Raw genomic sequence first — 246,332 nt, forward strand, 5'->3', positions numbered from 1 at the left:
GAGAACTTGACCTGCCTCTATTGCCCACAGCTTGTTCTGAACTGACATGTTGTGCTGCTTTCCACACAGAGAATGATGGCTAAGTGTCTTCTACCTAGTTTGAGGAGCAGGAAAAATATTGATAGGTATTATCACCAGAGATAGGAATTGAGATTCCCTAGGGGGCAGTCAAGACTGATAGATAAAGATGAGGGAGGAAGATCAAAGGAACTTCCATTGAAGATTTACTCAGGAAAAAAAAACCAGTTAAAGTTTTGATGCATTTCTTTTTTTCTTTTTTTAAAAAAGATTAGTGTTTTTTTTATTTATTCACTTTTTAGAGAGGGAAGGGAGGGAAGGGGAGAGAGAGAGAGAGAGAGAGAGAGAGAGAGAGAGAGAGAGAGAGAGACATCAATGTGCGGTTGCTGGGGGTTATGGCCTGCAACCCAAGCATGTACCCTGGCTGGGAATCGAACCTGCGACACTTCGCTTCACAGCCCACGCTCAATCCACTGAGCTACGCCATCCAGGGCTGATGCATTTCTTTCTAGGTAGTTTACTGAACACTTTGCATATATTTCCTCAAGGAGAGTTCTAACTAAGGAAAACTTTCTTAATCGAGTTTAAAAGCTTGGAATAGTTTTCTCTGTTTCAGGGCCTCTCTCTGGTTTAGTCTAAACTTATTTTCTTACAGTCCTCACAACAATAACCTTCTTCTCTACTGTTTGGTACACAGGATATTCTTTATCTCCCATCTACTAAGAATCCAGTTATCATGCTTTGGTTGTGAGTGCAGTTAGTTTATTTGGGAGGTGATTCCAGGAAGCAGAAGTGAGAGAGCAGGCTGACCAGAACAATAAGGAAGAAAAGCCAAAATAAGAATGAACTGACAACTGGCTAATTCAGGCTTGGGTCTATAAGACACATCAAGAATGCCTCCCATAATTGTCCAACTCAAGGCCAAAAAGACAGAGCATTTTCTCAGTGTCTCTCATTCCCATTGATTATCCCTACAGTACAGACACTGTGCTGAGCAGGTTCCTGCAGCTGTGGAAACAGCCTTAAGGCAGACAGTGAAATGATGCCTGGTGTACGCCTGAGATCTGGGAAACAAGCCACCATAAATGCACTGGAATAAGACATGTGACAAGGATCATCAAGGATGTCTATCAAACCCTGACCCTAAACACTAGTCTCAGTTCTTACAGGCCTGATGGATGTGAGGTGATACAAAGATGGGACCAAGAGCATCAAAGAAGACCTGCATGAATCCAGAGCAAGTTTCCTAGTATCTGTGAGAATTAGATGAGCTAATACCCAGCACAACTCCTAGCACATAATAAGCACTTAATAAATGTGAGTTCCCTGCCCTCCATCTTCTGTAAACATTCTTGAGCTGTGCTAAATACGGAGGCAAATGGTCTCCAGGGACCTTCCAACTCTTACCTGTACTTTCCTTTTGGCTTCTGGTGCTGACTGTTCCCAATTTAATCTGCAATGAGGAGCAACTTCAAATGAAAACCTGGTTTAGCAACTGCTGAGATAAATAGAAAAGAACACATGAAAGCAGAAAGACAAGAAAAAAGAGTGAAAGTATAATTCTATTTTATTTAAAAAGGAGAATTGTTTTACTGGGATATTGGGTAGAAATCTTGATGACTTATTTAGCTGTCATAAATCCTCTTCAGGACAAAGTAAGAAAGGGAGGAAGGAAAAGAAAAGAGGAAGGGAAAAGGGAGGGATGAAGAGAAGAAGGAAAGAATAAATAAAAGAAGGAAGAAAATTATCCATTCACTTCTTCAGTGATTCTGTTGAACATTAAGCAATAAGATTTGAAGGGAGATTTAACTGAAACTTTTCTGAAAACCTTCAGGGAAAGATTTTTCCTCAGAAAAGCATTATCAGGGTTGTTCAATACCTAAGGCAAATCTCTTTCTTATTCCTGGGTGTGAAACACTATCACCTTTGAGACTAGCAGAGGCCATTTAGAAATTCAATAATTATTCCACTCAAGGGATTTTCCAAATGGTGTAGTAACTTCTTAGGAGGAAATTAATATTGAGCAGGTTATCAAATCTAATTGGAACCTTGAGAAAATAAGGTCCTGAGAAGGTAAAACAGCTGGAGGCTAAAGTAGGTCAGGATAAGTGATACCTTCACTTTTGTGTCTTGCATTAATTATGATGTGAAAATAAGAGTTTTGTTTATTTTTTTTTCTTTTATCCTATACCATCCTTTACCTCCACCCATCTATTTTATGCCTACCAGTGGTGCTTCTTATTACCTCTACCTTACTTCCCCTCATTTTTTCTCTCCCCCTCCCCACTGATAACCCTCCATGTGATCTCCATTTCTCTAGCTCTATTCCTGTTCTAGTTGTTTGCTTAGTTTTTATTTTTGTTTTTTAGGTACAGTTGTTGATAGTTATGAGTTTGTTGTCATTTTAATCTTCATGGTTTTTGATCTTCTATTTCTTAGATAAGCCCCTTTAACATTTCATATACTAAGGGCTTCGTGATGATGAACTCCTTTAACTTGACCTTACCTGGGAAGTATTTTATCTGTGCTTCCATTCTACATGATAGCTTTGCTGGATAGAGTAATCTTGGATGCAGGTCTTTGCCTTTCATGACTTCAAAATACTTCTTTCCATCCCCTTTTTGCCCATAGGTTGTTTTTTAGAAATCAGCTGACTGTCTTATGGGAACTCTTTTGTAGATAACTGTCTCCTTTTCTCTTGCTGCTTTTAAGATTCTCTTTCTATTTTTAATCTTGGGTAACTTAATGATGATGTACCTTGGTGTGTGCTTTCTTGGGTCCAATTTCTTTGGGACTCTCTGGACTTCCTTGGTTTCCTGGACTTCCTGGAAGTCTGTTTCCTTTGCCATATTGGGAAAGTTTTCCTTCATTATTTTTTTAACATAAGTTTTCAATTTCTTGCTCTTGTTCTTCACCTGGCAAATCTCCGTATGATTTGGATGTTGGAACATTTAAAGTTGTACCACAGGTTCCTACACCTCTCCTCATTTTTTTGAATTCTTGTTTCTTCATTCTGTTCCGGATGGATGGTTATTTCTTCCTTCTGCTCCAAATGGTTGATTTGGGTTCAGTGTCCTTCCTATCACTGTTGGTTCCCTGTATATTTTGCTTTACTTCACTTTGCATAGTCTTCATTTCTCCCTTCATTTTGTGACCAAGCTCAATCAGTTCTTTAAGCATCCTGATTACTAATGTTTTGAATTCTGCATCAGATAGGTTGGCTATCTCCTCATCACTTAGCTCTTTTTTTCTGGAGTTTTGATCTGTTCTTTCATTTGGACCATCTTTCTTTGTCTCAGCACACCTGTTATGTTGTAAGGGGCAGAGCCTTAGGTATTTACTAGGTCAAGGCAACCCTCTTTGCTGCATTGTGGGGTAGAGCTCAGAGAGGGAACAATTCTGGTCACTTGCTCCACTCTAGCCCCACTATTCAATGACCTCTCCTGTGAGACTGGGATTTTCTCCTGCCATAGCAATCCCCACAATATTTTACAGCTAGTTTTGAGTCTTTAGTTTCTTGTTCAACTAGCCCTACCTCCAAAAATCATGTTTATTTTTATGCCAAGAAGGCAAGGGGTTGTTTGGAGAGGCTCCCCATTCATCAACAGCCACCTTCAGTGTAACAATAGAAAAATTTATTTCTTTTATTTCTTTTTGCAGACCTTCAAGAATAGCTGAGGAGGCACAAAAGACTTTTCTTGGTTTGCCATATGAGCCATTTGGGACTTATTGACCTTGATAGTGAGCATTGAAGACAAAGGTAGTCAAGATATGTTTTTCCCCCCTTCAAGCGGAAGTCCACTTAAGATCCTCATTCTTTTTCCTATTTGGAAAAGGGAGGGAGCTGGGATCCAGTTGGGAGCATCTGCGACATACCACTCTTATCTTTCCTCGTATAGTCTGAATTTCCCTTTTCTGGAAGGTGGCGAAGTCTCACTTTAAATTGATTTTTGGGACTCATGCTTTGATGTCTTTAAGTGAGAGTACCTTAAACTGTCCTTCTCCTGGCAACTAACCCTTCTTGGGACACATCTAAGCTGCCCTGTTTTGTGATGAGACACTTTCTTCCCATTATTGAGAGTACTGAGGCTGAGCATAAATGTATCACATAGTGTGTGCCAGGCCAGAGCAAAACATCAGACTCATCTCCTGAGAAGAGTCACTTATTAAAAAATTAAAAATTAAAAAAAAAAGTTTGGTAGGGAGATCTGAAAAGGTTTTGGGTCACTATGAAATATACAAAGGGATCCTCCGAGCAGGAGGAAAGAATACAGCCTCATTTCAGTAAAATTAATTTTAAAATAACTTGTAAAAGAAAGTTCACTCTATTCTTATAGAACTGAAGCAGATAAAAGGCTATTATGATTCCAGAGGGTGCCATCTTGTTCAGCGGCACTGGTACAACTTTGAACAGTGTCATGGATTCTATAAGCCCCCAAACTCTGTCACCTTCCTATGCCTCAGTTCCACTCCTCAAAATGAGATTGATCTAATGTGGATTCAGAGAAAATGTGTCTAGTGTCATTGTAAATGGTAAGAATTATGCTGGCAGAAAACATACATTAATATAACATGGATTCTTTAATGGTTTGAAATATCTTAAAAAATTATATACATGTTTTGTATAACTAGTATCTATTTTATGTATCTATATATTGATTTTTATATATCTAATATTTATCAATATATATTTACATTTCTAATATATATATGTATATTTTTTTGAATTGCCTTATTTCAGTGCTTAGGGGAAACCATGCACATTCATTTCCAGCACCCAGAGGTTTCTCACAAAGCATTGGGACAATTTCTTCAGCTTTCTGACTAGTCAGGATTTTGAAAACAAAATCAAAGAAGGAGGAAGTGTGCCTTACTTTACAACATTTTTCAGGTAGACACTTAGATCTGTGAACTCTCAGTGCTTGGGATGAAAAGAAGAACTCTGAGGAAGAATGTCTGCTGCTTGTTGCTAATCTGCCCTGTAACAATTGAAGTTAGTGTACAATGACATTGGGTAATCAGACTCAATCAAAATAAACAGGAATGTCCTCTCACCAAATCTAATTTGAATAGCCCTTGAACTCTGAGCACTACTCTCTGGAGCGATATAATTGTGAGTCTGTTTGTCAGTGACTGTAAACATGCTCTTCTACTTTTACTATATTGCAATCTGTTATGATGTTGCCATGGGGACACCCTTCCAGTACCCTTTTGCTCTTTGGTACCCTCTCAGAAGAAGGAGGTGGTTTGGCAGCAGAATATGGGATTTTTCATGTATACCATTGAAGACCAGCATGGCTTTCCTTTTACAGGGAAATGTATAGACCATGAATTGAAATTGATGAAAAGTAATTTGTACTGACTTGAGCAAAGAATGTGAATGTTATTCATTACATATCAAACTACCCAGAAGTATTCTTTCTGTTGCCAATTACAGAAAATGACATCCTAAGGGACAGTGAGGCTTCTGAATTCATGTGAAGTGTAACACATGCTTGGTTCTAGTTTTTTTTTTCTTTCCTACCTTTGTGAGGATGGTGTGGTATGCTGCAAAGAAAAGGAGGAGTTGGTATTTCTTGAGCATTTACCATGTGACAAACTCTGTGCTAAGCACCTTACATACCTACCTTCAATGAATCCATATAGCCCTGGCGGGTAGCTCAGTTGATTAGCACATCCTCCCAATACACTAGGGTTGTGGGTTTGATCCTTAGTCAGGGCACAAACAAGAGTCAACCAATGGGTGCATGGTGAGTGGAACAACAAATTGATTTTTCTCTCTCTCTCCGTCAAATCAGTAAAGAGTCCATACAACTACCTATATTATTATCCCTATTTCATAAGATAAGGTAGCTGAGACCCAGAGACATTAGGCACAGCTACTATGAACCTTGCAGACTCTGAAGCCCACTCTCTTAATCACCATGCACCTTGTCTTCTTGTAATACATCTATCAGGTGATCCTGATTCCTCTATTGTCCCTAGAAGAGCTTGGAAGGGATATTCATGAGTGCCCCCCTCCATAGTCCTCAGACTTATTTTATTAGAATCTGGAGAGGATTATCTGAAGCAGCCTAAAGGCTGAAAACTTTGCCTTGGAAAATGCACCACTGTGGCCTTTTCCTTTTATATATCAGGATACACAGAGCACTAATGGTCATGAGACTCAGAATCAATGTCCCAGTCTTACTAGTTGCATAATCTAGGGCAAGTCACTTAATCTTTCCTGCCTTAGTTACTTCATCTCTGAATGGAAATGGCAAAAACAATTCCTGTCCAAAGGTTGGAAGTAGTCCAGTTGTCCTATTATCTATTTTTGATCTTGTTCAGAACCTTTTGAGTCTGAGAAATATGAGACTGTACCCTGGACCCTAAATTATGGGTCCATTGGTGCCCTTTATTAATGTGGTAAACAGAGCAGTATCTGAAAACATCTTACTCAGCAAGAAATTCATGTTTCTATTCTATTTGTTGCCTTTTGAGTTACAGCTTCAGACATTACTTTGACAGCATCCTCAGGTTTTTCTCTGTTAATATCTGTAAACAAAAAGTATTAAATTTTCTTTGGAATCCTAGCCCTTATCATCTCACTGCACATCTTGTCCTCATACCTGCTTCATTAATCTTGATTTCCAGAATACATCTATAACTTTTCTAGTTTCTTTTTTAAAATATATGTTATTGATTATGCTATTACAGTTGTCCCATTTTCCCCCTTTATCCCCTTCTGCCCTGCACACCCCCCCCACCAACATTCCCCCCCCCTTTAGTTCATATCCATGTGTCATACTTATAAGTTCTTTAGCTTCTACATTTCTCATACTATTCTTACCCTCCCACTGTCTATTTTCTGCCTACCATCTATGCTACTTATTCTTTCTACCTTTTCCCCCTCTCTCCTCCTCCCACTCACCTGTTGCTAACTCACCCTCCATGTGATCTCCATTTCTGTGGTTCTGTTCCTGTTCCAGTTGTTTGCTTTTGCTTTTGTTTTAGGTGTGGTTGTGAGTTTGCTGTCATTTTACTGTTCATATTTTTTATCTTCTTTTTCTTAGATAAATCCCTTTAACATTTCATATAATAAGGGCTTGGTGATGATGAACTCCTTTACCTTGACCTTATCTGAGAAGCACTTTATCTGCCCTTCCATTCTAAATGAAAGCTTTGCTGGATAGAGCAATCTTAGATGGAGGTCCTTGCCTTTCATGACTTGGAATACTTCTTTCCAGGCCCTTCTTGCCTGCAAGGTCTCTTTTGAGAAATGAGCTGACAGTCTTATGGGAACTCCTTTGTAGGTAACTGTCTTCTTTTCTCTTGCTGCTTCTAAGATTTTCTCCTAATTTTTAATCTTGGCTAATGTAATTATAATTATAATGTTCCTTGATGTCTTCCTTCTTGGGTCCAACTTCTTTGGGACTCTCTGAGCTCCCTGGACTTCCTGGAAGTCTGTTTCCTTTGCCAGACTGGTGAAGTTCTCCTTCATTATTTGTTCAAATAAGTTTTCAATTTGTTGCTCTTCCTCTTCTCTTTGTGGTACCCCTATAATTCGGATGTTGAAACATTTAAAGTTGTCTTGGAGGTTCCTAAGCCTGTCCTCATTTTTTTGAATTCTTGTTACTTCATTCTTTTCTTGTTGAATGTTTTTTTCTTCCTTCTGGTCTACGCCATTGATTAGAGTGAATCCCAGTTTCCTTCCCATCACTGTTCGTTCCTTGTACATTTTCCTTTATTTCTCTTAGCATTGCCTTCATTTTTTCATCTAATTTGTGACCAAATTCAACCACTCCTGTGAGCATCCTGATTACCAGTGTTTTGAACTGTGCATCTGATAGGTTGGCTATCTCTTCACTGCCTAGTTGTATTTTTACTAGAGCTTTGATCTGTTCTTTCATTTGGGCCATGTTTTTTGTTGTTGTTGTTTTTGTTTTTGTTTTTGTTTCTGCATGCTTGCTATGTATAAGGGGCAGAACCTTAGGTGTTCACCAGAGCGGGGCAATTCACATCGCTGCTTTGTGATGCTGTATGTGGGGAAGGGGTTTAGAGGGAACAATGGTGCTTGCTCTGTTCTCTGCTGGATTTCAGTCACTTCCCCTGCTATCCACAAGCAAAGTGGGCCCTTCTGGTGCTGATTGCTGGGTGGGTTGACTTGTGTACATTCTAGGGCGCTGTGGGTTTCTCCAGTTAACTCTCCTGTAAGGCTGAGAGTTTCTCCCACTGCCACCTCAACCCCCGAAAGTGTTTTCAATAGGTGGTTTGAGTCTTTATTTCCCTGCCCTGGGACCCCAGGTTGCATGGTCTGTCTTGCTCTCCAGGTGTTACTCCAGGTTTATCCGGACATGAATGTGGGACTACCACCACCTTGCCTGGTCTACCAGCTGCTGCCTTGCTGGCCAGCTGCAGCCTTGCCCACCCTGCTCCACAATCCACTGCTTCACTGGGTCTGCCAGTCACCACCTTGTCCATCCTGGTCCTGTACCACTGCTTTGCCACAAGTCCTCTCTGCCCAGCTGCCTGTCTCCACCCCTCTTACGGATCTTGATGGATACTTCTTCCTTAACTCCTTGGTTGTCGGACTTCCATACAGTTCGATTTTCTGTCAGTTCTGGTTGTTTTTTGTTTTTAAATTGTTGTTGTCCTTCTTTTGGTTGTGTGAGGAGGCACAGTGTGTCTACCTACACCTCCATCTTGGCCGGAAGTCACTTTTCTAGGTTCTTGTATCTTTACTCCTGTGGTTCTCTCTATCTGAACAAAACTTCTAACTCTGACAATGTATACCATCTTTAAGTCCAGCTCAAATGTCACATTGTCCCTGAAACTCCCTACAATCAACCTAACCTGGAATTAACCTTTCCCTTTTTTACAATCCACCAAAATGTCTTGGCCTCTTCTATATTACCCACTATAGTCTTCTTCATATTATTGCTATTTGTGTGTCTCTTGTCATCCTTATTATGCTGTAAGTATCTTGAGGGCAAGATCCTGAGGTACCCATCAACACATTAGATAGTGGTAGGGGAAGATCAGGATTACAGCCATGGGCTTTAGTCACATTGCCAAATCTAAAACCTGCTTACACAATGTACTGGCTGCATGACCTTAAGCAATTACTTTAACTTTCTAGTCTGTGATTTTTCTCACCTGTACCTACCCATAGGGATCTTGTGGGAATTCAGTGAGCTATTCCATATATAGTGCTTAACAAGTACCTAGCAAATTGTAGGTGCATAATAGATGTTCACTATTTACTGTGCTTGTGATGAGGTCTTCTCATTACTTATTCAATAAATGTTTATTGAGTGCTGCATTAGTCTACAGGTTGTTATTAAAAATATACCAGAGACTGGATGGCTTAAACAGTAAACATTTGATTTTTACAGTTCTGGAGGCTGGGAAGTCTAAGATCATGGTGGCTGCCAATTTGGCTTCTGGGGAGGATTCTCTTCTTGCCTTGTAGATGGCCCTTTTTGTGCTGTGTCCTCACATGGAAGAAAGAGGAAGATCCCTCTCCTTTCTTTTGTCTTCTTGTAGACCCACTAATCTCGTCAGCTTATCTAACCCCAATTACCTACTGAAGCCACCATCTCCAAATACTATCACATTGAGGATTAGGGTTTCAATATGTGTGTTTTGGGGAAGGTGGACACATTTCAGTCTACAGCAAGTACCTATACATTTATTGAGCTAGTGTAAGGATAGAACAATAAGCCAAACAGGCAAAAATTCATGTCTTGTGAAATTTATATTCTAATGGAAAGAGAAAGGCTGTGTGTTAAACAAAACAATGGACCCCAAAAATGTCCATATTCTTATCTCCAAGACCTATGAATATGGTACATTATGTGGCAATGGAAATTAGGTTACAGGTGGAATTAAGGTTGCTAATATACTGATCTTAACATATGGAGATACTCCTGGATTATTTGGATGGCTTTGGGGTAATCACCAGAGGCCTTGGAAGAAGAAGAAGAAGAAGAAGAAGAAGAAGAAGAAGAAGAAGAAGAAGGAAACAGAATAGCCAGATTGATGCAATATGGAAAGGGCTCTACCTGCTGTTGATGGTTTTGAACGCAGAAAGGGGACCATGAGTCCCAAAATGCAGGAGGCCTCTAGAAGCTGATAAAAACAAGGAAACTGATTCTCCACTATAGATTTCAGAAGGAATGTATCCCTGCCAACACCTTGATTTTAGCCCTATGAGAACTGAGACTTTTAACCTTCTGAACTATAAGATAATAGATCTGAATTGTTTTAAGCTGCTAAATTTGTGGTAATTTGTTATAGCAGCCATAGAAACACAGGCAGTATATGTATCAGATGTCAGATGCAATAAATTCTATGGAGAATATTGGAGCCGGGAATGTGGATAGGGAGTGTTAGAAGAGGCTGACTATAATTTTAAATAGAGTTGAAAGGGGAAGCCTCTGGTGACTTTTGACAAAGAGCTTAAGGAGGTAAGCTAGTAAGTAATAATGTATCTGAGGAAAGTGTTTCTGGTAGAAGGCACAGCAAATATAAAGGCCCTGCAGCAGGAGCTTACCTGGCACTCTGGGAATCACAGAGAGAAGAGTGGGTATAGTGGAATTCATGATGAGGAAGGTGTTAGGAGACAAAGTCAGTGAGAAAGGAGTGCCTGTTGGTGTTGGTTTTACTCTGAGTAAGATAGGAAGTGCAAGGCAGATTTTGAGTAGCAGAGGGACATAATGTGGCATACTGAATTGCACTGGCGGCTGTAGTGAGAACAGAACATACAAGGCAGGAAAGAAGCAGGGGGACTAGTTAGGAGGCTACTGGCATTTGTGGCTTAGACCAGGGTGGTAACTGTGGAAGTGGTAAAAAGAGCAGAGCTCTATTTAGGTCTGCTCTTGGGTATCTTTTGAAGGTAAAACCAACAAGATCTGCTGATAGATAAGAGGTAGATAATCAAAGGAGAAAAGTTAAAGATGATTCTGTAATTTGGGCCTTAAGTAACTGAAAGGTTGGAGTGGCCATTCAGTGAGAGGGGGAAAACAGCAGCTGGAATGAGTTTGAAGTGGAGGATCCATTCATTTTGGGTGAACTTTGGTACCTGAATCTCCCTGTCCCCCATTCTTTCCCTTCAGATTGCTTTTCTACAGAAGCAAACAAGCATACTCATAAGGATTAATAGTCAGTGAGAAATGTATCTTATTTGGTGCACAATGAAGCCAATTTGCTGTATAACACCCATGCAAGGTGCTGATTAAAGCTGGATTTGAGATTGAGATTTAGCCAGGATGCTGTAGATTAAAAATTTGTGTCCTCCCCAAATTTGTATGTTAATTTCTAACCCCATCGTAGTGGCTTTTGGAGGCAAGGCCTTTGGAAGGTCATGAGGTCAGAGCACTTATAACTGGGCTTGGTGCCTGTATAAATAAGAACCAAGAAAGCTTCTCTGCCCTCTTCTGTGTCAGGTTATAGCAAAAAGGTGCCTGTGAAGAAACAGGCCTTTACCAAACACTGAATTTGCTGATAACTTGATCTTGAACTTCTCAGCCTCCAGAACTGTGAGGAATAAATTTCTCTTGCCTATAAAGTCACCCAGTCCATGGTATGTGGTTATAGCAGCCTGAACAAACTAAGACATGGGATGATTTAGGATGGTTTGAATTTTAAATGCTGGCCCACCCTCTTCCAGCCACCAGGTACAGGCTGAGCTGCTGGACAGAGAGTAGTTGAGAGCTGGGGCACCATTCATCACACTGACCCCTCTCACTGGCGGAAATTACCCAGGAAATACCTAAGTTCCTCACAGCTTTACTTTCCTCCCCAGGGAAGGAGCCACTTAGGCCTATGGGTATGAACATGGGAAAGAAGTTTTCTTATCCCTACAAACAAGATTCAAATGCTCTCTTTGCCCTGAAAACCCTGAAAGTTGGATCTCAATGTTCAGCCTTAGTTTCTTAGACAAGAAACTTTATTTTTCCTCTTTTCTGGACAGGACAGAAAAGATCATATAATGACAATTCTCAGGCAGGCAACAGCCTCTTCCCAATTAGAGATTACTGAGTGACAGAAAAGGACTATTAAAGGTAAACCAGAGTAGTTAAGAGACACTTCCTTTCTAATAGTTCTGCATGATGAAGAGTTCACTGATTGCCATGAGGCTAAAAGATCAAAAGGAGCTTTAAAAGCACTGACTAGGATTTGAGGGAGTTTGGAAATAAGATTGCATTACCAAATGATGAATAGAGACGTTGCTTAGTGGCTGGATTCTTGTACCTGACTTTTTTTTTCCTCTTCATGTTCGAGTTTTATATTCACAACCTCCAATATCTGTATTCCCCAAGTGACACAGAATTAAATGGAATCATTTAATCCAGGGTTGATGTCATTAGACCATGATTATTTATTAAATATTTCTTACAATACCAGAAATAACTTGATATTGCAAAGGATGTATGTGGTTTTAGAGGCTCTCATGTACTAGTAGTGGAAACCACTTTTGGGGGAGGGATGTTTTCTCTACATATTCTAATTTCTATTTATATATTTTCATAATTCTTTAAATTGTGTAGTAAGAATTGCAAAATGCAATACTTAGTCATTTGGTACTCCTTAATTGACATGCATTAACATGCAATCATACAGGAAATAAGAGATGTGGAGGACATGTTTTTCTTCAGGAAGTTTACTTAGTTTTTAATGACTCCCACTGTGAACTACAAATACTTTCTACAGTTAGTTTACCCCTTACAACCACCTTGCAAGGTATGACCTTATAGGTCATAGACCAAGATGACACAAGTCACAAGTAGAAAGTGGGAGGCTGTGGGTTGGGTTTCAAAGTCCTTGCTCATTTCATGACTCCCATCCTGTTCTAATAAATTCGGTAGAATCTCAAAGTATTTTTCAGTGATTAATGTTCCCCTTGTTAGTCAGTCAGAATATGGGATTTTTCAAGTCAGAACATCTTGGAGAAGATAAGGGATTTCCCTTCTCTAGGTAGCTTGGTGCCTTGGATGCGCCCTTGTGGACCCAGAACATAGCCTTCTTGATCCAATATCTTCCTCGACCCCCTGGCCAGAGTGTCAATGTCTTCTCCTTAAGGCTGTGAGCCCGGTAGATTGTCCATGCCCCACCTCTTTGTCCTGAGGGTAGATGACCCAAGGGCGACCCGATTTCTTTCCCCCATGGAGCTGCCATTCCCCCAGCGGCCGCCAGGAGGTCCCCCTCTCGCCGCCCCGGGGCACCGCCGCCTCGAGTGCAAGTCGGGGCTACTCTGGAGCAGAGGCAGCGGCAGCTGGAGCCTAGCGCTCTCTCCGCGCGCTCACTGGCCCCGGAGCCCCTGGCGTGGATCCGTAAGAGTCGCTCCTCCTGTCCCAAGCTCACCCGCTTCCTTTCGTGCCGGCTGCAGTTTACCCAGCTCAGGAAGCCGACAGGGCCCCGGGCTGAAGGTGAAACCCCACGGTGAGTGAGAAGCTGCTCCAAGCGAGGGTGGTGGCGCCGCCCGGCTGCTGCTCGCTCCCGGTCGCGCCCAGGCTGGCAGAGGTGCTGGGCACACCTGGGGGCGGGTGCATCGGAGGAGCGGGAGGCGGCGGACCCCGCTTCCCCGCCCGCCTTCCTCGCGTTTCCGGGCTTGGAGTGTGCTTCAGACCCCTGTCCGCGGCTCGGCTTCTGGCCGGCTCCCCCCGCGCCTTTCCTGGGCAGTGGGGCCTTGATTTTAGAGGATATATCAATAAAATCCTAGTACCTTTGGGGTACATGTCTGTCCCCGAACACACCCCGAATGGAAGGTGACTGCAGGGTGCGTGTTGGGCTGTGTGGGTGGTGGGAAGACAAACTTTTACGAAAGTGCTTCTGGGCCCGGGGACAACGTTCAGGGCGTCTGGATCTTGAAGGAGGAGGCTCGGTTTGGGGCTGCGAAGCGGAGCTCTGCTCCGTCGGGCAGGTCACCCCCTATACTGTTGGTGCTTCTGGTGGGGAGGTGTGTAAAGGACGTACAAATCCTGCTGAACCCCAGAGCCAACAACTGTCAAAACATCTGGAATGCCAGCCCCTCCCTGTCCCTCTACTGAGGAAAAAGGTGAAAACCCTTTAACATTCCTTTGATTTTGCCTCCCTGCCTTTGGGCCCCTCTCCGAAGGGTAAAAGGGCTGACAAGTACCAGAGACCTCGAACTCCTCAGGACCCTCCTTCACCCACCTTCCTGACCACCCCGCTCCCTAACCCCCCCAGACGTCCTTTCTGAGGGGACCAGGCGAGGGAGCCGATTAAGATCCTGGCGAATGGCCTTTTGTTTCTCCGCCTTCCCCTATTGTGTGCCTTTCCAACACTTGGCGGGGCTGGGGGGAGAAAGAAACCCCTAGGGTCCTAAACTCTTGCTCCCCACGTCAGCCCCCCCGCCAGCTCCAGCCCAGGGTCCCGACCCCATCGTGGCCACCCCACCCCTGCCTTGCGGCTTCGGGCGTAGGGAAAGTTGTTTCTGCCCAACCTCTTCTGCTGCCTGTGGCCCAGGGCGCATTTCTCAGATCTTATCCAATGCGCACCGCAAAGGGCGCACATTTGAAAGGGGTGCCGTTTGCAGAGAGTGGAAGCGAGGTTCCGCTCCATTCCAGGGTGTCCTTGGGTGGGTTCCAGAGGATTTCCATCTCCTCCTAAAGGTACAGGACAGGATCAGGGCACTTCGGGCAGGCAGAAAGCCTAGGTCCTGGGATCTGCGAGTTTCCAAGGGCTGGTGAGCCAGCGAGTCGCCTTAAAAAAGAATGATGAGGGAAATAATCTAGGAAGCCTCAAGTCTTTGCCTAGAAATAATGGTAAGGTGGGCCCCCTCCAGAATGAACGTGGGATTCTGACTTCGAGTAGAGTCAGAATCCCCAACTTTAAATCCCAGGTCCCCTCTCTGCATTTAGAAAAGGAAGGCCCTGAGGACACAGCGCAGATGCCGCCAAGGGAGTGTTTACGCTTCCAAGCCCTAGGAACCGGTGGCTTGGAACTAGCCCCTAGTTTCCCTGTTGGTGTGTGCCTGTTAGATTACAGGTGGCCCTATTGCCCTGCCTTCCCTCACAAATTAGATTTCTTGCACGTAGTACCTGTTCTTAGTGAGTGTGGATTATTTATTAAGGAACCAGGGCAAAAACGAAGTGGCCACTTTGAGAAAGCAGGGTCCTCCTTGGATAGTGCCCAGAAAGTCGTTCTGACTGTGAAAGGAGGTGAGTCTGCACCTGTGGCTATTCCTTCTGGTAGCGTATATATACCAGAGCCACCAGCTTTTTCTGTGGGATCCCCCCAATCAGCCCCTCTTCCGAGGAGACTCAGTTACATTCTTTATCCTTACCCCAAGCCAGAAGAAGGAGGAAGTTTCCATCTGAACACTTGCCACCTATGTACCCGCTCAGGCATTTTAAGTGCACTTGGCTCTGCAGTTCTAAGGGTACGCCCTTTGCCCAAGTTAACAGAACTTTGGAGCTTACACTTAATGAAGAAAAACAGGGGAACTGCTAAATCAGGAAGATAGACACATAGTGCACTTTCTCCAGCAATTTCTGGAAAGTAGGAGTGGGACCAACAAAAGAAAAAGTAAAGTCTTTGAAGCACCTGAAGTCACTTCAAACACTTCATTTTGAAAATAATCCCCAAAGAAGGGTTTCTTTGAAAAATAGTGGCAGTAGCAGGGGAGAAGTGGCAAAAAGGACCTGGGTTGCTCAAGAAGTGCCCACAGGCACCTTCAACAAAGTGAAACGGCAGTGCTGGTCCCAGCTGCTACCCCAGTAAGGAAAACAGGGTAATTGTAGTAGACAATAAATTTCTATTTTTTGCTTTTTTGACAATAAATTTCTTTAATCTTAGAATTAAAAAAATACCCCCCCCCCCAATTTTTGTAGGAAATAGAAAATACAGAGAGGTGACGGTGAAAGCAAAGGGAAGAGGATTATTATAAACAAGGCTCCAGTAAACAATCTTAACCAATTACTTCCTTGGAATAAATTTCTGAAGATAGGATAACTGGGTCAAAGGAGTTGCTGACTTTTTAGAATATTTAATATTGCCTTGCCCTGGCCAGCATGACTCAGCTGGTTGAAGCATCGTCCACTGCACTGATTATTCACTGGTTGGTTTCCTGGTCAGGGCACATTTGTAGGTTGCCGGTTCAGGGTTTGGGTTCCCTGTCAGAGTGTGTACAGAAAGCAACCAATCAATGTTTCTCAAATCCATGTTTCTTTCTCTCTCCCTTTCTCTTTTGCTAAAATCAATTAAAAAAAAAGATTGCCTTATTGTCCCGGAGGAAACATGTGCCAGTTTACCCTCTCCCCAGCAACAAACAGAGGATTTTTTCCTATATGTTATACGCTACTCACACTCTATAGTATCATTTTTTTTCATCTTTGCCAGATGAATGGGAGGGGAGTATCTCAGTGTCTTCTTTTGCACATTGTCTGTATTTCTTCCTTAGGGATGATGCCAGTTTGTCTCCTTACCTATTTTTCAGTGGTCATGTTCTTTTTGTGGCTAGAAGTGTTCTTAGTAAAAGCATACTGTTCTGACTTCTTCCCCTGCTGCTACAACCAGACAATCTTTATTGACTTGAAGTGCCAATTCTCTTCCTTCTTGTATAGCAAACATTTGGCAAGACTACAGACATAAATTACTAAGGTAACTGACATGATCCTAATAGAGTTATGAGGGAGATCACACAAAGACTTTATTAAAGAGACTCATGGGAAATATCAAGTTCATACTTTCTGCTCAGTAGCTTGCATGCCCCATCTCTTTTACAGTTTCTAATGCTGTTGTTTGTTTGTTTGCTTGCTTGTTTTCCATGTAGAGCAACTCTGTTGAGCAGTTTTTACTAAATAGGTGATACTAACTCATTTTATGGTCTGACCCTTACGCTGATAACTAGCAGACCATGATCCACTACTTGTTCTCATCCTTTAATCATTTCTTCTAACTTTCTGACTGAAGGTTGCCTCCGTTTTATCATAAGACTTTCTCTGTTTGGCTATGAATTTTGAGTCCTGCATTTGGATGAATCTTGAATCTAAACAATAGAGCAGCACACTGTTAAAACAAATAGCAGGAGGTGTCTCCCAGGGGCTGAAAACAGGTACATTTCACCCTTTTTGTGAATTTGTGTAGCCTCAATTTTGATGTTAGTTCTTGCTCGAAGGTAGATAGATGATTCTGAAATGGGTTGGAGGAGAATGAAGAAGAGGCTCATTTCAGCTAGATGATGAATTAATACAGATGAGGGACCACATGAGAAAATTTAAGTAAATAATCTAGGTAATCTGGGTACAAAATAATTTTTTAAAAGGCAATCTGTATTAAAGTGTCATGTATTATTAAAATAACTAATTTCCTTAACAGACAGAAAGCGATCTTCTAATTGGGAAAATCCAATGTGAAATTCTTCTATAGGATGACTGTAGGCATTTCATTTCAGAGACACAAAACGATGAGGGCAGATACTGTACTTTTCTGCATCATTTTCCATGCCCTTGACTGTAGAAATCAAATAATGTGAATTGGGAATAAACAGTGCTTTCTGCATTAGAATCATAGGCTCTCAAAGGCTGAACATGAGATTAATGGTCATCTAATTCAAAGAACCCATATGAAAGAGTGGATCTTCATTCTCTTAAAATAATAGAACACCATTCTACAAACTTGGTATCATTTTAAACAAACCAAGCTGAGAAACAAATGGACCAGAAATGTCAACTTTTTGTGTGTGTGTGTGTGTAAGAAAGGGGAGAAAGGAAGGGTTTTAACTCTGTGGAAGTTTGTATAATTTCTTGAAACAGGCTTAATTTAAGACTAGAACACCTTAGCAGCAAGAGGTTAAGTCATTGAGGTGTTGTTACATTTGGAAACGTTCTCTGATCCATATTCTCTAGCCATTGCCTTAATAAAGTTCAAAGGTGAGGATCAAAGCACGTACAAAATAGCAAAAGGAAAGAGGAACAGAAAGTAGAAGATGGAGTGGGAATCTTACTGTCTTCAGGACTGTCTTCAGAACTTTGTAACAAAATTCTTGGTCACCCAGCAGACATTGGCATTACCTCTCTTAGAGAGGTGAATGTGGCTGATGTTGCTAGGCCAAACTGTAGAGAGAGTAAACATCACATAAACAACCAGCAATTCAGCCAAGAGCAGGCTTAACAGATATCACAGTAATTCTTAAAAAGAAGATAAAGGGGAAGGAGATTTGGAGAGAAATGGAATTTTATATTAAAAGTCTACCTTATTTTCTCCTGAGTAGTGCTGTGAATTTCTGAAAGTAGTAGAAACATCTCCTGATTTCTACTCGGACAATCTCCCAGGCACAGTGACTATATTTCTTGTCTTTCAAAAAACTGCCTATCCTGTGGAAATACCTCCTCAGTTCTAGGTGGTTCAGCTGGAGTACCAAAGCTCCTGGGTGTTTCTTCTCATCCTCTTCCACCTCTTTCTTGTCTTCATTTTCCTTCTCTTCCTCCAAGCATCGCTCTAGATACTGCAATTGCTTATCAAGTCCAATTTGGATTTTCTTCAGGTGTTTCTCTTCCCAAGTTGGTTGGAAGGTGGATGGAGTGAAGATATTGAAGGCCAACATGGACATTTCATAAAAAGCTTCTTTGATGCCTCTTTTCAGAGGCTGGGTGTATGACAGGATATCTTGGGGCAACTCAAAAGCTTTGTTTTCTCTTCGACACGCCACAGGAAATGAATTGCTCACAGTGCTCAAAAGTCTCAGATTTTTCCAGATGACTCTACGCAGGTGAACATGCAGTGAGTTACAGTCCACAGAGAGGGTGCCGGTGATGAATAGACCCACAAGGCACACACACTTTTGAATCACGTCAGGCTTGGTGTTCATTTTTCTCCCAAGCCAAAAGATTCACGAGACTCAAGGTTAATGATGATGTTCTAGGGCTTACGTATGCCTTTGTGTGCCTTTTATACACCTGAATTTCTTCAGCGGGGTGGAGTTTTCTCATTTGTCATTTTGTGGTTCTCAGGGTTTTGGCCCCTTTACCTCTGAGCTTTTTTTTTAAACTTTGGGTGACTATGCTGACTTTGGAAATTCCATCCTAGTACTATAGAATCATCATAACAAGATTGATGCAGAATATCACCCAACTTGATTACATAAGAGAAAGCAATCTCCCAAGAAAATTTGTTTTTGTACCTGACTCCATAGTGAAACATGTTGTCTCATTGAGTTAATTGTAGACATTGACCAAATGACTATGATTATTTGATGGTATGTCTAATCTTGTTAAATTAAGCTTCTATATTTGGATATTTTTTCTTTTATTTGATTTTTCCGGGTCTCAAAAAAGATAAAAAATGGAGTTGGTCAATTGATCGTGGCACTTATCAAATAGAAGACTAAGCTAGCCTGGTTTTCTGTTGCTTTTAGAAAATGCTGATACTCCCCAACTATCCTTGCTTTTCTCAAGATCGAGCCAGCACTTCTACCCCTGCCTAGCATTTCATACACTCTGATATCTTTCATAGAAGTCCTCTAGGCAGTTATATATTGAGTAATATTTTTCTGCTCTATTAACTTCTCTCTTATAGTATCATAGATTTCTTTTACTTTTAGATATGGCTTAGACAGTATTTTAAAAGTTCTGCTTGGCTATCTTTCCTTTTTCTTTGGAGGTTCTTGACACTGTAAAGATTTGTATTTGTTCCAGTTTGTTCTTCATTGAGGAGGTGAGTGATTAGGTGATTATCCATTTAGCCAAGCTACTTTCACCTGGACCAATATCTCTATGGTAATGATGGTTAGCCGCCATTTATGGTTTTCCCTTTGTTTGATCAAATAACCTTCTAGTTGTGGTCTAGGCCATATTCCTTTCTCCAGGAATGTGAGGTGGAATGTCATTAAATAAGGCTAGTTTAATTATCATCTTAAAAAAAGAAACACATTAATTTTTAATAAAGTCATTTTAGAATTGTAAGCAACCATAGTTCCACAAGTATGGCAGACTTTCCTTAAAAATTTGGCTTAAAATGTTATTGTTTAAAGGAGTTGGCTGTACCAAAGGCTAATTGTGGACAAGTGAGATTTCTCAAAATCCTAATTTTTGGACTGGTTTCCAATGAAAAGAAAACTTACTACATATTTTTACTCTATATGCTCTCTCTCTGTAAATTCTGATTTCACAGATTTTGTGGAGTGACTAACTTGGAAAAATAATTGGGAAAAAGGGATCTTCTATATAAATTGACACAACCTTTGTAGAGAGCAAAATGGTGACATGAATCAATAGCCTTAAACATGTACATAATCTTTGACTCAGAATTTCTCTCATTAGGAATTCATACTCAAGAGAAAATAATGAATGACTTTAAAGACTTAGCTGTCAGGAAGTTTTTCACAGCAAAAAATGAAAAGCAGTTCAAATGTTTAGCAATATGTTCTTGGTTAAGTAATTCATCAGTTAAAATTTCTGTACAAGCATTAAAATTACATTGTAGGAACATATTTGTTTATTTGAATAGATTTACTTTGTAACTTAAAAACAAGCTTATATGGTAGTATATATAGTCCAACACCATATTTGTTATATATTTACATATGCTAGATATTTTCAAAATACGCATATCAGTGCAGAAAGCACCTAGAAATATATATACTACAAATATTTTGTCATTATTTCTGACTGGAAAAATAATGGGTGATTTTTATTTTTGTATTTTTATTTACCCAGGTTTTTAAAGTTTGGTCTAGTCCACGAGCATTTCTTTATTTAATAAGACAAATTATTTTAAAAATAAGGTACATTAAAAAAGAAAAATTATTCAACATCTTCAGTGGGACCAGTACTACTTTAGTTAAACATTTCTATTCTAGGGTATATACTTCAAAAGACTGTGAATTTTCTCTAAGACTGAGTTCCAGTACAGTTGATATGTATAACATAGACTACATGGGAGTTCAATGTACTATTCTTGCAACTTTTCATTTAAAAATACATGTGTTAATATAAATATGCACATGTGTTTATAATTACACACATGCACAGCCTCAACAATGTATAAAATCGAGGGCCAGACCTCCTTATATACCTCACAAAACAACTCCTAACTAGTGGTTGTTGTTAACTACCATTAAGTTCCTATATTTCCTGCCATGTACAGTTTTGTCAATTTATTTCCCTCACCCAAAATTTCCTCCTTTTATGGTCATTCCACATCATATCCTCATTTGTTCACAACTGTATTTCAAGCACCTAGCACATGCCAGTCATGAGCTAGGTCTTGAAGAAGGAGGAATAGGGTGAATTCTAGAATCTCAAGGAGTCATGATTGAAGAAGCAGGCATGTTCTAGTGTTTCCAGTAGCAGGAGTGATGGATAGCCTTCCATAAGCATGCACCTCATTCATTGCAGTCTGTAAATGTTAATTGATGCTGATGTTGACAATATTCATGACAAAGGAGGACAGATGATTGACATGCATATCTTCACCTCTTCTATCATTAGGATTGCCTGATTTAGCAAATAAAAATACTGAACACCCATGCAATATTTGTGATGTACCTACAAAATCATTTATTGTTTATTCAAAATTCAAATTTAACTGGGTTTCTCCTATTTTACCTATTCACCATGCAAGCTCCCCTTGACCTCTTAGAACAGAACTCAAATATGAAGTTCTCTGTGGGAAGCTTTCCCTGTTAGCTGTCCACTTCATGCAGAGGCACTTTCCATTGTATTTCTCTGCATTGGCTTTACTTGTGCACATACCCCTAACAACCATGCACACTCCAAAGAGGGACCCTGTCATATAGCAAAACAGTGCACACACATACATGTATGCTCACACATAATGGCTCTGATCAAAAACATTACTGGACGACCAGTCATTATTCACACCTCTGTTCTGTAAAAGCCACACTATCTGAATATATTTCAAACTACAATTAGAAAATTGAAAAGAATGACAGTGTAAGGAAACATTTTTGCCCCCAAATTTGTCACAACTGACCAGTCTGCCATTAGTAAGCTATGTGAGGACATGGCTAATGTTTGCATGATACCTGTTCTTATTTCCCTAGCATGTCTTGAGATTATTTACATGGCTAAGTTTTCCTCAGAGAGAAATCTGATTAGCAGGGGCTGCCCTGTTGTCAGTGGAGCAGTGGAAAGTCTATGTGGATTATACAGTTTATAGTAATGGGCAGGGCACAACTTGTTTGACAAAGTAGATATGAGACATTTCAGTCTAGACATAGTGACTGTGATTCAGCTTAGGGGCACTTGGCATCTTCTGGTAAGATTATTTTGCTGTTCATGGAAAGACAAGTTTCAAACCAATATTTGAGAGTAACATGTTGATCATCCATGTTACTCAGTACATGAGAGTAAGTCATTCCATTTGGGATCAGAAGATGATTAAGCCCAGTAGAGAGATCAGAAATGGGAAGTCTTGTGTCCATGCCTGGCAGTGCTTCCCACAGGACATGGAGACAACAGTCACCGTGAAGTTGTGTGCAGCTATGTTAGCTCCAGACCAACCCTGAAGCTCTAACAACTTGGCATTTCTCTCATTCTCCTTGATCCACATTGGGATCAGCCTCTCCCTTGGTCCCTTTCTTGATGTACCTGGTATAGAAGTGCATAATGACTGCACAAGTGATACATGGATATGTCCATACTGTAAAAATTCAAACAATTCAGATAAAGTGAAAGCTTGGTTTACCAGCTCAGTCTCGCCTCATGCCACCGTCCTGCCATGCAGGCACTACGGGTATCGGTTTGGTGTGTGTTCTTACTTGATATCTGTGAGTGCAAGTACAACAACTGGCTTGTTTGTTGTCACTCCTCCTTGAGTGCTCAGCAGACCCCAAAGAGATCAAGAAAGACCAAGATCACTTCCATGGATAATATGCAGCTTGGGATTTGGGGGACTTGTGTATATATTTTAAATTGCCAGAACAGGATTATAAAAATTGTAATATGCTTTGAAGTTTAATTCTATAAGCATATCTCTGTGACTGCATATATGATATAATTTGGAAAGAATTTAAAAATCTACACTAGAAACCCTTCATGAATATGAGGCTTAGGATAATTGTGTCATCAGACCTGGATTAGAAGGCACCTGGCATATAGTAGTTACTCAATAATTATTTGTTGGATGACTAAAAGAAGGTAAGGAAGCCATGTGTCTATAATAGTGAAGTTATTTTGTGGTTTAATCATTTTGGTGTAGGGACACGGAGAGAACACAGTCAGGTGTTGGGGATAGGTGAGTTCACAGAATGGTAGATGGCACCTCAAGCATCCATTCAGTGTCTTTTCTTACTCCCATTGTTTTTCTTTGGGATTCCCTGAGGCTGGGTAGGTCATGAGAACCTTTACTCTAGTAGTAACACATAGTTTTATACTGTCTGATTGACTCATATATCTTTCCCTTCAGATGAGAAATGTGTCTTTCCCTGGCAGGCAGCTTGGTTGGTTGGAGCATCATCCCATACACCAAAAAAGTTGTGGGTTTGATTCCTGGTCAGGGCATATACCTGAGTTGTGGCATCAATCCCTAGTCAGGGCACATTTGGGAGGCAACTGATTGATGTTTCTCTCTCTCTCTCTCCCCCTCCCTTCTTTTCTAAAGTCAATAAACATATTCTCAGGTGAGGATTAAAAAAAAGAAAAATGTGTCTTTACTGAGTTTTGTTCCCGTGGCATCTCGTACCTAAGACACTAACTGCTCATTGAATAAAAGGCTGCATGTGATTTCTTATGGTTCTCAAATTTGGATATTAACCTGTGATGAAAAACTTCTGAGAGGTTATAAGACGATCCTTTCCCCCTCGCCCCAACATTGCCACTTCTTTGTATTAGGTGCTCCCAGTAGTTGTCATTTTATCACTATCCTTAGGGAGGCACTTTGGACAAACTTATCCTTGGTTCTATTTTATAGCCCAGCTCTAGGATATATAAATAGTAACTTCCCACATGGAGAAATTTGAGCTTTTAGAAAATGATCCCTGATAAAAAGAGATTTAACATGGTGGAATAAGTATTTAAATAAATAAATACAAACTATCAGTAAAACCTACCCTCAGTTTTGGGATTCCCAGAAGAGCTTCCATTTATGTGCTTGCCCCACTATAGTTTGTCCTGGTTCATTCAGACCCTAACAGGGCTTTCATTTCTGAGAGGATAGAGTTTCAGATTGTGGCACTGAAGGATATCACTCACCAGAATAATCCTCTTTACCTAGTGAGTAGACGTGGATTTCTTCCTGGACAATATCCACAAGCACCTGGAGTCTAGAAAGAAGTAACAAGAGTGGAATGATGTCCATTTATGTAGCATAAATATTTTCTTTTCTTTAAGATTTAGTTTTCTAGACAATTTCAACATTGTAGAAACAAGGAGAATTAGGGGAAATAAAAAACTACATTGCATTGTCTTAAATTGGTGAAACTATCAGAGAAAGTTAGTTGCCTACCTCATTATTCAAATTCATTTTTAAAATATGTTTTATTAATTATGCTATTACAGTTATCCCATTTTTTTTCTGTTCTTTATTCTCTTCCATCCTGCAACCCGCCTCCCACCAGCATTCTCCCACCTTAATTCATGTCCATGGATCATACATGTAAGTTCTTTGGCTTCTCCATTTCTCACACTATTCTTAACCTCCCCATCTATTTTGTACCTACCATTTATGCTTCTTATTCCCTGTATCTTTCCCCCTCCCCACTGCTAACTCTCCATGTGATCTCCATTTTTCTAATAGTGTTCCTGTTTTAGTTTGCTACATTTGGTTTGTTTTTAGGATCAGCTGTTGATAGTTGTGAGTTTATTATCATTTTACTGCTCATAGTTTTGATCTTCTTCTGTTTCTTGGATAAGTCCCTTTAGCATTTCATATAATAAGGGCTTGGTGAGGAAGAACTCCTTTACCTTGCCCTTATCTGGGAAGCACTTTATCTGCCCTTCCATTCTAAATGAGAGCTTTACTGAATAGAGTAATCTTGGATGTAGGTCCTTGCCTTTCATGACTTGGAATACTTCTTTCCAGCCCCTTCTTCCCTGTAAGGTCTCTTTGGAGAAATCAGCTGATAGTTTGATGGGAACTCCTTTGTAGGTAACTGTCTTCTTTTCTCTTGCTGCTTGTAAGATTCTCTCCTTATTTTTAATCTTGGCTAATGTAATTATAATGTTCCTTGATGTGTACCTTCTTGGGTCCAACTTCTTTGGGACTCTCTGAGTTCCCTGGATTTCCTGAAAGTCCATTTCCTTTGCCAGATTGGGGAAGTTCTCCTTCATTATTTGTTCAAATAAGTTTTCAATTTTTTGCTCTTGTTCTTCTCCTTCTGGCACCCCTATAATTCGGATGTTGGAATATTTAAAGTTGTCCTGAAGGTTCCTAAGCCTCTCCTCATCTTTTTGAATTCTTATTTCTTTATTGTGTTCTTGATGAATGTTTATTTCTTCCTTCTAGTCCAAATCATTGATTTGAGCCTTGGTTTCCTTCCCATCACTGTTGGTTCCCTGTACATTTTCCTTTATTTCACTCTTCATAGCCTTCACTTTTTCCTCTATTTTGCAACCATATTCAACCATTTCTGTGAATATTCTGATTACCAGTGTTTTGAACTCTGCAGCTGATAGGTTGGCTATCTCTTCATCGCTTAGTTCTATTCTTGGAGCTTTGATCTGTTCTTTCATTTGGGTCATATTTTTTTTTGTCTCAGTGTGCCTGATACGTAGTAAAGGGTCAAGCCTTAGGTATTCACCAACACAGGCCAACCCACTTTGCTGCTTTGTTGCATCGTATGTGGGGGAGGCATCCAAGAGGGAATAATGTTGCTTGCTCTCCTCTTGGCTGGCTTTTGGTCACTTTCCACACTACCCACAAGCAAATTGGGCCCTTCTGGTGCTGATTCTCAGATGGGTGGTTTTGTGTACATTCTAGGACCCTGTGGGTCTCACCAAAGAACTCTCCTGTAAGGCTGGGAGTTTCTCTTGCCACCGCACCCCTCACAGGTTTTACAGTCAGAGGTTTTGAGTCTTTATTTCCCGACATTGGAACTCTGAGTCACATGGTCTGTCTCACTCCCCAGTTATTCTTATTTTAGAAGCACGTAAATGTGAGATCACCTGGTCTGCCAGCTACTGCCTCAGCTGGTCTGCCAGCAGCCCCCTTGCCCGCCCCAGTCCTTCATCCACTGCCTTGCCACAATTCCTCTCCTCCCCTCCTATCTGTCTGGATGAATGTTTCTTCTTTAACTCCTTGGTTGTCAGACTTTCATACAGTTCAATTTTCTGGCAGTTCTGGTTATATTTTGTTTTTAAATTTGTTGTCCTTCCTTTGGCTGTACAAGGAGGCAAAGTGTACCTACCTCTGCCTCCATCTTGGGCAGAAGTTTTAGGATAAATAATTTTAAAATTAGTTGCCACCATTACATGTATGAAGACGGTGTCTTCTTTCAACTACTATCAGCTTGTATGTGGTCATAAGGTTTCTTGACATTTATGAACAACAAAAAAGGCATTATTATAGAAAAATTGAAGTGAGCTTTTTTTAGACTGACAGAAGACTCACATACTCCAAGTTTTATGATTTTTTTAGTGTTTGAGCAATGTCTATGTTAGGGGGTGGTATCCTGGAAAAGGAACTGCAGGATGTATTAGTTTCCTAGAACTGCTGTAAAAAAAATCCCACAAACTGGGTGGTTTAAAACAATAGAAATCTGTTCTCTCAGAAGGCTGTAATCAAAGTCATTAGGACCATGTTTCTTCCAAACCTTCTAAGGGAGAATCTTTTCTCATCATGTCTTCTAGCTTCTTGTGATGTCTGATCCTTTGTGTTCCTTGGCCTGGAGATGCTGCAGTCTCATCTCTGCCTTCACAGCCACATGATGTTTCCCATGTGTCTGTGGCCCTGTGTCTTCCAGACCTTGTCTTTAGGTATTGACAATGTCTTCCAGACAGTTGTCTTCCATAAAAATCTGCATGATTAATAATAATAATAATAAAGGATAATATTTATTTAGTAATTACAAAGTACCAACTCTATATAAATTATCTTTACTTCTCACTGCCACTATATAATATAAATGTCATTATCTTTAATTTAAAAAGGAGGAAATGAAAGCTTAGAAATATTAAATGACTTGCCCAAGATCACATAGTTGAAAAGGCACAGAATCAGGATTCAAACTTAGGTTTGTCTGAGGCCACATTGTATTGTTATAGGATCTAGGATTGTAAAAGTTTTGATGTAAAATCCGCTGTGTATGTCTATGTAATAATAACCTATTTTACTCCCCCCAAAATTTCAAGCAGCTTATGAAATATACACAAGAAAATGAAAAGTAGTTAAATCAGAGTTGGGGGTAACAAGTGCAAGAAAACAAAATTAAGTCAGGGGTACAGTTAGAGCGTAAGAATGCATGTCATAATGTTCACTGTTGTCATTGCAATCTTCTATCTAGAAGCAAAGAGGAAACATAGTCTGTTAAAGTAATCACAGTATCCAAAAGATAAAACAAACCAGCAACAAAGCTAAATCCTCAGGAGAAGCAATACTTTTCTTGGTACTGAGTCCTTGGAAGAATTTTTCCTGTGAGCCTTCAAGAAAAGAGCCCTGTGGGATTTCTGGGGCAAAGAACCAAGTAACTTCCTTATTCATGTAATGCCATTACTGCCGCTATAGGAGTGGCAGGGCTGCATCTTGTAGCCTTCCTTTTTGTAGGTGGTTGTCACATTGCCAATGTGCAGTTCCTTGGCAAGCATTCTATAGGGACTTGTTGAGTTTTCTCATGTTGAGTGACAGAATGGAGTTCATAAGTTCAGCTGGATTGGGATAGCATTTCTTCATCGTGGCTCCAAGTGGGGAAAAGTGTGGTCACACATGCTGGCATTCTCAGAGGCATTCAGTATGGACGGCCTGCTTTGACATTTCCAGCATGCCTGCCCAGATCCAGTCCTGCATTTCCTATGATTTGTACAGAGGAACTTTTGGGAAAACTATTTGTGAGCATGACTCTCCTCCATTTAGTCAGAATAGGAAAAACTAGCTATTCTGTCATATTGACCCAGTGCCATAAGAAAAATTGAAATGTGTACTGGGCTTCCACATAGTCCTGGAGTTCATTTGCTGTTCCCTTGCATGGGCCATAACCCTAGATGTAGAAACCCAAGGAAGTGGCCTGTGGTTTGGTCCTATATTGAGATATCATTTTTTTTGTTTGTTTTCCTGAAGGGCTTCTTCAGAAGTTGGATAGTAAATTCAAAGCCAGGATAGCATTATGTGCCCAAATATTGTAGATAATGAAATATTAAGACATATCCTTTTGGGATTATTTATTTTGCAGACGTGGTATTTTTCCTTTAAGAGTAAAACTATGTGGAAATGGTCATATGGATGTCCCCAGAGCTAAATCTTCTATGTGTTCCCAAGAGAGATGAATGAAGAGAACAGAAATTGGGATTGCCCCCTTTCAGGGATGGTGTTACAGGCATTCAAAGTGGTCCAGCATTTGACCTACCATTGAAGCTGTCCTACAGTACAGCCTCTAACATAACATAACTAGGCTGTTCTGAACCCCTGGTAATAAAGTTGTTTACTTTTTTTTTTTAGTCCTCCCTGAGGACATGTTTTCATTGCTTTTAGAGAAAGAGAAAAGGAGAGAGGAAGGAAGAGAAGAACATCAACTGGTTGCATCTATATGTACCTGGACTGGGGTTGAACCTGCAATCTTTCAATTATGGGACAACGCTCCAACCAGCTAAGCAGAATTGTTTACCTTTGTACCAAGAAAATTGAGAAAGCACCAACATCTGCATCTGGCACATGCCCAGGCCAACTTTGCAGATTTCCTGCTGTGAGACCTAAAGTTCTAATGAGGTTGTCTAGAAATAGCAACAAAAACAACAACAAAACATGTCAGCAGGGCCTATGGTGTATCTATGTGTGCTATGTACCTATGACAGGATCAAGTGTCTTTCCTTAGTGAGGAGCAGAAAATCATTTTGAAAGTATCAAAGGTACAAGCACAGAGTCAGAAAGCTAAATAAAAAATAGATAAATACAGCTTTTTTGAGTAATAGAAGCAATTAAAAGACAAAGAAGAAATTAGGATTTCCCTATAACCATCCCCACAAGGACAGGGACTAGGACAGTAACACTTACTGCCAAATGTGATAATATAGGTTTTTATAGATGGTACATGGGGCATTCCATCCATCCATTCATCCATCCATCAGTCCATCCATCCATGTATCCACCAGTCTCTGAGGATATGATGCCTAAAACAAGGTAGTAAAAAAGGAAAAAAAAAGCCAGAAGATGTGGTTCAGTGGATTGAGCGATGGCAAACCAAAGAGTTGCCAGGGTTTGATTCCCAGTCAGGGCACATGCCTGGGTTTTGGGCCAGGTCCCCAGTTGGGGCCATGTGAAAGGCAACCACACATTGATGTTTCTCTCCCTCTCTTGCTCCCTCCCTTCTCCTCTCTCTAAAATAAGTAAATACTTCTTTTTTAAAAAAGTACATGTTCTCAAAGAGTATCCAGATTTTCAGATAGTAAAGACTAAAATTACAGGGTGTGGTAAGTGCTGTGAAGGAAATAAACAGGGCAAGAGGGCATCTGGGTAAGTGATGGCTGAATTGAGAGTTGAAGGATGAGGAAAAGTCAACAATGTAAAGAGTTGGAGGGAAAGCATTTCAGGTGGAGAGAACCGAAGTCTAAAAGCCCTGATGGAAAAGAGCTTGGGATATTCAAGGAATATAAAGGAGACCCTCTGGGTTCAGGTGAGGGGAATGGGGAGGTTGGTACTAGGACAGGTTGGGACTGACTAGGGCATGGCAGGCCATGATGGAGTTCCAATTTTACTCTAAGACCGATGCAGACACGTGAAAGAATTTGAAGCAAGAGAGTGATGTAATAGGCTATGTGCTTTAAAGAAGTTACTCTGGGAACTGTAAGGGGAACAGTTTGAAGATAGGGCAAGAATGGAAACATACAGCCTGGGTTAAAAGCAGATATTTCAGTAGGCCAGGCAAGAGGGGTGATCTAAATAAATATAGGAACAGTGCAAATAGAGAGAATCAACTGATTTGAAAGATATTTTTAGTAAGTTACTTATGATGCATTTGTGTCCAGGCTTGCTTCTGTGATGATCGAAGGTGGTTTTCCAGAAGTGCCATTGGTAATCCATTTGATATAAGGTCTTTACTATATTAACATGATCATTTTTGATAGCCAGTAAGTAATCTCATTCAGCATTACATCTTTAACTGTATGGCCTTAAACTAGGTTAGGTCTCTTACACTTTGGACAGCAAAATAAATAATTTACTTAATTGGACTTGGGTTGGGGTTGAGGCTTGAATTTCCCAGAGTTAGCCTGAGGATTAAATTTCTGAATATATCCCCTGATGTATTTCCTGTGGGTACACAGGACAAATGCATATCCATGTACATTTTAGCAATTGAATAAAACAGTGTATTTTATGATCCATTTAAAACAGGGATTACTATCTGTAATCATCTCATTATAGATATATAATCATACAATTCTGAAGTTATGAAGGTGATTTCACTGTTATTTACTAAATATAAATGACAGCCTATAGTTAATAACTCCAGTTCTCTTGAATTGATTTTTTTGAAGTCAGAAGTGTCTAATTGTCAGAAATGTCTGTCTGCACTAATGACCTGATGCAAACTATACTCCCATGAAACACTGGTGTTTAAGAGTCTGAATCAAGATGCTCCTGTCACTAAAGTCAAGCAATACTAGATTCTCTGTGTCAGAGAAAAATTAAATAAATGAAATGATTTTATATTTCAAGGTTTTCAACAGCATTTTTCTTAAACTTTTGGCACCTCTGATGGTTTACTTAGTGTAGAAGCTAGTTTTCTTAGTTCTAGAGTATCTTTTTTATTATTTTTTATGAGCTAGTATCTGATTTGGCACACAATAATTAGATTGATAATTTTACAAATACTGTAATTTATCAGTACTTCATAATTTTGCAAAAACCCCAGGACTTCCAGGTGCCTGAGGTACCAACTACTGTAACAAATACATGCAAAACAGTAAAGTGGCCCGTACATGACAGAAGCATGTGACATTCCGAACAGAGGTACTTGGCTTTCTTTGAACCAGTGATCAGAGACACAGATGCCTTCTATCTTGTGGCTCTGCTCTCTTCCACGTGGTAAGTATTAGGGTGTATCTTCAACAAGTGGGAGCAAAATGGCGACAGCTGGAGGGGTGTCCATATCAGCATTATCTGGGCTAGGCTTGGAGGGGCACACATCACTTCCAATTACATCCCACTGGTGGGAACTTAGTCACATAGGCACAGTTAAGTGCAAGGGGTTCCAGGAAATGTAGTCCAGCCATGTGCCTGGGAAGAAGAGGGAGTAGATTGATGAACAGCTAGCTCATCTCTGTTCTGGTATGTTTGGAAGAAAGAGTCCAGCAATCACAATGTGTTGGCATTGATATGAGTTGGCTGGGGCTGGCATGTTAATGATACAGTGTAGAGACCCAACAAAGATTTTTAAAAATTCATTTGAAGGGAATTGGGACTCTCAGTCATAGGCAGTTTTCTAGTGGGGTTATTTTCTCTTCTTTTTCTGAAGAGTAGAAGAAGAGGTACTGTTGAAATAAAAGAGTTTAAATTTCCTTTTTAAGGCTATACAAATAAGAACAGAAAGGATTAATTTGGTGTCTTTTTGAAAAATCATACTTTCCTTATAAGAAATCTATTGTGGTAGAAAGATACTGTCATTTACCTTCTTTAAAAAAAAGAACGTACGGAATTTATTCCATCATGTAGAAGGTCCTTCAGTATCATCCAGAGCTAATACTACACTGATCATTAACCACACATCAAGCACAGTGTTATTAAGTTTTCAGACTTATTATTTCATTTTATCAGGAAAAGAATCCTGCAAGATCCCATTATACAGTTTTGAGGAACCAAAGCTGCAGAAAGTTATATAACTTGGAAAGGTCCACACAAAACTAAGGTCTGCCTGATTTAACTGTTTTTGAAGTGTAAAATAAATGTCTATGTAATTTTTTTAATAGAGAAGGAAATTTGTTACCTAATAACATCACAACAGCAACCTCACAAAAACAGCTTTCTCAAGAAAGATTTTAAAGACTTCTCTGGCTTCTGACAAAATAAATTAAACACACTCGGGTCCCTTTTTCTGCCCAGGGAGAGCAAGGTCCTTTCCCCTGCTATGAAGTCAGTTTAGTTGCTGCAAGCTGTTTATGAGTCCCAGCAGCTTGACCAGACATAGGAGACCAGGCAAATGTGATTCCAGGGCACAGCTGGAATTCACTCCTGGCTTCTGTGGCAGAGGAAGGAAAAAGCACAGCTGCCCCTGTGTGAAGGGCTGAGAAATGGGCCTGCCAAAGTCTTCACAGCATCGAACTGAGCATCCCAGGGGCCACCCAAGTGGGCATGGCTCTTAATTCAAATTGACTTGAATTAGGTGGTCCTGTGTAGACATAGCCTGTGGGTAGAACCAGAGCATCATGCAATAAGAAGAGGAGACAGAGCAGTTTTGACACAGCATCTTCAGGTGCAGAAGTACTCAAATGAGTTTCTCCAAAGTTCGTTCCAATGAAATACTAAACTTCTTGCCCTCAGGAAATGAGTCACTTGAAATTATAACGTTTATTCTTTTCAGGAGATGTCTTAATATTCCATTGAAGGGCAACTAAAGGTAGTAGTAAAGTGCATATTATCCCTTAAAGGTGTTACATAAACTTACTGAGCTGATAATTTTATTTGCTGTTTCTTTAAATTTGGGAAACCTGAAATATATCATCTCTTCCTCTTTTCCTCCATCACTCCACCCCTTCCTCCCTCCTGCCTACCATCCTTCCCTTCCTTCCTTCCTATAGCAAATACTAAGGCTTGGCATTGTAACTACAAAACTCTATCTCTTAATGTGTGTATGTATGTATTATTGTTACTTGTTGAATAATACATTTATCTGTTATGTGAATAATGAACATTACCAAAATTTACACATTTGTATTAGTCACTGGGCAGTTTTGATTGTGTAGACTTTGACAGTGTGATATACTGGAGAGATGCAGACTAGCAGTACATGTACCAGGACTCATCATAATGCTATGCTAGATGTCTCTGACTGATCACAGCGCTCATTCACGTAACAGACTGGCAGTCACTGCAGAGCCACTGGAACTGGAGTTGTTTGCCTTCCCTGGAGTAGTGGAAGGACTGGAAGATTAGGAGACCTTGGTTTTGTTATAATGAGTTATTTGACCTCAGGAAATGGCCTCCCTGGGTTCTGTTTTCATTTTCTTTACATGTTTAGACCAAGAAATTTACTATCTTATTTTAAGCACCCACACTAATGTTGTTCCTTTGTCTACAAACAACTGTTTTGGTGGCAAATTTAATTAAACACAGCACATCAACATTTCTTATTGAGAGTTCAAGAGATGAAGTAAAAAGACAGAGCTCAATGATTTTTAAAAATTTTTTTCATCTCATGGCACACATAAACTAATTACTAAAATTCTGTAGCACACTATAATTTTGATTCATTCACATCAGATGGCTATTGTTGTATTGGCTATTGTCTTTTTTTAATTTAATAATCTAAGGGAAAAGAGGTCAGTGCCCCAGACTAAATAGTCAGGTATTGTATGTTTTAAAAATTCTTTATATATTTTGGAGATTAAACCCTTGTCTGAGGTGTCATTGGCAAATATGTTTTCCCATATAGTTGGTTCTCTTTTTATTTTGATACTGTTTTCTTTAACTGTGCAGAAGCTTTTAATTTTGATGAGGTCCCATTTGTTTATTCTTTCCTTTATGTCCCTTGCTCTAGGAGACATGTCAATAAAAAAGTTTCTGTGTGAAATATCTGAGATTTTCCTACCTACATTCTCCTCTAGGACTTTAATGGTGTCATGGTTTATATTTAAGTCTTTTATCCACCTTGAATTTATTTTTGTATAAGTTGTAAGCTGGTGCTCAAGTTTCATTTTTTTGCACGTAGCTGTCCAGTTCTCCCAAAATCATTTGTTGAAGAGGCTATTTTTACTCCATTTTATGTTGCTGCCTCCTTTGTCAAATATTAACTGACCATAGAGACTTAGGTTTATTTCTGGGCTCTCTGTTCTGTTCCATTGGTCCATGTGCCTGTTTTTATGCCAGTACCAGTCTGTTTTGATTACAGTGGCCTTGTAGTATAGTTTAGTGTCAGGTATTGTGATCCCTCTAACTTTACCCTTCTTTCTCAAAATTGTAGCAGCTATTCAGGGTCGTTTATGGTTCCATATAAAGTTTTGAAGTGTTTGTTCTATGTCTGTGAAATAAGCCATTGGTACTTTAAAAGGTATTGCATTGAATGTGTAAATTGCTTTGGGTAGTATGGACATTTTGATGATATTAATTCTTCCAATCCATGAACACAGTGTATGTTTCCATTTGTTTGTGTCTTCCTTGTTTCTTTCCTGAGTGTTATGTAGTTTTCTAAATACAGGTCTTTTACCTGTTTGGTTAGGTGTATTCCTAGGTATTTTATTTTTCTTTTTGCTATTTCAAATGGGATTTTTTTCTTGATTTCTGCTTCTGCTGTCTCATTGTTGGTGTACAGAAATGCCTTTGATTTCTGGATATTGACTTTGAATCCTGCTGTTTTGTCAGATTCATTTATTAGGTCAAGCAGTTTTTTGGTGGAGTCTATAGGATTTTGTATGTACACTACCGTGTCATCTGCAAACAGTGACAGTTTTGTTTCCTCCTTTCCGATTTGGATACATTTTATTTCCTTTTCTTGTCTGATCGCTGTGGCTAAAACTTCCAGTATAATATCGAATAGAAGTGGTGAAAGTGGACAACCTTGTCTTGTTCCTGATCTTAGTGGAAAAGATTTTAATTTTTGCCCATTGAGTATGGTGTTGGCTGTAGGTCTCTCATATATGGCCTTTATTATGTTGAGGAATGCTCCCTCTATTCCCACTTTGCTGAGTGTTTTTATCATAAATGGGTGCTGTACCTTATCAAATGCTTTTTCTGCATCTATTGATACAATCATGTGGTTTTTGTCTTTGCTTTCATTTATGTGATGTATTACATTTACTGATTTGCGAATATTGTACCATCCTTGCATCCCTGGAATAAATCCCACTTGGTCATTGGTGTATGATCTTTTTAATGTACTGTTGGATGCGGTTTGCCAGTATTTTGTTAAGGATTTTAGCGTCAATGTTCATCAGTGATATTGGCCTGAAGTTTTCTTTCTTTGTTGTGTCTTTATCTGGTTTTGGAATTAGGATGATGTTGGCCTCATAAAAAGAGTTTGCGAGTCTTCCATCTTTTTGGATTTTTTGGAATAGTCTGTGAAGGATAGGGGTTAGCTCTTCCTTAAATGCTTTGTAGAATTCTCCTGTGAAACCATTTGGTCCAGGGCTTTTGTGTGTTGGGAGTTTTTTGATTACCGCTTTAATTTCTTTTGCTGTTACTGGTTTGTTCAGGCTTTCTGCTTCTTCTTCATTGAGTTTTGGAAGATTATATTTTTCTAGAAATTTGTCCATTTCACCTAGGTTTTCAAATTTCTTGGCATACAGTTCTTCATAGTAATTTCTTACAATGCTTTGCATTTCTCTAGTATCTGTTGTAATCTCTCTTCTTTCATTTCTGATTTTGTTTATTTGGGCCTTCTCTCTTTTTTTCTTGATGAGTCTGCTTAAAGGCTTGTCGACTTTGTTTATCTTTTCAAAGAACCAGCTCCTGGATTCATTAATCCTTAGAATTGTGCTTTTAGTCTCTATGTCATTTAATTCTGCTCTGATCTTGGTTATTTCCTTCCTTCTACTTGCTCTGGGCTGTCTTTGTTGTTGTTCCTCAAGTTCTTGTAGACATAGGATTAGGTTGTTTGTTTGAAATGTTTCTAACTTTTTAGGTGGGCCTGTATCGCTATGAAATTCCCTCTCAGGACTGCCTTTGCTGTGTCCCATAAGTTTTGGGTTGTTGTGAGTTCATTTTCATTTGTTTCCTTTCTTCCCTAATTTTATTCTTGACCCATTTATTGTTTAATAGCATGCTATTTAATCTCCATGATTTTGAGTGTTTTGGGTTTTTTTTCCTTGGGGTTGGTTTCTAGCTTCAGTCCCTTGTGATCCGAGAAAATGCTTGGTATGATTTCAATTTTCTTGAAATTGTTGAGGCTTGTTTTGTGTCCTATCATGTGGTCTATCTTTGAAAATGTTCTGTGTACATTTGGAAAGAATGTGTATTTAGCTTCTTTGGGATGGAGGGTTCTGTATATATCAGTTAAGTCCATTTCATCTAGGGTATTGTTCAATGCCAGGATGTCTTTGTTGATATTTTGTTTGGAAAATCTGTCCATTTTTGACAGTGGGGTGTTAAAATCCCCCACTATAATTGTGTTGCTGTCAATATCTTTCTTGAAGTCCTCTAAGATTTTACTCGACTCCACTCTAAGAAGACAAGCAACCCAATTAAAAAATGGGTAAAGGACTTGAACAGACACTTTTCCAAGGAGGACATACAGAGGATCCAAAGACACATGAAATGATGTTCAATATTTCTAGCAACCAGAGAGATGCAAATTAAAATGACAGTGAGATACCACTTCACACCAGTCAGAATGGCCATTATAAACAAAGCAACAAACAAGTGTTGGAGAGGTTGTGGAGAAAAGGGGACCCTAGTGCACTGCTGGTGAGACTGCACACTGGTTCAACCACTATGGAAAACAGTATGGGTCTTCCTCAGAAAACTCAAAATGGATCTGCCTTTTGACCCAGCAATTCCACTGCTAGGATTATATCCTAAGAACCCTAAAACACCAATACAAAAGAACCTTTGCACCCCAATATTCATAGCAGCACAATTTTGCAATAGCCTACTGTTGGAAGCAACCTAGATGCCTATAAGTAAATGAATGGATCAAAAAACTATGGTACATTTACACAATGGAATTCTCTGCAGCAGAAAGAAAGAAGGAGCTCCTACCCTTTGCAACAGCATGGATGAAGCTGGAAAGCATTAAGCTAAGTGAAATAAGTCAGGCAGTGAAAGACAAATACCATATGATCTCACCTTTAACAAGAACCTTAAACAACAAAACAAAGAAACAAGCAATATATAGTCAAAGAAACTGAAATAGAGGACAATCTGACAGTGACCAGAGGAGAGAGAAGAGGGAATTTCAGGGGAGAATGGGAAGGGTTTACAGGAACAAATTTAAAGGACACATGGACAAAAACTAGGGGGAGGGTGTTACTGGGAGGGAAGTGGGGAGGGATGGGTGGGTGGGCTGGAATGGGAGTAAAAGGGAGAAAACTGTACTTGAACAATGATTAAAATAAAATTTAAAAAAATTCTTGCAGCATATCAGTGTGCTGCAGTACCCTGGTTGAAAATCACTGCTTTACCTGAAAGGTTTTTATTATGATATAGGTAAAATAGTTTCTTAACAAATTGTTCACAGTATTCGAATGTCCTAGTGCATATTGCCAAGATAGTCATATTTCTCAAATGTATGCCTTTGTTTTCCCAAAATGGTGTGGGGCTCTTGGTTGGAGCCAGTTCACAGTTCTCTATTGGTACTTTCTTCTTAACCTTCTAATGAGTAGCTTTAAATTTTTTAATAAAAAGCCCTGGCCAGGTGGCTCAGCTGGTTGGAGCATCATCCCATACACCAAAAGATTGTGGTTTTGATCCTGGGTTGGGACATGTACAGGAGGCAACCAGTTGATGTCTCTCTCTCTCTTTCTCTTTCTCTCTCTCTCCCCAACCCCTTACTCTCTCTCTAAAATCAATTAAACATATCCTCAGGAAAGCAAAGTCATCAGCTTGCCAAATTCAACTCAAAAGAAAAAAATAATTTATCATTATTTATCATTATCCATTATGACTACTTGAAGAACCTAAAGCTTCTCCTAGATGAATTATTTCTAAGAATTACTTTAGAGGTAAAGGAAGTTATAGTTTCTAAATGCTGAATCTGTAGGATATGTCTTTGTAATTGGTCATTTTAAAAAAGATATCAGTCGAGCACTTTGCTAAATGTTAGAGGTTCAACTTTGACTCAGAGATTCTTTCAACCTTGGCCTTGCTAGTAGATCTGAGAGGGTTCAATGTAACAGCCACTCACTCCCATGGTAGCTACAGCACTCATCAATGACAAACTACTCAGTTTAATGCCCTGTGCTAACTGCCATTGTGCAGCTGCTTCCCATAACAACCAAGAAATCAGCTGAGACCTGGAAACCCTTTATGAGACACAGGTTTTCTTGCCAATCCTGATTGCTGTAAGATTTATTGTAGAATAGTTTATGTTTATAGAGTGTGTGTGATGAACAGCACACTACAGGATGCACAGTAGTGAAGATATGCCCAGTGAGGAAAAATCAGGCCCTGTGCAGAATATGACCAGTAACAAGAGTAGGATGATGAATAAATGCTCTACAAATTCAAAAATATACAGAGGACCCTTCTGGCCAGAAAGACAATGGAGAGAAGGAAGGTGTGAAGGATGAGCAGAAGATACTTGTGGGTGTGTATCCTAGCCCTGCCTGTTACTAGCTATGTGACTGTGAGTGAATTTTTTACCATGTGGAAAACTCAGTTTCTTCTTTTGTGAGAAGGAACCATAACATCTACTCATAGACGTGACAGCAAAAATATCAAGTGCTTAGGTTAGCACTTTAGTGTCTGAGATGGGGAAAACACTCAGTAAATCATATCAGTAAATACAGCAAAACATTCAGTAAATAGTTTTGTGTGTTTATCTGTAAAGTAGCAGTATTACATCATCATAGGGCAGTGGTCAAGATGAAATAAAGTGACATAAATAAAAGGTTTGGTACAGTGTCTACCGTTAGGCATGTGATAGTATTTTCTATTTTTATTAATGAAAAATGTGGTTTGAGAGAAGCCATCTCAGACACAGGAAAAGGGACATAGCCTGGCCTAGGCTTGGAAAGTTACCCAGGCTCTTGGACACAGGATTTTTTCAGTTGAATAGTAATTGAAAAATAGATGATGGTTGTAAAACGTGTAAAACATACATTAAGTGCCTTTTAGAGATAGTGTTGGAAGATTCCAGGATCCAGAAGAAAATCAAATGACCAATCTCTCAGTTTTTCTGATGCTGAGATTCTGTGGTTCCTCCAAAACGTCTAGAAAGATTCCTGAGAAAGACTCCACTGGGTGAAATCTCTCCTTCAGTAGAGCTTCTGGGTCTGCTTGGAACACACCAGTGATAAGATAATAAGTGCACTCTTCTTGATTTTGACAATAGCAGCCCTTTTGCTCAAAGGAGTAGATGTTTTAGTTTTCATGTGGCAATCTGCCTAAGTATTTGATTTGACAGGTAAGAGAGAAAAGTGAAGCCCATTAATATATTTGGTGACTTGTTATTTCCTGGTCATTTTCTGTCCTGTTTAGTTTGAGATCTAGAGTCAAGGAGAGGAAAAAGAGAAAGAGAGGGGAAAAAAACCCCAGTTCTTCAGGAAATGAGTCTTAAGGCAGGCAGAACTCAGACACATGAAGAATATGTGACTTTATCTACTTCATGCATGTGAGTCAGTAGGCAGGTTTTGGGTTTGCCAAAGTGCACCTGAGGGCTGGTACAGGAGAACCACTCCTTCACGGCAAGGGCACTACCCACAGTCCACTCTTAAGAGGAGCCTGGGAGGTGTGCAACTTCCTGCAGAACAGTGCAGCATTTCCACAGTGTCCCATGAAATGTTATATGAAAAATAAATTGCAGCCCTGGCCACGTGGCTCGGTTAATCAAGCACCACCCCATACACCAAAATGTTGCAGGTTTGTTTTTCACTCAGGGTATGTATATAGGTTACGAGTTTGATCTTTGGTTGAGGCGCCTATGGAAGGCAATGGAATGATGTCTTCTCTCTCTGTCTCTCTTCCTTCTTCTCTCTCTAAAATCAATAAACATATCCTTGGGTAAGGACTTAAAAATAAATACATACATACATACATTGCAAAATTCAGAGTTAAACATGTTAAAGAGGTTTATTACTGCAGGACCTGTCAAGATCTCTGATATGCTATTAAGAACTGAGAGTATTCAAGGGTGGGGGCACTGAATGCAACACTTCCCAGACCTACTGGAAAGTATCCTTTTAGATGTGGAATGTATGTAGGGACTAGAAGCTTGAGCAGCCATTTGGGCAAAGCTAACTCAGGGTTGGGAACATCAGTGGAAATCATTTCTTTATTATTGCCCCTTCCCATGGAGTCCAGATACAGACACAGAGGTTTGCAGACCTCTTTCCCTTTGTGGTAGCCAAATGGGATCACTCTCTAGGAGAGCACTGTCATTTGGAAAAACCCAGTGGGATTGGTGGGCAGAATTATGAGCCTCCAAGCTTGTCCATGTTGTAATCCCAAGAACCTGTGAATGTGTTGCCTGATGTGGCCACAGGGATTTAGCACATGTGATTCAGTTGAAGATATGGACGTGGACAATTATCCTGGATTATCAGGCTGGGACCACTGTGATCACAGAGGGCTTTAAAAGGAGGAAGCAGGTGGGTGGGGTCTGCGGAGGTACAAGGACTGAAGCAGTGGTCAGAGTGAGGGGGGGCCATGAGTCAGGGAACATGGACAGCCTCTAGAAGCCGGAAAAGGAGAGGAAATGTATTCTCCCCTAGAACCTCCAGAAGGAGCACAACCCGGCCACCCATTTTAGCTTTCTGACCTATAAACTGAAATATGATAAACTTGTGGTCTTTCAAGCCACTAAGTTTGTGGTAACTTGTTATAACCACCATAGGAAACTAACATCTGGGCCTGACACTGGTCCCATTTTTCCTGTGTTTGAAGTGGATGGAATAACATACCTTCTAAGACCCTGTGCTTTTCAAGACACTGACCCTTGAGGGGAAGACCTGCCAGTAACCACCATCTAGCCAAGTGGGTTCTGCTCTCTGGCTGTCCTTCCTCTACTATCCAATCCCTGGGCCCAAACATCACACTGTCTCTTGCTTGTACTGCTCCCATGTACAGTGACTGAGCACTGACAGGGTGGGAAAGAAGCAATGTGACTAGTCACTGGTCATGATCCAAACCTTCTATTCACATAGTGATTTGTGGACTGAAGGGCTACCTGCCAACTTTGTACTTCATGCAATTACTAATATACTATGGTAACTGAAATCTGAACTGGCTGTTGTGGGGTTGGTGTTATTTAAGTAAACTATGGTCGGTGAAATACATGTATATCAAGAACCACGCAAAAGTGAGGGAGGACTGCATGTATTAAACCTGTGGCACAAATCCTGTAGTCTAGTTATAACTGGACTGGTGGGCACCTGGCCAGGTCTCCATGTGTCTGCTCAATACCAAAGTCTGAATGTGGCTGATGCAAGGGTCAGGGGTTCAACAAACAATGTATGAATTTAAAGTACAGCAAAGGATAGTGAAGGACTATTTGTACCTTGTTTCTGATTATTGCAGCTTAGTTCTCCGGGAAGCAGATACTGAGGTACCGATATTTGCATGTAGGAGGTTTATTAGGGACCACTGATGATGACAATGCCTTACAGAGAAATGAGAGCAGCAGAACTGGGCAGAAGAAGAAGTTGAGTGGAGAAGTTAAAGCAAGGGGACCAGGCTTTAATGCTTGTTTCTCCATCAGTCCAGCCATTGGAGGAGAGCTGTCCAAACCCCAGCGGATAACACCCTTCAGCCAGGCACTTCCCTATAACTAAGTCCTGGAGAGGCACTCAGCCAAGAGCTGGCAGCCTCCAGTACTCCCAGCAATGGGTGGGGTTGGGGAGGACAATGTCCTAAAGGGATCTGGGCAGCACATCTAGGTAGTGTCCACTACCTCAATGATTCTATGATTCTGGTGCCACTGGGCAGCCAAATTTCATTTTATTTAAAGATTTTATTTATTTACTTTTCAAGAGAGGAGGAGGGAGGGAGAAAGAGTGAGAGAAACATTGATGTGAGAAACATCGATCAGTTGCCTCTCACATGTGCCCTCTCTGGTGAACCCAAACACAGGCATATGCCTCTACCAGGAAATCAAACTGGACACCTTTTGCTTTGTGGAATGATGCCCAACCAATTGAGCCATACTGGTCAGGACATGGGCAGCCAAATTTTAGAGGGGTCCAATAACCATGTCAAGCAAGGTTAAGTCAGATTCTGGGGCAAAATAAACAGGGAGAAGAGACAGAGGTGCAGGGGAGCTGACAGGCTGCTGGGCCCAGGTCAGGACTGCTGGACGGACAGGGCAGGGCCACCTTCCAGGCCAGTTCCCCTTCCCAGAGTGAAGAGCAGCCGTCTGCTGGGCCTGGATCGCCTCCACTTTTGTTTTCACTTATGATAACTTGTTAATTTGAGAGAAGTTGAAGATCTTGTTACTTGGTCTTGTCTTAGTCTTGTAGGGCACTTTGGCTCTGAATTAGAAAAGATGGAGAGAATGATAAAAATGAGATGGAAAATTGCTAAGTTTGATATTTGTGGTTGATTTTTCTCTTCAAGTAAAATGTAGGTATCTTGTAAAGAAAAGATTAGATTCACTTTTTTTATCCCCTTCTCTCTCTACCCTGCTTTTTCCTGTGGGTTTTTAGGCTCCACATATATATCAGATTCACTGTCCAATTTAGTCATCCCAGGCTGTTCATTTCTGAGGAATTAGGTGGCTGGAGTCTGGCTTCCACTGCCCTGAATTGGGAAACAATGGGGTCAACACCTCTGATTCTCTGAAGAGACTGATCAGCTCACACTTATGGCTTTGAGACCAGCCCCACCACCCACCCACCAAACAAACAAAAACAGGTTAGCAGGTCCCTGAGGGAGGTTGCCAAGAAATAAGTAGGGAGATAAACTAGATTAATGGAAGACTTTGTCACAAAACTTAGGTAAAATATGAAATAAAAAGATTTTATTTTTATTTGGTGCCTATTACTCTGTGATATTCTCTTTCAAAAGGCTGAAGATGCCCCTGTCTGTGAAAGTTTAGTTTTGGCATCCTGGTGGACTGAGGGTTTGGAGGCCACCTAACAAAGGCTTTGATCCATCTGGAGTGCTGGCCTGGAGAGGCTGAGTTAAGAAAGATTCTGAAGGCAGTAAGAGCCTCTATCTGATTGGCTGTGGCTGCCCTGCCTGTGCACCTGGAGAGGAGTGGGATGCCTGCTATGTATTTGGTCCTTTCTGGACTAGAGTTTTCATCAACAGCCCTCAGTTGGCTAAAGGATGTTTTGTTTTTTAAAATGATATCTAATGCTTACCTTTAATCTAGTATGGGATATAGTATAGTTGTTGTGTTACTCATAGGTAAAATGCTGCAGGTAGGATATAAGTTAAAGAGATAACTCTCTATTCCTTGGACTTTAGGGAAAAAGTGAAGGGTAATTCAGTCCCTAAATGAGCATTCAAATAGGAAAGAGATAGTGGAATTTGAATATATAAGTGTTATTTGGTTTTTATATTATGTAGGAGACTATCATTAGTGATCCCACCAAGATAGGTCTAGGTCTTGTGTGGCTGAACCTGCTTGTTTGGGGTTTGAAATGGAGAATTCTCTTATTATCTCATTTGATCTGATAGCAGGCAATGAAACATGAGAGTAGAGCTTGCAGCACCATGCTTAGCAAAACATGATTGGAAACTGGAGATCTACCCAGTTGGTAGGAAGAGGGATAGTATGTGTTTGGAAGAAATAAGGCAGCTGAGCTGGTGGCACAAAAGTGAAGGACAAACAGGGTTTTATTCCAGTGTTTGTCCTTTTTGTGGAGGGTACTTTCCCTGAAAGAGCAATAAGGTTTTTCAGTTTCCTTTTCCCTGACAACTTCTCTTTTGCTCAAGTAAAAAACCAAAGGCTGCCCTATCAATCCTCTGACACTTTCCCATGCTGGAAGAATATTACTTTGTTCAAAAGACGGCTTCATCTCAAAAAGAGCACATTTTTGAAGGTCCTATTGCTGTAACTGGAGCTTTAAACAAGGATTTTTTCCATCTCTCAAGTAAGGACACCTGTCCGTGCTTTTGCAGTTTGGGTTGCATACTAAAGCAGCTTTGCAAAGGAACTGTGCATCTCACAAGATACCTTATAGGTAAGTCACAGTTTTGTTCCAATTTAGGGAATCTGAGACAGAGATAAAAAGAAACCAAAGAAGGTGAACCAAATTCAAAGGAAATGTAGTCCCTCTGTTCTGGATTTCTGGTTTCTGGTGTATTCACTTTAGTGGTGACTTTTCAACCATTATTTGAAAGTTCTCAGTAGTTCCCCAGCCTGGTCATATATGCCCCAGCACTTAAGAACAAGATGCAGTTAGGTTAGGTGTGAAAAACAGAAATTTAACTCAAGGCTGCTTTTGTAAAAGACTGATTGACTGGCTGATTTTTAAATGAAAAATTCATAAACATTGAGTGATATCTATGTATTATAAATCATTTCAGCATAATACTTAATGGCAAAATTATAATTCAATCCAGTATAAGATAGTTCTGAAACTTACAAACAATATCTAGAAAAATGATACCCCAATGTTGAGATCCTTCAGTATTAGAATATTCTGTTTTCCTGTACCTACACATACACTCACAAAAGCATTCATTTCATGCTTTACCTTGTCCCTCAGAAGGTGAATGAGTAGATGGTGTGACTCATTTCCCTCACAAACTGAATGTTCTTAGTCTAATGTGAAATGGCATGGATGGAAAGCAAATTAATAAATGGCATGTATGGAAATGTACATTGGATTAGATGTGATTAATGTTCCAGTTATTAAAGACAGATGTCTTAGCCTCACATATTTCCTTTCTGTGTGTTCAAAATGAGAACCTGAGTTCCCCTTGCTGGGACTATAAGAAGAGTAATTTGTTTATATGATGACTTGCTTCATAAGCCTACATGGTTAGTAGGCTTGCATTTCTGGTCATCCTTTAGAGAAGGGTCTTATTTGATCAAGGAGACAGGACTCTTGGCTTCCAGCCTCATCCTCTGACTTCTATGTAATTTCCCCTGTTCCAGTTTTTTCATACATAAAAGGAATGTCATTAGCAGAGTTTCTTAAGTATAAAAATAAATGCACTTGCTCTTTTAAGTCCTTGGGTAAAATATATAGATTATAAAACTGTGGTATATGATTCCTATTTTAATAAAAGGAGGAAAACAAAGGAGGCTGATTAGGGTAAATTGGTCAGGCAGTTTATAATTTAAATGTAGATTTTTTTCTAGCCCATGTATTGGAGGGTAGTTTATGCATATGCAGGTACATTTATTAACTCGTACTTGGTAAATCCTGTGTTACAGTCTTGTTCTTCTGAATCAGAGGTTGCAAACTGGCATTCCAGGGGCCTGTTTTGGCCCTCAGAAATGTTTTGTTTGCTCACAGAAAGCATTGATTTTCCTTTTTAGTTGTCAACCTGTAAAAACACACTTTTACATAAAAATCTGGATTACCAGTTATTCTAGGAAAATCAAAAGATCCGGCAGTTCTGGGTTTTTCTCTCTGTATCGGCAACTGCTGTGGTGCTAAGTATCTGTCCCTTCTGGCGAGGTGTGTGCCCTGGCACAGGGCTGGTTGTCTTCTTCGTCTCCAGCTACAAGCACGTGAATAGAGACCCTGACACTACAAATCAGGGTTTTCTCTGCTGGTCTAGATGAGAAAATTCTGGCATTAAGAGTAAATAATTTAAGCACTGTTAAGTGGTATTTATATTCAAAGAGATTAGGTACTTGAGCAAAAATTTAGGGTATGGGGGTCTTAAACTTTTTTAGTAAGGAGTTCTCCTAACTTTCTTCTACTTTGTCTTAAGTTTGTCGAAAGGGACATTTGCAAATGGTTTTCCAAGACCATGACATAACCAGCCTTCTCCCCGACTCCCAACATACATATCACAGACTTCATTTCAACATCCTCTCTAATTAATGGTCTAGCACAGCTCATAAGATTCCTGAAGCCAATTAAACTGTGTTCACCCATGTTCCTCCCAAGAGGTTGGGGAGTAGCTTGGCAAATGCTGTGATTAATATGAAAAGTAGCAACACGTATTCTTAGGCACTTTGAGCCCTGTCGTTATTCTATGAGGCACAAGCTTTCAACACAGTGGCCTTTTATCCTCTGTGCTTCTAGAGTGTGACACCACAGCGTCCCTGCGGGGTGGGAATCAAGGCCCTGAAAGGGGGCAGGCAGAGGGGATGACCGTGTGAAGAGAGAGCTGGCAGCTGTCATTTGAATAGCATTTCCCTCTCCCTTTATCCTGGCGTCCAAAAGCTCCATCCATTCATATTCATGGTTTCCACCTCTGTGTACAGCCAACGCCAGCTTCCTTTGCACATTTTATTTCCTTGTGTCCCTTGAATTTTCATTTGGATTTACTAGGAATCTTTGAATTGCTTCAGAAAAAGGATCAGCTAGTACAAATTGGAGCTAGTTGGTAGAGAATCTACAGAGCAGAGGAATTTATTTAAATATAAGAAGTTAATGACAAATCTATGTAGTAGATTCTCTATATGTTCTCTAATCTTTTTTATTTCCTGCTAATCTAGAAATTAATTAGTTCTACATATATGAAAGTTATATTCATGCTGATAAGAGGAAAGAATGAGGAAAATACCTCATATTTGAATTACAAAAACAGGGCATATTTAGTGTAAAAAATATAAAGCTATGAAAATTCAGGAAAGTACAAAAGAAAAAATTTAAACTCACCCTATTCTACTATCTAGAGATAATCATTCACTTTTGAGTTTATTTTTTTTTGTCAAATATAATTTTTAGAAAATTGAGATAATTCTAGAAATGCTATTTCATTATGTACTTATTTGTGGAATACTAAATCATAAATATTTTTATATTTTTAAATATTGCATTAAAGCTTTTCAAAGGTCTCTATAGAATTACAGTACATGGGTACTCCATAGTTGATCTATTTTTGGAAAGGGGTTCTCCCAAATTTGAATGATAAACATTGTTGCAATACAGAAATTCATAAACTTTCACATCCAAGTTTTGTGCACATCTATCTATAAATTTTCCACTTGCAAAAATTCCCCAAAGTGACTTGTGAGTCAAAGATTTTAGTTAAGCTTTATGGTGGCTTTCAGAAAGTTTGTAGGAATGGACCCTCCCTATGGTATTCTAAGGAGAGCCCGAAATAGGGAGCTTTTCTAAGAATGTCTTTCTGGGAAACTACTCGGAATATTCTTCGACTGCTTTTACCTAGATATTTTTACCCACTGAAGAAGACTAACCATTTAAGTTTCTTGGGTTATGGGAAGAAGAAAATGGAGAGCTGCCAACTATGAAAATATTTGGAAATAGTCTGGGCTATCTTAACCATCATCCTAGTGAACACTTGTTTTGTATCATGAATGGGCAACTAACTCTGCTGTAAGAAAACATAAATGTCTGCTAGGGAACATATATTTTCATTGACAACCTTTGGAACTAAGAAAATAAAATGCATAATGAGGCCACAGGGGAACTGAAAGCATTAATTAATGAATGATCTTAAAGTCTGTCAGAAGCCTAGGGAGAGTGTTTACCCTCTAGAAGTGTTCCATCCAGAAAAGGCAGATGCCTTTACTGACAAAGGTTAACATGTCTGACTACCTTGGGTGACTTGACTAAATTGAAGCTGGATTTTATTTTTTAAGGACACCTAAATAAGGTTTTCTCTATTATAAATGTAATGTACTGCTTCTCTGAGTCCCCTTATTCTATTGAGAAGATGAACTGTAGCCAACAACACTCATGTTTTTGAACATTTAGGCTGCTGAACTAACATTTTTAACGTGTGTGGAGAGGTTGAGAAACAGATGCTATACTGTCCACATGCAGTGTCCCAGTCTGCAACAAAAGGGCCAAATGAAGACAGGCCCTGAACTGACCAGTTAAATTAGAACTTGAGGTTCTCATGAAAGGAATTATGTTATGTAAATAGATTAAATTTGAAGTGCTTCTTTTTGTTATCTAATGAAACTTAAATTTCAGCCGCCCTCCTAACAACAACACTAGACTTTGCTATATTAGTGTACTTAGCAAGTGTAATCTCCAGTTGTCCACGCAGTGAGATGAACCATGGAAAGAATATATGACTTGATTGTACAAGCTGATGCTGATATAAGGCCCCAGCTGGAAAACTTGTTATACTTTGTCATAAAAACAATGAATGGTTTTGTTGCTTTTTAGTGACCCTTAATTACCTAGAAGACCTACACACTAGAGTAGCAAGGGATAAATCTGTTAGATGCCCAAAAGAGAATCTAGGCTAATTTGGGTAACGTGCTGCCGGCATGACTGTTTTGCTGCCCTTTTCTGTTGCAATACAGAAATTCATAAGCTTTGAGGTACTGGGAACTGTGGTGACTGTTCCCTGAGGACAAGTGACTTCACTTGAAAGGAGAATGGGGCCCTGGATCTTTCTTGTGTTATAGTAAGGGGAGATCTTGAAACTTTATATTTCTAGAGTGAATGCCCAAGATTAGTCTTTTCTGATGGTTCTTTTGCTTGAATATCAAGCTTAATGAAGAACTTAATTCCAACAACATGAATAATATATGAAGTTAGCCTAGTAATTAAAAAATAAGAAATTCAAACCCATTTGGCTTTTAACATGAATCAAGAGCAATTTCTCTGAATGTCATTCATTTGCCACATTCACGGATAAATTCCTTCATTGTCTCATTGACTCCTACCTGAACTGAGTGTCCGAATTGAGTGCAGCAGCCACTCGGGGCCAAAAGGCTGGGCTCCTAGCCTTTCAGGAGCTGATAGCCCAGTAGAGCAGACAGGAGATCCCCAGTGGTGTGAGAAGTGCTGCACATGGAAGTGCACACGAAGTGTGCAGGCACCAGGACGGAGTGCTGACCCTGCCTCAAAGTCCATTTTATTCATAAGAGCTTTACCCTAGAGCTTTGCTACTCCGGTTGAGGCACACAGGTCCGCAGCATCTGCATTACCAGCAGTTTGTTTGAAATGCATCATCTCTCCAGACCTATTGAATCATAATTTGCATTTTAACAAGGTCCCCAGGATTCAAATTTTGTCACGTGATTAAAATTCCTCATTTGTGCATGGGGGAGGGGCACTGTTACAAATGTATGTTCCTGAAGAGTGAGCAGAGAGGGCCCACTCTTCATCAGTGAGTGTTAGAATGACTTAGTAATTATAGCTCCCTATCTTGTTGCTTACAAGGGTGGCTGCTAAGTGACTTAAATATATAACCTTACTCACTTCCCTCTACAACCTACAGAAAATGAATAGTTATCCCCATTTTGTGCACTGAAAACGTCCAAGGCCATGCAGCAAGTAGCAGAGGGCTGGAATGTAAAGGCAGGACTGCTTGGTTCCAAAGCCTTGCTCTTTTCCCTGCAGAACTCACACAGATTCCCAGGACTGGGACATGTCTCTGAAAGGCTGTGCTATACTTCATCCCCTTTATTTGTCAGTTTTATGTTAGAAATTTAGTGCCCTAAACCCAAGCAGTCTAAAACTGGACTGAATTTTCTTTTCCAGATACAGTTAAAAATTGCTAGCATAATGCCTGGTGGCTGCCAGTTACAAACACAGTTGTGGTCAGTGGTTGAATCCCATTGGCCTGCTTATTTACGGTACTAGATATTATTAGATGAATTACTTTTCTGAAAATCTTCAAGTACCTCTACCTTGGGAATCACGTGGGCAACATTTGGCTGGCAGACTATCTGTCAGATACCTGGGCCTTGAAAGACTATTTCTCTGCTATGGGATGTATTTTTCTCAGGGAATGTTTATTCAATCACTTTTTAAAAAATTTATTGTTCTACTTGTGGGATCTATTTTTCTTGTGAAGTTTTTTGTATTCATTTTTTTCTATTCAATTAGAGGAAAAGTGTTACATTTTATGGTTGTTTTAACAAGTGTGAGAATTATAGGAATATATAAAGAAAAGTGAACAATGTCTCCCTCTTTTTACTTCCCACTTCCTCCCTCCCACTTCCTCCACAGACTGGCTTCTATTGTTCCACACCTTTCTCCTTTTTTGTGCAAACATACACTAACAGCGGTTTGTGCTTATAAAAAATACTCTGCAATTTGCTTTTACTGTGTCATGGACAGCCCTCCCTCTACTCTCAAACCTCATTTGCAAATTTTATTTTTCACTGCAAGGGCTCCCAATTGAGTGGGGGGGGGAAAGAGAAGACTGCTTCCAGTTTAGGTATCTCAGAATGGAGTTTCAGGAGATATGCCTATAGAGGTGGTGATGTCAAATAGATGGTGCTCATAAAACAGGAGAATGCCTAGAATATAGAAAAAGAATGGTTGATACTGATACATGTCTTTACTTCCACTCTCAAAACTAAGCAGTTTGATTGACAGTGACTATTTTTGGAGTGAAAATAACCCTTATTCTGGGAGAAGTATTGTAGGGCCTAAAATGTCCAAAAACTGTGCTGTGCTCATTTCTCCATGCCTGCTGCTGTGCTGTCTTGCATAACTCCAAAGCCCACATCACTTGAAAGAGAAACATTTTCTTCCTTAGTAAACAGCCTGGGCACACCTCTGCTTTCTCTTTCTCTAACCTCCTGGTTTATGTGGAATTGGTGCCAAATCCCTCAGCATGAAGGCATCTGTTTATGTTTTGACACCAGTGATAGCCTCAAGTGAACAGTCATAAATAATAGATATTACTCTCTTTAGCTATGGATTACATACTAATTTTGTCCATACTATAGAATTATTCTTATGCTGAAATAATATACATAAAAGAGGATTTTATAAAGTACAAGGAGCATTTGTTGCAATCATTATCACTATTGTTATCACCTTCCTCTGCCCTGGTATACTTTATTTTCTTAATTAAGAAAAATGGCTATATGATGTGTTATTTGGTGCTTTGACCAATAATAATCTATTTGTTCAGGTTGTTGTCATCATTGTTATAAGCCACCTTCACATTCACTATTCTATGCTTTCATCCGGCATCTCCTTGAGCTTCCCACTGTGCCACAGCATCTGATGGCATTTACTGAAAATGATTCTAGTTTTCCATGGCTACATTCATTGGCAATAAAGGCATCAAGGCTCAGTGAAAATAGCACTGAAAGAAGAGTCAAGAAACCTGGTTAGGTAGACCTTGGAGCTATGTTACTTTGGAACCTTAGGGCAAGTCAGGTGACCTCTGTAGGCCCCCTCTCCCAGCCCTCTCTCCCATGCTTGAGCCACAGTAGCGTCTTCCCCAGCAGGTCCAGTACTTGCACACCACCTGCCTTTGCACGCGCTATTTCTTTTTCCCCAGATGCTCTTTCCTGTCTCCCATCAGACAAACTTCTACTCATCTTTAAATGACCAAGTTCAAATTTCATGTCTTATAGGAAGCTTCTCTCTTGTCTTATTACTTGCTTCTTCCTCTTTAAGAAAACTCATACTTCTGCAACTCAAGATAATATTTTTAATATGTCATTGTGTGTGTGTGTGTCTAAACCTCTCTCATAAGCCATGAGCACTTTTGAGGTAGGGACTGTGTGTCATTCACCTTTGTCTCCCTAGGGCAAAGTAGGTCTATTATAAGTTGGCCATTTGCTCACTGAAAACATGGGACTCTGTTTCCAAAAGAAAATAGATTTTTTTTCTTTCTTGTGTGACAGTTCCTTTCCTGGGGAGCCTATTCCCAGCCAGGGAAATGTGTGCTTTTTTTCTGAAGCTCTGGCACCTTGCAATCTACCCTCCCACACTCACCTCCCACCACTGCACTCCCCCCACCCACAGCTTGTGTTCATCTGATTAGTGAAATCTATGCCTCACCACCTCCAAGTTAAGCCACACTCTCTATACCAGCAACGTAATCATTCTCTCTTCTTATGATGAGAGAAATCAGCTTAGTGTTTTTGGAAAATGTTAAGGCAAGAGTGACTTGATTTCAAGAGGAGAGAGTTAATTCCCACCACACTTGTTTTTTGACTTAAGTCCATTTTACTGCTTTTAAGAGTGAAAGGCCAGGATTAGTAGCTGCTGGGTGTAGGTCTAAGGTTCAACCAAAGCCTTTGCAGAGGCACCTGCTGCCTTCAACACTGCCGGGAGAGAGGGACTCCCCCACACAAAACACTTCTGTTGGATTTCTGTGCATAGCTGAGAAAGCTTAACTGACAAGGGAAGAAAACCACAAGCAAAAGAAGAGGATGGACTAGGAGAAGTAAAAGGGAATGCTGTTGACACAAGGCCATGCTAAGGCAAAGAGATATGTGTTAAGTATGAAACAGAGAAAAGCTGAAAAATATGCCCAGAATGGCTAGATAGAAACCTGGTAGCAATATCCAAATTTTCCAAAACAGAGGTGGGAACCATAAGTATCTAAACTCCACACACCACACCATCATTTGAAACATGACAGCTCCCGTTTTTAGTCTGTGCAAGTCACTGGTCCTTCCAGAAGATGAACAATTCTGAGCCCCCTGCCATGAGATGGTGGTAACCCTATACCAGTCCTTCTCTTAGCCCTGGCTCAACTGTCAAGTTAAGTGGGCACAGACAGCCTTGGCTGGTGCATTATGTAAGTAAGCCTCACTTCCTTCCTGGGCTGACCACGACGTCATGGTATTCCACGCGGCAAGGCGAGGAGTCTCCTGTGTGGTTAGGTCAGTACTACTCAATGGGTTTATCATGAACCCTGTACAGATGTGATGCCAATCTTGAATCTCTGTGTAAAAATTGTGTTTGCCATTCACCATATCTGCTTGGCTCAGTGCTGAGCTGGGGTTATGTGGTTTGGTAACAGTTTAAAATCACCCATCTTGCTGCTATGACAGCAGCTGCTACCCTGGAATTGCTAAATGCAGGAAGATTTTGTGTTTATTCTGATGCTCTCCTTCCTCTGCCTCCAACAACCACAACTTAATGGGAAACCTGTTGGTAAGGGTGCTTGAGAAAATCACCTGCAAACTTCCAGCTCCAGGGGCAATACAAAGCAGAGTCTTGGAGGGCACATATGAGGCCGAGAGACCGCAGATACCCTGTGGATAAATATGGCATACTTCTTAGGACCTGTAACAAAGGATCTGAAGGAGCTAGAGTGATGGTGAAGGCAAGACCTAGAAAGCACTGCCTGCAGTGCTGTAAAGGAGTCACTGAAATATTCATTGTGCCTGGCTTAGGCTCTCTCACTGTCCAGTCCTAGTGCTCTGTAAGCTCCTCTCACTCTGACAAGCTGTCCTGGATTCCTGTGGTCTTCTTTGAAATGCATTCCTGGGCCACCATCTAAACTGGCCCTTGCCCCACTGTCCTTTCTGGTAGCAATGCTCTTCTTATTCTTAGCACACAGCACAGTTGGTTACTGTATATCATGTATGTGTTTAATGGCTTCTCCCCCAGTAGGCTCTAAGCTCCATTAGGATAAGAATCACGTCTGTTTGGTTCACCACAGCAAGCCCAGCCTGCCATAGCAGGTACTCAAGAAACACTGATTGAACAAATTAAATGTAGTTTTTGACCCTTTTATGGTAAAGGGGCTGGAATGTCAGCTCAGCAAGTCTGTACCTATATAGCTAGCAATAGCTAATAGTAACAAGTAAGTGACATATGGAAGTATTTGCTATGATTCTTCTTATTATTAACATTTTATCAGTATGTGGACTGGATGCTAATGAAACATCTGCAGAAACTGTCCAACTGGCAATGGAAAAGGCTGGCCTGGAGTTGGATGAGTGGTCTGCTTAAAAATAATGGCAAGGCCAGTTTTCCAGGTGGTTCATGTGCCACCAGAGGAGGTAAAGGCTAAGACTTAGGTTTCTATGAACTGAGGTGTAATAGTCACTGCTACTGTATGTCTCAGAGTCCTAGGCTAGTCCATCCAAGGTGGTACCTGGACCTGGCTATGTGAATGTAGATTAATGGCTGGTATCCTCATCAGCCTGATGCCTGGATGAGTGCCTGCAGAAAAAAGCCCCAGATGTATGGGACGCTGAGGAGAAAGAGAGAGAACAGAGGGATTGACTAATGCAGTCATCAGGCCCACAGAGCAGGTGCATGGCCCGGGAGGTAGGCAGACCTGAAATGCAGCAGAAACAACATCTGGAGCAATCAGAAGGGAATCATCCTGGGACCTCTGCCCATGGAGCCTTTACAGTAGCCTTTGACAAGCATGGGTTAAAATGACTCCAAAGTTGAGGCTAACAACAACTATTTTTTCAAGTTCTTCATGCTTTTTATTTAAAGTAGAAACAAGCCCAAAATAATGGATTTAGCCTGCTCTCTGCTGACCACTTCCCATCCATGAACTTTGCTCAGAGAGAAATGTTCACTTTCTATGGTTCCCTGCTCCACCTGGCTTTTTGTTTTGTTTCATTTTTTTTTAATTTTAGTTCATTATAACTGTGATCACAGATACTACCTTCTCAGCCCCACCTGTAGACAGCAAGCTGCTGTGATAGTACTGCGGGACCTGGTGGGGTCGAGGTCTTCTGTGCAGCACTTGACCAGCCCTTCTCCCTTCTCTTCTAATGAATGAGAATCTCTGAAGGGAAGCACTTAGGAAGGACCCCTGGTCACTTCTCTTTTTAACCCATCTTTAGCTCCAGACAACTGTGACAGGTTGTGTTTCAGAAGAGCATACACTAGGAAACACATGTAGCATTTCTCACTTGGGGGCATCCTTACCTCTCAAAGAATTTGGTAAAACTTGGTCTGAACCCTAATTCCTGGCACTGTGATTCAACATGGCCCCTTACCCTTTCTATGACCCCACTTTTTGACCTCTGCCCCTCTCATCCTTGCTGGCCCCTCTTCCTTCTCACTATTCCTCTCACCCCTGCTCTGGCCCCTCCTTTGCTCTCTGCACCCCCACACCTGCTCTGGTTCCCATTTTGTTCTTGTTTCCCCACCCCTGTTGGCCTCCACTTTGCTCTCTCCCCACCCCTGCTTTAGCTCCCTTTGGCTCTCTGCCCCCCTCATCTTTTTGTTTTTCTGTCCCCTCTGAATTGTGGAGTCTACTCACTTCCACTCAGAATCCGGTCTGGACTCCAACCCTTATCCTTTTACCATTTCTACAAGAAATCCAGTGGAAATCAGCATTTTCCTGGTTCTGTAGTTTCATGAATGATTTCATGAGAATTAGGGAGCAGAGGAGCGACCACCTCAGCCGTGAGCAAATATCTGCCATGTCCCCCTGCATCGCTTTTGCTTCTATCAGCTCTCCCTGGCCCTCTAGCTGTGCGGGACCTGGTTTTCATGACTTTCTGAGGTCCTGGGTCTTCTACCCACACACATACTGAACATGTCAGTAGGCACCCACACCCCATGTTAAATGTAAGTTTTTGCTTCAAGAAATGAAAAGTATTTTTATAATTTGTCTTTTGAAATTGACTATAAGTAACTCATTCAGCTTTGATTGGCTCTGATTTCTCAGGAGTTCTATAGCTGTGTGTTCTTAAAAAGTGAGAAAATTTAACCAATTGTTTTCATATAGAATAAAATATCTTTGAATATTGGATTTAACAATTAAGAAGTAAATACCATGTATTTGTAGACATTTACTTAAACATTTGTGGGGTTTTTTAATGTTTTTTTTTCCTTTGTATTCTGGAGATAATAATCTCTCTTAAGCCTTCAAATATTTACCTGAACCCATGAAGAAATTAGACCACAGGCCTATAGCTATGCTACAGTGGGTGAGACAGCTTCAACTGGAGGCCTGTCCTCAGGCAAGACCCCCTAGGAAAAGAGTCTAGTTCCCATAATGGCTGACCTCATTGCCAGGAGCTGGCGCCATCCAGCCAGCCCATTTATCCCTCGTGCCTTCTGGAATTATGATAAACACAATTTTCTTTGTCTCATTACACATACTTTTGCAGAGCCCAACTAAGTTTAAAAACAGCCATCTGGTGGATTCCTTATACAAAGATTTCATCAGGAACCTTAAGCAACCTTTAGAGAATGCTTCACTCTACAGAGGTTTTGGTTTGAAGTAGAGGGGGAAACAAAGGCAGAGGCACAAACCTGGATGAAGGTGTCTCTGGCATCGTGGTGGGGGCTGGGCTGGGCCAGGTCTGAAAGACCCTGGAACCTTACCTCATAGGCCATGGGGAAGAACTGCCATCCAGGACTAGTTCAGATAACAGAATCAGTAACAGAAGGTGAATATTGTTGATTTTTCTCCCCTCTCTGTTTTCTCTTTTCTGTCCTTCCAGACATTTTTAACATCACTATTTTTATTAACAGCTAGATTAATCCTAGTGCCCAGTAAGCCCCAGGGGAGACTTGGTGTAAGCAGAACTGATGGAACAAACATTATTTGGAGTTTTAGGTGACCACTGGTGCTCCATGTACTTTATGTTTGGAATATTCAATGTTTTCCCCAACCTTTAATGTTAGGTCTCTTCAGCCAAATGATAAGGTTGAACAGGATGGAAATTACAGGGTGTGGATCGCAGTGGTGTTTTAGTATAAGCCGTCACTTCCATTCATGTTACAAGGGTTTGCAAGGGTAGTCCTTTTTCTTTCTTTCTTTTTTTTTTTTTGTTGTTCAAGTACAGTTGTCTCCATTTTCCACCCATCACTCCCCTACCCCAGCCATTCCCACCTCCCACTCCTGATTCCATCCCCCCTTGGTTTTGTCTATGTGTCATTTATAGTTGTTCCTTAAAACCGCAAGGGTAGCCTTTTTGTCTTTAGTTTTATGTTTTTGAATTTTATGTACCATGCTCTTTGCATCTCCTGTTTCATTTCCCCCTACCTTCCTATCTACTGGATTGACAGCATTTTCTTTTCTTTTTTTTTTTTGAAGGAAACTATAAAACTTTATTGAGGGAGACACAACAATCTCTGTACATTTAGAAAGACTAAAAATGTTTTAACACAAAGAGGTAATTTATTTATAATTCATGTAAAATTTTAGAAAGTTCTGTTAGTATTCTCACAAGGAGTGCTTGTCTTAGAAATTAAAGAAAATAGTCTTACAGTTTATATGGAAGAATATATTTCTGTAAAAAAAATGAGAGGGAGGAGAGACCACCTTTAGCAGGTATTACAACCACTTTTTTAAACTTAAACTTTATTAATAAGTTTTTAATATATTTTATTGATTATGCTATTACAGTTGTCCCATTTTCCCCCGTTTATTCCCCTCCACCCTGCACACCCCCTCCCACCCTCATCCCCCCCCATTTAGTTCATGTCCATAGGTTGTACATATAAGTTCTTTGGCTACTACATCTCCCATACTATTTTTAGCCTCCTCCTGACAATTTTCTACCTACCATTTATGTTACTTGTTCTCTGTACCTTTTCCTCCTCTCTCCTCATCCAATTACCCCACTGATAACCATTCATATGATCTCCATTTCTGTGATTCTGTTCCTGTTCTAGTTGTTTACTTAGTTTGCTTTTTTTTTAGGTTTGGTTATTAATAGGTGTAAGTTTGTTGTCATTTTAGTGTTCATATTTTTTATCTTCTTTTTCTTAGATAAGTCCCTTTAACATTTCATATAATAAAGGCTTGGTGATGATGAACTCCTTTACCTTGATCTTATCTGGGAAGCACTTTATCTGCCCTTCCATTTTAAATGAGAGCTTTGGTGAATAGAGTAATCTTGGATGTAGGTCCTTGCCTTTCATTACTTGGAATACTTCTTTCCAGTCCCTTCTTGCCTGCAAGGTCTCTTTTGAGAAATCAGCTGACAGTCTTATGGGAACTCCTTTGTAGGTAATTCTCCTTTTCTCTTGCTGCTTTTAAGATTCTCTCCTTATCTATAATCTAGAGTAATGTAATTATGATGTGCCTTGATATGTCCATTCTTGGGTCCAACTTCTTTGGAAGCTCTTTGAGCTTCTTGGACTTTGTGGAAGTCTGTTTCCTTTGCCAGATTGGGCAAATTTTCCTTCATTATTTGTTCAAATAAGTTTTCCATTTATTGCTCTTCTTCTTCTCCTTCTGGCACCCCTATGATTCTAATGTTGGAACATTTAATGATGTCCTGGAGGTTCTCCTCATTTTTTTTGAATTCTTGTTTCTTCATTTTGTTCTGGCTGAATGTTTCTTTCTTCCTTCTACTCCAAACTGTTGATGTGAGTCCTACTTTCCTTCCCATCACTGTTGGTTCCCTATAGATTTTTTTTTAAGATTTTATTTATTATTTATTTATTTATTTATTTTATTTACAAAGTACGTGTTACCTCTCTTTTTTTTAAGATTTCATTTATTTATTTTTAGAGTGGGAAGGGAAGGAGATAGAGAGAGAGAGAAACATCAATGTGCGGTTGCTGGGGGTTATAGCCTACAACCCAGGCATGTACCCTAGTTGGGAATCGAACCTGCGACACTTTGTTTTTTTTTGTTGTTGTTTTTTAAGATTTTTTAAATTTATTTTTAGAGAGGGAAGGGAGGAAGAAAGAGAGAGAGAGAAACATCGATGTGCGGTTGCTGGGGGCTGTGGCCTGCAACCCAGGCATGTGCCCTGACTGGGAATCGAACCTGCGATGCTTTGGTTCGCAGCCTGCGCTCAATCCATTGAGCTATCCCAGCCAGGGCAGATTTTATTTATTTATTTATTTAGAGAGAGGAGGGGAGGGAGGAAGAGTGGGAGGGAAACATCAATGTGTGGTTGCCTCTTGCAAGCCCCCTACGGGGGGCCTGGTCTGCAACCTAGGCATGTGCGCTAGACTGCGAATCAAACCTGCAACCCTTTGATTCACAGGCCTGCACTCAACCAATGAGCCACACCAGCCAGGGCAGATTTTTATTTCACATAATGCAGCCTTCATTGCTGCCTAGGTCTTTTTTATGCTGTTGAAGTACCCAGTGAGTTCCTGGAGCATCCTGATAACCAGTGTTTTGAACTGTGCATCTGATAGTTTGGCTATCTCTTCATTGCTTAATTGTATTTTTCCTGGAGCTTTGATCTGTTCTTTCATTTGGGCCATTTTTTTTTTTTTAGTCTCGGCGCATCTGTTACGTAGTAAGCGGTGGAACCTTAGGTGTTCACCAGGGCAGGCCAACCCATATCCCTGTATTGTGATGCTGTTTGTGGGGAAGGGGTCTGAGAGGGAACAGTGCCACTTGCTCCACTCTCTGCTGGTTTTCAGTCACTTCCCCAACTACTCACAAGGAAACTGGGCCCTTCTGGTGCTGATTCCCGGGTGGGTGGTTTTGTATATATTCTGGGATCCTGTGGGTCTCTCCAACAAACTCTCCTATGAGGCTGGGAGTCTCTGCTGCTGCCACCTCAACACCCACAGGTGTTTTCAGTCAGAGAATTTGAGGCGTTATTTCCCGGAGCTGGAATCCTGGGTTGCACGGTCTGTCTCGCTCCCCAGGTGTTTCTCATGGTTTATCCACACACGAATGTGGGACTGCACATTCTGCAATCCGCTGCCTAGCTGGGTCCACCAGCCACCGCCTTGCCCTCCCCGTCCTCCATCAGCTGCCTTGTGGCGAATCCTCTCCACCTGGCTGACCATCTCCACCCCTCCCACCTGTCTGGATGAATGTTTCTTCTTTAACTCCTTGGTTGTTGGACTTTCATACAGTTTGGTTTTCTGACAGTTCTGATTGTTTGTTGTTTTCAAATTTGTTGTTGTCCTTTTGGTTGTGCAAGGAGGCACAGTGTGTCTACCTATGCCTCCATCTTGGCCGGAAGTCTGACAGCATGTTCTCTTTTTTTTTTTTAGTGGTTTTTTTCCTTTAAAAAATCAGTAGGCTATATTTAAAAATCAGATTTCCCACAAAGCACTGAATTTCCAGCTTTGTTGACATACTGGACACTGTGTTTGCATTCGTACATGGCTGCAAAAATCTGTAAGAGCTACCTTCTTCAGATGGATATACTCAGCAGTTTACCCCAGGGCCCACTATACTGTACTGTCTCCTGGACCATGAAGGAACATCAGCTGCCATTGCATTTGAGCTGTTGCTTTCCTAGACCTGCTGTTTACTCATTTATGTGACCTAGCCTGCCCAGGAGGCATTTGAATCTGTTACCATCTTTTACCTGGAGCATTTGGTGAATCTACATGTTATCATTACTGATGTATTTTAATCCATGTCTGTCATTGTGCTTTCTATTTGTCCCAAAATTTCTATCTGTCCTCTCTCTTTTCTTGTCTTCTTTTGGATTGATTGAAATTTTATTCTTACTCTACTTTTTCTTCCATACCACTCCAAAAATTATACTGCCTGTTTTTATTCTTTAATGGTTAACCTAGTAATTACAGAATGTATCTTTAACTCAGCCAATTCTAAAGTGACCAATATCTTTACCTTCCTCTGAACAATACCCGTCCCGCTTATGTTGCTCCAGTCCCTATGCTAGTCCTTTTGTGTACTTTAAAGCTATGTATTTTTTCTTTTTAAAATCCCACAAGGCATTGTTTCTTTTATTCTTTTATAGCATCAATACTTGTATTAATTTACCTATATATTTACCACTTTATGTGCTCTTAATTCTTTCTTATATTTCAGAATCTCATGTCTTTCTATAGCCCTGAAATTCCTTCTTTTGGCTCCTCTTATATGTCGTATATCTGTGATCAATTTCCTTTTGCTTAAACTGCATTTTTGTATATATTTCCTTTTGGGAGGAGCTGCTGGTGGCTCATTCTTTCTGTGTTTATTTGTCTGCACATATCTCATTTGAGTGTTCTTTTTTCCCTTTTTCTCCTCCACTACTACTTTGGAAGCTATGCATTCCATTTCTTCCTCATTTACCCTAAAATTACAATATGCATGCTTAGCTTTAAATTTTAAAAGTATTCAAAACTGGTATTCTCCTACTAAACAACACAAGGACCTTAGAATATTGTAATGTAATTGCCCTTACATATTATTGATATCTAATATTTTACCTCTAAGTTGTTTATAACTTCTTCCCCAAATAATCTTAGAATTTTTAAACAGTAGGAGTGTTTATAAATTGGCTGTCATGTTTATTACCTTCTTTGCTCATCATTATTTATTGTAATTTTTCTTAATGTAATTCACTTTATATTAAACATTATTGTGTAATTTGGGGGAGTGTATGAATTGGATATTGTCTTTGCTTTGTATGAAAATGTTTTTATTTCACATTCATTATAGAGTAGTAATTTAGTTAGGTGTAGAATAGCTATTTCAGATATTTCCTTTTACCACTTTGAATATATTATTCTGTTATTTCTAGACTTTATGTCGTTGATGAAAAGTCTGCTGCTAATCTGAATCCCCCCATGAGACTGGTAACCTATCTTTTTCTCTCTGATTGCTTCCACGCCTCTCTCTTTGCTTCTGGTATTCTTTAGTTTACCACAATGTGTCCAGTGTGTGTGTGTGTGTGTGTGTGTGTGTGTGTGTGTGTGTTTCTTTTGAATCCTGCTTGAGGCTTGTGAAGTTTCAAATGAAGAACATAAGTACTACTTTAATTCTGCTAAATTATCTCAGCCATTATCATTTTAATATTGCCTCTTTCACAATCTTCTACTCCTTCTTTCTGGAACTTCAATCAAATATATATTTTATTTTCTCAGCCTATTCTCTATGTCTTATAGCTTCTCAAATTTTCTGTCACTTTTTTCCTCTCTCTGCTACAGTATGAGTAATTTCTTCAGACCCATCCTTCATGGTACTAATTCTCTTGTTAGCTATATCTAAATAATATGCAACTGAACATTGTGTTTTTAATTTTCATTATCCTATTTACTTTTTTAAACATGACCTTTCTTTTTCCATAGAAGTTGACTATTTCATTTAAAAATACTTTTAAACATAATTAGTTTTTAGACTCATCATATTATTCTGTAACCATTAGTTTTGGGATGCTAGTTCTGCTTGTTGTGTATATGGCCTCTCCCCCTGATTGGTTTCTTCAACAGAAACTATTTATTCTGAGGGAGTCTTGTGAGTCCTGAGTTATGAAAATATTTTTACAGAGCAATTTGAGTTTGCTTCTATAGAGGTTACTGTGGTCCTAGGAACATTTTTATGGTGATTTATTAATTTAGGATTGTTGCGTAATCTTAAAACAATGTAAATTCGAGCAAGATACTTGTGAATGACACAAGCTTGGTGGGTTTTTTTTTTTTCCTTTACTAGATGCATTTTCTTTCACCCTGAGGCTGGGGCAGAATATAGACCTCCTTACTTCTTCCCTGAGCTACAAAGGAGCTCAGTGGTAGTTTTTCTAGTCCCATATTCATGAAGGTTTCAGGGAGGTTTTCAAGAATCCTAACTGTATGAAGTTATCTCAGTTCCAATTTCCTACTTTGCATGGGCTCAGGGCCACATCACCTGTTCTAACCTGGTCATTAAAATCCCTGGCCTAAGCAACTGTATCTGGATTCAGCCCCCCTGGTGAGGCAGCATTTGCTCTCATGCCTACTGCTTGAGCTTTGGCTTTGGATTCTCTATTCATTTTTGGCCTGTGTTTTTAAAAAGCTGTATTTTATATATCTGTGAAGCACATTCTTAAGATGGTCACTCTGGGTTATGTTTTATATGTTTGGAACTGAAGGAAGATCTGGGTGAACTTAGTATAACATTTATTTTTTAGTAAATTAATTTAGTCACAAACTATTGGCTACCTTTCACATGCCTGGCTCTGTTATCAGTGCTGGGGTTCAACAATAAACAAAAGTTTTTGTCTCTGTATATTAATAGTTTACCTCTTCAAGGAGAAGGTAAGACAAACAAAAAATAAAAACATACAGTGAAATCAGATGGAGCTATGAAGAACATTAAAGCAGAGTTATGGGAGACAGAGACAGGGTTAGGTAGGGTGTGCTTTCTGAGGATGGCAAAGGAGGCTTCTCGGAGGAGGTGACCAGAGTCATGGTGACATCTGGGGTGTCACTCTGAGTCCTCCAAGAAGACACCAAGACCAGATTAGCAATACAAGAGATGTAGTAAGGCAACCCCCTTGAGACCAGTGTCCACTACAAAAGCAGAATGTGGGTCCCTTTGTTCAGAAATAATATTTCAAGATTACTCCAGCAGAGTTCCACCAAGTACAGGGCCCTTTAGAGTGCTCTTCTCTGGGTGCCAGGAAAATGGGGGCAAATTGAAACTGGAGGGAGCCTGGGAGAGCCATCAGATTGTAACGCCAGTCTGAGGGAGGGAGGAAGGGTGAATGGCAGCAGCTTGGAGTGCTGTGATGTTCTTAGAGAGTTTGACATGGCTGTTGGAGAGTCCTTGAGCCAAAGACACCTGTCAGGCTCTTGTTATGGGTTGAAGCATATTCCCCACCCCCCAATTTGTATATGGAAGTCCTAAGCTCCAGTTACTCAGAATGTGACCTAATTTGGAAATACAGTTATTGCAATTATAATTAGTTGAGATAAGGTCATATTGGAGTAGGGTGGACCCTTAATCCATGCAAACTATTGTCCTCATAAACAGGAGAAGATTGGAGACAGACATGCACCTGGCAAGAGCACCATTGTTGGGGGTGATGTATCTGCAAGCCAAGTGATGCTGAAGATTGCTAGAAAACCACCAGAAGCAGAGAGAGAGACATGGGACAGAGCCTTTCCTAGAGGTTTCAAAAGAAGCTAACTGCCCTAACAACACCTTGATTTCAGACTTCTAACCTCCCAAACTGTGAGACAATAAATTTCTATTATTTAAGTCACACAGCTTTTGGTACTTTGTTATGGAAGCCCTAGCAAACTAATAGACCTCTCTAATGATAATGAACTTGGAGTGTTATTGACTTCAAGGAAGTAAATGTGGATAGATAAGTAAGAGGGAGAATTGTACAAGAAGTATTCAGGGGCCAGATCTGTTGGTTATGGCTTTGTCAATCAGTAAAGCAACTTTGTTTTTTTTTTCATTCTGACTGTGATGGAGAGCCTTTACAGGCTTTAAAGAGAGGACTGGCCTGATTCCACTGACACTTTTTTAAGTACCACTCTGGCTATTGTCTGGAAATAGATAGCAGGGGAGTAGATGTAACAGGGCAGTGAGTCACGTCCTTTGCAGCTGCTCCAGAAAGTCAGGATGGTAGCTTGGATGGAAAGAGTAACTGTGGAGGTGGTGACAAGGGTAGGATATGGTGGTAATTCAAAGGTAAACTGTGTAATTTACTGATGGATTAGATGAGCAGTTTGGGGGAAAGAAGAGAGTCAAGAATGATCTTTCTTTTTCTCCTCTATTTTTCTCTATTTTGTTCTTTTTCTATTTTGTTTTTGTCCATAGTAACTAGATAACTACAATTGTTATTTTCTGAGATGGAAAAAGTGGATCAGCAGCTTGTCTGGAGTTTACAGGTATGGAAATCTAGATATCTGCCATGTTTTAGAAGCATCACACATTTTGCAACTTTTTCATCTCCATGGACTTCTTTCAGTGTCAGTGCAGACCTATCGATCTCACTGCATTTAAGGCTGCCCCATATTTCTGGTATGGATGTTCCACTCTTGATTGAACTAGCTCCCTCCAAATGGACTTTTGGGGTTTTCCTTTTTTGGGTGTGATTATAAACAGTGATACTTAAAAGCTGTATTATTTATGTCATGCTACATAACATAATGCCCCAAAACTTGGTGGCTTAAAAGTAACAACGTGTATTATCTCAGTTTCTCTGGGTCAGGAATCAGAGCACAGCTTGGCTGTGCTCTCCTGGGCAGGGGCCTGCACAAGGCTGTCACTAAGGTCTGGACTGGGTCTGCAGTCATCTGGGGGATCAGCTGGGGAAGGAGATGAGCTTATTCAGTGGTTATTGGCAAGACTCAGTCCCATTGGCCTGAGGGCCCTTCTTCCTCACTGGCTATTGACTTGGAAGCCACCTTCAGTTCCTTGCCATGTGGGCCTCTCTGTAGGAGAGCTCACACATGGCAGCTGGCTACATCAAAGTGAACAAGTAGAGCAAAAGAGTATGTGATCAAGACAGAAGTCTTGATCTTTTATATCTTTTATATCTTGATCTTTTAGGCCTTTTATAACCTAATCCCTTTTGCTGTCTTCTCTTCACCTGGGGTCACTAGGTCTAGTCCTCATCCAGGTGGAGCCGATTATTCAAGGGCCATAGATACCAGGAGGCAGACATCAATGGGGCCATCTTAGAAGTCAGCCAGACACAATAGCCTACTCTCATTGTCCTTTGATAGATTGTTAAAGGTGGGTTTGGGTTTGCTGATGGAAAAGATATGCATTGTTTTAAACTTCAAATATAACACTAGAATTCTTTTTAAAAACTTCTCTCTAGAGCCCTGGTCGATGTGGTCCAGTTAGTTGGAGCATCATCCCATAGATGGAAAAATTGTGGGTTCAATTCCCGGTCATGGCACACACCCAGGTGACAGGTTTGTTCCCCGGTCATGGCGTCTATGAGATGGTTTTTCATATCAATGTCTCTCTCTCTCATTCTCTGTCCCCCTTTTTCTCTCTCTAAAAGCAATGAAAAAATATCCTTTGGTGAGGATAAAAAAATGCCTTCATTCTAGATTTCAAAGTTCATTTTGAAGGGATTATTTGCTACATAGCCTGAGAGAAGAACTATACATCCTCAAAGAGCCTTTGCCAGCTTTTGTCATGAATATCTCTTTCCTCCCTGTCTTCCTTTTCCTCGCCCCTCCAAAATTTCCAGGAGCAGGAAGTAGCTGTGTGTCTCCTAACAGAAATGGTAGGAAGGTTCTAATCAGCAGGCTCGTGCCATCCCTGTCATCATGGCAACTATCTTAGGGTACAATGATGTGGGTTGTGCCATTAAAAATGTCTTTGCCCTCACTTGTTTGCTGGCTTAGGTGAGGTTTATTCAGCCAGCCTTCATGAGAAGGATAAACAGATGACAGGAGAGGAGAGGAGATAAACAGATAAACAGGTGAGGAAAGGTGGGTTGGGCTGCAAAGGACTAGGGAAACTCCACTTGAGTCATTTCTCTAAATCCTGAGTCCTCAGGAGATTTTGTTGGGCCATGGAATGATGTGTACATTTATTCATCATTAGTCAGAAAGCACCTGTACTTAAAAGGTCCCTCTTATGTTTACTAGGATATGGTTGGAGGAAATGCAAATTATTATCAGAATTACATTATCTCCTTCCCACACACAATGTGAGGTGGCTTTATAAAATTAGGTACATCCTAAACCTAGACCAAAAGTGTCAAACTCATTTTCACTGGGGCCACAGCAGCCTTCAAAGGGTCTTCAAAGGGCCGAATGTAATTTTAGGACTGTATAATTGTAACTACTCCTTAAGTAGGGTCAAGGAGCTCAGCGCTGCCACTGGGTAGAAACAAGGTGCCGGGCTGGATAAAACAAGGTGGAGGGCTGGATTCAGCCCGCAGGCCTTGTGTTTGCCACCTGTGTCCTAGAGTATTATAAAAATGAAACAACTGATCTTCAGGTATCTATGGTTGCTCTCAGGTGAGGTGCCCCTAGGTGAAAGCTTAGACTATCTGGGAAGCTTCCCAAATGAATGCCAAGGTCCTTTCTTTCCCCTTACTCCTGAGAGCAGAGTAGGGTGGAGTAAGGAGCTGGGAAGAGGGCACGACCTTTAATGATGTTGAGGGAACATCTTCATGGGGTACATCTTTGACTTTCCCTGTTTTTGGCTAGCCCTTTGGGTCAAGAAGGGGCTGGAATTCCCCCGCATCGCTGCCCCTACTTTCTACCTTCAGGTCCCGTCATTGCTCCCAGAAGCCACAAGGCCCTCCTTGCTTTGTATAAGTTTAGGGACCTAGCTCTTCTGGCAGCTGATTCATTTCTGCTTGTGATGTCAGCTTGGAAAGCTTCCCTTACTGGACATCTTGAAGGCCAAGGCCTTGCCTTCTTCCTGTCTGGGCCCTTCGGCAAACCTGGTGCGACAGTCCACATGGAGTGACTCTGTATCCCAGCACTACCCCACCCTCCCCCTCTTCTCTCCCAGAGTCGCCAGCACAGGTTGTGCATAGAGTTCACAAGATCTCTCTGCCAGATGAGAAAAACGTGTATTGACTCAGGACACCGAGACCAGTCGTGTGGATTGCATTCTGGGCAGAAACAAAGATCCTGGTGCAGTAGCCTTTTAAAGCTGAAATAAATCAGAGCTCCTTGGTCATGCTGCGTGGTCTGTCAGGTTTTGTCTTTTTGCAGAAGCCACGCTGGGTTCTGGCAAATTAAGGGGAGACCAAATGATGACCAGTCCATTGTGCAATCACTTTCAATTTCTACAGTCTAGGAACAGCGGTCTTATGATTTAAAATATAAATATTTGCAAATGATGTCTCTTGATCAGTTTTGTAAAGGTCTGCATCTGAGATGTGCTAAAGTGGTTCAGATGAGTTTTATTCCTTTTTTTTTATATGGCTGTCTTACTTGCCTTTGTGGAACTCTGTATTTTTCCATCTTCAACTATATTAAGCCCTTGAACTTTTTTTAATTGACAACAGTTGATGGGAGAAATGTTCATGGTTATATGCTTATCAACATTTTTTTTATAAATCCCCACACTCCTTCTTCTAAAAGGAATTTGAGTCATCTGGCACTTATATAAAATCAAACACTAAACTTGGGGAGCTGCTTTCTTTTTGTGTGCATATGGAATAAAGTACAATTTAAAGAGAGAATAGGAGATAGCACACACCTGTTTTGGTCTCTTGACGGGTGGGCGCTGTTTTCCTAGGAATGATGTCTGTGTTTGTTTTTCCTGTTCTTTCTCAGCGTGAGTGGAGGGAATCTCTAATGGAGACTTTCTCAACAGGCTTATGGATGAACGTATAATCTGAAATGAAAAAGAAGTCAGTAGATTGGCTTCCTGGAGTCAGTGCTTGGACCAAAAATAAAGTGAGTGCTCACCACAGGGGCTGGCCCAGCCCAGTGCCAGCAGAGGCGGTTGTTTGCCATGCTCTGCTTGAGCAGTTCACTTCTCTGGGCAGAATTCCCCAGGCCTCTGGAGGCTCATATGGGCTTTTTTTCCCCCCTGTAGGTTTTATTGTTTTTAAGAAGAGTGGTGTCACCACCCTCACTTGTCATTAAAGAATAGTGTGGGAAGAATAAATAAAATATCTAAAGAAAACAATAGAAAAAACAAATAACACTCCCCTAAATGAATGAAAAAATTGACAGCCACATGCTTTTGTGAGGTAACTATTTCCATGCAAGCTGGTCTAGAAACGATGAGATTTTCTCTTTGATTTTTTTATTGTCTTCTATTTTTAACACTTTTGGCAAGTCTACACATTGTGGTTATATAAGAAAATCATAATTAAGCTGTTTGGTATCAAAAATGCACCCTTTTACTCAGGATGAGCTTTTCTGGCAGTGCCCTGACAGAGCTCAAATTCCCATCATAAAATAATAGGTATAAATGTCCAATCAACACAGGCTTTCTGGCCAGCTGCACCGTGTGGTGCCTGGAGAAGCCTTCTAAACCAGGCTCCTGTTTTTCCGAAGGGCTCTGCTGCCCAGTGGCTGAAGGGAGGTTGCAGTACATTAGACCTGCCGAGGGAAACCTGCTGTCCTGGTGCCCAGGTTGTGGTCAAGGTGGGTCAGCCTCCTTGATTATCACTACTACTGAGAGCCTGTAGTGTGCCAGACCTGCTGCTGACCTCTTTTTACTGACTGTCTTTTTTATTAATTAATTTATTATCCAATTACAGTTGACAAACAGTATTATGTTTCAGGTGTGTAACAGCAATTACATATTTACATACCTTATGAAGTAATTGATCACCCTGATAAATCTGGTATCCATCTGATACCATATATAGTTATTACAGCATTATTGCTATATTCCCTATGCTGTACTTGACACCACCATGACTATTTTTATAACTGTCATTTTGTACTTCCTTAATCCCTTTGACCTTTTTCACCCATTCCCCCAATCCTCCTCCCATCTGGTGATTATCAGTTCGTTCTTTGTCATCTATGAGTTTGTTTCTGTTTTGTTTGCTTACTGTCTTATTCATCATCACCACAATCCTGTGAGACATGATTTACTGAGTGTTTTTATAAGGGAGAGAAAGTAGAAAAAGCCTGTGGAATTTCCTGTTCAAAGAGGAGAATGCACATATAAATGAGTTAAGTTCAAGAAAGCAGTATGTGAATAATTAAAAATTAAAAGCTAATACTTATAGATTTTCCTTGTGCCTGGTGCTATGTCAAATGCTTTATTTGGACAGTGTCATTTAATTCTCACAATTTTATAAAAGAGGAAACTGAAGTTTAACGATGTTACATATTAAGCTCAAGAGATTACAGCTCTGAAAGCCATAGACCTGGGCATCAAACCCAGGCAGCGTGATCTCAGAGTCACTTAACTACCAGTCAGAACAGTACAAGGGCCAGCAGACACAGATGGCAGCAAGTGGGGATGAAGCAGCCTCTCCACTGATGGCGTAGCTGGTAGACCAGTCAGGGAAGAGCCACTCTCTAATCTCTGGTATGATTCAACTTTGTCTTCCTTTTCTCTAAGGATTTTTCTGACCTTTTTTCTGCTAGAAATTCAGTTCTTCTGAAGACCACATTTCTATCTGTCCATTCTCTTCCATAAATGACTGTTGGCACATGGACCCTGGATATGACAGGCCTGGAGTGTGAAACTCCCCATTTCAGGGAGTCCTTAAACATTAGAATGCATCACAATCACTTCCCTCTAACAGTGAGGGTGGAACCCAAAGGGTCAGCGTTTTAAACAAGTATCTGGTCAGTCAGTCCTGGTTTTCCCATCATTTCTGAGGCAAGTCCAGAGGCAGATCCAGTGGACAGACGGGTCAGGGTGAGGAGAGGTCATAGTTGCTTTCTTCAGCAGCCATCCCCTTCTTAGCAGAGACTCCAGGAGCTCAAGAGGAGAAAACTGAAAAAGAACAAATGGGAGACAGAGCTGGGGGACGAGTACAGAACTCAAGAAGAGCAAGTCAAACCCTATTCATGGGTTTGCTTAAGAAGCAGAAGTTCAAAATGAGTACAATAAGAATGAGCAGAAACAAAGCCAGATTAGGGAAGGGTCAGGAGAAGTTAGGGGGCATGCCAAACTTTCAGCCTAGTGGCAGTTGTGTTCAAAGCCTACTTTGATGGACCTGCAGGGGCTGCCAGTTAGGTGGGTGGGCCCTCATTATAAATGGGCCAGAAGGTGAGGGTGAGGCATAAAAATAAGAAATGATTCAGACTATTTGGGTAGAGAAGAAGGTTTAAATATTCAGGGCTTTGGAGCAAAGGAAAGACAAGAGTCACTTTCTAGCAGCATGGGCAGGAGAGGCTGCCTAGAGGTGGTGGCAACTCTCCAGGCCTTGAAGGCCAAAGGATGATGGCAGGTGGATGAGTGAGGAGAGGGCTGGGGCAGAGATTCAGTCACTAGCAAGTGCAATGGGCCTTGGGAACCCATGAGTTGCCTGATTGATAGAGTCAAACCTGAAGGTCATCAGAGGGGTCTTTGTGGTTGTTGGGAGGGGGTAGACTAAGAACGAGGGCCCTTCTCATGTGTAAAACTTCATTTAGGGAGAAAAAGTTATGTTGCTTAAAAAAAATAAAGCGTAAAACCCACCTAGGGGATGAATAAAACTGTGTGTATATGAAAGAGGTTTGTATTGAAAGAGATAAGTTAGATGCCGTTTGAAGGGCAGTTAGGTGTCAGGTTTGCTTAAGCCTTTAAGAAATTCGCGGGTTCGTGGAAGGAACACTGGCCCCAAAGGCGGGGGCTTTGCTGTCAGCTGCGTCTGTGCTGTGGGCCTCACCTCACTTATCTGGGAATTAGGTGTGGTTGCTTCTGTTTTTGTGTCTATACATTGAGAGTTGAATTAAATTAAGTGATTTTCCAGAATTCTTTCTGCTATAAAATGCTATCAGCAATGGTCTCATACTAGGCCTCCCTCACATTCACATGAGGGGGGTGTGGCAGGGTCATGGCTCGAGGAAGATGAATTTCATGGTGTTGTGCAGGGTGACTGAGGGACACAGGTTAGGGGCCAAGGAGACCTGCTGACACGTCCCAGCATGAAGGAGCACAGAGGGGAAGGGAGTGGATGCAGCAGAGGCAAAAGCCTGAGGATGGGCAAAAAACTCATAGAAGTAGTTTACAGTAAAGGAGGTGATGTGATACATTTTCTTCTCATGTTAGAGATAAAAAATTCCCCAGGCTGAATGACCTCCCTTCTAACCCATTATTTTTCCTTTGAGGCATGTTTTAAGGACATATTCTTTTAATAAAGTACACAGGTAGAGGTCTTTACAGCACCATGCAAAGATGTTCCAAAGATCTATCATGAATTTTTAAACATTCTTTTAAAGCTGGGCTTGCTTCTAAAGGAGCTGACTTTTCAGTGAATGCTGGAAAATGCAAAAGTGAGAGCTGTTTGGGTTTTTGGCCTGGGGAAGCACCTGTCAGTTGCTGCTGTTGATCTTTGCATGAAGCGTCTGTTTTCTGAGAAGGTTTCTTTTGTCGATTATGTCTCATCATGATTCCAGGAGCTTGGCCCTCTCAGCTGGAAAAGGAACTGTTTGTGCACTATTTTATTAGAAATAATTTAGACACATAGTTCTGCCACAGAACATGAGGTCCTATTTGTGCTGGGCCCTACGTTAGGTGTTAGTGCTGCACTGAAGGGTGTGATCAGCCCTGATAGACTGATGGAGTAGAAGCCAGTGAGCCCAGAAATGCAGCAAAGGGTGAGGTCATGGCATGAGAGTGAGAGAGGAGTGCATACCAGATGCAGATGTCACTGGCCAGGAACCATCAGCCATCCCTTCCACCTTCATTCTCCACCTCTTTTCCATTATTTAAACAGAGTTTTGAAGTTAAACCAGAGAGGAGTTTGAGAAATGAGGCTGGGTGAGGGAGAGGTTTCATCTGGGTGGAAGTGTTTAGATCCTCCATGAAGAGCACTGGCCCTGGACAGTAGCCACCTACAGGGCATGGGAGTATCAAACCAAATGCTCACTGATTCTTGTGGAATGTTTCAAAACACCTCACAGATGATGGGGTACTCTGTTCTGAGTATTCTTCCTCTTTGTGTCTGTGGCTGGACAGTAACTGAACATGGTCTCTCTAGCCTGAAAAACTCTTGAGAAGATTGTGCATGCTTGGTAGAGAGATGCAGAACTTCTGCAGGTAAGTAAGTTATGTTTGAATTGAGGTCATAATGAAACTCTTCTAAAAATTGGTGAACTTTGCATAGGATTGGGGTCTCTAAGAGGGCCTCCAATAAACAAATATTGTAATACCATTCTTCTCTACATGGCTTCAAAAGAAGTTGATTGAAACAACAGAAACAGATCATTTTTATTGCTTAGAGAAGCTAGGCTTGAGGATTTAGCTTTAGGTCTGTTAGTCAAGTGAGTGTGCTACATGTAAACGCTAGATTTACCCTCCTCTTCCCATGTAATAGTGGACAGGGATGGCTTTCTCCCTTCAGAAAGCCGTGGAAAGCAAACAGCACATTCCTGGAGGGCACACACCTCCCAGGGGGTAATGCTTGTAGCTGAGTATGCCCAGTTGGTTCTTCTCAAATTTACTGAGTAAATGAATTAGTTCCTCCACTTCCCCAGAGGCAACATTAGTAAAAGGACAGAGAAAGGCCAGTCATGTACTTAGGGAAAATTCTTCCTCATAAAAACCAACAGTGAGGAAATGGAGTTGTTCTCTAATATTTTCCAAGATTTTATACATTTTGGGGGTCAGGTGCTCAGATCTTATGGGAAAGAAGTCAAAGAATAGATCAGGTATGGTTGGAATCCCTATTGACCATGAAGCTAGTTAATAATATGAGAAATAACCTGGTAATATGAGAAATCTGGATTAATAAACATAGCACTGACATTGCCCCTCTTTGCTTACATTCTCCCACTTATCCCCCAAACATGTTGTGTTACTTGTATCAGTATTCTCATCTAACCAAAGAAGAAATTGAAACACAAAGATAATCTTTAGCCCAGGAGGGTAACTAGTTAACGGCAGAGCCTGGACTCAAGCCCACATCTTTCTGACTCAAGAGTTAGGGCCGGCTCCAGTCCTCCAGGTGGCCCCATGGTTTACAATTATTCCTTGGAGTCTATTTTATTTCCAACCTCTTTTGTAGTTGTGGACATGGTCAGGAATGTAGAGAGGATAGCATCACTAATTATTTGTCTTCAAGTTATCCTATTTGTCCATCTGTTTTCACCTCAGCAAATTAAAAAGCTCCCAGGTAGATGGTTGTCTTCTCTCTTGAGAGTTTCTGGAGATGCAGCCTTAATCCTCTTTCTGATTAGATAACTAATCAGAAAGTTATTCTCATTATCAGAACACAGAGATAGATCATAGCCACGTTATAACCTAAGGTATTGTATTAAATATAAAGCATTTTAAAATTTAAAACAAGAACTTTTATACATTATTCTAAAAGGTGTTTGCCCCAGTATATGAAAATTCATGAAATAATATTGCAATAGATTTTCTTACAGGAAAAAATATTGGAATTTTCTCACAATATTAAGCTAAATGGATTAGTTGAGGAATATCGACTCATTATCAAGTTACTCAGATTAATATTATTTCCTTTCTTGTGAGAATTGGAAGTCCATCCAAATGAAGCAAGAAGGAAGTATTGATTTTATTCTTTTCTTCTATCTAGGGGTCCAGTGTCTCCCCTTGTCCCTGCCCTGTCTCTTGCTTATAAACACGTTTGCATTGAAATGAGTTATTTTTCATTACTCATATCATTTCTTGGTATCATGTCAAAAGTCATAGTTCCCTTTGTTACCTATCACCATGTTAATAACTATATAATGGTTTTCTATTTATGAGGTACTCACACAGGCAATGTCTCTTTAAATTTTCATAATAATCTTGAGAAATAAGTACCATTATTTTTAAAGAAGTCCAAACTGAGGTTCATGAAGGGTTTCTTGCCCAAAGACATAGCCAGTTAGCATCATTGCCAGGACCTGAATCCAGGTCATCTGACTAGATCACAAAGGTTCAAGAAACATATATCTTTGGGAGAGGCATGTGACTATGCCTTAGGGCAAGGTCTAAGTTTCTCCCATAAATAGGTGTCTTAATTGAGGTTAAAGGTTTTGGAGTAAGCTACCCAGGACAAAGTTTCAATCTAGTTGTGTCTCAAGTTTCCCTAAGTATAAAATGGGGAAAATAGTAATGCCGAATTCACTGGGTTGTGAAAATCAAAATAAATATGAGTTATTGTTACTATTACATAAGTAACTTGAATAGAGTTTTAAGCATTCTAAGATTCTGGGTAGTCTCTCAATGATCTATTAAAAACTTGCATTATAATGTGATTTTAATTATGATGAGAGTGATGGCAACAACCATATTGGTCAGTACCTACTACATTCCAATCATTTCACAGATGCACTATGAAATTTTCACAGCAACCCTGCAGATGCTGTGCTCTTAGCTACTTGGCTATATTGTCTCTAAATCTTGCTTGCAATTGATGTTAATTATACCCACCCCACCCCAAGCTTAAAACAGTACCCTTTTGAAAATTAGAACTGTATTTTCTAGTTTTCAGTGTTCTAGCCCATTTTGTACTCTCTGCCCCTCTTCAACAGCCTCTTGCAATGGTTCCAGATGTCAGACAAAAGTTCCCATAGTGCCAGGGATAAAAATTTTCCAGACCCTCAGACTCAAATTCACTTAGGGTGGCTAAGACTAAATAAGTCTGTTGACAGTTACAGGAACCAACTTCCTTGAATTTGAACATTTTTCCTTTAAAATAAGACCTTTCCAAGAAAGAATTGGCATACCCTGTCTCAAAGAGAAAGAAGGAAATGGTAATTGACAGTGACCTTTATCCCAGCATCAGATGGAGTCTCTGAGTGACACCACATTAGCTAGTACAGCCCTGTGCTTGAAAAGTAAAAATATATATTTTATGCAGTAATTTTTTAAAAGTGTGTTTGCCTTATTTTTTAGTTTCTCCTATTATATTAGCTCAGTCTTTAGGTATTGTGTTCTCAAATCTTAAATCTTTTTTTTCTAAACCACAAAAATATTTTCTAGCTAGTCCAAAGATCTGCAAATAGTAGACTAAGTGATAACTTACTTGGAATTCTTTGAAAAAAATATTTTAAAAATTAGTATGTCTTTCATAAATTATAAGTGGGCCAACTGAGCATTTATCTTATAATAATTTTATTTTCACTACTTATTTTTAAAACTGTGGTAAGATTAGATCAACCTTATCCAAGGGTGAACCAAATATTTGCCATCTTCCTCATTATTGGGAATCCAGGCTAGTCTTTACTAACCTCAGGAAGGCCTTTATTTAAGAGAACTTTATTCTCTTTAAGAAAATATTTCTTTAAAAGTATATTTTCTTCAGAAAAACATGAATATGTAGCAAATTCTACCACACCAAATAAATCCCATCCCTTTCTATCCTTCCACTTTTTCTCCCCACTGATTGCCCTCTTCTGAGTGGCAGTTTTGAGTCTGTGAAATGGAGACTCATTATGAGTCTCTGCTGTAAACACCTGTGCACTGAGCAATCACTCCTGTTGCTGCTGCTGCAGTGTGCAAGGTTGCATGCAATGCTTTTATTTTTTACTCCTATTTTGATGCTGAAATGTTCTACTAAATAAATAAATATACAAATGAAACAGTGAGACTGCAACTTGAATGGACATTGGAGAACTAGAAAATGATGGGGGAGTGAAAATCATGTGACAGACCGCAGAGGTAGGTCTGCACCTCTTGGTCCTGACTTCATCTGTGTTCAAAAGTAACATGGACTTTTTAAAGCTCTTCAATCTGCCTATCTTTGAAGATTAAAATAAAGGCCACAATATTTCTGTTAACGAATCTAAAATGCAACAATATGGGAGCTCCAGGTTGAGGAGGTAGATTAGTTGGACAAAAAAATAGCAACACTGCTTCTCAGGCAGTAATCTCCAGTTCAGGGATTGACTTGTGAGCAAAGATAGCACCTAATGAGTAGGCTGGAGTAAAACAATACATAAATGTTGATAGAATCACATGAGTAGGTACATCCTTTATTGGAGCCTGGGAAAGTCAAATGATGTTCACTTTATTCACATACACATACTTCTTTAAAATAAAAACCTATTTTTATTTAATATTTGGGGTATGAGAAGAGGATTCCATGGGCTATTTCAGCCATAAGAGAAAAATACAGTGGGAAAATGGGAAATCAGAGTAGTCATTCTTCAGTTCTGAAGAGCTGGATTTTTTTTTGGTAACAGTGGAAAGGAATAGCCCATTTGAAAGATGTTGGACAGCTGTCTAGATCTTTCAGGAAGGGCCACTTCAGAGTAACCCAGCACCTGGTGACAGCCAACTTCAGTGAGTTGGCAGTGAGCTTACAGGTTGAGGTAGAACCCCAAAGGATTTCACTTTTGTGGGTTTAGTTTTACACAATGGGTTCTTCATTCACTATCATTTGCTCATTCATTCAGCGAGCATTCAGTGCAGTGGCTCTGTGCCAGGCACCATCCTAGCTCCGTGGGGCCCCAGCAATGATGATGACGTGGTATGTCCCTCAAGTGGGGTATTTCTGGAGCATTTCTCTTGTTTCTGGAGTGAGTTGTCCTCTGGCTGGTCCTGCCAGGAGGAATTCTTCATCCCACATATGAAATATTGAACATCTTTCCCCCCAGCTAATATCAGTGTTAGTCTTGCTCCTCTCTGTCCTGCCTACTATTCTATGCCACAAAGGTCTCTTTAGAAGTGGTCACAACTAGAAAAGATGGACCTCTCAGGACCAAATGGGAGATTTGTTTTATTTCTTCCTTATACTTGGCAAAGACTTTTATTTTTGAACTAATAAGGCAGAAGACATCCATAGGAAAAGAAAAATAAGAATTTTCCTTGCCAAAGTTGCTTAGTTACCTTGTCAACATTCCCCTCCAGTCTGGCTGAATTCTCTCTGCATATTTTTATAGTGCACATCATATTTTATTGCTATAATTGATCTATTAAGCAGAAAATATGGAGAACACATGGAGCTCCTGTCAATTTTATGCTGTTTATTTGGATTTCCACTTTTCTCTTTCCACAAGACCTCATTCCTTTTTTCATTCCTAACCTACATAATACTGTAAAGGAATCACATCATGGTTTACATTGGTGCATTTAACTTTGTACCTTAAAAAGCAAAAGCCAATAAACTAACCTCATAACTAGACATAAAACTGGATTTTTCAAAGTCAGGGTCCAAATTTTCAGTAGCTCTGTAGTCTTTGCACCTTAGCCTGGTGTCTGGCACATAAAAGGCCTTTAGTAAATGTTTATTGGTTAAAAGAGCTATTGGCTTCAAATATTTATTGAGAGCATTGTAGTGGGTGCTATTTATATCAGAATTTGCTTATAGTTTCTACGCGGTGGGCAAAACTTATGACTTGTTTTCTTCTTGGAGATGACAAGGACGGAGAATGTGACTGTGTTGTTGCTAGCACTACATTTAATCTAGCCAAAGAAGATTTTCTGCATGTGGCTGCAGCGGAAGTATCAGCAGCCACATTCCATCTGTTATTTATGGAAGGTATCCACTGGGAACCTCCTAGCTTCTGGGTGCTGTGCTGTCCAAATCAATCGAGATCAAAAGACCCAGTCTTTGTCACCATCTGTCAAGGCCATTGTATTCAAAACAGTGAATCCCTCCTTATTCTCTTTCTCAAACACACATATGCACACATAGCTGAAGACTATGTTTATGATTCCAGCTGTTGACAAAACAACAAATAGGAATTTATTTAATCATCCCTTTACCTAGCCTGTCAAACAGCCATCCAACTCAGTGTTCCTCAAAGCATATACTTCTCCTGAGATTTTATTAGATTGCAGACCTAGTCCTGCTAAGTCTGTGAAGAGTCCCAAGAGTTTGTATTTCTATTAAGATCTCTTTGTTAAATCAGGTCTTGATAGTTAAAGCATCACTCATGGATCAGTAGATTTGACACCACCTGGGAGCTTGTCAGGAATGCAGACTCTTTGGTGCCCTCCCAGACCTATTGGATCAGAACCTGGGTTTTAACGAGATCCCACATTAAATCTGAGAAGCACTGCTCTAACCATTTAATATGTCTACAGTATAAATCATAGGCAGGGGTCCTGATGAAGCTCTAGGTTGGATAATAAGACCAGCTAGATTTTCTGAGTTCCTTTCCATTTCAAAACTCTTGAGTACCCACCTCAGTATAACATCTACCACTCAGACAAAGACACAGACAGACACCTCTCTGTTTAGTCATACAGTGGCATGATGAATTTGTTATTAATCATCCTGTATTTCCATTGACCCACCAGCCAACCTTATCCCCTCTCCAGAGCACTTCATTCTAGACAAAAGTTTGACCAAAAGAGACATCCTCATGTCTGAGCATGTCAGAAAGATAACACATTTGGAACAAGCATTAGGAGATCAAAATTTCATCATCTGAGAAATGGAGATAATAGTGAGTGCCAGCCTGGGCAGGTCTTTGGAACCAGGAGGACTTGTTATGATTGTCCTGTCTCATTCACATGCTCTTATCAGAGGTGCCAGAGGGCCTGGCAGTGGTGTGGAGGAAGGTTCCACGTTGATGCCTATGCAAGCAGACACTCCGGGGCATGTTTAGTGATATTGAGGGTCACGTAAGGAGAGAGGAGTGCTCTGAAGACCCTGGAATTGATGGTACACTTATTATCAGAATAACAGACCAAGTCTTACTCACTACAGACATGAGGGTATGGCTGTTGGGTTGTTGCTGCTTTACTGTCAGCATTTAAGCATTTGTGATTCAGAAGGACTATTGCCCACTTTAAAAGGGGGGAAAATCAAACAAACAAAAACAAGGCTCACCATTCTTTCTCTAGCCTTCCTATCTCTAACTCATATTTTTATTTTGGAAATGCCCCTTTAAAGCCCTAAGTTTTCTTAAGCCTCTTTTCAGGTAGGACAAACTTTTGGGAAGGTGTAGTTTTGAAGAAGACTTTGTATAAAGTCAGGAAGACTTTGTTTTTCTAGAATTTCAGGGTTTCTGTGGGAATATCTTTCCTGATGAAACCCCAAATTACTCCAGAGTGGGACCTCACTGTCCCAGGCAGAGAATGTCACATGACCTGCCTTTCCACGTGGGTTTTTTGTGGGGTGTGTTTATGCTCAATGCCATGTGAAGAGGGGGAAAAACACCTCATCTCTGGAATTTCAGTGAAAACGTAATAGGAAGAGGGTGGCAATAAGATGGAGGAAGTGAACACAGAGACTGTAGGGAGTGGCCAGGGGAGACATTTAGCTGAATGATCCGCACTTCTGAGCAACAAGCAGAGTTTGTGAAAGGGAATCTGAATGTCTCAGCTGGTTTTTGTTTTGTTTTGTTTTTGTTTTGTTTTAAGAGGTAGTTTTGTTTTGCCTGAATAACTAAGGTTGAATATATCACCAACACATGTTTGAGCATAGGATGACAGAAGCCCTTCTAGGTAGGAAAAGAGCACTCCTGTGCACTTTAACTTGTTTAACTCCAAGTCCAGATCCCATGATGGAACCTCTGAATCTTGCCACAGCCCTTCGCCCATTTTGCTAGGGCTTGACCCATGAGTGGATCAGTTTATCTCCTCTCTGTTTCTATGCCAAGGACACAGTCTTTACCTCCAGCCAGTCCATACTTGTGATCTTTGGAGGTATGGGGATGGAATCTCTGGGTGAAGGAGCTTCATGAACCAGCAGGAAAGACAGTTTGAAGGGTATCACTTTTTGGATTATAAGGCCGTGTAGAAAGAACTTTTGCTAGGAGTCAAGAAACTGTATTTCAATCCTAACTATGCCCTCTACTAACTATGGGACCTTCTTAGTCAAATAATTTTATCTCTTGGAGACCCATGGGTAATGATAGCTACTGCAAATCTACTATACCTACTATAAATCTTCTATAAAACTCACTAGAATTTTGCAGGTGTCAAATGAGATAATGGAGAAGAAAGCATTGAAGATTTTGAGGCTGTACTGTCCAATATGGTAGCCACAAGCCATATATAGTGATTCAAATTTAATTAAAATGAGATAAAAGGAGAAATTCAGTTCCTCAGTCACATTAGTCACATTTCAAGTGCCTAATGGCCACATGTGGCTTGTGTGTACCATATTGGATAGCAAAGGTACAGAACATCTGCTTTATCACAGAATGTTTTATCAGACAGCTCTGCCTTGAAGTGCTATCTAGGTGTGTACTAAGGACATAAAGGATGGCAGATTTTAGGGGTGATAAATTCTGTCATAGTTAAGGATTCTTGGAAGGAAATAAGACCCACTCAAGTTAGCTAAAGTAAAACAAGGGATCTACAATATTTGATTAATTCAGGAAAAACTTATGGATCCCAAGGGCTGGAATCATAGCTAGGCTTTAAATGGAATTGGAACCAGTTCATAGAAGATTATCAGGAACTAAGGAAGTCACTCTTTCCTTCTCACTGTCTCTTTTTCCTCTCTGTGGTCACCTATGTTCTTGTCTCTGTTTCTTTGTATGTTGGTGGCTTCTTCCATCTCCTCTTCCTCCTTTTTTCTCCTCTTCCTTCCCTCATCCCTCCCCACTCTACAGACCAACTTTCCCAACTTCACTATACGTGGTCCAAGTAGGACTCAACTAGACCCAGTCTGATCACTTCTCAGGGGTAATGTGTAACAAAGGCTGGGTCCTGATTCCAAATTCCCAGGAGAAATATTGTTATTAGCCAGCATGGTGTGATAGCCACTAATCATGTGTGTTCAAGAGGAGGAGGGTAGTGGCCACCATGCTAACTGAATAGGGACAGAAGGGATGGGATGGGGTAGATGCTCTCAGAAGAAGCCTGTGTGGGAAGGGGATGTGTTATTGACTACCATACCATCCTGAATACCTTGGAGAGGTCCAGGAAGAGTAACCAGAGATATGATCATGTTCATGAAGAAAAGGAGTGTGATGCCTTTACTTATTTTGTTATTTTCATGGTTTGAATCATCAATACAGATTCCCAGGGGGTTGGCTTAACCTCCTCATCCACATACCTGGGCACAACCAAATGCAAGCTAGAAATCTGATCTAAGCCTTTGTCATTTCTTAAATGTAAACTGGGCACTTATAAGAACTTTTTCTCTCTTGCCATTAGGAAGAAACATGAGTTTCCCCTGGAAATCACTCAAGTGGAAGATGGAAGGGGCCATCTAAAATAGATTAGAAGCTGCAGGCTGCAACACTGGGGCCAGAGGGCTGGCAGTGGAAAACTCTGTTGGGTTGTGATCTCTCACGAAAGAGTTCCAGGTGTCTTTTTGCTTCCTGCAAGACAAAGGAAGAAAAGGAGAAGACCATGTCTATAGCATTGAAGCAGGTGTTCAACAAGGACAAGACCTTCCGGCCCAAGAGGAAATTTGAACCTGGCACACAGAGGTTTGAGCTCCACAAGAGGGCTCAGGCATCCCTCAACTCAGGCGTGGACCTAAAGGCAGCTGTGCAGCTGCCCAGTGGGGAGGACCAGAACGACTGGGTAGCCGTACACGTGGTGGACTTCTTCAATCGGATCAATCTTATCTATGGCACCATCTGCGAGTTCTGCACTGAGCGAACCTGCCCTGTGATGTCAGGGGGCCCCAAATATGAATATCGGTGGCAGGATGACCTCAAGTATAAGAAGCCGACTGCACTGCCAGCTCCTCAGTACATGAACCTTCTCATGGATTGGATCGAGGTCCAGATCAACAATGAAGACATATTTCCAACATGTGTGGGTAAGTCCATCAACAGCTTCTTGGTTATTTTGTCATATCTTATCCAAGCTCAGAGAGTTTACAGAGGCTTTTTCCAGGACTGCCTTTGAATGTAGATGCCACACATTCTCAATGTTCCCCCAAATTCCATTTCCACATACCTTCAGTTTCTTTTTCTATGTGTAGGAACCTCATTGAAATTTTGAAGCCCTGGCTGGCGTAGCTCAGTGGATTGAGCGCAGGCTGGGAGCCAAAGTGTCCCAGGTTCGATTCCCAGCCAGGGTACATTCCTGGGTTGCAGGCCATAACCCCCAGCAACTGCACATTGATGTTTCTCTCTCTCTCTCTCTGTCTCCCTCCCTTCTCTCCCTAAAAATAAATAAATAAAATCTTAAAAAAAAAGAAAGAACAGCACAAATCAGAATTAGAAAAGCTAAAAAAAAAGAAATTTTGAAAAATATCATTTGTGGACCACTTACAATAATTTCATGGACTTCAGTCATGAAATTATACATATCACATGTGAGGGAACATTGACTTGGTGAAATGTTAGACTTGATCTTGCTGGCTTCCTTAGGAATAGACTCCAAATCCATGTAGTCATTCTGGTAAGGTTCTTATTATTTGACTAATTAACTAGTTAAAGTTACATTATCTCTGGTGTAATTATTGGCATTTATCTCTCAGGTAAACAAATCTTAGTGTGAGAATCTATGGACTGGAGATCAATTGAGCAAGGGGTAGGCACTCCAGAAAAATAAAGAACCTGCCATTCTGTTCTTCCTTCCCCCAATCACAACACACTGTTAATGCTGGGCCCTTGTGTATGGTCTAGCAAGACCCACCAGGAGGCTCGAAATGTGAATGCTTTTGTTTCCCTTGTGCTGGGAATCACAAACCTCTTCAAGGGAAGGGCCAAACCTTTCCCATCCCTTTTATTTCTTTATGGTGCTGATGATTGGATTTTCCATGCACTGAAGGGCTGGATTTAAAATTTCACTTTTCAGGCCCTAGATTCAGCAAGAAAAAACACTCTCCCTACTTCCATGGTCATATCTCCAATGTCTTGCTAGCACAGTGCCCTGAAACCCTGGTAGGCACTCAGGAAATATTTGTGGAATGACTGAAAAAATACTTGTGCTGTTAGAAAGTATTATTAAAAAGCTCTGAGATGGTTGGGGTATGAAAGAAGTATTTGAAACACATTGTTGAAATCACCTCTAGTTGGATTGTGTGTCCCCATGTGGCATATGGAAAGATGAGGTGGGGTGTATGGAAGTAATTAAGTTAATACCAGGGAAAAAAGTGTATAAATTGATTAGGGCAGTACATCTTGAAATATTCAGCACACAAACCAATTTGCTCTGAATCATGGTGTTGCCTTGACTTGTCCAGTTCCCTCATGCTCTTGCTCTCTGCTATCCTTTGTTAAGGGAGGAGGTGGGGGTAGTACAGACCCTGACTCGCCAGAGGAGGGGGAAGAAGGCAGGTTTCTACCCTCCCACCCCAGACCTAAAATAGACACCTGCAAGGGGCAGGAATCTCTTAGGTTCTTGTCTTTTTGCACTTTCTTTGACTGTCAGAGGCTTCTTTTGTTGCCAGGAGGAATTTTTCTTTTTCAAAAGCATTGTAAGCCACTGCTAATGCTCCATGCAGAACACGTGATTGCAATAAAGATAAATAAATGTGGGCAGGGAGACCTTCTCTTTGTCCTTCCCCTTCTCTTCCTGCTCCTTGATGCTTTGAACTCCGGCACTTCTGCTCTCTCTGGCAGCTGTGGTTACCATGTAGAGTTTGTGACCAGAAATGTCACCACAAGCCATGGTATGTCACTTGAGAGTGAGGAAGCTTCTGGAGGTGGTTTTAGATTTTGCTTGGAGGAAATAGGTGGATGCCACCCTGTCTCCCAGAGTAACTGTCTTTGCTATCTTTTTTTTGACATTTCTTTAGCTATTCAATGGGATTAGAGACCATACTCACCTGATCAGAATCCTTCCCAATTTATGCTCCATAGTACACTTGTGTTCTGAGAAATCTTACTTAAGTGTACTGTGATTTTTTCCCCCCATGGAAAAATAAGTTTGAAAATGCCAGGTGAAACTGATTTCTTTACTGCAGGACTTCTAATATGCTAATGTGCATTATAAATCTCTAAGAAAGGAATAACACTTTACTATGTAGTATTTCCTAATTTGAACCTGCTGGCTTTTTTTCTTTTTTATTAAATGCAACACCCTTAGCATCTTCTGGAAAATATGGATCTATATAAATTAGAGTTGTGAAACTTTTGTTTCTATCAGAATTCTTTTAAAAATGTAAATTCCTTGGTTCTTTCTCTTAACAACTAAATTAGAATCTCTTAGGTAAGAACTAAGAATTTGCACCTTTAATAAGAATCCCCCACTCTGTCTCGTGTCTATTGTAATGCCCTGGAATGCTTTTTTTCTCCAGAACAGTCTGTTTCTTACTTCTCAGGGTTTATTCAGGTTGTTTTCTCCTGGAGTCACCATCTTTTCTATCTAGTGAATTCTCATGCATCCTTTATACCACGTCTTCTTTTCCTCATTGAGTGGAAGCCCCTAAAGTTATGGGATATGTCTTATTCATTATTCATTTGACTATCCCAGCACTAAGTCTAGTTTTGGTGCTTTATAAGTTACTTAATGAGTGGGTTGATGGGTGAATGGATGGAAGAAGGCTGGAGAAATAATTTTTATGAAGTCCCAGCATGTCTAGGGTGTTGGTGATCCAAGTGAAATTAAACAAATGTCTCTATCCCTTTATTACCATCCTGGGTATATTGTGTGCCTTGCCTCCATATAGTTTAATTTTCTCTGTTTAACTTTTCCAAGGTGAATTGTTAGGGGTCAGTAAAAACCACCACCATCCACTGCTACACTGAGGGTCTACATCTATTATTTGCCCTCGACCATATTTTTGCTATCTTTTGAAATAACTTATCCTCAGGAGCCACTTTCTTTGTTAGAATTCACTTCCTCCTCTTCTTCTTCCCCCTTATTCCAGCCTACTTTCTTCTTTTTGATCTTTGTGCTGCCTTGAGTCATCATTATCGTGAGAATGATCAAGACATCTGTCAGGGTAAAATAAAAGGAGAATTCTCAGCAAACAGCAGACCCTGGGTGGATGAGAAATGGAGACTTCTGCTTAGCATTACCGCTTTGAATCCTAGGCATATATCTGTGTTCTTGCTTGGGAATTGGGAGGGGTTCAAACTTTACCTCCTCCCCACTGTGATCCACGGAAATAGAACCGGAAAATACTGACAGATGTGAAGACTTCACCCTTAGTTAGGTATTAAAGGATATAAACAGCTGTTGATCAGTACCATTGAAACATGGAGGAAAGAAAAGCTTTCATCTGTTCCTAGATTCCAGTTTAACTAGGATACCCATGCTGTTTCAGAAGTTGAGCTTTCTCAGTTGGGAGAATACCAAACAGATGTGGCTCCCTTGTGAACCATAGTCTCCTGCACTTTCCCTTGATCCCCTCCAGCTTCCTTTGCTAAAAAGCCAACAGATGCCCCTGTTAAAGCTCCTAAGACAGCAGTAACTTCAGAAGCAAGGGCCATCTCCTTTTCCATTGTATCTCTATTCACTTTTAGAGATAACATCAGAAAAATAGGAAGCCTAGAAAGCCACAGCCTTTTTTCTTCTATTTTATAATTATAATAATTTTTATGTTCTAGCTCCTCAGCTTCCCTGGTTTTCTATTATATAATAGGATTTAATATCTTAGATCTGACATTCAGAAAAAAATGAGTAGAAAACTTAGAGCTCCTCCAACTCATGTTTTAAAGAAGTCTTTGAATAGGAGGAATAAGAACACTTAAAAAAATAATTACATGATCTCACCTACCTTTACAGTTTTAGAATAAATGGGTATTGGGAAAGGAAAGATCAAGGGAAGGAAAGGAGGGAAGTGAGGGAGGGAACTCAGATTTATTGAGCCTGCTAAGTGCCAGTGGTTATAAATCTTATTTTTTTTTACAATAACTCAATGAATTAAATATCTCATTTTACCAATGAGGAAACTGACATTTAAACAAGTTAAGGGGCTTTCTGGTTATATAGCTAATAAGTCATTTAGAAATCAGCATTTTATCTCAAGAGTGTCTGGCCAAAAATCTATGCCTTTGTCACCCACTACCATTCACAGCATATATCATTATTTTGTAAATTTTCCTTCATATAATTAAAGACTTCAGTGGTTTTAGGAAGTTGTCTAGGGTGAAGAAAGATTTGGAAAACCTGATTTTTGCTATAATTTTTAAAGAAATGATTTTTTTATTGCTCCTTTTTAAGGAACTACTTTTATAATGCTTGAAGAGTTTACTGCCACTATTACTGTGCTCATGTTGCATTCTAAGATTGGGCAGAGGATGATTTAGCCTCAAGAAAAATGCTTTGTGAGTTTACAACTACCTGTTACTGACATTCATTCATTCATTCATTTAATAAATATTTGTCTAGCACCTGCTTGGAAGCAGGCCCTATTTTAGGCACTGAGAGAGCAGAGCACACAGAGTCCAGGTGCTTGAGCAGTTTCCCTAATGTCCAGAATGTCTAGTTGCTCCAAATTACTTCATACATATTTCTAAAATGAGTAGTTTATTCAGTGGTCAAGTGCATTGTGGAAAGAGTTGCATCCCCTTGTCAACATTTCTCATGACACTACAGCTGAGTTTCCTCCTCTCTCAAAATACTGTAGCAGGAAACATGAGACTGTAAAAATGTCCAAAGGGATGAGCTGTTCAGTCATGGGATGTCAGAGAACTGAATTTATAATTAACCTTTACATTGTAACTTTTTATTTTCTATTGTATGTTTCCCTCGCCTTTTTATTTTGATATAAATTTACATGACACTGATAAGACAGAATGTACATCAACAAACTATATTTACAGCATGGTGGAACCAGCCCTGGGCAGCGTACGGAGATGTGGATGTAGTCAGCTAGCCCCGCCACTGCCATTGCAGCTGGTGTGTGATGGTAAACACGTAACCCCTGAGCCAGCATTTCTCTCTTAGTAAACTAAAGATTATAATTCTGGTCTCAAAAGGATGTTGTAAAGATTAAATGAAGCAGTTGTGAGTAAAAACACATGTCCCAGAGCCATAAGCACTGAGAAAAGTGAAGAGGTGGTGAAAACCAAATGTGTTAGTCACCTGTCTCACTGCATACAGTTCTACATAACTATCAACCAACACTCATGTGAACCACTGGACAATTTCTGAACCATATCCCCAGAAAAATAAAATGTGTTGTAAAAGACTCAACAAGATTTTTTTTTAATTAGCCATTTTCATTGCTGAATCACTCTGTGACAGGGGTTATAAATACTTCAGGTTTTTGTTACTGAAAGACTTTGGGAAATTTTAATGTTACTTTAGGAGCTAGACCGGCTCCTGGTTTCAGGGATGAGCACCAAACTCTTTAGAGAGAAAGCCAGGAGGACTCTTCTTGCTTCATTTTCAGAAGACCAAGTCATTAAACCTGCCCATGTCCAGTGTCAAACAAGCAGGTTAGCTGGAGCAGTGAGGAGAGAGCCTACTAGTCACCTCTAGGACAAGGCACTCGTTCAAATCAGTGTTGGGGAAGGTTGTCTGGATTTGATCTCTCAAGAGGATGGAAAAGGGTTTCTCAGACAACTCAGTGTCAAGAATGGAGCCCTCAGGAGAGCCCTGTGAACAGGTGAGTTTCTCCAAGGCTCTGGAAACATAATTTGCCTTTAAGATCTGATAAGCTGGCTCCCTAAGAACTTACTAGCTGGGAGGGCATGATAATAAAGCTGCCATTTTTGGAACATGTATTCCCTAAACACTTTAGCTGCATTGTGTCATTTAATCTGCAAAACAATACCATAAAGACAGGTAGTATGATTTCCATTTCACAGATGTGAAAGAGTAAGTAACTTGCCCAGGGTCACAGACACAAGGATTCAGACCCAAGGCTGCCCAACTCCACAGCTTCTTGCCCCAGAATTGATAGAATTCTTACCCTTGATTTACCCCTGCCTGTTGCCTCCAATGTTAAATCCTCTCCAACCAATGTCCTCAGACAAACCCAGCAGTCACAGTGAGGGACATGAAAATGCACAGGTCCTGCATCTGAGGCAAATTTTTATGGAGTCCCTACAGATAGGATCCCCAAGGCTCTGTTCTTTTTATATTTTGCCTCCACTAGATTCTGCAGCTATTCGAGTTTGTTCAGTTGTCTATTCATAGAAAACATGCAAAGACAGCTGAATCCACTCTTCCTTGCCTCCATCAGCCACTGGGGAATTGATGGTCTATTGTGATGGTCACAGTTCCCCACCCCCACCTTGTTAACCCAATACTTCAGTGAAGGGTGGCTGAGGTAATGAGAGCAGTGTTAAATAACCACCCCCACCCCACAAATCCCAAAAGACACCTCTGAGAAATGGTGAGGGTGTTCACATGCTAAGAAGCAGAGAGGAAGGGGAGTGAAGACAGGGAGCATAGAGGGACTAGAGGCAATCCTGTAAGTTAAGGCTAATTACCTGCTGTCCTGACCTGCACTGAGTTCTCCATTACCTATACTATGTAATTTTAATGGCCATATCTCAGGTGACAAGTCGTTACATCTCAGCATCAGCTGGGAAGGGAAATGGGGTATGTGATACTCAGTGGAAAGCAGAGATGGAAAACCAAGGCTGTAAGGGGGTGGGGGTAAGGGCATCTACTGCTTTTACTCAGTTGGTGGTTGTAGATGTGGGGCCATTCTGCAGCCAAGGGAGGAGACTGCATTGTGGGGGGTCAATGCTGTGTGGTGAGGCAGGTTCGCTCAGCATCAAACTTCAAGGATGTGGAAGTGTATCTAGAAGTCTGGAAGTGCAGCAGGATGAAGAGAAAGGACTTAACCAAACTCTTTCCCAGACCAGAATATAGATTTGGAAGGAATATTGTATAAGCCACTTGAAGTAGGAATGACATGCCCAAGGGCACACTGGGATTATCACTGAGCTCCTGACGGAGTTCTAAAGAGAGAACAGGTTTTTGTTTTCTTCACAGGGCATATCCACAGGGCCCAGACAGCAGAGCCTTCTTTCTCAGCCTCCCTTTAGACATAGTGTCTCAATACTTAAATGATGTCATTTTGAAGGGAGGCCAAATGATTAACCTGCACTAGACCTCCATGTGTGGAGAGTGATTCACAAGTTTTCCCTTAAATTTTCATTGTAGGTTCAGGACATGGATTTTCTTCAAGGCCTCTGCAGATGAGAACTTCTGGTATTTTAGCTCTAAAAAATTATGATAAATTTGTATTCTAAATGAATGATAACTCTATCCATGTTTTCCTTCATGTAATTATATTTTTTCCCTAAGTCTTTTTCTAGTACAATGGATGCTCTGGGAACATGAGCCAGTTTAGGCAGGAAGGGTGAGTGGAAAGGAACAAAAGCACTAGTCTAAGACCTGAGTTTGAATCCTAATTACCAACTCTTACTAGCAAACTTTCAGTCTCTCTAAACCAGTTCTTTGTCTATAAAATGATGGAAGGATTTTTGATAGTACAAAATAACATGCTACATTTAAAACACTTGGCACAAGTTGGTTATGCTCTCAACATTAGTTCCTTCAGCGTCATGCAGTATCAGTGTGATGAAATACATTGGTCAGGTGACCTGAGGTGAGAAAGAAAAGAACCTAGGGTGAAAATCCTTAATTACATGAAATATTTGGCTGTGGAGTTGATGATCCATGTTCCCTTCATCTTTGCTAGATGTTGTGAAACCAGCAGAAGAGAAGGTAAACACTCATGGGATGTGATTAACTTTGCATGGCCTTGACAGCCAGAACCAGGGACAGGCCCACAATTGAACTTCAGAAGAGTTTCACATGCATAGTTTATGTGGCCTGCATGAAGCCAGCCCCACTTTCTTGTTTCTGCTGTGGGACAAAGCACCCAGCATAACTCGCTGCACCAAGAGGACATGTGAACAAGTTTCTACCATGCACCTGTGAATTGGTTGACTGATGTCATATCATTCATATGGCAGAACAGATGTGTTCCTGAAAATTATGAGGCAGCAGAATTTTTCTTGGAAATGAAAAATTCATATTGGCTAATATTCTCATTTCTCAGAGTAAGTTCAATATTTAAAGAAAGATTGGCAAAGAACCCCTTCATATATGAACACCTCTTTAATGAGGTGTCTGATTGATCCCTAGTGCATGCCTTTGGATCAATAGTGTTTGTCTTCGTGGAGTACAAACTGAAGTTGTTAGCTGTTTGTCAGAAAAAGGAGAAATCTTTCTTCAAAGGAAGCAATAGGTTTCTGGTGTTTCTCCATCATCCAGCCCAGGATCCCAGGACTGGAAAGCAGTGATGATATAAGGAAGAAACTCCAGCCAATAGTTGTGTTTTTGTTTTGTTGTCAACCCATATCATACTCTCTGGAATCTGCCAGCAATGGCAGGCTCCTTCCTGGCTTCCAGTACAGCTGGTGTGAGGGAGCCCCACTGCCTGGTGTGGCAGTACAGGGAACTTCGGCATTTGGGGACCACCAGCACCACCTTGATTGCCCACCCCAGCCAAGGAATCCTCCCAGAGCCAGCAGGGGCAGAGGGAAGAAAGTTGTTGATAAATCATTTATATTTGGCCATCCCAAAATGGGATAGAAAAAACCTGCCTCTGAGGGCATCTGTCTTTCTATGCCATTGAAGAGAAATATGAATAAGTATATTAATTATAGGTACTAAGTCCCCTGGGAAACAACCTGTAAGCAGTAACTATTGGCAGGTTTAATTTCTGTTTTCCAGAAATAGGTTACAGGTCAGGGCTCATCTTCAAATCTGTTTCCAGGTTCAAATCTGTTTCTCTCATTATAGGCTATGTGATGTTAGCAAACCCGGAACCTCTCTGAGCCTGTAACCTCATCTGGAGAGGGGTAATAATAATAATAATAATAATAATAATAATAGACACTTTGTAAGGTTATGAGAATTAAGTGTCATAATGCATATAAAGCTCGTGCCGAGTACCAGGTAGAGAATTAAGCGCTGAATACATTTGAGCTTTATTTCCTTTTTACAGTGATGTGAAAAGGGAAGACCTCTGACTGATTGCAGTTTGTAACACTTAATTACATAGGAGAATTTCTCCTGCTGTATTCTCTGTGCATTCTTTTCCAACTGAAGTAAAAATTGAGAATAGCTATTGATTGTGTCTTAATTACAGTAGTTATCTTGGAAAAAATAATTACCATGTCCATTAAAATCTCAGTTAATAATAAAAACTTAAACACCAGCTGAAAGCAATAGATTTACTTTTTATGTAAGGAAGGCAGTAATTACAAAGTTTAAAATACACTAATAATTTTAACCAACATTTTTTACCTATCCTGGGCTGAGCAGTGTGCTAGGTTCTATGTACTTTTTTAATCTAATACTCACAGCAGCTCTGGTTGACCATTATTTTTATCCCTATTTTCAAATGAGGGAGCTGAAATAATTTTGTTCCCCTAAAGTGTAGGGACAGCTGAAAAGTCAAATTATTATGGTGAAGCAATCAGATAGTAATAACCAGAGCTGCAAACCACTATACCCTAGGATTAGACAAAGGAAGAGAGGGGATTCCTGGAGCCTGGGAGCCAGGGCTGCTCAACAGGAGCTGGGTGTGCAGAGGGTAGGCCTATCAGCAGGAACTGGAACCAAGGAGAAGCTGGAGTCCAAAGGAGAGGGAGGTGGAGAAACACCTGGGCTCAGCTCTTCTGCTTGAGGCTCCTGCCAGTGCTGCTTCTTGTTTTTGGCAAGGGATCCTGGGAAAGGTATGTTGCAGAGGAAGGGTAGGGAATGGATCTGGGAGTAGATTGACAAAGGACTGGCATATGAAGATAATGGATAAATAAAAATACATAATTTTAAGTAGTTATAAACTCTATGAAGGCAATTAAAATTACAGTGGTTCTCTCTCTCCCTCTCTTTTTGGTCTCCAAACTCCTTCATACTTAAAAATATTGAAAATCTCCAAGCTCTCTTTTTTAAAAAATGTGGATTATATCTATGAAAGAGTTCCCATAGTATGAATATTTTAAAATATATTAATATATATTTTATTATAAATATAAAATACTGATACATAAATATACAAATACAGTTACTTTTCATAAAAAATTATATTTATGTTACTTTTTGATAGGTTTATTAGTATTTTTCAATGAATTAATCAGTATTTTTGTATTTATGTATTTACATAAATATACTGATAAAAATTTTATACTGATAAATTTTTATATTTATGTATTTACATAAATATACTGATAAAAATACTGATTAATTCATTGAAAAATACTAATAAACCCATCAAAAAGTAACATAAATATAATTTTTTATGAAAAATAACTGTACCCCCACCCCCCAAGGAAAAAAACTGAGCAAGAAGTGTGGCATTATTTTAGCTTCTGCAAATCTTTTTGATGTCTGATTTACTAGAAAACACCTGGACTCTCTTATATTCTGCATTTCAATGTGTTGTGATATGTGTCTTACGTTCAAGTTTAGGTTCACACAGATATAGAGTTGGAAAGGGAAGAGCTTTGGGTACCCCTGAGAGGGGCCCCAGGGATCCCTACAGAACTTTATCCACTAGATAAAGAATGGGAAGGCCAGTCCTAGGTACCTAGCAGGCACTTGACGATTTTGGTTGAATGAACACAAATGAAGATTGCATTGAGGGTTTCACAGTGTCCCTTGTGATAAGTGGTGATGTTAGTGACACCATGGTAGTAGAAACCAGTTAGACGACACTGTTCTCAGGCTCCCATTGATCAGTTGGACACATACTTTGGGGTATTTACTCAGCTGTACTGGTGGCTTTTAACCTTAGTGTTTATAGTCATGCAGTTTTCCTATCACAGGCTTTTGTAGGACCACCAAAAGAAAGATGCTGATTAGTCTCGGAAAAAATGCACCTTCTCGTTTCCTTGGTACCATGTTCACACTTAACCTAATGAGCTAATTCAGACTAGACATTTAACTGATGGGACTTGATGTGTGCATAGAAGTATTTAAAAATTTGAATGGAGTTGCTGTAATATAATTGTTATATGACTATGATATGAGTACAATAGATAGTGGTAAAATAACACCAGTTATTCAGCTTGCAAAAATATGCAGCAGTATTCAAGTTTAAGGTAGCTTTGTATCTAGGTCAGAAAGGTTATGAGTTTCTCTTCGCCATCAATTGATATATATTCATACAGGATGCCATAGCCAAAGCCTAAGTCATATTTAAGGTAGTTATTATTAATAAGAAATTGAATGAATAATTTAGAAGGTATCTACCCTTTTGAATTATCTGTGACCCTGCAATTTATATCAGCATAGATATTTGAATTCAGCACTTACCAAGTCCCATGCATGCCAAGGTGACAGAGACGACCATCAGTCAGCTTTAGGTGGGCATGGCCACATTACTTCAACCATTACTCCAATGGACAGATATGAATTACCATCTGTGGGCACAGTAATTTTTGAATGAAGTTTATCACACATCTTCTGCCAGATGAAATGTGCCTTTACTGTGAGTGTCAGGGGCAAACCTCATACCTACTTGTTTCTAAGTGGATTGTGTCATATCTAGCTTTGATTTTATGCAATTGATGTAAAAACAATGTCTGCTGTTTACTGAGTGTCTACAATAGCTTAGGTACTTTACAAAGCTTGGTTACTTTTCACAATCTTTTTAAAAAGGTTTTTTTCCACCTCTATTCCAAATGGGGAAACTGAGTCTCAGAAAGGCACAGGTTACTCAGCTTATAAAGGCCTATGGCTTTCTGACACTTTTTTTCACTCTGCCAGGGACATCTGTGATACCCACATTCTAGGCACGTGCACACAAACCTTTGCATAAACTCATAGAATAATAGATTTAAAGACAGAGAGGAAAAATCAAAAGGATAATTTGAAGAAGCACAAGGTTTGGCTTCCCTCCGAGCATGAGGCCTTTGCAGAAGAAACCCTGCCTAGATGCAATAATATATTTCAAGTCATGGCTTTGTTATGTTTTGATTGTGCCTTCAATACAGTGCTTAGATTTTGATTTGTGGTCTGCTGAAACTAGGCAGATGGGTGCCAGTGGGACAAACCTTCCATGAATAAGGCAAGATGCATGCATGGCTTGATATAACTTTCATGTGTATGGTGAGGACTGATTGTGTATGTGTGTCTTTTAAAGATAAAAATTTCACTGGGTAGAAAGAAAAGGAGGAAAAAATAAACCAAAGAACATGAGGGTATGGGAACTAGCCACCTCTAACGCGCTGTAGTTTCACATTGAACAACTACGCAGACCAGTGTAATTCAGTCTTCACTTGTAACTTTTGGACCCTGTGACTCTGTCGCCTTCCCTTCTTACACCCTGGTCTGCTAACCCTGTTTCTTCTGCTGTAACAACACGAGACATGAGTCATAGGTCTCTGTGAAGTCATAACAAGATAATATGCTAGGCTTGATATGTATAAAGTGTTCAATATATAACAGCTAATGTGATTACTAATATTATTGATACTGTATTTCTGCAAAGTAGTTGCTAGGTTTTCTCCATGTGAAAAGCTGCACATACCAATGAGTCATGGGGGCTTCTGGAATAAAGACCCTGGAGGCCCCAGGCCCCTTGACAAGCAGGGTCAGAGGCAGGTTTCTGGACTTCCTGCAGTGATGTACTTTTCAGCCATGGTTTCTCAGTCACCCCCCAGACAATCGACACTTGGGGCCTATGAAATTTTCTTAGTTTTAAAACATGTTGACTCTTATAATAGCCATGGACTGTGGCTGCTCTTATCAGTCCTTGATGACTCACCATGGGCTGATTGGATGCTATGTTATTTCAGGTGCCACAGGTGTACATTTCACCTCTGGTAGCCCTGGCCTCCCGCAGTGCGACCCAGCAGCTGCCCTTTGAGGAAGGTCCATGGGGCACTCTGTCAGCTTGTGAGAAAAACAAGCCAAAGTGGGGCTCGAGGTTTTCAAATAAAATAGTGTAGCCTTTTCCAGAACAATTTGAAAGGGAAATGTTATTAAAGTAAACCTTTTAAATTGCCCTATAAATAGATCCATAGAGGTAGGTTTCTTAAGAAAGCTAGGTTTCAGAACCAAGGATGATTAATTCAACAACTATTTATGAAGCACCTACCTATTCCAAGCACTGTATTAGGCACTGGGATACAAAGACTGGTCTGCCTGGTCATTGTGCCTACCCCGTGGAGGCTCCTCCACAAGCCCTGAGAGCCCTCTGGAACCCTGTCCATAGGCTTAGACCCCCCAGAGGCTCTGAATTTCTTTGCAGGTTTTAGTAGCAGGATGGACTCTCCTAGTATTATTAATTATTGGCCAGCCTCATCCCCCAAGTTCTAAGATCAGGAAGTAGAATTTTATCTGGGACTCTAGTTGGTACCCCATCACTTAAGGCTGGCATCCGAACTTTTCTGCCCATTGTACCATATTGGAATCACACTTCTGGTGTCCAGACCAATGACAGGGTCCCACTATTTGATGCCAGCCTTTTCCATGCTGACCACTGACCAGACCCTGTGTCTTCTGCCAGCCAGCCCCCCATACTCCTGCCCAGCATGCTGCCATCTTTCAGGGCTCCCTCAGTTATCTCCTACTGAATTTGCTTCTGCGCCTGCCTCTTCCTCATGGGCCTGTTAGGGGTCCAGAACCTCCTGTCACTGATGAGGGCCTCCTTCTACCAACCTAGCAGCAGAAACTCTGGTCAGTCACAACCTCAGGCTGGATGCAACGCTTTGAGCAGGGAGCAAGTGAGGGCTCCCAGAGTTAGGCAGGAGTGTAGCCCTGACTCAAGTTCGATTCTCACTGCTAATACCCTGAAGTTACTGCTCAGTCTTTTCCTAAGATTAATGCTCTGCTCCTTTGTCCCAGCTGAAGCAGTTGTAAGAGGCTGACTGACTGAGTGTGGTGCAGCCCCTTCCTGGAAAGAATTCTCAGGGCTCTTGGCTTCTAAAAGGTAAAATGGCTTGTATCCCAATATCTTAATGACATGGCAACTAAATAAGAAATGAAAAAGAGCACCTGGCATGTTCCAGGAGGGCCTATGGGACAGGTCCCTGTTCATCCAGTGCAGCAGGCCGTCCCCTTCATTTAAGAAACGGCAGCATAGCTTCCATTCTTCCAGAGCCTCTTGATGTGTTTTTGTTTTCAGCAGGATTTAGGGAAGTCATTGTCCCCTGCTTTCAGAGGAAGGCTCCAGACCAAAAACAGTGTAATACACTTATTAAAATGACAAAATAAAAAACTTGGAGATAATCAGTTTCAGGTATAAGAAGGGCAGATGTGTCTGCGAGGATGACTCTCGCTTCTCTTGGGTAGCTCACTGCTCATAAATAATGAGTTTGACTCATGTAAGATGCATCAGTGAGTCTCAACAGAAAGGGCTCTGGTGATAATGTTGTGAACTTTTTGAGCTGAAGAAGGTGTTTATCAGACATCACTCTGTTTTTTTAATGTCCATCAAATGGATGATATTCATTAATGATCAGTAAATAAATAGATCTCAAATAAATAAATAAATTTGATAACATAGCCACGTCCCCTTACCTGACTACTCTTCGGTAAAGTGGGATATTTTTGTCTCACAGCTGTCAGGATTTGAAACTCATCAGAAAGGACTAAAGCCATCAAACACCTTTATAATTATATGATAGCCCCAAATGGAGTCAGACTTTTGATACCAAGACAATTTCATTTTTTCCTAGAGTAGTCTTTGATATTCTAAGAGGTTCTTAATGCCAGGAGGAGTACAGATCTTAGCCTATTCTTCACAGAGCAGACAGTCATTTGCTTAAAAATTATAAAGCAGAGCTGATCATTCTCTGCTTAAAAAACCCCAATATCTTCTCACTACAACCAGAAAAATACCCTAAATTCTTCCTTTGGCCCGCTGCCCCCTTTGTGGGCACGCCCCAGGCCACTTCTCTGACCTCCGTGGCCCATTTCCCCTGCCCACAGATTGCAGCTGCCCTAGCCTTCTTCATGCTTCTCAAACACCCTCGCCCCCAGCACACACATCCCTACCTCCAGGCCTTTGCACTTCCTGTCCCTTCTCTCTGGAAGCCTCCACCCTGGATTTTTGTAGAGCAGTCTCCTCCTTGTTATTCAGGTCTCAGCTCACATTTCCCCTCCTTGGAGAGGATCTTTTTGACCATTTGCTATAATGTGACATAAAACCCTTTGGTTTATCTCAGATCATCCTGTCTAATTTCCTTAGAATTATTTTTATTCTGAAATTATTTGTCTTGTTCCTTTATTCATTTATAATAGTTAACAAGTATAAGAGAACCAATAACTCCTAACTAAAAATCAAATAATAAAATGAAAGTTATCATCATAAATGTGAAATAATACCTTTTTCTATGGACATGATTACCTAAAAGAAGTTGCCTAATTCAACACATATTCACTTACCATGTGTCCAGTGTAGTGATAACTTCAGAAGGCTAATCAGTTAGCAAATATTTACTGAATGTTTCACATGTGCCAGACAGTGCCCATACACTAAACAAAACATGTGTACTTCTCCTCATAAACTTAAAAATCAAATAGTCAGTGAAACGTTAGAAAGGGCAGAAGCCCCTGAGTGCAGGAATCACCCCCATTCTTCGCTGCAGACCCAGTGCCTAGAGCAGTGCCTGGCACCAGCCGGTGCTCCATACAAGTCGGTGAATATACAAAGGAAATAAATCAATACCAGTGTGAAATGTTTGGCAGAAGACAGTGCAATGCACCAAACACACAAAATACAAATGCACACACAAATACTCCCAAATAACATCTCTAACTGGGGGAGCTCAGAAGTGATCTTTAAGGTGAGACCAAAGGGTGAGTGGGATTCAGTAAGGAAAAGGGTTGGGTAGGGAGGTGGTCAGAAAAGAGAGCAACCTGTGCAAAGGCTCTGGGGGCAGAAAAGTGCAGCATCTCCAAACGACTAACTGAAGACCATTGTGAGGCTCCAGTGAGTGAGGCAGGAGTGACACAGGAGCTCACAGAGGTGGCAGGGCCTTGGAGGTGGTGCCATGGACATCCACAATCATAGGAAGCCTCTGAAGGCAGGTAAGTGGCATGGTATGCCTGAAATGCATCAAGGATCACGGTGGCCACAGCTTGGGGAAGGGCAAGGTTGGGCACATGGAGTCTGGCAGGAGCCCATTGCTGTCGTCCAGATAAGAGGATGTGAGAGCTTAAACTCAAATGTGGAGAGAATTAGGTGGATTAGACAGGGAGAATCAGTGATGGGTTATATGGGGTTGGAGCAGGGAACAGAAAAAGTCAAAGGTAACTCCTGGGTTTCCAGCTTCAGCAACTGAGTTAGAGCCATTTACCAAGGTTGAGAATCTTTTGAGGAGGATTTGGGGATGGAGAGCTGGAAGTTTGGATAAATTGGTTTTAAGGTGCCTCTGAAACCTCCAAGTAGAATTGTAGACCTGGTAAGTAGACATACAGGTCTGGGACTCAATAAATAGGTGGACCATATAAAGGGTATTGAAGCCATCTGTGTGGCTGAGATCACTTTAAATATAGGAAAGGCCTGGGACAGAGCCCGAGGGACACCACATTTAATGGAGGGGCAGGCTAGGTGTATGCTGGTACAGGATTTTGAGGAGAGGTCAGTTCAGAGGAAAGCTTGGGGTTCTAGGAGCAGAGAAGGAGAGTGCTGCAAAGGGAAGGGTATCGAAGGATTAAGGAAGATGAGCCCAGCAAAGACAAGCACACCATAGGTCAACATAGTAAGAGGGGTGGGGAGAAGTCCAGGAGGGGCAAAAACACTTAAAAGCAGACTTGTCCTCTCAAAGATTTTCTGTTCTACCTACATCAGGGCCTATCGGAGCCCACCCACCTCCTCTGATTTCTCGTTCCAAAGCACAGGACGTCAGTGTACAAACAGGGTGAGGAATGAGAAGATATGATGCACCTTCAGAGAATGAGTGCTATTGGCCAGCTTTTCAGTCCCATTTCCATTCGCGCATGATGTTGGATGACATTTCCTGCTCTTGTTTTCTTCCACCAAATTACCCATGTTAGCTGATGCTCACTCAAGTGGTTTTCTCTTTTGTTCAACCAAAAATGCCTTGGGTAAGCCAAGAACTCTTTGACTGGCAGAAAAAAGGTTGCTTGACCTCTGCAGGCTGTGTTGGAGGTTACCCTTGGCAGTGATTCAGTAGCCTAGCAGGTTTACTGCTTTAGCCTGAAACTCCTAAACCATAAATTAAGAACCCCATGCACCTTCCACATGCATGGAAAGGCTTCCTTCTCGTCTATAAATCACAGGAATTCTAAAGGCCTTGACAATGCACGGAGCAGCCTCCCTTGGTTGTTCCACTTCCAGGAATTTTTTCAGACTTGATTAACTGAAAGGGTGGAGATAGGGCCTTGCAGGCAAGAAGTGAAAGAAATACTTCTCTTTTTAAGGCAGAAGTTATGAGATTGGTTAATCTCAGAGACTTTTTACATCTCTGATTTTTGTGGCAGTAAATGAGATTTGTACCCTCACTTTCACTGAACCACCTGACAGTGATTTCACCTCTGTGTGGCTTAAGTCATGGCTGCCTCTTGGCTTAGAATCATCTGTGGCCCCAGGTGGGTGAAGGTAGCAGCAGTAACATGGGGCAAACACAATTGGAGCCAGAAAAGAGGGGGCATTGGGACTGGAGCAATTTCTGATTTCAAATTTGGGAGATGTCTGGTTGAAAATCAGCAAATCTGTTATAGAATGCAATTTCCTAAAAAGGAAATGTTAACTTTTATTAAAGTCTGAGAGAAGAGAAAATGGGGTTTCTAATTGGATTCCCTGGCATCATTCTGTATCTCCCAGATGAGCCGAGAATTCAGTATAATTGGGAAATGTTTTTGTGTTTTAACAAAGGTTGGAAAACAGCTTTCTCTCTCCCTTTCCTACTTCACCTCTTCCTGGTGCCTTACTTTGATTCCATACCCCCTCTTCCTGCACTAGAGGGGATGGAACTGAGCAGGCAGAGGAGGGGTATCCTCCAGGGACACTGGTTAATGCAGTTTAGAATTGAAGCCCCACCCTTGGTAAGTTGGAAACTCTGTATTCCCAATACTGTTTTGGGATAAAAATTAGAAGACTTCAGGGTCCTCTCAGTAGCTAACATTCTATTAATGAAAAGGATTATCAATGACAGTACTGTTGGCCCTCTGTACCTGTGGCTTCCAATTCAACCAACCCTGAGTTGAAAATATTTGAAAATAATGTTGCATTGTTGCTGATATGCACTATGTAGTTAGGTCTACGAACTTGGTGTCTGTACAGAACGTGTATGACCTTTTTTCTTGTCATTATTTTGTAAATAGTACAGTACAACTATTTATATTGCATTTACATTGTATTAGGTATTATACATAATCTAGAGATTATTTAAAGTGTACAGGAGGGTGTGCATAGTTTATATGCAAATATTATGCCATTTTATACAAGGGATTGGAGCATCCTTATATTTTGGGATCCGAGTGGGGACCTGGAACCAATCCTTTGTGTATACTGAGGGACCACTGTACACACTGAGAGTGTGCCAGGGTCAAGGGTACGAGACCTTGGCTGGGATTCAGTTCAGTTTAAAAGAGACTTATTTTTGACTACCATGTGCTGGGCATGGGGTAGGACATGGCAGGGCGCAGAAAGAACAAAAAGTGCTCCCTGTTCTTGAGCTTACAATCTCACTATGAAAAAAGACCAGTAAAAATAAAAGATTTACCAAGGTAACAAAACTAAATACAGCTTTTTTAGTATACAGATTATTCTAACATGATATGGCAATGATTGTGTGATATAGTTATGCAGGAAAGGAAATTCAGTTCACAGAAAGAAAGACATCTTACAGAGTTGCCAAAGGAGAGTCCTATCTGGCTGGGTGATCCAAATAAATAAATTTCTAGAAAGGACTTTTAAAACCCTGGATCCACTACTCTTTCCTGTGGCCATTTTAATAACAGGCTGCCTTTCTCTCTCTAATTAATTTCTCTCTTCATTGTGCGAGTCCCTGCGTTCTTTTTCTGAAAATGGCTTTTGCTTTTGTGGGGCACAACACCCAATGAATGTTTCACTGTTTCTGATGTTACCTTCTTTTTCCAGGCCGGTGCTCCTGTATTCTAGCCCTAAAAAGTTTATTTAGCTCAGTCTAAACTGCTCTGCACCGTGATGCCTAAAAGATAGCTCAGCTCCTCAGTTCTGTGTGTGACACATCAGCCTGGTACCCGAGAGAGTTCAGGGGAATTTCTGGCCTGTTTTAGGTCTCCTGGTACATGGAGTTGTGTTTATCCCTCATGTTCATCTGTTGTGTACAGTTTAAATGGGAAAAGCATGACTTTACTGACCTTTGCTGAACAAATAAATTTACTTAAGGCTGCTTGGTGTCTTTTGGAAAAGAATGTTCTTTCTCTTCTTCCTCTGGGGCTGTCTCAAGAGTTTTCCATTTCAAAATTATTACATTCCCAGCCTCACACCTCCCCAGTCACAGGAATCCACTATTTTCAAAGCAGGCAAGAAGGGAGGGTGCAGAGGGGAGACACAGGGCTTGTGTGGCTGATAGTTTTCCGGGCTTTACTTCAGTTTGCAAGGGAGATTTCCATCACAAGTCCTCATGCTCCCTCCATAGTAGTTAGTTCCTGGTGCCACTCAAGGTCGAGCTCTACTTCCCAAGGGAAGTCTTGCCTTTCTAGAGAGTAAGTGAGGCTCTTCTGTTTATGGGGTTGGGCTCCCTCTGAATTCTGTGGAGATGGGAGGGAAGAAACATCCAAGAAGATTAATATGTCCCCTTTCCTGTCTCCACTTTCATCCTTACATATCCTTTCAAATGTGGTTATTAAATCGCTTAATCTCAAGGAGCTCAGGAGTTAGATTTAACAACTAAAATAAAACCACACATGTCTAGTTATGTGAAAAAATGTATTGTTTGCTTAACTTTTGATTCTTTGGATGTGATTCATGGGATTTGTTTGTTTTTTTAATTGTACAGTGACCTAGCATTTCCTTGGGGGAACATAGAGAATGTCCTTTCCATGGTGGAAAAAAACATATTGAAAAGTGAAAATTTCTTTCTTTATAAACAAATGTTGATTTTCCCACTTGTCATGGAAATCAGTTTTTCTAGCTATGCACAAAATCCTAGTCATGTACAAGTGGAGAAACCTGTTTAAGGAATGGCTAAATTAGCAGGAACCAAATTCCTAGGGCTTAAGAGTCTCAGGTGGAATCTGATCCTTGATGGGGAAATTTTTTTCTGGTAAGCAGGACCACAGCTTAGCACTCTGGGGAACCAAGTCCTGCGGTTAGTGTCTGAACAGGAGAGTTCAGAAGGTTAACACTGTGGTAGGAACCGGGAGTTGTTGTGCCAACTTTTATAGAAAATACTTAAAAAAAAGTGACTAGCACAAAAACCCTCACTTAATAGGCAAAATTGTTGGTCCAGTGAGCTTGTGTCTCATGGTGACCTCTTAGGAATTCCCATCCCCTTCGAGTTCCACCTGGACACAATGTGGTTCTCCCTCAGCTTCAGCCCTTTAGTTGCTTCACCTGTGACATACATGGTATGCTGTTATTGATTCAGGCACATCATTTTCCTGGCTCTAACCTGTTTATATATTTCAAACAAATAAAGACATAAAACCTCAAATAAAATGAGTAAAATTGGATCCGTGTTGGCTGCAGTGGTGGGCAGAAGGCTCTGAGTCCTGCCCCCACTCCTCCAGGGGGATGTACTTCCTCACTCATAAAGTTGGACCTTAACACTTTTAGGAACACAGTTTGAAAATCTAATCATTTGTCACTTATAATTTCCCTGGGGGCCTGCTTTGCTTCTTGTTGTTGGGGGTCAGGAAAGAGTCATAGACCAAGAGAGGCTGCATAAGATTGGAAGGAAGAGGCTGGGGGCTCAGATGCCTGCCTGTTATGTCTCAGCAGTTCCTCCAAGTTTCCCCATCCAACCTGAGAAGGTGTGCCTGGCCACAGTTGTGGATGGTGAAAGTAAATGGTCAGGGAGAAGCAGTGACTCCTTAAATCCAGAAAAACTGATCAATTAGTGGTTTAAAGAACCTCTCTGGGGCTCTGGCTGGGTGGCTCAGTTGTAGTGTCGTCCCATACACCAAAAGATTGTAAGTTCAAGTCCCAGTCAGGGCACATACCTAGGTAGGATGTGGTTCGATCCCCAGTCAGGGCCCTTACATAAGGGAGGCAACTGATCCATGTTTTTCTCTCACATTGATGTCTCTCTCTCTCTCTCTCTCTCTCTCTTTGTTTCTTGCTCCCCCACCTCTCTAAAATACATATCCTCTGGTGAGGATTATAAAAGAAATAATAAAATAAATTTAACAAAATAAAGAACCACTCTGGAAATTTCTTGCTAGGCAATTAACACCCTCAGGGTCCATCAAGGAAACCTGTTTGAGCCAAAGGGCTCCATAGAACTTTGTTGCATTCACTCCTGAGCTGCAAGCACTGATCTTGCTGCTCCAGACCCCTTTTTAGATCTAATCCTCAACACAGCCTTCTCTTTCCTGACACCTGGTCTCACAGTAACCATGAAAAAGGTCATTTGTGCTTCTACCTGGAGATTGTGTTTATTCCTTGAAAAGTAACCTGAAACTCATGGTTATGAAACTTCAGACTTACGACCTTGAATGGTAAGCCTGAAACTGGGAAACCTCCACCACTGGGGGGGCTGACTCAAGCTTCCCACCCATGCCTCAGCCATAGCATCCATATGCGTTTCCCTCTTTCCAGATTCCTAGCTCTCCAGTCCTTAGCCCAGCTTCTTCTTCCTGCTACAACAAATGTGAAAATGAATCATATTCTAGCTCTCAAGGGTATTTCCCCTGCTTATTTTAATGATTTAATGATTTGAAAAATATATCTTTAATGAAGATATATTTTTCTCTTAACTATTTACCATTCTCTGAAAAATTGCTCTGAGAGGGATTAAAATATTTTTAGGAGAGCTTCCCTACCCCTCCACCCCCACCTTATTCTCTTGTCCAGTGACTTCAGAGATCAGAGTTCAGCTGATGTCTACTGCAAGATACTATTGTTCACTCTGCATGTACCATCTCCGCTGATGGGGGCACTTCCAAGCATCATGCATTTCACTGTGGGGCAATGTGGTTCTTTGGTGTGTTGGCTGCTATAATTAACTGTGCTTTCCAAGTTGTTCATCTCACAACATTATTCTGGAGCTGTAAACTCAACTGAAACATACTAGTTGAAGTGAGTGTGACAAAAGTGTTCCTTGGGCTGGTGAAAACATTCAAAATGTTAACTCTTGGCCTTAACTCTTTCCCTTTGTGCTCTGGCATTTATAGTGTGGACCTAAAGCCAGAGTGTCTCCTTATGGCATGTACAGATTAAGCCATTCCTTAAGCTGCTGAAATGTGTGTGAATCAAGAACAAAAACTTGAATGTGAATGTCATGTTCACTTTCCTTACTTTTTTACCTTATATCTGAATACAGTCCCCTTCCACCAGGTGGTGGGAAACTCAGCCTTGGACATTACTGAGGCTCTCTACCCCTCCTCAAAGTTTGACAAAGCTTCCAGGACTTGACTTGGTGCCAAAGCCAGCCTGGACAGTCCTTTACCTAAACTAGTTACCACTGAGATGCTCATTGTCCCATCCCACATGGTCCTCTTGAGTGTGCTGTGTTTGTACCAATCTTGGGACGCAGGAATCTTGACAGAACTCTGAGCCTTGGGACCTGCCATCCAGCCATTTTAGATGCAACCTGAAGCCATTACCTTTGATAGGTTGACATCTCCCCTGGCAAAATGTGCTCAATAAACAAAGCACTTCCTTTTGTTCAGGCTTTGGGACTTCAGTGAACAGAAGTTCAACATCTTTACTTTCCTTTTTGCCGTTGCCACCCCTCATTTCTCCATATAGACCTACCAATCTATTTCTGGCCCACTCTTAATCATCCTCTGCGTCTCATCTGCAGTATCACTGGCCAAGTTAGAAGTACCTATTTTGGCACCCCCTGTACCTGCTCATTAACTTTCTGACTACCTCAAATTATACTCCAAGTATAATTTGCATCATGGTCACATGAGAAGTTGTTTAAATGCAGAATCTCAGGATCCAACTGAGATCAGATTAATGGAACAGAATCTTTAATAATATTCCCTGGTGGCCCATATACATGTCAAAGTATGTGAGAAGCACAGGCCTACTAGATCATGAGCTACTTGATCACCAATACATTTCTACTACATCCCCTTTCATGGTGCCTACTCCATAATACAGAAATAGCTGCTAAATGCATGGATAGCTTGTAATAAAGATATGATATAATATTCAGTTTGCAGTGATTATTACTAGAGGAGGAATTGTGTGACTTTGCAACTATTAAGCTAGACCAAGCTGGGGATGGCAGTAAGTTGAGACATCATTTGGTGGAGCCAGAAATAGTGGGCTGGGCTCAGGTTAGGTAGCCAGGCCCACAGGTATAATAACCAATGTAATAGGCATGCTGGGGCCAAGTGGATTTGGTTGGAGAATCTACTGGAGAGCCTGACCCAGGAAGGAGGGCAGCAAAGACTGAACCACAGAAATGGAAGAATGGGTAAAGCAACCTCTGTAAGGGTTCGTGAAGGGCATGGCAGGAAGTAAGTTTGGACAGATAGGCTGAAATTACAACAGCATTCATTTCCCACCCAATATTGAAACACAGATTCTAACTAGATCAAAGACAAGACAGAAATATGAACATAATCTTTATTGTTCTGTGCATTCCTTTTATGCATTTGAACTTGAGTGTTTGGAGAGAAGAGCCAAAACTTGGATGAAGTCCATTTTTCAGGTTAGCTCGGGAATCTGAGATTCTAGTAGTGGCTTCACACACTTATCACAAAGACATGACCACCTGGACTGACATTAAGGTACCATTAACATAGTGGGGCAGACAGGCTGCAGGCTATGAAAAGACTTTGGCTCTCTGTGCATATACTCCTCTTCAAACTGGTCACTCTGAGGGGATGTTTGAAGTCGGCCACATGGAAACTGTCTGGCAGGTGATATGGTTCGCTCTCACTGGCATTCACTATGAGATAACCAGATGCTCTTTTGGGATGCTTGTACATTGGCACCATATCAGTTATTGAAATTTCTCCTTTTGCAGAACCTAAACTCTGTGGATTGTACCAAAGAGGCTGGGCACTGGCTCTAGGCTGAGGTAAAAATGGAAGCAGCACTGTCTTAGGACTGTGCCCAGAAGCCCCAAACTCCACTGCAGATGGTGTGAAGGCAAAACTTGATGGCTTCCTGCACTCCCTGCCTGGGAGTGCCGGGATCTGCTTTTAGGGGTGTGTGTAGCACTTGCTCTGCCTTTGCTTGTGGCAAACTTGGATGCCCTCTGCTGAAGTTGGCACCTGGGATAATCCTGTGTGTGCTTACAAATCCTATCTTGCCTACACAAGCATGGGGTTCTGCAAGAAAAATCAAGTGTCTTTGCCATTCCATTCCCTTCCACCTCTCTGCTAGTAATGAACTCTGGGTTTGCTTCCAAGGCATTCATGGGGGAGGGGAGTCTATTTTACTTGAAGCCAGGCCTCCCTGTCTAGGCAGCTACAGAAAAAGGTATTCAAGCAAGCTGGGAAAATGAGGGCTGGGGACCTGGAGCAGTTCATTTTCCCCTTGACTTCTGAGTTGGGAGGGAGGAAGTGTCATGTATTATTCTGAGTTCAGAATTAAGCTGAGCTGAGATTATTTTTGAAGAAGCAGCAGCCGCTGCCTAAACATGAACTAGAGCTCTGTGACAGGCATGACACTGACATTCTCAGGTCAGCTCCCCAGATCCCCACAGGAATGGAATTATATGCCCAAATGAGAGATTCACTTCATAGCGCCTGGTCACCTGCCTGGACCTCTAGGTGCACTGATAGGGGCTCGCAAGACTGTATTTCTCCCCAAAACCCCTCCCACCTCTCAACACACACACCTCCTTGCCTGTCTGTGCCAAGCAAAACAAAAATGACAACAACAACAAAGATGCTTGTAACTGAGACAAATGGGTTTGAGTATCTCAGTGTAGATGATTTTATTTACAACAAGGTAAACAGATTAAATGTGGGCTCTAGTATAAACACAGTCTAGTTTAGAATTCCAGTCTTGCCAATTCCTGGTACGTTACTTAACCTTGTTGAGTCTCTATGTCTTCAGATAAAATGGGAATAATAATAGCACCTACCCCCTAAAATTTACTGAGAGAATGAAATAAAGCCTTATATTTAAAGGCTTAACACAGTCCTTTGAGGTGGACTTTTTTTTTTTTCTTTTCACAGAGGAGCAGATCCTCCCGCTCCTACTGCTCAATGAATCAGTGCTGTGTTGTCTAATGGACAGGCCAGTTTACAGTCAGTCTTCCTGGCTGATTCTGTGCCTTTTCTAGTCCCACATTTTGAGCTCTCTGTGGTTTGATTGATGAACGGATGGTAAAATGTATGCTTCATATACATTAAGTTTGAAAGTATCTTGGGATCAGGGGTGCTAGGAAAAGAGAAATGAAGTCTTAGTGTCTTTAAGAAGTCACAGAAACCTCTCTAAATGTCCTTTTTCCTATTTCCTTCTCTTAGCAAACAGTGTCACATATAGGCATAGGGATGTCAAAAGGCTAAATCAATTTGGGTGACAGTCAACTGTCAGGAAGCTGGAGCTTTGAAACATACACAGAAGGGCACAGATGTTCACCCTGCACTAGTGTGGTAGTGAAAGGGCACAGGCTCCGGAGCCAGCCTTCCTGATTTGCATCTTAGTTCTTCCACTTCACCTCAGAAAGTCACTTAACCTCTCTGTGAGGTTAATGTATAATTTATGCATTTCTTCACCTGGAAAGTGGGTCTACTGGCACATACTTCATCTAGTTGTGAGGTTTTGTTTTTTTAGAGATGAAGAGAGAGGTGGGGGGTTGTGGAGAGAGCAACATCGATGTGAAGGGGAAACATCGATCAGTTGCCTCCTACACATGCCTGGACGTGGGACTGAACCCGAAACCCAGGCATGTGTCCTGACCAGGAATCAAACCTGTGACCCTTCAGTCCACAGGATGACAGTCCATTCAACTGAGCCACACTAGCCAAGGCTCACTGTGAAGTTTAAATGAATTAATACATATGAAAACACATAGAAAGTACCTTGCATGTACGTTTTAGATAAATATTTGCCACTTTCCTATTATAAGTGTAAATAGAGGCTCATACTCATTCATTGAACAAATACTTTGTGTCTGCTATGTGAAGACACTGTGAACGAGTGACCAGTTCATGTATCTTCTAGTCTTGTGGTGAAGACAGATTTTAAACAAGTTATTACACATGCGATGAGTGCTATGACAAGCATTATGCTTTCTAAAGAGATTAACAGGAATCAAATTATAATAAGTTGACCTTTACTGTCTTTTCTTTTTAAATGCTCTGTGAATTCTCCAAGGATTGGGGTTTAAGTGGAGGTGAGTGTGTTTTAGAACAACAGTAATATCAATAGTTACTTGCTTGGGATAAATAGTAATTTAAAATATTGTATAAGTGTTTTTTAAAGTTATTGGCATACCTTGTTGTGGGGACCAAAGATATCTACAGAACAAGTGAAATTATTGTATTTACTTGTAATAATAATAACCAGAAGATTCATAATGATTAGTAGTTTATTCTTTACCCTTGATTGTCCCTACTATGACGTAAAGTCAGCAGGGCAGGATTTATGCACAGTTTACAGACAAGAAAACTAAAGTCCAAAGTAGTAAAAGGAGTGGCTGCAAGACTCAGGGTGAGTCCCTGATACTGATCAGCACCAGGAACGTTTGCTGGAGTGAATAGCACAGAGGCCCCCAGACCCTCCCTGGAGTGTTCTTTCTGGGTCTTGTGCAGAGCACGACCAAAACCTCCACTCTGTAGTGCTTTTAGAGTTCATGCTTTTTTAATTTTAGCAGATGGTTGATACCACTTCTTTGCAGATAACCGTTGAACAACACTTTTTTCCTGACCCTATCAAGAAACATCAGCTATATATCCTTATCTTTTTTCTGTCCAGAGATTCAGGACATAAAAAACTAACTTTCAAAACATATCTTTTAAAATTGTATAAGTACTCTTAATAATTTAAAAAATCACAATACACTGTTTCCTGACAAATTGCTTCTGTAACTGCAGTTTACAGGCCGAGAAGAATGAGTGGCGCACGTGCTCCAACCGGCCCCAGGATTAGCTCGTCCAGATGCAGGCTTCTCACAGTCATTGACATTCATCAGAGGCTGAGCTCACCAGGACTATCACACAAAAAACTCACGAAGTGCTTCACCCCCTGAATTTTTGGCGAGATAAAACTACATATTGCAAGGGCATGAAAAGAGAAAGATAAAATCTGTCTTCAGCTGTCTTCATTAAAAATGATGGCTCGGTTACATTCCACCAGTGTCTTTAACTTCTACGGGGTGCCTAATTTTAACCTAGGTCAGACTGTGTCAGCAGAATTAAAGAAATGACAACAAGATAGGTGTTCCACACATTTCACATTCACCAAACACCTCTGTTGCAAGTCTCCTCTGAAAGTGAGGAGTCAAGTTGGACTGAACTTAATCCATGCATGAAGTGGTGGTGGCTTAATTTATTCTAATGCAGAGAAGATAAAATACTGAACCCAGGAGACACTAGGAAATGGAAGCTCAAGTGTAAACTGCTGAGCCAGACATCTATTTGGAAAGCAGAATCAGCCCTAGATTTGTATGCTGAACTGAATATTTAGTCCTCACCATATTCCATTTGTAGTTTATTGCCCTGAGAGGAGGTAGCATTCATTCACCTACTCATGCATTTATTCACTCACTCACTCAGCACAGGTCCAGGCACCATTTTGACTTTTACAAGGATAAGTCCCCATTGTCATTGAGCTTATATCTGAGTGGGGTAGGGAGTCAGACTATAATCAAATATATAGCAAAAATAAGTTTACAGTAGTTCTTATGGAAAATAATACAATAGTTAACAAGTAATAATATAAGAATTAAACTCTGTGTTTTGTATACTCACAACTATAAACCCACTTTTGCCCCATCCTATAGTATGCCAGGTGATGATAAGTGTTATGAAGAAAAGTAACTAGAGAGTGATTGAATGCCATTTTATATGGTGGGAGCAGAAAAGCCACTCTGAGAAAATGATATTGGAGCAACATCTGAACGGCATGAGAGAGAGCATGTGAGAGGCAACCCCACATTGATGTGTCTTGCTTTGTCTCTCCCTTCCCCTCTCTCTAAAAATAAATAAATAAATAGTCTTTTAAAAAGAAAGTTTAAAAAAAAAAGATAAAACTTAGTGTGGCTCTCTCTTTAGTTTTCCTTTGCTTATTCTAACAATCATTAACACATTTAAAGATTTATGGTGGTGCTTGTCTTCTGTTTTATTTTACAAAAATTAAACAAAAAAGACTCCATGTCTTCTGTGCAACCCTTCCAATTATAGCCCACATGTGTAAGAATGCATTCTGTAGGTAGAATGTCTATAGCTGTATCAAATTATCAAAGGAATCTGGCACCCCACCATAACCCCAATTTAAGTACCAATCATTTTAAACTTCCTAAAATCCCAGAACATGGAGATTTGACCAGATGTTCTCTCAGGTCCCTCTACTATTGCCATTTCACCATTTTTGCTCATATTCAAATCTAAGAAAAGCTTTTTGCTCTGATATGCCACTTACTAGATTTCTGTTATTAACTGATCCTTAGGCATACCTGTAATAAAGTCTTGAGGTCCTTCGAGGTTATGAAGGGAAATCTTAATGCTTAATAGAAATACTTGATTTTTCCCCCGTAAGTGTAGTTTATTATTAAAGTCTAATTATTTATAATTCAATAATACTTGTACATTAAAAACTGTTACGTATAATACTTTTAGCAGTCAGAATAATGTATGAACGTAAAGTACACTTTTATCATGTAATAAGAGGATAAAAAGATATTGAAAGAGTTTAAAAACTATAGATAACTCAAAGGTGACAGCATATACAAAGCAAATCTAATCCTATGCTTGCATGAGTTAGCTAAATAAGTATGTAAAATCACAAATTAAAACTTATATGAGTACCATGGCCAGGTAGGTCAGTTGGTTACAGCGTTATCCCAATACACCAAGATTATAGGTTTGATCCCTGGTCAGGGCACATGCAAGAAGCAACCAATGAATGCATAAACAAGTGGAACAGCAAATCAATGTTTCTGTCTCTCTGTCTTTCTCCCTTCCTCTGTGTCTCTAAAATCAATCAATAAAAATGGTTTTAAAAACTATATGATTGATAGAATCCATTCGCCCTGCAGTTTAGATCCAAATGTGATGAAACTGTGCTTTCTGCAGCAAGGCCACACTTCAGAAAAGTAGGCGCATGTCTGTTTGTTGTTCCCTGATGAGGCAGTGATTTTCACATCTCAGGCCAAACCCCTTTGGATCAGCCAGGACTTTTTCCATGTGAAAGTGAAAATGAGGATCTTTTTCATACATCTGATGTTGCTCTGTTAGCATGTAGGATCAATTACTACAAAGTTTACACTGACATAAAATATAAGTGCCCACCTCATTTATTTTGTAATGAGCCCATGCAAAATGGATCAGATACTTTTTTGTAATCAGTGGGAAAGAGCACTTTTGGAGAGAGAAATCATGGATGAGAAAAGGCAGAAACCAATGAGAAAAGTCCTAATTTTTAAAATTTTATTTCATAATTTGACATAATTTTAGACTTGCAGATAAGTTACAGAAATAATGCATAGAGTTTCCACAAACCGTTCAGTAGACTTCCAGTGCTAACATACCACACAGCTGTAGAGCAATTTCCAAGCTCAGGAAGTTGACATTGATTAAGTCATAATTTTAAATAATTTCTCTGAAAGCAAATAATAAAATTTCACTTTTAGCTTATGTTTGAAAAAAAATTGGTATTTATCTTTGCAGATTCTGTACACACATAAAACTGTTTCATACAATTTCTTCATTCTGACTTTAGAAATCTAGAGTATAGTTCCACCCAGCTCTCTTATAGGATTTCTTCTTCATTTTGGTTACAAATTTTGAAGATCTGAATAGCAATTTCTACAAACAGCTGCTTGGAAGGCCAACATACATTTGACTTATTGGGGAGGAAAAAACCTTGTGACCAAGTCATCTCATGTTTATGTTGCTGATTTAAGTAGTGAGGCAGCACTTTGAAAATTACACCATGTGTAACTGGTTCTTTATCACCAAATCCAGGGCCAGAGGGAGTATAATCTCAGTAGCAGCAGCCAAGAAAAACTGCCTTTTGTTCAAGACTCTGACATTTTAAACCTAACCCCTGCAGTAGCTTTGCTAAGGCAAGAGGTGGGTCTTGCCTCATGTGGGGAATCCTCAGGGTCACCCACTGCCCAGCCCTAGTTGAACAGAGGCCATGAGTTTTGGAACGTGCTCTCAGCAGCTGCAAACATCTGTAACAATTTGGTGTCAAGATGAATGAGCCCCACGGGTTCGCAGCTGCCTGCATCCACCCAGCCCTTGTGGCTTTAGACAGATGTTTTTGCTCTACACACTAGGAAATGAATGTGCAGTTTCACTGCCTGTTGTTAGGGTTGATGGTTACTCACAGTCATGCTCTGAGGTCCTCTGAAGCCATTAAGTAGTATCTTTATAGGTTGGCATCTGTTGACAAGAGTAGGCAAACATTTGGTGCTTTGAAGAGCAAGGCCTTCTCTTGGGGAAGAAGCAGCACACTTGTGCACGGGAGAGGGGGAGGGAAAGAGAGAGAGAATAATGCATTTCTGCATCAGAACACAACCCAGCTCTGGCTGGGTAGCTCAGTTGGTTGGAGCATTGTCCCTATTGCTGGGGTTTCAGGTTTGATCCCTAGTCAGAGTACATATAGGAGTCAACCAATGAATGCATGAGTGGGTGGAGCAACAAGTCAATGTTTCTCTCTCTCTCTAATCAATTAAAAAAACTGCTTTTAAAGAACCCAATCCAGATTTATGGACCTGAGCATGGTGGGGAGATGTCACAGTATTCTTTGTTGCTTCCAAGTTAACTGAAAACTTGACTCCAGCCAACAAATATGTCAGTTTTTAAAATACATCTCAGAATCCAGCATTTGCCTTCTCTTTATTGACATACCTCAAAAAACCCAAAACTCTTCGGAAGACTAGTTTAAAGTAGCCTCAGCGACTTGCTAACACTTAAATTTATTAGGAATACCCCTTTCCTCCCTGTTCCAAACCTGCTTCTTCTGCCAGGTTCTCCAGCTCACAGTTCTGCCAAGATCTTCTACCCATTTGCTCAAGCCAGACACCTAAAAAAATCCTTCATACCTCCCTCTCCCTTGCTCCCACTTTCAATCTATCCTCAAATCCTGTACCTTCTAATGTGTTTCTTCCTTGCCATTTCTGTAATTGTCTCTCAAACAGAATGTGGCAGCACCCTCCAGTTTTGTTTCCCGCCGTTACTTATGACCCCCCCTCCAATTCATTCTCTTCAAAATAGCCAAGAGTAAGCCTCTAAACAAACCTAGCCATGTACATAACTAGTCCATTAGTGGGTATAAGTCGTGTTGTAGCCAAACTGTAATTCTATTCTTCATCTCCTGGTTTGTTTGTTTGTTTGTTTGTTTGTTTGTTTGTTTTTAAATGTATTCAGGGTGGTGATCCTCCCCTTGTTCTCAGACCAAATTCTTACAGGCCCTGGCTTTTCTCAGTCACTCTCAAGTAATAACAATCTTACATCACTTTAAATCACACACATGAAAAAGTCAGAATTCAGTAGTGTGAATAAATCCAATTCAAGATAATAACATTTCATAGTTAAGACTCCCCCGGCTACTTCCACCTCCCACCTCTCTGCTGCCATAAGTGTGCAGTTAGACTGCTTGCCTCAGGGGAGTGGAGCAATGGGAACACAGCAGGAGTCCTCTCCTGTTCCTCATCTTCCTTCTTCTCCCGCTAGGGACTGCTGTTCTGGACTCTGCCAGAGTCTGGTGGTTTTGTCCTCTTGTTACTTGGTTAGGTGGCTGTGTGCTTTCTGGCCCAATGCATTAAAGGGAAGATTTCAAAGGATAATCCATCTGAATGGACCATCCAGCTTGGTGCACTCGAGGTCCAATCAGCTGCAGCCGTGGAAGGGTGATGTCTCAATAGGTAGGGCTGCCATTGAGTTTATACACTAAAGTTATACATGTGGGTTATCAATGTAACTGAGAAATAGGCAGCTTACTAACTAACTGTAATAAGCTAAGCTAACCCATCAGAGCCACTACTTCTGTTTAAAACAGGATGGCCATAGCAGCCCTCACCTTCACCCCGAGATGGTGCTGTGAAACCTTCAGTACTAATTGTTGTCATTCTCTCCCTAAGTCAGAAATGAAAACATTGGCTTCTTCTTTGATTTGTGGCTATATGTAAATCCAGAAGGCCTGTGTTATGAAAGTAGAATTTAGCACTTTAATCACAAAGGAAGGAAAGGGAAGGGGGAAAAGAGGAAGGAAAGGGAAAAAACTCTAAAAACTACAGAAACAAAAAGAAAATTGACTTTGGTGTTGAATGTTACCTCGTGGCACTGAAGTATAGAAAAAGAATAAATGTCAAGAATGGCTTGCTGTGACAATAAAGCTTTTGAATCTGGAGAGATGGGGGCTTCATGGTGGAACTCCACTCCCTCCCTTGTTAGCAGTCAACTAGGGGTTTTCAGGATATTACACTGGCAAAGAATCCCAGGTAAGGAGATGAACCTCACCAAGCAGCCTGCCTTTATACCCTGGAACTCTGAGTAACCCCTATAACCACTGCACTGAACAGGGGTAGGTGTGCTGCTCCTCCTTGATTTTATGTTATTTTAAATTTTTTAATCAAAAGGGCAGATTTCAAGACGAAGCTATTTTTTATACCCTTTGCCCCATATTATCCTGCCACACACTACCTGAATTGTTTCATTTCACTTTGTTTGACTGCGTAAAACACAATAATAAATGGTTTGAGACTAACAAGCACCCTCTATTTTTATAATTCATAGCCTGTTTCTTTAAAGCAGTTCGAGGTTTACAGAAAATCGAGCAGCCAGTAGAGTTCTATTATGGCTCTTCTTCCCTCACAATCTCTCCTCCTGTTTCTGTCCCACATTAGTGTGGCACATTTGTTACAATGGAAGAACTGAGTCCGCAGTTTACATTGGGGTTCACTCTGCATTGCAGAGCCTGTTCATTTGGGGTTCACTCTGCGTAACACAGCCTGCTCATTTGACAAAGGCCTAATGTCATGTATCTGCCATTACGGTACCATACAGAATAGTTTCACTGCCCCCAAATACCCCTGATCTCTGCCTTTTCTTCCCTGTTTGTTTGTTTTTGTTTGTCATGCCTCTAGTGTGAACCAGACCCCTTCTGTTGGTTCCCTTAGTACAGCTGTCACTGCTTCAAATTTTCAAATGACTCTGCCAAATCCTGAGGGCAATCAACAAGGAAATACACAGACAGTTTAAGAGTCTAAAATTAGGCATAGGGTGTGCTCTGATGATGGCTGTCTGGCTCCTCCAGGCTCCCTTGCCCATCAAGACTTCACGCTGGCTTCTGATCTTCACACTGTAATCCAAAGAAGCTGGTATGAAATCTCCAAGTGCTTTGCTGGAAAGATTAGAGGGCACTGATTCACCACCTAGATGCTCCTTCCTAGAAATTTTGAAATTTCTATGGGATCAGGAGAGGGCTGGATTCGTCCACTGCAATAGTACCCTTCCCCAACCCAAATACTTCTCTAGACACAGATTCCAGACTGAAAGAATAATGTGCCTTTTCCCTTGAAGAGACACATCAACTAGGAGGGAAGTCACTAGTAGTTAGAAAAGACCCCACCCACTAGATCCAAGGCCCTGCTCCTAATACGTGCCCTAAATAATAACCGTATCAAAGCCTGTTATAAATATAGCATCCACATAATAAGAATCCCATGCATACAGGAACAACAGGATCATGCCACAGACTCACAGCAAAACCAAGTTTTTACCTGGCTTTTGCATTCTCATTCATAATATTGAATCGCATATTCATATGGTATAATTTTACATAGACATTATAAATTATGTTTTCAAAGGATATTTATGCAGTATAATGTTAAAGAAAAATGGGATAAAAGCTTATATATTACAATTCATGTGTATATAGTATAATTCATGTATATGTAGTATAATTCACATATATATGAGAGGGTGAAAGAGAAAATTAGATAACCAAGTTGGTTGAGCTGTGGTTATCTCTTGCTAATGTGATTATGAGCAATATTCTTTCTTTCTTTTTATGTTTCTGCATCTTCCAAATTTTCTGCAGTGATCATCATTAATTTACAAATAGGAAACAAGCATAATGGTTTTAAATTAGTCAACACTGGTCTGTGTGCTATTTCTAGTACATATGCCCAGCCTGAAGACCAACCAGGCAGCCTTATTGTCATTAGCAAGTCTCATTGGAAGTAGTGGGGATACAAAGCCCAGGTCAGAGTGTTCACCCTTGAATGGTCAGCTTGCTTGTGCTTAACTCCAGAAAGATGCAAAACATTCATTCATCACAAGAGCAACTGTGCTCTTATACAGAAAGAATTTCCAGAAACTCAAGGCAAAAAAATCTTTTTTTCTAAGCAATTTCCTAGCCAGGTACATCTAAAAACTCTTGAACTGGGTGACTGAAGTTTGCCAGTTTTCAATATCTCCTTCTCACCATCTTCATCAAACTGTATTCATTTTGTGTGCGTGATACTGACTGTACATTTAAGGATAAATGACCTCACGGGATGAAGGATGAGCAGAGTGAGGCCTTGTGGAAAGCTGCCATCTTTTCTTCCCTAAGTGTCTGGAGGCAGAAATGTTTGTTCACTTTGAAATCGAACAACAGAATAAATAGGCCCATGTTTCCCAACCTGAGGTCCTTCAATAATTAGCTGCTGAGTTCTTGTTCTGAGGCTTATTTCCTTTATGATCAACTTTTCAAAAAAAATCTTTTATTGTGGTAAAATATGCATAGTATAAAACAATTTTTTCCTATTTTTTCAGTTAAAATTGTTTTATTTTTTTATTCTTTTTAAGTTTTTTATTATTGACACTATTACAGATGTCTTCCATTTCCCCCTCCTTTGCCCACCTCCACCCAGCCCCACCTCCGCTTCCCCTGACCTTTGCCACACTGTTGTCTGTATCCGTGGGTTATGCACATATGTTATTTAGCTAAGACCTTCACCTTCGCTTTTCCTATTTTTAAGTGTAGAATTTCATGCATCATCATGTCATACATTCACAATTTGTTCAGCTATCACCACTATCCATTTCTAGAACTTTTTCATCACCCCAAACATGATCTCTGTACCCATTAAATGCTACCCCCCCTGTGATCCACTTTCTCCCAGCCCATGGTAACTTCTACTTTCTGTCTCTTCAAATTTGCCTACCTTAGATATCTCATATAAGTGGAATCATGTAATATTCTTTTGTGTCTAGCTTATTTCACTGAGCAATGTTTTCAAGGTTCATCCATGTTGGAACTTGTATCAGAATTTCATATCTTTTTTTTAGACTAAATATTATTCTATTGTATTTTGTACCACATTTTGCTTATCCATTCATCTTTTGATTGACATTTAGATTATTGTCACCTTTGGCTATAGAATGTAATACAACTATGAGCATTTGTGTATAAGTATCTGCTCAAGTCTCTACATTCAATTCTTTTGAGTATACAAGTATATCTATAAGTAACATGTGAGTATATGATAATTCTATGTTTAACTCTGAGGAACTGCCCAACTGTTGTCTCCAGCAACTGTACCACTTTACATGCCCACCAGCAACAGAGAAGGGTTCCAATTTCTCCATCCTCACTAACACTTGTCATTTTTCCTTTTTTAAAATAATAGCCATCCAATAAGTGTGAAATAGTATCTCACTGTGGTTGGATCAAACATTTAAAGCAGACTTTCTCTGTGGCCGTAACCTTCTCTGAACTATGTAGTGACCATTAATTTAACCATTATTTGACTTCAACTCTGGGGTCAAACAGCTTTGACTTTAAACTCCAGAAGGAAATCAGCTATGTGATGGAAGGAATTTTAGGCTGTCTTGTTTTCTATGCATCCCCAATCCCTAGAACAGAGACTGGCATATAGTAAGAGCTCAATAATATCTGTTAAATGGATGAATTCTAGCTCCATTGCTTACTAGTAATGTGACCTGATTTAAGTCAATAACCTAAGTCTCTGTTCACTTAACCAGGATTTAGGAAGAAAGATAGTGGTCTTTGCCATTGTTGTGTGAGGATGAAATTCCATGGTGCTCGTAAAGTGCTCGCACGCTTCCTGACCCATGGTGATAACCCTGTAAACGGTAGTGGCAGACAACCCTGTCTCTTACATAGGCCACTGCTGAGCCCTGGTCTACAGCACGCTGATGAATTTCCAGAGGCAGGCAGGATGCCATGGGTTCAGGGATCTGGGTGGCTTTCATGCTAAGCCAGAGCTTTATAGCAGGAAGGAAGGGGAAGTGCTGCAAAATCCATTAAGCCCAGAGCTCCCCAGAGCAAACGCACTCCCCAGCAATGATGCTGGGGGGCCCGGAGGCAAAGGGAGGAGAACCAGGAGGCGTGCTCTCACTGGGCTCGGCCAGCAGGATCTTAAGTGAGAACTGGCACAGTGAGGTTGCAGCAGAAGGAACACTCAGTGGGGATTAATGATCAGTGATTGATAGTGGGTCTTATAGGAACAGCTACCATGTTCTTTCGAGATGCATAATAATGCATTGGGAAAATGTTACTTCTTAGAAACAAATGTTAATGGAACACTAGGCCAGGAGGAAGTAGACTGGAGGATGAGAAAGCTGGGGACAATCTCCTCTGCTCAAGTGTTGATAGAAAAATTCATCTCCCTTCTGGGTGCAGAAATATGGATTCTTGGGAATTCAGTCAGGCTGAAGACTAAGTCCTGGTCTGGATAGTTAGTGTCAGGCAGATTTCTCTTAGGAGGAGGATCATTTTTACTTTCATGACCAGTAGGTTTCTCTGTGTTATCAACCTGCAGAGCCTGCTGGGATATTTCAGAAGTGGTACATGCATTATTTCAGCAGCACACTTGTCTATATATTAATCTTTTCAGCTTTCACAGGGTAGAAAGTCAACAGATCTTACTTGGTGCTTCCACATTCTTTCTTTTTTGTTTAAATATATTTTATTGATTATGCTAGTACAGTTGTCCCATTACCCCCCACTTCATTCCCCTCCACCCTGAATACCCTCTCCCACCCACATTCTCCCCATTTAGTTCATGTCCATGTGTAATAAGTTCTTTAGCTTCTTCATTTCCCATACTAGTCTTGCCCTCCCACTGTCTATTTCCTACCTGCCATTTATGCTACTTATTCTCTGTATCTTTTCCTCCTGTCTCCTTCTCCCACTCTGCTGCTGCTTACCCTCCATGTGATCTCCATTTCTGCAGTTCTGTTCCTGTTCTAGTTGTTTGCTTAGTTTTTGTTTTGTTTTTTTTTGTTTTGTTTTGTTTTGTTTTAGGTGTGGTTGTTAATAATTGTGAGTTTGCTGTCATTTTACTATACATGTTTTTTATCTTCTTTTTCTTAGATAAGTCCCTTTAACATTTCATAAAACAAGGGCTTGGTGATGATGAACTTCTTTAACTTGACCTTATCTGAGAAGCACTTGATCTGCCCTTCCATTCTAAATGAAAGCTTTGCTGGTTAGAGCAATCTTGGATGTGGGTCCTTGCCTTTCATGACTGGGAATACTTCTTTCCAACCCCTTCTTGCCTGTAAGGTCTCAGTTGAGAAATCAGCTGACAGTCTGATGGGAACTCCTTTGTAGGTTACTGTCTCCTTATCTCTTGCTGCTTCTAGGATTCTCTCCTTCATTTTAATCTTGGCTAATGTAATTATGATGTGCCTTGGTGTGTTCCTCCTTGGGTCCAACTTCTTTGGGACTCTCTGAGCTTCCTGGACTTCCTGGAAGTCTATTTCCTTTGTCAGATTGGGGAAGTTCTCCTTTATTATTTGTTCAAATAAGTTTTCCATTTGTTGCTTTTCTTCTTCTCTTTCTGGTACCCCTATAATTTGGATGTTGGAATGTTTAAATATGTCCTGGAGGTTCCTAAGCCTCTCCTCATTTTTCTGAATTTTTGTTTCTTCATTCTTTTCTGATTATATGTTTTTTTCTTCCTTCTGGTCCACTCCATTGATATGAGACCCAGCTTTTTTTCCATCACTATTGGTTTCCTGTGCATTTTCCTTTATTTCACTTATTGTAGCCTTTGTTTTTTCATCTAATTTGCGGCCAAATTCAACAAATTGTGTGAGCATCCTGATCACCAGTGTTTTGAACTGTGCATCTGATAGGTTGGCTATCTCTCAGTTGTTTTAAAGTGTTGGCTTTGGGGCAACATTTGTTTTTCTGTTTGAGCCATCTTTTTTTTTTGAGGGGGGTCTGGTCTGGAGCCTTAGGTGTTCACCAAGATGGGACAACCCAGTCACTGGGTTGTGACACTGAGTGTGGGGGCAGGGTCTGAGAGGGAACAGTGGTGCTTGCTCCACTCTCCATGGACTTCAGTCCCTTCTGTGCTTCCTCCAAGCAAACTGGGCCTTTCTGGTGCTAATTCCCATGTGGGTGGGCTTGTGTACCCTGTGGGTCTTTCCAATAACCTCTCCTGTGAGGCTGGGAGTCTCTCCTTGCACCTCAATCCCCACAGATGTTTTCAATCCATGCCTAATGCTCCATTTCCCAGCACTGGGGTCCTGGGTTGCGCACAGTGCCTTACTTCACAATCGCCACCTCTCAGGGTCTGCTGGTTGCCACCCCTCCCCTGGGGTCTGCCAGCCACCACTTGCATGCCCAGGGTCTGCCCACTGCAGTCTTGTGCCCCCAGGGTGCCTTACGCTCCCTGTCCCACCACTCTTAGTGCTGTGACCCATGCCCGGCTGCCAGACTCTGCCCCTCCTACCGGTCTGTGTGAACGTGTCTATTTTAACTCCTTGGTTGTCTCACTTTCATGCAGTTCAATTTTCTGTCAGTTCCGGTTGTTATTCTGTTTCTAAATTGTTCTTGTCCCTATCTTGGTTGTGCAAGGAGGCACAATGTGTCTACCTATGCCTCCATCTTGGCCAGAAGTCTCCACATTCTTTCATAGGCTCAGATTCAAGGCTGTGGTGTGTACCCTGGCCAGAAAGTAGCAGAACACTGAGGCACTGGCTGAGCTTCTGGTGATGGAGAGGCTTGTGAGGACTCAGGGAGGGTAGCAATGAGGACAGGGAGGACCAGGGCTTAGATCTCTGGAGCTAGTGGTGTGATGGATTGTCAAAGACTATGAAGCCCAAGTTTCAGTATCAGGGCCAAAAATGGGAGAAAAGCCAAGGAAAGAAGTTAAGGACCAGCAATATTAGAAGCAAATAGATCTTCCAAGGATCTCTGTCTTGCCAGAGACAGTCCCTGAGGCCTTGACCAGTTTCCCTGGAGGAGAAAGAAGTCCCCATAGGTAGGACAGTTGGCTGGGTAGCAGCACAGGACTTCCTTGCCTCCTCTGCCTCCAGTGCTTCTTTCTCTAAGAAGAGGGAAATGCAGGGCAGAATCCTGGCCTCCTGCCCACCCTGAGATCAGAGCTCTCCATGCCTCAAGGGTGCATGCACTGGCCCGAACCTACGCAGACCACTGGAATCCCAGCGAGAAGCAAGTGTCAGATTCACTCCACACCTCTGAGTGACTTGCTTCCTCCTCCTTTAAAGGAGGATTCAGACTCTCTTTATAACTAAACAAAACCCATAATTATAATCCTGTGGCAATGCTTCTGTAAACAGTAGCTTGAGTTGAAAAGACCAGCTCTGCATCGTGAGAAATGGCAGCAGTCACCAGCCTCCTCTGGGAATGGTTCCCTGACTTCTGCACTAAGCTTTTTTCTAAACTCAGATGGTGAAATGCAGGGCACTTCCGCCCTTCCCAGACCGACCAGAAAACACAAGGAGTGGGCAGCAGTAAGCAGTGATGGAGGTTTTTTGGAGATAACATTGGCGTGTGGGTTTCTGTGGATGGACCTCATTTTTTCCTTCTTCCCATTTATCCATGCATGTGTGTAGTTTCCTGAAGGTTAAATAATTGAAAGTCACTGATTTTCTTCTAAATGTAACTACATTTTACCCTCATACTTTGTTCCTTCTTTATTTGTTGCCAAAACTAGAAAGAACATTTCCCTCCTCTAAAAGTGACTTCATACTAAAATCTAGACACGTAAACTGGCCATTTACCTGAAAATTTAAAGACATGTATGGCTGGGTGAAGTCTTCCCTTTACAATGTGGCTTTTTATCCCTGTCATCTTGATCACTCCAGACCCTCTCCTGCTCTCCTGGTGGTTGCCAGAGCCAGATACCAGATTCCCCACCTCCTCTCATACCCCCCACCCTTTTTTTTCAGGACTATTTTCTCTTCTGACTTGTTTTTCTCTAGGGAAGATTGCATGTTGATGAGAGATGCAGGGAATCAATTAAGCAGGCTCTTTGGACAAAAACTACATTAAGTAGCAGGAGCCACACACAGTGCCTTGGGACAGTCTTTTCCTATCTGAAGGCTTACCATGTGATGCAAGCTGTTGGCTGTGCCTGGGCAACAGCAGGATTTTGGAAGCTACATCGAACAATCTTAAACTTTCCTGGTTTGTCAGGCTGGACTTCAGCACTATGCCTTTCTCATTTGCCCAGAAGGCCACAAGGCCAAGTGAATCCTAATAATGTCCCCACAGCACCAAAAAGCCAGCTGGAAATGTAAAAATTAAGGCAAGCCACTCAGTGTTTTGTGATGACAATGACCAACACCCAGATTCAGAGCAGATTTTATTGACTTGATAGTTTCTTTCTTTGGTTTTCTAACTTATTGTCTTATAGATTTTTTAAATTAAAAATTTTTTCAATTATAGTTGACATTCAATATTATTAGTTTCAGGTGTACAGCATGGTGGTTAGACACCATGACACCATACATAGTTATTAACTGTATTCCCTATACTGTGTTTTGCATCCCTGTGGCAATTTTGTAACTGCCCATTTATCCTTCTAATCCCTTTACCTTTTTCACCCAGCCTCCTAAACCTCTTCCCATTTGGTAACCATCCATTTATTCTCTGTATCTATGAGCTAGTTTCTGTTTGGTTTGTTCTTTTATTTTGTTATTTTTAGATTCCTCATATAAGTGAAATAATATGGTATTTATCTTTCTCTGACTTTTTTCACTTAATATCCATGTTGTTGCAAATGGTAAGATATCATTCATTTTTATAGCTGAGTAATATTCCATTGTATACTTGTATATGCACCATTTCTTTTTATCTAGTAGTCTATTGGTAGGCACTTAGATTGCTTCCATATCTTGGCTATTGTAAGTGATGCTGCAGTGAACACAGGGGTACATATATCTTTTCAAATTAGTGTTTTAGATCATTTCAGATAAATACCCAGAAGTTACTATACCAATTTGCAATCCTACCAACAGTGCACTAGGGTTCCTTTTTCTCCACATCCTCGCCAACACTTGTTGTTTGTTGATTTATTGATAGCCATTCTGAAAGGTGTGAAGTGTTATCTCATTGTGGTTTTAAATTTCATCTCTCTGATGATTAGTCATCTTGAGCATAATTTCATATGTTTACTGGCCTTCTGTTGTTCTTTTTAGAGAAGTAACTATTGTAATTAATTTACTTGAGCCCTGGATGGTGTGGCTCAGTGGATTGAGTGCCAGCCTGTGAAACAAAGGGTCTCCACTTCCATTACCAATCTAGGGCACATGCCTGGGTTTCGGGACAGGTCCCCAGTAGGGGACCCACAAGAGGCAACCACAAATTGATGTTTCTTTCCTTCTCTCCCTCTTTTCCCCTCTCTAAAAATAAATAAATAAAATCTTTAAAAACCAGGAAATTCATTCACTTGTTCACTCATTTCACTTGTCATTTTTAATAGACACTTATTGTGGAATAGGGACTATATTGCCTATAATTGTCCCCAGATATAAGCAGTCCAAAAGAGGTGTCTCCATAATCATCACCATCTCTATCATTATCAACATTACTTTATTTAAAAAAAATATGGATGAACCACCTACTGTCTGCCAAGTCTTAGTCCAGACCCGGTGTGGGAAGCAAGATATGCAGAGTCCACACACTCATGAAGCTCATATTTTAATGATGAAAACATACAAATACACAAAGTAATAAAAAGTGATAACTCCTCTGATAGAGGAAGCATATGACATTAATTTGACCTACCAAAATGTCAAGTTCATATGATTCAGTGTAAAACTGTTTATTGACTATTATCTATATGGCAGGCATTCCTATGTTATATATATCATGATTAATATTCACAACAACCCTGCAGAGTAGATTTTATTATTTCCATTTTATAAATGAAGAAACTGACATAAAGAGGAAAGATGCCTTCTCTTGGTCACAAGTGCCGAGTAGCAAGACTCCATCTGATTTCTGTGTCTGTGCTGGCTTCTCTGTGGTATGGAGATATTGTCACATTGTACACCAGCCCCAGATGGGGGGGAGCAAAGAATAAGTAAGACACAATGGCTGCCTGGAATAGTGGATGAAATGAAGTTTTGCACAATTCTTGTGGCTCCTGTATTTCAAACATCTACTCTCAGATAGGAGGTAGATTGCTAAATTCACCATATGTTTCTAACTTCTGGCTCACCTGTATGTTTTTCTTTTGTTTTCCTCACTTTGATATTTCTTTAATCATTTTAATTCTCTACTGTATGAAGAGGATTTAACTTTCGGCATGTAGATGTGTTCTGTCTGGCACTCTTGGTGCTACGAAAGCAGCAGGCTGACAAATCTGCCAATAATTAGTCAGAAAGGTGTGGGCAAGTTTTTGGGGGGAAAGTGGGAGAATACATACCTTTGGAGGCAGCTATACTGCTTATGACCCTTCTCAGATTATCCATCTTTGCTCATAGCCCTACATGAGATCCCATGTGATCCCACTCCACCTTGACATGGGTGACTGGACCAGGGTGGACACCTGACCTGAGACAGGCCCACCAATATATTGGCTATGCCATGTAGCTTGCATGTCACCCCAAAGGAAAGCTGTGCCAACTCAAACTACTCTCTCATGCCCTTGTACTGTTAAAAGATAAACTGAGGTACATAAGAGTTTATCTGAATGAACATTGATTCCAACCTGGCAGTGCCAAACTGGTAGTGGTTAGAAGCACTGCACCAACAGGAGGCAGGGGAAAGACCTACAAGAGGCAAAAGCAAGGAAAGGAAGTTATTTGATTGATTATAGCTTGAGTGGTCACCTTATTTGGGATAGCTTAGTTGGCTGTGATTGGTTGTTCTTAGGTTCTAATTTCTTACTTTTCAGGCATTTTAGGCTTAGGTTTTTGTTTGTTTACATAGGCTACTAGGGCATGAAAGTCACCTCAGTCTAATGGCCTCCTGTTAAAATTAATTGGAAAGTACTTAGGCCCAGAGGGAAGTTGTTAGAACACTTGAGCTGAAAAGTGTTGGGAGCCAAGCTGATGCTGCCACTTGGGGTATGTCAAATGAAGAGAGAGTGAAGTCTCACAGGAGATGTATAAGAAAAGAAAGGCCTCAGAGACTAGCATGAAGTAGAGAAGTAAAGCCATGTGGCCCATGAGAAAAAAAGAGCACCCAGTCACCCCTATCACATTTCTTGGCCCAATTCTGTCTCTGTGCCTCACAGGCTACTCTCGGGTGCCATCTTATAAAACAATAAATCCCTCAGTTTGCTTAAATAGGTTTCTGTTCCTTGTAACAGAGAAATTAAAACATAAGTTCTCAAAGTAGGCAAGCAGTTTGTACCATAACTAAAAGGAACAGAGAAACCCGATGAGGTCCTACTTCTAGGTCTCAGATATTTCTGCCCTCTTCACAGAAGGCTAAGCTAAATATCTCATGTTATTATCTCCTAAGGTAACACTAAAAGAGGGAATAGAAAGCACATAAGAAAAACTGCCCCCTTTAAGTAATTATCTTTATACATTTAATGTAACACCAGAAGAACCATCATTACACTCAGGCCACTGGCCATCTCTCTCACTCATCCACACACAGACCTTCTCTAACTCAGGCTCCATGGCAGAGATGGGGCAGATGCAAGTGAGCACTCTAGCACCTGTCCTAGATGTGTTCACTGTGTAACATGGAGAGGACAGCAAATGTATAAAACACTTATAAAATGTGGGAGCCGCTATAGCAGAGGAATAAAAATATTCTTTTGAAAAGGAAGATGACTAATTTCATCTGAGGATTTTGAAGAAGGTTTCAACACCTACGAGATAATTTTTAAGCTGAGTCTTGAAAGCTGAGGAACTGCCTGGCAGTTCAGAAAGGAAGGAAGGAGGTAGACACACCAGGCAAAGGGAACAGAATGTGCAAAGGCAGGAAGCTGTAAAATGGCCTGTTGAGTTTGTTGAACCAGAAGGAAGTCAGTGCAGTTGAAAAAGTAGCTGTTTTGGGTGAGTTGCAGGAATAGGGTCAGGTTGGGGCCAGGTTTTGAAGAGCTACATACACAATTAACAATGCAATTAATAATTATAATAAGTACTATTTATTATTCTCTATCAGAGACAAAGAAAGTCATTTGTATATATTATTCTCATTTAGTTATGTGTTGTGGGAACGTGTTGTGAACAGTGTCCTAACAATATCAAGGTTTTAAAGCTACTTTTGAGGGATGGAAATCCTGGGAAAAATTGTGAGGAGAGACCAGTGTGAGAGAAGATGAGTAGGCTGCTGCAATTGTACAGGTGAGAAACGAGTACCTCATCCAAGACAGAGGCTGCAGGATTGAGAGGAACAACTGAGTCTGAGACACGCTTGAGGAAGAATTTCTTCAATGTATGGAGAGCATGAAACAGAACCTCAGGCAGCCTTTGAAGCAGGGGTGTCTAACCTTTTGGCATCTCTGGGCCACATTGGAAGAAGAAGAGTTGTCTCAGGCCACACATTAAATACATTACAACACATAATCACCAAAAATTCTTGTAATGTTTTAAGTAAATTTACAATTTTGTGTTGAGCCACATTCATAGCCATCTGAAGTTGCATACATGGGCCTCAAGTTGGACATCCCTGCTTTGAAGGATTACCTTTTTAGGGTGGAGTCCATAGTTGCAGCACTGAGACAGGTGCTATAGAAACAGTGGTAGGCAGGGATATGATTTCACTTAGGGACATTTTAAGTTTGAGATCCTAGTAAGAGAGCAACGTGGAGATCTGTGGCTGTCAAATAAGGGAGCCAGAATTTTGGGAAAGGAGTTAGACTGCATATACAGATTTGGGAGTTTTTATCACTCTGTCCTTCTGACTAGCAGAAGGATTCAGAGGTAGAAAGAAAGTTTTCAAAATTTTTATTAATGCAAGGGTGTCCTGGCCACATCAGTCAAGGGATAGTTGGTATATAAAATAGTCCAAAAAAGCCTATCCCAGTGACCTGCCTTTCTCAGTCAAGCCCTTGGAACTCTCATTTCTAATCTTTCTGCCTCCTTGCAAGGCAACTAGGTGGGAGTGAGCTTAGGGTGGGGGGGATGCTCACTAACCAAATCCATAATGGCCTGAGCTGCATTTCTATCTGCTATTTTGTGTAGTGTGGCCTCTGCCCTTGTGTGGCTCCAGTGTGGCCCTGGTGTGGCATACATATGCCATTTCTTATTTAAGAGCCTATTAGCAGTTTAAGATGAGTTATCCCTTCTCCCTGTGATTAATTCAGAGCCCTGCTGGAACTTAGGATCAAGCATCTGCCTCTTTTGCTGGAGGATCTTTTGGGAGCTCTGTAAATTATCATCTTGGGTTTATGAAAGAAAGATGGGAGTAAATAGATTTTCACCAATAATAATAGTATATCTTATGTGGGCTTGGCATCCTCAGAATTTTCCACACATAACTAAGAATGATTTATTTGACCTTTACTTGAGAACCTCACATTTGAAATATTTGAAAGTCTGTTTTCCCTACAAAATGTAGATTGGCGCCCCAAAGAAGTTACCATTTTGCAGATAAAAAATAGTTGAATATCACCAATTTCATGTGGTTCAACCGACTAGCAGCAAAAGATTGAGATGGTCAAGTAAAAGCAAGAAATATTTTATGTATCTCTGAGTAATTTGTCACAACAGGCAAAAATGCCTCCTTTTGTAAATTAAGATCACACATGACTTTAAAAGGCACTTTTTATATGAATTATATGTAATTTTTTATTTGAAAGACATGGCAGAATTGCAGAGATACTTCTGCTGCCAAAGTGCTTCCTGCCCCTCTGACCTGTTGAGCTTCCCTGTTCATCCAAATCTGTGGGGCATACACGCAGCTTGCTTTTCCACACAGCTCTGCTAGTCCTCATCGTGACTTCCTAATTAGACCATGTAGTGGCCCCAGATTGGATTCCCTATGAAGAGGGAATGACAGGCCTAACATTTGTCACTCACAGCTGCTATGTGCTAGACTGTGCTAAGTGCTTTATATACACTATTTTCTTCAATTCTGAGTAATGACCTTTTATGGTAGGAATTATCTTTGTCTTTATGAATTGGAAAATTGAGGGCCTAAGAGAAAGAGAGCGTGGCCAAAATTACCTAGAAGATGGTTACTCTTGGCTAGTTCTTGCTCTGAGCTCTGCAAGTCTCTAGTGCAGTTTACCTCCCCAAGGGGAGAAGGCAATAGACGAGGTGATGATTTCGCTGCCCTTACTGGGAGTTGGGGCATAGCCAAGAGGAGATACATTTCAGGAGATGCATTGTATGCCTGTCTCACTGTGTGACATTGGATTCTATTTCTCAACAATGAATTGATGATAACAAGTGAGCTCTTCCAAGGGATGCTGTGTGATTAAAGGTAAAATTGCTTTAACTTCTATTCAGATAACCCAGAAGGGTGATCTTTTGAAAAGGGATGAGGTTTGCCATAAAATGTGTCTTGGATTCATCTACCAAAAAAAAAAAAGGAGAGATTAGTGTGGAATAGAGGATTGGCGTAAATGGGTGTTCTCAGCTGAGAATGATTCTGCCCCTCAAGAGACATTTAGCAATATCTAGAGATATATTTTCCTTGTCACACTTAGGAGGTCACTTCTGGCATCTAGTTAGTAGATGCTACTAACCACCCTCCACTGCTCAGGACAGCCCCTTACTGCAGTTATCCAGCCTCAAAGGTGAATGGTGCTGAGGCTGAGAAACTCTGGTTCAAAGTGCACTTGCTGAGAAAATAGTTCAGCTGCTCTAGAAGAGCAAGTTAATTTCATGAACTATCAAGTATTTTGGAAGTACTTATTCGCATATAAAGAATTACTGTAATTACGAACTACAAAATATCTAGTCATAAAAGCAATTCTCAGGAGAGAGGTTCTATTATTATCATTATCATTATTATTACTATTATTAATATTGGATTCTTCGGAGGGTTCTATGAACTTTTTAAAAGTATATTTTAATAAGGAAAAAGGTGTAGTCAAACTTCGCAGGCTTATTATATTCATCAGAGAAAGGAGAGAAGGTAATCACTCAGAATTAGTGAAAGCTTCAAAATATTGAGATACTATTGATTTATTCCCTTGTAATGCATAACTCTACATAATAATTAGTGGAGACCCTATTGATTTGCATTTATTTGGCTATTGCTTTCTAATGTGTTATAATCCTAATTATGTTGTGATTCAATGGAGGAAAAATCTTGAATTAAGTGAGAATGTTAATAGTATCAATCTTGACCTTTTTCAGGGGGCACTTCTGTAAGACCCTGAGTCATAGTCCCTAATCCTAGGCCTGCCTTATGGGTTTTATTTCCACTTTGGAGATGATGTACAATTGAAGAGATCAAGGCTTAGCTCATGAACAGAGGAAAAGAAATACAATTTTGAGCTGGGATAGATGAAAAAATACTCCTACCCCACTCCACACTTGATGATATTTTTACTTCAATTATAGAGGTATAGAGTGAAATGTTATGGCAAGAGCCAGGTTAGATTACTGAAGTGTATGGGGATCCTCAGGACCCAGCTATACATTCTTGAGAACTAGGGGAAATTGATAGCTCAGGCATTCTATACAATTTTAGAACCATTTGTAACTGATACCTGTGGTTCTTCATTATGAATTTAGTAAGTTTATAATTAATGAACTTACTAAATAACAGAACTGTGGAAATTCTAGCTATTGGATAAGCAGGCATGAGTACCAGGACAGTTTGACAGGGAAATGTTTAGTGGAGTGTGTGTGTGTGTGTGTGTGTGTGTGTGTGTGTGTGTGTGTTTACCTGTGGGTTATGGCAGTTTGTTGTTCTGTGTTGAGAAGATTCTGAGACTTTTGGGTGTAACTGGAAAAGACTGCTGTAGTCAGCTGGTGATACCTGCTTTGGAAGTGTAGCAGGGATCCTGGTGACATGTAAACCATATATTTGACAATATATTGACAATCTGTTTGACAGTTGTTTATGTGTTTAACAGTTCAACATTATCCAAAGCCCTAAACTTAAAAGTTCTTTAGTTAGATCCAGTAAAAAAGATCCAGTAAAAAAATTCAGAAAGTTGTATGTGGCTATTTGCAACCGCCTTATACAAACATTTAATTTTGTGGTTAAAGTCAAGTGTGAAGATTGAGTTTAATTAATTTTTTTTGTTTTTTTTTTAAATTTTTATATATTTTTAATATATTTTATTGGTTATGCTATTACAGTTGTCTCATTGTCCCCCCTTGACTACCCTCCACCCTGCACACCCCCTCCTACTCACATTCTCCCGGCTTTAGTTCATGTCCATGTGTCATACTTATAAGTTCTTTAGCTTCTACATTTCTCATACTATTCTTACCCTCCCACTGTCTATTTTCTGCCTGCCATCTATGCTACTTATTCTTTCTACCTTTTCCCCCTCTCTCCTCCTCCCACTCACCAGTTGCTAACCCTCCATGTGTTCTCCATTTCTGTGGTCCTGTTCCTGTTCTAGTTGTTTGCTTAGTTTGCTTTTGTTTTTGTTTTAGGTGTGGTTGTTAATAATTGTGAGTTTGCTGTCATTTTACTGTACACATTTTTTACCTTCTTTTTCTTAGATAAGTCCCTTTAACATTTCATAAAACAAGGGCTTGGTGATGATGAACTCCTTTAACTTGACCTTATCTGAGAAGCACTTTCTCTGCCCTTCCATTCTAAATGAGAGCTTTGCTGGATAGAGCAATCTCAAATAGAGGTCCTTGCCTTTCATGACTTGGAATACTTCTTTCCAGCCCCTTCTTACCTGCAAGGTCTCTTTTGAGAAATCAGCTGACAGTCTGATGGGCACTCCTTTGTAGTTAGCTGTCTTCTTTTCTCTTGCTGCTTTTAAGATTCTCTCCTTATCTTTCATCTTGGGTAATGTGATTATGATGTGCCTTGCTGTGTTCCTCCTTGGGTCCAACTCCTTTGGGACTCTCTGAGCTTCCTAGACTTCCTGGAAGTCTATTTCCTTAGCCAGAATGGGGAAGTTCTCCTTTATTATTTGTTCAAATAACTTTTCCACTTGTTGCTCTTCCTCTTCTCCTTCTGGTACCCCTATAATTTAGATGTTGGAAAGTTTAAAGATGTCCTGGAGGTTCCTAAGCCTCTCCTCATTTTTTTTGAATTCTTGTTTCTTCATTCTTTTCTGATTGGATGTTTCTTTCTTCCTTCTGGTCCACTCCATTGATCCAAGTCCCAGTTTCCTTCCTATAACTATTGGTTCCCTGTACATTTCCCTTTATTTCATTTATTGTAGCCTTTGTTTTTTCATCTAATTGGTGACCAAATTCAACCAATTGTGTGAGCATCCTGATCACCAGTGTTTTGAACTGTGCATCTGATAGGTTGGCTATCTCTTCATCACTTAATTGTATTTTTTCTGGAGCTTGATCTGTTCTTTCATTTGGGCCATTTTTTTTTGTCTCAGTGTGCCTGTTACATAGTGAGGGGCAGAGCCTTAGGTGTTCACCAGGGTGGGGCAACCCACATCACAGGGCTGTGAAACTGTATGTTGGGAAGGAGCCTGAGAGGGAACAATGGCACTTGCTCCACTCTTTACCAGATTTCAGTCACTTCCTCCACTTCCCCCAAGCAAACTGGGCCCTTCTGGTGCTGATTCCCACGTGGTGGGCTTGTGTACATTCTAGGACCCTGTGGGTCTCTCCAACAAACTCTCCTGTGAGGCTGGGAGTCTCCCGGCACCTCAACCCCCACAGGTGTTTTCAATTGGTTTTTTGAGGTTTTATTTCCTCACGCTGGGACCCTGGGTTGCGTGGTCTGTCTTGCTCCCCAGTTTCACCTGGTTTATCTGCACGAAAATGTGGGACAGCCCAGTCTGCCAGTCGCCTTGTGCATCAGGCCCCTCTACAATACTCTGCTTCACTAGGGTCTGCCAGCCACCACTTTTCTGCGACCCCTCTCTCTCCATCCAGCTGCCTGACTCTACCCTTCCTACCAGTCTGGATGAATATGTCTACTTTAACTCCTTGGTTGTTGGACTTCCATACAGTTCAATTTTCTGCCGATAATAGTTGTTTTTGGTTTCTAAATTGTTGTTGTTCTTATTTTGGTTGTATGAGGAGGCTCAGTTTGTCTACCTATGCCTCCATCTTGGCCAGAAGTGAGTTTAATGCATTTTGAAGATTAATGTAACATGCTAGTTGCTATGTTAACCAACAACACCTGTGTCTAGAAAATATCTGCAAAGCAGCAGACTTTTAGATCAGAGAAATTTGAAGATAAGTATCATTGCTTTTGGTGTTACTACTTGGGGATCACAACATTTCAGTAGTTATCTAACAAAAAATTGGGGGGACCATGTATGTATTACACAGTGCATCTCTAAAGCTTCTGTATCTCCCTTCCATTTCCTTCATTCAGTCACTCAGGGAGCTTTAAAAGACTATGATTTCTTGTTCTTTGGGAATAAAAGAAAATTAAATATTTTATATATGAATTTAAAATAAAAGACTTTTATTGGTCCATTGCTTTGGGTTAATTATCCAATGCCCTTTTGGAAGGAGGGAGACCCTCAAATTTAAATTAGCTCACTGCACATAAGAGTTCACTATGCATTGGCTGCACCTCCCTGTAGAAGAAAAACAATCAGGCATTTTTCTTTCCCACACATCTCTCTCCTTCCTTTATTCCTTTCTTTCCCAAGTTCCCTATAATTTGAACAATTCTTAGATGTCTTTATTATGAGACTGCATTATAGATGTTACTGTTCTGTGACAAAGGCTTTATCCCCCCTACTTCACAAAGAAAATGTACTTGGATTTAGTCCAAAATATCTTTCCTCATAAGTGACCCAATAAGATGATGATAGCACCTCACCAATTATCAGGAGACTGCACTCTAATCTATCCTCTACCTGGTGATCTGGCCTTGCACAAGTCATTAAAAGTCTCTCTTCTTTCCACACTATAAAAGGAACAGAGTTAAAGCAGAAGGTAACCACTTTAGAGTACTTAAGATGCTAACACTTTGCTCAGCAAAAAATCAGGTTGACTTGCAGGTAAGTTAATTTCATGGAGCCACTGTGCTTATTAAGAGGAAAACTGAACTTATTAGAAAAAAGTGATATCATCCTTATTCACAGGGTGGAATAAATTCTGCCATGTTTAGTGAGGAAGGAGGTTGAATTTGTTGGTAGATGGTCAAGGAGACATATGTGAAACCATCCATGAAGTTGAAAAGAAACATGACTAGAGAGGAAAAAAAACAAGACAGGTATTAATTAGGGTCCTATGCTTACAAGCAACAGAAATGGACTCTGACTAACCTGAGTGGGGAAAAAGGATTTATGAGAAAGTAGGTAACCTCAGAGTCAAATAAATGATAATTCTGGGTATGTTTGTCCAGGAAAAAATCCAGCCATTATTAATATAATGAGAATGGTTTGCATGACATCAATGCAACCTGACAGCCAAGGAGAGTGGACTGGAATGTGTATGCATGAAGAATGACAACTTCACTGTACTAATCAGTGGGGGGTGGAAGTCACCTTTGAGTGAGTATGTGTACTGTGCAACCATCATATTCAAAGTGACTGAGCAAGTGGAGCAACAAATCTGCATCAAATTTTGTCTTAAGTGTGAACATTCCCCCACCAAAACGGTTCACATGATTCAGAAAGCTTTCAGGGACAATGCAGTGAGTGCAGCATGAATAAAAGTGTGTCACAAATGCTTCAAAGATAGTTGAGAATCCATTGAAAGTGATCCACCTGCAATAAGCAGAACACCTAAGAATGCTGAACATGTATGGGCTGTAATCAACAAAGATCAGAGACTGACAGTGAGAGAACTAGAAGCTGACCTGGGGATTCAAAAAACTACTGTGTCCAAGAATTTGACACAGGATCTTGGCATAAAATGTGTCATGACAAAATTCATTCCACGGCTTCTGCTACCAGAGCAGTAGGAAAATCATGCTGCAGTTGATAATGACTTGATTCAAACTGCTACCAATGAGACAGATTTTCTCCAGAAGATCATAACTGGAGATGACTTGTGGGTCTACGGCTATGATCTGGAAACGAAGATCCAGTCATCCTAAAGGAAGTCTCCTGGTTCTCCGTGCCAGAGAAGGCAAGACAAAGTTGCAGCAAGATCAAGACCATGTTAGCTATGTTTTTTGACTGGGAAGGTGTTGCCCATCATGAGTACACACCTCCAGGCCAAACAATTAATAAGGAGTACTACCTCAATGTTCTTCATTGGTTGAGAGATGCAATACAATGAAAATGACCACAGCTATGGGCAACTGGTGATTGGCAGCTTCATCACAACAATTCACCTGCTCCTGCATCACGTCCCGTGCAGATTTTTTGTGAAATATCAAATCACCCAAGTGACTCAGTCCCCCCTACAGCCCAGATTTGGTGCCCCATGACTTGTGGCTTTTCCCAAAACTAAAATCGCCTGTTAAAGGGAAGAGATTTCACCAACAATGTAATTCAGAAAAATTAAACAGGACAGCTGATAGTGATTCCAACAAAGGATTTTGTAGTGTTTTGTACAGTGGAAGAGACGCTGGGAGAACTGTATGAGGTTCCAAGTTGCCTACTTTGAAGGGGACTGAGGCTTCATTGTCCTATGTACAATGTTTCTTGTATCTTCTTCAAGAAATATCTTTATTTTTCATAGTATGTAGCTGAATACTTTCTGGACAGACCTCATTGTATATGAATTGGGGTGGGTAGGAATAGAGTGACAGGAATAACACATTGGTAAAATAACTGAGAGAAAAGGAGTTCTCTCAGGGCAGAAAGCTATGAAAAAGGAAGGGGGAAGTGAATGCTGAATATCAAAAATAATACAGGAAAGATAAATATGTCTAGAATAAGTAAAAAAATATATAGGAAAAAAATTGGACAGATCCATCCTGCTGTTGATGATACATCTGTTTAAAGCAAGAGAAAATATGGTTTAATATATTGAAGATAAAAAAAATAGGGGAAATGTACCAGGAAAGGAAAGTGGAATAAATCAAGCCAAATTAATTTATTCCTGAGCATATTTAAAGCTGCTCCTCTCCCTTGGGTGCTGGGGCACCTTGTGCTGGGGGTCTGAAAAAGGAAAGATATACATGACCCTTGCCCTCAAAGTTTCCAGCCCAGAGACAGTGTTGTGAATTCCTTCGTTTATTGAGTGCCCACTAGGTGCCAAGCTTGCTGAGAGCTTTAAAAGCATATCTCATTTAATACCCCAAGTGGCCTTGGCAGCTAGTCCTATTGTTATCTCTGTTAAGCAGATGCCTGCAGAGGAGCAAGAGAAGCAGCCTATAGTTAAGAAGCAGGCAGAGCACAGCAGGGGCCCAGCCCACTCAGTTTGTCTTCTTGGTGGAGGCTCTTGTTGCTGCTCTTTGTTGCCTATCTCAGGAAATAGAAGCGGAGAAATAAAACAGTAAGAAAAAGGAAAGGAACAGCTCAACCCGATGGTATCTCTGGTTTTTGAAATTCACTGAATGTTGTGATGCTTAGGGAATTGAATCACGTTCACTCCCTTTATGAGACTGCAATAAATTATTAAGGACAGCCAGGTACAGTCTGTGCACTGCAGCAGGCTGGCAGCCTCTGCAAAGCAGGACGGAACTTGCCTCTCTGTCCAGGGCAGACCAATTTATCCACGGTCTTTTCATGTTCACTGGTGGACATTCCCCCACCCCCAGACCCAAAGTTCAGACTATTGCAAGTCTAAAATTTTTATCCTACACCAGGATAAAAATGTATTGTCTCTTCTGGGCCTGGACCTATCAGCAGTGAATGGAAATCTTGATGATTATTAATATTTCCAATATAGTAGATTCACTGGCTCTCAGTCACTTGTCTTCAGACATCCCAAATGTCAAAGCGTGACTCTCGCAACATGACACTGTGTTCCCTGCTTTTAAGGTGATTTTCACCCCTTTTCAAAATATATTTTACTGTTACTTATTTAAAAGTATGCTTACTATTATGATAGAAAGAATGCATGTATTAAGAAAAATGCCTGATGTTATATGGTTAATCTGAAATTAATCACTTCTCTTCTACCTACGCCATTGTTTAGGAATGGTTCTATTGCAAGTGTGACTGTTAGATGCCGCTACACCAAATCTAAATAACTAAAAAAAGAAAGTATCCTCATATGAGATCAAGCCTGGCACATCCTGCTTTCCTTCCTTGCCACCATCCGCACTACACTTCTGTGGCTTTGGACCTTTTTTTCAAAACACCCTCTGGGCAGAATTTATTCCATGCCTGGTATCATATGGAGTTGTCAGCCTTTACAGCCCATTTGGGGCCACTGCTTTTGGAACTCTGGGCCTCTGCCTGTGTTTTCTTTTCCTTTAAAAAGTCATTGAAGTCCGGAGTGTCGGCAGTGACCTTTGGAAATGTTTTTACAGCTTACAGAGACTTCCTGACATGTTTTATTAGCTCTTGGTGGTAGCTAATAAAGTGAGTCTTAGCAAAGCTGCCTAACGTGACAGAGTAGAGCTATTTCCAAAGCAACCATTCCCAGCATTGCCTTGAAGGAGGCTTGATGACAGGATACTTGGCCACCACTTTCTGTCCAGTTCAGTGGGGCATGAGTGATTACTTCTGGAAGAAAGGGGGGGTCAATTACTTCTGGAAGAAAGGGAGGTCATCCCTTTAGGAAATAAAATGACCAGCTTATTCTGAGAGAGCTTCAAATAGAAGGCCCCCTACCTCAGGAAGACAGAGACATTGCTGCTCTAAAGATTAGTGAGTGAATTATTTTTTTTAAAAAAAAGCTCTTTTCTTCTACCTTCACAGAGGTAAACATAAGCCAAAACTGGCCAACTGCCTTTCAAGAAGAAGGAAAGAAGAGAAAGCAACCCTCCTCCCAGTTTAGAAATGCTACAAGATCTCTGTTCTCTATATTTTTTCATACTAAACAGTGTAGTTTAGCAAAATGGTCTGGAGTTTATGTTCTGGATTTCCTTGGACCTAGACTCACATTCTGCCTCTGCCATTGACCAGCTGGGTGATGTTGGGCAAGTGACCACTTAAGACCTGGTCTCCTCATATAGAAAGTGGGGGTAATAAACTCAGGGTGGATCTGAGGGATAAAATGTGATGATGCATGTAACATGCTTAGCATAATGCTGACATACAAGCACTCAAAAAAGTGTTAGCTATGAAATTGTTTTATTACCTTCTTTGTAATAAAGAATTTGTTTGTGGAACAATAGCTGCCAGTGAGCCTCCTTCTGCCCAGGTCTATCATTTTACACAACTCCTTGAGGCATGATTAACAGTGCGACACCATTCACAGAGAATACAGTATGAATGGTGCCCTGCAGCTGTGCCACCCGGCAGCTCTCCTCCTCACCCTCCACTATTCGGTCTCTCTCTCTCACACACACACACACACACACACACACACACACACCCCTGCACCATTTACAAATAATCACTGGGACTACTCCTACTTTGGGGAAATAATTTTCTCATAAATAGGCGTAATAGAAAAATCAAAAATTTTGATTTAATTGTGGCAGGGATTTACTTGTACCCCTTGTGTTTTGTGACAAACTAGACAGAGAACATATTTAAGATAGTTGGTAACAGGTTGTCTAATGTGAAACTCCACCTGGACCTAAAGCAAGAAAAGCTTAAAAAAAATCTAGGAACAGTTAGTTAGGTGGCCCTTTCCCCCTCCTTTTAATCTCAAGTCTTTATCTCACATCCAATAAGATTCTTAGTAGATTGCAAAGCCATAAGAGGAGAAAACCAGGGAAAGAAGACATCTTTTCAGTCCCTTCTATGTGATAACCCCCTCTTCAATTCATGTTAGATCATTCATGGTCATAATGACAGTTATCCTTATTTTACAGGTAAGCAAACTAGGATGAATCCGTTGTGTTAGTGGCACCCAAATCACACAACCCACAAGGGGCAGAGCTTAGATTGACTTTTGTCTCTGTGAACCCTGGTCTCTCTACTGCCTGAGAGCTCCCCGAATGTCAGTGGTGGAGCCAGTGCTCCCTGCGACAGAGTAGGAAAATGAGGATGTCGGAACAAATGCCTCATGCTTATCTCTAAATTTATTCCATGTAAAGGGCTGTCCTTTATTCTGACATTATGTTTTCCTGTTTGTTTTTTTTTTCAGTGTTTAAAATGCCCTTTCTTTTATTAAATGATATTGAGATAATGAGTCATTTTTAATTGCCCCAATAAGGGAGACAACTTATGTTTATTTATTTTGCCCAATTTTTAAAATTTTGCTGGATCTTAAAACCCAGAAGTCCAGCACTATTTTGCTCCCCTGAGAACACAGGCAAATGTCTTCAGTGACCCTGTATGCATTCTGTGACACTCCTCAGAGCCTATGGGCTGAGTATGTGATTGCAGCCTATACTTCTCATAAGATCTAATGATGTTCAAGAATTACCTGCTCCCAGATGTGATAAAGGAATGTTTCTCATAGTTTGTTCAAGTTCTACCAAAAATGGTTCCAATTAAGAATTCTCTGGGAAACATTAAAATTTCACATTCTGGAGTCCTGCCCTTAGAGATTGATTCAGTAATTCTGGGCGGGACCCAAATTTGAGTTTTCAGGACCCCTTTGAGAGGATGCTGATGCTGCTCATCTGGGAATAATACTTTCAGGAACTTTCATACAAAGACATTGGATCTCATGAAATGATCTCTGCTCTGCACGGAGAGTTCTTTTTTCTTACCATAGAGTTATGGCATCATGTCAAGCTCCATTTGTGAATTATATGAGATTTCTCCATCTATTTCTGGTTAAAATATTGGAAAGAACTATATGATTTGCTCTCATCACTTCCTTCCAAAATCAACTTAAATAAAATTAATCTTTTAAAAATTCCCAAATTTGAAATCACTTTTGTTTATCTAAGCATACGATACCTCCAAGCTGAGTACTGGGCCCATCGGGAAAGTCTTGGCCCTGTGTATGACACCGTCAGTTGCCATAGAGGTAAAGTCTGTGCTATAAATTTGATCTCCATGCAGATTTCCCTCCAGTGCAAATCAGCTGACAGTTCTTCCTTTGTTTTGGATTATATTCAGAGAGTATATTTAGTGTAAACACTTACTTTTATTAAAATGCTTTAATAATTTATGGTTTCCAAACATTTTCTGCCATCACATTTTTCACATGAACAGCATGCTTCCAACAATAACATAGTTCATTGCCTGAAAGGATTATTGGCTCAGGAGAGATGAATCAGATTAGCTGGGACATAAGTACAACTTGAAAAGCCCTGCCTCTGTCCCAGGAGACCTTTTAAGAACTGCCCAAACCCCTGCATTCATTTTACAAGTAACCTTTGCAGAGATCAGATAAGCTGCCACGTGCAAAAAGAAAGATTATCACTGAAGACTTTCCTGAGGTGAAAGTAGGCAGCAGCATCACCGCTGAATAGAATGCACTCAGCCAAACAGCCTGTGAGTTGAGCACATTTTATCAAAGTTCTCCTCTTCCCAACTAAGACCTCTTTTAATAAAGGAGTAAGTGTGAGTAAAGGGTTTATGCCTCTGTGTCCCCATTTTTTGCTCTCCATGCCTTTGATTCACTCATGCCTCAGAACTCCAACAGGATTGCCTCTGACCCTTCAGCTGGGGGAGGTGACCCCTGCTGGCTCTCACTGATGACCTGTGTCATGTACCATTTTGACTATAGCAGAAGGACTCAGCAATGAGTCCAGGCGCTGCAGTCAGGCTGTCCTGACTTTAGCTCCTCTCTTTGCTACTTACTGTGGGAACCTGGTCAGATGACATTATTTTACAGTTCAGTTTTTTAATCTCTAAGTGGAAGATATAATAATTATATCTTCCATATAGGGATCATATGACTGTTAAGATAATGCTTATGAAATGTTAGCATATTGATAGTACATAAATAATACTCACAATTAAATTATTATTAAAATATTGTTTAGAAAATTGATGTACTTGCTTCTTCACTTCCATTGCAAATAACAACTTTGTGTGTGTGTGTGTGTGTTTGTGTGTGAATGCTTAGAGTAAATTATCATGAAAAGTTCCAAAGTCATATCTAGGCATAAGTGGGAAATGCTAGAGATGAGTCATGTCTGCCTTATTCAAATGGTGAAGTGAGCACAGTATGCCATATATTTTCTCTTCATGTACTCTACTAGAAGCACCTCAAGGGTGTTAACACATTCATGCACTTAATCTATTCATTATCTATGTACCATGCACTGTGGTATTGTATGTATATTAACAAATAAAACAGACATGGCCCTGGCCTTGTGTGTATTACAGACTAGTGGAGGAGCCAGATAAGAACAAGCAATCCTGAAAATAAATAGAAAGCAACTAGTGATATGGAGTGCTGTGAATACAGCCCTCAGACTGTAGCTGGAGGGAATTAAGGACAGAGACAGAAATTTACCTTAGAGTCACAGGAGAAGGTATGTCAAGCTAAGACCTGGGTATGAGAACAGAGATGGGAAATATGTTCCAGACGGCAACAGCAGTCTATGTGAGGATCTGAAGTAGAAAAGACCTCGGCATGTGCAAGGAATTGGAAAGAAGCCCCTTTGGCTGGACTGTCATCTGAAAGGAGGAAGGCAAAGCAAGATGAGGAGGGTGAGGCAGGTAGGAGCCAGCTCACATAAACCAGTGGTTCTCAAACTTCAGCATGCATCACAACAGAAGAGCTCCTTAAAACCCAGGCTGCTGGGCCCTGCTCCAGGTGTTTCTGATCCAGTAGGTGTGGGGTGGATGGGGTCTGGGAATTTGCATTTCTATACAAGGGCCAGGTAATGCTGATTCTGCTGGTCTGAGGACCACTCTTTGATAGCCCCTAATATAAGGCTTTTTAAGGCCATGGTAAGGGGTTTGAATTTAATTTGAAGCATTAGTGGGAAACCATTAAAGGATGTCAAGTGTCATAGCCATTAATTATTATTTTTATACTGATGACTCAGAGCATTGTGTAGAGAATTAATTAGAAATTGTCAAGAATAAAAAGGCCATTATGGAAGTTATTCATGATGGTCGGGCAAGAGTAGTGGCAGTAGCGAGAAGATGCATTCAGGATGTATTTAAGAAGCTGGAAGCAACAGTATCTGCCTGAGCCTGGTATGTGATTGGTGAGAGAAAGAGAAGTGGAGGATATTGTCTCGGCTTCTGGCTTGTGAAACAGGGGAGGTGGTCAAGGCATTTACTGAGATGGGGAAGATTGGGGCAGGAGCATGCCCGAGAAGGAGAGAATAGTAATTAATTGAACATGTTTCAGACACATTAAATTTAAAGATTTTATTTACTTATTTTTAAAGAGAAGGGAAGGGAGGGAGAAAGAATGGGAGAGAAACATCGATGTGAGTAAGAAACATCTATCTGCCTCTTGCAAACCCCCACCCTGAAGGGAATAGACCCAACCTGCAACCCAGGCATGTGCCCTGACCTAGCAACCTTTCAAGCTTGACACATTAAACTTAAAAGACCAATTTTGAAGGCTTAGAACCTCATATATGCAGATGTTTCAATGCATGAACTAAAAATATTTAAAGCAATAACTTCCTGGTCAGAGCTGAAATAGAAACTCTAAGTGTGCTTAGGGACTAAGCCAATATCTCGGTCTTTGCTCTCTGAGAACCAGGAATGCTTGGTAATAAATCACTACTGCACACAGGAGTAGCATTTAGTGTAAATGATTTTAAGTAGACCAGGCACCTTTGGAAACTAGCTTAGCTCCTGGGTAGCTGGAGGTTAACACTAAATCCAGTCTAAAGTAGAAACTCCTATGGGGCCAAGGTACTTTAGCCCAAGGTCTACCCTCACACAGGGTTTCTAAACTTTGGCACTATTGACATTTGGATTGGATAATTCTTTGCTGGGGGCAGGTGGAGAAGGAACCTGTCCTTAGCCTTTGATGAGTATAAATGTTCAGCAGTATCTCTGGCGTCTACCTACCAGATGCCAGTAGCTCCTCCTCCCCCCATTTATGACAACCAAAAATATCTCCAGACATTGCCAAATGTTCCCCAGAGAGCAAAATGACCTCCAGCTGAGAAGCACTACCCAACATATTAAACCCCTTGTGGTACCCCTTGCCATAACCAAACTGTATTCCCCACTTAATGTACCTGATTTTAATCCCAGCCTCTCAGAACTTCCTGTCTTTCAAGGTGACTTTCAGGCAGTCTAAAATGTTAATACAGGCCAGTGGTTGAGATGTTATAATGATCTTCTGGAGAGGACATCTCAGCCTGTAAAATGTTCTTGTTGTTACCAGACTAAAGAGGTTCATTTGCCTGCTGCATCAAAGCCCAATAAGACAGGACTTTATGACAAAGAAAGTAAGGGTTTATTTTTAGAACATGGCCCATCCCAGAGTCACCAGTGAGCTTATGCTCAAAGACCTTTACCCCTGATGGTTTCTAGGGGATGGGCTATATAGGGGACTGAATGAGTTAGAGTCATGGTCAGGGTCGTGGTCTCTACTGATTGATTGGCACTAGGGTATGGGGTGGTTGATCATTGTATCTGGTTCTGAGGCAGCCATGGCATCACTTTGTCTGGTTTTGCCACTTTTCTGGGTCTGGAGCTGAAACACACCTGAGGCCTAGATGTTATCTTCAGTTTGTTTGAAACTCTGTTTCTGTGATCAACAAGCTGGTGGCTTGGTTTCTAAGATTGTTTTGTTTTTGTTTTTGTTTTTTAATCTTAATTGTTGTTCAAGTACAGTCTTCTGCCTTTTACTACTGTCCCAGCCCACCACCCCAGCCCTTCCCACCTCCCTTCCATTTCCACGCCCCTCCCCCTTGTTTTTGTCCCTGTGTCCTTTATGCTTGTTCCTGTAAACCCTTCCCCTTTTCCCCTGAAATTCTGATTGTTTAGTGCTGACCAGGGCCTCGTTGTCCTGAGGGCTTAATGATAAGGGTGTGAATGGGTAAGGGAGAAGGAGACAGTTGAGTCAGGGCATAGGGTGAGAGGCCAGTATGAGTCAAAAGACAGGAAAGGAGACAAGGTTGTATTAAAGAAATGAAGTTCCTTCATGGTTACACTGTTAGTGTTTTATTGCAGGGAACTTTGGGGCAGTTCCTTCTGCAGGAGGAACAATGGGACAATCTGATGACAATCAGGATTAGTAACAACAACAACAACAACCATAATAATAATGATGACAGCTGCTAACATTTATATAGAACTGTGCCATATATAGATCTAAGTATTTCAAAACTATTACAGTCACACTATGGCATTAGTAGTATTAGTATCAACCCCATTTTACAGATGAGAAACTGAACTGTTGAGTTTACCCAAGCTCAACAGGTAGTTAAATAACAGCTGGGTTCAGACCCAGGCAATCTGTGCCCCTCCCCCAACCACCACAGTCCATTCTCATAACTTTGCTGTGTTTCCAAAGGAGGAGGGCATCTGCTGGGAGAGAATGGGAACACAGGGGTGTGAAATGATCAGCCTGCTAAGATGCATAACCTTTAATCCTTAATCACACTTACAAATTTACAAAATCTCTTCAGTAGAAAATTCCCACATTCCAAAGTATTTTAGAAATTGTGATTCCCACAGATGATAAATATTTTATGCAAGTATTCATTTATTCATCCACTTCTCCCCTTTCCTTCTGTTTAAGAGTCATCTAACTTTTTGTTGTTGTTAACACATCATTGAGATCACAGATTTTGTTAAGTCACAGGGATTCGCTTTTATAGGCATGTAACTTTATTTTGAGTGCCTAGAAGCAACTCTGCCACATTTTGCTGCCTCCTCCAGATGGCATGGAGTAGCCAACAGAAACATTTTCATGACTGTGGCAACTGCAGGCGGCTGTGATTTCACAGGTATGCTGAGTTCACGTGATTTACTAGGATGAACGCTCACACTCTTTCTCAGAACCCCTCCAGGAGCAAGTGGATTGCAGATGGAAATGTGTTTGGATGACAGATAGAACCTGAGTTATGAGCTGATTCTTTGATTGCTGCCTTGGAACCAGGAAAGATAAGCTCATGACATTTTTCTTCAAAACCTGTTTTGAAATGAAATTCCTGTAGTAATAAAACATGAGTGAAACTCTGTCCATCTGGGCCTTAAGGGCCATCAGGAATGTGATGGCAACTGTTAGAGGATTATACCTGACCCTGTTTTATATTTATAGATTTTGAAATTTATTTTGAAAGAGCTTCCATCTGATTTCTCTAAGCGGAGAAGTTTTTTGCATTTATGCATTCTAGCATCTATAATAAATTCTTTTTCATGATGTTCTTGAGAAGATAGTAAATTGTCATCAACACAGCAGTTCCTTCAGTCTGCTTTAGACTTTCATTCTGATGAGCTTTCCTTCCAGGTCCAGACTATCACATGGTTGTTGCCGTGTGGGACATTTCTGTGGGCCTTGTCCAGTCGTTCCTCTCAGATGTGTCCTTGGTAATGATAATACTAAAAATGGCTAAGAGATATCAGGTACTTACCTAATAGGTTCATCAGCTGCATTCATAATTTAATCCTTTCACCCCCATGGTGTAGGCATAATCACTGCTTTCTGATTTATAGATGAGAAAATACAGGCTTAAAGAGAGGGGTTGCCTGTTCCAGGTCACAAGTGTGGCAGCAGTGGGGCCAGGACTTGAACTTCTCACTCATTCTTGGGCACCCAGTGTCTTATATGTGCCTCCTCCCACCCATGAACACCACACGCCAAAAGAAAGGCAGCAGCAATTTGGGCTGCGAAGGTCTGTATGGGATTCCAGGTGTCCAGGTTGGGAGGTTAAAACCACCCTGGAATGTCTCTGGGAAAAGCATCTGAGAACCTTCTTCATTCCTGTGTACAAGGCCTGGAGGCACCCATCACCTTAACAGTTGGCACCAGAAGTCTTCAAACCTCAAGGTGCCGCTCCAGGGCCTGCCACAGCAAGCTGTCAAAGTGAGCTCGTAGATGCCTGGGGCTGTGCCAGGCCCAGCCAGTGCTCGGGCGTGCTCAAAAGCTGTCAGCAAACAATTAACTGTAAGTTAAGTGTGTATTCTCTGCCAGAACCCATTAGGACAGTCAATATTGGCATGTGTCTTTGCATGCTTAGTAAGAGTCATGTTCCTTGACCAGTCCTTCAGAAAGTACCTTCAAATATTCCCAAGGGGTTTCTAAACATCAAGACATTGAGCCTCCCAACAGTTCTCACTGCAAGGAGACAGAGAAGAGATCAAAGCAGACCTTCTTAAGCTGGTGAGGAGAGGATTAGAGAGAGGGCAGGACAGCACCCTGAGCTCAGCTTCTCATGCCCACGTGCCCCACCATGCATGGCCCCTTGGGCACATATGTAATGCCTGCAGAATACAGTTTCTAAACCGTTCCTCAGTCCTACCTCCTTTGTCAGGTTGACACTGTCTTACAGTGCCCAGCACAGGACCTGACACTGTGGAAGTGCTTAATATATTTTTAATTGCATTGACCTGAATTGGGGGGAAATAGTCTGTTCTTTTGCATGTCCTGTTTTGCCTAAAAACATGTTTTATGAACTCAGGTGCGTACTGTGCTAGAAAACACCCTCAGGGAAACATATTCTGCACTCTCTTTTTCCTCCTTTTCTTCCTCTTGCTCTCCTGCTTCCTGTCCTGGGGCAGCACAGTAAACAGTTTGTGCTTGATGCTAATTTCTAGGGCAATTGCCTATCTCTTTCTATTGGTGGTGTCCAGGCACTCATCCCGCCTCCCCTGACAGGGATCGCCTGGCTGACCTATGGATCTTGTGAGACGTGATCTGAGTTCCTGGAAGGATTAGTTGGAGGCTGGGGGGCTGCTGGCCGAAGACCAGGCTCACATTCCTTCTCTCACCCAAGTGGCCCTTCCCAGGTAATGGCTGGTGCAATGTGGCCAGAAAGACTGGTCTATTTAGCCTTCAGAACAGCCAGGGTGGGTTGTGGGAGGCTGCTAGGGGCATTTGGCTGGCCTCAGAGATGCCTCTGTCCAACGCTCATTGTGCCAGGGAAACGTTGGAGGGAGGTGTTGATGGAGAGAGCGTTGCTGTGGGTGTGGTCCCATCCTAACACATGCCCACCTGCACTATTATTTCCTGTGGAAGAATATGAGCCACGGCAGAACAATTGTGTTAATGAGACTGAGTCTACTTGCCAAATGACCAGATTTATTTTCATTAGCCCAATGAAGTGTGTGCCAGCTAGTTGTCATGATGATTGGAACCAACCCTCAGTGTCTGTCATCAGAGGTCAACTGTCTGGCCTGTTTCTTGGCTCAGACAGGTGTGCACTCAAATCATTCATGACGAAGGATAGTAGCTTGTTTCTGTGTTTATAGATTCTTAAGTTAGTAAACTTATGCCCACTCCCTGTTCCACTCCGACCAGCTAGCTCAGTGATTTTGGCCAAGTCACTTAATTCTTCTGATACTTAATTTTACCTATAAGTTTTAAACATGAAAAGCAAATGACAGTTTCTGAGATAATGGCTTTTCTAGCACAGAGTTTTGGAAATACGAGTATAGTAGTTGTCAATTCAGTACTTGTTCATTCATTCTGATGAGTGGCAAGCAAGTGAGGATTGCTGAAGCATTTTCTCTTGCGGGACAGCAGTGTGACTCTTCAAGTTCTAGCACGTGTGACAAGTAGCGAACAAACACGCAGTACTGAAACATTTTTTTCATCAAAATGCTATGATTACCAGGTTTGGCAAGTTCTGAAACTCACGAGTACCGAAGTACCACTGTATTCTTATTGTGGAGGCCAAGGATAGGCATGTAGAGGTGACTTCTCCACCTAATGGATGACTTTCTATTTTCTCATTTGGAAAGTGGAAAGTGGAAGTAATAACCCCTTGCTTACAAGGAAGTCAGATTTATTCAGGGAATTTCAATGTTCCCCAAAGTTTCTATTTATATAGAAAAGGGTTCTGTGACAAAGTAGATTTATGAAACATTGCATTAAAAGTAAACAGATTTATTTCCTGTAGAATTTTTGACAGCCTTTTTTATTATTCTTATATACACTAGGAAATTTCTTGGAAAGGACTACAATAAACAGCATTTTATTTAACCCAGATACCCTTAATTTTTTAAGTAACATCTAGCCATATAGGAGCAAACTTTGGGGAATGCTAGGCAATACATGAAAAGTGAACCTCACCCACACCAACACAGAGTAGTAAGTAAGGGTAATCACAGCCATGATGAGATGCCCACTGTGCTTTGGGTGAACTACAGTCTAACTAACAAGTGAAGAAAGCAGGCATCTAGCTCCAGAGCAGGAACTGTGTAGATTCATAAAGGTACCAGCCAATAAGTCTTATAATAAGAGTTGTTTTGTCCTCACCTGAAAGAAAAATACTCTGGTTCCTCAGATAAGTCCCCTCCCACAGCCACATCCGTGTCCTTCTAGACTTGACTCTGGAACCACCCACAGCCCCTTGGTTCGACCCCTTTGACGAGTGGTCTGGTCCTCTCTCAGGTAACCTTCCCAAATCCATGTTATTTGTTTTGGAATCATTTGAGCCTGAGTTTGTATCCCCAAACCTCCACTTACTACCCATGCGACCCTAGACATATTATTGTGTCCCAGTTTCTCCAACTGTAAAACTTGGACCTCACCCACCTCATAAAGATAAAAATGATGTGGAGAGATTAAATGAGAAACCTTATGAATAATAGCAAGTTCTTCTGTAGCATTTCCTATGTACCAGGCTCTATTGTGAGAGAGCCAACATATATAAATTTATTTTATCCTCCTCAAGTCTTGGAGGTGAGGTTCTGTTATTACCTCAATGGACGCACAAAGAGGTTACAAAATTCGTCAAGTGGCCGTATACCAGGATGTAAACTGGGGCAGGCTCCATCCCAGATCCCCGCTCTTACTATTTCACGTTCCTGCCTTTCCTGTAAAGTACCTGAGCAGTGCCTGGCACATAGTAGGTGTATATTGATGAACATGTTCTTCTCATCCACATCTGTTCTCTCTGTTCAGCTGCTATCTCTTATTATCTTATTATTCAGTGTATTCTCTTTCAGTACCTTCTTGCTTAATAAGGTTTTAGTTGTTCATATGTTTAACACATAAAGACCACATAGCACTAAGTCCTGCAAGTTCATGATGTGTTGTTGTAGGGCTTTGAATAGGATTTCAGTGGTGGGGGGGGGCTTATTTCACAGCTCTGGGGAAACTACAGGAAGTACCCTGTGTCTGCCAGCTCTGCTCTGTAGTGAATAACATTGGGACTGACCCCTGACTATCCTGCCGTCTCTCGTGGCACACTGGAGAACCAGCTATCAATCACTACAGATTCACATTTGTCAGGTTTTATTGTGTCCTAGGAGGGCATTGTCCAGGGAATATGTGGTACTGTCTTTCCTGAGGCCAGGTGGGAGCTGAGGAGGCATTTGCATGAGTTAGCATGAAGGAATGCATAATGTGCCTTGATTTATTAGGTGTTTTTTCCACCCTAAGGCTCGAGAGAAAGGGTTGGCTTGATCTTCTGAACAATGCACATAGTTTCTGGCTTCTGGGTGCAAAGAGTGAGTCAGGGCATGGGAATGACTGGGAACATTTGAATCTGTTCAGTGTGTTTTGGGGAGCCTGGGACTTTAGGGAGAGTAACCCTTGCAGAGAGAGAATTGATTTGATATCTGAGGCAGTGGGTATCCATTCGGCTGGGTCACTTTTAGCCCCTTAACTTTTTGGCTCTTTTTATTACTCATCATTTTAAGGCAGTACAGGTGTTGACCCGCTATGAAGTATAGCAACAGTAGCAAATAATAACATTTATAGTGCCAGACACTGTGCCAAGCTATCTATGCACAGGGTTACCTCATCACCCAGGTCACCTGTGAAAAAGCAGAGGCTCAGAAGATGAAGAGATGTGCTTGAGGACATATAACTCGAATGCGAGGGAGCCAAAGCTATAAACCTAGGGCTTTCTGAACTGAAGGCACCACACTAGGAAACACCCACTGCTCTTGGGTTATGCCCACCCCTCCTCAATTTTGTGTTACCTTCACACATACTTGGGGCAATACCTGAAAGGAAAACATTTTTGGTTCCATTGCAAATTAGGCAGTACCATGAGGGGCCCGGCCTGGGGTTTGATGCCGGAAGTAGTAGCCATTCCACTCAGACCCCTGCTGTCTGCAGCTTGCTTGGTTTGCACAGACACATGGCAGGATGCCAAGGCCACCAAGGGTCCGGCCTGGTCTCATTGTGCAGAAAATGGATGCTGCTTCTCAGTCACTCCACAGAGACAGACTTGTGGCCCTGGGGCTTCAAAGAAGAGTGGTTAACCCTCTAGCAGTCCTCAGAAGGGCATGGGCTAGAAGGCAACACCAAGAGATGACAGCTGTCTGTCTCTGAGAAATAGTATCAAATAGTATCAAATAGAATGTTATGTCTGGAAGAAACCTTAGAAATCACCCAGGCCAGGAGTTTTCAAACTTTAATTTTGTCAAGTGAAATCCTACTTAGAGCTCAAATGTCGACATGGAGAGGTAAGTGGAAGAAGGAGATCTCTTTTCCTCCCACTAGCTCAGCAGCACCTCAGCACCTGCATGAGGAGTTTGGGACACACCTGTCTCAGCCAAGCCTCTAGTTTGTCAGCTGAGGAGCCTGAAACCTAGAGAGGATAATCCCACTGAGTCCACCCCCGTTACCTCCGAAGTTCACACAGTTTGTTTGCCTGGTGCGAAGTTGTGAACTGGTATTTTTCAGGTGATTTCTGGGTCTCCAGGGTGACACTGGTTCTGCCTCTTCCCTCTTCCAGGTTAATTTGAGCTTCCTTAGACAGCATGAAAACCCCAGACGTCTCTGACTTGTTCATCCCATTGCAGCTGTTGCAACTCTCTTCTGTTTTAACCAATTTCACAAGGAGTTAACAAGTTTGAGAGAGAGGACAATTACATAGCCAGAAAAGCTTAAAAGCCCTGGGTTGGAAGCAAGAATAAGGGTGATTTGCAGTGCTGGGGGCAGGGGCATGGCTGTCAGAGAATGGACCACCTCTGCTCCTCCACCTGTGTACCCCCAAGTTGACTTTAATACAGGGGTTAGCTTAGCATTATAGCTAAGGCTTAGCTTTTGGGGAGGGTTAGCCCCCAGTGGCTTCAGCCCTCTTGGTAGAGAGATCCCATCTGCTTTCTTGTGCTGGGTCCTCCGAAGACTTTGAGATCTGCCCAGAGACAGGAAAAGAGAGAACACATTTGGTTGAGAAAGGCTCTGTGCTCAAGTTGCACTCCTGGTGGCTGCCTCTACACCATGTGTTTCCCAGAAAGGCCTGGGTGGGTTCTGTTGAATTAGCATATCAGGAGTTTCACTGCAGTTAATGTTTTAACCATTGTGTCAATATACTCAATGCCATTTTGTTTGAACGTTCTATTTTTAAGGAGCAAGTTTTGTTTTGTTTTTAAATGAGGAAATGGCCGTAAGAATTACCTGGGTATACTTTGTGCCATACTGAAAAGTTTAAATTTTAAAAACTGAGTCTATTACGTTTGGACCAAAGAGATGTCTAGACTTTCTGTCTGAGAGCTTTATAACTTTTTAGTTCTTAGAATCATTTCAAGGTCTGCCTGTCACACTCTCTTGGTCCTTCCTGTACTGAGCAGTTTTTGTTATATGGGGGATTAACTGCTGCTAGGTTTTATTTTTTTATTTTTTTAATATATTTTATTGATTATGCTATTACAGTTGTCCCATTTTTTCTCCCCTTTATTCCCCTCTGCCCTGCACCCCACCTCGCACCCACATCCCCCACCCTTTAGTTCATGTCCATGGGTCATACATATAAATTCTTTGGCTTCTCCATTTCCTATACTATTCTTAACCTCCCCCTGTCTATTTTGCACCTACCATCTATGCTTATTATTCCCTGTAACTTTCCCCCCATTCTCTCTCTTCCCCCTCCCTGCTGATAACCTCCATGTGATCTCTATTTCTGTGATTCTGTTCCTGTTCTAGTTGTTTGCTTAGTTTGTTTTTATTTTTTAGGTTTGGTTGTTGATAGTTGTGAGCTTGTCATTTTACTGTCCATATATTTTTTTAATATTTTATTTATTTCTTTTTAGAGAGAGGGGAAGGGAGGGAGAAAGAAAGAGAGAGAAACATCAAAGTGTGGTTGCCTCTCACGCACTCCCAACTAGGGACCTGGCCCGCAACCCAGGCATGTATCCTGAATTGGAATTGAACTAGCAACCTTTGGTTCTCAGACCCCCACTCAATCCACTGAGCTACACTAGCCAGGGCTACTGTTCATATTTTTGATAATCTTCTTCTCTTAAATAAGTTCCTTTAACATTTCATATAATAAGGGCTTGGTGATGATGAACTCCTTTAACTTGACCTTATCTGGGAAGCATTTTGTCTGCCTTTCCATTCTAAATGATAGCCTTGCTGGATAGAGTAATCTTGGATGTAGGTCCTTGCCTTTCATGATTTTGAACACTGCTTTCCAGCCCCTTCTTGCCTGTAAGGTTTCTTTTGAGAAATCAGCTGATAGCCTTATGGGAAATCCTTTGTAGGTAACTGTCTCCTTTTCTCTTGCTGCCTTTAAGATTCTCTCCTTATCTTTCATCTTGGGTAATGTAATTATGATGTGCCTTAGTGTGTTCCTTCTTGGGTCCAACTTCTTTGGGACTCGCTGAGCTTCCTAGACTTTGTGGAAGTCTGTTTCCTTTGCCAGATTGGGGAAGTTCTCCTTCATTGTTTGTTTCAAATAAGTTTTTAATTTCTTGCTCTTCCTCTTCTCCTTCTGGCACCCCTATGATTCAAATGTTGTAATGTTTAAAGGTGTCCTGGAGGTTCCTAAGCCTCTCCTCATTTTTCTAAATTCCTATTTCTTCATTCTGTTCTGATTGAATGCTTATTCCTTTCTTCTGGTCCAAATCACTGATGTGAGTCCTGGTTTCCTTCCCATCACTTTTGGTTCCCTGTACATTTTCCCTTATTTCATTTTGCATAGCTTTCACTTTTTCCTCCATTTTGCGACCATACTCTACCATTTCTGTGAGCATCTTGATTACCAGTGTTTTGAACTCTGCGTCTGATAGGTTGGCTATCTCTTCATTGCTTAGTTCTATTTTGGGGGTTTTGACCTGATCTTTCATTTGGGCCATATTTTTTTGTTTTGGCATACCTGTTACATTGTGAGGGGCAGGGCCTTAGGTATTCACCAGGGCAAGGCAACCCAGGTCACTGTGTTGTCACACTACATGTGGGAGAGAGGTCAGAGAGGGAACAATGCTGCTTACTCAGCTCTCAGGTAGCTTTCAGTCACTTTCCCCGCTACCTACAAGCAAATTGGGCCCTTCTGGTGCTGATTCTCCGGTGGGTGGGCTTGTGTATGTTCCAGGACTTCATGGGTCTCTCTAGTGAACTCTCCTGTGAGGCTGGGAGTATTTACCACTGCTGAAAACCCCCACAGATATTTACAGCCAGGGATTTTGAGACTTTATTTGCCTGCTCTGGAACCCTGGGTTATGTGATCTGTCTCTCTCCCCAGTTGTTCTTCCAGTTATCTGGTTATCTGCATGCATGAGGACTGCTGAGTCTGCCAGCCACCACCTCACCCAACCCAGTCCTTGCAGGTGGATTTTATTCAGAATCTGCCTTGAGTCAGGTCTCATTTGGTGCCTTCACCTCCTGTGTGACTGGGAGTGCAGATTGAGAGCCAGCCTGCTTGGGCTCGTAGCCCAGCTCCTCTGACTCCTTGTGGTGTGACCTGGGGAGGGAACTTAATCTTCTTCTGCCTGATTCCTCATCTGTAAAATGGGAATGACAGTGAGCCTGCCTCATGAGGCTGTTGTGAGGACTTCGTGATGTAATGCACCAATCTGACCCACAGTAACCACTCGACAGTTAGCTAGTATTGTTGTCACTGTTACACCTGCAGTGACATCACATGGCTGGCCCTCTCTTACACCAGAGTCTCCCTAATCATAGAACTTCACAGTTGAAGAGACCCCAGTGCTTTTTAAAGGCTGCCTTAGCATCCCTGAAGCTTCTTTTAAAAATTTACTATTCCCAAGCTGTACCTGTAACCCAGGAATCAGATGGAGGGCCTGGAAATCTGTCCTGTAACAAACAACATAGCTGATGGTAATGTGCAGCCAGTGATGGAAACCACCTTCTCTTTCTTGGATCTCCTCTCCCACAACACTAGCAAGGGGCCTCTATTTGGGCACCTCCTTTTATGAGGAGCTCTCTACCATCTGAGTCATTACTTCCCACTCTTGGACACTTCTGGCAATACAAAATTTGCCCTAAAGAAGGAAGGTCTGCCTCTGGCTATAAGAAGGTAGAACAGAGTAGAGGAAAGAGAACAAACTTAAGTCAGGAAGAAATGGGCTTGAATTCCATTGCAGTGCTTGTTAGCTTTTGGCCCTGGGCAGTGGCTTGCTATTTTCTTCTCCCTTTCATCCTCCAAATGACAGCCTTTCAGTATTTGAACCCTATCTTTCCAGTCTTCTCCTAGCCTCCCTACAGGATAAGACCTCATTTTCCCTTGTGACATTAGTCACATACCCAAGCTCTGTCCCTTCCAGGGCATATAATACAATACAAAGATGTGTGTGGTCCCCCACCCCCAGTGGGGCTCTGGGTCAGGGAATGCATCAGGACTGGCCAGGGCTGGGAAAGTGACCCAGAAAGCCAAAGAGTAAGCCAGCAGGTTGAGAGGGAAACAGACTCTGGCACATCAAATCCTCAGCCCTCAACCCCTGGTCATTCAGCTGTGACAACCTCTGATACTTTTGGGACTAATCCCTGTCTACGTCCTTTTGGACCTGGGACTGGGGGTAAATGTCATCGTCCAAGCCACATCCTTGAGGGTGGTGAGCAAAGAACTGGATGGAGTCAGGGCAACTGTCCCTCTTGCTCAGTTTGTCCAGATACTAAGACCAGAACTTGCTGGAGGACAGGTGAGGAATATGGGCTTTGCCCCTCTTACCCATGCCCAGATGCTAAGTCCACCCCCATTACCTCGGCCCACCCCAGCTCAGACTCAGGGTTGGAATCACACCACGCACATGGCATTTTTGGTCTTGAACCAAGGACTCTTTTTCCTACTATATGGGTCAGAAAGAGAAATGAAAAGGTTTCACTGAAGATCCTTATTACCATGTGTCTCCAGAAAAATTAATCTCTCTGAGTTTCAGTTCCTTCATCTGTAAAACTGATGGAAAAATATCTGTAAAACTGAGATAAGCATAGTAAGTCTCCACTTAATGTCATTGATAGGTTCTTAGAAACTGAAACTTTAACCATTTTTTCCATAGACAAATTGATATAAACAAGAGTTCAGTTTTTACAGTATATTTCTGTATATCAATTAGCCTATGGTAAAACTGGTTTCCTTATATTACCGTTTCACTTAAAGTTGCAGTTTCCAAGAGCCTATCAATAATGTTAAGTGAGGACTTTATTGTAATACCGACTTCAGAGGATTTCAGGAAAGACAAGATGGCATAGTGCATACAAACAGTTGTATACCAAGTGATTGATATGTGTCAGCTTCTTGGAAGGAGGAGGTGCCACTGGGAATGACTGACTTCCACCCTCAAGGGCAGGTGGAGGGCCGCAGCTGCCCTTTGCACTCCCTCGCCAGTAACCCACACACAACCTGGGGTTCAAATGAAAACATGGCCATCAGCACATGTGAGAAGGTGACCAGTTCTGTTCTAAGGCAAATGTGGAATTTGAACTTTACAGAAGTATGAAATTCTTGGAGAACATTACTTCCTTTCTTAAACTTATATAAGTGGCAGTTCAGTGTTTCATGAAATTTCAATTTAGCATAGAAGGTATGGTATATCAATCAGCTGCATGAGCATAACCTGGGAACTCATTAGAAATGCAAAGCCTCAGAACCCCCCTCACTCCAAACATGCTGACACTCAGGTACGGCCCAGCAATCTGTGGTTTAACAAGTATCCAGACGCTTCTTTTGGCCCCTGTTTGGGGACATTGGTCTAGGTGTCAGCAGAGCCCCTCTCCCGGCTCCCTTCCTCCTACCTCTGGCAGTTTTCAGACGCAGAGGACCAAGCCTCTGTCTCCAGTAGTGTATTTTCAGCACTTTCATGGTTTGAAGACAGCTCCTGGGAGAATGATTTACTTTCTCATCCTGGGACACACATCTGTTCATGCCAACAGGAGGTAGAATCTAGACCCAAGTCTGTACTAGAGAAAAGTCAGGAAACAAACGTCTGTTTTAGATGTTCAAGCCACCAGCTCAATTGGCTTTTTCCTCTTTCTAGGCTTCCTTTTTGATGTCCTGACCAATAATTATGGTATCTCTGAGGGGTAATGATAATAGCAAATGTTTATCAAGCCCTGCTTATGTTGGTAAATACTTTTTGTTTTTTTTTTTCCATTTAAACCTCATATTAACCCAATGAGGTTAGGTACTGTTAATGTTGCCCACATGCCCTGCTGGTGAAACCGGGCCTCAGAAAAGCTAATTCAGTTGCCCAGGATCACCTGGCTAGTAAGTGGCAGTCAAGAGACTTGAACTTGAATCTATCTGACAACAGATTCTGTGAATCTTCAACAAGCCTCCGTGCTTGGTTAAGCAGGCTAATCCTTGAGCCAGGATTATACACAAAAGAATATTCTAGACCAGGTGATCTTTAAACTTTAGCACAGATCAAGATTATATGAGGGCATCTTAAAACACAGACTACTGGGTCCTAGTCACAAAGAGTCAGATTCAGCTCCTCTAAGTTGAGGTATAGAATTTGTGTTTCTAATAAGTTCCCAGGTATTGCTGGCACTGCTGATGCAGTGCCAGCAATTCCTGGACCATGCTCTAAGAATCCTTGCTGTAGCCCATTGTTTTTCACTAGGGCTGCATGTTAGAACCATCTGGAGAGTTTCAGATTCAGTTGCTCTAGTGTGGGACATTGCAAATGCTTTTACATATGTAATATATGCTCCCCAGATAATTCTAATGTGTGGCCAGAGTTGAAAACCGCTAAACTCAAAGGAAGTCTACTAATTGCTGTTTACAGCTTTAGTCCTTGACTCCAATGTCAGTGCTTCTGCATCTGGGGCATTCACACCACTGGGGAGCTCTGGGTGTGCTGGGGAGTACCAACACTGCAGGATAAAGAGAGCCCATGCATTTTGTTCAAGACTTAGGGAAATGTTCATGTTCTCTATAAAACAAACAAATCTACTGTGGAGCAAAGTGCAAAATAAGCATAACTATTTATGTAAACTATGGCATTCAACACACTCCTAAGAATGTAACCAAGAAAAATTGTCAGAGACTAACTAAACTGCCAAAGATATGCTCAAGGAGAGTTAGCCAAATGTTATTTTGTCTTGATAATTTTTAAACCGTGTAATGGGTCTATGACAATTTATTGTTCAAAGAATATTTAATACTCATGATATTATGTTAAATGCAAAAAGGAGGGTAAAAACATGAATATATATATTTAAAACCCTCACCTAAGGATATGTTTATTGATTTTAGAGAAAGAGGAAGGTGGGGGAGAAGAAACAGAGAGAAACATTGATGGGTTGCCTCCCGTACATGCCCTGACGGGATTGAACCTTCAGCCTCGGTATGCTCTGACAGGGAATCAAACCTGCAACCTTTTGGTGTACAGGACAATGTTCTAACAAACTGATCCACCCTACCAGGGCTGATTCTAATCTTACTTTTAAAAGACTGTATATAACATATATGTGCAAAGTAAAAAGACTAGAAGGCAATCTCCCAAAATATTATCAGTGGTTATTTTTTGGTGGGATTATGAGTGATAATGATATTTATACTTAGCAGCATTTTATAATTTTTTAAACATTTCTTTTATGATTAGACCAAAAGAATTTAGGCAGTCACTTACTTTCATAAATGTATATTCCCAAATACCTGCATGAAATACAAATCATAGGTTTACAAGTCAGAAGTTTTTTTCAGAGAACTAGAAAACATTTAAAAATTGCTACTTACTGTCCCAGAATGTGTTAAATTTTTTGGACCTAGGAAGTGTGAGAACATTTGTAGGAACCCAGCAGAGCTGGTGCTGGGAGGGGCACACGTATTCTGCAAGTTGGTCCCTGGAGCTCCTAGGAGCCTCTCTCAGGATACATGTGTCAGGAGGGGGTGGGGCTTTTTTTCTCTTCTCCAGTGAGTACAGCTGGTCCACTGTGCTTCTGTGTGACATTGTTGAGACATCAATGTAGTTAGTTAATGTAGAATAGACAAACTGTGCCATACTAAAGGGACCTTTGCAATGTCCATGTATACTGTGCAAATATGCATGTGGTAGAAAGTCAAGCTGATGTAACTTGAAGACCCCCTATGCATGTTAACAAAAACAAAAAAACATAGGGAGAAAACTCCTATTTTGCAAAACACGAGTAGTACATTTTCCTTCTTCACCCCCTGGGGTCTGTCTGTCAATGCTCCCCCTGGGGTTGCCTTCAGAAAACAAGCAAACGTAGCCTTCTGTACATTTTGTCAAATGGAGCACTAGAAGGAGGACTGTCCCACTACAATGCTCAGAGGAGCTTGGAAGGAAGAAAGAATCTGAGAGTATTGCATATTCAGGGATAGTGTTACTAGGGTGATGATTTTCCAATAGGTATTTTCTATGCAACCAAGCCTTACTGGGTCTTATAAAACAAAACCACTGCTTCCACAGCAGCTGGGACTGATGGCCTGGTCTAGAGGTGCAGGTTGCAGGTCAGTGGTAACCATTCTGGAGTGACATGTTCTCCTTGAGAGACAGAAGCCCTATCCCAAGGAAGGGCACCTAACCAGAGTGCATACCATTTACTGCAATCAAATTTACAACCACACCCAACATTTTCTTTAAAGGATCTAGGATGGCAAAATAAATGAAATGAATGGGGCTTCCCAGGTGAATACAGCATCTTCCATTTGCAGGGAGCAGACATCACTTAGCCATTGCCAGGAGCAGATTTCAGTCTAGTTGTGCCAGGTCTCCCGAGTTTTTCCGAGAGAAGTCAGAATTCTTGATCTTTGAATTATAGTTCCCAATGTCTAAATGTTGCCAGCATTTCAGAAATACTAATGTGGTCTGAAGAAAACATGGCTGCTGGTAGACGTTGGCTTGCAGCCCTCACCTCTGCTTTAGAATCTGAAGTCCTAGAGAGGTAATTGCTTGAGTCATCTGTGCCGTCTCACTCCTCTTCCCACCCACCTCCACCAAATTCCAAAAGCAAATTTCCAAACTCTCAGATACTTCTCAAAAGTCATATTTCATCAGGAAACTTAAAATTGGCTAATGGTCTCACAGTAATTTATTTCAGCTGAGGATTTTTAAAACTAATTACAGGCACACCTGTCTATATCATTTTCACTGTATTGCACTTCATAAGTGTTGTGTTTTTTATGAACCGATGGCAAGCCCTCCACCAGCAAAAAGATTACAACTGCCTTTATTGCGATACTCGCTTTATTAGGGTGGGCTGGAACTGAACCCACAATATCTCTGAGGTATGTCTGTACTGAGAGGTACTTTCTCAAAGAAGAGGTTAATTTTAAAAATGACTTTGAAAGAACTGTTTTGGTGTTTGAGAGGCAGAGGGTAGAAAAATGTTTGCCTTAGAGGAGGATGGATCTGGGTTAAAATTTCAGCTCACCATCTATTGCCTAGATCAGCAGGCAAGTGGCTCCACCTCACTTAGCTTCCCATTTCTCATCTGCAGAGCCAGAGGGGGTGGGGGCATAACGGACCACAGGAACACACAGTCACACAAATACACACAGAAGACAATTCCTGGCTTTGTTTAGGATAATGAATGATATTTTAATATCTGGTGCCTGTAGGTGCTCAGGAAATGTGAAGTTTCTCTTAGGAGCCAATGTAATTGAACCTTGCTTGAAATGTTATAAAATGAGCCCCATAAAGCTTTTATATATTTAATATTAGAATTTGAAAACCCCACTTTCTTCAGAAATCTCATTGTGGTAGGCAGTGTGACAGTTGAGATGGGAGGAAAAGGGAAAATAGAGAGAGCGAGGGGATGAACCTCAGGGATGTCTGTACCTGGGAGAGGCCTAAGGGCCACCTTTCAGTGCCCAAGGTTGTAACATATAAGGTGATCTTATGATTTATCAGTCCAATTTAACCCCTTTGTTTATTTCTGAATCTCTCATGTCTAGCACATTACAAAATAAATAAATGCTTGCTAGTTATTTACATTGGCTAAGGAACAAATGAAGAGTGTATAGAGGGAGTTTTATCCAGCCGGGGCAACTCCCAGCTGGACAAGTAGAATGCCTGCTTCCCAGGGGTGGAACATGTAGGGTCCCACAGACCTTCCCTCAGAGGAGCCTTGTGCTTGGTTTAATGCTCTGTTGTCACCATCTTGAAATTCTTAATAATTTTTGAACAAGGGGCTCTGCAAATTATGTAGCTAGTCCTGATCAGAGAGTTTCATCAGTAAACATAGAAATGTCAGTGCATAAACTGAAGGGTACAAACTCATAGCCCCCAGACCTGATCAAATATTTTTGGCCCACTGAATGGTTATTTTTAATATAAATAAACTTTTTATTTAGAATACTTTTACATTTACCCAAACGTTGAAAAGATAATACATGGAGTTCCCCTGTATCCCTCACCCATGCTGGATTCCCATGTTGGTAACATCTTATATTACATTTACATTTACACTTATAATATATTCATCATAACTAAGGAATTAACATCAGTACATTCCTATTAACTAAATTCCACACAGTATTCAGATTTTACCAAATTTTCCCCAATGCCCTTTCCTGTCCCTGAGTTCCATCCAGGACACCGCATTACCTTTAGTCATCTATCTCCTTAGGCTTTTCTGAGCTGTGATGTTTTCTCATATTCTCCTTGATTTTGATGACTTTGACAATTTTGAGGAGTACTTGTCAGATATGTTGTAGGGTGTCCCTCAATTTATTATATGTTTATTTAATGTTTTTCTAGTGGTTTGATTTGGGTTATGGATTTATGGGAAGAAGATCATGGAGGTGAAGTAACATTTTCAACACGTGACATCAAAGGCATCGCCATAAACATGGCTTATCATTAAGGTTGTTGACCTCAACTGCTGGCCAATGTAGTGTTTACTGGTTTTCTCCACTATATTCTTCCTGCCTCCCTTTCCATCCTGTACTCTTTGGAAGCAAGTCCCCTAGTATACCCCACGGCCTGGGACGGGGAAGGAGGCCTCATCTCCTTTTTTTCTGGCGCTGCGGGGTGTTCCAGGCCATATCGTGTATTTCCTGCTGCAGCCCTAGCAGCAGCCATTCTCCAAGGGGCCATGATTCCCTTTACTGAAGAAGGTATAGAAACTAAGATCGGGATGTTGCTTGTGGTTATTGCTGCCAGGATGTTTTTCAATTGTTTTATTTTTTTAAATTAACTTTTTAATTAAAATTCAGCTGTCATCTTGTGGAGAGTCAGCTTTTCCTAGCTGAGTTAACTATGCATAAAAATAAATAATGTTAATAAATAAAATGTTTTAAATTTTTTCCTTAATATTTTTGAAGTACCAACATTTAAGTAAGAAGAGATTTGACATTAGAATCTAGGCTTCTGGACAGTCTTGAAAGACCAGAAAGTCCAGCAATCCTGGGCCCTCGTTCCTGCTCAACAGCAGTCAGCAAAGGCTGAGCGACTCTGTCCCTTTCCTGCACAAAGCATTCTCCAGGTTGCCACAGCCTGTACCAAGTTATACCCAGCTTACTTTACGGTGTTTGGATATGTGAGTCCTGGCTCAGATCATCTTCAAGTGTAAATTACACACACAGTAGTTCCCCCCTCCCTTTATGGGCAGTTTCCCTTTCCACCACTTTAGTTACCTGCGGTCAACTGGGGTATGAAAATATTAAATGGAAAATCCCAGAAGTAAACATTTTGTACATTTTAAATCGTGTGTCATTCTGAGTAGCATGATGAAATCTCATGTTGCCCACTCTGCCCTGACTGGGACTCGAACCACCCCTTCACCCAGCAAATCCACGCTCTACATGCTCCTTGCCTGTTAGTCACCTGGTAGCCATCTCAGTTGTCAGATAGTTGTCCCAGAGAGAGATCACATTTACATAACTTTTATTATAGTATGCTATTGTCATTGTTCTGTTTTATTAGTAGCTGTTGTTGTTAATCTCTTACTGTGCCTTATAAATTAAACTTTATCATAGGTATGTATGTATAGGCAAAAACCCATAGTACATACAGGGTTTGGTACTACCCAAGGTTTTAAGCATCCACTGGAGGATCTTAGACTGTATCTGGAGATAAGGGGCACTACTGTACACACTTAGTCAGTGAGTTTAGCTCTCATTTGACCCAGAAGTGAGCCAGTGAGAGGATCTTAGCTCTGGAGGACTGGAGTATTATATGCAAGTTGGGAGGACTCAGAGGTGATGATGGAGACACACACATGTGTGAAACCATAAAGGGTCTTTCCTGTCTAGTTAAATCTCTCTGATTCTATCTTGAAACAGTAAGACGCTGCTTTAGAATTCTATGCAGAAAGACAAATGTCCTGGTTAATTGTGCATATAGGAAGATCCTCAACCTACCAGGTGGAAGATGGAGAAATCCAAGAGCAGAGGAAGGGAGCTCAGTTAAGAGGGTGGTACAGCAAACCAGGAAGGAGGTGATGGCAGCTTGAGCTAGGGAAGGGGCCTCGGGGTTGGAGAAAAGTTTATAGATTAGAAACTCTTCAGACATGATTTGGTATTAATTCCCTTCAGATAATGGGAGAAATATTCTGCTGGAAAATAAAGAAAAGTTGTGTAGGTTAGGATATTTACAATACACCATCCATGACAAGGAGGCTGAGTAATTTTAAAATTCCGATCAAAGTACTGGTCCTTCTGCCTAACTTTCCAGTACCGATAAGCTTATTAACATCATGTTCTCAGCTAGCTCTTTCTTATTTGGCTTTTACTGTCAGTCCATAATGAATGAAGACCTTTCTCAGATTTTTGTGGATCTTGATCTCCCTCCACCTCCATGCAAGGACAGCAGAGGGTGAGGGCAGCCATCCTGGAGGTGGAGATGCAGATAAGGAGCAGGCTCCATTGCCCAGAAATAGCCCTGGGGAAGGACAGAGAAGTGTGACAACAGGCACACTGCATGTACAGTCGGTCCTTTCAGTGGCTGGAATAGTGCTTCGTCTGCCGGCAAATGGCATGGCTGAAAGAATTAACAATCTGCTTAGAACACATCATCACATGCTAGTCTATTTTTCTTTCTTTTGCTCTAGCCACTGACAATAGGTCGGAGGGTAACGCAGGGGGTGCTGGGGCAGGGCAGAGGGAGTTGCAGAACAGAGTGGTAGTCAGTTTATTTCTAACCATTTGCAGCTGTTGGCTTGTTTGGGGACTTTTTTTTAGGCAGATGAACAAAGTCTTGCTACACGGGGTTGTTTTCCTTGGCATGATGAACAGACACTTTCTTGAGGAGCTCCCTGAGATAACACAAAACATCTGTTTGGAGGAATCAGCAAGAGCAGGAGTCTCCCTTAAATAAACACGTACACATTTTACAGAAGGCAAGAGAATGTGCCAGGAGCGGGCAACACAGTAAACTATGAGGGGGAGGATGTGTATTTTTAAGAAACAGATCTGTGGTATTAGCTATTGTTTTTTTCCCCTTGTGATCCAATTGCATTTTGTTTTGCAAGTATTTTGGAAATGTTATGTTCTCAGCCACACTGCCAGAGGAGGACTGTTTTCTTTTCCCACATGGGTGGGATGTTGTTTTTATTCATGAGCTCTTGAGAATGAGTGACTTTTATGACTTGTGGAAGGATTTTCACTTGTGCACTCCTGCTGCTGGGCTCCAAAGACAAAAGGGACAGTATATATGATATCCAACATTTTTAAGGAGAAATGTGGGCATTTTTGGTTGTTGTAAACTGAAATGCCATAAGGAGTCCCCAACGGGTTGACCAGGACCTTAGGTTTCAGCTTGTGTCATGTGCAAACTGCTTGGACAGCTCAAGTAATGTTTCTGTATATCACATTGGCTCCAAACCTACTTCCCGGAAAAGAGCTTACCCTGTGGAGAAAGGCAGCCCCACCCCCCACTCTGGGCTTTGATGAGGAAGTGCTGTGTTTCGAAAAATGGTAACATAACTGCCCGTTACTGAAGGCCTTCAGAGTGCCTGCTGGCACTGTGCTCCTGTTTAATCCCTACAGTCTCTCTGTAGCTGGGGAGTATGATCCTTGCTCTTCAGGTAAGGTAATTGAGCCTTTTAAAAATGTGCAAACGTCCTCAAGGACCACTGGCACGCAAGTTCCACAGCTGGAATGAGAACCCAAGTGTAATTGGCTCCAGAGCCAGATGCTTAACCACTGCTGTCTACCCCAGTGACACATATGTTTGGGGAAGTAACCAAACCTCCCTTTTCCACCTTCGTCTTTTCACAAGTTCTGCTTCCTCAATTCTGCCAGTGGGATTGAGTGACATGAAAGGAGAGCCCTGTCTGGTTTCCTGGCCGAATGCAAGCTACAGAGGCCCTGGAATCAGACAGACTCAAATTTAGATTCCTTTGCAACCCAAACTGACTCAGTAAATCCTGAGCCAGTAACCCCTTGGCCTTTCTGAGCGTTCACTTCAGGGTAAACAAATGGCATAAGAGCTCATCTCTGAACCCAGGGGTCGGTAATTATTACACACACATCCCTGCTCCAGGCCCCATGCTGGGCACAAAGGACCCACCTGTGCAGAACCTAGATACTCCCCTGCCCTCCAGTGGTGTACAGTGCTAAGGGCAGACGTCAGTTCCACAGAGAGTGTGACTTACCATCTGGGATCTGTGCTCAGGGAAGTTTCAGGAGCAGATAGTAAACACCAGGGAACCCAAGTCTGGGAAAGAGGGCAGCCTCTGAGCTGAGCTTTTCAGAAAAAGGAGGCATTAACTGGGTGGACACAAGGTGGAATATCTCCCAACTGCTATGGACCTGGGCTGTTTGGGGGAAGTGCTCTCGTGTCCCTGCAGACAACCTTTTAGCCTTTACTCTCCATACCTCCACAGCCCAGGTTCAGCACAACATGACCACAGACCAGTCTCATCCCCCAGCACTGGGTTTTCTCTTCAGAAGAAAAGAGAGAAAATGAGGAAAACAGAACAAACTGTGGCAGACTTTGGGACCTTTGTCTCCAGTCTGCAGCACTCCATCCAAAACATTTCTGCATTCTCGGAGGAGCTTTTCCCTTTATGGCTTCTGCACAGGATAACAGAAAACGCAAGCCATTAGACATCTTTATTTCAGGGATGCTCAGAACGGGGCATCTGAGGGCTTTGGGGAAGAAAGGGAGTGAAAAAGAAAGAAAGAAAATGGATCAAAGCTCAGAAATTACTGGAATTTTTATGAAATTTTTGTTTGGGAGAAAGGAGATTTACTAAGTCAGAAATGAAAGGCAAATCAGCATGGGGCCCCCAAAATTATTATATTCCATGCTCGATTTAGCTCTCACACTGATTGTGGCTTGGAGATCAGAAAGCCGTGGTTAGACACATTCATAAACTCTGCAGGGCTCTGTCAGATGCTGGTTTCTGGCTGAGCACCAAGTCTTCATGAGGAACAGCAGGACAGCAATGGGGCTGCCTTGTCCGGCCTTCGAGAGAGACTCAAGGCTCCACAGACTCATCTCCTTGACTGGCTTCATCTCAACTCTCTAGTCTGCCTCCTCCTTGGCCCGATCACCCCACAGATGGAAGTCCTGCTTGGGGTCTCATTGTTGAGCGAATTCCTGCTGAAACTTCATACAAGTGATTGGTTTAGTATACTGACCTCTAACTGACCCAGGCCTCTTGCCTTGAGTCACTGTGGAATCTGAGCTCAGCCTGGCCCTGTTTTAGGTTCACTTACCCATTTCAGTACTGAAATGCAAAGACCAAGCCCCATTCCATAACCCAAGGCCATCCAGGTTCAAGGTCATCCTTGTTGTCTATCACCTACCCGTCGTCACCCCTTTGTGCGACACTCATCTGAACATATTTTCTCATCTTGATCCAACTTCTTGGAGTATGAAATTTCCATGCTTGAATCTGAGAGTCATAGGATGTGTCTCAGGGTGGGATGGAGAAAGGGGATGCTCAGATCAGTTCATGCTTACAAAGAGACCTTCTGATCAAAGGTTGTTTTCTATGTCATCAGTACATATCTGTGTGGGATTAGTATTGGATGGTTTGTCCAGGTTATTACAAGACTGGTCAAAGTTTAACTCCACATTCTTCAAACATGCAACCTATTAAGACTGCTGGTTAATATTGTCTGACATTAACTTTCTAATTGAGTACAAGACAAAATTAACTATTGCATTTGAAAAACTACATTGAAACGTGAAGAAGGGAAGATTTAATGAATAAAAAGAAAAGAGTTTCAGATTTCTTTCTTCCCACATTCTAAGCTAGGTCAAAATGTTCTTACCACAGAGTTCTCCCTTCACACCAAAAGCAGTGTGCAGCCTTCTGTGCCAGGACCATACCCAGGCCCTGGCAGAAAGCTATCATTTCTGCTGTAGTCTTTTTTCCTCCCCTAAATGGGAGATGATGGATTCACATCTTAACTAAATAAGATCACTACTTTTTTATGATTTAATTTTGATTGATGCATATTCCCTACCTAGCCCTCTGCCAGGTGCTTTTAAAGGTAGAAAAGAAGTATAAACTGTTCCTTTGTTCAGGGATCTTAAAGTAATACAAGACATAAATGTGAGAAATTTATAAAAAGTAATTCAAGGCAGAATATAATCCCATGCTTAATTGAGTACCCACCACACTAAGTTCTTTGCGAGTTCAGAATTGATGCATTAATACCAAGACTACAGTCCTGAAAATAAATATGCCAGAGGAATTTCATTCCAACATACATTACAAAGAACATTTGGTCTCCATGAGATACTAAAACTAAAAGTTCACAAAAGAGTGCTTACTATCTGCAACACATTAGCAAAGCCTTTTATATGCATGCATTTAATCTTCACATCAACCTCCTGAGCTACAGATAACATTATCATCTCTGTTTCTTTGGAGATGGGGAAACAGTCTTAGAGACACTATGCCACTTGCATTGGCTATATTGTTAACAGGTAGTAAAGCCAGAAATGAAACCTGAGATGTCTGATTACAGATTCTGTGTTTTAATCAATAGTTATTATTGGGGTAAGGAGGTTCCAGAGTTAAAGAGGACTTTTTCTCTGAAATCTCAGGACTTTTACTATGTTTAGGAATACTGTAAACCTCTATGAAAGTAGCATTTTTGCAAATATACTTGACCTCATAACCTTCTTATTTTAGCCATGGTTCTCCTAGGATTGGTGATTTTTAAAACATTACTAATGGTGAAGGCCCACAGTATCTTATGTACTCGACAGAAGGAGGGGGCTGGAGGTGGCCCTGGCTAGGTCTGTGGTGCCGTGGGGGCCACACCCATGGCCTCGGCCCTCAGCCCATACCCGGACATCGCCCAGCCCCCTCAGGTTCAGGCTGCCATTTGTAACTAGCCCAGTGTCCATTTGAAATGATTTACTAGACTTTTATTCTTCCTACTGCTGGACTATATTCAATTAAAACAAACAAACAGACATTATTTAAGCTTCTTCTACAAGCCAAGCACTGAACTAAGTGCAGGTCAAAAATGACCACCTGAGCAGTGAGTTCGCTGATGCGTGGAGCCTGTAGTATCAGGACATGGAAGGAAAAGCCTGCATTTTAGAGCTGCCTTTTAGCTGTGGGGCCAGGAGCAAATTTTTTAACTGAGCTAAGACTTAGTTACATCAAGAAACTAATAATAATGCCACTGCTCAGGGTAATTCAAGGACTAAACAACATCAAACACACACATATTAGGCCTTATTCAGCGTTCACTTTTCCATGGCTATATAACAGAGATTGGGTACTTCTTAGTGGCACCATAAGGCAGAAACCTCTCATGACATTCAATTTGTGTGATCTGGCCTCTCTGGAACCTGTCAGGGAAAGGAGTGGGTCAGCATGGCTGAGTCACCCTGTCTTGCTACAATGAGGCCAGTTATACATGGTGACAGTTTCAGAGTCCACAAGAGGGGTGACTATCAAGTTGTCTACATCCAGGGGTGAACTCTTCCATCTCCCACCTTCTGGAGAAGATTTATTGAAAACATACACAATATATATACACATGCATACACACAAATCTGAATTCCTGGAAGGCAGAAGAGAAGGGGAGAAAAGGGTTAAGAAGGTATACAAACTATATAATAAGTCCCTGAACCATCAATAATAATTGGATTAATTTCCCAAATGTCATGTAACTTTCTTATTCTTAACCTCATGTTCTGTGAGCTAAGATTTTATCTCTGGCTTAGCAGTGAACCTAGGCTCCCTAAGACTCCCTGTCTAGGACTTCTCAGCTCCCAGAGCTGGCCTGGGGTGATTATGGTACATACTAAGCATGTCCTCACTTGAGTCGTTTGCAATGTTCCTCTTTGAAGAATGAATTACAAGTGAAAGAGACAATGATGGAAGACTCAGACCCAACTCAGCAGCCAGAGCAAAGAGGTTATGAACCTGAGGTCCTACCTACCCAAGGAGTTCAGGTGGGAAATAACAAAAGTAGAACTTAGTCCTAAAGTTCCCACTAAGTGCCAGATATAGTACAGAAAAGAACATTGCTGAGTAAATGTTTTCTCCATAATGAAGTAGAGTGCTGAAGTGATTTGCCTAGACAACTAGTAAGTTATAGAGCTAGGATTTTAAAGAAGGTCTTCAGACTTCAAAACCAACTCCTCTCAACTACTCTAAAGATGATTCCCAGCCATAACCTAAAGGGGAGAGGCAAGAGCAAACCAAGGTCAAGGCCAAAGGCAAGGCCAGATATCAGATGTAGAATAGAGGGCAGAGCCAAGAGCTCAGAGCTTATCAGATGTAGAGATGCTAGTCTGTTTTTTCATCTCTGAGATGAGAACAGTAATAGTATTTATCTTCAAGTGTTGTTTAAGGACTCAATCAGGTAATCCATGTAAAGCACTTGCCACAGTCCCTAGAACATATGAGTACTCAGTAAATGTTGGTTTTACTTTTCATCTCAGATCTATGGTTTTAAGTCATTGACAGAGGAAATACATTTCTCCTTAAGGACTGCAGATTGTGTTAGCTGACCTCCATCACCTCACTTCTGTGGTTCCCTAGGGTGTAGACATTTTTTACCCTTCTCTCCCTTTTCTTTTCTTAACTTGTGTTTTCATACCACCAAACAGTAACCTTTAAATGCCTCATTGTTCTTAGCAGTTGAGCTATGCTTCTATCCCTGGTAGAGAGAACCACACAACCTGATCTTTTGCATTTTACAGGCAAGCTGACTTGGTCCAAATTCAAGCCCTGCAACTAGCTAAGTGGCCTGGAGCAAGTGAACCCATGGTTCCGAGCCTCAGTGCTGTCCATCTGTGACATGGGAGTAGGGAAGCCTACTTCACAGGCGGGCTGCGAAGGCAGCATACATCAGCCTGCTGGCACTGTTACTGTGTGGTTAAAGGACTCCCCTTCTGACGGGAACATACTTGTCATAGAGAATATTCTATCGCCTTTGGGACTTGAGCTTCTTGGAAGGTGCCAGACCCTCGTCCAGCCTGCAGCAGGGGTTTGCACTGGCCTCTCTTTGGGAGATGAAATAGCCCATAAACTCTCTGAGGGGCTGTCCTACACTTTCTCCCCAGCTTTACCTCTGCCTCCCCCCAGCATCTGTTGCTCAGACAGTCAGCTGCCAAGCTGTGGCCAAGTCTCTCCCTGGGTTCATTTGATATGTTACCACTTTGTTTTTGAAGAAAAGCCAGTGTCAGTGCCAGGCCCTGGGGAGGCAGATTCTGCCTCTACCAACTGCCAGCCATGTACCATCTCTTTTATCTTGCCCTGGGAGTCCCAGGTGATCCCATTACAGAGCATCTCTTACCAGACAGCTGCCACCAGGACCCTGTGGAGGCACAGACAGCAAATTCTAGGTTTTGTGGGACCAGGGCCACGCCCCGAGCACAGCTCTGTAATTCTGTTGAAAGGCCGGTGGTCATGTCTACATTTCTTGGTAAGGTTAATTATTTTCCTTATAACAACAGCTAGATGCTGTGAGCTTCCCTTGCAGAGAAAAGGGGGGCCATTCCCATTTAGTGAATACTTACTCTGCTTTGGGAATGGAGGAGGGTTTTACTTGTGTTAACACCTTCCTAGCCATGCAAGGGAGGCCTTATCATAATCCCCTTTTTACAGATGGGAAACCAAAGCTGTACAGGTTCCACTTCTAATCCTCACAACCACTGGATTTTTATCTGCATCCTGCATATAGAAAATCTGAAGGTCAGAGAGGTCAAGTACAGCTGGAAAAGGAGCAGAGTAGGGATTCAAAGTGTGTCTCTCTTAGGATTCCCTAACAACATGTCACCACTTAAGGACAGTGTGGACAACAAGAGCTTAAGCAGTATTTGAGAGGGAGAAAGGAAGTAGGCTTGCAAATCTGCTCTTTGCCCCCTGCCCAGGCTGGGAGCAGCAGTGGTCAGATGGGGAACCTGGGTGTCTGCGTCATGAAAAACATAGCCCTCAGCTCTTATCAACCTCAAGGTGATGGAGTGGTAGTGAATGTAATGTGAGGTATTTATGAAGTTTGTTGCCTTTGCCCACCTCAGGAACAGTGTATCTCAGGGTCTCAGGAAAAGTTTACATTAAAATTTGCATACTGGCAACCTGCAGGCAAATTGAACCTAGAAATATGTTTTGTTTTGTCCCGTGGTATCTTTAAAATTTCAGATTAATTGCTATTTTTTAATGCAGCAAGTCATATAGAGCTCCAAATTTCTTAATTGTCTCAAAAATCACAATCTGTAATGGCCCTGGGCCCCCATCTACACATGGCCCCATGGGCTGGAGCTGTGTCTGACGCCACAGTCTCCTCCACTCCCTAGTACCCTGTGACAGGGGGTGCTGGTCTCCCTGTAGCATCACCCTGCTCCCACCCATTTTCTTACACTAGAGGTAAGAGGGGAATGAACTTTCTTGGGATTTATAAAGTGGGAAAAAGATTAAAAGGCAATAAGGGAAAGTGCACGTTTCTATGTGAAAATAAGTATTTCTACACATTTATTCATACTAAAATAAGATACAACCAAAGATACAAACCAGACCCCCTTCCCTCTTTTTGGTTGTTGTTGGCATTTGATTTTAGCAGCATTCTAGCCACTTTTTTAAGACAGGGTCAGATGCAGCTGAATGTCTGCAGGCCAGCCTGGGAGCCTAGGCCCAGGACTGCTCCTTAGCCTCGCATGTGGTCCTGGGGGGCTGCCGAAGCTTTCCCATCATGGTTTTGCTCTCTTTTTTACACCTTCTCTAGGTGTTCCCTTCCCAAAGAACTTCCTTCAGATCTGCAAGAAGATCCTGTGCCGCCTTTTCCGGGTCTTTGTCCATGTCTACATCCACCACTTCGACCGGGTCATCGTGATGGGTGCAGAGGCCCATGTCAACACCTGCTACAAACACTTCTATTACTTCGTCACAGAGATGAACCTCATAGACCGCAAGGAGCTGGAGCCCTTGGTGAGTGTCACTGGGCAGAGATGTCACCCAGGTCACCCCAGGACCTGTGCAAAATGTGCACTAATGGGTAGTTGTTGGCTAGGGCTGCAGAATTCGATAGGCTTCAGAGGTCAGTTAAAGGTCAGAAGATGCCAAGATGTCCACAGCCACCAAATAAGTATTTTAAATTTCTCTCTGAGAGGTGGCAGAATATAATAGAATGATAGTGGTTTCATCCCAAAGGGAGTAGCTTTAATTCTCAGCTTCAAAACCAGTCACCTAATTACTTAATCTCTTCTATGGACATCTCTGATATTTGCTGTCATCTATTACACTGTTATCAAAAGAGATGATCAGAAGCATATAGTCAGTAAATACATTGTGAACATCTATTGTGTGGCAACTACTGTGCAGACAAAGTCAGGTAAAACTGCCTTTGAGCAGCTCTGATTCCAGCAATAGAGACAGAGGAAGCCCAGACTAGAGTGCAGCATCACAGGAACTTTGCTTTCATACTGAATCCCCTGGGACACAATTTTAATAGAATAATTAGGACCCAGAACATTTGATACAAAACTTTACTATTATCATTTAGGGGAATGGGGACTACATTTATTTTCTTCATACATTATTTTTATAGTTGGACTCAATCTGAGCTTTTGAAGTCAAGGACTTCAAAATCCACATCATATTTGTAACGTGTGGTATCTTCCTGGAATGCCCCATCACAGCTCATTCTAGTCGTCTCTGCTGAGTACTTTCGTAGCCAGTATAATGTACTGCTTTACAGTAAAATCACGCTTTTTTCCTGAAACAGTAAAAGTGTCACTTTTGCTAAATGTAGCTGATAGAGCAACTGCGTTTCATCCAAGCCCATGTGAGTGATGGTCAGAACGTGGGGGCAGGCTGTCATCTTTTACACCATATTCCTTTCCCTTTATGTACATGTTTCTAAAATATAGATTTTGTTATTATTTGTGTATGGAGAGGCCCACAAACCAAACTATCCAAAGACTGTTTGTTATGCTCACAGATCCCAAGAGAAAGGCACATTATGTCATGGGGGCCACACAGGGTAGCAGCCGGCTTGGTCAGAGGCAGAGGGAGCAGGAAGACATGGGCAAGAGCCTTTGTTGTAGTTTTCCTGGGAAGGAATGGGTAAGGCAGGCAAGCCAGCTTAAGATTAACTAGTTGGAATAATTTCAGTGGGCTCTGAGCCTAGGGGCTACCCTGGTTGTCTGGGACCTGGCTCTGGGGTGGTGACAGCAGGGGAATTGCAACCCTAAGTGTGAGAGGAGGTAGAGGAGGTGGTTGGGGTGTGCCTTCTGTTGGTTTGTATTGATTAGTGAGTGAGCTGCTTGAGGGTAAGTTATTTACTGTCTCGAGGAGTTGCTGGCCCTGGGACCTCCATGGTCAGCAAGACCCCAGATGATAAAGAATCCAAACACAAAAATTAAAAGACATGTTTAATACAGTGCAGTACCTGTACCTGGCAAAGATGTTGGTAAATGTCACGTATCGCCTTTAGAACCTGTGGACTTGAGATCTGTTACAATGCTATGAGAGTACATGGTAAAATACGTATACTTTTTGTGTCACTCAAGAATTCTGGAAGAAAGTAAGACTTTCTGGGTACACTTGAAGTATGTCATTGGCTAAAGAAGTGCCAATTTTCTTCATTTTTATTTACAACTGCTTTCTAGAAAGCTCGTGGAAGCAAGAACTAAGTTGTCTCTGAATTGGTTGGATAACTAGTGAGGAAAGAAGCAGAAATACATTTTGAGTGAGTATTACTAGTTTGTCCTCTATAATGGCTGCTGTGGGTAGACAGCTACTTGAAGAAGAAAAAGTTGTGCAAACAGCTCAAGGGAGTTAAAATCCTGGAAAGAGTGATAAAGCTAATTTTAGAAAATGTCAAGGACAAAGGAAAGAGTCCATAGGGGCCGTGGAAATGAAGAGAGTAGAGAAACCACTCTGATCTCCCAGAAATGGTTCTGGTTTTGGTGAGTTTAGTTTTGTTCTCATCAATTGACTTGTTCAGATGGAGGGGAAACACCTTCCCTAAAGGTCCACCAGGAGCAACAGGCTCTCCCAATCGTGCATGGTTCTGGTTGCACTGAGCCACAGCACAGGATAGATCTGAACACCAGTTTCTACTGATACAGAAACATAAAGGCCATTGTAGTGCAAAGCTGAGTGTAAGTCAGCAAGTAGAGAAGAAAGTTTTTCTCTTTGCCATAAGACAACTTTGTTATTTTCTAAAGAAGAGGCCACAGGGATTGCCTTGCCTGGCTGTGCCAGGAGCTGACCAAAGTCTCAGAGTCACAGAAAGGCCCCTCAAAACCCTACATTCTAGATAGGAGCCTCTTTGTGGGAAAAAACTATAACTGGATTAACCGAGAATGATTAACAATGAAAGTGAGCAAAAAGGGTATCAGTTTTGGTCCCTTCCCAGAAGCTTATATTTCTGTCTTGTTTCAAATAGTGTCCTTCCTACCTTTATGCTTTGTTAATTATTACTACAGGGAGACTAATTTTAATGCTTTTATATATTAATGGCAAGTGTTATTATTGCTTAATCGTCTGATATTATATATTCATTTTACACAAACCAAAACATATAAACAAAAAAGATATTGATTATACTTAGCAGTGTCCAGTGCCCACTAAGACTACTATACTTGTGGATTGTTATTACTGAAATGAGCACTTTCAATAGTGCTAGAACCCCTAACTTCTAAAACTGCTGTTGCATTGCACATGTTAAAATCAGTCACAGCATGTCAAATCAACACATTTTTATTTTTATTTGATTTGCATATATCAAGTACCCTATATATGCAAAGTAAGTTGCTCAGATGTTCTAAGTACAGAAGAAAGATATACTTTTGAGAATTTACAAAAGCACTCAAAAAATGTAAAACAATGACTGTCACTCATCTTAAGCCCTTGAAGGATGACAAAGAAGTCAGGCACTTGCTTCACATTCTAGTTGTACATTCTTTAGCCTCTACTGCAACTACAGGGACAGAGGACAGCGTTTGTTCCATCAGTTTCCCTCGGAACATCAGCATGCCCAGAGTTCCCACACCTCCAGTGGTACATTCCTGGTATCATGCCTTGGGATTCTGCAGTTCAGAATGTTTTTCTTTGCCATAGTTATACTATGGACTCCCACACTCTTCTCTCCCAGAGCCACCCATTTGCTTTTGTCTGATGTTGTATTGAGGGTCCAGCCCCCCAGTGAGGGTAGAGATTCAGTCTCAGACTGTGCTAGGGACAAAATTCAACTCTCTGGGTTCAGACTTTCTTTACTAACTTGTAATGATAAGCAAAATACTTGACTTTTCAAAGCTTCATCTTCCTCATTCATAGAATGAGTATAATGATAGAACTGTTGTAAAAATTAAATGGGTTAGTCACATGGTAAGTTCTTAAGAAATGTCAGCTATGAAGTGAGAGATAAAGAATGTAAAGTAGCTGGCATATAGTAAGCAGAGGCATCCCAGTGCTCTCTTCCTTAGATCCCACAGCCTTTTGTCATTTTAGTAATCCCCTAGATAGATAGCCTTGTAGTAGATAGAATTCATTGTATCAGTGTCTCCCTCTTTGAGGGCTGGCAGTGTACATGACATAAGCTTGCATTGCCTATGTTGCTTGGTACATAATAAATGCTAACTGTAGTTTTGAACTGAGAAGAGTAGTTTGTGGATGGCATACCTCCATTCAAAGGGACTACACATGAGATGTTGGTTCCTTGGTGCCTCCCTCATCTTAGAACATGCCTGCAGACCTACTCTCATCCATTATTAGAGGTAATGCTTCATCCTCTCAGATTACTCATAGAGATTAAAAGCAAAATAAGGTGCAGAGCAATGAAGATAGACCTCATCAGTCTTCAGCCTGACACAGAAAGGTGGGACCCTAACTCTACTCAGTTCTCTGTTCTAGATTCTAGCTAGATCACTCAGGGAATATTAAATGTTCTCACACTGCCTGTGTTTCATGGTGTGTCAGGCAAAAGGGGACCGACCCTCCAAAGCATTAGCACTAAAAATCTCATGTCCTGGGAAAACTCAGTCCTTGGCAAACTGAGATGAGTGGTCACTCCATCAGGCCTCTGAGTGGGAATACAAACTGGAATTCAGAAGCTGGGAAGATGTCCCCCTGGCCTGCACACTGAGAGCTTGCCTTATGGCTCCCTTTGGGACTTGCTGGTCAGCAGCAGCCTGGGAACCCAGGGAATCACATGCCATTTCATTTGGTCTCCAACAGGGAGGGGGGCTGGAGGACTGACACAGACACAGCCATGACTAATGATCCATTTCTCATGTAAATGCAAGTTGAACTCAAGCAAGTTCACAGTTGGAGGGAAGGAGTCCAAATGATGCTGGTAATTAGAAAATGGTCCAGGCCCTGATTGAATAAGCAGGCTGCTGTTGGCCTTTGGCAGTCTGGGAGTCAGCTTACAGAATTAAGCTAATCAGAATTATTGTTAGCAAATACAGGCAGCCAACAGGGTTTTGTTGGCCTTTCACTACAAACAAAGGCAGGCTCAGAGAGGGCTGTCAGTAAGGCAGTAGCCACTGAATAAGGAGCTGATTAGGGAGGAGGAAAGAGGGTGGAAAAGTGGGAGGGGTAGGGGAAAGACTGTAGGGTGCTTGTTTACCCTAATGCACCTGCTGACCCCTGAGTGACCTTGGTCTAGGGCCTTCACCTTCTCTCCAGGGCTTCATTTCCTTATTCCTAACAGTAAAGGTGATTATACCATCACCTGCCTTGTAGAAGTGCTGCTGTAAAACCCAGCAGGGCTGTTGGCTTTCATTCAACATCACAGGGCTGTTCTGTCACCTTATAGCAGGGTGCTTGGGCCAAGTCAGTGCTTCTCAGTAGGGCTCTGCACACCAGCTACATCAGAATTCCCTGGAGATTATTTAAAAATGTGCACCCCTAGACATTACCACAGATACACAGAAATCAGAATTATTGGGGCTAGTATCTGGTACAATGCACCCTCAGTCTGCATCTCAAACTTGAATGTGCCCACCTGGGCATCATGCCAAAATGCAGGCTCCATTTCAGTGCACCTGGGCCTGGGATGAGATGTGAGCATGTATATTTTGTTCCCAGGTGATATTGGTGCTGCCAGTTCCCAAACCACATCCTGAAGGGCAAGACTGTAGATGACAAATATGCTCATATTTGAGAATTACTACTTTTAGCACACATCATCTCTTCCCCTTTCTAGGAGTGTGGGTTGCTAGCTCATTGAGATGGGGAAATAAAGCAAAGAAGAAAAATCTAAGGATCAGCGCTGGCTAAAAGTATTCCTCAAAATGCCAGTCCTGAATAATGTTCAGTGAAAGCAGGCTTTTTTTCCTTGATCAGGTGAGTTTGTGAAAGGCTACATCATCTCCACCCTAGATACTCACAATGTGCAATCGCAGATGAAAGGCCTTGAGAAACCATTCAGTGGAGAAACTGGTTCAATTTTGTGTAGCCCACCTGAAATCTTTCTTCTGTTGTTATCACTCATTAACATCTTATACAGACCACAGTCCATGGATGTGATCCACAGTTTAGGCAACACTGTTTATCTTTGTGTGTGTCTCTAGAGTCAGAGTTCTGCCTCCCTGCCCCAACCCTGGCCCCAACCACACACCCACCACAGCTCCCTAGGGTGAGGAAGAGAGAAGGCTAAGAGGAAGATGGGAGGGAAGTGAAACTCATAAGGGAGGGCTTCACAGGAAAAAGAAACCCATCCCTGCTCACTCCTACCCCTCCCACGTCACTGTGTGACACTTCATTACTGAGTTCTGTTCTACTGAGTGCAAGGCACACAGGCATTTCCAAGAAATAAACACTAGCTTCATTTCTAGAGTCCCAGATGTTCTATTAAGCTCTTTTCATGTATTATATCATCTTTTCCTCACACTTATTATGTTTACTTCAAACAGATTTTACTTCTCAATGTCCAAACCACGTCCCTCTCCATTCCTCAAGATATTTCTTACTGCCATTTGGTCACACCAAAGCTTCCCCTCCTCCCCCAGTTTGCAATCAGTGCCTCTTGGGTCATGATTGAAGTTTGTGCTCCAAATGATTTTCAGCTTTAGCACCAAAACCATTCCTTTAAAAATGGTGAACCAGCTGGATGAAAAAGTTTGAATCCAAAGATTTGGGAAGCCTTGTCTCATAGAGACCCAGCACAGCCCATCCAGGTCCAAGCACATGCTCACCTTGTGTTCCCCTGAGAGGTGGCCCGGTCATGCCTGCACTTTCCTCGGAGACACTTGGGTGAGTGCGGCAGCCAAGGCTGGCCTATAGTGGTAAGATCAGGTCAGGACTGTGAAAAGAAGCAGAGCCTCTCTCATGAGCCGGAGCTGCTCCCCAAAATAGTCAGCAACGAAGAGCCGTTTTGGGGCTTTTAAAAGGACTTTTTTCTTCTAAAGCATCATCTGCAAAGGCCTTAGGGCTGCTTCTCATCAGACGGGTTCCTTGACTTCAAGCCACATGGCTCAGGTAGGAACACAGGCATCAAAAAGAAAGAGCTTCAGCCTGTGGGCCTGGCAGTTGGCCTTTACAATAAAGTTTCCATGACTTTATTACTACAACAGTTGTCTGACTCTGAGCAACTCATGTCATGTCTCTGTGCCTCAGTTTCCCCATCTATGAAAGAGATCATATCCAGAGCCTCCTCCCAGCTTGTCTCACTGAGATTATGATCGTTGACATGGTGTTTCACTAGCCTTGTCTTCTTTCTTTCAAGGAGACCTTCTTTCTTTGCTTAGAGAGGCCTTCATGAATTAAAGCTCACCAGCAGAGGGGGTATACCTGAGGCAGAGAGTAACTAGAGATTCCATTCAAGGGACTCTGACCATTTAGATGGGGTGTGAATATGTGTGTGTCCAGCATGGCATCAGCTGGTGGCAGTTGTTCAGGGCAACCCAAATGCCCAGGGGTGAGTGGGAAAGCCTGCCAGAGACCATTTTAGGAGCCTTGTGAAGTGTCAATGTGAAAAATAGCAAAGAAATTTGGGGTTATTTTCAATGAACTGCATTATGCTGGATTATTGAGAATGTGGCAGCATCAGCCACATGCCTTTGTCAGTCCTATTTACTCATCCTTTGCTAATGTCATATTTGTAAAATGGTAGGTGCTTGTTTTATTTGTTTGTTGGTTTTGGTATCTTTTTGGGGGAATAGTCAGGGTGAGATGTGGTCTGGCTTATCTCAGGGCCTAAAATATGATCAATCAGAGTCGAATGACCATGGGGATACTGTCAGCATATAATATTAAGTAATAAAAACATAATTTAAAACTGTATTGGAAAATCACTCTACTCATATGTCTATTTTTTAGTATTGTCTGTTAGTACCATAATAGATCAGAAATGAAATACAGAAAAAAGTGTCAAGAGTGGTTATTTGGAATTATGGGTAATGCTATTTTTTACATATACCTATATGGGCTTTTCAAGTTTTCTATTATAAACACATACCACTTTCATAATCATCATAAAAATCAAACTGTGTGCTTTAAAAGGCCTTAACAACAAAGAACAACAACAATGCAAATGACAAGTGGCCTGTGTGCCCGGGACCAAGGGGCCGAGTGGCTCACTCCTATCTCTGACCATGGTCCTACTCCCCCCTGTACAGAGCTGTGGTGACAGAGGCTCAAAGGAGCAAGCCAGGCATCATGTAAACCCTTCGGTGGCTGTGGGAGGTGGGTGTGCACAATCCTCTTGGAAAACAATTCCACAGATGTGGAGTCCTCCTCCCTAGAAAGTGGAGTTTTGAAGCCCTGTTTTAAGTGGGCAAATCTCAATGATCCTACAGCACATGAAGAAGCCTGCAGGTTGCTCATCTGAGACATGCCCAGACCTGCAGGGACAGGTTTGTTCAGGCACCTCACTGCAAAGGCACCGTGACCTTGACTGAGAGTGTTGCTGGGCTTTTCCTATCCAGATTTCTCTACTTAACTGGATTTGAAGAGGTTTTGGTTTTTTAAAGCTTGAAGTTTTAAAAGAGAACAAAAGGAATTTGTTGAAAAGAGATTAATTCATACCATAGGGTGATCTATATACAATGTATTACACTTAAGCATAGTGTATGTACAATAACTACAAATAACTTTTAGAAACTATAGTGTTGGTCTAGAGTTAATTCTAACTCCTTATTACACAGATACAAGTGTTAGCAAACCTCAAGACCAGAAGTGACTAAGGAATATCTTAATCATATTCTTGTTGTATTTTTTTCTTCTCAAAGAGGACCATTCCCTTCTCCTATCCCCAGGAACTCCTGTGCCATCCTAATTTATAGCACCCATATCTCTCTGTCTTGTGATTCCTTTGCATGGGGATTGATATTCTAAACACAATGAATTCTCAGTGTCTAGCTGCTTGGTTTAAATTTTAAAATAAAGAGCCTTATAAAATTATTAATATATTCCCATAGCTCTTGTTATTTCTGTTCCACTTTTCTATTGCACACCTCCATCTAATTCTTACATGTCAGATTATGCTTTAGTTCTGCAGGAATGCACACTAAGGATGGCAGGCTTACAAGTCGCACACTGCCTCTCTGTTTACCTTCGCTGAGTGGGAAAGGTTTATAGGCTGCCTGTGGTTTTGACTGGCAGAGCCATTTCTAGATCATTCAGTAACATACATTGCTTGCTGACCATGTGCTGAAAATTGGGTTCTTACTTTCAAGGAATACAATGTAAGTTTTCCTCCTATACCTGTCTTTACTTCAGAATCTCCCAAAATAGTTTTCCCAGAATCTACTGGTTCTAAGGGATATTAAAGGATTATGTGAAAAGGGCTTCCGTGGCAAATAGCTGTGGAAGACAGTGAGTTGATAACTGTATTCCAGTTTCTTTAATACCCTGAAGGCAACCTAACCCTCCATGCAAGGCTTGTAGATATATATGCTCAGAAAATCCTTGCTCTCCAGAGCATTTTCTATACCTAAGGTTTTGAAATACCCTTTGGGAACTACTGACCACACAATATTATACAATCTACCTTCCATATTATAAACTCAGTCCTCTTGTGGTTGCAGAAGTTCTTCTAAGCATTTATTGAAAACCTACTCTATGTCAGTTATTGTGCTGAGTGCCAGAGTGACAGTCAAATAAGATCTATCTCCATTTTTTAAGAAGCTCAGTTTTAAAAGAATCATATCTTTTTACCCATCACTTAGAGCTGCATTGTCCAATACAGTAGCCACTAGCCACCTTTGACTACTTAACCTCAAATTAATTAAAATTAAATAAAAAATTAGTTTCTTAATTTCTCTAGCCACATTTCAAGTATCCAAAAGCCACATGTCTAGTGGCTATTGTAGTGGATAGACAGTGAACATTTTCATTATCATGGAACAATCTCTCGGTCAACACTGAATTAAAGGCTCTATCTTCAAGATTTACTTCCTAAAATACACTAACACCTTCTTCCACCATGTATGGCTGTCAGATATGTTCAAAATTGTCCCCATGTTGTTTCAATGAGGCATTGCCATTTAGTTCTTTAAGCTCCTAGGGTGATCTATTTCTCTTTGCTAGGCTACTTCTCTCCCAGTTTACAGATTAAGAACAGACTCAAAACCATCTATCTGTTCAATGTTTCTCCCTACTTCTCCTGTCAGAATCCCCATTTCAGGGAGGAGCTCAATACCTCATGCATGCTGTTGGCCTGTGGGGCACCAAATACTAATCACGCTTTACTATGTCTGCAGTGTTGGGAATTGCTGCAGAATGTCAATCACAGCAGGAATTAATTCATCTTCATAAACATTTACATGAAAATATGAGTAGTCAGGGTGGCTTAGTGCCCATATATAAATAAGCCTGCCAAATCTTGGCTGCTATGTGTGGTCTCAATTAGTTCAAATTTCCCAGCCAGATAAAAGTGGATTCTTTGGCTCCAAAAGATGTCAATGAGTATTAACGTGGGTATTGAATGTGGGAAGGTTTCACTTCTCTCCATACCCACCTGCCCACTATGATAAAAGCATGAGGATACGGTTATAGGTAATCCCTAATCTAGGGACTTGTGTCCCTAGACATAAGATACACTTAAGTGGTCTTAAGAATATCTCTCCCCATGGAATAATTTTATATATAAAGATCAGTTATATAAGCCACCAACAAAGCCAGTTCAGCCATTGTACTAGAACTTTGTGTTAATCAATATTAGTTTTTAGATGTTAGTGCTAATAGATTCTTATTACATCATGTCTGAGTATAACTGGACCAGTAAACAAAAATAAATGCCTACAGGTAGGTCTGGATGAAGAAAGAGAAATTTAGACTACTCCGAAGGGAACTCCACAGAGTTCCTTGAATGGGCCATGTCGTCTCACCTCCAGGCCATGGGATGTGCCAGTCCCTCCACTGTCATGTCCTCTCCAAGTCCTGCTTGTCCTGAAAGTCTCAGCTTAATCATCCCTTCTGCTGAGAGGACCTTATTCCACACCATACCAGCTTTCTGCTTATGGCTCCCGGAGTCTCCTGATCCCAAAGACGACAACTAAGATGGAAGCCACAGTGTCTTTAAGGAAAGATATCAGAAATGGTGAACCACCATTTCCTCCATTTTCTGTTCATCATACTTAAGTCACTAAATCCATTCCACCCTTAAGGGGAGTGATATTAAGCTCTACCTCTTGAAGAGAAGAATTTCAAAAAATTTTTGGATGTATTTTTTTAAACCACCACGGAGACCAAAAACGTATAAAAATATTTAACTGGTAATGTTTTGTTAGCAGCAAAACAGCAGCACCAGGTGTTAGACCTCCATCCAGCAACCACAGTTCTTGAGTTCTGGTAAGAGAAGAATTGGGAGCCAAGACTCAAATTATAAGGGAAAGTTTATTTAGAAAGTCACAAAGATAGAAGGAAGCCACAGGAGAAATGAGCTCAGGAAACAAGTTACAGAAAGGCTTGGAGTGGGGGGAGGTGGTAGATGGATTGAGCAAAAAAGGAAAAAAAGAAAAAAAATTCATGGATGGAGACAACAGTGTGGTGATTGCTGGGGAGGGGTTGGGGGGCAGGTAGAGGAGGTTATATGGGGGATAAATGGTGATGGATGGATACTTGACTTGGGGTGGTGAACACACAATACAGTGTACAGATGATGTATTGTGGAAAAGTGCACCTGAAACATCTATTATTTTGTTACCCAATGTCACCCCAATAAATTCAATAAAAAGGATTTTAAACAAGGAGGGCCCTTCAAGCTTAGGGAGGAGAGAGACATCCTTTGTGAGAGACAAAAGAGGAAGGAAATGCTCAGGTGTATACCCTACGGTGGTTCCTCCATCTGAGGGCTTTTATCTGATAGTCTCAGGGGAGGATCCCAACAAAATATTCACTAGCTTTCCGGGTGTGTCTCCTCAGGATCATGGTCTCCACTGATTGGCCGGTGCCAGAGCAAGGGTCATTAGTCAATGCAGCTGGTCCTATGCCAGCCATGGCATCATTCGGTCTGGCTTTGCTGCTTCTCTGGGCCTGGAGCTGAAACACAACTGAAGCCTAGATGTCAACTCCAGGCCTTAATGCTCCAGGGACTGGTTGTGCAAGGGCTTGTAGTTTTCCTGTTGCTAGGCACTGGGGGCTCTCTGCCCTGGTGACCTTTGCACCTTGCCCACCATTCCTGTTCTGCTCACACCTATCTACCAGCCTGAGAAGGTTTGCTTTTAACTCCTGGCATTTCCCTTTCTTCTCATTTCCCACATCCTACAGCTCAGGTCAGTGCTCTCCAAAGTGCTCATTGCTCCAGAAATCACCTGCCTCAAAGAAACCTCCCACTACCTCAGTATGGTCACTTCCTCTTCCCCTCCCTAGCCAAGCTCACTACGAAGGCAAACTAGCTAATTGCTGCCACTTTTTTACTTCCCTTTCATTTCACTGGAACTTGGCCTTGGTCGCTCTGGAAACCTACTCGCTCCTGAAGAGTCCTACCCTGCAGCCCTCTGTGCTTACTTTTGAAACAGAGAAATATAACTCACTAATAATTCTGGTTATGTATGAATAAATTTTAAAAACATTGTGCTGGACCAAAGAAACCAGACACAAAGAGTATACGCTATTTGATCCCATTTATATGAAATTCGAGAATAGTCTAAATGAATTCACAATGTCAGAAAGCATATCGGTGTTGCCTGAGACCAAGGGTGGAGGTAGGGGATTGGCTGCAAAGGAGCAGGAGGGAATTTTCAGGGATGACAGAAATGTTTCCTATCCTACTTGTGGTGGTTTCATGGGAACATAAATCTATCAAAATTCATTGAACTGTACATTTGAAGGGAAAATATGCCTCGATAAACTTCATTTTTAAAGTGTTCCTGGTAAATGCATCCAACTTACTTTACAAACAACCTCAGTATTCACAAGAGTAACGTTTTGACAGGTTTTTGTGGAAAACTGTTGTCTTCCTGCTGCCTGGGTGGTTAAGTAGACAAACTGAAAAGGAAAGTAGCAATGCATCTCTAAGGTCCAATCAGAATATCTTCATTTTCAGTAGGTTATAATAACAAAAGTAATTCAGGCCACAGGGACAGGTGGCTCTCCTTCCCCTCCGGCAATCAGTTATGAATGGTTGTAAATCATTCCACTGCACATCACCTGGGGAGATTTCAGAAACTATCTCAGTTCTCCGGTCTCTTCCCAGACCTGTGAAATCAGAATCTCCATGGGTGGGGCCCGAGCACAGCAAAGCTCTTGTGTGACACCACAGGAGAGCCCCAGTGAGACTAAGTGTGGTGCCTTCCAAACTTTTTCCTGCACAAAAGCACCTGGGGAGCTTGTGAAGGATGTAAATGCGTGGGTTCTATTACCAAAAATTCTGATCATGAACCTGCATTGTTAATAAGCAACCAGGTACTTCTGATGCAGGTGGTTAGGCATCACACTTTGAAACTACTATTAACTATTCCCAAATTTTTAAGAAGAATTGGAATCTAACAAAAATTTTTGCCCATCCTCACCCCCACCCCAGGCCTCACCTGTGTTACAGTCCCCAACACATCACTAGGGGCCCAGTGCTCCAGGCACTTGGCTAAGTGCAGGGGATGCAGTGACTGGCCTGTCTTGGCCTTGGCATGAGCCTTCCTAGCAATAGAGATATGAATGGTCTTAATTCTGGGAAAATGAGAGGCCAGGGCCTAGATTAGTGGTCCTTAGCAACAGCTTCTGTGAACGTTCTGGGTGAAGCCCAAGCCCAGTTTTGGGATTGCACCTCCTCTTCCACCAAAGCTACCCCATCTCTCTGAACAATGGCTTTCATGCATGTTATTCAAGTATTTCAGCATAGAACTTCAAGCGGTCGGTAATAACTATGTACTTTTTAAATTTGATATGTCCATCTTCTGAGGGTATAATAGGGAAAGTTTCTTTGACTACATCAAAGAAATGTTTCTGCCCCTAAAGTCAGTTGTAAATCCTCTAGATTAGGGTGGTTTAGATTTCTGTTCAGTACTGGCACATTGTGGATCCACAATGACATAGATGCCCTGCCTTTCTTTTTCTTTATGTGTTTCTATTGTATGTACACTTACTTTAGAACAAAGGTTTATGGTAGAAAATTATGTGTTATTCAAGTATTTCAGCATAGAACTTCAAGTGGTCGGTAATAACTATGTACTTTTTAAATTTGATATGTCCATCTTCTGAGGGTATAATAGGGAAGGTTTTGAGTGGAGCAATGGCTTGTTGCCAGACTATGGACTAGAGATGCGGTAGGAAATTTGTTCATGTATCACCTCATTTAATCTGCACTCAATTCTATGGGATGAATACTGTTCTTATCTTTACTTTAGAGAGGAAGAAAATCAGACAAGGAGTTAAAGTAACTTGTCCAATGCCACACAGCTCTGTGAAGGCAGGAGCTGACCACATGCAGTGTGACTCCAAAAGCCAGTTTCATCTGCCTTGGCATCTGCTGAGGAAATTCATGTGAGGTGGATTTTCGCTCAGGGACACGCTAACTCACAGGGGTCCTGATGCTCTACAGCAGCTGAATGATTCCCAACGTTCTGTCCTCTCAGCAGTATCTGGCTGGGAGGCCATGTCAAGTCACATCCACTCTCTGAGCCCATGGAGTGTGCCATGTTGTTGAATACGCCCAGTGTGCGTTGTTGAATAACTCAAATGAGTTGACAATGTGTAGGAGCTCATGCTAAGCACTGCAGCAACTGAAAAGACATGCCCCTTGCATTCAAAAGGTTACTATGTATAGATCAGAAGACCCAAACTCAAAGCCTACAGAGGCCAAGAGGATAGCAAATTGAATTAGCAAGTAGGTAGTGAGAAAGAGAAAACTGAAGGAGCAGCTAACATGCACCTGCAGCTAATGGCTTCAGTGGGGTGTGGAGACCCAGGGTTTCCAAATCAAAAGAAATTGGAGCTCTAACACCTCAGGTGAACTCTCCAGAGTTATAAATGACGACAACTGATTAGACCAAGGCACAAGCATAAGCACAAGCACAAGCACACACATTAATGCTCATTTCTTGTATTTTATTTTTAAATCTACAGGCCTAACAAACACTTTCTAACACACAATTTGCCTAAAGGCCATCATTTTGCCCTTCTGCCTTACATAGAGCCTATGGTGGGCAGCAGAGGGTCTGGCCCATTACAACCTGGCAACACATCCACAGTTTCTAAGCTTAAAGTGTTATTAGTAGAGTTTGTCCTCATCTTGAAAGCCCAGAACATCGAAGCACAGGAAGTGAAGCATCAGGGTGTGTGTGTGTGTGTGTGTGTGTGTGTGCGCACACGTGCATGTGCTGGGGGTATACGGGGTTTGTGTGAATCAAAAAGACAGTGGTCACGCGATTGACTGGATGACAACCTCATATCATGCTGCTCTGTGCTCCATCACCGTCACTGGTCTGCAGTGACTATGTTGTTGCAGGCACCAAGAGACACAGAGCACATCTGTTCTTTTGTCACTGGTTTCATTTGATACAACCAGTGTCATCGCCAGCTGGCATTTAGATTGCTGACCCTGTTGCTGCCTGGCCTGGACCGTAAGTGGCTGCTGCCATTGTATATGCTCACTGAAAACAGTAGAGCCTTCAGAAGCCTGCCACATACCACCTCTTCCCCGGGGAACTGGCACCAAGCACCAGAGTACTCCCAGTGCACACTCAGGGGTCGTATCCTATTAATCTTTGAAAAACATTGGCAAATGGACAGGAGTCAAATAAGATGTTTGCCCACATCCAGCACAGGCTGGCTTTAGTTTTATGACCTAACAATTGAAGAGGAAAACTTTCATTCAGCTTGGCAGTCCCTCTCATCTCTAAATTTCATTTATAATATAAGGTTTCTCTTGTGGTTTCCTCTTTCTTAGGAACTTGCTCTTGCCCTTGTGGTGACAGCAGCCTTTGAACGTGTACTACAGAAGAATCTTAATAGGCACTCACAGGATATGGGTTTTGTCTCTGGTGTCACTGGTGAGATGTTAGAGTTCTGAGAGGTTCTCAGATGTAGTTACTTTTCATTTTGGTTTCTATTGCTCACTGGTGCAAGGGTGGATGCTGTTTTGCATTCATAGAGAGAGATTATTCTAAATGGAAGGATTCTCGTAAACATTTTATTTCCAATATTGATAGTAAGAGCAGAGGGAATGTAATTAATCAGACATGAGTATTTTCTGAAAAGCATGTGCGTGAGCACACATGCACAGGCACAAGCATAAGCACAAGCACACACATTAATGCTCATTTCTTCCTCGTCATGCTTCACATGTTTCCAAACCCCTTCTCTGGGCTTCTTCTTCCTTCTTTCTTCTTCCTTCTTCTTCTTTCTTCTTCCTTCTTCTTCTTGTATTGGGGGATGGAATTATATGCAAAAACCTTCCTTGAGTTTTTTGAAAATTTTGTTTCCAAAATTGATACCTGTGGACCTTTTTTGTTATTTTCTTAAGTTTTACTTTAAATTGTGATAAACTATCCTTAACATAAAATTCACCATCTTAACTACCTTTCAGTGTACAACATTAAGCATACTCATCATTCACCTCCAGAACTCTTCATCTCAATAAGGACGAATTTTATTTTTTAGTATTTTTTCCCTGTGTGAGTCAGTTCTTTAGGAACAGTTGAGGAAGGGGAACAGAAGTATATAAAGGGAAAGGATATCTGCTCTTATTCCTCTGCAACTGAAGCAGCGCTGCTGCCTGCTGTCAATACACCAGACAAATTCCCTCTTAGACTGAGAGCAAAACACAGTGTGGCAACAGCCTGAAATGACCTCCTCTATTGCTGAAAGGTCTACAACTGCAGTTTCAAAATAAAATATCAAAAACAAGGGAGAGAACTTCCGGCCAAGATGGAGGCATAGGTAGACACACTGTGCCTCCTCCCACAACCAAAATAAGGACAACAACAATTTAGAAACAAAAACAGCCAGTACTGACAGAAAATTGAACTGTATGGAAGTCCAACAACCAAGGAGTTAAAGTAGACACACTCATCCAGACTGGTAGGAGGGGCAGAGTAGGGTGGCCAGGCAGAGAGGGGTCTTGGCAAAGTGGTGGCTGGCAGACCCCAGGGGTGCAAGGTGGCAGCGGGTGAACCTAGCCAGGTGGTGGATTGTGGAACAGGGTTCGGTGCGAAAGGTGGCTGGCAGATTGGGCAGTCCCACATTCACACGCAGATAAACCAGGCGAAACTGGGGAATGAGACAGACCATGCAACCCAGGGTCCCAGCACTCAGAAATAAAACCTCAAACCACCGATTGAAAACACCTGTGGGGGTTGAGGTGTCGGGAGAGACTCCCAGACTCACAGGAGAGTTCTTTGGAGAGACTTACAGGGTCCTAGAATGTACACAAACCCATCCACCTGGAAAACAGCTCCAGAAGGGCCCAGTTTGCTTGGGAGAAGCAGGGGAAGTGACTGAAATCTGGCAGATAGTGGAGCAAGTGCCATTGTTCCCTCTCAGGCCCCTGCCCCACATACAGCATCACAACCCATCGATGTGGGTTACCCTGCCTTGATGAACACCTAAGGCTCCACCCCTCACTACATAACAGGTACACTGAGACAAAAAAAAAATGGCTCAAATGAAAGAACAGATCAAAGTTCCAGAAAAAGTACAACTAAGTGATGAAGAGATAGCCAACCTATCAGATACACAGTTCAAGTACTGGTAATCAGGATGCTCACAGAATTGGTTGAATTTGGTCACAAATTAGATAAAAAAAATGAAGGCTACAAGGTGAAATAAGAACAATGTACAAGGAACCAATAGTGATGGGAAGGAAACTGGGACTCAGATCAATGGAGTGGACCAGAAGGAAGAAAGAAACATCCACTCAGAAAAGAATGAAGAAACAAGAATTCAAAAAAATGAGAAGAGGCTTAGGAACCTCCAGGACATATTTAAACATTCCAACATCCGAATTATAGGGGTACCAGAAGGAGAAGAGGAAGAGCAACAAGTGGAAAAGTTATTTGAACAAATAATAAAGGAGAACTTCCCCATTCTGGCTAAGGAAATAGACTTCCAGGAAGTCTAGGAAGCTCAGAGAGTCCCAAAGGAGTTGGACCCAAGGAGGAACACAGCAAGGCACATCATAATCACATTACCCAAGATGAAAGATAAGGAGAGAATCTTAAAGGCAGCAAGAGAAAAGAAGACAGCTAACTACAAAGGAGTGCCCATCAGACTGTCAGCTGATTTCTCAAAAGAGACCTTATAGGCAAGAAGGGACTGGAGAGAAGTATTCCAAGTCATGAAAGGCAAGGACCTGCATCCAAGATTGCTCTATCCAGCAAAGCTTTCATTTAGAATGGAAGGGCAGAGAAAGTGCTTCTCAGATAAGGTCAAGTTAAAGGAGTTCATCATCACCAAGCCCTTATTTTATGAAATGTTAAAGGGACTTATCTAAGAAAAAGAAGATAAAAAATGTGTAGAGTAAAATGACAGCAAACTCACAATTATTAACAACCACACCTAAAACAAAAAATAAATACAAACTAAGCAAACAACTAGAACAGGAACAGAACCACAGAAATGGAGATCACATGAAGGGTTAGCAACAGGCAAGTGGGAGGAGGAGAGAGGGGGAAAAGGTGCAGAGAATAAGTAGCATAGGTGGTAGGTAGAAAATAGACAGTGGGAGGATAAGAATAGTATGGGAAATGAAAAAGCTAAAGAACTTATAAGTATGACACATGGACATGAACTAAAGGGGGGAATGTGGGTGGGAGGAGGTGTGCGTGGTGGAGGAGAATGAAGGGGGAAAATGGGACAACTGTAATAGCATAACCAATAAAATATGTTAAAAAAAACAAGGGAGGAAGGAGCCCTAACAGGTCAAAGTTGCTTTAGTTATATGAAGCATATGCCCTTTATGTAAAATTTGTATTGTTTTTATGGTTCTTTAATTGAGAACCCAAGGATAAGAAAACAGGGCTTGCCTCCTCTGTGCTCTGAAAACCATTAAAGTTTAGTTTTAAGGGATGTAGGCAGAGTTTGCTCTTCTCTTGTTTTACATGTGTTTTCTTACTGATGTAGCATCACTGCTCCCCAAAGAAAGTAGAAATATTAGACTATTTATGGTCAGGTCAGTTTTGAAAAGGGTGCATGTGTAACTGCAGGGGCTATAAGCTTACAGTGTCACACTGCACATGGCATCTGCAAGGTGCAGAGTGGGGTTAACAAACTTTCTTTTTCTGTTGAGATTCAGATACTAAATGCCTTGGCTCAGGGGTTGTAAGTGGCCCCCGCCACAGCTCCAAGTTTCCAGCCCTGGACAGGGATGTAGCATACACAGCACATAAACAAAGGGATGTGGCTGTGTTCCTGTGCACAACTTCATTTATGGGGCTTGACATTTGAATGTCATATAGTGTTCATGTGTAGTGAAATACCACTCTTTTTATTTTTTTCAACTATTTAAAATGTAAAAATCATTCTTAGCTTATTGCCTATACAAAACAGATATGGACTGGACATGGGTCTACAGGCCATAGTTTTGAGGTTCCGGATAGAGAGGAGAAACAGGATTCTAAGGCCCATTGACAAGATCTTAGTTCAAATTCTCTCTACTAAGTATTAACCATATAACCTTTGGTAAGTCATTAACTTCTCCAAGTTTCAGGTTTCTCGGAGAAGCATAATGACCAAACCGTGGAGATGACAATCAGTGACAAAGTGGGACACAAAATGGGAATCAGTCCCTAAAGCTCTGAGGAGGCTAACTTTCTCTCTAAGGGAGCCTGAGAACACATTTCAATTGGTGGTAGTCAAACTCCTAGCAACAGATCTTACTTTATTAAAATGAAAGTTCAATTTGTTTCATGTCTATTTACTCCATCAACATAATCCTTTGTTCCCATCAAAGGAATGAGACTGCTAAGAAACTACAAACTTCCTAAATTACAGGCTCACTGAGGAAGAAAATTCTCCATATATTCTCATCAGATACACAATAGAGTCCTTATTAAGTGACGGCAAGCTCTGTCCTGTGGTGAATCCAGCTAGGCTGACCGGTTTCTGTGGAATTCTTTGTTTTCCCTGGGGAGGTGAATTCTTTATCCAGGGACCGTGCCCTGCAAGTTCGCAGCACAACCAAAATGACAAATCATGTTTTTTCAGGATTTCTTGGATGTCATTAAGAGTTGGATCTATTAAGCTTCTTTTAGAATAAATAAAATCTGTGCCTGCAGCCTTAGTGGGACTCTGCTTCACCAGCCAGTGCCCCACAGAAAGAAAGGCCAAGTGACGGAAGCAAATGGGGATCCCTTACTGTGCCCTCCTGCTCCAAGTTTTCAAAGAGGTGGGCAGGTGTGTTCTGGGCCACACAGGCTCTGGGCCACACCGACACCTGTTACATCCCACTAAGGGAGTGGGTGCATTCAGTCACCCTTTGCTCATCCCCAAACATGGGGCATAGGAGCATCTTCCAGACACCAGTCCAGCTGCTCTGACAAGTGCAGGGTTTGGGAAGGAGGGAGTCACACCCCTTAGAGCTGTGGGCACCTCAGGCCAGACTGTGGAGGAAGGAGATGGGCAGGCCGAATGGGGGAGGAGGAGGAAGGGTGGCTGACAGCCAGAGAGGGCCTACACTGTGCCTCACTGGATTACAGGTACATCACATTGAGCAGAAATCAGGTCGGATCCACACACTGACATGGTCAGGTACTAACAGTGCGCCACTGAGAAGAATGAGAGGTGGGCAACATGCTAGGTAGATCTGCAGAGTGAGTCAGATGTTAAAAAGCACAGAACAGGGCACTGTGGGGCTTTGGCAAGGAGATCCTGAGGAATGCAGTGACGAAAAACATTTCAGTCCAGGCTCTTGCTTTCATGATGTGTGGGGAGGCAGGCTGCCTGGTGTTCATAACCCATCTTCTGTGGTGAAGTGAAAAAGCTTCAAAAATGTGCAAATCTGCCTTTATAAGATCTGTGTAAATCAAGAGACTGAACATGTTTACACAAGGTGGCTTATTTTTAATGTTTTCAGGATTTGGGAAAAGAAAAGCAGTGTGATTCGTGTATCATCTGAATAAATATTCTCTGTGGGTGGCAGGTCTGTGTGTTTATCTATCCATACAGATGTATACATGTACTCAGGGTGTGCAAATATGTGCACATGTTCACACACACACACACCCCCCTCAGCTGCAGAATGCGCTCTGTGTCAGTAATGTGGGCTGCTGTTTAGGAACAGAATTAACCAAATTAATATTATTTTTTCATGTGGAGGGAGGTCTGGCCTGCCATGTTTCTATTTTTATTTCTTTTGGCTTATTTGCCACCCACATTCCTAAAAGAAAGCAGAAAAGACATTTTTAATTCCTGTGTGCTGGTTGGCTCCCATGTATACTTTAATTTGGGAGGATTTTTTAAAAAATGTTTGTAGTTTGGCTGCCCTGCCTGCCTTACAAGAATTCAGACTTTTGGTTGCTGGCAAGAAAAGACCAAAAATGGTTCCAGCAGCCAAGTCTCTACTCCAGTGACAGCCGCTGACTCAAAGAGACTCCCATGCGGGTATGAATGAAGATCCAGTCAGCATGGGCCTGATGTCTGGGGACATAGTGGACTCGTTAGGAAGACAGGTTTTCAAGTTTCAGCCTTGACTATCCTAATTCCTAGCTATGCACCTTTTACCAAGGTACTTAACCTCGGCTCTTTTATCTGTGAAATGAGGCTAACACCACTCACTACATAAGACCGCTGGAAGGACTGGGGGAAATAATGAATGTGAAGCATGGAGCACAGTGCCTGGCACATGGAAAAAGTGCAGAGAGTGATAGATGGGAACACAGTACATTTGCATTGATTATTTAAGACTCTTACACCACTTCCCCATCTTGTTCACTCCATTTTTTTGTGACCTGACACTCATTCATTTATTCATTCATTTATTCACCAACTTATTTATATGTATAAAGCCTTGTTCCAAAATGCACTTCAAGTGGCTGGTGTCAGTGTCCTATGAGGTTTCCTCCTCCCAATTCCTATTAAAGAGATGTAACTACATTAAGAAAAATAGTTGTAAAAACATATGTAGACCCTGTGCTTGACCCCCTGCTCAGGACACCTGCTCTGGCCTGCAGCCATATCCTCCTGGCTTCAAAGGCCCTGAGTACAGGAACAAAGTGTCTGAGCCCCGGGGGTCAGCAAACACAAAAACATCTCCAAGGTGAGCTTACAGAGCTCCTGACCTTCCAGGATCCAGGAACCAACTGGGGAGTCCAGTTCATCAGAGGAGATTTAGCTGGGTCCACGCTCCTGGAGAAGGTACTTGAGTAGCCTTGCTACAGGTGAACCAGAATCATCCTTCTCTCTGGGCCCTTCCCCCTGGGTGCACTGAGGGCTCCTGAGACTACCTTCCTAGCCAGGGGAGCTGGGGTTGGATGGCCAACCCCTGGAATTGTCAAGGCATTTGAGAAGAGACTGATGTTACTTCCTCTGGTACACGCAGCTGTTTGAAATCTAGAAAGCGGGAGGAGAGACTCCTCATTGAGGGGAACACTGGCCCCATGTGGAGACATAGGCCTCCCTGGGCCCCAGGGCAGGCAGGAGCTGCCCCTCCCCCATTATTCCTGCCTTCAAGGGTTCCAGCTGGGGAGTGGTTGGGGATGTTTTTCATTTGCTTGTTTTTTATTTTTTTCTCTCTTTTTCCAGCAATTTCCCTGCAGCAAGTAGCCTGCTTTTCCTGGGAGGCCTCTTAAAGGCAGAGTTTCACCCCTGACTGGGGGACAGCTAGCTTCCAGGCCTCGGTCTCAGTGATTGTCTCTGAGGTCGTTTCCCTTTCTCTGAGTCACTGTCTCCCATCTCCGCAGCTTGTAACCCTCACAGATGCGTAAACAGGGCATGAAAGGATGAACAGGAGTGTTCTGAGCAGGCGAAGGAATGGAAGTCACCATGCAGAAGAAATAAGCACAGGTCTTGGCTGGAGAAAGGGAGGCAGACCCCGAAATCCTTGCAGTCACTTGAACATCTTGGGACTTTATCTGGTGAGAGACAGATGAGTGGGAACAAAATTTATACCTCTCTGGATGTTCAGCAGCTCCTTTGCAGCCTGCTCTGTTGATACCAAGCAAAGATTAGAGAGGGCAGACCATTGACCTTGGAATCACAAGGCAGCCTGGTATCACAGGAAACTCTGAGTCCTTCAAACTGAAGGATTTGGAGACAACAGTGGATTTTGATTTTTATCAAATGCCTCAACACCCTATTGCTTCCTCTTTGGAATCACAGCTCCTAAACCATACCTGCCCATTCCTGGAATTCTTTTAACACCAGTATGGCCATGCTCCTCATAGTGCCCTGGTGCTAAAAGAAACTTCACTGAATCCCTGCCCCTGTCCACAATCAGAAATTACCACAAACTGACCCATGGAGTTTAACTGACTATCACACCATCCCTTGCTAATGCCAACTTGCATTTCTTTTGGTTCTTATGGTGAGGGAGGAGGAAAGTTTGCTCTCAAGGTTCTTTTGGCTGTTGTAATAATCAAATAGGCATGAGACAGATTAGCAAGAGAAAAAGACCAAATTTGATTACATACGTATGTATGGGAATCCACAGACATGAAAGAGTCAGGGATCCCACACACATGAGAGGTTTATAGACTGAAAGGGAGTGGGGGTGTGTACGGTATCTTGAGGTAGGGATGAGGTAAGATGCCTTGGGGCTTCTTCAAAGGGTCCTTGCAGGATGATATAAAGAGCACATATTTAGTAAATAGTAGTTTTCTTGCCCTATAGATAGGTTAAGGGAATTAAGGGAGGGATGGAAGTTTCTCTTGAGCCTGAGGCTGAAGTTGCCTTTAACTCAAACCAATCCACATACCACAGAGGCACATCTTGGGATGACTAGTTCTGACAGTTCCAAAGGGACTTGCTTTTGCTACCATGTAAGGAAATAGCAAAATATCTGCTTGACCTCCGTGTGCAAACATGTCCTCAGGGGTTTGCATGTAGTGGGGCTGAGGACCCTGGAGGGTGAGGGGTTGGGGTGGTTGTGATGAAACCTTGACAGAGGCATCACCAGCATGGTTGTTGGGAGTGGAGAAGGGAATGAGGGAGGACTCAGGAGAGAAATGGAATTTCACAATAGTCAACATTTTCAATCCACACAATTTTAGGGAAGGAGAAAAATTAGCCAATAACAAAAGAAACAAATGGGAAATAAAGATACAAATTGGTGGGTTTCAGGTCTTTTAAGAAATGGAATTTATAGGATGAAAGCTACCACAGAAAGCCTCTCTCTGAGCTGGCTACCACCCCAGAGGGCCTGACTTGGCTGTTGGAAAGGAAAGTCTTCCCAATTGCAGGGTTTTGGTGTTACCCACACCCCTCCCCCAGCCCAACCGGAAATGTCCCTGTACTTCATGCAGCCTTTCAAAGGGACACTCCCAAATCTGTCTCTATTTGAAAGAACACTGGTGGGTGATTCAAGGCTAGGCAGGGCCATGCTCCAGCTGGCAGGCCAGCAGGGAAGGGATGCTCCAGTAACTGAGGGCCTGAAGCTGTGCTACTCTCAGTGAGCAAGGAAGCACTTTATAAAAAGAGCACCACCTCTGGCGGCCTTTTCTGTGGACTCACCACTTTTCTTTTGTGTCTTCTCAGCAACCGTTAGCTTTTCGTTAGCTTTTTTTAAAAGTATATTTTATGATTACGCTACTACCGTTGTCCCACTTTTTCTCCCCTTTATTCCCCTCTGCCCTGCATTGCCCCTCCCATCAGAGTCCCCCCACCCTTAATTCATGTCTGTGGGTCCTATATATAAGTTCTTTAGCTTCTTCATTTCCTATACTATTCTTAACCTCCCCTTGTCTATTTTGTACCTACCATTTATACTTCTTATTCCCTGTACCTTTTCCCCCATTCTTCCCCTCCCCATCCCCACTGATAACCCTCCCTGTGATCTCCATTTCTCCAATTCTGCTCCTGTTCTGGTTGTTTGCTTAGTTTGCTTTTGCTTGTTTATTTTTTAGATTCAGTTGTTGATAGTTGTGAGTTTGTTGTCATTTTACTGCTCATAGTTTTGATCTTCTTTTTCTTAAATAAGTCCCTTTAACATTTCATATAATATGGGCTTGGTGATGAACTCCTTTAACTTAACCTTGTCTGGGAAGCACTTTATCTGCCCTTCCATTCTAAATGATAGCTTTGCTGGATAGAGTAATCTTGGATGCAGGCTCTTGCCTTTCATGACTTGTAATACTTCTTTCCAGCCTCTTCTTGCCTGCAAGTTTTCTTTCAAGAAATCAGCTGATAATTTTATGGGCACTCCTTTGTAGGTAACTCTCTCCTTCTCTCTTGCTGCTTTTAAGATTCTCTCCTTCTCTTTAATCTTGACTAATGTAATTATGATGTGCCTTGGTGTGTTCTTCCTTGGGTCCAATTTCTTTGGGACACTGAGCTTCATAGACTTCCTGGAAATCTATTTCCTTCTCCACATTGGGGAAGTTCTCCTTCATTATGTTTTCAAATAAATTTTCAATTTCTTGCTCTTCCTCTTCTCCTTCTGGTACCCCTGTGATTCAGATATCGGGGCATTTAAAGTTGTCCCAGAGGTTCCTAAGCCTCTCTGCATTTTTTTGAATTCTTGTTTATTCATTATGTTCTGGTTGCATGTTTATTTCTTCCTTCTGCTCCAAACTGTTGATTTAAGACCCAGTTTCCTTCCCTTCACTGTTGGTTTCCTGTATATTTATTTATCTTTATGTCACTTTGCATAGCCTTCACTTCTTCCTTTATTTTGCGACCACACTCAATCATTTCTGTGAGCACCCTGATCACCAGTGTTTTGAACTCTGTATCTGCTAGGTTAGCTATCTCCTTGTCGCTTAGTTCTTTTTCTGGTGTTGCGATCTGTTCTTTCATTTGGGGCATATTCCTTTGTCTAGGTACACTTGCTACATTGTAAGGGGAAGAGCCTTAGGTATTCACCAGGGCGGGGCAACCCTCTTCTCTGCTTTGTGGGGCTATATGTGAGGGAAAGGTCAGAGAGGGAACAATGTCCCTTGCTCGGCTCTTGCTCTGCTTTCAGTCACTTCCTCTGCTTTCCACAAGCAAATTATGCCCTTCTGGTGCTGATTCCAAGGTGGGTGGGAGCAACTGTTACCTTAAGATATTGCCATTAAAATGTGCTCATGAAGCACCCTTATTGGAGCAAGTGTGTGTGTGGTGTGCATGTGTGTGTTACTTTAGCTGAGAGGAAATTTACTTCCCTCTTAAGGCCAAATTTAACATTAAGTTGTGTACTTCAAACCACCCAGATTTAAGCCATTGGTTTTTTAATGGTGGCTAATGGGGGAAGGATCTCATTGACATAAAAGTCATTTTCAGAAAGCTCAGCAATATCATTCTCCCAATGACACTGCTGCACCTTCCAAACCCACCTTCCACCATGTCTTTATCCGGTATTTCTTTCTAAACTTCTCCCCTTCTTGTTTCACAGAATTAGCAGAAAGTTGATGAATTTAAAAAGACAAAAGAAATGAGGTATAAAATGCTGTTGTAGCACCACTAGTCCAGATATGTGTTAAAGGACTAGAAAAGCAAAGAGCTTCCCTCTCTCTTCTTTTTATTGGCCCCTGCAGCAGAGTAATGGAAACGGTAGGGTTTTTTGTTTATTTGTTTTTGTTCTTGAGTCATCCAAATGTGAGTGCAAATCCTTATTCTTTCCCTTGCCAGCTATGTGAAGTTGGGCAAGATACTTCGGTTCTCTTAGCCTCCATGTCCTCATCTGTAATTTAGAAAAAGCAATGTGTAGCTCACAGAGTTTTAAGAAAGTAGCTCACAGAGTTTTGAGAAAGAAGTGCATAAAATAAATATAAGTGCCTCCACCATAGTACATATTCATTGCCTATTTCTCTCTACTTCTCATTTTGCTGAGTCTCTAGACCTAGTAATTTTTCTCTGTTGTATTTCAGTCTAATTATCACATGTTTTTCAAGCACCTGGTATGTGCCAGATCTTTGCACCAGGATCCAAACAGAAACAAGATGTGGTTCATCTCTTCAAGAGCAACCTCTTACTGGAGCCAGGAAGTAATAAACTATCATGGGGAGACCAGGACAGGAATGCCTAATACTTCTTGGAGATGATGTGGGAGGTAGGAGGGGTTGTCCCTGATGAGGCAACACTGATCAAGAGCCTTGAGGGATATTGGAGTTGGGAGAAAGGTGTTCTGGGACAAGAGGAGCAAATGCAAGCATATATATGGAAACCACAGAGTTTAGCAGGAGAGTTGGAGAGTGCTGGGGTGTGAGGCTGCATAGCGGAGAGGAGTCCAGATCAAGAAGAGCTCTGTATGTTAAGCTTGGGACTCAGTTTGAAAACTGTGAAGAGCCTTTAAAGGAGTTTAGGTTAAGGAGAGCTGTTAACACAAGAAGGATTTTCCCTGAAGCACCCTGAGCCAACTCTAAGAAATACTGGTACTTGTTACACAAAGTGCTTCTTTCATATGAACATGAAGTACAGAGTTCATAGGCCAGGAGTCTTATCTCCGCCATTGGTTAATGGTGCCATCTTAGTCAAGTCACTTACCTTCTCATGGTCTAAGTTTTCACATCTCTGAAATGAAGATGTTGGACTAGATAATATCCAAGTGTCCTCCCTCCCATCTTTAACGTAGTCTATGATTTCATAATTTTGTCATTGTTTTTTGGAATTTATTTTATAATTTATATGCTAGCATGATTACTGGGACCTAATAAGTATCAATTACTTTTCTATATTTCATGTAAAAATTAGGTTGCTAAAATGTATGATGTTATAGTGTAATAATCTAGGAGTCAGATGTTTATTTTGTAGTCTGGGCTGGGTTAGAAATTATTTGTGCAACTTAGAATAAATTATTTTACTTTTCTGGACCACTTACCCCTGCCCTCCAATACCAGGTCTAAAAATGGGTAAACTGAGAGACAAGGGTAAGATTTGACTCTTAAGTTCATGCAACTTTGTTCTACTTCTTAGGATGACTAGAAAATATCCCTATTTCAATTTAAAAGTGTCTACATCAGAACTGAAGAGATTGAGTATCTTTTGCAAAAGATATGTTTATTTCATCTACCAACACTACACCCCACAAAAACTAAGCAAAAATCATTTTAACTTCGTTTTTAAAACTAAATATGATTTCAGTTTAGAGATTTGGTCTGTTGCTCTTTTTGTATTTTAAATTACTGGAAAAAATTACATGTGTATTAAAGATATCTAAAAACCCAAAGACTATGCACAGGACAAAAAATCAGAAATAGAAAACATGTAATTTCATTCACCCAAAAATAAACTCATTTTGTTTGTACTTTTTCCCAAAATAATTAATCAAACCATGTATACTCTTACATGACTTGACCAAAAGATCCCTCACCATACACTAAAATGCAATAAAGTTTTAAGGGTCTTCTCAGCTTCAGACTAAAAATGAAATGCTGAGGTGTAATACTGATAAAAAGTGATGTGATGTGAGTGTGTAAGAAGTGATGGGAAACCCAGGAAGGGAGCTAATGAACCCTTTCTGGGAGGGAGTTCACAGCTGAATCTGAAGGTCAGATGTCAAATCTGCCAGGCATAGGGGAGCAGAAAGCATGTCCCAGAAGAAACAGCCCATGAGAAACCTAAAAACCTTGATAGTCTGTGGCCTGTTGGAGGCCAAGAAGGACTTTAGTTTCCCTAGTGGGTGGGATGAGTGGGTTCATTCAACAGGAGGTGATGGGTGGAGGTTGTCCTGGTTATGAACAGCTCTGTTTTCCAGGTTGTGGAGTATGGAATTGCTTCTGATGACAGTGGGGAACCAGAGACTTTATAGAATCAGTAACTGCCTTATATTAAAGCAAATGTTATTGAGTGAGGACCACCAAAATCCGGCTTTACTCTTTTAAGGATAGATTTTTTTAATCTGGTGCTTAAAAGAAGTCTTCACAAGCCAAATACAGTCCTTATGAACATTTCTCAGAAAGCTCTCATAATCGCTGCAGAAGCCTTTTGAGTTCTTTAGTGGTGTGCCTTAATACATACTGCATTCTAATGACATCCTTAAAGAGCGGCCTGGGCAGGAGTTGTTTAGGCCACTTTCCTCCATAGGAAGAAATGTGTTTAGCTCTGTTAGGGCTCACGGAAAGGCTTTGATGAGGAGGAATGGTTTGGAAACCCTGTACTAGGGAGTTTGGAGTTCTGGGGATTTTCCAGAAGAGTCTGTTTTTCTAAACTAGCTCATTTGCGCCACCAAGTGGGAGAATTCTAGAATGCAGTCTTGAAGGTTTTTGAAGAGTGGATCCAGCTGAGCCTTCCTTACTGAAGTCTCTGATCTGCCATTTCAACTGTTCTTTCCCTATAAGAATGTTAGCAGACATCCCAGGACACAGTTTTTCTCCTGCATTTTGAGGCTGTATGGTGTGATGAGAAAAGCACTGGCTCTGGCTTTTCACAGAGTAACTCAATAACTTTGGGTAAGTCCCACATTCTCTCTCAAACTCTTCTCTCCTGCTTTTTTTTTTTAAGTATCTATAGTCTTTTAGTGACATATAATCTGTTTTAGTATTTACCATTACACCTGTTCAAAGTGGCATTAGTCTGGGTAATTAAAATCATCACTTTAGCATTGTGAAAATTTAGGGATGACTATGACCATCTATGATTAATATATGTACAATACATAAGTCGATATCATCTGAGTGCATATTCATAAGAATGTCTTAGATGCCTTAACCACAGTTACATGGTGGAGTACAAAAAGCTGACCTCTGCACCCTACCTGAGTTTAAACCTCAGCCCACCACCTCCTATGTGACAATGTTATGTTACTCTCCATCTTTGAGCCTATTTCCTCCTCAGTCCAACAGGGACTGCAAATCTTACTTCACAGGGTTAAGATGAGGGTTCCATGATGTAATTGTGTAGAGCAGTACCAGGCACAGACTGAGGGACAGTAGACCTCTGTTTGGTGGAAGCAAGTCTTACTGTTTAGTCTCTGCAGCTACCTGTTTACCCAGAGAAAACCACTTCTGCTCTGAGGCCCAGATTTCTCTTCTTTCAAACAGGGTCTTAGTTTCTTCTCCAGAGTTTTACAGATGGAATGAGGGAACACAAATTCCACCCCCTTCCCAAGTACCTGGCACCTCCTAGGGGCTTGACAAATGGTAGCTCATTTCTTTCCAAAAGTATTGACCCATTGCAAATAATTACAGAATTAGTTATAAAGCCAAAATTGTGTTTATCCTGTGATCTCTCCCTCACTCTCTCAAACAGACACACACACTCTGCATCCCCACCTTATTTTTCCTGCCTCTATCATCAGTTACTAAAAAGCACAAGAATCTTTGGCAGCTTAAAAAAGAGCAGATCCACTTCAAAATCATCAGCATTTATTTTCCTTCCTCACACCGAGTGCATGGGTCCTCATCTGAACAGCTGTGCATTTACCTGTCTCCCCACCTCTGCCCTCCCCATCCTGCCCAGGTCCCTCTGCTCAGTCACAGCAACTGCACATCACTGGCAGCCCCACCTCAGCCACTCTCCCCCCTACTGTGGCCCCTATACTCCAGTTCCTCTCCTCACCCCCGCCCCCCGACACTCCTTCTCTATGTTTTGGAGTTCTCAATGGGTATGTGATCAGAGAGGTTCTCTCAAGCCCCTTATCCCCAGCACAAGTGACTGCCACCAGGTGTGTGCTTCTGAAGAGATTAGGAAAGGGGATTCATGTATATTGAGTCCATGTACTTGTTAACACTTTTACTCTTTCCAGTCACTTTCCCAGGGAGCTATTGCCATTCTGTTTCAGGTGAGGAGACTGAGAGCCCATTGCTTCCTTGGTTAAACCACTTTTTATCAAACACCAATGGCCCGGAACTGAGAATACGACAGCGAATAGCAGCCACAGCGCCATCCTTCGTGGTGCTTACAGGATCTGATGTGGGATGAATTTGGGAGTCAGGAATGAAACAAATAGTGGACTGTGTGAAGAGGGGTAGAGGAGAAGGACATGCGTTGTCTTGGAGATTAGGGAAAGCACCCTAAAAAGGGAGCATTCCAGCCAAGACCTGAGAGCACAGAGAGGTCCCCTGAGGGCAGTGAAGGCAGATATGGGAGCTAAATGTGGGTGAATTCAGTTCTACTCTGCCTTATGGCCTCTCTTCCTCTGTATATTTATATTTATGTTATTTTATTGATAGCTTGCAATCTACAGCTCTTTCTCCAGGATAGATTGCAGCTTGTGAACAAGAAACTCATCTCCCAGATACCTGCTACATAGTAAAAATAATAAGCCTAAATAGATGCTAACTTTATATACATACACACACACACACACACACCATGCCTGTATTTAGTAATATTCTAGGGGCACAAAAGTGCCTAAATTCTTCCATGTATATTCTGTTACTTCTTTAACCAATATATTTTCTAAGAGTCTCTGAGCACCTGGGCACTCCCTTGTTCAGGCTCCTTTTACTCAGGTGTTTCCTATTTTATAAGCAGGGGTGGGTGACCCAGGATCAGTGCACAGGAAAGCTAGCAGCTGGCATCAGTTCTGCAGCAGGTGGATTTGGACACAGTTCATTCATCTAATAGAAATAGCATTAAAGGTGTCCTCCCAAATGCTGCATGGTACAGAGCTCATTCCAGCTTCCCAGACCATGTTTGATGAAGAAAGAGTTGCTGCTACCCTATGCCAGGCACTGTGCAGAGGGTGAGTGTACTCGGTGAAAGCATGTATAGTGGTTGAATGAGCGCTTCTTTTTTCTGACACTCAACAGCTCACAGTGGAGTAGGGCTAGCAGATATGCCCACAGTCCATGCACACACACAAAGTACATTCCAGCTCATTGCCTGCAAAGACTCCAGGTGGACGCAAGTGGAGGGAGTTGCTAATTTCATGGTGGGTTGAGCGAGAGTGTTGGCAGATCTGCCAGGTAGGTGAAAGTCCTCTTGCCTGACTGGGAAAGTGTATGGCATTTAGCCAAGGCAAGAGGGCAGGATGTGGTAGGAGCAGGCTTCAGGCAAGGGTCTTAGCCTATGCAGAGAGGCCCAGAGAAAGAGAATGGGTGGTGCATTTAGGACCCGTAAAAGCCCACAAGAGCCAGGCAGGTGGTAGGGGTGTGAAAGGCAAGGTGTTGACTGCATGTCAGACCATTGGTATAGTGTTCATTTCCATTAAGGAATGTCTTCCCTCCCGTTCTTCTTGACTTATACCATCTTTAGTGGCAACAGGTAAAGGGAAGTCACTCTCTAAGAAACACGGCATTCCAAATCCAATGATCCTGCCATACTGTATCAGGGGTGTCAAGCTCATTTTCACCGGGGGCCACATCAGCCTCACGGTTGCCTTCAAAGGGCTGAATGCAATTTTAAGACTGTAGAAATGTAACTATTCTTTAACAGTTAAGCAAGAGCTCAGTGCTGCCGCTGGGTAGAAGCAAGGTGCAGAGCTGGATTAAATAAGGTGGAGAGCCAGATTCAGCCCATGGGCGCTGTGTTTGCCACCTGTGCTCTAAGTGATACTTGGTTCCTGTTGGAGAGGCAGCTGGGAGTGGTGGGGTCTGGGGAAAACTAGAGAGCATAGTCTCCCTCTGAAGAGGACAGCCAGTTAACTCCAGCTGCCCAGAGGCTTCAGATCTTGCAATAGTTCAGAAAAAGCAAGCAACCCAGATTTTTGGCAAGTTAGCTGTGTTTTTAAACATTGATTTGATTTAAAAACAAAACAAAACAAACAGAAGACATCTGCAAGCTAAGCCTTTTTCATGGGCTATGCTTGCTAGCTCTTGTTTAAAGACTCCAGAGGTCACAAGGGTATTGGCAGAACCCTTCAACATGTCATCTCTGCTGTGAGTTTTCCCTAACCATCCTTCTCCCCCTGCTTTCCAGAAAGAGATGACGAGCAGGATGTGTCACTAAGACCCCATCTTACCCTTCGAAGAAAGAGGAAAGCTGTTTGTTCCTGAAGTTCCAGGTGGACAGGAGGGAGACCTCACGGGATGAAATGGCGTACAGACTTCCAGGAGCAGGCAAGCTGTAGACAAGGGGTGATTCCTGAGAGACGTCCCCCATCCCTTCCTGTGCTCTTAACCCTGAGTGCTGCTAGCCACGACCTGTGGGCCAGCTGTCCACAGCATGAGAGAAGGACTGCCCCTCCGCTCCTGGCTCTGGAGGAAGCTTCCTGATTGTGTGGCAGTTCTGCCTGGGACCTGTGCCCAAGCAGTGCTGGAATTCAGGTTGTGAGACCAAGATACTGTTTGTACTCTTCCACCTATCCACTGGCTGTCCACTGGCTGACTTTTCTGTATGTGTTTTCTAAGTACCAAGTGCTTTTAGATCTCTGGTTACAAAGCAAATTTTTCTACAACGAGCCTTCCTTTTGGGTCCCTGAGGACTCCCACCCCGATCATGTGTCTCAGCTGTGTGCGGGGCTGCGGAGCCTGGAGAGACCGGAGGCCCCACCGCAGCACTGGCACTGTCTTCCTAATGGGCGGTTTCATCAGGGACACCCTGAGGGGTGGCTGGTCTCTGCCCCCAACAGGGTCTACACCCTTTAACTACAGGGAAGAGACTGATTTCTAGCAAAATGCCACCACGTTGCCAGTTTACCCTGAGTGTTTTTTATAACCACTCCACTCCTTGTTTCTTCCATTCAAGATATTTTTCCTGTTTCCCAGAAGAGGAACAAAAGGAAGTTGTAAATGACTAAGGATGATCAGCAGAGGCCCTGAGCCAGATTAGTGCAGTGTTTGTTCTTAATTAGGGGGTAGGGAGTCATGGCTGTCTCTGCATAATACTAAAATTTCAGTGAAAAAGAAAAGTACAATTGCTTATTGATGCATGAAGCTCAGATTCTCCGAGCATTGACTTGGAACCTTCCTAGCTGGCCCTCTGAGCTTTTAAATGCAGTCCATGTTTTCTTCCTCTTCCTCCACACTTTCCTCTTTTCTGCTGTATTATATTATGGCATAAAATTACTTTCTGCCCCAGTGAATGTGCCACAGTTGCCAAGGTAACCGTGGAGCTGGAGCTCCTTCCTTCTTCCATCCTTCCCAAGTCTTGTGCTCCAGTAGACAGAGTAACACATTCTGTGCAACGCCCTGCCTGTTGGAACCTCCATGAGTTCTGCTTCAAGAATGTTGCCTTCTCTGATTCACCCTGAAGCTGTGGCTGCCCTGGGAGTCTGTGACTAGGCAGTGATAATACTTCCAGTGATCATTTGCATATGACAAAATCGCAATTGGTGGAGGGAAGTAGATAAGAATGTATTAGTGCATTTTAATGTAATACCGATTAAAGAATAACTAAACAACTCTGATTTTGTTTCATTTCATGTAATGTATTGAAGCCACTGGTGGCTGCCAGAGGCTAGAAAGCATGAAATCTTCTTGGTCCAAACTAAGAAAGGGCTGCCCGTCGGTATGGGGACATTCTGCCTCGACCCAACCTGGCGAGCCAACCCTTGCTTTGCATCTCGTCCAAGCTGTCTCATGGAATCCAAATCCTGCTACCTCTCTCCAAATTGTGCTCTCAACAGGCACTGCCCCATCCCCATTTTAGAGGCAAGGGAGGCAAAGATTTTTTTAGCATCATTTTTGGCAGAAAGAATATTTGACTGTCCTAAGAATCCAGAGAAAAATAAATTAGGAGCCCCCGCAATGCGCAGTAAGTACAGTACGTGGAACGCCGGAAGGAGGGACAGAGAGCGGCTGTGTGGAGCCCACGCCCTGGGAGGAGCTCGGAAGCGCTGCGCTGCGGAAAGCCTCAGGAGTCCTGCATTAAAAACTGACTGTTTTCCCGCATTTCAATCAAATAAGATGCTGGACTTGGAAGACATTTGACACTAATTCTTTCTAATGTTATTTCTGTTAACTGTTTGTGCATATAAAATTTTCATTCAACTTAAAAATCCAAACATTTTTTCAACTTCTTGAAACAGTTCCTTCCTGGTTGTATTGCTAATTGCTCTAATCAACTCCTCTAGGATAAGTTCTGGCACACTACTCTCATTTTTTAATTACAGAGTATTTTTATTCCCACAGACCTTGTTTGGCAAATCCTAAAGAAAATCATTACAGGCCGGTTTTTGGTTTTAATCTCCTTGGCCCAACTACATCATTAGTACATCTCATTGGGAGCGGAAAGTCTTCTGAGCTCCCGGCAGCCCGCAGGCACCAGCGGCTCTCTGGGTCTGAGACTGACACCTTGCTCCTTCCTCTGAACCTTGCTGGCTCCCCTTCATTTTCCATTATTGTTTCAGTTGAATTATACATGTAGCTACTATTATTTCTTTCTGAAAAATTTCAAAAAGGAGACATTTCAATGGACATCGATATACCCATCACTTACCTGCATCAATTGTTAACATTCACTTAATTGCTAGCATTTCCATATTTTGTCTGTCTCTGTAAATATACACATTCTTACTGATGGAACACTTCAAAATATGTTGCAGACATCATAAAACTTGAAAACACTTTATCAATTATCCCCAAAGTGTTTATATATTTTGTTTTAAATCCAAAATCCAATTAAGAATCATACATTGCTATTTAGTTGTCATTCTTCTGAGTTAATAGATTGGAGTTCCTGTGTGTGTGTGTGTGTGTGTGTGTGTGTGTGTGTGTGTGTAGTGTGTCCTTCATGACACTGCCTTAAAAAGTTAGGTCTGCTTTGTTTACAGACTGTCCACAGTCTGGGATTCTTTTTCTGTTTCATCCCTCATTATTAGATTCCGGATAAACATTTTTTTAGCAAGAATGTTATATATGTGACGTTGTCTCTTTTCTATTGCATTAAATCTGGAAGCATATAATGTCAAGTTGTCTCACAATGTTAAGCTTGATCAGTGGGTTCAGGTGTCAGGGGTCTGTCAGACCCACTCATTATAATGTTCTATAATTCATTATGAAACTCTGGAACTCAGCACACATACATTTTATAAATGTGCACAGCCTTATTTTTCTCAAGGAGGACCAGGATCTCCCAAGGATTGCAACCATTGCAGTTAGAAGATGTAGTAGTGACAAGGAATTCATCTCTTTCCATTTAACAGAGGTGAAGGGGAACCAAAATGTTCCCTGTGCGGGCAGTACATGAGCATGCTGGCTAATGAGAAGTTATATGGTCCAAAATCCAGAGTTGAAATGTATGTAATGTCTTTTTTTCCCACCCCCAATGACCCCCCATTCAGACCCATGTTTATTTTAGAGAGCATGTACTTTCATTGAAAAGCATGCATTTTGTGCCCAAGAGCAAAAAATTGGGGTGGTATAGATATTACAAAGGGACAAAGTTTGTACACCGATATGAAGTATATATGTGGTATGATCATTTCATGGGGGTAGAGGATGATTTTGAATTAAATGTCTAAAAATGCTTCTTAGGAGGGTAACGATGAAAAGGAACTTGGTTGGGAATACTCAGGTAGATTCAGTTTCTGCTTCCAAAAATGGTTAATTTTCTCTTCCTGGAGTGTTTTCTCATTTCTGAGGGGCAGAATGAATGAAAGCAACTTTTAGAGATTTCTTAATCCATTCCTTCTACCTTCCCAAACTATATGAGTAACATTCCAGGTGAAAAGAAAAAAAAAACAATTCTACTCTCAAAGACTGTCAGGTATAGAAATTCTACAGTGTCCTTGAGTATAATGCACTGAACACTTTATACCATCTGAAACTTCCATTCAACTTGAGCCAAACTATTAGCTTTGAGTTTCAGTTCACCTTTTTAGAATCTCACATTTTAAAAAGATCCAAAGATTAAATAGAATAAGTAAAAATATAATAAATGAGAGCTTTATTTGCATGCCTATTAAGTATTTGAAGACCAACACCAGTTGCCCTTCAGCCTTTTTTTCCTTTAACACTCTCCAATGGACAAAGTCCCCCAGAAGCCTTATTGCCCTCATACTAACATGTCTGTGGCCCCACTTGAAGCCTGCCAAAGCACTCCCTGTCACTGTGCACTAGGATGTAACCGGCAGTGAACATGGAGAAAATTATTGCACATTTTCTACAAATTATATTGTGCCTTTGCTAAATCCTGACTTGACTTTATACATTTATAAATTTTTGTTATATTTTCCCACACTAAATTCATATCTATATTATATTCAACTATTTTGATTCATCTTCTTTACCTTCCTTCCCTCCTACATTTAACATTTTTCATGAGATCACACTGTGTTGTCTGCTTTAAACACCTCTTTAATTGGCAGAATATTAAGGGACTTGGAGAGAGTTCTTCTCAGCTTGTGGGGGTGATTTATGCCAATTCATCATCCTGGTTGGTCATGGATGGAAGCACAGCAATTCCTATGGTCTCTAACTTTCCATAGCCACACCCATTAGGTATCACACAGAAGAAAAGAAAAGTCATAGGAAAAGCCTGGGCACATTGTGGAGAAATGTGTACAAAGGCAAAGTCCTAAAAGGAGTCAGGTGTGTCACTTAAACAACACTGTTGCCATTGGTTCTTGGATAATTTTGGTCCTTGATGATGTAGGTGATTCTCTCTTAGAATTAGCCAAACAAACTGTGTTTTGGAAATAATAGATTTTTGCTGCTTTAGAAAGTATATCAATTAAAAAAAAACCTTTTTATAACAGACTATTTCCCTCCTCTGGGCAGTTATTAATTCTGGGTAAGAAGATTTCAGTGAGCAAATAAGAATCTGTAACTTTTAGAGGGAAGAGTCCAGTTCTAGTCTGATAATTAAGCTGTTCTATTAGCTATTAGTGTTCTAATTCCAAAGTTTTCCAGTATCTTTTCTAATTGCATCAGAAAAAAACATGATCACCAAACTTTTAGCTCCATTTGTGATTAAATTAAGGGTTTGACTAGAAGAACATACTAATACAATTAAATCAGTTAGAAAAGCAAACTAAAACTAAAGGACATATCTGAAATCAATTCTATATGAGCTTAAGAATCCAAATGTCACAAATAAAGAACATAAAACCATCTCTTTTTCTGTGTGTGTGCTCAGTTTATTTCTTTTTTTTTAAGATTTTATTTATTTATTTTTAGAGAGGGAAGGGTGGGAGAAAGAGAGAGAAAGAGAAACATCAATGTGCGGTTGCTGGGGGTCATGGCCTGCAATCCAGGCATGTACCCTGATTGGGAATCGAACTGCGACACTTTGGTTTGCAGCCCGAGCTCAATCCTCTGAGCTACGCCAGCCAGGGCTTCAGTTTATTTCTTTATCTTGCAGTGCTCCTGGAACAGCAAAAATTGATACTACCATAACAAACTTACTTCCCACTCTGGCCAGGTGGCTCAGTTATTTGGAGTGTGGTCCCTTAAACCAAGAGGTTGCGGGTTTTATCCTCAGTCAGGGCATATACCTGGTTTGTAGGTTCAATCCTCAGTTGGGGTGCATACAGAAGGCAACTGATTGATGTTTCTCTTTCACAACAATGTCTCTCTCTCTCAAATCAATTAAGAAAAAAAGGAACTTACTTCCCATAGAAGTTAAGCTGATCATTACATCTATCCACTCTTTCACTTATCCTGAACTCTCAGCTCTGCTTCCAAGCAAACTTCATTGCCACATTGACCAAAATTACAAAGAAATGTCATTGAAAAGTGATGCTAGTGTCATCTACTATAATGATAATATATTTTATCCTACTCTTTTCTTCCTTTTGAAGTAGATTTTAGGATACATTATTTAACTGAAACTTATTATTTTAATGTGATATTCATTATCTGAGTTTCTATGATGACAAAAACCAAGCAAAAATTTCCAGTACTTAATAAGTTAATAAGTACCTGAAGAAATTCCATTCCATTCAATCTAGCTAAACTTTCACTGAGTTTTTAACTGTATTACTGCATATTCGATTAAGTTGAACATCTGCTCCAGAGGAAATCATATCATTCAGTTGAGACATGACCTCACATGTTATCAAATCAGCAAAGAGTAAGTCTAAACATTTTCAAGAAATATATAGAACATACAGGGAAAAGGTAGGAAAGAATGTTATATTTATTAACTTGGAAACAATATTATGGATAACTGTTCTCCATGACTTTGCATCCATATGTCTGTCCAAAGATGTATTTGGGATTGCTACAAATGACATGCTGACCAACTCCCACAAGAGGCAGCAGCACTTCGAACATTTATAAAATTGTGACTTGTTCATTTGTCTAAAGCCTAATTATTTCACTAAGGTTGTCTTAATCAAAAGTAAAATCATATGGAAGTACAATAGGGACCTTTGGCCCACATGAGTCTGTGGTTATGGCTGAACCTTGGGAAAGATGCTGAGGCTTTTGAACATTGGCTGGAAACAAGGAACTGTGCTGCCCATCCCACCCTATCTGTGGATGAGAAGATAGCCCCTTCTCTGCTCAGAACCCTGCAATGCTACTCTTTACACTCAGATTAAAAGCCTAAGCTCTCCCTTTATCTTCCATCCCACCCCCTGCATACCCACCCAGTCTCCACGCTGGCCTCATGCACACTATGCAGATGTTTATGGCTTTTGCATTGGCTGTTCCCCTGACTGGATGCTCTTCTCCCAGACAGCCTCATGGCTAACTCCTCCTCCTTGAAGTCTTTGCTTGAATGGCACCTTCTCAATAATGTCTCTGCTGATTGCAACCTGCCCACAAAAACTCACAGTCCCCTTTTGGCTGCTCAAATTTTCTTTTTTCCTAGCATTTACATTATATAATTTGTTTATTTATTAGGCTATTGTTTATTGTCTACCTCTTTGCACTAGAAATATAAACTCCATGACATTGAGGATCTTTGTCTATTTTGGTTATTGACATATCCCAAACATCTGGAAGACAGTGTCCCAAAGTAGGTGCTCAATAAACCTTTGATGAATAAATGAATGATTGAATAACTGACAGGTACCTAATTAATGTTTGCTGTCAGAGAGGTTAATTAAAGGTACTATATGATAATATCAATTTCATGATACACAAAAAGCATACGTTTATTGAGTGCATGCTACAGATTAAGTACACTATAAATATTTCATATGGATAATCTCATCTAATGTTCATGACCACCCTGTGAAGTTGGTTATCTATGTTATCCACATTTTATGATCAAGGTTACTTAAGTAATTTGCCCAACGTCATGGCAAGAAAGTGATGGAGCTGGATTTAAAGCCACAGGTGGGTTCAAGAGCCCACACTTTAGCTGTGGAAATCACCTTCACCTGGTAGGCATTGGGCTTTCTTTTCAATCAGGTCCCTTTTCAGTTGTGTCCCTTTTCAGTTGTTTCCCTTTCTATGGACATGGGCTCATGTGGTGTAGCAATCAGCTCTTAGTTTCTTCTCTGGATATTTGTTCATGTGTTTGCATTAGTGCTTCTATGATCATAAAGTATTTCTTTTCCAAGATGTGCATTCACAAATACAGAGTGGACCCTGGGCCAGAGATTAGTTGGGACAGCAGATCTAACAGGGGAAACCAAGGAGATCAGCACAACTAGTGCCAAGTGCTGTTGAGCGTGTGAGGGTGATGCCAGAGGCCAAGGTGGGGTTCCTGGGTAGAAAGGAGACAGGAAGACAATCTCAGTCCAGGAGGACTCACCCAGGGTGGGAGCAGGGTGTCCTGATGAGCAACAGAAAGGGTATATAAGAAATATTTAGGTTTTGTTCTTTGCTGTGAAGTGAGGGGAAAAAAAGCATGCATTTTATTCGTCCTTATAGGAAAACAAACAGACTTTTAAGAATGAATAAATAGAGTACCCAAAGTAGAAGATCTTAGCTTCGATAATAAGAGGTTTGCAGAACTATCACCATTAACTTTTTGCTAATTTTCCTTCTCAGCTAAAGAAATTAACTGGCATTAATTCTTCAGCCATAATACAAAATATGTAGGTTCATGAACAATTAGAAATATACAACTGAGAGGCTAGAGCCATGTGCAGCTGGGAACTTTATTAATGCATGTATTCTGTAAACTAAATTTAGAAATGAACAGGAGTCACATTGCCTTTTAAAAGCAGCATCTGTTCACCCACCTGACTTGTGCAGCTTCCTTTCAGGTCATCAGGAGTTATGCAGACCATAAGTGCCCTCCAGTTCCTGGTTCCATCGTGAGACCCCCTCATATGTCGGGAGGTAATGCTAGTCTATGTTTTAAGGTGGAAGAAATAAATATGCTGTGAGGAAGTGAGTGACTTTTACCCTCCCATTCCCAGTAATCTATGCAATGATTGACCTACAGAAGGTAGAAGGAGGTAGCATTTGTTTATAAAAAGGAGTAGGTAGGAGTGTTGTTGGGGTTTTAAAAAAATAGTAAACCATTAGATGCAGCAACTGTTGAACCAGGGAAGTTAAAGAAAATGTATTCAAAACACAAGTCCCATTTCACACTCCCAGGAATAAGCTTTAGCACATTCCCACCCTTAGCACAACATTGTGCCAATAACATAAGGTAGAGCTTTGAAATATTAAGTACTAGCAGAGCATTACCTGGACATTGAATTCAGCAAAACTCTGTGAGCTTATGGGTTTGAAAGAAAAGAAATAAAAAAGTACAACTCTAGAAAGTTTCTAAGAGCCACAAACTGGTTATTGGCATGTTGTCTGTCTTTTTTTTAGAAGAAAGATTGTGCTACCCTTGGGCTCATGACATTTAATTGGAATTTGCATTATATCTCCTAAGTGACTTCAAAATTGCTGGGTGACTCGGATAGAGGAATGGGGAAGAAAGGTTCTCAAGGTCCTCATCAATTGCCAAGAGGAAGGGAAGATAAATGAGGTAATTTTTAAATATCTATCCTCTGCTGCTCTCAGATTCCTGAGTTATTGTATTGGAAAAGACTAAAAGCGGAGCAGATGGGCATGCCAAGTGCTTGCAGGGAGAATACGAAGGCTTTTAAGGGGAAAAATAGCTGAGAATTTACTTACTGGGAATTTACTTTGTACCAAGCACTGTGCTTAGTATTGGGTTGGCCAAAAATTTTGTTTTTTTTCCATTAGATGGCCCTAGTAGTGCTTAGTTGTCTTTAACTTCATTAGAAACAATTTTGTTAGATTGTATTGTGACAGCTGTCATATAAGCATTCATTTAAGAAAAGATGCCAAATTTTTAAATTTTTATGTAGCCATTTTAATATAGAAGATGGAAGAAAATATGCAAAATTTTTGTATGTTATGCTTTATTATTTCAAGAAAGGTAAAAAAACAACTAAAACTCAAAAAAATTGTGCAAGTAGGGAGAAGGTGCTGTGACTGATCAAATGTGTCAAAAGTGGTTTGTGAAGTTTGTGCTGGAGATTTCCCACTGGATGATGCTCCTTGGTTGGGTAGACCAGTTGCAATTGATAGTGATCAAATCGAGACATTAATTGAGAACAACCAACATTCCACCATGCAGGAAATAGCTGACATACTGAAAATATCTAAATCAATAAAGTTACTAGTAAAAATGAAAAATTTGCCTTTTATTTTACAGAAAAAAACATCCAGACTTTTTGGCCAACCCAGTATTTGACCCATGTTCTCCCATGCCATCCTCACAACTGCTCATTGAGGTGGGTGTTGGTAACAGCGACCGTCACTGTCATCTGTTGCAAACACAGAGGCTGAGTCCCAGCTTGTAAACTGGGGGCTGTGGTGAGCTCATTCTCTGAGCCCTGCTCTCGTTTAGTGCTAGGCACTGTGCCAAGTGCTTTACTTGGTTTACCTGAATTAATCTGACCACAATTTTATGAGACAAATATCATTGTTTTTATTTCCATTTCACAGATGAAGAAATTGCAGTTTAGACACAAAAGTCTTATTCGAGGTCATGCAGATGGCTCGTGCTGGAGTTGGGATTTGAAACCAGGCAGTCTGCCTCCAGAGCCTCTGCTCTTAATGACTATGTTATGTCCCTTCAACACACACACTTTATTTATTAAAATATTATTCCTCCTTTTAGACTATTCCCCTGCTACCCTCATAACAAAACTTCTTTCACCATAAGGATCATAAAATTAGTTTCCCCTGGAAAGTCCAAAGGAACCTTGGGAAGCAATGATGAGGGAGTTACAGAAGGTGAAATGAATGTTTCCTTCACAGCATAGAGAGGGTGAGTCTGATGAAAATGCCACTGCAAACTAAGATGATCAAATCAGTGGATCAGAGGGGAGGAAACATGTAGGCTTGCTGCCCCTGTACAGGTGCTGCTGACCAGGCCACTGCCTGGGGAGGGCACACTGGCCGAGGCAGCCCAGTCTCTGCCCGTGTGAGAAGAGCGGTCACAGGTTCAGGAATGCTTGTGCTCTTTGATTCAGGGGGAGTCACACCTTCCAGTCACCCAAAAAATAATTTTGATAATAAACAGACTTAGTCTTCCAGGAAAGACTAGTGCAATGGTCTCCCCTTATCTATGGGGGATATGTTCTAAGACCCCCAGCAGTTGCCTGAAACCACAGATAGTACCAAACCCTATAGTGTATACTATGATTTCTCCTACATATAATACCTACAATAAAGTTTAATTTATAAATTAAGCACAGTAAAAGATTAATAACAACTAATAATAAAATAAAACAATGATCACAATATACCATAGTAAAGGTTATGTGAATGGCTTTGGGGCCATTATGAAGTAAAACGGGTTACTTCAACACAAGCACCACAATATGGTGGTGGTCACTCAGACAACTGAGACAGTGCTGAGTGACTAATGGGCAGGTGGTGTATGCAGTGTGGATACACTGGACAAAGAGATGATTCACATCCTCCACAGACAGTGTAAGATTTCATCATGTCACTCAGAATAGAGTACAACTTAAAGCTTATGAATTGTTTATTCTGAAATTCTCCATTTAATATTTTTGGACCATAGTAGACCACAAGTAACTGAAATTGCAGAAAGCAAAACTGTGGTGGATAAGGGAAACTACTGTATCTCCTAGTATAGACCCTTTCATGATACCAGTGAGGGGATATAGCAGCTTGCAAGTAGCTAGATGCTCATATGATTTGCTGGAATCAGGACAAGGTAAGTGTTAGTTAGGCTTTCCTGAGTGTAGCTGGAACAACCATTCTGCAGTGTTAATCTTGAGGGGCATTTCTTACATTGGAAGAAGAGAATGCATAGAATTGAGTTATAGGCATTTATAAAGTAAATGACTATTTGTTATTAGGTCATGGAGCAAAAGAACAGAAAACTGCAGAAAATTGACCTACTTGCAATTACATAAGTGAGGAGAGCCAAGAGTCAAGCAGGAGTCTGTGGTCTCTGGAGCTTCAACTGAGCAAGCACTCCCTTTGGTTACCCTGACAATAGGAAACTTTCTCATTTTTCAAAGTATATTATCATGTGGAAAAGTGCATACATGCAAAGTGAACAGTAAGTCAGTGCAGAGCGAAACTGTCAGGGAGGTATTTGGGAGGGGTTTGTGTAACAGATAAAGGATCAGACCATAAGAGAAAGAACTGCTTTTGTATTAAAGAGGTGATGTTCTCAGGACTTCTTGGGTTCTGCAGACCTGTTGTGTAGAGTGATGTGAGTGTGAAGAATACACTATACATCTGTGGTTTTATGTTGACTGATCTCTCTCTTCTGATGCTTTCACTGTGTGAAAGGAAAGCCTTGAGAAGCAGAATGGACAGGTCTAGAAGAGCCATGTCCAGGTGTCCATTTCCAGGCTCTCTCTGTCCCATGGTGGAAGAGGGACAGGATGGCATAATCCTGTCCCTCTGACCAGATCCACAGCACATTCCCCCAGGAGTCTGTGTTAGGATGGCCTTTTGCCAACACTTCAAACTTAGTGCCTAAATTACTTAGGCCTTCAGCTTGTAAGATGGATTGTTATTAGAATCAGTCATAGATTCTGGGAGCCATCCTGCCTGGTTTCATGGACTATAGCCTCATTAACAGACAAAAGAGTCCCATGACTAGTGCTGAGTGAAAAGGTCTTGGGGCCATGAGCCACTAAGGAGACAGAACCAATCGTCCTGGCAGGAGCACAGCCCCTGCCTCCCTTACCGCCCCCCCCCCCCCCCGCTTGGCCATGAAAGATGGCTGGTTAGTAAATGACAGGTAAGATCCCTCAAGGGAGGGACAACCTAAGCCAGGCACAGTCACAAAAAGAGCCATCAGGGAAGGACTTAAGGGACTATAGAGAAAGGGCAGAAAAACCCTCACTCCTCAGTTTTGTCATAGCCTGAGTCCTCATTCTATCTGTAAGCAGTCTCCTAATCTATTGGCTTCTTTGCTCCCCTTGCCTGACTCAGCCTGAAAACAATGACAGAGGCAGCTTCGGCCTTGTACTGGAACGGACAGCTCCTGGGGGCAATCTGGCCAGAGAAAGAATGTGCATTGTTTCCTTTGAGGCTTTCTCGATAGCCCTGTTGGTATGAACTAGATGTTTGTGCTCAAAGTGTAGGGAGTGAAACTCCCTACTTCATGATACACACTTCAACAACCTTCTGGCATCAGCATATCTCACTGACCCTGACCAGGGACAATCCCTGTGTTTCTTCAATTATTATCTGTAGATGATGTCAGTTTTTCATGACTGTAGCTTTTTGGACATTGATTAATGAGCTTTACATGCATAATATGTATCTGTGTGATCTGAACTCAATAAATATGCAGGGAAAGAGGTGTTTGAGGCTCTTTTTCTCTGAGAAACAAGCCAGCATTCTCTCCCCAGGCAGATCATGTCTTGGAAGACACATTTCATCCAAGACAGCCTGGAGTAGTCTGCCAGACGGAGACTCCCACACCTAGAAAATTCATTAATGAGCCCATCACAAATTTTGTAACATTTATTTTAGCACCTACTATGTGCTAGGGTCTGGGCATACAGCAATAAACAAGATATAAAGAGTCTTATAGTGTTTATATTCTAGCAAGCATAGACTTCTGGGAAGAAAAAAAAAACAGGCAAAAATTTCTTATGATTGTGATGAGTCTTCTAAGGATAAGCCCAAGGTACTATAAAAAAAAAAAAGACCTTGACCTAGCCTTGGGTCTGAAAAGGCATCCCTGGGGGAGTCGATACCTAGGCTTATACCTTCAGTTTTATCTGGACTTAGCCAGGCACATAGAAGGAAAAGAGCACTCCAAGCAAAGGAGCAACATGGCAAAAGACCCTTAGGGAGGAACAGGTGCGGTGTGTTTTGTTTAAGGGACTTAAAGAGTTTGGCTAGGACCCTAGCAAGAGAGGCAGCAGGTGGCACAGATGCAGCTGAAGAGTTAAGCAGGGGTCAGATCACACAGAAAAACGAGCCTATCTGCTTCCAATGTCAAGAATAGGTGTTCATCCTACAAGAAAGAGTTCCTTATTTTTCTTAACACCATGGGTCATGTAACTGACAAGATTCTCCCTTTTGTTTGCTATGAAGGATAGACCTAATTCTATGCCAACCTTGAACATGATCATGGGAGTTTGCAATTGCATTTTTAAGCTTATTTCTGCTTAACTGGGAACCTGCACTTACTTTTCTAACCTACCCCCCTTTGCATTTTATTTATGCTATCCAGTTATTTCCTGTACCTCTTATAAACTTTTAAAAATCCTCTCTGGGATAAGATGGGCTAAAGATCAAATGAAATAAGTCTAAATATTATGATAACTTGTTCATTCAGTCAGCTTTGGTCACTTCCCAAGCTCCCAGTTACATTTGAAAGTGACCTTCACATTCTCACTTTTCTGAGGGGCAAATCACTTAATTTCAGTGGCTATTTTGAGGCCTCTAATCTTACTTAAAAGACTAGAGTCATTGACCTTTTAGAAAATGTGGACACTGATCATCACTCCAAAGTGAATGAGAATATATAAGGCAGGGGAGAAAGGAATTAGAACAGGATGTGTGGCAAGGGTGGTTACTGAGAAGAAAGAGAAAGGAGTGTTCAGAAGTTCTGAATGTCTCTGAGTCCACTGAATCTTGAAGTATCTACATTGTTATTTCCACCTTCACCTTCCTGAAAATTTTCATCCCAAAGCCTTTTGTAAGGTCAAACCCAGGAGTCATTTGTGCCTGGGTGGGGTAAAGGGAGCCCTGGTGGCCCAGAGTAGGGTGTCAGAACTCAAGCAAGGTGCGAAGGGTGTCTGAGTAGGAGCAGGGATACTTATGGATTGTTAGAACCAAATCAAGGTTAGGAGGAAATATATATATATTAAAAAGCATGAGTTCAGCCCATGTGGGCTCAATTCCTAGTCAGAGCACATACCTAGCTAGGTTACCGGTTCAATCCCCAGTCTGGGTGTATACAGGAGTCAACGATTGATATTTCTCTCTTACATCTCTTCTTCTCTCTCCATTCCTCTCCAATCAATAAACATATCCTGGAACTGTAAAGTATGATAATGATGTCCAAGTGCATGGCTTTGGATTGTTAAATTATATTAGAAGAAAAGAGTGTTGGCATCAGGATGTCAACCTGAGAGACCAAGAAGTTGGATGCATTGCCTATGTGGCCAATGAACTTCTCTAGGAGGTGTAAGACCTGGAAATGAGAAGAATAGTGGGAAACCGGTACAGGAGTCTTCAGTGAATTAGGACAGGTATAGAGAATGACAAAAGGTGATAGTGGCAGGTGGGGTGATAAAGAGTGGTATGGCTACATGGCATAAATCTTGTAGAACAGAGAGTATTTGAGAGCAGGGAAGTCAAGGTCTTAAAGCAGCAAAAATGCCAACCCCATCTCAAGGCACCCATACATACTGGGGTACATGAAACGTGGAAGTTCTAGAAGACAGCAGTGAAGGGCCAGCTAAAAGCTGTACTTATACTGGATCTAGATGTTGCATTTATAATTTAACATTTAATAAAAGTATTCTCATAAACTTAACTTTAACATCTATTCAACATCTAATTTAGTGAATATTCATAACAGTTTTGGTCAATTATCTTATTTGTTATTTAGGTTTTTTCAAATTTTTCTTATTATAAACAATGAAGTAATGAGCACATTTTGGACTAAAATTTTATTTTTTAAAATATTTTTTATTGATTATGCTATTACCATTAACCCATTTTTATTCTCCCTTTATTTCCCTCTCCTTGTACCTCCCTCACACCATCATTTTCCCTACTTTGGTTCATGTCCATGGGTCATACATATAAGTTCTTTCGTTTCTGAATTTCCCATGCTATTCTTAACCTTCCCCAGTCTATTTTGTACCTACCATTTATGTTTCTTATTGCCTGTACCTTCCCCCAACCCTTCCCACTGATAACCCTGCATGTGATCTCTATTTCTGTGATTCTGTTCCTGTTCTAGTTGTTTTCATAGTTTGATTTTGTCTTAGTTTTTGTTTTTTTTAGGTTTGGTTGTTTATAGTTGTGAGTTTCTTGTCATTTTACTGTTTGTGTTTTTGATCTTTTTCTTAGACAAGTCCCTTTAACATTTCATATAATAAGGGCTTGGAGATGATGAACTCCTTTACCTTGATCTTATCTGGGAAGCACATTACCTACCCTTCCATTCTAAATGATAGCTTTGCTGGATAGAGTAATCTTGGTTGTAGGTCCTTGCCTTTCATGACTTGGAATACTTCTTTCCAGCCCCTTCTTGACTGCAAGGTTTCTTTTGAGAAATCAGCTGATAGTCTTATGGGCACTCCTATGTAGGTGACTATCTCCTTTACCCTTGCTTTTTTAAAGATTCTCTCCTCTTTAATCTTGGGTAACTTAATTATGATGTGTCTTGGTGTGTTCCTCCTTAGGTCCAGCTTCTTTGGGGCTCTCTGAGCTTCCCAGATTTCCTTAAAGTCTATTTCCTTTGCCAGACTGTGGAAGTTCTCCATCATTTGTTCAAATAAGTTTTCAATTTTTTGCTCTTCCTCTTCTTCTGGCACCCCTATGATTCAGACATTGGAACATTTAAAGTTGCCCTGGAGGTTTCTAAGCCTCTTATTTATTTATTTATTTATTTATTTATTTATTTATTTATTTTTGTGGAGGGGGGGAATTCTTATTTCTTGGATGTTTATTTCTTCTGCTCCAAACCATTTATTTGAGTCCTGGTTTCCTTCCCATCACTGTTGGCTCCCTATACATTTTCCTTTATTTCACTTTGCATACTTCCACTTCTTCCTCTGTTTTGCAACCATACTCAACCATTTCTGTAACCATCCTGACTACCAGTGTTTCAAACTCCGCATCTGATAAGTTGGCTATCTCTTCATTGCTTAGTTCTGCTTTTGCAGGTTTGATCTGTTCTTTCATTTGGGCCCTATTTTTTTTTCTCGGTGTGCCTGTTGTGTAGTAAGGGGCAGAGCCTTAGGAATTCACCAGGGCTGTGAAACCCATTGCTGCATTGTGGTTCTGCATGCAGGGGAGGGGTCCAAGAGGGAATAATGCTGTTTGCTTGGCTTTCGTCTGGCTTTCAGTCACTTCCTCCACTACCCACGAGCAAATTGGTCCCCTCTAGTGCTGACTCCTTGGTGGGTGGGTTTGTGTACATTCCAGGACCCTGTGTGTCTCTCCAACAAAGTCTCCTGTGAGGATGGAAGTTTCTCCCACCACCACACACCCCACAGGTTTTTACAGTTAGAGGTTTTGAGGCTTTATTTCCCTGCGCTGGAACCTTGGGTTGTACAGTCTGTCTTGCTTCTCAGTTGTTCCTCCTGGTTTATCCACATGCAAACATAGGACCACCCAGTCCACCAGCCCCTACTCGCCCAACCTGCCAGCCACTGACTCACCCATCCTGATCCCCCAGCTGCCACCTTGCCAAAGTTCTCTCCAACCTGGCTGCCCATCTCTGGCCTTCCTACCAGTCTGGATGAATGTTTCTTCTTTAACTCCTTGGTTGTCGAACTTCCATACAATCCAACTTTCTGGCAGTTCTGGTTATTTTTTGTTTTTAAAGTTGTTGTCGTCCTTCTTTTGGTTGTATGAAGAGGGAAAGTGTATCTACCTATGTGTTCATCTTAGCCATGGACTAAAACTTTTCTAGCATTCATGATTATTTCATTTAGAGAATTTCCTAGAAGTGGAATTTCCAACTTAAAGCATGGGAACATTTTTTTAGGTTCTTGATACTCATTGTTCTATATATTCATCTTCAGGTGTCCCTGCCCCAGCCCTGGAACCAACCATTCACCAAGAATTCCTAGTTCCTTTTAGTGGAGAATAATAATCACATACCAACATCTGGGAACTAGATATGTTCATTGAATTAGCATATCGCCATCATCATGTCCTCCCAGTGGACAGAGAAGTAATTATTGTATGCACGAGTGTGTATGTGTATGTAATACATGCATTTATATGCATACACACATTTACATCTGGTTACCTTTAATGTTAGGCCAACACTTGTTTACATATCTATAACTCTCTCCTTTGACAGTGAGAAACCAAGCTTCCATTATATTTAAGTATTCAAGTCCTCTCTGCTTCCCCCTATCCCTTTATGCTATTAGACTTCCTTCAAGTTCATTCTGTAATTCATCAGATATATAGAGACCAAGTTGGACATAATTTATTACATCCCAACAATGAACCTTTATTACACTGAAAAAACTTTCATGTCTTTTTAAATTTATGCTTTTTATTAAACCAATGCTTGTGTCATTTTAGTTATAAATGTTCTCTAATACTGAGAGACCATTCATCAATAATAATTTAAATTAAGAAACTTAGTTGATCCTTTAATATCATAGACAGCAATATTAGTGATGGTGTCCATTTGATTTCTTGCCTTTATTGATTATTGTAGGTGTTATTATGAGAAATATATGGATAACATTATCTATATGAATGTCCTCTTTTGACTAAATAGTAGATAACTTTCTCAATCTCTATGTGAAGTAAAAGATGGGTTTCACTGAAAAAAATTTGAAGCAAAACAAATATTTTATGTTTTATAAATAAACACCCCCAAAAAGGTAAGTTTCAAAAAAACTTTTCCTAAAGAATTGTAGTTTAAATAGCCCATGAACCAGAACTTGCAGGACATTTGGATTGATCTTGGTGTCTCTGATGAGTTTTTAACAAACAGTTTCATTTCAGTTATCTAAAAAAGCATATAATATTGCAATGCTCTGAAAACTAAAAAAGTTCATTCTCATTCTACTGTCAAAAATATTAATTTTTTTTAATTTTCTGGCACTTCTGGCTGTTTATTATTTTTAATTGGTTGTTATCCTTTTGGTTGTGTGAAGAAGTAAAGTGTTTCTACCTACCTATGCCTACATCTTGGCCAGAAGTGCCATAAAATCAAACTGCATGGAACTCCAACAACCAAGGAGTTAAAGAAACATTCACCAAGACTAGTGTGCTGAGACAAAGAAATATGGGCCAAATGAAAGCATATCAAAACTCAAAAAAAAGAGCTAAGCAACAAGGAACTAGACAACCTGTCTAATGCAGAGTTCAAAACATTGGTAATCAGGATGCTCACAGAAATGTTTGAGCTTGGTCACAAAATGAAGGAAGAAATGAAGACAACCCAAAGTTAAATAAAGCAAAATATACAGGGAACTAATAGCAAAGGGAAGGAAACCAGGTTTCAAATCAAAAGATTTGAAACAGATTTGAAACAAAAGGAAAAAATAAACATCCAAGAAATAAGAAGTCAAAAAAAAAAAATGAGAGGCTTAGGAGCCTCTGGGACAACTTTAAATATTCCAACATCTGAATCATAGGGCTGCCAGGAGAAGAGGAAGAGCAAGAAATTAAAAACTTATTTGAAAAAATAATGAAGGAAAACTTCTCCAATCTAATGAAGGAAATAGACTTCCAGGAAGTCCAGAAAGCTCACAGAGTCCCAAAGAAGTTGGACCCAAGGAGGAACACACCAAGGCACATCATAATTACATTACCCAAGATGAAAGTTATGGAGAAAATATTAAAAGCAGCAAGAGAAAAGGAGACAGTTACCTACAAAGAAGTTCCCATAAGACTGTTAGCTGATTTCTCAAAGGAAAACTTGCAGGCCATAAGGGACTGGAGAGAAGTATTCCAAGTCATGAAAGGCAAGGACCTACATCCAATATTACTCTACCCAAAAAAGCTATCATTTAGAATGGGCAGATAAATTGCTTCCCAGATAAGATCAAGGTAAAGGAAGCCCTTATTATCATCATCTCCAAGCCCTTATTATATGAAATGTTAAAGGGACTTATCTAAGAAGAAGATAAAAAACTATAAACAGTAAAATGACAACTATCAACAACTGAACCCCCCCAAAAAACAAAAACAAAAACTAAGCAAACCACTAGAACAGGAAAAGAATCACAGAAATGGAGATCACATGGAGGGTTATTATCAGGGAGGTGGAAGGGGGAGAATGTGGGGAGAAAAAGGTACAGGGAATAAGAAGCATAAATGGTCAGTACGATATAGACAGAGGGAGGTTAAGAATAGTATAGAAAACAGAGAAGCCAAAGAACTTATATGTACAACCCATGGGCATGAACTAAGGGGGATGAACACTAGAGGGTAGGTATGTGGTGCAGGACAGATGGGGGAAAAGGGGAGAAATAAATTGGGACAATTGTAAGAGCATAATCAATAAAATATACTTTAAAAAAGAGTGAAAAAATGGTAGGTACAAAACAGACAGGGGGAGCTTAAGAATAGTATAGGAAATGTACAACACATGGACATGAACTAAGGTGGGATGCTGATGAAATTTGCAAGGTGGAGGGGAATAAAAGGGAGAAAAAATGAGAACTCTAACAGCAGAATTAATAACATATATTGAAAATTATTTTTTTTTAAATCTAGGAGACCTCAAGGATCATTTCATAAGTCACATAAATGTCTAACTCCCAAGTTGTGCATCTGAGAGTATTATAATATTAAATTACATATTGAAAAATAATGTTGAATTATATATAGAAAAATAATTGAAAAATATTTTTTAATTGAATAAAACTCTGGAACCATGAAAACACATTTTTTAACTTTTGAAGAAAATTTATAATGGTTTATTTTTTAAACTAAAGGCCATGATAACACCAACAATAAAGCAGACATCTGCCTGAGTCACAAGCGTTTGGAAACTGCTCCCAGCATTCTTTCACGCTGGTGGTGATGTCACAATTTCCCAGCCGTTCCAGCACTTGCTGGACAACAGAAAGGCAACGCTGAAGAGACACAGTTCACTAGTGATCCTGTCATCCCAATGAATTTTATGTTATTTACTTTTTTATTTGGGGTATTTTCCTCAGGCATTAGTGGTATGACTTCCAATAACAAAGGTGAGTAAGCATTTAAAGCTTTCACAGACATAACACAAGAAAGGTGACCAGTTGTCCTAGAAAACTGATATATAACAATCTTCTGTGGGATAACAAAGGAAATATGTAGAAATGTGGTATCATTTAGAATTGAAATCTCTGCCTCAAATTTTTTATGAAAAGAATGTGGTTAGAAAATCAAGTAGTAAAAGAAGTGAACATGCACTGAATCTACAGTGTGTCATATTTTTTTTTCAGAGTCTGATATGGTACCTATAATTGATGAAGAAAATAATGAGGAAGAAATTAAGGATAATGTTACTGATAATGAAAAAAATGACCATCATTTTACAGATACAAAACAATGTAAGTCTTTAAAGTGAATAGCAATACATATATAAAAGCTGATTATATTGGTTTGATTTAACTTTTTAAAAAAACTATAATCATATTATTTTTTCTACTTCTTAAATAGTAATTTACCTTATAGATGTTTCAGTATGTAAAATGAAATTTTTATTTTCTGCAACTTTTTCATGACATGTTATGAAGTTTTACAAGGTTCTCTTGGTAATTGCCCATAGTCACCATAGGCTTCATTATAGCATTATGGTTATTTATTCACATGCATAACAATTGACTTAATTCTGTGGCAAGTTAACCAAAATTTATTTGGAGTTGTATATGAATTTCCTAGGGCTGATAAACGAAGTAACACAAACGGGTGGCTCAAAGCTGCAGAAACTTATTCTCTCACAATTCCAGAGGCCAGAAATTCAGAATCAAAGTTTTTACTCCACCATGCTCTCTCCAAAGCCTTTAGGGGAGGGTCTTTCCTTGCCTCTTCCAGTTTCTGGTAGCTACAGGCATTCCTTGGCTGCAGCAGCAGAACTCCAATCTCCAACTCATTTTCATGCTGCATTCCTCCTGTGTCTCTGTGTCCAAATTTCCCTCTTCTCCTAAAAATACCATTTATCTCAGATTAGGAGCCCACCCTAATCCAGTGTGACTTCACCTTACCTAATTATATCTTAAATGACCCTATTCCCAAATCAGGTCATATTCAAGGTTTGGGGGGGTTAAGACTTCAGCATATGTTGTGGAGGATGGAGGGACAAATTTCAACCCATAACAACATGACTTTGAGGTGTGTGGGAGGACTATTAAAGTTCATTCACCCTCCTCATATAGGTTTTCTTTCCATGTTCTTATAAGGTCTACCATTCTAAAAAGTAAAAATTTAATAAGAAACTCTTGTTAAAATTATTTTAAATTAAGATTAAATCTAATTATTCTGGGTTCTTTATTAACATTAATCAAAGAAAAATTAGAAATACATATACACTCAAGTCCTTTGAAAACTATAGTCAATTTGTATTTTTTTTGGATGAATTGTTATCCCTTTTTTATATGTGGAAATAAACAACTCTAGTGCTCAGAGAGGTCAATGCCCAGGTTTCATAGATACCAAGAAGGCAGACAGGAGTGGTGTTGAATTGGGCTGTTTCTACTGTGTGCCAAACAGTTCAATCATTTCCTTTTCAGGGAAAAACTCTATCTGAAGTAACTAGAGGGTAAATAAATCAATAGATTGATGGTTACTTTGATTAAAGAAAAAATATTTCTTACACACACACATATTTATATAAAAATATAAATGGGCCCTGGCTGGTGTGGCTCAGTGGATTGAGCACTGCTCTGTGAACCAAAAGGTCACAGTTTCAATTCCCAGTCAGGGCACATGCCTGGGTTGCCAGCCAGGTCTCCAGTAGGGGGTGCGAGAGAGGCAACCACACATTGATGTTTCTCTCCCTCTGTCTCCTTCCTTTCCCCTCTCTCTAAAAATAAATAAATAAAATTTAAAAATATATATAAAAATTAATACCAGCATTTAAAAAAACATAAATGGAATCATAGTAAAGAATTGTGTTATGACTGACTCTTCTCATTTCACAACTCTGGAATTCTTTTCACATCTACCTCATTATTTTTAATGGACATATAATATTGCATAAAGTGATGTTCCATAATTTATCCACTGTCTTATAAAGAATTAAATTATGGGAAGCTTCTTCCTTGAATGCTCTTCTCATATACTCTCGGGTATATCTCTTTTTGGATATGTCAAATTTTGGGATTGCTGAACAAAGAATAAATCCTTTAAAATATTGATAGATATCACCAAATTATACCTACCAATTTGTATCCCCTGAGAATGCTCCATAATCTCACCTACAATAAATACTGTTAATGATATTTTGTGAAGAAGTGAGAAATTTCATTAGTGGTTTTAATTTGGACCCCAATTATTTGTGCAGTTGAATATTTTTCTCTGTACTTATTGGGCATTTAATTTATATTTCTGTGGTTTGTCTGTTTTTATCTTTGGCCCATTTTGCTATTAGATTGTATTTTCATTTATATGTAGGGGCTCCTTTATATTTGGTATATTAATCTCTATGGTAAAAGTAACAAGTATCTTTTTCTCAGGCTATTGCTTATTTTTAAACCTGTTTTGGTATCTTAGTCACACAGAAAATTTTAAACTTTATAAAATCAATTTTTTATTAATTCCTCTATAACTTCTATATTTTGTATCATGCTTAGAAAAGCCTTAATCAATTACATATTAAATTATTTTTGCCCTGGCTGGCATAGCTCAGTGGATTGAGCACGGGCTGGGAACCAAAGTGTCCCAGGTTCGATTCCCAGCCAGGGTACATTCCTGGGTTGCAGGCCATAACCCCCAGCAACCGCACATTGATGTGTTTCTCTCTCTCTCTCTCTCTTTCTCTCTCTCTCTCTCTCTCTCTCTCTCCCCCTCCCTCCCTTCTCTCTCTAAAAATGAATAAATAAAATCTTTAAAAAAATTATTTTCCTACTTTTTTGTTTTATATTTTTACTCTTAACTTAAATCCAGTTATTTTTATATATGGCATAAAATGTGTTTTTTTTTTTAAGGAGAATCACCAAATGTCAAACATCAATTCCCTACGATGCAAAATTCACACTTAATATAATCTAAATTCTCATTTGAAATTCAGTCAATTGCTACCTTTATGTTTCTTTGTTCTGTCATTCCTTGCAAAATACCACATGAATAGTAGGCTGAAATTTTCTTTTTTTCTCCATAGATCTAGCTCAAAAACTTCTTAAAAAATTATGATACATTAACAACACAGTTGTATGTGTGTGTGTGTGTGTTCTGAGAGTAATACTTATATACATATGTTTTGAATACATATACATATATACATTCATGTATATATAAAATTTTCTGTCATTTTATGAGATTTTGGAAAAAGGATATATATATATATATATATATATATATATATATATATAGTCAGCCATCTTTTTCTCATTTATTTGACTCTGGTTAGGTGAATATGCCCATTAATTTTGAATTATAATCAACCTCACTGACAACTCTTAAGAGCAGGATCCTTTATGTACATATTTAAATGTGAATGTACATAGGAAACCTTGGTTGTATTGAAAATATATGCTTTAAGCTGAACTGTTCCGTAGTTTAACAAGATTCAAGGGCAAATGAATGCTTCTTACTTGACTTTTTGATAATGTGAATTCATTATCAAATGTAGATGTGAAAATATTATACATCTACAAATATACTTCAGAACTAATTTTGCACTTCAATATGTTTTTCCATAAAGTCCTCAATAATTTCTTCTCAGAAAGTCATTAGCAAAAAGATACTAATTTAGCTCTTTTCTTCATGAATTGTGTTTTTAAACTTTGTCCTACTTCCTTATTTTATATATGAAGGATGTCCCAAATACCTTATTATTCTTTTCCTGCAATTAGTCATTGCATATGTTTTGTTTTATTTTGTTTTAAATCAGATGGACAAAAATGTAAAAGAACAAAAGGTGTAAACTTAGCTAGCAGCTGCAAACTTTTGTCTTATGATTTTAGATGTGTTCACAACACAAACTCCAAATGGCACCCAGTCTGAAATATCTGTGAAAGCAACAACTGATCTGAGGTTTGCTCTAAGAAACTGTAAGTACTGAAATGCAACACTGAAAATATGAAAAGCCCTTAAAGCAAGATTTCAAAACAGCAATACAGAATATTGCATAGAAAAAAGATTTTAAGAGGAGCTAATGTCAGAAGTCTTAGTTCCTAAATAAGGAGACTCCATGTCTATTGTACTGATAAATTCAGAAGGCAAGGAGGTTCTTATATTTCTTAGGCTCATATTTTTGGTTTGCATGAAAATAAAACTTAATTTAGGACTAAAAAAATTATATGTCTTTCTTAGACACATATTTTTACTGCTCTCTACTTTATACGCTCAGCTCCAAATGTTATTTCCTTTTTTTACCTTTCCACCAAGCCTAACTACTTGATAGATGAATTTGGAGGCCAGTAAAAGTCTCCAAAATACATATAACACATCTTTTACTTTGGTGTGTTTCTGGCAATGGAGATTTTAATTGGTAAAAGACAGACTCAGTAAGCCTAATTATTAGTACAGCTACTTGATAATAATGGAATATTTTGAGCAGTTTCAAACACTGGGACATTTCAAGGGCATACATTAATTAGACAGGTAACTCATGGGAATTTTGCTTGTACAAGCAAACATCTTGAGTTGTTTGGGACAAGACATAAAGAGTCTGTTTAAGAAACACACCATCTCCTTAGGAGATGGATTTTTGAGGACCCATGGAAATTATTCCCAAACCCTAACTTCTGTTCCCACAGTTCATGTCCCCAAAAGATTGTCAGAGAAAGTTGGATTGGGATCCGTTGCTGCCATGTTAAATGGGGCTCTGACAGTGGGAGACATGCTGATGTGGATGGGACATTCTAGAGGAGGAAGCCCCCAAGGAGAGTGGAATCTCCAGAATAATTCTGAATAACAATTCCTTCAGTCCCTGAAATTCTGAGGGAAAGTAGCTGAAGCAATCCAGACAGTCTTCCCCAATATGGCATAAGAGGATTGCATGCAGAACCTAAGGGTTTCTGACCAATTGTTCTAGTCCTGCCTGAGTCGATGTCAACTCTGGTAACATTCTCTTGTCCACCCTTTCATGCTGCAGTTTCGTGGGTAGACTCGGTCTGAATTCACTCTGCCTCTCTGTTGAACTCTGCCTCTGGTGGGATTGCCTGTACTGCATATCGGACATTGTTGAACCCTGTAATAAGCAAAGTTAACTGAAATTACAGGCCAATTTCATGGGGCGAAATACGGTCCTCCAGTCACAGCTGTCCCCAGATACTCTTTCACTGACGTACCTCCAGATGGACACATTACAGACTGAAATACGTACTAAATCAGGCCTGAAGATCCTCGACTTGTGGTCCCAAATCCTTGTTTCCATAACCCCGTTTTCGGTAGTAAACACGAATATGTTTCCAATTCACATGGAAACTGATGTTGCCTCCTTTTTCTTGTCTTTATGCTAACAGCAACCAAACTGTCCTGGGCTGACAGTATCATTTGAAGGTCTGTGCAGGGATGGTCGGAGACAAAGTATCTAACCCAATGGGTCTTTCTTACCTCCAAGGGGAGCTTGTCCCCCCCAATCCCGGCTTTTCCTCTTTCTTGCATATATTATAGGCATATGAATCGTACCTCAGGCAAAAACTTTATTTTTTCTTTCACCTCCTTTATCTAAAAAAATTGTCAACATCTTTCTCTGTTTTTTTTTCTCCTTTTCTTTATTCCACTTTTTAGCTTAAATACATGCCAAATAATAAATGTTGAGTCCATGTTTCTACATGCTGATAATCCATTATCCCTTTTCCTAGATAAACTCGTCAATGAAACAACTACACCACCTTCTGGAAAATCCAGTGAAGATCATTCTAAAAACAGATTTCAAAGTATTAAAGTTTCTACACTGTAGTCATACCTGGAGCATATCATAATATGAGTAATAATTTAAGTTGTTTCACTACTCTGAGTAGTTCATAACATAATTGCATGCTTAAAGAACTTGTACTGCTACAATTTAAAATCACTCTAAAATCTTTTAAACTGAAAATTTAAGGGTCAATTTTCAGATTATATGACAAGGCATACAAAGTAAGCTCTTTTTATGATACAATTTTATTTTAATAAAATGTATTTGATTTATACTTACACCTATAGTTAACATAAATATAGGTATAAGTTTATTTTATATAAATATGTAATACATTATAATATAACTTTTAATAATTACATAAAAATTTCTACCTACTTAAGGAATAAACTTTTCTCTGCATGAGTCAATTATTAGTGTTTCCGAAGATTATTTGGGGTGGGTGGGTGGGAGTAAGAGGTTGCAAAATCAAAATCATCATTTGACTTTCCTGCCAAGAGTATTGTCCCTTATAAGGTATTTGTGAAACCATAGCAACCCAGGATGGCTTGAATGAGTGGTATAATTGAGGACAATGAACATGTTGTTACATGAAACTCTATTTTCTCCAGTTCATGCAATACAAGTATGTTCCCAATATGATTACTGTAAATTCATTTGCATCTTTAATGCTACTAAAAATAAAAATAAAAACCTATTCAGTGTCTTTGATATATTTAAAAATAGAAATCTGATCATCCTGGTATCTATCTCCCTTCTTTAATATCTAGTAATTTACACTGAAGTTTTAATTTACTAGAAGTAAATGAAGAAAAAAAGGATAAAGAACCCTCTGAGGAAAAAATATTCAAAAATTTAAAGTTAAACACTGTGGGCATGCCTAGAGCATATCATTACATGAGTAAAAATATAAGTCTCACTACTTAAATATGGGATTACACTCTAACTTCTAACTAGGCGTTCAAGTCTGAAATGACCTGCATTAAAGAACTTTTCACTCTCATCTCTGGTCACATGCCTAATCCACATTCTTCCTTCTAGACCACCAGAAGTTTAAGAGCTTACACATCCTGCTCATGATTTTGAGTTTGCTCACAGTGGAACGACCACTGTTTCCCCTTGTTGCCTGGCAAACAATTCCTAGTCCTATGCACCTGTACTGAAGCATCATCTCCCTTCTGAAGGGTATCCAACTTTTGCAAGTTGATTTTTGTCCCTCCATGCATACTGCCTGTGTGTTCCCTTCAAAGCCATCATTATCCTGCAACATAATTTACAGTGATTCTTACTGCTTTCAAAGTCGAGAGTGTTCCTTGAGTGTTAAAACTGTCTTGTTCATTTCTGTAACTTCAGTACCAACCATAGGGTCTGGCACATAGTACAAGCTCAGGGTTTAACTATTAAATGTCTAAACTAACAAATGAGTGAATGAATGTTCTATCACAAATTTACTAAAGCCAAATTACCTTATTTTGTCATCCTGTTCTATTTTGTTTTTTTCAAACAGATTCAACCCAGGGTCCAAATGAGCCTGCATTTTGGACAATGTTAGCTAAAGGTAAACTCATAGTAGTTAGGTAACTGGGAAAATGTTTTGTTGTACTAAAGTCTTATGTAAAAAAGCCAAGATCTGTGTCAATAGTTCTAATACTAGCAATTAATGTCAACATTTTGCTGCCATCATGGCATGTAATAACAAAAGCAGAACAAATCCAGAATGTCAATCAAGTGCTTTGCTTCTAATTCTCCCACAACTAATTTTATGTTTCTACAGCTTATCAGTTTACAATCAATTTATTTATGATTAAAAATTTTAAATAAGGATCTTGCCCAATATAGTCCCTCTTTGTGTTTGGAGCACAAAAGCACATCGAAATGCAGGAATAAAGGCAAAGTAAATATCAAAACACATGCAAGCATAAAATTAATGTATGTATCATAAATATACAAGTATACATTATAAATGTAATGTGAATATCATATGTGTATATGCACAACATATGTATATGTAAATGTAATGTAAATGCATGTATAAATATATCACACATATATGTGTATGTATTACAAATGTAAAATATATACCATATCCAGTTGACTTTCATTATTTGCATATTCTGTATTTGGAAATTTACCAACACCTAAGGTTTATTTGTAGCCCCCCAAATTAATACCTGAAGCACTTTCCAAGTTACATGCAGACATGCTCAGAGCAGCCAAACATTTTAATTGCCTATTACTAACATTTGCAGCTGAGGTAGAAAAAGGCAACATTCTGCCTTCTTTTTTTTCAGTTCTCATATTGTAAATAAGTGTCATTTTTGTAATCTATTTAGTGCTACATGTATTTTCTGTTGGTGGTATTGCTCTTTAAAATGTCCCCTAAGTGTGGCATTAGATACTAGTTAGTGTTTCATAGGACAAGACAGCTGTGATGTATGCACCTCATGGAGAAAGTGTGTGTCAGGTGAGCTTTATTTAGGCGGAAGCTAGAGTGCTTGTTGACTGTGAGTGCAATTTAATGGATCAGCAATATATACTGAAATAAAATATCTTTAAACATAAGCACACATAAAACAAGGTTTTGTATTGATTGTTTGATGAAAATGTTGTGACCTCACAGGAACCCGACTAACCCTCTATTTCCCCTGGGATTATAAAAACATCTACCATAAATAATGAGAGTAAACTGTATATATTATACACACACACACACACACACACACACAATTTTAGTAAGTGAATTTTGTTTACCATAACACCAATTTACTGTTTTAACAGCTTTAAATGAAACAAAGGGGAATGAAGAAGCAAAAGATCAATTATTTCAACCAGTTCCAAGTAAGAACAAAATACTTCAATTAAATGAGAACATAAATACTTGCACACAGGTAGTGTCTGCACAGTGACACTGTGTTTCTGGTAAGGTGTATGTGTGTGGGCAGGGTGGTGGCTGACTGAAGCAGAGGACATTTACCATTTTAGGAAAGTTATGGTTGTTAAGCCTGTTCTCCGGTTACCATATTGCATTCTACTATTTCTGTCTTCCTGTTTTATAACTTATGTTCCTGAAGCAGATGAACCAAATAGAGGAGTGGGCAAGTGAATAAAATATAGAATACAGTTTGTTTCTTTAATTGATAGACTCTGCATTTAGAGTAGTTTTAGGAAAATTGAGCAGAAATTAAAGAGAGTTCTCATATATTCCCTGTGCTCAGTTTCCCCTTATTACCACCTTATACTGGTGTGGTTCAGTATTTATAATTTGTGAACCAATATTAATACTGTATTATTAACTAAAGTTCACAGTTTACATTAGGGTCCACTTTTTGTGTTATACAAATGTGTTTTTTTAAATTTTTTTATTGTTGCACAATTACGGTTTTTATTTTGTTGTTGTTGTTCAATTCCAGTCAAACCTATGGGTTTTGATTAATGGAAATATCATGTGTCCACCACTGTAGTATCACAAAGAATAGCATTCCTGCCCTAAAAACCCTCTGAGCTCCCTTGATCCTTGTATTCCTCAGCCCTGCTTCTGGCAACTACTGAAATTTTCATGTCTCCATAGTTTTGCCTTTCCCAGAATGTCATATATTTCGGAATACATATACATTATGTAGTCTTTTCAGACTGGCTTCTTTTGCTTAGTGACATGCACGTAAGATCCCTCTATAGATTCCCATGGCTTGGTAGTCCATGTCTTTTCACCACTGAATAATATTCCACTGTATGGAGAGGTACCAGTTTATCCAGTCACCTGCTAGAGGTCATTTGATTGCTTCCAAGTTTCAGCAATATAAATACATGTATAAACATTCAGATGTAGGTTTTGTGAGGACACAAATTTTCAACTCATTTGAAATAACCAAGGATTGTGCTGGCTGGATTGTATAGTAAGACTCTGTTTAGCTTTGTAAGAAACAACCGAACTATCTTCCAAAGTGGCTACACTGTGTTGCATTCTAGCCAGCAATGAAAGAGAATTCCTGCTGCTGAATGCAAAAATTTTCATTAATGGATTAATCATATTTATATGCATGAAAGAACTCCTGATCTGGATGGAAATTTCATGACAAGGTAATATATCACTTTTCCTCAAACTTCTGTTTTGCGAATAAACCACTGAGAAAGAAATAGCCTCTGGTGCTGCATGGAAGGCCTGGCCCGTCAGTTCCGCGCTGTATTACTCGACATGGGCCGCCACCACGTGCCTTGCAGAGCTTCAAAAAAGGGGAGTGAGACATCTTTGTCTTAGGAGAGCTAGACATGGAATGACAGATCCTGGGACACTTGAGAAAAATTTTTTCTTTTTAAGTAATTAAATTGAGCATAATTGATTTTTAATCGCATAGCCAGTGCTTTACATACATTATGTTAATCCTCACAGCAGCTCCATGAAGTTGGTATTATCTCCATTTTACAGGTGAGAAAACCAAGGCTTACAGAGAGACCCTGTTCAAACTTGCCATTAGAGTTTTTGTAATTTCCAGTGGGAAGGAATCCCAAATCCTTCTCTGGTTTTGCCCATCACCTCAACAAACATGCGTTCTTTCCAAAACCTTTTTAAAAAGTCGCAAAGCAATTCAGGAGAACAGCCCATTTTAACATTATTTGCTTATTCCCAAAATAATCTGCCTCAAAGTCAAGATGATATTCTTTGACAACTGTACACATTTCACTCCACTTTAACAATTACTATTTTAAAAAATCAGAGCATACAGACATGGGAGCTTGTCATTGCTTATTACCAAAAACAGCATTACCTAGAAGAAAAGGAACACCCTTGAAACTCTTCAAGGATGTTGGGGGAGAGGGGAGAAATATTAACATTATCATTTAAAGTATTTAAAACTATCATTAAATAAATGTCCATTAAGTCTGACATATATTTTAAAAATATAAAATTTGACAGTAAAGATATATTTTCATTAATAGATTTCATAAAAAGACTTTTGACATCTCTGGATCCAGACATAATTTTTATTATATAACTTATTTTAGAAAGTTAAATAAGTTTTAGTTTCTTCCTTTAACATCAAATACATGAGGTTTGATCTCAGTAATAAAATGGCAAGTTCAGTTCTTCAGTCTCATGGAGAAAGCATCTGATACACCATCATATCAGCTTAAAAGAAAAATCAATGCATTTCCCAAGAGTCTAATTGTATCTTTCTCTCTTGAACAATGTGTGTAAATTCACATTTTTAATAGTAATCTCTTTAGAGTTTTGAACTGGTTTTTATTAGGGAGGAAGTCTGCTACATACACATATTGGTAACCTGTGTTTGAAACCAGATTTTGCCACCTAATAGCTCTGTGTCATGGGAAAATTCATAACCTTCTGTCAATCTGTAAACTGGAGCTGAGGACAGTTTTTACAAGGTTTCTGTGAAAGTTAAACTAAATAAGGTACTTGGCTGCAGCAGGTAACCTAGATCCTTCTCCTTTGCATTGCCTGTGGGTAGGGGAGTGAGCAGTGAGTACTCAAGAGGGTGAGGGTCTTTCTGCATTGGCTTTGCAACCCTTACTCCTCCAGAAAAAAATATGCTGGACAAACACAATTACTCTTTTCCATTGCATTGTCTTTCTTTCCTCTTAGGCTCTGATTTTAATGCTACAAATGAAGAGGAAGGGGTAGAGCAGCAGGATAACAAGTTAAAATTAATGCTGGGCATTTCATTGATGACCCTCTGCCTTTTCGTCATCCTCCTGGCAGTATCTAGTTCCCTGCTATACAAACTGAAAACAAGGTAAGTCTACAGACCTCTGGAGTCTCTACAACATACATGGTCTTACCCATGTCTCTGACTGTCAGGAAAACATAACTTTCAAATGTATCTAGAAGGCATTCAGTTGGCTCCATTTCCCCTATTCAGAAAGAAAAATACACTGTCTCTTACAGAATATCCCTCTTGAACATTTCCTAATATTTTAAATAAGCATCTAGATACAGGAGTACAATCTTTTGGTGTCTCTGGGCCACACAGTAAACACATAATTTTGACACATAATCACAAATAAACTCAGTGTTGTAAGTAAATTTACAATTTTGTGTTGGGCCGCATTCACAGCCATCTTGGGACACATGCGGCCCTCGGGTTGCCTACTGGACACCCCTGATTCTAGAACAAGAAATTGCCCTAATTAACTGGAAAGAATATAGAGAATCTGGATATGCATCCTTTTTTCATAGCCTTGAACAAAAGGGCTCATCTGTCTCATTCTCAGTAGCACATCTGCTTAGGGTCTAACAGTTTTCATTCATTTACATAGTATTATACCAAGTAACTGATATATTGGACAGAATTCATACACTGTTTTGATTTTTGTGATGCTTTTTGGGGTTGTGCTGCAAACATACACAATCTAAAACAATTCTTGACATATGTTTTCATTTTTCAGTTTTATAAAGAAGCATGAACGCGAGTATGCCATCAACCCGCAGCTGGCAAACCTGTCCTATTTTCACCCAGCAGAAGGCATATCAGATTCATCTTTTTCTAGGAGTGGTGGCAGCAGCACGGTTTTGGGCACAAAATCTAAAACAATGGATGCGATTTCCACAGTCTCAGATGAAGACTGAGCCTTCAGAGTGAGGAAGTCACCAATGATGAATAGGGGACTTTAATTTTTTTGTCATTAAAAAAGTATCTTTCTTTGTGAATCATATTAATGGCATGATTTGGAAACTGCTGAGGCATTCGCATTTTTCTGGTGTCTTGAAGAGAGGACATATTCAATAAAATTCATCTATAAAAATTATTGAATGGAAAAATAAAATAATTTAAAGTGTGGAAAACTCATCAGGTAAAAATAATCCTAGAAAGTGACTTATGAATAGTATTAAGTCTAGGTTGTTTCATTTTTAAATGTGACCATAATAGATATTTATCTTTTACCTTACTCGAGGGCATTTTGAGGACTTTCAGGGTGATCACCACAACTTAACACACCTTCCCACCCACCAAAACAAAAAGAATACACCTGTTTATGTTTTACTGGCAAAACAGTTGTGTCATATCAAGAGATGAAACTAAATTAATATTAGAGACTCCCAGCAGTCTTGAATTGTTTAAAAGTCATCAAGGCTGCTCTGACTCAGTGGCTTAGTTGGTTAGAATGTCATCCCGAATACCAAAAGGTTGCAGGTTCAGTCTCTGGGCAGGACACATACGTAAGTTGCCAGTTCCATCCCCAGTTGGGGCATGCATATGGGAGACAACTGATTGATGTTTTTCTCTCACATCAGTTCTTCTCTCCCACCCTCTGTTGTTGGGAGCCATCCTGCCTGGTTTTAGGGACTGTAGCCTTTGTCTCACAGCTAGAGTTGAGTGAAAAGGCCTTGGGGACATGAGCCACTAAGGAGACAGAACATTACCTCCTGGCAGGAACGCAGTCCCTGCCTCCCTCACTTCTCCCTGCTTGGCCCCGAGTAGATGACTGGTTAGCTGATGACATGTAAGATCCCTCAAAGGAGAAGGGACAACCTAAGACAGGCATTGTTGCAAAGGGCCATCAGGAAAGGACTTAGAGGTCTTCAGAGAAGAGCCAGAAAGACCCTCACCCCTTAGCTTTGTCATAGCCTGAGTCCTCAGTCTTTCTGAAAAAGTTTCCTAGTCTCTTGGCTGCTTTGCTCTCCCTGCCTGACTCAGCCTGGGAACTATGCCAGCGGCAGCTGTGACCTTGTACTGGAACAGACGACTCCCAGGGGTGAATCTGGCCAGAGAAAGAATATACATTATTTCCTCTGAGACCTGCTCTGCCCTGCTGCTATGAAACAGACACTTAAGCTAAAGCCAATCCTGACCAGAGACAATCCCTGTGTTTCTTTAACTATTATCTGTAAATGATGTCAGTAGCATTTTGAGCATTGGTTGATGAGCTTTATGTGTGTATCTATGTGTGTACTATGTATCTCCCTGTGAGCTGAACTCAAAAAAATGCAGGGAAGAAGGTGTTTGGGACCTTTTCCCTTTGAGGGACTGGTCACATTTCCTCCCCAAGCAAACCACACATTGGGCATTTTTATTCTAATCCACAACGACTGGGGAGTTCTGCGGGCAGAGCCCCCCATCATTCCATCTCTAAAATCAATAAACATATCCTTGCATGAGGATTTTAAACATCATTGGGGCTATTCTCACTGAGCAAACAATAAGAAAAAAAGATTTTTTTCCATTTCTAAAGTATCCATAAACATTTGAGATAATGTGTTTCAAAAGAAAAGAAAAGAAGAAGGGGTCTCAGCACATAATTTCTTAGAAGGGGATTCATGGACCTCCTCGAGTGTTCCAGAGCTGAAGGGCCTGTCCCCCAAGCATCCAGGCTTATTGTGTTCTATTGAAAGCAAAGCAAAGCATCTCAAAGACTAATTCAAGTTTTAAGGGGTTCAGGAGGCTAGTCATCCCAAGACTATTTCAATTTACAAAGGAGACCAATGGAATGGGGATATTTTTTCCCTTTTATGAATTAGTTTCAACTGGAAGGATTCGGGGGACAAGTATCAGGTGGATATGTGTGGATATGTATGGATGGGGAAGAGGGGTAGCGCTCAGAATCCTAGAACGTGTGCACAGGTTTGCTGGTTGTAAGATGCATGTGCATGGTCTCATGGGGTTTTCTCCTTTTCCCTGTTACAAATCCCAGTATGAAATTATTGTCAGGGGTTTACTGCACTCTGGTGAAAAGCATTGGCGTGGGACCCAGGTTGGGCAAGGAATGATTACAAATCAAAAGGAGCTGTGTCCAATCACCTCTAGCCTGAGCGAAGATTCCACATGTGCCTTCCAACTTCAGAATTAGCCCTCCAAATCTAGCTTCCGATGGAGCAAAAGAAATATTACCTTGTGAAGTAAAGGGAAAGTATCACTTTTTTTTTTCAATTGCATCCCCAGAGCACAAACAGCTCTCTCTGAATCATGGCAACCAAATAAAACCCAGCTTTTGCCAAAAAGCAGTTCTGACTGGTTATCCAGAGTTTACTCCCCTTTCCAAGTTTATTTAAGGAGATATTAGATCCAGGAGTTTATGTTTGAATCCTAGGATAATTATCCCTATGCCCGCTCTTTCCCTTCTCTCTCCTCCATCAAAATGCCATTCACCTTATCATACAATTTGTTCTGGGTTTTAATGGAGATAGTTTCTTAGCAGACAATGAGTGATAAGTTAAAAGGCTGTGGAGCCAGGAGAAAGCTCACTGTATAAAGAGGAAGCACGTGTATGTTATCCAAACACATGAGACATCTAAAATAAAGTCAGAGTTCTAAGAAGTGTAATTTGGACCATGTCTCATATCTGAAATTTCTTGTTTGGAAGAAGGAGAAAGTGTGTAAATTATGCCATAACTGATACAGGAAAGTGTATCTTGGAAAGAAGGAAGAGGTGTGATTTCCTTAGTGAAAAGAAAGGAGCTTCCAGGTGTTGTGAGCAGCCAGCACTGCCAGCCTTATCTCTTGTTGTCAGCTTGGTTTTCCCTCCAAGTGTGGATCCAGCTGCTCTGGAGTTTAGTTTTATTTGTTGATTCTTTATGGTTGTTGGTGGGGCCATATCTTTTATTTTGTGTTTGAAACATTCTGTAGAACATCAGGGACCTTAGAATGTTAGGGCCAACTAAAGTAAGTAAAGTCTGCTGCTTTGAATAATAGTTCAGTGTAAGAAGCATTTAGCAATTTGAATTGTTTCCAAATTGTCATTGTTTGGTAAATAATAAGGTGAATAATGTGTATCCAAATTATGTCACATTTGACACAGTTTAATAATTATGTATAGATGTGCACTGTCTCACTGATGTATACTAAGTAATACATCACCCTAGTAATAAGGCACAAATGTACTTTATTAGGGGAAAAGCTAGACATTTGAAAGGCTTAAACAGTGAGTCATTGATTTCTCATTTTCTTTCCAAGAACTTCGATCAATTAGTACCACTCCCTGCATTTAAAGCTGCGTTTAGAAGAGCTAATGATAGGAAATACTTGTCCAGGATATCCTGGAGTTTGCATTTTATGTTATGTGATTTTTAAGGATAAAACAAAACTCACCTGCCATTGACAATACTAGACACAGCTGTGGCAGAATTGGAATGAATCAACAAAGAAATAGAGTCAGTCAGGACTGAAGTCAAAGCAGAAGAGGCTTTCTGAGTTTACTGCTTGAGGATCTATTGTGAAGCCCTACGGTCTCATTGAGTGACTCAAATGTGAGACATGATTTTCCTGAAAATAGCCTGGTTCTAAAGGAAAAGTGTAGTGAACCATCGAAGAATAAAGAGAGCCTGGAAAGTATGGGATGGACCACAAATGTCCAACAACTGACTTTGAATATGATCCTTTGCTCAATTATTCTACGGGCCTGCTAGGGGCATCTAAAGCCAAACAGGATGAGCCTGAAACTCAGCACTTCTGCCCCCTGAAAAATCTGGAACTGAAAATTTCCACACGTCCTGGAGAACCAAAGACCTATTTCAGGGACAAAAATTAAAACAAATGTTCAAGATTCTGATGAAGATGACTGTGTGATACAAGAGGTAGATAGACGCCTACTTCCAAGAAAGCTAAACTATTTAGAGGCTTCAAACATCAGAATATGGAGGAAAGGGTCCATATACCATCCTAGGAGGAGAGATATCTTCAAATTAGATGCACAGAAGAGGAAAAAATACACAAAACCAACTAACTATATAAATGATGACTGTAACAAATTAGAACCACTAAAATCACTAATTAAAACCTCACTGAACATTAAAAATAATGTAAACTTGTATGGTGTTTAAGAAAAACTATTTCTAAGTTGGAAAGCTTTGGTGGTGATAAAAAGTACATATGTATTTCAGAAGAAAGTGTACCTCGTGCGTCTCTCAGTGACAAGGATAGACAGAATGAAAAGCATAATGAAAGTTATCCAAAGAGCAAAACACATGTGAAAATAGTTTATGATACTCAGAAAGAAGAAACTGAATGTCATTGTTCACGAACCCAACCCCAAATCTCTGCATCAGAATTTGATTTCAATAAGGAGCTCACTGAAGATGGCACTTCTGACTCTGATGGCACTGTGAAGGAATGTCTTCAAATTTTCAGTGAGTTCACAGAAAGTGAAAATTGTAAGGGAAAGAATGCTGAGCAGGTGGGTACGCTTTGCTTTTAATCCTTTTTCTAAATCTAAGGGAGTTAGTTTCCCTTAAACATATATTCTTTAGATATTCTAAACTTGATAGACTACATATATATATATATATATATATATATATATATGTAACATCCATATAGTATATTTATTCTATGCTTGTGATCAATAATATACGGGGGGGAAATAGGTTTACAGTTGTGAGTACATGGAACAGTTTATTCTTGTATTGTTATTTTATGATAATTGTGTTGTTTTCTATACAAAGGACTGTAAAGCTACTTTTGCCCCACCCTGTATTGGAATGACAAGGCAAAGGCCCTGATAATTGGTCAGCCAGTGTCTTGCAGACTGGCTGGTTTCCAGAGGCCATGATGTTACTTTACATACAGTAACTTTTCATTTCCCAACTTAGAGGAATCTTTTATAGGGACCTATGCATGTCAAATTATCCAAATTAAATTACATCGTGTGAGTTATTTCTTAATATATTGCCCAGTATTTTTTACTTTGGATTGCTGGGGCTCTCCACAACACATGCTAAATTTGCCTGTACTATGCTGAAATCAGATAATTTGTAGCTTTTTCCAACTAGGTTTCAGGAAGACAAATGGAATTAGTATTTTGTATTACAAAAAAGATCTGGCCCAAGAAAAAAAATTGCACACACTGCCAAGTTTGATGTAAGCCATTTAGTCTCAGCCCACCTCTCTCTCTCTCCATACATTATAAATGCATGAAATATAGTCTAATACTTATGTCCTGTTATCCACCAGGCGGTGCACGTAGGCAGTCAGTAAATTGATTCCCACATGTAAGCATTTTCTGTATCTATTATTTTTCCCAATATCTATTTTCATTAAAAATTGATGTATTATTATTGCATAGCCTTTTACTCATTAATTAGTAGATTGTTCTCATTATTTGCAGATTCTGTATTTTCAAATTCACCTACTCACTAAAATTAATTTGTAACCTCAAAATCAAGACTTGTGCTTTAGGGGTCCTTTGTAGACAAGCATAGTGGTAAAAAACTTGAATTGCCTGATGTGCACATTCCAAGAAAGGCTGCACAAGGCAACACTCACTGCCTTCTTGTGTCAGCTCTCATGCTGTTAACAAGAGTTCTTTTCTTAGTTTGTATACTGCCACATTTTTTGCATTTTTGTATTTTTAGTTAATGATGCTGTTTGAAATGGCCCCAAAGTATAGCACTGTCTAGCGTTCAAAGAATAAGAATGCTGTAAATGTGCCCTGACAGACAAACTATGTGTGTTAGGGAAGCTTTGTCCAGGCATTGGGTTATTGTGCTGTTGAACACAAGTTCAGTGTTAATGAATCTGCAATATATACTAAAGTGTCTTTAACTGGAAACACATAAAACAAGGTTATGCTGTTGACTGATTGAGAAGAATGTTGTAACCAGAGACTCACCCAAACTTAACTCCCTATTTGCCCTGGATTAATGCTTCAGTATTCACAAATTCATTGTTTCTGGGACTCTACAGAACATAACTATAGTGAATAAGAAAAATCGACTGTAGTTTTCAAAGTATTATAATTTGAACCTCTTGCCACTTATATTATAAATTCTGAAGGTCTTTTATGACATATAAAGAAATTGAAGAAGCACTCCAGTGAGTAGAATTCCTTCAACATTTTTGTTTTAAAAAGTGCTGTTTAACACAAACTTTCTCTGCTCTAGTCTCTGTATTATTTGCACCTGGTACATACTGACAACAGAATCCTCTTCAAGACATAAAAAGAGATTATGCTTTCAAGACACAACTAAAGAACCTAAATTCCGGTTTTCCACAGAATGATTGAATGTCCTGGGCAAGTTATTTAATTTCTCTGAGCTTAATTTTCTTTATCTGTGAATGGAGATACTGAATTGAGATATAATTCATATAACCTATACTTTACCAAGTTAACATGAACAGTTCAGTGACTTTCAGTATATTTATAGACTTGTACAACCACTATAATCGATTTTTAAACATGTCTACCACCCCCAAAGGGTACCCTGTGTCCCCAATCTGCCACTCCCCCAACCCTCTATATCTCCTGGCTCTAGGCAATCAGTAATTTACTTTCTGTTCTAGATTTGTCTGTTCATTTCATTAAAAAGGAATCATATGTGATTCTCTTGTGACTAGCTTAATGTTTTCACTAGTGTAACATTTTCAAAGGTTATCCATGTCATAGCATGTATCATTAATTTCCTATTATTGCCAAATAATGTGCTCAGTTTTGTGGTTATTCATTCATCAGTTGATGGGCATTTGGCTTATTTGCCTTTTACTGGCTATTATTAATCATTTATATTATTATTAATAATTTATTCATTTGTGTACTAGTTTTTGTGTGGACAAATGGTTACATTTCTTTTGAGCATATATCTAAAAGTGGAATTTTTGTGTCCTGTGCTTACTTTTTTATATTTAGCTTTTTGAGAAACGACTGAACTCTTTTCCAAAGTGGCTGCACTGTTTCACTTTCCAAGCAGCAGTGTATAAGGGTTTCAACTTCTCCACGTCTTCGCCAATACTTGTTATTGTCTCTTTTCATACAATCATTTTAGTGGGGAAAGTGGTGTCTGTCTCATGGTTTTGATTTGCAGTTCCCTAATGATATAATGGTGTTGAACATATTTTTATGTGCTTATTGGCCACTTGTGTATTTTCTTGGAGAAATATCTATTCAAATCCTTTGCCCCTACTTTCAGTTATTTGTCTTTTTATTTTAAGAGTTCTTTATAAGCCCTGGCTGGCATAGCTCAGTGGATTGAGCTCGGGCTGCGAACCAGAGTGTCGCAGGTTTGATTCTCAGTCAGGGTACATGCCTGGGTTGCAGGCCATGACGCCCAGCAACCGCACATTGGTGTTTCTCTCTCTCTCTCTTTCTCCCTCCCTTCCCTCTCTAAAAATAAATAAATAAAAGCTTTTTTTTTTTTAAAAAAGAGTTCTTTATATACTCTGTATACAAATTTCAGCAGATAAACAATTGCAAATATTTCTTTCTGATGGATTATCTTCTCACTTTCTTGGTAGTATAGTTTGCAGCATGAAAAGTTTTTTATTTTAATTTATTTCCATTTATTTTTCTTTTGCTGCTTGTGCTTATGGTGTCACATCTAAGAAACCAAGGTCACAAAGATTTATTCCTGTTTTTTTTTTCTCATAGTTTCACAGTTTTTGTTCTTACAGTTAGGTGTATGATCCATTTTGAATTGATATTTGTATAAGGCATATGGTAAGGCCCACATTCATTCTTTTACATGTAGATATCCAGTGGTCATAGAACCATTTGTTGAAAAGACTCATTTTCCCCATTTAAATTTCTTGCTGCCTTTGTCAAAAATCAGTTGCTAATATGTGTAAGCACAAATGATCATTAGTTCTAGACTCTAATTCTATTCCATTTATCTTTATTTCTATCCCACTCCAATATTTCACAGCCTTAATTACTGTAGCTTTGGAGTAAGTTTTCCAAATTTTTAAAAAATATATTTTATTGATTATGCTATTATAGTTGTCCCATTTCCTTCCCTTTATTCCCCTACACCCTGAACTCCCCCTCCCACTCACATCCCCCCTCCCCACTTTAATTCATGCCCATGGGTCATACATATAAGTTCTTTGGCTTCTCTATTTCCTATACTATTCTTAGCCTTCCCCTGTCTATTTTCTACCTACCATCTATGCTACTTATTCCCTGTACCTTTTCCCCCATTTCCCCCTCCCCTCCTCTGCTAATAATGCTCCATGTGATCTTTATTTCTGTCCATCTATTCCTGTTCTAGTTGTTTGCTTAGTTTATTTTTGGTGTGTTGTGTTGTGTTGTTTGTTTGTTTTTAGGTTTGGTTATTGGCAGTTGTGAAATTTGTTGTCATGTTACTGTTCATATTTTTTATCTTCTTTTTCTTAGATAAGTCCCTTTAACATTTTCTATAATAAAGGCTTGGTGATGATGAACTCCTATACCTTTATCTGGGAAGCACTTTATCTGCCCTTCCATTCTAAATGATAGCTTTGCTGGATAGAGTAATCTTGGATGCAGGTCCTTTCCTTTCATCACTTGGAATACTTCTTTCCAGCCCCTTCTTGCCTGTAAGATTTCTTTGGGAAATCAACTGATATTTTTGTGGGCACTCTGTTGTAAGTAACTGTCTCCTTTTCTCTTGCTGCTTTTAAGATTCTCTCCTTATCTTTCATCTTGGCTAATGTAATTATGATGTGCCTTGGTGTGTGCTTCCTTGGGTCCAACTTTTTTGGGACTCTCTGGGCTTCCTGAACTTCCCGGAAGTCTATTTCCTTTGCCAGATTGGGGAAGTTCTCCCTCATTATTTTTTCAAATAAGTTTTCAATTTCTTGCTCTTCCTCTTCTCCTTCCAATACCCCTATGATTTGGATATTGGAACGTTTAAGGTTGTCCCAGAGGTTCCTAAACCTCTCCTCATTTATCTGAGTTCTTATTTCTTTATTCTGTTCTGAGTGAATGTTTCTTTCTTCCTTCTGCTCCAAACTGTTAATTTGAGTCCTGGTTTCCTTCCTGTCATTGTTGGCTCCCTATACATTTTTTTTTATTTCACTTTTCATAGTCTTCACTTTTTCCTCTGTTTTGTAACCATACTCACCCAATTATGTGAGCATCCTGATTATCAGTGTTTTGAACTGTGCATCTGATAGGTTGTCTATCTCTTCATCACATAGTAGTTGTATTTTTCTGGAGCTTTGATCTGTTCTTTCATTGGGGCCATATTTTTTTTTTGGTCTCAGTGTACCTGTTACATAGTAAGGGGTGGAGCCTTAGATATTCACCAGGGTAGGCCAACCTGGGTTGCTGCATTGTGGTACTGTATATGAGGAAGTGGTCTGAGAGGGAACAATGCTTCTTGTTAAGCTCTTGGCAGGCTTTCAGTCACTTCCTCCGCTACCCACAAGCAAAGTAGGCCCTTCTGGTGCTGATTCCTCAGTTGGTGGTTTTATGTGTGATCTAGAACCCTGTGGTCTCTCCAATGATCTTTCCTGTGAGGCTGGGAGTTTCTGCCACCACCTCAAGCCCCACAGACTTTTTCAGTCAGAGGTTTTGAGGCTTTATTTCCTTGTGCTGGAACCCTGGGTTGCAGAGTCTGTCTCACTCTGCAGTTGTTCCTCCTGGTTTATCTGCATGCAAATGTGGGACCACCCACTCTGCCAGCCACCACCTCACACAGTCTGCCAGCTGCCACCTTGCCCACCCTGGTCCTCCAGCTGCCACCTTGCCTCAAGTCTCCTCTCCCAGATGCCTGACTCCACCCCTCCTACCAGTCTGGATGAATGTTTCTTCTTTAACTCCTTGGTTTTCAAATTTCCATACAGTTCAATTTTCTGTTACTTTTCTTTTGTTTATAATTTGTTGTTGTCCTTCTGTTGGTTGTGGGGGGAGGCACAGTGCGTCTACCTATGCCTCCATCTTGGCTGGAAGTTTTGGGGTAAGTTTGAAATTAGAACTCTGACTCCTTCAAATTTGTTCTTTTGCAAATTGTTTGGTCCCTGATAGTTCAATGTGACTTTTAGGATCAGCTTTGTATTTTCTGCAAAAATATTGTTAGAATTTTGATATAGATTGCCTTGAATCTTTAAATCAATTTATGGAGTATTGACATTTAACAATATTAAGTCTATCTTTCCATTTAATTACTTTCAATAGTGTTTTGTAGTTTTTGTGATACTAATCTTGAATTTTTTTCATTAAATGTATCCCTAAGTAGGTACTTTAATCTTTTAAATACTATTGTAAAATGAATTATTTTTGTAATTTTATTTTCAGATTGTTCATTGCTAGTGTGTAGAAATACAGTTGGTTTTTTAATTGTGTATCTTGCAGGCTTGCCATAATTATTTTATCAGTTCTAATAGTTTTTAGTGAAGTTTCTGGGATTTTCTTTACACAAGATCATATCGTCTACAAATAGAGATAATTTTACTTGTTCCTTTCCAAGATGGACATCTTTTATCTCATTTTCTTGCATAGTTTCCCTAGTGCAATCTTCTAGTACAGCATTGACTAGAGGTGGTCAAAGAGGGCGTCCTTGTCTTGTTCTGCTCTTTAGGGGAAAGTTTTCAGTCTTTCACCATTAAATTCAATAGTAACTGTTGTTTTGCTTTTAACATATCCTTAATGAAGTTGAGAAAGTTTCCTTTTATTACCAGTTTAAGTGTCTTATCATGTTAGAGGTTTTTAAAATGCTTTTTTCTTCATATCAAGAT

The 246,332-nt window shown here is 40.7% G+C and overlaps 3 protein-coding genes across 9 annotated transcripts; 2 read left to right on the top strand and 1 right to left on the bottom strand.

Moving 5' to 3' along the window:
• The first annotated feature begins 13,239 nt into the window (after positions 1–13,239).
• Positions 13,240–207,962, top strand: MOB3B (MOB kinase activator 3B). 7 transcript variants are annotated; one of them, XM_045840336.1, is made up of 9 exons: positions 13,240–13,443; positions 63,298–63,498; positions 64,096–64,166; positions 65,105–65,201; positions 67,579–67,661; positions 80,899–81,514; positions 170,351–170,553; positions 199,365–199,475; positions 202,888–207,962. In XM_045840336.1, exons 6-8 carry the CDS (start codon positions 81,097–81,099, stop codon positions 199,467–199,469), a joined length of 726 nt encoding a protein of 241 aa, XP_045696292.1. In that variant the 5' UTR covers positions 13,240–13,443; positions 63,298–63,498; positions 64,096–64,166; positions 65,105–65,201; positions 67,579–67,661; positions 80,899–81,096; the 3' UTR covers positions 199,470–199,475; positions 202,888–207,962. The 7 variants fall into 7 exon arrangements, with proteins under 7 accessions (XP_045696292.1, XP_045696290.1, XP_045696293.1 ...); XM_045840334.1 differs by lacking the exon at positions 67,579–67,661; XM_045840337.1 differs by lacking the exon at positions 67,579–67,661 and having other exon boundaries at positions 65,105–65,194.
• Positions 18,221–18,835, bottom strand: IFNK (interferon kappa). Its single transcript, XM_045840341.1, has one exon. It carries the CDS (start codon positions 18,833–18,835, stop codon positions 18,221–18,223), a length of 615 nt encoding a protein of 204 aa, XP_045696297.1.
• Positions 207,963–223,116: 15,154 nt separating the features above from the next.
• On the top strand, positions 223,117–235,569 carry EQTN (equatorin). Its single transcript, XM_045840468.1, has 7 exons — positions 223,117–223,135; positions 223,373–223,480; positions 227,054–227,140; positions 230,462–230,512; positions 231,733–231,792; positions 234,554–234,704; positions 235,357–235,569. The coding sequence occupies exons 1-7, from the start codon at positions 223,117–223,119 to the stop codon at positions 235,535–235,537; spliced, it is 657 nt and encodes a 218-aa protein (XP_045696424.1). The 3' UTR covers positions 235,538–235,569.
• Positions 235,570–246,332: the final 10,763 nt, after the last annotated feature.

Source organism: Phyllostomus hastatus, unplaced genomic scaffold, assembly GCF_019186645.2.
Source record: "Phyllostomus hastatus isolate PE091 unplaced genomic scaffold, TTU_PhHast_1.1 phas_contig_34, whole genome shotgun sequence".
Taxonomy (NCBI): domain Eukaryota; kingdom Metazoa; phylum Chordata; class Mammalia; order Chiroptera; family Phyllostomidae; genus Phyllostomus; species Phyllostomus hastatus.

What these genes read in the sequence shown, in the direction of transcription:
- IFNK (XM_045840341.1), bottom strand. Translation starts at nt 18,835, where the DNA reads ATGAACACCAAGCCTGACGTGATTCAAAAGTGTGTGTGCCTTGTGGGT.
- MOB3B (XM_045840336.1), top strand. Translation starts at nt 81,097, where the DNA reads ATGTCTATAGCATTGAAGCAGGTGTTCAACAAGGACAAGACCTTCCGG. An exon ending in CATATTTCCAACATGTGTGG is followed by an intron (nt 81,515 to 170,350) that starts GTAAGTCCATCA and finishes CACCTTCTCTAG; the next exon opens with GTGTTCCCTTCCCAAAGAAC. An exon ending in GCAAGGAGCTGGAGCCCTTG is followed by an intron (nt 170,554 to 199,364) that starts GTGAGTGTCACT and finishes TTTCCCTATAAG; the next exon opens with AATGTTAGCAGACATCCCAG.
- EQTN (XM_045840468.1), top strand. An exon ending in TTTTACAGATACAAAACAAT is followed by an intron (nt 223,481 to 227,053) that starts GTAAGTCTTTAA and finishes TTATGATTTTAG; the next exon opens with ATGTGTTCACAACACAAACT. An exon ending in ATTATTTCAACCAGTTCCAA is followed by an intron (nt 231,793 to 234,553) that starts GTAAGAACAAAA and finishes CTTTCCTCTTAG; the next exon opens with GCTCTGATTTTAATGCTACA.